The sequence below is a fragment of the Ornithorhynchus anatinus genome, chromosome 2 (assembly GCF_004115215.2).
Source record: "Ornithorhynchus anatinus isolate Pmale09 chromosome 2, mOrnAna1.pri.v4, whole genome shotgun sequence".
NCBI classification, from domain to species: domain Eukaryota; kingdom Metazoa; phylum Chordata; class Mammalia; order Monotremata; family Ornithorhynchidae; genus Ornithorhynchus; species Ornithorhynchus anatinus.
In genome coordinates this window covers 48155547-48443904 of record NC_041729.1, presented here as the reverse complement: position 1 = coordinate 48443904, position 288358 = coordinate 48155547, and the positions used below count along the sequence as shown (strand labels likewise).

General features: G+C 46.4%; 1 protein-coding gene, 1 long non-coding RNA gene and 1 other non-coding gene across 5 annotated transcripts; 1 reads left to right on the top strand and 2 right to left on the bottom strand.

The window, feature by feature from the left end:
• Window positions 1-77167: 77167 nt before the first annotated feature.
• Window positions 77168-77915, bottom strand: LOC114809146. Its single transcript, XR_003756903.1, has 2 exons — window positions 77828-77915; window positions 77168-77448 (listed from the first exon to the last, which is right to left on the bottom strand). It is a non-coding gene; the product is annotated as an uncharacterized LOC114809146 (long non-coding RNA).
• Window positions 77916-77994: 79 nt separating this feature from the next.
• On the top strand, window positions 77995-218416 carry XYLT1 (xylosyltransferase 1). Of its 3 annotated transcripts, XM_039911109.1 has the most exons (12): window positions 78490-78618; window positions 78784-79315; window positions 128143-128315; window positions 130419-130621; window positions 167066-167146; window positions 181306-181522; window positions 188613-188789; window positions 193928-194190; window positions 200635-200830; window positions 210233-210566; window positions 215166-215511; window positions 217209-218416. In XM_039911109.1, exons 1-11 carry the CDS (start codon window positions 78601-78603, stop codon window positions 215486-215488), a joined length of 2517 nt encoding a protein of 838 aa, XP_039767043.1. In that variant the 5' UTR covers window positions 78490-78600; the 3' UTR covers window positions 215489-215511; window positions 217209-218416. The 3 variants fall into 3 exon arrangements, with proteins under 3 accessions (XP_039767044.1, XP_039767043.1, XP_039767042.1); XM_039911110.1 differs by lacking the exon at window positions 78490-78618 and adding an exon at window positions 77995-78049 and having other exon boundaries at window positions 215166-218416; XM_039911108.1 differs by having other exon boundaries at window positions 215166-218416.
• Window positions 207993-208078, bottom strand: TRNAS-AGA. The gene has a single exon. It is a non-coding gene; the product is annotated as a tRNA-Ser (tRNA).
• Window positions 218417-288358: the final 69942 nt, after the last annotated feature.

The window sequence follows — 288358 nt, the reverse complement described above, 5'->3', positions numbered from 1 at the left end:
GCATTAACTGCGTGCAGAGCACTGTGCTAAGGACTTGGGAGCATACATTGCAACGAAGTTGGTAGTCCCGTTCCCTATCCATAAGGAGATTACAATGTTGAGGGGAGACTGGCATTAAAATGAATTAGTATGTTGGTTATGACTTAGCTGGGTAAGGCCTATCGGAGGAGTTGTGATTTTATTAAGGTTTTGAAGATGGAGAGAGTAGTGGTCTGTTGGATAGGAAGGCAGGGGGACGGGGAGTTTGAGGCTAAAGGAAGGATATGGGCAAAGCGTCGATGGTAAAATAGATGAGATTGAGGTACAGTGAGTAGGTTGGTATTGGAGGAACAAAGCGTGCGGATTGGGTTGTAGTAGGAAATCAGCAAGGTGAAATGGAAAGGGGCAAGGTGACCGAGTGCTTTAAAGACGATGGAAGGAGTGTCTGTTTGACGCGGGAGCGGATGGGCAACCACTGGAGGTTCTTGAGGAGTGAGGAAACATGGACTGAAGGTTTCTGTAGAAAAATGATCTGGGCAGCAGAGCGAAGTGTGCACTGGAAAGGGGAAAAATGGGAGGCAGGAAGGGCGGCAAGGAGGCTGATATAGTAGTCAAGGCAGGATAGGATAAGTGCTTGGATCACGTAGCAGTTTGGATGGACAGGGAATGGCAGATTTTAGTCATGTTGAAGGTTGAACCGACAGTATTTGGCGACAGATTGAATATGTGGGTTGAATGAGAGAGATGTCGGAAAATGCCGAGGGTGCGAGCTTGTGAGATAGGGAGGCTAGCGATGCTGTCTACAGTGATGAGACTCGGGGAGGACGGGTTTTGTGTGGGACTATTAGGAGATCTGTTTTGGACACGTTAGGTGTGAGGTGTTGGCTGGACATCCAAGTAGAGGTGTCCTGAAGGCTGGAGAAAATGTGAGACTCCAAAGAAGGGTAATTCAGGTCTGGGGATACCTCCCCAGATAGCTCTACCGATTTGGGAATCATCGTCATAGAGGAGGTAGTTGACGCCTGTGGAGCGAATGAGTGAAGATGAAAATAGAAAGGGACCCAGAACTGAGCTTTGAGGGAATCCCACTGTTAGAGGCTGGGAGACAGGAGGAACCTGGAAAAGAGCCGGAGAAGGAGTAGTCAGAGAGATAGGAGGAGTCATAGGACAGTGTTAGTGAAACCAAGGTTAAATAGAGAAGCAGCGTGGCTCAGCGGAAAGAGCCCGGGCTTGGGAGTCAGAGGTCATGGGTTTGAATCCCGGCTCTGCCCCTTGTCAGCTGTGGGACTGTGGGCAAGTCACTTCACTTCTCTGGGCCTCAGTTCCCTCGTCTGTAAAATGGGGATTAACTGTGAGCCCCACGGGGGACAACCTGATTAGCCTGTATCTACCCCAGATCTTAGAACAGTGCTCTGCACATAGTAAGCGCTTAACAAATACCAACATTATTCAATAATATTTCTAAAGAGAAGGAGGTGGTGCACAGTATCGAAGCCACCTGAGAGATTGTGGGGTATCAGGATAGAGTAGAGGTCCATTAGATTTGGCAAGTAGGCGGTCACTGGTGACGTTCGAGAAGGCAGAGTCAATGGATTGAGGGAGGGGAAGCAAGATCGGAGGGGCTTAAGAGGGAGAATTGTAGTAAAGTGGAGGCTGCGGGTATAAACAACACACTCAGTGAGTTTGGAGATGATTCGTAGGAGGGAGATGGGGCGATAACTGGAGGAAGCCATGGGTCAAGGGAAGGTTTTTTAGGCCAGGCGATATGTGAGCATGTTTGAAAGCAGTGGGGAAAAGAAAGTGAATGGATGGAGATGGCTGTCTGGAAAGGAAGTAAGGACAGGACAAGCATTTTGATAAGGTGCAAAGAGACGAGGTCAGAAGCACAGTTGGAGGGGATGGATTTTGAGAGGAGGCAGGAGATCTCCTCTTGAGATACTGCTGTGAGAAGATGGGAGAGAGGAAGAGAGAGAGAGAGACTAGAAAGGAGAGAGGAGATTTTAGGGCGATCACGCCTGATGGTTTCAATTTTACTCAAGTATGTGGCCAGGTCATTAGGGGGAACAGATGGAGCGGCGGGGTGGGGACAGGGTGTGCTCTTATTGTACAGTCCTTTGTCCGTTCACCGGGCCCCTGAAAGGCAATGACGTCACACACAGGCATCACTAGCCACTCACTTGCCCATGGGACTTGTGTCTGCCCAAGTGCCTGCGTCATCCCTGCAGACCTGGCCTTGCCGGGGACTTTCTCTGTAGGTCTGAGTCACTGTGGGTGTCTGGATATGTGTATGGCGGAGTGTGCGTGAGAGAGAGAGAGAAAAGAGGAATTCATCACCTCAAAAAGGGGCTGCCCAGCTGTGACTTCCTTGGTCATTTATAATAATAATAATAACTGTGGTATATGTTAGGTGCTTACTATGTGCCAGGCCGCTCTACAAAACACTGGGGTAGATACAAGCAAATCAGGTTGGACACCATCTCTATCTTACGTGGAGAGTCACAGTCTCAATACCCATTTTACAGATGAGGTAACTGAGGCCCAAAGAAGTGAAGTGATTTGCCCAGGGTCACCCAGCAGACAAATGGCAGAGTGGGGATTAGAACCCGTGACCTTCTGACTCCCAGGCCCGTGCTCTATCCACTCCACCATGCTGCTTCCCTTCTGCCTCCCTTCATAACTCAATCTGGCTCAGGGGAAAGAGCCCGGCCTTTGGAGTCAGAGGTCATGGGTTCGAATCCCGGCTCGGCCACTTGTCAGCTGTGTGACTGTGGGCGAGTCACTTAACTTCTCGGTGCCTCAGTTACCTCGTCTGTAAAATGGGGATTAAGACTGTGAGCCCCACGTGGGACAACCTGATTCCCCTGTGTCTACCCCAGCGCTTAGAACGGTGCTCGGCACACGGTAAGCGCTTAACAAATACCGACATTATTGTTATTCTTCCTTCCGTATTATTAGTAGTTGTTGTAATGGTATGTGTTAAGCCCGTCCTGTGTGAGGAGTGGTGGGAAAATACCCAGGTGTGCGTAAGACCCGGTCCCTGGCTCTCTAGGCCCTCACAATCTAAGAATATAAGGTGGCGATGTAAGCAGGAGAGTTGAAATAATGTAAATACTGAACAGCGTGAAGATAATACAGAAGTACAAAACCCAGCCAGTCCCGTGGTAAAGGAGAAGCATGGAAGCCTCGGGGTGCCGGCCCCGAAGGGAACAGCGGTAAGGAGGGGGCAGATTCCCGTGGAGAGACGGTCTTCACTCCCTGGATCGGGAAACCAGGCTGCTGCTTTTCTGCCCACCTACTCTGCCTCGCTGACTGTTCCCTTGGCCTCCGTCCCACCTCCCAGAAACCAAGCCAACTAGTGCTTTCATCTGTCCTGGCGCTGGGTCTTTCAGATTGCTGGAAGCCAATGTTTCCCTCCTTGGTGGGCACATCCTGGAGCACACCAAGCCCTCCAGGGCTGTGGAGGCCCCCAGCTGCTGTGCTGAGATAATTGCCCTCATTGGCTTAACAAGGAGGAGAGTCTCACAGCTTTAAATTAAATTGCTTCCCCCTCTATTTAAGCTGTGTGTTTTTTAATTGCAGCCCGGAGAAAGAACATCCCGTTAATAATAACCCTTTGCATTTTCTCTGTGGGATCGTCATTCTTTCCTTGCTTTAAAGAAGAATGAGAGAGAACGAATTAGACTTTGGTGAAAGGCCCTGGTTGGGTGAGGCTGATGGTAAAGTACCCTTCTTGGAGGCCTGGACAGAAAGTCCCCTGAACAATGCATATTTTTACGTCTCCTGGTCCCGCCTGACGCATCTGCCTGATATTGGCTGCGGGTCAGAATTCTTGTTTTTCTGGAGGCCTTCAATCAAGCAGTCGATGGTATTTATTGAGTGCTTTCTGTGTGCAGACCACTGTACTAAGTGCTTGGGAGAGTACAATACTCCAGAGTTGGTAGACACGCTCCCTGCCCACAATAAGCGTGTAGTCTAGAGGTCTGTCAGTCAGTCAGTCGTATTCACTGAGTGCTTACTGTTTGCGGGACACTATACTAAGTGCTTGGGAGCATACAATATAACAAACACATTCCCTGCCCACAATGAGCTTACAGTTTAGAGGGGGAGCCATATTAAATAAAACTACAAATATGTACAAAAGGGTGGGAGAGACAGAAAGTATATCTAAATCATTTATAAATATGTACATAAATGTCGTGGAGCTGAGGGCGGATGGAATATCAATGCCCAAAGACCACCGATCCAAGTGCGTAGATGACTCGGGAAAGAAGGGGCCAGAGAAAAGAGGGCTTAGTCGGGGAAGTCCTCTTGAAGAAAAGGTGGCTCCTCTCTGGTCTCTCCGCTGCGAACATGACCTCCTGTCTCTGAGGGAGGCTTTGGGCCTGGCAGGCAGGGTGTTTGAGCTCAGCATTTCCCCAGATTACCTGGTGGATCTGGAAAAGCTGAGTCTTCCAATGTGTGCCCGGTCCTCCCCTGCAAAAGGAGGGGAATGATAATCTTTGCCCTGCAGTTCCCTCCCAGGGGTTGGGCTAAGATATATCGATGTCTGCCCATCTTTTTGAGGATACAGGTGGTATCCTGGATTCTCTTCGTGTTGGTTTCTATAGTTGTTTGTAATTCAAAAATAAAATCATTGTGGTCATTTAATGGCACCTTGTTTCAGTGATGTAGTTCTAAAAAACAATCTTCCTACATGATGATACTCCCGCAACGGACTGCTGGCTTTCTTCCATCTCTCTCAACTCCCATCCTTCCAGTCCAAATTCAAGATTCCACCAAAATGCCAACCAAATGAAGGGTTTAGGAAGGCAAACAAGGTGACGAGCCACAGGAAAACGTCAAATGGACTTGGCGTTTGTGTGTGTGTGTGTGTGCGTGCTTGTCTACGTGCATCTGCATACTTGTGAGTGTTAGGTGTGAAGATGCTGACAAGGGGTAAGCAAAAGGAAGGTCTGACAGCCTGGCAGAAGACCAGAACAAACAGAGGAGGGAAAGCACAACCCTTTAGAAAAAGAAACTGAGCTGTACACATGTTAACTATTTATTTATTTGTTCTTCGCAACTTGTACCTGCAAAGTACAGATGCTGCATCCTGGAGTTGAGGATCCGAGGAGTATCCCGGGTTGCCGGGGCCGCGGTCTAACTGGTTCTCTGAATACTCCCCCGCCCCTGCTCCGGAGGTGGCCAGTCAGCCCCGGGTGGAGGGGGGACAGAGACCAAGGGAACAATCAGCGAGGCACAGTAGGTGGACAGAAAAGAGCAGCCTGGTTTCCTGATCCGGAAAGGGAATCTAGAATCCCCCCTTCCTTACCGCTGTTCCTTGAGCTTCCCTTGGTCTCATTTACCATGGGTCTGTCCTTCCTCGGGTCGGTTTGGGCATCGTGTTCGTCAACAATCCTTAGTATTAGGAAGGGCATCGCTCTGTCTAATCTGAATCCTGATGTTGCCCCTGAAACCATTTCCTTTGGTTGAGCTAGTGCTGAAAAGCAGTGATTAAAAAGTATGGGAATTACTGGTGGCGGAAGCAGAGGGGTGACTGGGGGGAAAAGGAAAGCTTTGATTAAGAGGTTACTTATGTATCAGCATCCGGCAGGATGATCTAAATGGCAACTGGATCTTATGTAGACATTAGCTCTGCTACTGCCAGTCTAATCCATCTGAACCACGGTTCTGGTTTCCCAACCCACTGTCTCGCTCCAATTAAATTAAACTGCTGTCTGGCACAGACTCTATAGCTGGGAAAGCCTGAAGAGGCCAGCTAGGACTCACCCACCGCCCATCTCCCGTAGGGTGTACCCCAACCAACCTAGACTTCTCTCACATTTTTTAAAATATGGGGGTAATCCAGTCATAGCTGCAACCTTTCTGGATCCCTCCAGGCCCTCACCACCTCGGGCTTTTAGAGACAAGACCGTGTCATCTCCTTTCATAAAACTCTCCGCTCAGCTTTTTACACCAAGACTGTACCCGGGGTTGAGTTTCTTTATGGAACACCAAGCTGGGCAGGGATCCGGGGATTCCTCTTATATTACCATGAAACCATGACTGACTTGCTTCTGGACCCTGAACAACTCCCAGAATATTCATGTTTTCCTCCTGAATCCCTCCCGGAAACTCAGCCGTATTTATTGAGCACTTACTGTTTGCAGAGTACTTTGCTAAGCGCTCGGGAGAGTACGATACACGGGGTCGGTGGACACATTCCCTGCTCATAGGAACTTTCAGTCTAGATGGGGACTTTTTAATCACTGCTTTTCAGCACTAGCATAACCAAAAGGAAACGGCTTCAGGGGCAGCATCAGGATTCAGATTAGACAAAGTGATGCCCTTCCTAATACTAAGGATTGTTTACGAACGTAATGGGACAGAGGAACAAGATGCCCAAACCGACCCGAGGAAGGACAGACCCACGGTAAATGAGACCAAGGGAAGCACAAGGAACTTTCAGTCTAGATGGGGAGACGGATATTGATAAATTATGGATATGTACATAAGGTCTGTCAGAGGGGTGAATAAAGGGTACAATTCCAAGCACAAGGGGGATGCAGAAGGGAGGAGTAAGGGAAATGAGGGCTTAGGGAAGACATCTTGGAAGAGATGTGATTTGAATAAGACTTTGAAGGTGGGGAAGGTGATGATCTGTTGAATATGAAGGGGGAGGAAGTTCCAGGCCAGAGGCGGGATGTGAATGAGGGGGTGGTGGTAAGATAGATGAGATCAGGGCACTGTGAACAAGTTGGCACTGAAGGGGTAAAGTGAGCATGCCAGGTTGTAGTAGGAAATGAGCAAAGTAAAAAAAACTTTGATTATGAAGTTGCTTATGTTTTAACAACCAGCAGGATGGTCTAAATGGCAAAGTTTAGGGCAACTGGATCTTACTTAGAAATCAGCTCTGCTGCCGCCAGTAATAATAATGGTATTTAAGTACTTACTATGTGCCAAGCACCGTTCTAAGTCTATTCTGAACCACCGTTTTGTTTTCCCAGAAGAAGCAGTGTGGGTCAGTGGAAAGAACACGGGCTTGGGAGTCAGAGGTCATGGGTTCTAATCCCAGCTCTGCCCCCTGTCACCTGTGTGACTTTGGGCAAGTCACTAAACTTCTCTGTGCCTCAGTTCCTCATCTGTAAAATGGGGATTAAGACTGATCCTCACGTGGGACAACCTCATTACCCTATATCTACCCCAGTGCTTAGAACAGTGCCCGGCACATAGTAAGCGCTTAACAAATACCAACATTATCATTATTTCCCAGCCTCCTTTCACACTCCAATTAAATTAAACTTCTGCATTAAAGAATATGAGAAGTCCAACGTCTGGGACGATTGGGATACACCCCACAGGAGGTGGGTGGTTGAGGGTGCTAGTTCACCCCTTCAGGCTCTTCCCAGCTATAGAAAGGGGTAAAATGATTGAGTGATGTAAAGCCAATTGTAAGGAGTTCTGTTTGATGTGGAGATGGACGGGCAACCACTGGAGGTCCTTGAGGAATGAGGAAACCCCTCTGGATGCTGTCCTATAAATCAAGTTTTTACTCTCCCCCATCCTTCCTTTTGTCCAAGGAAATATGATTTTGCATCATTTTGGATTGACTTTTGTGAGCCCCCAGTTGCACCTAATGCCCCCAGAGGTGCTGAACAAATAGCAGTTGAAGTCTGGCTTCCACTTTGTATGAGTTTAGGGAACGGCCTTAAGATGGGTTGCTTATTCCAGGAGCCAGTTTGGCACCGGCCCCGGGAGGTGTCCCTGACAGGGGTCCCTGGGGGGGGACCGGCCTTGAATTTCTGTCTCCTTGACTGGCATAGATGGGCTAGAGTGAGGGTGGCGGGGGGAGGCTTTCACATGGTGCTCAGTATTCGGGCAAGGGATACTGCTCTGTTTGGGATCCAGAGGGCAGGGCGTGGGTGTGAACAGCCCCACCATGGGCCCACCTGATCCCGCTAGGCAGAATCTCCTGAGAAAGGGAGGGTGGCTGCCGGGCACAGCTGGAGTCAGCCGTTGGTCCGGCTGAAGCAGAGAGGGTCAGAAGCGACTGCCAGCTGGCAGAGCTCAGAGCCCGGCTGGCTGCTGCTGCGACTTCCATGCTTACCCTAGTAGAACGTGGAGTGGGTCCCTCTGTTTTATTTCTGTTTCAAATAGTCTGGCTCCTTGTGGTATTTTTAAACACTTAGTTGACTCCTTCTGCCTTTGGGTTTCGCATTGTTGTTTTTCTTTTCTGAGTTCTTGATGGTCTTCCAGGACTGGGCTTTCTTCCATGTTGGGGTAGCATGGAGGGGGCTTCTCAGGTAAGCCCTTCCCCTATAATAATCCACCATTTGGCTGCTGTGTGACCTTGGGCAAGTCACTTTAGTTCTCTGTGCCTCAGTTCCCTCACCTATAAAATGGGGACTGAGACTCTGAGCCCCTTGTGGGACAGCGCTTGGTACAGTGTCTAGCACATAGTAAGCACTTAATACCACACCTCCTCCCGTGGACCCTGCTTATTTCCCTGCTGGGCCAGGACTAGGTCAGCACAGCTGAGGTGATCATGCACACATGGTCCAGTTTGGGGCTTGGGCATTTGTGGCAGGGCAGTCCTGACCTTGTTCCCTTGGGCAACCTCCAATTTGGCCAATTCCATGCTACAGCCTCTATCTCCAGAGGTTTACGTCTAAGGCAAGGCTGCCATTTCTCCTCCTAATAATCCATCAGTCGTATTTGTCGAGCATTTACCTTGTGCAGAGCACTGTACTAAGTGCTTGGGAGAATACAGTCTAACAGAATTGGTGGACACGTTCCCTGCCCACATGAGCTCACAATTTACGGGACAGTAATAAGTATAGGGTTTAGGTGTTCTTTAGGTGCCAAGCCTTCTGCTAAGTGCTGGGGTTGTTGTAATGCCATTAGATGAAGCACAATTCCTGAACCATATGGGGCTCCCAGTTTGAGGGTGGGAGAACAGGAATTTTTCCATATTTTGCAGGTGAGGAAACTGAGGCACAGAGACGCTAAATGAGGTGTCCGAGGACACACAGCATACAAGTAGCAGAACCAGGATGAGATCCCAGATCTCCTGGTTCCCGGTCCTGGCTTCTTTCCACTCGGTCACGCCGCTTCGGCTAAGCAGAGATGCCCAGAATGACCAGTCCAAGTGAGCTGGGGGACCTGATGTGGTATCGTTCCCTCCCACCCTTCCTCCCTCCCTCTGAAGGACCACTAATAAGAGGAGCCTGTTTCCTTGTTTATCCACTGGGAAAATCGGGGGAAGAGGAGATTGTGTTTGCAGCAAGGGATAGACTGGCACTGAAAAAAACTAGAGTGACAGATGATGACGCATCTGTGGAATGGTGCATTAAGTAATCATAGCCCATGACCCACTGAGGCTCACAGTCTTAATCCCCATTTTACAGATGAGGTAACTGAGGCCCAGAGAAGTGAAGTGACTTGTCCAAGTTCACACAGTATACAAGTAGTGGAGTTGGGATTAGGACTCAGGTCCTTCAGACTCTCAGACTTGTACCCTATCCACTAGCCTACACTGCTTCCCAGAGCCTGGAGCTTGCATCCGGGTGGCTTCGCTGCTAAACTCAATCCTTTGACCTGGCATCAAGAGCCCCGGACTTTACTAGCCTATCATTTTCTAGACTACAACTTTGCAAACTGTGTTGCAGTATCAGAGCAGTTCCCATTGTTTTAGAACTGGAAAGACTCTGAGGATTTGGGAGGTTGAGCTGCCTTCTTTTCACACTCAAGACAAGACGGCACTTTTATGCCCCCAGCCAAGTGTCCTATCTCCTTGGGTGTGAAATCAGCACAACCGAAGCTGTGTTGGTTGTTACGTATTTCTGAGTGTGTAGTTATTTTCAACCCACTCTTTGGGCGTCGCTCTGCCTACGAACTGTCATGGGTTTTGATCATTCTTTGACTTCCTGTTTTTGGGACTTCTGATCTTGGAGACCCCAGTGCCTTGCATAGATTAGTGCTCACTTGTTAATATAATTCGGGGAGATGATTGTGATAAATGACTGTCACCTTTCTACTTGTGCCACCTTTTTCTAATGGTATTTGTAAAGCGTTTACTATGTCCCAGGCACTGTACTGAGCACTGGGGTAGAGACAAGCTAAACAGTGACTTAACTTCTGACTTTATGTGGAATAACATTGGTCACACTTCCAGAACCTTGAGACCAGACCCCTGGAAGGATGAGTAAACTGCTCCCTCCTGCCCTCTTGTCATTGCTTGAATCAGTCAGTGGCATTTATTGAGCACTTACTGTGTGCAGAGCACTGTACTGAGCACTTGGAAGAGTGCAATATGGCAGAATTGATAGACACGTTCCCTGCCCACATCAACCTACAGTCTAAGCCAAGGGTTTTTTATCCCTCTGTGCTCTCTTTTATGGCTCATTTCCATTGCTTCTGACAAGGACTATTTTCTCTGTACCCATCCAATGTGAAAATAGGGAGGGAGACGGTGAGAGTGGGTGTGCAATACAGTCAGTGACTTCAATTAATCACTTTTCTTTTTGTGGTATTTAAGCACTTTTGTGCCGCACACTATATTAAGCACTGGGGTAGATACAGGTTGTCAGGTTGGACACGACCCCTGTCACAGATAAGGCAACTGAGACACAGAGAAGTTAGGTGGCTTGCCCGAGGTCGCACACCAAGGTGGCGGAGCCGGGATTAGAATCCAGGTCCCTCTGTCTCCTAGGCCTTTCTCGGTCCACTACGCCACGCTGCTTCTCATATTTATTGAGCACTTACTCCCGGGTGGTGCAGACACTGTACCAGGCCCTTGGGAGAGTGCAGAATGATAGCGTTACTCGGTACTATCCCTTGCCCTCAGTAGCGGAGACTTAAAAGTTGCTGCCAGCAAAGTGACCCGGCCCTTGGGACAACTCTATACGTAATGTTTCAGTGGAGGAGAAAGTTATGATTTTCTGGCTAGCTAGCATATCATCGGGGCAAGGTGGCTTCAGAATTACCAGGTACTACAACCAGTAAACATGGGCAAAACCACCACATGGCAAGTGTAATTAAAGATCCTTGTGAAATATGCAACACCCAAGTACCGGTGCAGGCAGCTGGAGCTCTGGGCCGGAGCCAGAAGATAATAAGAATTAAGCTACTTTTTAAAAGCCCCACACTTTAGGAGGATTTATATTCTTCGCTGGAGCCGAATAATAAATTCCCCCCAAAGCTACAGCTGGTGTTATATGTGACCTTATAAAGTTCCAGGATACCTTCTAACGTATATTGTACTGTGTAATACATGGCTTTCCTTTGCCAAGTTCCTGTCACTGACCCTTGCTTTCTTCAGTGGAGTGTCCATACGCACAGCGTTTTAGGGAAGGAGAAATGACATTTGCCTGTGCCTCCTTATGTATCAAGGAACTCCCCAGAACCAGTCAGTCCTTGGATCTACAAGGCCATAGTGAGTCTTTAAGTGCTTTCGCCTGGAGACAGATGATGGATAGTTAGTTATCTCCCTAGGATGGTGCTTTTGGGGGACTATGTAGAGCTACCTGAAAGGGCATACATTTAGATTTTAACAGGCATGTCAAAGGTCACACTTTCCCACCGGGAGCCCTTCCCTGACAAATTTAGAACCTGACCTTTGTGAAATATCTGAGTGTCCTTTGGCATCCAGTGTTGGTCCAGGGAGAAATTCTTACCTTCTGCCCCGAGGCTGGGATTATGGTGTCATTCCTGAGGTTCAGGTGACCATCTTCTATGCTTCCATTCGTTCCCTTCTGAGCTTCAGAAACCTGACCTCGACTCCCTTGCCAAGGACATGAAAAAGGTCAGGGGTGTCCTGGGGAAATTCTGGGGTCCACAGAGCCCTGGGAGGAGAATGAACAGCCCCCCAGAGCTCCCCTAAGTCTCCCGTCTGGATCCCTCGAGAACCCTTTCCTCACTCTGAACTCAGAAGCCATGTAGGCTGAAGCAGGATTACTTCATGGCTCTTTTGGCTTTTAAATAACTGTTATTTGCCTCCTCACACAGCGGCCTGACGGCTTGAGCCGTGGCAGCCCGGGTTTAGAAGTCCATCTCCAAGTCCCAGCTGCTCATGGAAAAACCTGTTGGCTTTTTCTGAGCTCAGATGTTGAGCTGGGGAGAGGAATGATGTGACTTGGACCTCTGTTTGCCCTTCGTTTCTAGACCCTACCCAGTAAATAGAATTATCAATAATTATAAAAGCAGAGAGTTAATAGTATGTGTCAAAGCACCCTGAAAAACAGGAGGGGCAAAAGGAAGTCGAATTGACTAGAGGTTATGTGGTTTCAAAAACTAAGTTCCAATTGCTTTTATTGAGCTCCTAACCCTGGCAGGTGTGATTGTTCCAGTGTCATGCCCTGCCCCTAAACGCTGGGTTTCAGAGAGAGCCGCCAGAGACGAACACGCTAATATTTTCCCCTAGAACGTAAGCAGCTTTCAGGCCACCATGATACGTGGCTAGCCAGCTGGAGAGCAGCTCGGCCGGGCAGCCGCAGGACTCTGGGCAGCCAAAATGTGATGCAACGTAACACTGCCTCCTTCCTGCAAGGGTACATCCTGGCGGCTGCCGACCGAGGCCCTGAAACTGGAAGAAGGGGAGGTTACGTTGGAGAGGTAACAGGAGCTGGGAAAGAGTTCTCATCTTCCCTTCTCCTTTGGAGCCTTCCGGGCCCCCGCGTCCGATCCACGGCTCGCCCGTCTCGCCTGTAAGCCTGAGTGTGGTTCCCTACATTTCCCACCGGCCTTCCCTTGTGTCAACCACATTCATTCTCATATTCCTCTCTGTCCCGCCGGTAATAATAATAGTAATTAATAATTACGATACTATGTGCCAAACGCACAATCAGGTTGGACACAGTTCCTGTCCCACATGGGACTCTCCCGCTCCATCCCCATTTTCCAGATGAGGTAACAGAGGCACAGAGAATTTAAGTGCTGACAAGCAATCTGTCTGACTCCATCCTGCAGCCATCTGGACAATGGCATCCTTAGCTTCCTCTTAAGTCTTTGATAGGATATTTTTGGGGGGTTGTTCTGGAATAAACACCTTAAATAAGCAGCATGATGTAGTGAATCTAGCACAGTCTGGGAGTTAGAAGATCGTGAGTTTTAATCCTCCTCAAATCCTCTTCATAGGCCTACTGCAAGCTCACCTCCACCAGAAGGTCTTCCCAGACTGAGCCCCCCCTTTCCTCTGCTCCCCCTCCCTTCCCCATCTCCCTGACTTCTCTCTTTGCCCTACCCCCATCCCCACCCCGAAGCACTTGTGTAGATTTGTACATATTTATAATTCTATTTATATTAATGATGTGTATACATCTATAATTCTATTTATATTGATGCTATTGATGCCTGTTGTTTTGTTGTCTGTCCCCCCCCTTCTAGACTGTGAGCCCTTTATGGGCAGGCATCGTCTCTCTGTTGCTGAATTGTACTTTTCAAGCACTTAATATAGTGCTCTGCACACTGTAAGCACTCAGTAAATACCATTGAATGAATGAATAATCCTGGATCCGCCGCTTGTCTGTGTGACCTTGGAAAAATCACTTCACTTCTGTGCCTCAGTTCCCTCATCTGTAAAATGGGGATTGAGACTGAGACCCATGTGGGATAGGGGCTGTGTCCAACCCGATTTGCTTGTATCCACGCCAGCTCTTAGAACAGGGTCTGGCACACAGTAAGTCCTTAACAAATACCACAATTATTATTGTTGTTGTTGTTGTTATATGATGTCAGGGTCATTTTCTCATGCAAGGCAGAGTGATAATGGTGCTTCTCTGGTGATTTGCAGTTTGGAGGAACCTCCATCCTCCCCTGAAAATCTTTCTTTGGGCGACAACAGATTGATCGTTCTAAGTAGCTCTTCTTTATTGTGGTTATGTAACGCTGGGGGATTAAGCCCCTACGGTTAATCCCCCACGCCCGAGGGGGTATAACGTTCGGTGGTAACAACCAGTAGGCAGCTTCTCTGGTGTTCAACATTCTTGTACTTTTTTTTTTCATTTTTTACATCACCCGTATATTGACCTGTACATTTAAATTTGGTGCTCAGCTGTTTGATCAAGATGTATTTGTGCAGCTCCCAGAGCTCCGTGTGTTCTTCTGTGGGTTTTCACCATCACTAAATGGTTTTGGTCTGTGTCACCCCCTTAGCTCCTCAAAGACTCCCTTTTGTGGATGAAGTCTGTTGATCTGGGTAGGTACATGTGGACTTCTCTTATTATGGCACTATTTTGGCCATAAAAGTTCAGGTTTCTCCCAGGTACCTTACCTGGAATGCAGCCCATTGGTTGAGGAAACATCAGGAGGTTGTGAGTTCAACTGCCCTTTCCTCAGGGTTTCTCCCCGTTTGAAAGTGGGAAAGTACTTGTAGGTTTGTTTTTTTTCCAAGCTCTTACTATGTACCAAGCACTCTACTAAGCACTGGGGTAGATATAAGACAATCAGGTCCCACATGGGACTCACAGCCTAAGTAGGAGGGAGAACAGGGATTGAATCTCCATTTTGCAGATGAGGGCACTGAGGCACAGAGAAGTAAAGTGCCTTACCCAAGGTCACCCAACAGGCAAGTAGCAGAGTCGGGATTAGAACTCACATCCTCTGACAGGCCAGTGCTCTTTCCACTTGACCATGCTGCTTCTCAAGTACAGAGGGAGATGGGGATACTGGTAGCAGGAGGAAGCTGAGAGTTTCCAGGTAGGCCTCGGGAGAGTTACTGTGGAAGCAGCGTGGCTCAGTGGAAAGAGCCCGGGCTGGGGAGTCAGAGGTCATGGGTTCGAATCGCAACTCTGCCACTTGGCAGCCGTGTGACTGTGGGCAAGTCACTTAACCTCTCTACGCTTCAGTTTCCTCATCTGTAAAATGGGGATTAAGACTGTGAGCCTCACGTGGGATAACCTGATGACCCGCTATAATGTTGGTATTTGTTAAGCGCTTACTATGTGCAGAGCACTGTTCTGTATCTACCCTGTATCTACCCCAGCGCTGAGAACAGTGCTCTGCACATAGTAAGCGCTTAACAAATACCAACATTAATTCATCTCCATCAGCCACTTCCTTTAAGCGTGGCTTCGGCAGAGTCTTAACTGGAGGCAGGGAAATGGATCAGATGTTCTGTGGGGCTGCCTAGACATCCTTTCATGACTCCATGCCAATCACTGGGCTTCCACGCTGATACTTATCTCGATCAGATCTATTTTGTGACGAGGAAAAGCAATTCAGGGGGAATTTCAAAGTAACGTCACAGAACGAAGATCCCTTCTGGAGACTTAATAACCACCCTCTGAAAAACTGCCGCCCGTTACGGAATCACTTGGACTAGAAGCGGCCCGGAGCTCGGTTTGGTGAAATGTTTACCCGAAACATTTAGAATCTATTGCATCATGTGAGCGGTAGGTAACCCGGGCAGCACCATGAGCATAGGTTTTCCAATGTTTAAGAACAAACAGATGTGGTAGTTGACCAGAACTTGGCTAAATGGGCTAAATTCTGCATCTGGCGAAGCACGAACAATTTCCATTGAATGGGGGCTTCGCTATGCAGGGCCCAACATAGCGGTTGGCTCATTCCGTTATAAAGCAGCCCGGCCAGATTTCCAGCTCAGAGACCCGGAGTGCGACATACCCTCCGCCCCGGTTGAAAATGCTTCCTAAGCCATCAACTTTTCCTTCATCGCCAGGGCAGCCCGCCAGGAAGATTCTCATCTCGGGGCAGGAACAAGAGAGAAGGAATGCAGTAGGGAGAGCGTGGGACATCTGTTAGTGCTTATTCTTCTCGACTTTCGGGTCACCCCGCCTTCCCCTCTGGAGTCTAGATTTTTCCCTCTTTTGAGTTGAGGGCAGCCCTGCCCAGAAGGACCTCCAGAAAATGGCAGGGGGCCGGTTCTACCCTGGGCGTGGCAGCGGGATGTTCATCCCTGAGCACCTTCAGGGCCTTGTTCAGAGAGGATGAGAGCCTCTTGTCTCATCTCTGGGCCCCTTCCCAGCCTCTGTTGGTGGGCCTCAGCCTCAGGACCCTTCATTCATTCACTCAATCGTATTTATTGAGAGCTTACTTTGTGCGGAGCACTGTACTAAGCACTTGGGAGAGTATGATACAACAGTAGACACTTTCCCTGCTCACAGCTTACAGTCCAGAGGGGAGACAGATATGTATATAAGTAAATTACAGATACGTGCTAACTTTTCAATGGCCAGACTTTCTATGAAAACATAAGGAAATGTGTTTTTTTGCAACTCGATGGACCAGAAAAGCCTGCTCAAGTCTAAAGATCCATTTACCCAAGCCTTACTACGGTATTTGAAAGAGTTTCTGAAGTTGCCCTCTTTTTTAGGTTTAGCTTTAAGGAAGAAAGTTCCCCATTAAAAAAGAAATAGGAGAAAACCTGTTGCCAAATGAATTTTACTCAAGGCTTGTTCAGCAAATAGAAAGTTAGGATACTTGAAAAGAACTGGATTTGTCCGTCCCAGATGTGAGCCCAGTTTTGCTCAGCTCTCTGTACTCTTACAAACCTTCTGACTGATCTCGGTTTGGATAACCAAGATTCAGAGACTTGTCTTTCCATGCTGTTTCTGCCATGATACATTTGTCATGAGAGGATGCTGGTTTGTCCTTGTGTAGTAATGGGGCTTTTTGTTCAGTGCTTACTATGTGCCAATCACTGTACTAAGTGCTGGGGTAGTTATAAGATAATCAGGTTGAACACAATCCTTGTCCCACATGGGACCCCCAGATTAAGTGGAAGGAGAACAGCTAACGAATCTCCATTTTACAGATCTGGAAACTGAAGCACAGAGAAGTGCATTGATTTATTTTCCCAGGATAATAGTAATGATATTGTTATAATCCTTATCGTACTTGCGCCAAGCACTGTTCTAAGCACCGGGGCAGATAGAAGTTAATCAGGTTGGACACGGTCCCTGTCCTACCTGTGGTTTCCAGTCTTAATCCGCTTTTTACAGATGAGGTAACTGGAGCACAGAGAAATTAAGTGGCTTGCCCAAGATCACTCAGCAGGCAAGTGGCAGAGTGGGTTGAGAACCCAGGTCCTCTGTCTCCTAAACCTGTGGACTTTCAGCAAGACCACGCCACTTCCCCGTAGATTGTCGATGCTGTCCGGAGGCTGCCTACCAAATCTCACCCATCAGGTACCAACATCAGCTCTCTTGCCCGAGGTGTCAGGCAGCGACTGGAACGGGAGCTGAAGAGCGTAGGAGACTGTGGGTATGAGATCCAGCTGCTAAGCCAGCTGAGAAGATTCCTCAGGGCCGACAGGCCACACCCTGCTCCTCCAAGAAATAGAGCGTTGATATGGGCTTTTGTGTTACCCACACACAGATGGTGTTACTTAGTATTACGAAGCCCAAGCCAGCTCACTCCTTGAGCAAAGCAGTGTCCTCAGAAAGTGCTTACACTACTTGATCCAGTGGTTGCTCTGGCCCAGGAACCCTTCACGTACCGTGCCGCAGTGAGGGTCCGGGCTGGGGAGATGGGATATGAACGTAGCAGAGATGACTGAGTACCCGGCTCTAGTTAAATAATTTGCCGTTGACGGTTTCTCTGTTTATGAATCAGTTAAAAGCCCTTTTAAGTGAAATTGGATAGACTACAAAGTGTTGGTTTCATGTGTTTTATTTGCAGTTTAATCAGCATGATCCAGCTGCCGAAGCTGGGAAACCAGAGCTCGGTTTTTAATTATCCCTGCTTTGCCTGAGTTAGGAATTCCCAGTAGTGCCGTCTGAGAAAAGATGCCAAAAACCGCATTGTTCTTTAATTAGCTGTTGTAATTGTTTTAGTCTAATCTCCATGATTAGCAGCAGCATTAAATACAGCAGTAAGAATAGGCCTGGCCTCTGTGTGCCACCCCAGTAAACATGGTATTCTTACTTCTGGTAAGGGACATAATATAAAATCAATTAGGAACCAACCAGTGATGTTTGGAAAATGATAAAGACTAGCAACCAGAAAGACCAGATGGCTTTGTAGAGGTGTTCTATGGACCCATTAACTGAAGGTTTCTCTGGAATAATGACAGATAACCCAGGAGCATTTATAAGGTATCCTTGGAAAGAGTCTCTCCTCTCCTCTCTTTCTCAAGGATCCTTGGAGAGGGTTACTATCAATTTCTCTTTTTCCCTCTTTTCTCTCTCTCCTCCCCCCCCTGACTTTTAAAGTTATCATTGGAGAGGGTCCTTTCTCCATCCCCAAACATTTAAAAGGTACCTTCTCTTTTCTCTCTCTCTCTCTCTCCCTCCACTGCCTCCCCCCTCAAATGATCCTGCTATGGCATGTGTCTTTATTTCATCTCACCCCAAGGTTTAGCGTAACCGTCTAGTAATATCACCTATAGCACCTGCTTTGCCCTGGTAATTGAAGCTCATTTCGAGGGTCTTGGGTTCCTCTCTTCCTCTTTAAAAAGCTCGTCCTTGAGTCGCGAATGGTTGGCCCGCTCCTAGGAGGGGTGGGATCTGGGGATCAGGCTATCAGTAGGTGTCCGTCTGCACCCCAGCCCTAGGAGGGGGGATTCAAGCGAAGCAGTGTAGTATGGTCCCTTCTCCGGGGAGGAGACGCGCACAGGGAGCCAGGAAGAGGAGTTCAGGGAAGGGGGGCTGAATGGAGAAGGGTGGGCTTGAGATATAGCCAGTGTCTGGGGGAGAGTCGCAGGTTGCGTTTAGACTTTGTCCCTGGCAGAATCTCTGGTGAGGACAGAAAGTACCCATCTCCACATGTCTCCTTTCCATATTCTCTCTCTCTGGGTGGAAGCCCCCTCTGACTTGTAGGAGGGTCATATACTTAATTCATGTTTGCAAGGGCCTGGGAGACCTAAGGCTGGTGGGTCATGTAGAAAAGCCAAGCTGTGGGAGGCTGGGCTGGCAGCTAATTAAAATGAGCTCACTTGCCTCCCTCAGTCTTTTCCTCTCCAGACTAGAAACAAATAACATTTTCCTTAAGGGGAAGGGGACTAGGTGTGGAGCTGGTAAGGGCATGCTCTCTCGAAAGGAGCTGGGAGGAGGGAGTCCAAAAGGGAAATGCCTGACTCCAAGCGGGACTAACCATTGGTGAGATTGCCTCTTCACAGTGAGGAGCGATATAAATGCTGCAACTGGAGAGAGACGGGAGAGAATACCTCAGCCTCCTGGTGTTGTGTCAGGCTTATGTTTTATTATTTCGTGGCAAAAGGTTAGCACATCAAGTGGAATCACTATCCAAACCCTGCAAGATATGTATCAGGCCTCATTTATGTCTAAATATTGTCAGATGCGATGAGCAGAAAAGAAGCATTGTGGTTAAGGAGCAAAACAGGAATGGAGGAAGTGGGGTGGAACAATGGAGCATTTCAGAGCAGAATATCAAAGAGGCTCTTAAAGGTAGCTCAGCATTTTATGCTTTTTAGTCCTAAAGCTTCAGTATGATGTAATATTTTCCCACAGGTAGGTAATGGCAGTGAGTCTGGGGGCATTTCTTCGCTAAAGCTTCTCGGGGGTGGTCCGAATTTGCAATTTGATTGTGCCACCTGTACCCCACTCCAGAGTATGCCATGCTACCCTCTTAGCACCTCGAGCGGCCCCGAAATGATTCGTTACTCCTGGAACGGTCCCTGAAATCTTCCAGAGGCTGATGAGAGGATTCCCGTCCGAGGTTATCATTATGGCATCGACCCTGTGCGTCTGTCCGATTTGCAGAGGGAAAAAATGGAGGGCGGCCACGGGGTGGATTCCTGCTCAGCCGCTTTGGTCCGGTCCAATGTCAGCTGAAGGGGGAGGACTGCTCGCCTACAGTTTGGATGGAGATGGGGTGGAGAAACCACAGCCAGACTGAAAGTCTTAGAACAGGACTTAGAAGAGTGCTCGATGCACAGTAAGCCCTTGACAATATTAAAAAAAAAATGTCAGAGGGATTCACATCTTCATCAGTGACGTGTCAACTATATTGTGCTCTTTCCCTGTGTAGTCACCCCAAACTGGGGGCTGTGATTTATTATCAATATTATTATCATTGATCATAATAATAATGATTGTGATATTTAAGTGCTTACTGTGTGCTAGTGCTAGGGTAAATACAAGATAATCAGATCAGACACAGTCCCTGGCCCACACAGAGCCCACAGTTCAATTAGGAGGGAGAACAAGTATTTATTCTCCATTTTACAAGGAAGGAACAGAGGCCCAGAGCCAGGATTAGGACCCAGTTTATCTGACTCCCAAGCTCAAGCTCTTTCTTTGGGCCACGATGCTCGCCATTATGTCTAATGCGGGACCATCACGTGGTCTCTTTTAAAAGGCATTTTGAGGACAAGAGGGAGTGACTTAAGTTCTTTAATCGTGTACCCACACACAACCCCCCAGGAGGGGATTCTGCTCCCAAACAACCCCCACCACTCTTCTTGAGTGTTTTGGATAGTGGGCTTTGACACAAGAGACTTCTGCCACAAGAGAACTACCTTCTGGCCTCATTCCTAATTGCGATATCACCAGATATACGGGCATCAGGGCACCCAAAGGCTGAGTGTTTTCCGGGACAGAGAAAATGTGGCATCTACTTTGGTGTATCCTTATTCCAGCTCCCCACCTACCATTCCTTGGGGTGGCAGCTCCAGCTTCCCATTGTTTCATTAATAATAATAATTGTATTTGTTAAGCACTTCCTCTGAGCCAGGCACTGTACTAAGCGCTGGGGTGGATACAAGCAAATCAAGTTGGACACAATCCCTGTCCCTCGTGGGGCTCACAGCCTCAATCCCCATTTTACAGAAGAGGGAACTGAGGCACAGAAGTGAAGTGACTTGCCCAAAGCCACACAGCAGACAAGTGGTAAAGTTAGGATTGGAACCCAGGCCCGTGCTCTATCCATTAGGCCGTGCTGTCCTCCGGTGGGGTAGTCCCAGCCGGACTGCAGGACTCCAGCAGTACCTTTTTGATAGCGAGGGTGGGTGGGAACCAAGTGATCGGAAGCCCACGAAAGCAATGTTCTGTCTCCGGGACACGTGGTCCCGACTCTGATTGCTATTATTTCTAGAGGAGAATAATGATAGTAATAATAATGTTGGTACTTGTTAAGCACTTACTATGTGCAGAGCACTGTTCTAAGCGCTGGGGTAGATATAGGGAAATCAGGTTGTCCCACATGGGGCTCATGGTCTTAAACCCCATTTTACAGATGAGGGAACTGAGGCCCAGAGAACTGAAGTGACCTGCCCACAGTCACACAGCTGCCAAGTGGCAGAGCCGGGCTTCGAACCCATGACCAAGCCCGGGCTCTTTCCACTGAGCCACGTTGCTTTGGGCCAATCACAAAGGCTTCTGACTGAATTTCCAGCTGGGATATGGTTGAGGCTCCAATGCCAAGCTGCAAATGACACTGCTCCTGGGACTTTCCCTTCCGTACCCGCCACCTTGAGAAGGGCCAGAAAAACGAAACCGAGGATGGAAGTGCGCAGGGGGCATTTTCTCTCGCTAGTTCTCTTAAGAAAAGTCTGGGTCCGATCCTGTTACCTCGGCACAGTAATTTATAGGGCCCCCGGGGCCAGCGGAAAGAGCATAGGCACGGCGGTGAGGAAATATGAGTTCCGGTGATCTCTGGCACTTGCCTGCTGTGTGACCTTGGGCAAGTTCCTTTCCCACTCTGCGCCTCAGTTCTCCTGTACTCCCTCCTACGTAGACCGTGAGTCTCATGGGGGACAGGGACCGTGTCCAAGCTAATTAAGTCGTAGCTACCCCAGAGCTTAGAACAGTGTTGACACGTTGCAGGCACCGAACAAATATAATAATGTTGGTATTTGTTAAGCGCTTACTATGTGCAGAGCACTGTTCTAAGCCCTGGGGGAGATACAGGGGAATCAGGTTGTCCCACGTGAGGCTCCCAGTTAATCCCCATTTTCCAGATGAGGTAACCGAGGCCCAGAGAAGTGACGTGACTCGCCCACAGTCGCACAGCTGACAAGTGGCAGAGCCGGAAGTCGAACCCATGACCTCCGACTCCGAAGCCCGGGCTCTTTCCACTGAGCCACGCCGCTCTGTGCCTCCTTTTCCTCATCTGTAAAGTGGGATTAAATATCCGTTCTCCCTCCTAGCTAGACTGGGAGCCCCACGGGGGATAAGGATGACGACGAACCCCATTACCTTGTATCTACTGCAGTGCTCGGTACAGTACTTGGCGCGCGGTAAGCCCTTAACAGACATCGCAAATATTATTATTGTCACCGATCTGGAGGGTGTTGGTTCCAACCGTTATCCTTCTCCTCCTTCGAAATCTGGAAGGGATAAAGAGTGAGTATGGCCGCTCTAAACCACCTCCGATCTATAGGACTGTGGCCTTTTAAAAGCTCTGAAAATAGGCATCGCAAATAAAGTATGTAGTCCCACTGGCTCCGAGAACACATGTAAATATATTAGCTCTGGGTGGTTTCAAAGAGCCGAGTCAATAAACTTAATTTCCTGCGGATTTCACTGTCGGGTTGCCGTCACCCGGAACAATTGACCGGGTGAATTGCGTGCACGTGGAAGGAGGACTCAGAGCAGGTTCCGTCATCCTGGAGCACTGCCCTGAGCAGGAGCATCTGGGAAGCGCTTCCCATAGTCCCAGAGCACTGTCCCGAGCGGGAGCACCTGGAGATGCTGCCCACAGTCTCAGAGCACTGTCCCGAGCGGGAGCACCCAGAGGCGCTGGCCGCGGTCCCAGAGAGCTGCCCCAGCAGGAGCACCCGGAGGTATTGCCCACGGTCTCTGAGCGCTGTCCCGAGCAGGAGCACCCGGAGGTGCTGCGCATTGTCCCAGAGCACTGTCCCGAGCGAGAGCACCTGGAGATGCTGCCCACAGTCTCAGAGCACTGTCTCGAGCGGGAGCACCCAGAGGCGCTGGCCACGGTCCCAGAGAGCTGCCCCAGCAGGAGCACCCGGAGGTATTGTCCACGGTCTCTGAGCACTGTCCCGAGCAGGAGCACCCGGAGGTGCTGCGCATTGTCCCAGAGCACTGTCCCGAGCGAGAGCACCTGGAGATGCTGCCCACAGTCTCAGAGCACTGTCTCGAGCGGGAGCACCCAGAGGCGCTGGCCACGGTCCCAGAGAGCTGCCCCAGCAGGAGCACCCGGAGATATTGCCCACGGTCTCAGAGCACTGTCCCGAGCAGGAGCACCCGGAGGTGCTGCGCATTGTCCCAGAGCACTGTCCCGAGCGAGAGCACCTGGAGATGCTGCCCACAGTCTCAGAGCACTGTCCCGAGCGGGAGCACCCAGAGGCGCTGGCCACGGTCCCAGAGAGCTGCCCCAGCAGGAGCAACCGGAGGTATTGCCCACGGTCTCAGAGCACTGTCCCGAGCAGGAGCACCCGGAGGTGTGGGCCTTAGTCCCAGAGCACTGACCTGAGCGGGGGCAACGGGAGATACTGCCTGTGGTCCCTGGAGCCCTGCCCCGAGCAGGAGCACCCAGAGGTGCTTTCCATCATCTCTGGAGCACTGCCTGAGTTGGAGCACCTAGAGGTGCTGCTCTCTGAAACTGTGGGTATCTCAGAGTTGGTTCTTTGTTCCCAGCTTCATGTTCAGCACAGATTAGCGGTGCAAGCTCAGTGGAAAGAGCCCGGGCTTGGAAGTCAGAGGTCAGGGGTTCGAATCCCCGCTCCGCCACTTGTCAGCTGTGTGACTGTGGGCAAGTCACTTAACTTCTCTGAGCCTCAGTTCCCTCATCTGTAAAATGGGGATTAAAACTGTGAGCCCCACGTGGGACAATCTGATCACCCTGTATCTACCCCAGCGCTTAGAACAGTGCTCCGCACATAGTAAGCGCTTAACAAATACCAACATTATTATTATTGACCCACATTTCTGGAACTCCGCCCACAACTTTTTCCTTAACCCTACGCCTGGACCTTGCTTGCTGCCCGCAGCAGATGTATCAGTATCGTGAGAGATTCGGGGCAGGGATTTTGCTTTATTTCCGCTATTCCTTCCACCCCAAATCTCGTGCTCTCCTACTGTTGGGTTCACTGTGTTTTTATTCAGGGCCAGTGGACCCAGGTTGATCTGCATGTCACTTGCAATTTGATAATAATGATAACTGTGATATTTGTTTAGCACTTACTATATGTTCAGCACGGGTAGGTAAAAGACAATCAGATAGGACACAGTTCCGGTTGCAGATGGAGCAGGAGAACAGATATTTATAACGGATCAGATAATGACCCTCTTGTCCAGCTAGTTCTTTAGCTGTCCCTGAACCCTGGAGATTGAAATGCTTGCTGCTTCTGGTCCGGCCCAGCCACCTAGAAAGAGGATATCAGAGGGTGGTCAGCCGCCATCAGTGAGTACGGGGCTCGTTGACTGCAGCCGCCGCCGAACACTTTGTTTTGCCTCGTTTGCGTGTCCGATTTAATTAGATAGGCTACACAGACTCCAGAGAGGGATTTTAAACCGCTTATCTCTCCATGAACATTTGTTCCATGAAGAGATTAGGTAACGAAAGGGGCCAGATCTCCTGGGGACTCCACCCCTCCAGGCTCCCAGAAGCCTCTGGACAAGCGCCTGCAGCCCGCACCGCGAGCTGTTCTGTGAAGTGATCGTGAAACGTGCGTGAACGGCATGGCTTCCCAATTGGGGGAGGCCAAGATGGGCTTCCCCAGAGGCTGAGCCTGAAAAACACTCTATGAAAGCCTCCCGAAATACCTCAGGGTGAGAGGACCAGATGCGTGTGTACGTGTGTGTGGAGGGGGCAGTGGAAATTTGAACTCCATAGGGATTTCCAATTAGCCCCATCTCCGGTACTTAGCAGTGACCCACCAGTGAGGAAGACCAAGAAAAATAGAGAATGAATCAATCTGTGGTATTTATTGAGCTCTTATTGCTGTGCAGAGCACTGTACTAAGCACTTGGTGAGTACAATACAACACACTTGATAGTCACCTTTCCTGCCCACAAAGAGCTTATGTATATGCCCTGCTCTTGAGGAGCTTCGCCCTAATGGGGAAGAGAGAAAATTATAAATTATATTCAGTCGCATTTACTGAGCACTTAATGTGTGCAGAGTTCTGTACTAAGTGCTTGGGAGGGTACAAAATAACAATAAATAGACGTATTCCCTGCCCACATCCAGTTTACAGACAGCTATTGATGATGACATGAACAGTAGGCGCGGAAGACTACAGACATCAAAAATGCCTGCACACATCTGAGTGGGTTAGGGAGGACAGGAGTCAAGTTACTTAACTTCCCTGTGCCTCAGTTCCCTCATCTGTAAAATGGGGATTAAGACTGTGAGCCCCACGTGGGACAACCTGATTACCCTGTGTCTACCCCAGCGCTTAGAACAGTGCTCGGCACATAGTAAGCGCTTAACAAATACCAACATTATTATTTAGAAATATTGTGAAAGAGAACACATTTGACCCAGGATACAACTGAGCTAGCAAGAAGACTTCGATACATCAGTAACTGGCCTAGTGGAAAGAGCACAGACCTGGGAGACTTGGGTTCTAATGTCGGCTCTGCCCCTTGTGCGCTGTGCGACTTCGGGCAAGACACTTAAATTCTCTGTGCCTCAGTTCCCTCATCTGCAAGATGGGGATTCAAAACCTGTTCTCTTTCTTACTTAGACTGTGAGCCCCAGTTGGGACCTGATGATCTTGTACCTACCCCATTGCTTAGTGCAGTGATTGGCACATTAGTGCTTCACAAAAACCATTCTTATTATTATCATTATACTTCTAAAGCACCTACTCTGTGAAGAACACTATTAAGTACCTAGGAGAATATAGTACAGGTCAAAGATATAATCCTTTCCATCACAGAGCTCATTATACCAAAATGATGAGACTTTTTTGTAGGGGACGAGGGAGTGACCAACCTGTCTGGTAGGGAAGAGAACACTGTTTTTTTCTGGTGGTCGAGAGAAATTCCCTTACCCAAGCACAGGGACTGTGAACTCTCGGTCACCTCTGGGACTTTAGTTCTTTGTTAAAGCGCCGATGGGGCCAGCTGAGAAGCCATTCATTCATTCAAACATATTTATTGGGTGCTTACTGTGTGCGGAACACTGTACTAAGCTCTTGGAAGAGTCCAATATAACAATAAACAGATACCTTCCTTGCCCACAGCGAGTTTACAGCCTTGCTCTATCTTTGGCCTTCCTGAGGTCAATGTTATGTATTGAATGCTTACTTTGTGCAGAGCATTGTACTAAGCCCTTAGGAGAGTACGGTTCAGCAGAGTTGACAGATGCTATCGCTGCATCTTACTGTCCAGAGGGGAGTCGGTCAGTGGAGCTCGCTGCATTTTAATGGCCGTCGGGGTGGGGAGGTATTGAGGATCTTATTGAAAGAATTGGGTGTATCCAGGATATCACCAGCTGGCCTAGTGGAAAAAGCCTGGGCCTGGGGTCCAATCCCAGCTCAGTCACTTGCCTACTGTGTGATCTTGGTCAAGCCCTTAACTTCCCTGGGCCTCCTTCGCTGCATCTGTAAAATGGGGATGCAATAGCAGTTGTCTCTCCTTCTTAGACCGTGAGCGCCATGTGGACCCAGGACTGCGCCTGTCCTGATTATCTTGTATTCACCCCAGTGCTTAGTACAGTGACTGACACAGAATAAGAGCTTAACAAATACTACCCATTCAGGTGTGAAGAGCTTCCAGCATCGATGTCCTAGTTTGTGGATAGTTCCTCTTCGTTCTAGAATCCCGTCAATCGGTCAGTGATATTACTGAGTGCTTATCGTGTGCACAGCACTGTACTAAATGCTTGGGAGAGCACCATACAAAAGGGTTGGTAATCAGGATCCCTGACCTTGAGGAGTTTACAGTCTATTTTGGGAGATGTCTCCCTGTCATCTGGTACACCTCCTTAATAGCATTTCCTGGAGGAGCCTAAGAATCTATCCCAATCCCACTTTAGATAGAGCTTTACAGTCACACGAGAGACTGTAAGCTCCTTGTGGGCCGGAAATGTATTTTATGGCAACTCCCAAGCTCTTAGTACAGTGCTCTCATAGAGTGAGCACTCTGTAACCAGTAACGATCGATAGTACCCTATCCTGGTTTGGTCACGATAAGGGACTGAGGTGGAAAGAATGTGATCTTTGCCACCAGAATCAATGGGGTGCATGTGATGATTTTTTTTTAAGGGTATTTAAGTGCTCGCTATGTACTAAGCTGGGTTACATACAAGCTAATCAGGTTGGATGTAGTACCTGTCTCACGTGGACCGCACCATCTTAATCCCCATTTTACAGATAGGGTAACTGAGACCCAGCCAAGTTCAGTGACTTGCTCAAGATCACCCGGCAGACTAGTGGCAGAGCCGGGACCCAGGTCCTTCTGATTCCCGGACCCGTCCTCTATCCGCTAGAGCGTGCTGCTTCTGAAGTGTTTGTATCAGGAGGCCCAATTTAAAGTTTATCACTTTGGTGCTTTGCTCCCTGATCCTCAGGGCAATTAAGGTGTTGATGGGCGGGTTATAATCTGTTGGTAGAGATCCCTAAGGAAGCCAGACGTGGACCTCCAGGAGGATCAGCTCTGCCGTGTCATTTTCAGAGGTGCAATTAACTAAATGCCAGTGCCTGGAAAGGTTTTCCAATTCCCTGAAAGGAAAGCTTGGCTCCCCCAAGAAATGGTTCAGGAAGAGGAATTTGGGCTTTTCACTTCGAAGCCAACGTCTTTCCAGCCATGTTGTCCAACTTTACCTCTGTCCACACATCGTGGACAGTTGTGGTATACGTTAATAATAATGGTGGTATTTGTTAAGCGCTTACTATGTGCAAAGCACTGTTCTAAGCACTGGGGGGGATTCAAAGTGGGGCTCCCGGTCTTCATCCCCATTTTACAGATGAGGTAACTGAGGCACAGAGAAGTTAGGTGACCTGCCCACAGTCACACAGCTGACAAGTGGCGGAGCCGGGATTCGAACCCATGATCTCTGACTCCCAAGCCCGTGTTCTTTCCACTGAGCCACGTGCTTACTGTGTGCCAGCGCTGGGGTAGAAACAATCTAATCAGGTTGGAAACGGGCCCTGTTTCCAGATGGGGCTCACAGTCTAAATCTGTGACCTGAGACCCAGAGAAGTGAAGTGACTCGCCCAAGGTCACACAGCAGACAAGTGGCGGGAGCCGGGATTAGAACTCGGGTCCTTCTGACTTCCAGGCCGGTGCTCTATCCTCTAGGCCCTGCTGCCCTCTCTCTGTCCTGCCTGCTTTCTTGCGGTGGGAGGAAAGAATGAGGCCAGGGCAATGGCCGATCCCCTGATTCGGGTTCGTTGGGTGTGTTTCGCTTCCCAGAGCCAGCAAGGCGGGAGTTGTCCCGGGGGCCTGGCAGTTAACCGGCTCCAGGGAGCCAACCCTCCGAGCTTCCTGTTGATCGATCACAAGCAAACCTCTGTCCCGTTGCTCACCACGGGCGGTTGCCCCCAAACTGCTGCGGTTGAGTACAGGAGGCTTCTTGTCTTCATTGTGTCTTGGAACTTGGAGCGCCCAGAGAGGGGCGCGTGTACCCTCGGAGGGCGGCACCAGCAAGCTGAGTATCGCCATGCACAACTAGCTACCTGGGGGGGAATCGGGTCTGGGCACACAGGAGTCCCTTTGAATGTGGAGTTGGAGCGGCACAGTGTCTCCTCAGTCCCTCGATGAGTCGGGAGTGGCCACTCCTCACCGCGTTTCTGAGAGAATATTGTGTCCCTCCATGAATAAATTCAACATCTCCCGGGCTTCCTGCTGCAGATTGGAAAAACACATTTTTTCTCCCGCCATATACAATGCGGCTCTTTCAGGATGTGCCCAGGTCTCTCCCCCGCGGGCCGTCTCCTCCACAGGTGCTGCCAAAATCATCTCCGAGCGGTTCCAGTCGGTTGGGGCACAACTCTCCCTAATATTTTCATCCAAGGAGGGCTCCCTCTGTAATTTATAACATGGAGAGATACGCCTGGGACAGCCCCCTCACCAGCGCCAGTGCCATTCACGGGTCCAATATCGCTAATATAGCGACAGTTTGGAGGAGGCTAGGGAAGGGGAATGTTCAGGAGCCCCAGTCAAAAGGAGGTCGGGGTATCCTCCTACATGGACTGGGGATCCCATGTGGGACAGGGATGAGTCTGATGGGATATGTTGACTACACCCCAGGGCTTAGTGGTTCCCACATAGTAAGCACTTAACAATACCACAGTTATTATTATTATTGTTATCATCACTCGTATGCAGGGTCCACTGAATAGGTAATCCAGGAAGCAGAATATAACCATTTTATTTGGCCCGTGGAAGTCTTTGGTATTTTGCAGGGATTGCCAGATGCAGTCACCAATCGATGGATGCTATTTATTGGATGCTTACCATATACAGGAGAGCACAAGAGAGTAAGTGGACCCGATTTCTACCCCCAAGGAGTTGACAGCTGAACGGGGAGAAAAGCATGAAGAATAAACCACTAGTAAAGGAAGCAAGCGCATATAAAAATATTAAGTGATGTGGGCACGGGGAGAACCTGTGTGCCGAGAGGGCAGGTGATGCAATGGAAAGGGGAAATAGGATGGGAAAGATGAGAGATTAGTGAGTGAAGTCCTCCTGGAGGAGATTTAAGTTTAGCAGGACTTGGAAGATAGAGAGGATAACGGGTTGTTGAAGAGGGAGGGAGTTCCAGACAGGAGGGAGGATGTGAGCAAGGAGTCAAAAAGGCAAGAGAGATCAGCGCCAGACCCAGTGAGTAAGTTGGTGTCGGATGATCGGAGTATGCGGGCTGAGTTGTAGTGGGAGAGTGAGGAAAAGTGGTGGGAGAGAGAACCGACTGAGTGACTTAAAGCCCATGGTGAGAGGGAGATGAAAGGGCAACCTCTGGAGATATTTGAGGAATGGTGAGAGGTGTACAGAACGATATTTTAGAAGCACATTCCCAAGGGTGTAGTACAGTGCTCTGCACACAGGAAGCACTCAGTGAATACAGAAGCAGCATGGCCTATGGGAAAGAGCATGGGCCTAGGAATCAGGACTTGAGTTCCAATGCTGGCTCCGCTGTGTGACCTTGGGCAAGTCATTTAACTTCCAAGTGCCTCAGTCACCTCATCTTTAAAATTAGGGATTGATAAATAATAATAACAATGCTATCTGTTAAATGCTTTCTATATGCCAAGCGCTGTTCTAAGCACAGGAGTAGATACAAGGTCATCAGGTTGTCCCACGTGGAGCTCACAGTCTTAATCTCCATTTTACAGAACAGAGAACTGAGGCCCAGAGAAGTGAAGTGACTTGCCCAGGGTCAGGCAGCAGACGTGTGATGGAGCAGGGATTAGAAGCCAGGTCCTTATGACTCCCAGTCCCATGGTCTATCCACTAGACCATACTGCTTATCATGTGTAAAATGGACATTAAGACCGGGAGCCCCACGTGGGTCATGGTCTGTGTCCAATATGATTAGCTTGTACCTACCCCAGGACTTAGTACAGTGCCTTGCACATAATAAGCACCTAACAAATACCATAAAAAAAAAACTGGGCAGCAAAGGGAAATATGAAAGCAGAGGGGAGAGGTTGGTGGCGGGGCCACTAGCAGTAGCTATAGGGGGATCAGTTCATGCAGTAGTCGAGACAAGATATGACAAACGTTTGGAACAACACTGTGGCAGAGGGAGGGCTAACTTCTGGAGATGTTGGGAAAGTACCAACAGAATTTGGTGACTGAATGAATATACCGGTTGGAGGAGGGAGGAGCCGAGGATCATGCCAAGGTGGCAAGATTTTAAGACCAGGAGGATGTTGGTGTTGTCAACGGTGGTGGGAGAATCGGGGGAGGAGAGGTTTCGGTAGGAAGATGAGGTCAGTTTTAGTCATGTTGAGTTTGAAGTATTGGCAGGACATCCAAATGAAGATGTCCTGAGGGCAAGAAGAAATGTGAGGCCGCAGTGATGGAGAGAGGCCAGGACTGGAGAGGTAGATTTGGGAATCATTCTCGTAGAGTTGGTCGTTGTAGCCGTAGGAACATAAGATGAGTTGAGCTTCTCCAGGGAGTGGGTGCAGGTTGAAAGGGATCCAGAACTGAGCCTTGAGGGGAACCCACCAATTTGAAGGTGAGGTAGGGGAGGAGCCCGCAAAAGAGACTGAGAAAGAGCTGCCAGAGAGATAGGAGGAGAACCAGGAGAGCTCACTGTCAGAGAAACCAAGGTGTGAGCACGTTTCCAGGAGAAGGGGATGGTCCACTGTGTCATCGTCGTCATCTTTCTTCTTCCTCCTCCCTCCTCCTTATCATTACATTTATTAAGTACTTACTCTGTGTCAAGCACTGTTCTAAGTGCTTGGCTAGATACAAGTAAATCAAATTGGACAATCCCTGTCCCACAGGGGGCTCACAGTATAAGAAGGGGAAAGGGCATTGAATCCCCATTTTACTGATAACTTCTCTGCGTCTCAGCCTCCTTAAGGGACTTGCTCCGGGTCACACGGCAAGTGACTGGCAGAGTCGGGATTAGAACCCAGGCCCCTGACAGATGGGCCTGTGCTCTTTCCATTAGGCCAAGTTCTCATGCAGCGGCTGCGGAAGCAAGTATCTCACCCTTCCTGTGGGCGCTCCACGCCCACGCCAGACCCTTCCAAATTCCCCTTCCCTATGGTCATGTAGCCTGTCTCCTGCCTGTCATGTCCCCGAGTTCCACTGGCCCAGCCAACAAGTCTGAGAGCCGCCCTCTCAGACACGTCTCCCAACGCTTACAGAGAGCGGTCTATTCTCCTGGAGCAGAGAGACACTGTCCCCTTCTGTCATAGGATTTTTCCTACTGTGCTGCTCTGTTCTCTGGGTATGACTGGGAGCCCCTGTTTGCTTTACCTGTGGACAGCTGAAGGATTTATTTTTACAGTTCACACTCCCGCTCTACTTTCTCTTTCCAGTCTGCTTTACACGAACAAAGCCTAGCTGTGCTGTGAGTCTGGGTAGCTTTGGCTCAGTGGCTACAGCAAAGCAACCTTTGAAGCCCATCTGGACAGCCCAGGTTATTCCCCCATGGAGAACATAATTTCCTTGGTTGCCCATCCTGTGTTCGGGTCAAACTCCCCACTATTGGCTTTAAAAGCCCTCAATCAGCTTTTAACCCCCAACCTTATCTAATCTCCTACTTCAGCCCAGCCCACATACTTCTTTCCTTTAAGACCAACCTACTTATTGTGCCTCTATTTCATCCCTCTCATGTTTGACCACTTGTTCACGCTCTCCCTTCTACCTGGGACTCCCTCCCCCTTCATATCAGACTGACCACTGCTCTCTCTTTCAAAGTGCCACTAAAATCATATATTTTCCAGGAAGCTGTAAATAATGCTTTAGTGGTATTTAAGTGCTTTCATGTATGCAGAGCACTGTACTAATCACTTGGGAGAGTACAGTAGAGTTGGTAAACTTAAGCCTTGCCCACAAGGAGTTAACAATCTAGAGGAGAAAGCAGACATTAAAATAAATTACAGATGGGGAAATGTCAAAGTGTAAAAATAGGTACATAAGTGCAAGGGCAACCCAGAATGGAGGGCAAATAGGGGAAAAGAGGGCTTAGGGAATATTTCTTGGAGGAGATGTAATTTTAATAGGGCTTTGAAGGTGGGGAGAGTGCTAGTCTGTTGGATATGAAGGGACAGGGAATAATAATAATGATGATGTTGGTATTTGTTAAGCGCTTACTATGTGCAAAGCACTGTTCTAAGCGCTGGAGGATACAAGGTGATCAGGTCCCTCGTGGGGCTCAGTTTTAATCCCCATTTTCCAGATGAGGGAACTGAGGCACAGAGAAGTCAAGTGAGTTGCCCAAAGTCACACAGCTGACAAGCGGCGGAGCTGGGATTAGAACCCACGACCTTTCACTCCCAAGCCCGGGCTCTTTCCACTGAGCCACGCTGCTTCTCTAGGGATTCCAGGCCAGAGGGAGGACATGGGCAAGGGGTCGTCAATGACAGATGAGGTTGAGATATGTTAAGTAGATTGGAATTAGAGGATTGAAGTGTGAGGCCTGATTGTAGTAGGAACTCAGCGGCCAATCTCTCATCTCCCCACCCCGTTTTCCCTCCCTAGTTGCTTTACTTTTCTGTCCACCACCGCGGCACTTACATACGTACCTACTTGCTTCCCGTTCCTGTAATTCATTTTATTGTCTGACTCGGGTCTACTCATTCTATGGTACTTCCCCGTGGCTTAGTTTAGTGCTCTACACACAGTTAAGTGCTCAGTAAATACCACTGATGGACTGATGAATTGATTCCCCCGTCTCTCCTTCTAGCTGCTCCTCGTAGGCTTGGGAGGCGGGGGTCATGGGTTCGAATTCCGGCTCTGCCACTTGTCAACTGTGCGACTGCGGGCGAGTCGCTTAACTTTTCTGTGCCTCAGTTACCTCATCTGGAAAATGGGGATGAAGACTGTGAGCCTCAGGACGACGTGATTACCCTGTATCTACCCCAGTGCTTAGAACAGTGCTTGGCACATAGTAAGCACTTAACAAATACCAACGTTATTGTTATTATTATTGTAGGGTTCTGAGTATCAGACCCCAAGATACTCGAATGCCACAACCTCTTCTTCTTCAGCCTTGATTCCCAAGAAAGCGTGCCTCTTTTTCTTTCCCCCCTTCAATCTGTTGTGTGCATGAGTGTTCAGCTTCTCGGTTTGGCCCCTCTCTGGCTGCCCTCTGTCTCTCCTCTTTGGCCCCCCTCTCTCCTCTCTACATTTCAGGAGACGCAGCTGAACGGACCAGATAATTCGGCTAAAAGGACGGGGCTGTTGCAGAGCTGTCGAGCCCTGATTGGATGGTCAGTGACATAGAAATCGGGTTCACTTGACAAATCATTCTTTCCCGGAGATGAGCTGTCAGGATAACAGGCCCTGGCAGGCTCGGTATTGGCTGGGCCTGGTGTTTGCATCTCTTCCCGTTCCAATCTCCAGTTGTTGTTGCTGTCATCAGCTGCCAGCCATATGGGCTATCAGATCTTTCTGGCTTCCTAAAATGTGCTGGCCGGACCGCATTTCCCAATTCCTGGCTCAAAACTGCAATCAACTGCAATCAGTTGGCCCTCTAAAGAGGATGGAAATGACAAGCAATCAAGCCAACAGAGATTGTCCACAGGATAATCAAGTCTGTGACCACTTAATCGATGATATTTATTGAGCACTTACTATGTGCAGAGCACTGAACTGTGCACTTGGGGGAAAGTACAGTACAACAGAATTGGCAGCAAGTTCTCTGGCCATAATGAATTTACAGTCTAGAGAGAATTACAGCCAATTAAGCTTGGGCAATGGGCAGGCTCTGTGGAATCCCTCTCTTTGAACGACTAACTCACTTAGCTGCTCTTGAACCCATGTTCATTCATTCATTCGATAGTATTTATTGAGCGCTTACTATGTGCAGAGCACTGTACTAAGCACTTGGAATGTACAGATCGGTAACAGATAGAGACAGTCCCTGCCCTTTGACGGGCTTACAGTCTGTCTTTGTCCTTACAAAGTCCAAGCAAAAGTAGACCACGGCTTTCTATAAAATTGTCCTAAGACAGCTAAGGAGTAGCTATTCCTGGTGGTCGTTATGATGACCGGCCAGTAAAGTTGTCCTTCAGTCGGCAAAATAACGCTGCCAGCATTGATCCCGCACTCATTAATGTGACTGTGTTCGAGAGAAAATTTCTTGCACGTTTTGTCCACGAATCTTTGGTTGCCTCCTTTTCTTGAGTTCCAGCCATTCAGGGGAGGCTTGCTCAATCACCAATGTCTACAAGGGGAAATAATAATAATTACGGTATTTGTTAAGCGCTTACTGTGTGCCAAGCATTGTTCTAAGCTCTGGGGTAGGTATGTCCTACTGCCTCCACCTCCACAGCAGGTGGGATGAAAGGGAAAACATTTGAATTTCAGTCTGACATTTAGGTTAAATATAAAGAAGAGTATCTTAAAGTAGCATTGTTAACATCAGAACAGGTAGAGCCCTCCCTAAGCCCGGCCTTATGGAAAGGTGAAAGCATGGAACCGGGAATCAGGAGACCCAGCTTGTTGTGGTCGGGGAATGTGTCTACCAGCTCTGTTATATTGCATTCTCCCAAGTGCTTAGTTCAGTGCTCTGCACACAGTAGGTGCTCAGTAAACACGGCTGATGGATTGACTTCTGGTTCCACCAACAGCCTGCTATATTACCTAGAGTAAATCAGCCAACTTCTCTCTGCATCAGTTTCCTCAACTGTACAATGGGTACTCGTGCTACCTCCCTCTGAGGTTGTGAAATCCTGGTTGGGACAGGTGCTATGCCTGAGCCAGTTATCTTGGATCTTTCCCAGGGTTTAGCACAGGACTTAGCATTCAGTAAACACTTGAATATTATCGTTATTCTTTTGGGGCTGTACAATGACTGTCCGAGGTTGGGAGGAACTGTGGCATTAGGCAAGTGAAGAGCAAAGGTGTAGGCACTTGGATTATTTTAGATTATTGGATTACTCCCACTTGGATGACTGATGACAGCAGCTCCTTGGGACGGTACTGGCCCGAGTCAATGAGTGTGTGGGACTCCTCCTCTTTCTGCCACTGGGAAGGCCCACATCAAGTGTTGGGCCAGTGTGAATTCAAGTCTGGACTGGGAAATTTGGTGCATTTTGGGCTGTAAAGCTAGAGGTGGCAATGAAATCTCTGTCCCTGGAAATCTTTAGGAATATGTCAGATCATCATCTCTGCCAAATGGGTGAGCTTGTCATTCATTCAATAGTATTTATTGAGCGCTTACTATGTGCAGAGCACTGTACTAAGCGCTTGGAATGAACAAGTGGGCAACAGATAGAGACAGTCCCTGCCGTTTGACGGGCTTACGGTCTAATCGGGGGAGACAGACAAGAACGATGGCGATAAATAGAGTCAAGGGGAAGAACATCTCGTAAAAACAATGGCAACTAAATAGAATCGAGGCGAAGTACAATTCATTAACAAAATAAGGTAAAGAAAATATATACAGTTGAGCGGACGAGTACGGTGCTGAGGGGATGGGAAGGGAGAGGGGGAGGAGCAGAGGGAGATGGGGGGGGAAAAGAGGGTTAAGCTGCGGAGAGGTGAGGGGGGGGGGTGGTAGAGGGAGTAGAGGGAGAGGGGAGCTCAGTCTGGGAAGGCCTCTTGGAGGAGGTGAGTTTTAAGTAGGGTTTTGAAGAGGGGAAGAGAATTAGCCTGGCGGAGGTGAGGAGGGAGGGGAATTAGACCAAGGTGACCCCTAGAAACCTCTATGACTAAATATCACAAGGTGTGGTGCAGAACAAAGGGAAGACACAGTCTTGAAACACAACCAAAAATGTGAGGAATCTTTTGAATTGGAGGCCCTTCTAGCCAAAGGCTTATCTCGGGTTGTTTTTCTCTATTTGTAGCCGACTGAGTCAACATGTTTTTTATTTGATGCGGGTCTGCATGGTAAACCAGGCCCTTGTTTGAAAGTAACTCAGTCCCCTTCACCCAAGGAGATCGTAGGCAGATAGTGGAATAAGATGAAAACATGTAATCAGTTTAAGTATAGATAGATTTTTGCTAGCCTGTACAAAGGAAAGTGGAGTTAATCAGGGAAAACTTCTTGGAGGAATTAAGCCTAGAGCTGTGATTTGAAAAATGGCCGGGATGAAGTGGAGTTATAGGAGGCAGGTATAGAACAGGAAATTAGAGTAGTCAATAAATCAGTGGTATTTACCGAGAGCTTATTTTGTGCAGAGCACTGTACTGAGTACTGCTTGGGACACTACAATAACCTAGAGTTTGTAGACATGATCCCTGCCCTTGAGGACCTTACAATCTAGTCAGGGAGACAGTGAAATAAATTACAGGTAGGGGAAGCAGCAGAGTTTAGGGCTATGAATATATGTGTGGTGGGTGCTGGGGGTGCTTAGCAAGATGGACGGCATAGGTGACACAGAATAGGGTCAGGGGATGAGAGATCCGTTGGGGAAGGCTTCCTGAAGGGGATATAGTTTTAGTAGGTCTTTGAAGATGGGGAGAGTGGTGGTCTAGCAGATAGGAAGTGGGAGGAACTCCCAGGCCAGAATCGACTTCTTTGCCCAAGTCCAAGTATTCTACTTCCCCATCTTCTTACTGCACGGCCAACTCACTTGTCAAACGGTCTAGGTCTGTATTTTCAGTTCTCAACTGGGGTAAGAAGGAGTAAAGAGCTGTGTGTCATGATGCAGGGAGCAGAGCATCAATTCTGTAAATGTTCCTTGAGTTTTTCAAAGACATCACATCCTTCTCCCGTCTCAGCATATGCAGTAGTGGCTGAGAAAGAGGCCGAGAGGAAGGAATGTCTTTGACCTGCCAGCCTTGGTCTGAATCACAAACCAAAATCCAATTTGGACTTTTTCACCTATCTGTGATCAGAATGACTTTTCAGGGCCGCATTTACCTCTCAACACACACACACACACACACACCAGTTTCATTCATTCATTCAGTAGTATTTATTGAGCGCTTACTATGTGCAGAGCAGTGTACTAAGCGCTTGGAATGAACAAGTCGGCAACAGATAGAGACGGTCCCTGCCGTTTGACGGGCTTACGGTCTAATCGGGGGAGACGGACAAGAACAATGGCAATAAATAGAGTCGAGGGGAAGAAGAGTTTGAGGTTCTTCTCTTGGTTCCAGCAACAAGAGTGAGGTAGTGTCTTTGCGGCATGCCGGTGCCCAAGGCAGCTCACCCAGACACCGGCCCACTTGGGCTTTCTCAGCACCCACCTGGGCAAACTCTGGCTCCAAAGAGGAAATTCTTTCCGAGTTATGGAGACAAGTAGCCTTAGAGAAGCAGCCTGGCCTAGTGGACAGACTACAGGCCTGGGGGTCAGAAGGACCTGAGTTCTAATGCTGGCTCCTCCACTTGTCTGCTGTGTGACCTTGGAAAAGTCACTTCACTTCTCTCTGCCTCGGTTCTCGCATCTGTAAAGTGGGGATTTAGACTGTGAACCCCATGTGGAACGGGGTCCGTGTCCAAACTGATTATCTTGCATCTACTCCAGCACTTAGAACGGTGCTTGACCCATAGTCAAGCTGTAGAGAAGCAGCGTGGCTCGGTGGAGAAGAGCCCGGGCTTTGGAGTCAGGGGTCATGAGTTCGAATCCCAGCTCTGCCACTCGTCAGCTGTGTGACTGTGGGCGAGTCACTTCACTTCTCGGTGCCTCAGTTACCTCAACTGTAAAATGGGGATTAAGACTGTGAGCCCCACGTGGGACAACCTGATTCCCCGTGTCTACCCCAGTGCTTAGAACAGTGCTCTGCACATAGTAAGCGCTTAACAAATACCAACATTACTATTAGTAAACGCTTAACAAATGCCATGAAAAGAAATTAATCGCGTCGTGTGTACAGTACTCTGAGGCTCTAACGAAGGCAGATAAATAGGGAAGTTGCTATTAAACAGGAGAGAGCAAGGATGAAGAGGCAGAAAACCAACTCTGTTGTTTCGTACTCTCAAAGTGCTTATAGTACCGTACTCTGTGCATAGTAAGTAAATACTATTAATTGATTGGTTGATTGGAAAACATTCTGCTTCTGGTTCCTCGAGGATTTCTTGAGCATCTGGCTGAGCCATTCTTCTTTCTCTGTGAGGAAACAGGCTTCCTGGAACTTTCCACTGCTTCAAACTGTGGCTGCAAGAGCCCATTTTTCATTGGGATTCAAGGCTTGCAGGGCAGCGTTTCCCTTAGCTCTCCCAGCCTGTGCGGTGACTGAGCGTCTCGGTACGACTCCCTCTGAAGGGGGATGTGATTCAACCTGTTGAAATGTGAACGCCAAAGCACATGGGCTGTGGCAATCTTCTCGGGAACCGTCTAGAAACTAAATTCCTGCAAGGCAGCTGGAGGGTCCTTGAGGAGAATTGATACTAAGCAATATTGGAAATTCATATAGTAAGATTTTGGGGGACGGGGTCTAAGATTTTGTTTTTATTAGCATCTGTTAAGCGCTTACTATGTGCCAGGAACTGTACTAAGTGCTGGGGTAAATACAAACAAATCAGGCTGGACACAGTCCACGTCCCACATGAGGCTCCCAGTCCTAATCCTTATTTTACAGATGAGATTAACTGAGGCCTAGAGAAATGAAGTGACTTGTCTGCTGTGTGACCTCGGGCAAGTGGCAGACCTCGGATTAGAACGCAAGTCCTTCTGACTCTGATAGGCCTGTGCTCTATCCACCGGACCATACTGCTTCTCAAATTGTCGATCCAGCCTATTCCTCACATGTAAAATTTCTGAAGAAGTTTCAGTAAAGAGGGCCAACAACCCACCTTCCCCAGGAGATGTCCCCCAAGTAACTCTCAGCATGGGTCTGGGAGGCAGAAGGACCTGAGTTCTAATACCAGCTCTGGCCCTTGTCTGTTATGTGACCTTGAGCAAGTCACTTAATATATCTGTGCTTCGGTTCCCTCATCTATAAAATGAGGATTAAAACTGGGACCCCTGGGTGGGACAAGGACTGTGTCCAACAGCGCGGCTCAGTGGAAAGAGCCCGGGCTTCGGAGTCAGAGGTCATGGGTTCGACTCCCGGCTCTGCCACTTGTCAGCTGTGTGACTGTGGGCGAGTCACTTCACTTCTCTGTGCCTCAGTGACCTCATCTGTAAAATGGGGATTAACTGTGAGCCTCACGTGGGATGACCTGATGACCCTGTATCTCCCCCAGCGCTTAGAACAGTGCTCTGCACATAGTAAGCGCTTAACAAATACCAACATCATCATCTATCCCAACACTTACTACAGTGCTTGGCACGCCTTAGGTGCTTAACAAATGCCACAATTATTTTTATTAGTTATGTTTCCCAACGGCCCTTATGTACATACTGCAAGCCTCAGCACTTTTATATGCATTTGAAATATTCTGTTTAATTCTTGCATTTCATTTTCCTGTGCTCTTGCTATTAGAAGCTGTGTCTTTATTTTTCTTTATGCTCCCTCAGTAGGTAAAGTAGCAGAAGAAGTGATTTTATTGAGCATCTATGGAGTACATACTGGACATGCTTGGGAGATTCAACCGAAGCATAGAGCTGGTTGGTACTCCAACCTGGGAGACTGAACTAGAAATACCGAATATGCACATTTTCACAAATGTTGAGAATGGACATTCATCAGTGCACAAGTGAAAGAGGGGGTTGAAGGGTTGATAAGATACTGATCCGCCCTTGGATAACTTCTTAGGCAAAACAGTTCATATGGGAGTAGATAATCCGACAGTTTGCGGTGTTGAAGAATGAGTACTTTGGGGAACGAACGACCCTTTCCACCTCAGGCTTGATGGGGCCGGCAGAGGAGCAAACTCTCCTGAAGGACATCCATTCCAGAATTCTCCCTTTTCCGGCTCCCGGCCTTTCTTAAGGCAAGCTTGCCACTCGCCCCATAATGAAGGCTCACCAGAATCATATCGGTAGGCCACCTGAAAGAGAAAAAACAGGTTGTTTTACTAAAACTCCTACTATATAACTGCTCCGTGTTTGGATATAGTTGTATCAAAAACACCAAACACAAACCTCGTGAATCCAAGAGGTTGGTGCTGTTTGGCTCTGACTTACCCAGATCACTGTCACTCTGACAAATGTCAACTGCCTATTTTCTTTCCCCTGCTGAGTATTATTGGAATTTTACATTTGCAAGTAAAGGTAAGTTTTACATTTGCAATTACGAAAGACTCATCTCTCAATCCTAATCTCAGATGTCACCCGGGGACAAAGAGGATATAGCAATACATCTTTCACAAATACTTTAGGGCCAAAAAAATGGCTAGGGTTACTAATTACCAAGGCATAAATGGGATCTAATCACATTTTATCCTCAATATAACAGGGACTGGTAAGACCTGGGAAGGCCTGTCTCGTTTTCAGCGTCCAGCCACTGGAGGGAAGAAAAATGTCAATTCTGTCTAGATAGATCTGTCATCTCAATTTTCTTATTCATTCAATCGTATTCACTGAGGGCTTACTCTGTGCAGAGCACTGTACTGAGCGCTTAAGCACTGAACTAATGACTGACCCTCCCATCCCTGGATATAAAATGTTACTTTAAGCAGTAAATCTCTTTGCTTCAATCTCTTGAAGTAAAATGTTACTGCAAGCAGTATCTGAGAAAATAGGAACACTCTCCATATCCTTGTTTGGTTTTTCATGCTAAATCTAGTCAGTTTTCCCTTAGCACATGCTTTCACCACACATTTTGGGTAGAACACTGTTGGGGAATTAAGGGTTTTCTTTTCCCATAACACATAGTATTTTAGAGAGAAGGCGAGTTGTGTTTATGTGCTCGAACTCATCAAGAACAGCCTCCCCTCAGGATTGATGAACTGACTTTAGGTGAAATCTGAAGACTTTTTACTCCGGGCTACGCTAAATCAACAATCTCTTTTTTTAATATCAGTATGGAAGCCATAAGAGAGAGGTGCACCAGCCACGCATTCCAAGGAACGAGTTAGTGTCTTGGGAGCAAGGGTGTATGCCCTGGGGTAAAGGCTCAGAGTTTATCTCAATCTCAGACTATATCCTAAAGTCGTCCCCTTCTGTGATAATTTGGAGCCCCTCTTTCCTGGTACTGTTATTTAGTGGAAGGAGGAGCAGTCCGTGTTAAGGGAGAAGGACAATGCAGGGATGTAAAATAAGGGGGTGAACTATGAAAATTTATCTAGTAGGCCTTGTGTGCAAAGCATTGTACTAAGCACTGGGAAAGAGTACCCCGGGGAGAATTTGACACCTTCAATCTAGAAAGGGGCTCACAGGCCGGTGGCTTTCTCCCCTCCAACCCGGCTCGGAGTTTCCAAGACAGTAAGAACTTTGGGTTTTTCACCCACTGCTGGTCTTAGCAGACTTAAATTCTGCCTTCCCTAGTTTTCAAGGATCACCAAAAGAATGGGGAAGAGACAGAGCATGAGCGAGAATGGTAGCTGTCGGAAAATCCCCACAGGAGCCTACGCCTGATCTCCAAGAGGGGCAATGCCAGTCTGGGGAAGCCCTCCTCCATGCCCTGTCCAGTGCAGCATTTGTTGTCGTTAAAACCGTCATCTTATTGTCCTAATGCCCTTTGGTAAGAAACGCAGAAACATCCCTGCCCAAGGCACCCTCCTGGTACCTGGATAAAGCACAGACCTAAATATTTCAGTGAGGAACAATGCGCACATGCTCTAGGCCAAGATATGAAGCCCATAACCAATTTATTCCTGGATGTGGAAATCTTTGCGAGTGTGTGGATGTGTTTGTGTAGGTACAGATTGATATAGGAGAAGCAGAGCAACCTAGTTGGAAGGTTTCTGGCCGGGGAATCAGGAGATCTGGGTTCTCACCATGGCTCCGACTTGCATACCGTGTAACCTTGGGCAAATCGTAAGATCTGTGCCTGCTTTCTCCCCTGTGGAAATGGCGATAAGATAATAATGTCGGTATGTGTTAAGCGCTTACTATGTGCAGAGCACTGTTCTAAGCGCTGGGGTAGATAGAGCATCATCAGGTTGTCCCACGTGAGGCTCACAATCTTAATCCCCATTTTACAGATGAGGGAACTGAGGCCCAGTGAAGTGAAGTGACTTGCCCACAGTCACAGCTGATAAGTGGCAGAGTTCACCCTCCCCCTTAGGCTGTGAGCCCCATTTGTCACGGATATTGTGTCTGATCTGCTTACATTAAATTTACTCAGTTGCTTAGTACAGTGGTTTGGCACATAGATGTCTAACAAATATCACAATTATTATTTTTTTATCCTGTGGGCAACACTGGGGATGGGAGACTTAGATGCAGACTTTGTTAACAGTGTTTCACTGCTTACACAGATATAACAATGAAATGTTGAGATAGGTCATTCCATAGCGTGGCAGACAGCCGGATATTTGCTGGAGATATTTTACTGTCCAGAGCTCCTTATGTTCATCATTCATTAAAAAAAAATCCTCTCAAGGTTATTTTGCCTGACCTGATGTGCTTAGGAGAGGAATGAAACCAGCTTGTTAGGTCTTCACTTTCACAGGGTTTGCGGTCTGAATGGGAGTGATACTGAGACGACATGAGAAGTATCTAACCATAAGTGGAAACTGGGCGATGTAACAAGATTAGATAAGAAAACACATAGGAGCTTTTCTGAAGAGCCATGGTCTCTGTGGTGAAAAGTTGTGGAAAACAGGAGGGCAGGGATCATCTCTACCAATAATAATAATAATAATGATGTTGGTATTTGTTAAGCGCTGGGGGAGATACAGGGTAATCAGGTTGTCCCACGTGAGGCTCACAGTTAATCCCTATTTGACAGATGAGGTCACTGAGGCACAGAGAAGTGAAGTGACTTGCCCACAGTCACACCGCTGACAAGGGGCAGAGCCGGGAGTCGAACCCATGACCTCTGACTCCGAAGCCCGGGCTCTTTCCACTGAGCCGCGCTGCTTCCCCTATTCCCTATAGTAATGTACTCTCCCAAATGGTGCAGTGCTCTGCACAAAGTAAGTGCTTCAAAAAACCTATGGATAGAGTGCTTGATTTAAAAGACAGATATAAGTTTGGTGGAAGTTGAGAAGTCAGTACATGACCTCGGAATCCACATAGACAGGAGAAGAGGTGCAGAGAGCAGAAAATAGGGAGAGAGAGTTAAGAACTGAGAAGCAGCATGGCCTAGTGGAAAGAGGACAGGCCAGGGAATCAGAAGACCGGGGTTCATTCATTCAATAGTATTTTCATTCAATAGTATTTACTGAGCGCTTACTATGTGCAGAGCACTGCACTGAGCGCTTGGGATGAACAAGTCGGCATCCCAGCTCTGCCAATTGCTTGCTGTCTGACCTTGGGCAAGTCACTTAAACTTCTCTGTGCCTCAGTTCTTCTGATCTCCCTCCTACTTGGACCGTGTGCCCCATGAGTCCAAGCTAATTAACCAGGATCTTCCCCAGGGCTTAGAACAGTGTTGGACACATTGTAAGTGCTTAACAAATGCCATAAAAGAAAAGAAAGAAAGTTGAGGCTCTGCTGAGGTCACTGGAGCTTAGAGCAGGCTTGGGTTGGAGGGAAGACAGGCTCGCAGAAAAGTAGCGTGTAAAATATTCTCTCGTGATACTCCAGTCACCTGTCGTCAATTCTTGATGACGTTAGGTTCTTTTCCAAGAGTCCTAATTCTGACTTGCTGTAGAACACTCATCTCTCTGGGCTCTAGTACTTTTCTTCTCCATTTGTAAAATGAAGATATTTGATAAACACATGAGAGCATTTCATTTGATGAAAATTGCTAAATGGGTGCATATTGCATATTTAGGATGATTTTGCAAATTTACAGTATGTGAGGGAATAAATAAACCAGCTAAATAGAATTTTGTTGACAGATTCTTAGTTATTCCCGAAAAATTCTCCCCTTGGGCTTCTGAAACCTTTACTGACAGGTGAGCGCTTTGAAAGAGATTTAAATAGGTTTGAGTTGCATTTCAGATTTGAAAACATCTCAGGTATTTGGTAGAAAACAAGGCTTGGGAGACCAGCTCAAAGGAATGCATCTGACATTCTTTATTTTCTTTTTTAACTTCTCCCCCAGCACCTCAGTGTGTTATTTGGGGGTAAATTCTCTATCCAGGGTTTCCCTTTCCCTTTGACATACGTCAACTCTCTGGATTCTTTGGTATAATTCGTGCTCAGAATATGGTTCTTTCAGAACTAGCCTATTTTCCTTGAAAATGGAACCATAGGGCTCCATATGTTTTAAATGGATTTGTGTCTAGATCTGAGGCAAGTCAATTTGCCTGACTGATGAATAGACCAGTATGATTATATCAGTATCTACCTTGAGATAGCAGAAACCATCCAAGGGCTGCATTACAAAAGGGATAAAATCTGTGCCTCAGAAAAATGTACTGAGATAAAGTAGGTGCCCCCACTCAATTTAACTGGGCTCTAGAGTCCGTCATTTTCCAGTGCGGCTCCCAAGCACTGTATCGCCTACATTTCAGAGTACAGTTTTTTACCATTATCTTCATTGAGTCTAGTCCTGTCTTTCATTTTATAATGAATTCCTTCAGATGGCTGACTTGAAGTTTCTAGGAAACGCAAGCGTTGGTCTTTTCTTCATACGTGCACCAACGACTTATTTTAGAATATAAAGTAAAAGAAGCCTTCCTGTGTGCACCACAGTTGAAATGGTAATGCTTGATTACGTTTTGGAGAGTGTGTGTGTGTTTATACTGATATATTTTTGGAAAGGGTAGATGGTTCATGATTTATAATGAGCAGGCAAGCACCTCTGGGATTTTATAGGCACAGTTCCACCTATCAAGTTACTCTCAAACCATGACTGTGATTTTGCAAACTTTGTGGATTTTGCCTGAAATACCCAGATAAATGGAACTATGAAGACCAGTCCAAAAGTCTTTCAAATTTGCCATCTTTTAAAAAAAATATTTATATATATATTAAAAAGGTATACATGTATACAAATAGGTGGCAAATGCCAAGAACTTCATATACCTGCATATTAAAAATGTAGGTAAAATGACTCATTAGCGTATGTAAAAAAAGAAAAGGGGAGGCTTTTGATATTTTTCCTCAAATCTCCCATAGACTTGTTCCTGCCTTTAGGGAGCTGCTGTTTTGGGGTTTTTTTTTTTTATTAAACTCTCATGGCTTAGAATTTTACCCCTAGGCTCCTGACAGTCCTTTCTTTAACTTTAGTTTTCATCTCATTAGAGGAAAATCAGGATTAAATTGAATCGATTCATAAGGATGGCCTTTTGCTATAGAAACTGAATTTGATTAGTACTGAGATTTTTTCAGGGCCTAAAGATATACCAGTGTGGGGGAAATCTTGTTGTTCCTATTAATCACTTTTTTCAATCAATCACATCTGAGTGCTTACTATGTGCAGATCACTGCACTAAGAGCTTGGATGAGTACAATATAACAGAGTTGGTAGATATATTCCCTGCCCACAGTGAGCATACAGTCTAGAGAACAGGGTCTTGTGGGGAATTTTCTATAAGTAACCTATTCCTACTTAATTTTCTCTCAGTGGGGGCGAGGGGATGGCTAACGGTGCATGTGTTTTATGTGTATTAGAAAAAATAAGGCCCAGTTCAGTATCCACGAGGAAAAAAATGAGATCCCTGAGCACATGAAAAAGCCAGGGGGACTTCACATTAATAACACAACTGTACTGTAACTGCAGATCTACTGTGCTAGTGAACCTCAGAGAAGAAACTGTAGGACAAGTAAATCCAGTCATATTCTGTCTCTAATTAAAGCCTACTGCTTTAATAATGATTAAAATAGTCTGCGTGCAATTAAGTGCAGCCGTAGTTGATAAAGATTTTTCTTTCCAACTTCCTCGGAGAATAAATATCAGCTGGAGAATTGGAGTCTGGACCTAACCGCATTTCGTACAAATGTTTATTTGTCAATCCATTCCTTCTTGTTATGAAATGTCGATAGACCATATTTTTTCCTACCCTCTCTCTCCCTACCTCTCATTTTATCCACATCATAGCTTCTGGCAGCATCTAAACTGCTCACGGCTATATATCATCTGAGACAAAGAGAGCACCCAAGCAGACTGTCACCTCTTATTTGATATTATCAGGGGTGTGATTATGCTTATCCCAGCAGACTGGGCTGCTGCTGCAGGCGGGAGGACCAGATAAATTGTGTTGAGCCAATCGGTGTTGTTTCAGTAAGTCCAGTAATGAGGGGATGGTCACCGTTTCTTAAACTTGTCAATGTTTTTTGGTCATACAAATTTTATTAAGCATTTTTCAGAATCGATATATTGTAATTATTGAGTGCTTCCTGTGTGTGTAACACTGTATTAAGCACTTGGAGAACACAATATAACAATATAAAAGAGTTGGTGGACATATTTTCCCTGCCCACAATGAGCTTATATTCTAGAGGGAATCATCATGGACCTTGTCCTTTAGCATTTGAGGTCTTAGATACAAGACATATTTGTTTGATACCATTTATTTACTTACCATATATATTACACATAGACTTAAAGAACCTGAGGAATACATACCAGAACCTTTGGGTGGTCTGTTTTGACCCTCCCCATTTAGTAGACAGACGTAGAAATTGGAGAGGCAGATAATTCGATCAATTAGTGATATTTATTTATTATTTCTAATGGTATTTGTTAAGCATTTACTATGTGGCAGGCACTATTGTAGGCACTGGAATAAGTGCAAGCAAAACAGGTTGAACAGAGTCCATGTTCCACATGGGGCTCACAGTCTTCGTCCCCATTTTACAGACGAAGGAACTGAGGCACAGAGAAGCTGTGACTTGCCCAAAGTCACACAGCAGACAAGCAGAACAGGGATTAAAACCTAGGTCCTTCTGACTCCCCGACCCAAATTCTATCCACTAGGTCAAGATGCTTCTTGTTTATTAAATGCTTACTTTAGGCAGAACACTGTACTAAGCACTTGGGTGAATATGTTACAATTGATACAATTGTTACAATTGATTGTTACAACGAATCCTTTCTTCCCTGCTTCAGTTAGAACTTCCTAGCCACTGGAATGTGCAGATAAATTAGTTTTGTATGAGTGATCTTGAAAGACTGAAGATTTTCACATCCACTTCTGTGTGGTTGCCGAATTGCAGGTTTTGGTAAGTGCTTTTTATATGACAAGCACTGGGCTAAGCCCTGCGGGAGATACAATACTATTAGCTCGGCAAAGGAAGCAGAAATAAGACTTGGGAACAGGCAGGGGATGCTAGTTAAAAGTTGAAGTGGAGCAGATCAGAGATGGAAGTCCTCGGCAAATCCAGTCCAGCACGACAGTGATGTCATACTTCCTTTTTTATTTAATAAAATAAACCAAAATCACTCTTCTGGAGGAAAATGGGTCCTCCAGGACCCTGTAAAATCAATGTTTTGGCATTCCAAGCCATCAGAGAGGTAGTCTGTGGTCAATCTGATTAATGGTTTTATTTTCTGTGGTCTGCTTATATGTAAAATACTGCAGTTTTCCATTTCCACAGAGGGCCTTTGTTAATTAGCACTTGGTCTTTCACAAACACAGAAGCAGAAATACGGGAAACAAATTCTTTTTCCTCTAGTCGTCCGTTACCAGTTACCCACACTGCCATTGGTTTTAGGGTGGCGGTGTGTCATGGCTGGAGGTCCGAGGTGAGAGGACGAATGGATCTTTTGTTCACATCCATCCATCTTAAAACTCTAGGCAGTTGAGAATCAAAAGAGCAACTGACATTTTAACATTAACCCCACAGGTTCCTTTGGTTTTCCCTTTTTCTCTTTTTCTTCCCCGCTAGACTGTAAGCTCCTTGTGGTCAGGGAACGTATCTACCAAACCTGTTGTACTTTCCCAAGGGCGTAGCACAGTGCTCTGCACCCAGTAAGTGCTCAATAAATACTCTTGATTGATTGATTGCAGCCCAGGAGCCGGCAGGAGAATCCACCAGATCCTTCCAGATCATCTCTGGTTATCAGAGGACCAGAACCAAAGTCGTCAACCCCACTGTGCGTTAGAGAAACACTCTGCACTCACCATCTCCTCCCGGGCACTGGGCTTCGTGGAGCCTCTAGATTTTATCCCTTCACGTGATTAGTAGATGAAAGAACACACTTTAAAAGGGAAACCGATCCACCGGGATTTGAGACTTCATTTATCACGGTCGTCCCCGCCGCCTGCCAAAAGCAGACAGCAGGTTTGTCTGCACGATCCGACTCTTTCGGAGCCGACGGAGTCTTTTGATGGGCTGCAGAAGGGAGGAGGCGGGAGGAGGGGCCCATCAGTGGTAGCATAGCACCCGCTTGCTGAATGATAGCAACGTGTGGTCCGGGAATGTTTATCATCCTGAGCACGGGTCGCTGATAGGGCCGTGCTCAGAATGGCAACGAGCCAGCGGCCGCGGAAAGAAGGAAGGCTGAGTTCCGTCTGGCTGTTTGTTTCCTCCGTGGCTGAATTTTCTCCTCCCGCCTGCAGTTCAGCACCACTGCCCACCTCCATTGGTATTCCAGCCGACACGCTCTGAACAAACATTCCCCCCACCGTCATCCTTACGCAGCGGCGTTTCTGCCTGTGGCAGACAGACAGGGAGAGATGAGTGGCTTAGTGGGGATAAAAATAGTGTTTCGTTATCCGCGCTCTGCTCATTTTGTATTTCCGCTGCAATAATAAGTGCTCCGATGTCTCGTGTGAACCATTAAACCTGTCATTTTCGCGCTGGCATTGAGCAGCCCTTAAATAGCCCCAACATTGCCTGTCGGGATTCGTGTTTGATGAGCAGGCGTCAGCTCTTCGGAAAGGGAAAGGGTGGCCTGGATGGACTAGGCTATTTTTTTCTTGCTGCAAAGTAATCTCAGAACACCAAATCGAGTTCAGATATTAAGGTTGAAATGGCATAAAGAGGAAGATAAGGCCTTAGCTATAGATAGATATCTGTAGAGACAATATTGTTATATTGTCCTCCCTATTGGAAGAAGACACCAGTGAGGGTGAAAGTCACCTCTGGATGCACGCGAGACTGAAAAGGGCAGTGTGGGATCCACAACCCCGGCCACCTTACTCACACCAAAAAAAAGGTGTCTTGGGTTGTTTTGTTACGTTTGATGTTTTCAGGGCCCGGTGCTCTTTTCTCTTTTGCCTCCCGTCTCTCCTCCTTATGGAACTTGGGTTTAGTGAAAGCCATTTCTGTTTCGATAAAAGTACGTCACGTTGGTCGCCCTTGGCGATTGACATCCAGTTTTAACCTGAGGCTTTGTTCAGCTGTGTCCTTGAAACATTTCTTTCCTCCTTTGCTTTGGGTTTCCCATTTCAGCTCTCCCTGTAGCTGTTGTTTTGGTATCCTGCTGTTGTTCACCCGCCCCATGTGTCCTACCCAGCATAGCTGTTTGAGGTGAGCATAGCATCAGTGCTAGGATACTTACTCCATTTCAGACCTTAATTGCTCGTGATCTTGACTGGCCATATGATATTGAGTCTGGGCCATAAGTGATGCGGACAGAATTGCTCAAGGATCCGGTTGTGATGTCTGGGTGTGCTCCTGTTGTCCCAAACATAGACAGGGTTGGACAGCACTGTGGCTCTGTAGACTTGATTTGGCCCGAATAGCACTGCTTCGGTGACTGTGGAAAGGATCGCTGTTCTGTAGCATCTTTATGACCGCGATCCTCCGATTTTAACGCTCCCCCTGCCAGTTCTGTTCCCACGGCTCGGTATTTAATCTCAGAAAACCTTAGGCTAAGCCCCAGGTATTAATTTTAGAGTTATACTACCTGAATCTGCATTATAACAACCTTTCTTAGTACTGGACCCTCCTTCCTAGTTGATATGACAAAGCTGTCAGAGGGGAGATGCTATTTGTGTACAGTCTTTCAGAACCCCAAAGTGCTGCATCTTGAGGAAATACCTAGCACCAAATTTAGGAGGTGTCATATTCTTTTGTCACGTGATTCTAAGTGAGAGAGATGGTAGATGCGTTTGGGAGTTAAAAGTTGCTTCAGCAGGATTAAGGATTGAATAACGGAACTAGCTGTAAAACAAAAAACACATTGCTTTCCCTTTTCCCCAGGAGGCAGCGTGGAAATTTAGTGTCAGCTTCCCTTTGCTTTCCGGGCTGTAGATGAAAATGTTTTAGAGCCACAAAATCTCTGTCGGGGCAACAGAGGGACTGTGAAAAGGCGAGGAGACAACAGTTCCTGGCTCTGACCCTCTCCCATCTCCAGAAGGACCCCCGGCCCCCACTGGCATTCAGATCCACGTATCCCTTTAGACTGTATATCTCTAGACTGTAAGCTCGTTGTGGACAGGGAGCACGTCTACCAACTACGGAGTAGTGGATAGAGCGTGGGCCTGGGAAGCAGATGGTCATGGATTCGAATCCCCGTTCGGCCACTTGTCTGCTGTGAGACCTTGGGCAAGTCACTTCACTGCTCTGTGCCTCAGTTACTTCATCTGTAAAATGGGGATTGAGACTGTGAGCCCCGTGTGGGACAGGGACTGTGTCCAACACAATTTGTACCCACCCCAGCACTCAGTAGAGTGCCCGGAACACAGTAAGCGCTTAACAAATACAACAATTATTATTATTATTATCACTCTCCCAAGCACTTAGTACAGTGCTCTGCACATGGTAAGTGCTCAATAAATGCCATTGATTGGTTGATTGACATACATGGTAGGATCAGAGCCAGCCTTTCCCAACTCATAAGCTGCAACTACAGATCACCACATCATCTTCAACTGCAGCCTGGCAGACTGTTACCCAAAATGAGTCCAGTGGAAAGAGCACAGCTCGGCACATCTGTACCCGATGACTTTCCCATATGGAAACAAGACGTATACTGTACTACTGACTTACTGTGGGTCTTTGAGTGCTTCTCTGTGCCTCAGTTTCCCCATGCTTCATGTGGAAATAGCAATATCTGTCCATAGCTGCCTCCCAAGGGTGATGAGAGGACAAAATAAGATAATCCTGGTGAAAATATGTTGAACTCTTAGGAACAGAAGTGCTGAAAATGCAAGTAAGAGGAGCCTGCTGGGATAATAATAATAATAACGCTGGTATTTAAGTGCTTACTATGTGCCAAGCAGTGTTCTGGGGGAGATACAAGGTTATCAGGTTGCCCCACCTGAGGCTCACAATCTTAATCTCCATTTTACAGATAAGGTAACTAAGGTTGAGAGAAGTTAAGTGATTTGCCCAAAGTCACACAGCTGACAAGTGGTGGAGCCGGGATTAGAACCCGCAACCTCGGACTCCCAAGCCTGTGCTCTTTCCACTAAGCCATGGGATGAGGCTGTCAGTAGTGAGGAAGGACCACCAAGTGCATGCCTTGAAATGGCAGGCCCAGTGGGAATCCTGGCAAATATCTGGCCAACTTGGGCAGCCAAGGGTGCAGCAGCTACCTGCCGGGTCATGGCACGACGGCCCAGCATCGGCATTATGCTGCAGACACTTTGGCCAATAATAGGTTTCTGCTTTTGTAATATGCCGCCCCCCCCGCCCATCTATTCTCTAGCTGCCCTCCGTGCCCCAGCGGGACCACAGCTGGCCTCAAAGATATGAGAAAGTGAGTGAACTAGTGTAAACCAGCATCGCTATAATCCATACCATCACCATCCAAAATCGATCAGCCAGCAAAACGTGTTGGCCAGCCTGACCTTCTCCTCAACACGTGCCTGTTCGACGATGGATTTTACTTTCTGGCTTTGCAACCGACTCTCTATTAAAAGTTACTGATCCCAGGCACAGAATTGGGACATCTCTGACCCTCAAGTTACAGGTCCTGGCCATAGAAATGTGAAAAACGACGGAGTTCTGAACATTTCATCTCCTGAGAATTTTGAAATGTAAAGCCTGTTCAGTCGCTATTTTTCTGATAGGCAACGATTCCAAAGGGAAGGGGTGGAGGAAGGGGAGAGTTTTTTTGATTTTCTGAAGGTCACCTGTGCAGTCACTTTTGAAAAGGGTAAGCTTTTAGCAGCCCTACAGTAATCAGAAAGCGAGGAAAGCATCAGTCATGGTTACGGTCAAACCTGACTCTGCCCACAGCAGTTTGAGGTAGACATGACTGAATTGGTCCACTCCCCGAGGAGGCGGAGAAGCATCCTGCTATGGACGGTACTTTTTTGGGTTCACTTTGAGATTCCGAGGTACCTCCGTGCCCCCTGTCCCTTCTGAGTTCTCCACCTCCCTTCTCCTCTAGGAGTTTGTCTCTCGTCACACGGGGACGGGTTTGTTCAGAAATCAGCACGGTGAGAGAGAGAGAGAGAGATTGGGGCAGAAAGTTTGAGTTTTATACAAAATTCATTCCATGAGGTGAAATGAATTTCCCTTTTGGGAAGCATATAATTATTTAATTATTCTGGACGTGGAGAATTGAGCTTCCCTTTCAGGAGGAATATGATTATTTAACAGTATTAGAGCTTCCCTCTCAGGGGAAGTATACTTATGCGTTACAGGTGGCGAAACAACTAGGTCCCACCCATGAAAGCTTCCCACCCGGGAGGAATTCACTTATGCCTTGTTCACGCATGGCGAGGCAGCTAGGTCCCTCCCACAAATGCTTCCCTCGTGGAAGGAATCCATTTATGTGTTACAAGCCCGTGGCAGAGAGCACTAGCTTCCAGCCCCACGAGCGTTCAGCAGGTCACTCGCCGTCCCACAGCTCCTCATTAGGTGCAGGCAGAGCGGACGTCTCAAGCTCTGAGCAGAGGTGACATGCAGCCTGCTGTTGCAAGTCTCGATCCGCTACCCAGAGGGTCAGAGGCCGCAGGTATTTATTACCTGTGCTCCTAGGCCATTCCAGCTTCCAGCCTCAATTTATCCAATCTTTAGCCTCTCCCCTCCTTTATACCTAATTTGATGGGCACAGGGGTGAGGGACACCTTCTGTATTCCCGGCTCGGGCTGTCAATCTAGCGGTTTTGGTTGCAGGGGTCGGTATCCCACCCGCACTTCCGAGTTGCGCCTTGCTGGCTCCGGTACTCCCGAGATAGAATTTGACCTTGAGATGGTGGGTATCCTGGGTCACCTTGAGACAGAGCTCGGCACCAGTTTTGGAGAAACCCCTGTGGAAATTTCCAGACGCTGCTCTGGCTGAGATCGGCTGTCCCGGCCACCGGTTGCCGAAGGGTGAATTGAATCGGCCCTTTAAGAGTAGAGAAGAGCTTTAAGTCCAGAGCGGGACTGAACTGCAGACAGGGATCTACCTCATTTCACTTCAGTAGAGAAGATGACGGTGGGGAAGAGTAGCAACAGAGTTACCTTGCATTTCTATGGAAGATGAGTGATTGAAGATTGACGCTCCTGTCAATCGCCGCCGTCATAAAGAGCCATATAAGAAAGGTCCCAGTCAGATACCTTTTCAAATCCTCGGGACCAGGGGGCTAGAGTGATTGCCCAGGTAACACGAGGACATGTCTCACAGATTGACTTCTGCCTAATTCTGAGTTGCTTTGCTTTTCTGAGTGTATGTTTAAGTCACATTTCCAAAGCTGTGACATATTCCAGTTCTTTTTCCATGAATAATTTGCACTGCCAACTGTCACTATGTGGGGGGGAAAAAAAAAGAAAGAAAAGGAAAGTTGGGTCTCAGGCTCCTCTTCAAATTATAATTTTTAAATTTCAGTACTTGGGGAATCCAAAGAGCTGTCAGCTGAAAATTTGTAAAACATATCAGTCAAAGGGATCTCTAGGCGTGAATAAAATTTGTGATTTGATCTGCAGACAGAGACACCACAGATTTCTAGGATTGTGGGTCACGTGTCATGAATAATACCATGAAGGGGAAGTTATGGAAAGGGTTTGGAGATTAAAGAGAACAGCCCCTAGACTGTAAGCTCATTTTGGGCAGGGAACATGACTGCCAAATCTGTTATATTGTAAGTCAGTCGGGCAATCAGTCGTATTTATTGAGCACTACTTGTGTGCAGAGCATTCTAATAAGCACTTTGGAGAGAAAAACACAACAATATAACAGACACATTCCCTGCCCACAGTGACTTTACATCTTGAGGGCTGTACTCTCCCAAGTGCTTAGTACAGTGTTCTGCGCACAGTAAGCATTCAATAAATGCAGTTGATCGATTGATTCCCCAGTCAAAGGGAAACAATTTCAGGAGGAAAGAAAGGTGGTGAGAGGAAGGCAGATTTCTTGATACTACTTGGATGGAGGAGAAAGTTTTCCTCATAGGTGCCTGCAGAGTCAAGGGGTCAGCCTGGCCCAGGGGTGCCCTTTGGAGAGGGCTTCAAGCAGGGCAGCAGGAAAATTCAGCCAGCTATTTTATTACCAACGAGGCTGTCATTGACCTGTCTGGCCCTGTGTGGTAGGTCATTAATGTGGTATAAAGGGCCAGGTTGTGAGGAAGCAGTGGACGAGAGCTGCTGGAGCGAGGTAGTCCCACCTCTCTTTCAACTGGAGAGGAAGGGAGAGAGTGGAGGGATGCCGTTCACCTCTCAGGGCTCCCGACACTCGCCGTCTTTGAGCCAGCGATATAGATTCCAAAATGCCAAGCAAAGATCGGCCTTGATTGTATATAGTGGTCACTTCACCAGTTTCAGAGTCATAAACCTCGTCTCCATTACGTATCAGTGGAGACAACTACAGGTCCCTGAGGAGCCCGGCCTCGTCCGCCACTTTGGAAAAAAATCCCTCTCGGGGTCATCTCCCTCTCTAGTCGCATTTCTTCTTTCTTCCTTCCTGCTCTCTGATTTCTTCTCCCCTCCTCCTCTCTCCTGGCACTGATTACCAGCCCTGCTGCCCAGTGAAGGGTTAATGGCCACGTAGTCAATCAATATCTTAGTCGATGTGACTGATATCTTGTCAGTCACAAACCATTACCACTACAATGGGTATTACTACAGTAGTAGTTAAGGCTATATTTATGTCCATTTATCGTGCAGAAGACATTAGCCATATTATGGTCTCAGTGTCAAGGTGGCTCTGTTGAAGAAAGACCGAAATTCATCCGGTTACAAGTAAACTCTGTTTCTTGCTGACATTGGTCATTTGCCGAGAGCCCTGCCTGTTTGACTGCTTTCGGTAAAGCTTGCCCTGAGGGAATTGGAATTTAATAAGGCTGTACCTGATGGCTTTCCCATATGGAGACAGAAGACGTCTGTACTAAAATGTACTATTGACTTACTGTGGGCCTTTGATTGCTCCCCTGTGCCTCAGTTTCCCGATGTTTAATATGGAAATGGCGATGTCTGCCCATAGATGCCGCACATGTGATGAGAGGACAAAATAAGATAATTCTGGGGAAAGCGTGAAGAAAGGTGTTGAAAAAATGTTCTTGTTAATTGAAGTCCGTATCACCTAAAAGAACTAAACTTCTTGTGTATTTTGGCAGCCCTGGTGAAAGGACTGAGGTGCCAGAGTGAGGGCTGACTGAATTTAGAGGTGGGGGCTGGCCCCAGTTTGGGAGTCAGAAGAATCTGGCTTCTAATCCCAGCTCCACCATTTGACTGCAGTGTGATCCCTGGGCATGTCACTTAACTTCTCTGTGCCCGTTACCTCATCTGTAAAATGGGGATTAAGATTATAAACCCCATGTGGGACAGGGACTCTTTCCAACCCTATTTGCTGCTATCCACCCCAGTCCTTAGTACAGTGCCTGGCACATAGTAGGCACTTAACAAATACCACAGTTATTAATTATTGTCCGTTATTACTTAGGTAATGGCGATAGCTCCCAGAGGATGAGGTTTTGACACTGATGCAGAACCAACATCAAATTCGGGCAAGACGTTTGCGTGTTATAAATGCCGCACTGGGCTGACCTTTGTGTCATTATTAGAAGGAAATGAGGCTTGATGGGTAGAGCAAGGGCTGGGAATCAGGAGGCCAAGGGTCTAGTTCTTTCTCTGTATCTAGCTTGCCGGGTGACTTGGAAAAATCACTTAACCACTCTATACCTCCACTTCCTTATCTGTAAAATGGGGACAAGATATAATAATAATAATGTTGGTATTTGTTAAGCGCTTACTATGTGCAGAGCACTGTTCTAAGCGCTGGGGTAGACATAGGGGAATCAGGTTGTCCCACGTGGGGCTCACAGTCTTAATCCCCATGTTACAGATGAGGTAACTGAGGCCCAGAGAAGTTAAGTGACTTGCCCACAGTCAGCTGACAAGTGGCAGAGCTGGGATTCGAACTCATTACCACTGACTCCAAAGCCCGTGTTCTTTCCACTGAGCCACGCTGCTTCTCTCTTATGGAAAAATAAGGGGGAAGGCAAAGAAAACACCAGAAGATATCTGTCTTACCCTACCTCCTATTGTCCTCCTATTGTATTCTCCACGTGGGACAAAAACTGTATATGATCTGCTCTATTTTGTAGCTATCAAAGCAGTTAGCATAGAGCTTTGACACATAGTAAGTGCTTAAAAATACCATCGTTAATATGAATTTTACCTAGGTTGTTCATTTCCGTTATGAGTTGAGGGTTTAGTGTTTTAATCACAAGGCATTTGTGGTTCCTCACGATTTAGTAGATCAGCTTTGTAGTTCCGAAGAGTTTGTTTTCCCTGTTGACTCTGCCAGTCTCCAGTCTTTGTGGTTCAGAAGCTCATTTCTTTATCTCCTCTTTCAGGTTTCCATTTCAAAGTTGTGAAGTTAACCAGTGTGATGGGGAGTATTTATTTAGTGCCTGAATTTGTTTAATCTGCTTGCTGTCCTCTGTTGCCTTGAAATTGAACAAGTAAAATTGATTGGCCATTGCAGTTATTTCCTAATTCTCCTATAACCGCCTGATATTGGAGAGCTCTTGTTCTGGAGGAGGTGAGGATGGGTGGAGTTCTGGGACTGCAAAGGAATATTAGAAGAGGTGGTATTGGGAGTTGGGGTGATGATAATTGTATTTGTTAAGCACTTACTTGGGTCAACTACTGTACTAAATGCTGGGGTTGGATACAAGTCGATAAGGTCCCAGGTAGGAGGGAAAACAGGTATTGAATCCCCATTTTGCAAGTGAAGGGACTGAGGCACAGAGAAGTTAAATGACTTAACTTTTCTATTTATTTTGTTAATGAGGTGTATAGCTCCTTGATTCTATTTATCTTGATGATGTTGTCTTGTTTTTGTTCTGTTTTGCTTTGCTGTCTGTCTCCCCCGTTTAGACTATGAGCCCATTATTAGGCAGGGATTGTCTCTGTGTATTGCCGATTTGTACATTCCAAGTACAGTGCTGTGCACATAGTAAGCGCTCAAAAAATGCTTTTGAATGAATGAATGAATGACACTCCCAAAATCACAGAGCAGACAAGTGGCAGAGCCAGTATTAAAACCCAGGTCCTCTGGCTCCCGGGTCTATGCTCTTTCCACTAGGCCATGCTGCTTCTGTGTGCTCTTTCACTAGGCCATGCTAGGGTGATGGAACTGATGGCACAGTGGAAAGGCCCAAAGTCCTCCAGCCAGACCAGCCCCAAAGAGTGTTCAGGGGAAAGGGGGGAGGTTTGTGCACCTCGAGAAATGCTGAATAATTGCTGAGAAAATGCTCCACCGGAAACACATTGCAAACAGACTTCTCCGGGCGGAATTTGATTGGAGATTGGCAGCCCGGTCATCTCCCCATTGGAGAGAAGCTTGCAAAAGCCTCAAGAAACTGGCATTTCCCTTGACGGGTTGTATTTCCTTAGTCCCCGAAAGTGTTAGGTGGGCAGTGAAGACCATGGGAAATCCTCACCCACCAGCTACTGAGCTATGGAGGGGAAAGCGGGCCCCAGATCCAGTCATTAGGGGAGATTCATTGGATTACAGTGGCCGTGGCTTTGTTCTGGGCACGTCCGTTAGGACTGGGAAGGATGAGAGGTGGAGGAGGAGGCTAACTTGGATCGTGTGTGTGTGTGTGTGTGTGTGTCGATGTGTGGGGGTTAGGAGGGGAGAGATTGTGTGTACACACATGTGCATGAGTGGATGTGAGAGAAAAAAGAAACTATTTCAGTTGGTTTTTCATTCTGCTTCATAAAAAATTCCATGGTCCTTTCTGAGTTCTGGTTTCTGTGCCAGTTGCACATTTCACCTTGGTAACAATAATAATAAGGATGGCATTTGTTAAGTGCCCTTTATGTACCAAGCATTTGCACTAAGCACTAGGGTAGATTCAGGATACTCCAGTAGAACATAGTCCCCATCCCACATGAGGCTCATAATCTCGGTCTCATAAACATCCTTCTCTGCCCCCCCAAATTTCACCCACATTCTAATTTCAACAGTCCATAAAGTCCAAGATAACTTCATTTATCAATCAACTGATGGTATTTATTGAGCGCTTACTGTATGCAGAGCACCGTACTAAATCTTTTGGAATTTATAACACAGAGTTGGTAGACACATTCTCTGCCCACCAGGAGCTTACAGTTTAGATGGGGAGACAGTCATTAAGATAAATTATAGATATATGTAATATGGATATAGATAAGTGCCGTGGGGCTTAGGGTGGGCAGGATGTTAATTGCTTAAAGAGTACAGATCCAAGTTCATAGACAACACAGAACGGAGAGGGAGTAGGGGAAATGAGGGCGTAGGGAAGGGAAGGCCTTCGGAGGAGTTGTGGTTTTAATAAGGCTTTGAAGGTGGAGAGAGTGGAGGTCTGTCATATGGGAAGGGGGAGGCAGTTCCAGCCCAGAGGGAGGACATTGGCAAGAGGTTGATGGTGAAAGAGATGAGATTGAGGTACAGTGAGAAGAAGAGCAAAACATGTGGGCCGAGTTGTAGTAGGAGATCAGTGAGGTAAACTAAGCGGGGCTGAGCTGATTGGGTGCTTTAAAGCCAACAGAAAGAAATTTCTGTTTCATGCCGAGGTGGATGGGCAAGCATCGGAAGATTGTGAGGAATAGGGAGATATGAACTGAATCTCTTTATAGCAAAAGGATCGGGGTCATAATAATAATGTTGGTATTTGTTAAGCGCTTACTATGTGCCGAGCACTGTTCTAAGCGCTGGGGTAGATACAGGGTAATGAGGTTGTCCCACGTGAGAATCACAGTTAATCCCCATTTTACAGATGAGGTAACTGAGACACAGAGAAGTAAAGTGACTTGTCCACAGTCACACAGCTGACAAGTGGCAGAGCTGACATTCGAACTCATGACCTCTGACTCCCAAGCCCGGGCTCTTTCCACTGAGCCACGCTGCTTCTCTAGCAGTGAAGTGTGGACAAGAGGCAGGGAGGTCAGTGAAGAGGTTGACGGCAGTCAAAGTGGAATATAATAAGGATTTTGATTAGCATGGTAGCAGTTTGGATGGAGAGGGAAGGGCAGATTTTAGCAATGTTGTGAAGGTAGAACTGACAGTAACTGGTGACATTGAAAATGTGGGTTGAATGAGAGTGATGGGTCGAAGATGATGCCAGCGACATGGCTTGTGAAACAGAGAGGAGTATGATACTGAATACAGTGATAGGAAAGTCAGGGAAAGGACAGGGTTTGGGTGAGAAGATGAGAAGTTCTGTTTTGGCCGGGTGAAGTTTGAGGTGCTGTCGGGGCATCCAAGTAGAGATGTCCTGAAGCCCGGAGGGAATGTGAAACTCCAGACAAGGTAGTTGCAGCCGTGAGTGGTGAAGGAGCTCTCCCAGAGAGTGTGTATAGATGGAGAATAGATAGAGATCCAGAACTGAGGTTTGAGGAAGGCAGAGGAGCCTAGGAAAGAGTCTGAGAAAGAGCTGCCAGAGAGATAGGAGGAGAGCCATGAGGAGGGAGGGACTGGAGCGGAGCCAGTGGGATTTTAGGGAGATCATACCTTTTTTTTGCCAATTTTTTCAATAGATAATGTTGCCGGGTCATTAAGGGTAACATATGAAAAGAGTTGGGAGGACAGGGGGCTTGGGGAAGCAGTTAAACATCTGAAACAGCAGGCGTGGCAGTGGGCATAGGAGTTAATAAGGATGGAGAAATAACGTTGCCGGGCAGAGTTAAAACAGGTTAAAGCTTCATTACTCTTTCAAAAGCCCCAGCTCTGTGTTCGCGGAAATCCCGGCCTTTAACACGTATTAGCTTTAGACCACTGGGCCTGAGTTCCGGGTCCGTCTGTCCAAGGACAGGAGCACCCTGGAGCCTCCCGGAGACTCCATCCAGCAGTTCGGATTGGAAGACCGCAGGCCTCGAACCTGACAGGCCACCCGAGCAGTGGAAAAATTGGGCTCCGTGCCCAGCAGTCCGGACTTCGGCCAACACCTCGCCTGAGGCAGGTCTCCCTCTAATGTGGTCGGGGCTTTCGGGAGTGGGAATTGACCAAGTTGCGGCCTAGTAGGAGGAACGCATTTGCGAGGTCTCTTGCATTAGCTGAGTATGTCCGACCCTGGACTTTGCAACCATTAGATGAGACCAGACTGAGGTAGAGGGCCGGGGACATTTGTGAGTGTGTGTGTGTGTCTGTGGGTGTGTACGTGGGTAATGACACTCGTTAAGTGGTTACTATGTGCCAAGCACTGTACTAAGGACTGGGGTAGATATAAGATAACCAAGGAAGGCACAGTCCCTTTCCCACATGAGGCTCACAGACTAAGTAGACGGAGTAGGATTTAATCCCCCTTTTGTAGATGAGATAACTGAGGCACAGAGAAGTAAAGTGGCTTGCCCAAGGTCACATAGGAGACAAGTGGCAGAAAGTAGCAGAGCTAGGATTAATAATAATAATAATAATAATGTTGGTATTTGTTAAGCGCTTACTATGTGCAGAGCACTGTTCTAAGCGCTAGGGTAGATACAGGGTAATCGGGTTGTCCCACGTGAGGCTCACAGTTAATCCCCATTTTACAGATGAGGTAAATGAGGCAAAGAGAAGTGAAGTGACATGCCCACACTCACACAGCGGACAAGTGGCAGAGCTGGGATTCGAACCCATGACCGCTGACTCCAAAGCCCGGCTCTTTCCACTGAGCCACGCTGCTTCTCTGAGCATAGATTAGATTAGAACATAGGTTCTGTGACTCTCAGGTCCATGCTCTTCACATTAGGCCGCGCTGCTTCCCACACTGAAGAATCATGAGAAAGTTACACTGTGACAAAAATGGGACTGCCCAGATACCATGTCAGTTGTGGTTTCCTCAGGGAAACAACTCGCCCAGGGTCGTCCAGCACTGAGGTGGCGGAGTCGGTATTCAACTGATTCTTAGGCCCATTCTCTTCCACGGAGCCACGGTGCTCGCCGTGCTGTTTGTCTTGCTGCCTATGGAATCATGGAATGTTTATGGAGGAACTAGGATGACCGTCTTGGGAGCCCAGCTTCCATTTCATTGCCATGAGGCACCAGATTGTGACTCAGCTCTCTGCCCCAGTCAAATGTCTCTTACTATCACTATAATAATGACGGTATTTTTTAAGTGTTTACTATATGCCAAGCACTGTTCTAAGCGCTGAGCACAATTGCAGCCGGCTTAAAAACAATGTCCATCCTATCACTATCCCCATCCCTCCATCGGCTTCCATTTCCCTGATTTTATAATAACAATAATAACGGTATTTGTTAAGCACTTACCATGTGCCAAGCACAGTTCTAAGCGCTGGAATAAATACAAGTTAGCAGGTTGTCCCACATGAGGCTCACAGTCTTAATCCCCATTTTACAGATGAGGTAACTGAGGCACGGGAAAGTTAAGTGACCTGCGCCAAGTCAAACAGCCGACAAGTGGCAGAACAGGGATTAGAACCCACGTCCCCTGACTTCCGAGCCCGGGCTCTTTCCACTAAACCACGCTGCTGATCCAACTTGGATCCGCCATTGAGTTGTTGGGTGGAGTTCTGAAAGATGGCTAAGCCCAGGGCAACACCAAATTAGTCCCCTGATATCTGGAATGATGAGACTTGGATCAAAAGCTGTTGGATCGATAATAGATCCTAGAGCGTCTCTTGGGTCCCCTTAAGATTGTGCCCCCTCCAAGGCACATTCACTGGCATTCCGTGGTAAATGAAGACCGAGTGTGGACGCATTTAGATTGTTTTCACTGGAGTGGACTGAGTTTTGTGATCCGCTACTTTCTATTGATTCACTTAATTCTTCCGAGTGAACTTCTCACATCCTTGAAGTTCTAGAAGCATTGCTTCAATTTAGTCACAGTATTTTTACCCCAGCTTGTAAGTCACACAGATTGGGGAGCCAAGAAAATATCAGTGTGGAAGAGGGAATTTCTGAAAACATCTCACGATGCATTAACTTGGTTTACCTAAAATGGAAAGGTGACATCCATCACTGAAGAGTTCAGTCTTTTCCCCTGCCAATTCCAATAGTGAACTCCCAATTCAGACCAGAGAGTCTGTCTCCTTTATTTGCCAACTGGAAGGTTAAACGGTGCCATCTCTTCTTTAATGCACTTTGAAATTATGCATACAGGAATCGCAGATCTTTGAGGAAATGTGTGGTTCTTATCTTGTTCCCCACTCAATTAATCAATGGTATTTATTGGGCGCTTTCTATTACAGAGCACCGCAATAATAGTAACGGTGGTGTTTCACTGGGGTGTGTATAAGGTAATCAGATTGGACACAGTCCCTCTCCCACAGAGTGGCTCACAGTCTCCAACCCCATTTTACAGACGAGGTAACTAAGGCCCAGAGAAATGAAGTTAACTTGCCCAGAGTCACCCAGCAGACAAGTGGCAGACTTCTAATCCGAGTCCTCCTGACGCCCGGGCCCAGGCTCTATCCGCTAGGCCATACTGTTTCTGTACTAAGGGCTTGGGACAAGACAGTGGTGGTGACCACTTCCGGCTTCATCCTCAACAAACAAGGGTTCCATGCAGGGCCAGACTGGCTGCAGTCTTACTGATTAAATCCCGTTAATGCTTGGGAGAAGTGCGGGGAGGGCGTTCTAGGCTCAGGAGTCTGAATTTCCAGCCTCTGCTCCACTGTAACTGGCTCAGAACGATTCCTTGCTAGGTTGCCTCTACTCCACCACCGACCCATCAGGCAATCAATCGGTAGTGTTTCCTGAGCATGTACCAAATGCCAGGCACTATGTACCAAGCTCATACGCCATTACAACAGTTGCAAAACCTATGCTCCCTGCTCTCGAGGAGCTTAGAGTCCCGTGCGGGAGACAGACGAAAAGGGGTCAAAGGCAGTAAGAACCGGGTAAAGCGGGAAGCAGTGTAGGATGAAACAACTGAGCAGATAACTCTATAGACAGCTGAGTATCGAAATAAAGAATTTCAATAAATAAAAATAATACCCACATTCACAAGAGCTGAGAGTGGGGGTGGCCCACCCTGAAATGTGGGTGACATATTTTGGAGTCTGAAATCCCTTCCCGTTGGGCCGGTAGGAATCGTCTGCTCATCCCAGCCTTGGGTGACGTTAAATCAGTCGACCGTATTTACCGAGCATTTACTCCGTGCCGAGCACTGTACTAAGTGCTTGGGAGAGTTCGATACAACAGAGTTGAGAGAGATGTTCCCTGCCCAAACGGAGCTTATAGTCTAGCGGGGTGCTTACTAATCTATTGATTTCAATCTCTCTAAAGCAGCGAGAAGCGGCGTGGCTTAGTGGAAAGAGCCTGGGCTTGGGAGTCAGAGGTCATGAGTTCGAATCCCAGCTCTGCCACATGTCAGCTGTGTGACTGTGGGCAAGTCACTTCACTTCTCTGGGCCTCAGTTCCCTCATCTGTAAAATGGGGATTAACTGTGAGCCTCACGTGGGACGACCTGATGACCCTGTATCTGCCCCAGCGCTTAGAACAGTTGCTCTGCACATAGTAAGCGCTTAACAAATACCAACATTATTAAAGCTTCAGGCAACAATAACGTCCATCAATTTCTACCCTTTAGCCATCGAATGTCAAAATTTTGAAGCGCAAGAGGGACTTAGAGCCCACCTTTCATCGGTCCTTGACTTTCAAGTTTGAATCTCACTTCTTTAGAAGTGTGGGTTTGTTTGCGCGTGCTCACACGTGTAGACATGCAGCCTGCTGTGCCTTCGATTTGTTTTCTTGCCACCTTTCTCCCTTTATGTGAGATGTGAGACAGGCAGAGAATAGAGGGGAGTTGGGTTTGTTTTGTAGATTTCTGAGTGGTTGCTTCAGGCCTTTAAAGTTTAAGCTCCTGACAGATATTAAAGTGCAATTCACTTATTGCAGCTAAACAGAAAAGCATATGGAGAAAGCAAACTGCATTAACATCTGCTGTCTCCTCTCCATCTGCTCCCTTTGGCTCCGCTCTCATCCAGACTTGCCGGTATTGCCAGTTTTCCGAGGGTCTCGCTGCCAGTCCGGCCCACTCCTTTCCACACCGTCCACGACCTGCCGTGTGTTTTGAGGGAATGGCAGGCAGGCCACCTTCTTTCTGCTATGGGCGGACCCATTGTCTCGAGGAGGAAAATAATAATAATGGTTATTATTATTAAACACTGTGTACCGTACTAATCGCCGGGGGGGGGGGGATGCAAGCAAATTGAGTTGGATACAGTTCCTGTCTCACGTGGGGCTCAGTCTCAACCCCCATTTTACAGATGAAGTAACTGAGGCACAGAAAAGTAAAGTGATTTGCCCAAGGCCACATAGGCCAGTGGTGGAGCCGGATTTAGAACCCATGACCTTCTGACTCACAGGTCTGTGCTCTATCCACTACGCCATGCTGCTGAGGGCCCAGATCCAGGGACAACTTTCTCTGTGCACTTTAGCTTCTGAGCGGCAGTGCGATGCTGTAGCCATCACTGTGATGTCTCTTTTGTCTCGCTCCTCCTACTCTCTAGGCAGTAAGCTCGTTGTGGGCAGGGAATGTGTTACGTTGCACTCTCCCAGAGGCTCAGTACAGTGCTCTACACACAGTAAGCACTTAATAAATACAATTGCCTGACTGACCGGCTGGAAGATAGAAGGCCTGGGATTGTAGTCTCAGTCCCCTACTGGCTCACTACATGACTTGGTGAGGGTTACCAAATCTCTCTGTGCCTCAGGGATCTATCTGTAAAATGGGGATGGCACAGCTCCCTAGTGCAAGGTGGAAATCCCTGACCCTTAGCTAATAAACGTGAAAGTGCCTGGAAAGTCAAGGTTCTCTCTAAATACTAGGTATTGTTGCTACTGAACCCTTCTCTGTTGTCTGAAAGCTTTCTGCCTATAGTTTGGTTTCTTCACCAGGGCACCCCCTTGGCCCCAGTGACCCTCAGAAACCTTGCCTCTCGGTCCCATAGTGCCCAAGTGAGTTACGTTTTTTAAATGGTATTTAAGTGCTTACTATGTGCCAGGTACTGCTCTAAGCTCTTGGGTTGATACAAGATAATCTAGTTGGACACGGTCCCTGCTCCACCTGGGGCTCAGAACCTTAATCAGAGAAGCAGCGTGGCCCAGTGGAAAAAGCACGGGATTGGGAGTCAGAGGTCATGGGTTCCAATCCGGACTCCGCCGCTTGTCAGCTGTGTGACTGTGGGCAAGTCACTTCACTTCTCTGTGCCTCAGTTACCGCATCGGTACAATGGGGTATTAAGACTGTGAGCCTTATGCGGGACAACCTGATTACCCTGTATCTACCCCAGCGCTTAGAGCCGTGCTCTGCACATAGTAAGTGCTTAACAAATGCCAACATTATTATTATTATTATTATTAATCCCCTTTTAGAGATGAGGGAACTGAGGCACTGAAGTGACTTGCCCAAGGTCACAGAGCAGACAAGTGGTGAATCCAGGATTAGAACTCAAGTCCTCCTGACTCCCAGGCCCAGGCTCTATTCAATAGGCCATGCTAATCTCATCAGTCTCTTAGCGTGTTTGGTTTTTTTTCCCCAAAGCACTGGAGCCATCAAATCCCACTGGTTTCTTGGTAGCCAACATGAATTTCCAGTCTGTCTCGTCAGCAAGTGCCGAATCTCCTGCCACCGCTAGAAATAGGTCCCAAGTAGGGATCCTTCACTGAGCCTTTTTAAAGCAGCGATGAGGGCAGTGGGAGAATGATGTCTTGGAAGTTTCAGGTCAAGTAGGAGCTGGAGGCCAAACCCCAAAATCTCTTCCTAGGACTTTCAGAATGTTAATCCCCTTACCTAGTCTGGCCAGCAGGCAGTGAAATAATTGTAAGTCACACAGGGAGGCATGTTTTGGTCTAAATTAAGTAGCAATTCTCAGTGATTCAAAGGAAAGAACAGAAAAGGGAGGATTTCGTCAAGTAATCATCCCACTCAGAGGGTGCTCTCCACCTGACTTGTCCTAGAAACCAGAAGGTCTGATGATCAAATAACTTCTGGCCTTACTAGGAAATATGGTAGAGTGTTAGAATTAGTGCAGAAGGAACAAGATGTGGGATGGGAAGGAGGGGGAGCCACTTGGTTTCAATCATTCTCTACTCGTAGTTCTGTTTGAAATTGCAGTTCATTTGGGCTAGAAATTGACCATCTCCATTGGCATTTCTGGAGAGAAGCGGGAATTCTCTCCTGGCCTGACTTGTCTGAGCAGAGTGGGATTGGGCATTGGACATCCATTTTACCCAGATTCTTGTGTGTGTCTTGAACAGTCCTGGGGAAAACAGGATGGATTACTTCTGTGCCAGGATTTTGCTCTCTAACTGAGCAAACATCCCAGGTGCCAATCAATAAATCAATCGTATTGAGCATTCACTGTGTGCAGCACACTCTACTAAGGACTTGGGAGTACAGTAAACAATATAACCGAATTTCCACTATAAATGAGCTTCGATGTCACGGGGCCTTAGGAGACTGCTGCTTCTTCATGAGAGGGGAGTGGTGGTGGTGATTCCAGTTTTTTTCTGCCTCAGGGTAGCGGGTGTCAGGAAATGCAGGATTTTTCTGTGGGCTGAAGGGGAAGAAGTCATCCTTGACCTTTGGCCTGAACTGGATTGGCTGGTTAGGCCTCCTCTAGAGTGTCCCCAAAAGCCACATCCAACACCAGATATTGTAGATAATTTGCATACGTAATGAATGCATGGCTTCTTATATCGTGAGCTTATTCTAATGCATGACTTCTTGTGGATTATCGCTTGGCGATTTTATTCTCCGCTCTCCCTTTTCAGTGATCCTGATCCCCCTCCCACCCCCCAACAACAGATTAGTGCCTGGCTGAGAGGAGATATAGAAACCCAGGGAAAACATAAAAGGGGGAAGGTTTTCATAAACACGCGCCAGGCCTCTGGAGCAGGGTTTGGGCGGCTTGCCGTAGCCACCTGACGCAAGGCCTTTGAGGGAAAAATAAACAGGTACTGTGCCCGATATCAACACGTTGGCTTACGGAGGGGGCAATGGCTGGGAATTCCTGCGAGAAGTGTACCAAACGCTCAAAAAAGCAGCCCATGTTGGGAACCTTGACAATTTACCTTCTAAAGTTCACCAAAGGAGCCATCTAGTGGTTCTGGGATTATTTCTAAGAGATGAAGCCAAATGGCTCAGTCCCTCAAATACCACTCTAGGGTTATTCAGTACATCAGTAACCTAAGGGGGTGTCCAGGACACCAATAACCTTAGGTGAAGTTTTGTACACCAGTAATCTGAAGCGATATGCAGTACGCCGATAATCTTAAGGATGTTCAACACACTGATAACCTTTGGTTAGGTTCCTAGAGAGGAAACAGTTCAACTGCTCCAACAAGGGCAATCCGAGGGCCGTGCTAATTCATTCCTCTTAAAGCAGGAAAGGATTTTGCCCATTCCTTTCCACCCCCAATCTCTTCCTATCCCCTCAGAAACATGTCCTCTTCAGAAACAAATATCTCTCCTTATCCCGGGGATAAACAGTCAGTCAGTCATTCCCTCAGTAGACTAAGGGCTTATCAGTGGGGTAATGTCTCCGAGCTGAGGCATCTCCCCAGAAGGTCCAAGTGGGCTTTGATCCAAGTGCTTCAAGAAATGGCAAGTGCATTCTCCCCGGAGTTCCTCCACCCAAAACCACGGCCACCCTTCTTCCCGTCTCCCCACCCTCCTCCCGTCACCATGGTCCCCACTTCCCTGCCATCTGATCACTGCTTCCTGCTTAATTAATTCATCAGTGGTATTTACTGAGTGCTTACAGCGTGCAGATCAGTTTACTAACTCCTTGGGACAGTACAGTACAATAGTCTTGGCAGGTCATATCAATGCCCTCAAGGAGCTAACAGTCTAGAAGGGGAGACTAGGCCTTTCCTAACCAGCTGCTTTAATTCCAGAGTTGAGCTGTGTTGTTTAACAGGAACCCCTCCCAATCCCCCATCCAAAGAGTTTTTTTAATGTGGCTCCTCACCCCCCACGCCACCACGTCTGGCTGGAGGAACTCAGCGTATCCAACGGCAGAGAACAGAGGAAGCGGAGACAAGTCCAGAAGTCATTCATGCAAGGCATTAGAAAATGTACTTTGCAACAATGAGGCCATTGAACCCCCTTCCTCGCTCAAGCTCACTTCCCTCTCCACCTCTTTCTCCCCCACCACACCTGGGCCTGAGTGCTATTTCGGAGGAGAATGGAGGCTTTCACGAGGAAGCTCGTGGGGCAAACTTGCAAACCTCAGGGCTACAAGGCGCTTGGCCAGTGAAAATGGCAGTGAGCCCAGCACCATTGACTCCCGGAGCTAAGGGAAATCTCACATAAAGGAGACTTGTCGAATCTGCAGTGCATTCATTTACATCTCTGCATATTAACTATAATTTATAGGCAGCAGCTGTTGGAAACTCCAGCACCAAGAGTCCTGGAAGGTATTAGGCTTTCCCCCCTTCCCCCACCCCCGCAATGTATCAAGCATTCAGGCAGGACAAATTAATTGGGTTTGTTTATTTATTTATTTACAGTTGTCTTCCTTTATTTATATTTCTTGCTCCTTGAGTATTTACATCTGTGCGGAGGCAGAATTTCTACCCCGTAATGAGTTTACATTGTATCATTTATTATCCTCCCAGGAAAAAGGAGCAAGTTCAAACTAGCGTGCATGTTCCAAAAGGAGGTTGTTTCTCGTGCATGAAAAGGCAATTTGTCTGTTTAAAGTTTCTGTCGAAACCCCTTCCCAGAGGGGCTTTGGGAGTTTGAAGGGGAGGTGTGGGTGTGGGAGAGAGACTGGGGGGAAGACTAGCCATCTGAGAGGCAGACTTGGGTGCCCAAGGGTGAAATCGCCACTTCCGGTTTGGGGATTGCGGGTCACTGAAAAGCCGCGTAGCCTAGTGGGTAGAGCCCGGGCCCGGGAGTTGGAAGGATCTGAGTTCTAATCCCAGCTTCTCCACTTTTCTGCTGTGTGACCCTGGGCGAGCCACTTCATTTCTCTGTGCCTCAGTTACCTCATCTGTAAAATGGGGATTGAGACCGTGAGCCCCCTGTGGGACGGGGATCTGTCCAACCCGATTTGCTTGTATCCACCCCAGCACATAGTACCCTGCCTGGCACGTAGTAAACACTTAATAAATACCATAATTATCCTTATTATCTGTGTGAATAGGGAGTTCAGGGGGGAGTGCTGAAGGGTCTTGGTGGATAAAGGAGAGGTGGAGGTGGGTGAACCCTGAACGGGTTGTGGCTCAACTAATGCTAGGGCAAGGAGCTGGGAGATGCTTGGCCCGCTACCGGGACCGGAATCTGTTACCCTGCTCCATCCCACCTGATTCCCAGCACCGGCTGGCCAGGCCTGGTTGGATGGATTCTGGAAAGGGGCTTAAACGTGGCTTTGGGAAAGCAGGAAGAGGGACTGCTTAGTGCTGTGCCCATGACCGAGTCCCTGTGGACTGCTAGGGACCTCTCTTTGTGGTCAGGGAATATATGGACCAACTCTGTTCTACTGTACTCTCCCAAGTGCTAATACAGGGCTTTGCACATAGCAAGAACTAAATAAATAAGATTGATAGTGTGACCACAAGCCACAGGCAGAATATATGGCAGGGCCAGGTACCACACTGAGGTCCTGTATCTCTAAACAAAGGGTATCTGAGCATAAGCTGAACACAGCGAGTCCTGTTTTGCCCACCCTGATCTACTCCAAAAGCTGACCGGACTTGCTTTCATATTCCTCTATGACAGCCTTGGATAAGAAGCACAGCTTTCAGAAAAGCATAGTAGTAATACTGTCTATTTAAGGCATTTATTTTGTGCAGAACACTGTACTAAGCTCTGTGAAAGAATGCACAGGAGAGAATTGGACACAGTCCCTGTCCCTCGTATACCTCACAGTCTAAAAATAAAAAGCGGAAGGGAGACGGGTGAAAGAGCAAAGGCCTGGGAGGCAGAGGACCTGGGTTCTAATCCTGGCCCTGCCATTTAACTACTGGGTGACCTCGGGCAATTTGAATAACTTTTCTGTTCCCTCATCTGTGAAATGGAATTCACTGCCTGTTGTCCCTCCTCCCTAGATTATGAGCCCTGTATTGGGCGGGGACAGAATGGGTCCCCTTGCATGAGTGAATGATGGTATTTGTTAAGCACTTACTGTGTGTCAAGCACTGTTCTAAGTGCTGGGGTAGATGCAAGATAATCAGGTTGGACACAGTCCTTGGCCCACATGGGGCTCGCAGTCTTAATCCTCATTTTACTGATGACGTAACTGAGGCACAAAGAAGTGAAGTGACTTGTTCAAGGTCACACAGCAGCCAAGTGGCCAAACCAGGATTAGAACCCAGGTCCTTTTGACTTCCAGATTCTTGCTGTATTTACTAAACCAGTTGAGAGTAAGCCCTGAAACACCACAGTTATTAGTATTATCATCACTGTCGTCATCATCTTTCGGCCCACTTTAGATTGCAGCTTTGTTACTAGGTCACCACCTTCTCCCTCAGTCAGTCACTTGCATTTATTGAGCACTTACTGTGTGCAGAGCACTTTACTAAGCGCTTAGGAGAGTACAATATAACTGACACATTCCCTGCCCATATCGAACTTACAGTCTAGTGGGGCGACGCAGAGTAATATAAACAAATAAAATTACAGACTTGTACATAAGAGGGTAACCTGCCTCCCCTATTTTATCATGATTTTGTCCCACTCCCAGGGCATCGTGGATTCCCGCAGGAGGTTCCCTCTCCTCTTTCCTCCCTCCCGCTAGACTGTAAGCTCACTGTGGGCAGGGAATGTTTCTGTTAATTATTCTATTGTACTCTCCCAAGCTCTTACTACAGTGCTTTGCACATAGTAAGCGCTCAGCACGACTGACGTTTTTAGGAATGACCTTCTGGGGGACAATCGGGGAGCATTTCCAAACCAGTCCCTCCCACCCTAGTTCGGCCCTGATCCTTTACTGCCGGTATAGGGGGCGGTTATGAAGGCAGTGATTAATTTTTCCATTTCTCAATGAAAGCTGCATCGAGCAGCTGTCAGAAGGGGAGCTGGATGTGGCTGAGCCTTGCAGGCAACTCCTCGTCCCCAGCACACACTTGCCTTTGGAGGCATCACGGAGTCTCTCGGGAAAAGAGACAGTGTGTGTTTTTTTCCTTCACATCCCTGACTCGGTAGTTTGGCCCTAAGTGTTGAATGATGGACTGTTCCAATTATAGGCAAATGGCACTTTAAAGTGTATTTAAGAGGAAATTCACCCCAGGGATAACTTTTGAACACCGTAAAGAATTCTCCTGGGAAAATGGCTTTCTCGCACTAGCACTGTTTATCCACAGCTGGGGATGGAGTGGCCTCTTTAGGAATGCTGGGCTCCTGGTTTTCTTCTTCCTCCCTTTGCCCTGTAGGCAGAAGGGTTGGATGTGAAAGATGACAAGTCAGTCAAAGAGGTCGTGGTATCTGGCACTTGGATTTCATTCATTCATTCAATAGTACTTATTGAGCGCTTACTATGTGCAGAGCACTGTACTAAGCGCTTGGAATGAACAAGTCGGCAACAGATAGAGACAGTCCCTGCCGTTTGACGGGCTTACGGGATTTGCACAGCTTAATCACCCCGCCTTCAACCCCATGAAACTTATGTACTTATTAATTCATATTAATGTCTACCTCCCTCTCTAGACTGTAAGGGGATACGTCTGTCAACTTGGTTATACTGTAGTCTCCCAAGGCTTAGTACGGCACTCGGCACAAGTAAGCACCCAATACACCTACAGTTGGTCGTTTGATTGATTGATAAATGCTTAGGGGAAAGAAGAGGGAAAATACCAAACTTGCTTCCATTCCACTTGTCTGTATGCCACTAGATTTTATAGAGTTGATTTTGATCCAAAAGAGCTGACTGGAATTTTCTTAATACATCAAAACCTGGATGAGGCCTTGACTACTCGATGGTTGGGTGGCTGAGATCATCAAGACCCCTTTAAGGTCCAGACTCTTGTCTGTCTCTAGAGCAAAGGATGCTGCTTGAGCTTTAATAGTACTAATGATGGCATTTGTTAAGCACTTGCCACGTGTCAACCTCCGTTCGAAGCGCTGGGATAGATAGAAGATAATCAGGTTGGGTACAGTCCTTGTCCCACCTGGGCTCACAGTCTTCATCCCCATTTTACAGATGACCTACCTGGGGCACAGAAAAGTTAAATGACTTGCCTAAGGTCACACAGCAGACAGGTGGTGGAGCCAGGATTAGAACCCAGTGCCTTCTAACTCCCGGACCCATGCTGTATCCACTGGGCCATGCTGCTTTCCTAGCTTTATTCTGGGAGTTCTGCCCCATTTCGGAAATCCAAAGGAAAGCCCAGACAACTTCATCTCGCATCATTTTTTTTAATGGTATTTGTTAAACACTTACAGTGTAGTAAGCACTGTTCTAAATTCTGAGGTAAAATTAAGATAATCAGGTTGGACACAGTCCCATGTTCCACACTAGGCACACAGTCTTTAATCCTCATTTTACAGATGACTGAGACACGGAGAAGTTAAGTGACTGCCCAAAACCACACAGCAAGACAGTGGCAGAGCTGGGTTTAGAACCCAGGTCCTCTGACTCCTAGGCCCGTGCTCTTTCCACTAGGCCAAGCAGCTTCCAATTTCTCAGCAGTGTGTGTGTGATTCTTACAGGCTCTTGACTAGAGCCTTTTCCAGATAGGTCAGGGAAAGTGAAGCTAATGGTTGTTCATCCCAAAGAGAAGCAGTGATCTTTGGCTTGAATGTTTTTGTGCAGAACTTTCTCCAGAGTTTAGCAAGCGTATTCTCTTCAGGGTGAATGTACTAGTCTGTGACTTCATTCCTGAGCCAAGAAGAGGTTTTTCTCCTCACTCTGGATTGGCTCTTGGTTCATCGCAGGACAAATATGCATCAAGGAGATTGCCTGAAACTCAGCTCTAACCATCCCCCTGCATTGCTGATAGACCCCCCTGTCATTTCTCACCTTTCTCTTTCTAAGGACCAATTCCGCTCCATTTTCCATCTTTCGGGGCAGGGGAGCTTATTAGTTGGGTGGAGAGATATATCCTCAGAATTGGCTGAGGGCTTTGGTCCTCAACTCTGTTTTCTGTTAAGTCTCTAGACTATAAATTCATCTTATAGATTGTAACCTTGTCCTGTAAACTCCAAGCTTGTTGTGGGCAGGGGATGTGTCTGTTTATTGTTATACTGTTCTCTCCCAAGTGCTTTATACCGTGCTCTGCACCCAGTAAGCACTCAATAAATATGATTAAACGAATAGACTGTAAGCTTATTATGAGCGGGGAACGTGTCCGCTAATTCTGTTGTATTGTACTCTCCCAAGCACTTAGTACAGTGCTCTTCCCATCGTAAGCATTCAGTAAATAGCATTGATTGTTTGATAAATGGATCCATGTGGTATTTAGCAGGCTGCACATATAGCCCTAGGAGATAAAGCCTTAAATCAGTCCTCGTAGCCAAAGAGCCCGGCTTCATTATGGGGCTTCAAATAGGCATTGGTCCAACAGTGACTATTTGCCAAGGAAAATGCAGGTCCTGATTTGGTCTAGTCCATCAGAATTAAGAGTTATTCACCGCAAGTTGGGGCTCTGGTGGAACAGTCTCCCAACTCTGTTATAGTTTCCCAAGCATGTAGTGCAGTGCTCTGTACATAGTAAGTGCTCAGTAAATTCCACTGATGAGGATGATGATGAAAAGCCTCCAGTTCAGAACTGTCAGCCACAAGATAATTAGGAATAAATAGGACACAATTCAGAAACTCATTCAAACCGTGCTTTTTATTGAGCATCTACACAGATTACATTTCTAAAGGCTTTGAAGGACATAGTAAAAATAATGGGAATGATCCCTGCCCTCAGGAAGGTTGTAATTCCAACTCGCCTGTAGCTGAAATTTTAAAATGAAGGAATGGAAAAAGAAAGCATCCATAAAACTTGGAGTGTTGTGACTGAATTGCAGATTTTTCCTTACCGTGAGCAGGCAAGTACTTCACTATATAGGTTGGATCTGAAGTAAGGAAACTATATTACTTAGAGATTAGCACTTGTGTGAAGATCTCTGGTGGTTCCTTCCATGTTTAGAACACTACTTAAATGTGTGTTAAACCCCAGGAGTTGGAATGGATGGGCGCCACTTAGATATTTCTCCCACCAACTGAAGGAAACATAATTTGGGTAAGAAGGGAGCCTGGGTCACGCCCGCAACTGCAGAAAATGCCTTCATGACTGAGTAGAGAGACCCTGCGGAGAGACAAGAAATAACGGAAACTGCCCTAGGGAGTTCTGAAGACTCCCTAGGTGATGTTGTTCGTTTCGCAGAACCATATTGTGTTTAGCGTATTCCTGCCTGATTAGAGCTGGCTCTAAACGTGCCCAAGGTTGAAATGGGAATGGAGGATATTATTGTATTTAATTAATTCCCGGGAATAAAGATGGATTCCAGCAGCAGCTTAGAGGTACAGCAGAAGCAGAGCAATTAGAATTTCTAAGTGATCATACAAACATTTGAGTGCGAGATCAGCGTAATAAGTACATTAAGATAGAATAAGTCAAAATGTTTCATTAGCATAAATAACCTTAGGTGATAGTGCTAGATTAGTTAAGAATAAAGGAAACATGGCAGCTTGATCAAATATGAGAAATAATAGGCAATTTGTCATGCATGCAGCATTAGGAATGAGCTGTTTGGGGTTTATTGTTAATTAGCTTTACATTTGCTCATTGGGTTCTGCCTGAGATTTCAGATGTGCCTATGTCTGCCATGTCTTCTCTGCTTACATGAGAGCTGTTTATAGAAGGGAGAGAAGCATGCTTTTGACTTTCCAGATTGGTTCTGCTAACGATAGTACTAATAGTACACGTTTAGCCATTATATGTGCTAAGGACTTAAGTAAGCACTGAGGTAAATATCTTACAATCAGATAAGACACAGAACCCACCGCACAAGGGGCTCAACATCTAAGGGAGAAGAAGAGCAGCAATTTAATTCCCATTTAAAAATAAGGACACTGATGTCTAGAGAATCATAGTAATAATGATGTTTGGGGTATTTGTCAAGTGCTTGGTAGGTCCAAAGCACTGTACTGTGAGCTGGGATTGATACGAGATAATCAGATCCCACGTGGGCCTCACAGTCTAGGTAGGAGAGAAGAAGAGGCAATCTCCATTTTGCAAATGAGGGAACTGAGGCATAGAGAATTTAAGTGACGTGCCCAAAGTCACACAGCAGACAAGTGGTGGTGCTGGGATTAGAACCCAGGTCCTCTGCCTGCTAGGCACGTGCTGCTTCCACTAGGCCACTGTGCTTCTCTCTGTACAGATGACGGCACTCAGTGATCTGAGCCCTAGCGAAGGTGAGCTTAGTGGTGAAGCTGCCCTCGTGACCTCCACAGAACATAACCATAGAATGTTTTCGGTTCCTAAATAGGCTGATTCTCTGTTCTCGACTGGATGCTACCTAACGACCGTGTGAGATCTCTCATTTCAGAAGACCCACTATTTTGGAGAAGCAGCATGGCGTAGTGGATAGAGCTTGGGCCTGAGAGTCAGAAGGTTGTGGGTTCTAATTCTGGCTCTGCCACTTGTCTTCTGTGGGACCTTGAACAAGTCCCATCACTTCTGTGCCTCAGTTAGCTCATCTATAATAATAATGTGGGTATTGGTTAAGCGCTTACTATGTGCCGAGCACTGTTCTAAGCGCCGGGGTAGATCCAGGGTCATCAGGTTGTCCCACGTGGGGCTCACAGTCTTCATCCCCATTTTACAGATGAGGGAACTGAGGCCCAGAGAAGTGAAGTGACTTGCCCACAGTCACACAGCTGACAGGTGGCAGAACGGGAATTCGAACCCATGACTTCTGGCTCCCAAGCCCGGGCTCTATAAAATGGGAGATAATCGAGACTGAGCTTCATCTGGGAAAGGGACTGTGCCCAACCTGATAAACTTGTATCTACCCCTGCACTTAGTACAGTGCCTGGCACGTAGTAACATATACCACAATTATTATTATTATTCTCATTATTATTTCCACAGTCGAGGCTTTCAATCCCCTGCAGAGGCTCAATAGCATCTGTACCGGAGTTCAAGGTTTCTGGCAGGGCCAGAGCAAATCATTTCTGTTTTCTCCAAGCTACCTTGGGTAGACTGTCTGCTGCATTAATCAAGAGTCATATTAGAATGGATAGCAGTTCCCGCTGCTGATAACACAGATTAACTAGAGGAATTGCCCATTCTCGGTTTGTCAGATTAGCATTCGTAGGTTTGTGAGCCAAAAAGAAACGACGATAATTGCGGTGCTTTTCTGTGCCTAATTAAGTCCAGGAAGGGCATCCAGGAAGCAATGGGGAATGTGAGCTCCTTAAATAGAGGACTTAAAACAAAGCAAATTGCTTAGTACAGTGCTCTGCACACAATAAATGTTCAGTAAATACCATTCCTCCTAAGGTACATTCTGCTAAATGCCATTTGGGAGATTCTCCAAGAAAATGGAGAATGGAAAACCAATCAGTCAGTCATTTATTGAGAACTCACTCTATGCAGAGCATTGTACTAAGCGCTTGGGAGAACATAATACAATAGAATTAACAGACACATTCCCCGGCCACGACGAACTTACCGGAGGAGAGAGACAGTAATACGAATAAAACCAAGAAACCTAAATATTCCTGAGGATTCCAAATCCATTTATGTTTCTCCATAGAGATCATCATCTGGAAAATATACTTATGGAGAGAATGTCTGCTCATATTGGAAGGAAAAAAGATTCACCAAGCTGATGAGTGGAAAAGAAAACCTTGATGAGCTGAGAGGAGAATTCTCCGCTCCCCGCTTCCATTTGGGCTTTAAGTTCGTGGCCTGCCTGTGTCTGGAGTCAGCCGGCTGTGGTTCTTTAGGGAGCTGTGAATGAACCACCTGACTGCTCCGTCCCTTAATTTGCCCTTCTGTCAAAAGAGAATAAAGCTGTGAGGCGAACTTGATTTAGAGCTGCATTATATCTTTCGTAGGACTCTGGGAACGGTACTACGTGGATTAAAAGTAGCCCAATCCGAGCTAATAGTGCTTTTCCAGAAATATGTGCTCGTGCTAAACAAAATGACAACTCGGAGGCCCGTAAAAACCCCAGAAAGTAATCTTCTCATAGTTAGGGGGCAAGCCGTTCACACTGACGCACTGCTCCATCAAGCTTATGGTAGTGACGTCTCTCTAGGCAATAATCGCTGCTCAATTTGGAATGACTAGTAAGTAGCCAAAGGGTGCTTTCTCCAACATCTAGCCCTTACGACTTCTAACAGTGTAACATGGCAGAGGAGCCTATCCTACCGTTAGGTGTTTCCAGTTGATCCACTTTATCCGGGGGAACCGTTAACCCAGGCGCGGACCCTAGGTGGTTGTGACATAGAGCCGAGAAATCTCCGTTGGCATCGATGCTACGGTCACGTGAGTTTCTATAGCAACAGGGGTGGAATTCTGTGGCACATTAGCAGTCCAGAGATGGTGCGCACTATCCTTAGATCTACTTTTAATCTAAAGGCGTGATTTAGGGTAAAGGCCCCGATCGGGATTCCGGTCTCTGGGGAATAGTGTACTGTAGAGAAGACGGGGATTTTAAGCGCCAGTGACTTTTGAATGGAGTGGGTATCAGAGTCAGAATCCTCTGGGTTACTGTTTGGATCCGAGTATCCATCAGTCATCATCATCCGTGGCATTTATTGAGAGCTTACGGGTGTGCAGAGTACGGTGCTGAGTGCTTATTGAGCGCTTACAGCGCTTACAAGCACGAGCTGATAATTCAGCTGGAAGCATCAGGAACAGCTAGTTTCTTTTCTTCCCCAACCACTGGGCCTTGCGTCTGTCCCCAGTTATTTAACTGATGGGAATGATGAGGAGGAATGTAATAGGGCGAGTGTGATCCAGAAGGGGTGGCAAACAAATCTGATGTAACCACAACCGACGTCTTTCTCTTTACAGCAGTCAGTGGCAATGTAGGCTTTTCTTCGTCACTTGGCTTTCGGCTTCCATTCCCCTCGATGACTCCCGTGCCTTGATCCGAGCCCTTGGACAAATCTTAACGACTGCTCGGATGCGGGACCACAATGGCTTCATTTGAATGCGTAGGTCGCCTGAAGTGTTTCATTTCAACTGCCTGTGACGGATCCAATCGATGAGCCATTTTAGAAGTAACTCCCGTCAGGAAGGCGCATCAAGTGGGTTAAGCCTCACCGGGGTAGTATTCTCACCGAGTTTTCCTTTCTCCTCTCTTTCCCTCCCTTCCACAGGATGGATACTTTTCTCACCGTCCGAAAGAGAAAATGCGAACCGACAGCAATAATGAGAACTCGGTGCCGAAGGACTTTGAAAACATCGATAACAGTAACTTTGCCCCCAGGACTCAGAGGCAAAAGCATCAGCCGGAGCTGGGGAAGAAGCCACTGAGCAAACAGAAGGAGCACCTGAGGAAGAAGCTAGAGCAAGAGGAAAAGACGAAGGGGAATGCACTCCTGGGGAAGAATTCTAATGAGGTGCCGGGAAGCAGAGATCGCGCCCCCAAGAACGGCAGCCGCGGCAGCAGCCCGAAAGACATCCCCAGGCCCCCCAAACAGCAGCAGGTGAAAAAAGGAGGTGGCGCCTCCCCCGAGATCAAGTATGAGCAGCCCCCGAAGTGTGATATCTCAGGGAAGGAGGCCATCTCGGCTCTGTCCCGCTCCAAATCCAAGCAGTGTCGCCAGGAGATCGCCGAGACGTACTGCCAGCACAAGTACGGGAAGCTGATGCCGCTGGAGAAGGTGACGCGGTTCTGTCCCCTTGAAGGTAAGTCGCCTGGCCCCCGGGCCTTTCTCAGGGAGAGTTTTCATCTGTTCATTCGATCGTATTTATTGAGTGCTTACTGTGAGCAGAGCACCGTATTAAGCGCTTGGGAGAATACAATATAACAATAAACATATTCCCTGTCCACAATGAGCTTACAGTCTAGAGGGAGAGACACTGAAATGAATATAAATAAATTACAGATATATGTAAATTACACGTAAGTGCTTTAGGGGCTGGGGTGGGGGGTGAATAGAGGAAGCAAGTCAGGGCAAAATAGAAGGGAGTGAGAGAAGAGGAATGGAGGGCTTAGTCAGGAAATGCCTCTTGGAGGAGATGTGCCTTCAATAAGACTGCGAAGCTGGGGAGAGTTATTGTCCGTCCGTTAGGCGGGAGGGTAATAATAATAATGTTGGTATTTGTTAAGCGCTTACTATGTGCCGAGCACTGTTCTAAGCGCTGGGGTAGACATAGGGGAATCAGGTTGTCCCACGTGGGGCTCACAGTCTTAATCCCCATTTTACAGATGAGGGAACTGAGGCACAGAGAAGTTAAGTGACTTGCCCACAGTCACACAGCCGACAAGTGGCAGAGCTGGGATTCGAACTCATGAGCCCTGACTCCAAAGCCCGTGCTCTTTCCACTGAGCCACGCTGGAGGGTGTTTGTGGGCAGAGGCAGGACGTGGGCGAGAGGTCAGCAGCAAGATAGATGAGTTTTGGAGAGTTGGGTATTTATTAAACACTTATTGGGAGCAGAGCAATATAACCAATATTTAGCGCTGGGAGAGAATACTCAGGTAGGAATCAAAGTCCCTGTCCCGCGTGGGGTTCACAATCTAAGAGAATGAAATTAATGACAAGGAATTTACCCAATTTTGGCCGCTGCCCCTAGACGGCAATGTTTGTTGATGTTTTGATTCTTCCGAGATAAGTGGAAAAGTATCTGACAGGTCTAGCGTAGAAATTAACAAATGATAATTGTGGTATTTGTTAAGCACTTATATGGGTCAAGCACTGTACTAAGCGTTGAAGTTGATACAAGGCAATCAAGTCCCCCATGGGGCTCGCGGTCTACGTAGGAGGGACGACAGGAATTGAACCCCCATTTTGCAGATGAGGGAACTGAGGCACAGAGAAGTTAAGTGATTTGCCCAAGATCGCACGGCAGACAGATGGTAGAGCCAGCATTAGAACCCAGATCCTCTGACTCCCAGGCCCATGGTTTTTCCACTGTTACGCTGCTGCTTCTCTCAGCTGCGATCCCCAGAATCGCCCTCCAGTGGGACGGATTTATTCGGCCCGCCTCTGGTTTGCATTAAGTGTGTGTTTGTGTGTGTGTGTGTGTGTCTGTCCAGCCGACCTCTTCAAATTAATCTGCACGCTCTAAAGGGCTAAAGTGAGGTGTGTGGTCTGGTTTAAGAGAGTTCCACAAGGCTTCCTTCCATTTCCACATGTAGATCGAAAGCTCCATGTGGAAGGGAGCCTGTGTCTTCTCATGGAATTCCCAACTCCATGCTGTTGCCCACAGTGGGCTTACTAACTCCTATTCAGTCCCTGACACGAATTTAGCTTCTGTGCTCACCGGGGAAATATTTTTGGGATATCAAGAATTATTCCCTCTCCCTAGAGAACCCTAAAGGGAAAACTACGGACTGGTCCTTTCGCCAACAGGGTAAACGCAAAGGGTTTTCCACGTCCCCTCTCCTGTCCCCTGGGTGGACACTGTAGAATCCGCCACCCATGAAAGGACAGGTTGTCATTAGCGTTCTTTGTTTTCCATTTTAGGAAGTTGACTCTTATTTCTTCTTGAAATCTTTCAGTGTATCACTCCAACCTTAGAAAATGAGTGAAAGTCAGTGACAATACCTGTGTGCTATTTCTGAGTGAAAATTGAGATGTATTTTTTGATGTTGACAAGGACAGTTGGGAGAGAGGCTAGAAATAGCACACCTCCCCTGCTCTGAGTCTCTTTCTGGTGGGACAGGAGATTACTGAGCTCCTGTTCTGCTCCAAGGACTAGTTAGTTTCCTTTCCCCCCTTGGGGTTTTCTAAGACAGTGACACCTGATTGTTTTAGATATGGAAGACCCTCAGGTACATATATAATCAAATAGCTTCAATTTTCTAAACGTTTTTACTCTTGGAGAATACAGAATTATGGCTAAAAACCGAATAAAGATAGGCTTTTTCAATTCCAGAGCCTCCAGTAAAAATCAAAAGAATTTCTCCATGAGGGCCAGGGACTGGGATCAATCTGATCATCTTGTGTCTACCCAAGTGCTTAGTACAGGGCTTAGTGCATAGTAAGCAGAAAAAAGCACGGGGCTGGGAGTCAGAGGACCTGGGTTCTACCACTTACCTGCTGTGAGACCTGGGGCGAGCCACTTGACTTCTCTGTACCTCAGTTTCCTCATCTGTAAAGTGGGTATTCAATACCAGTTCCCCTTCCTACTTGGATTGTGAGCCCTGTACGGGACAGGGATTGTCCGACCTGGTGATCTTAATCTTGCCCAGTCCTCTAGACTGTAAACTCATTATTGGCAGGGAACGTGTATGCTAATTCTGTTTTGCTCTCCCAAATGCTTAGTACAGTGCTCTGCGCATAGTAAACACTCAATAAATATGATTAGAACAGTGCTTATCACACAACACTTAACCAATAGCACAATCTTTGTTATTAGTATTATTACTGGGATTATTAATACTATGGCAGACTAAGGGTCTTGTTTCAATCAATCAGTTGCATTCATTGAGCGCCGACTGATGGAGGTGGGGTGTTCTGGGAGAGATGTATCCATGGCATCGCTACGGGCCGGAGACGACTCAACGGCACAAGACAAGACTGAGTACAGAACTCTGTACTAAACACCTAGTGATGTAGTCTTTCTCAGTGGCTCTTTCCACAAGCGGAGCCCTGATGTGGTCAGAGAGACTTAAGCGGAGGATTTCACTCTGCGTCTCTTATGTCAAGACCCTTCACTATTGCCCATCATGTTATGTGGCTCTCCAAAATGATTTGTTGTGGGGACAGGGAGAGGAAAAGAGATGATGAAGAGGCACATGAGAGTAAAGAGAAGAGCTGCCTCTGTTAACTTCTTAAAAGCTCCTACCATGTCCCTCGGCACTTAACTTCCTCCGGTACCTCGTCTGTAAAGTGGGGATTAAGACTGAGCTCCATGTGGGACAACCTGACAATAATAATAATAATGTTGGTATTTGTTAAGCGCTTACTATGTGCAGAGCACTGTTCTCAGCGCTGGGGTAGACACAGGGGAATCAGGTTGTCCCCACGTGAGGCTCACAGTTAATCCCCATTTTACAGATGAGGTAACCGAGGCCCAGAGAAGTGAAGTGACTCGCCCACAGTCACACAGCTGACAAGTGGCAGAGCCGGGATTCAAACCCTTGACCTCTGACTCCCAAGCCCGGGCTCTTTCCACTGAGCCACGCAGCTTCTCTGTGACCTTGTGTCTACCCCAGCACTTTAAGAGTAAGTGCTTAAAAACTCCATAATTAGAGAAGCAGCGTGGCTTAATGGAAAGAGCGCGGGTTTGGGAGTCAGAGTCTAATCCCCACACTGCCGCTTGTCTGCTGTGTAACCTTGGGCAAGCCACTTAACTTCTTTGTGCCTCAGTTATCTCATCTGTAAAATGGCGATTAAGACCGAGAGCCCCATGTGGGACAACCTGATTACCTTGTAACTACTCCAGCACTTAGAACAGTGTTTGGTACATAATAAGCACTTAACAAATACCGTAAATATTCTTTTTCTCAATAACCAAAGATCTGCCTTTGGAGTCATGGAGAAATTTGTGATTACCTGAGAGCCCAACTGAACAGAAAGGGCAATTCACAGGAGACTGACAGAGTAGCCAAGGGGCTTCAGAGCCTACGGTGAGGAGTTCCCCACTAACTAAAATTAAAAAATGGTGGTATTTGTTAAGCGCTTACTATGTGCAAAGCACTGTTCTAAGCACTGGGGGATACAAAGTGATCAGGTTCTCCCATGTGGTGCTCACAGTTTTAATCCTCATTTCACAGATGAAGTAACTGAGGCCCAGGGAAGTTAAGTGACTTGCCCAAAGTCACACAGCTGGCAAGCGGCAGAGCTGGGATTAGAACCCACAACCACTGACTCCCAAGCCCGGGCTCTTTCCACTGAGCCACGCTGCTTCTCTAATGGGGGGAGTTGAGAAACCTGCATTTTAGATGTAGCACGTCCCGTCTCTAGGCCTCAGTTTCCCAATGGAGGGAAGTATATTTGCTACCCCCTAGTTCACTAGAGTCAGCAAGATAACTGGGATGAGTTACGTGAAATGGCTTTAAATTGGAGAAGATGTGCTCTCTGTGGGCGGGTCTACATTCATTATTGTCACAATAATGACAATATCTGTATCACACCTAGATCATAAAATCCCCCAAATACCTTTCTAGGCGTATTCAAGTTGTCAGAACTGTTCAGGTTTACTTCTCTTGTCCTCTCCCAAATCATGTTGAGGTGCATTCCTCCAGTTTTGCCTCCATTCTCTGCCCTCTCTCTGAATGGGTTAAAGTGATGCCACTCGCTGTCCCAGCAGGATATATATCATGTATAGCCTCCTAACAAGAAAAGAAGAACAGTGCTTTGCACATAGTAAGCACTTAACAAATACCATCGTTATTATTATTCAAAATAGCCTTTGTAAAGTGATAGCCTGCCCCGTCAATCACTCAATCACCAGTGGTTCAGTGGTATTTATTGAGCATTTTCTGCATGCAGAGCACTGAGCTAAGCCCTTGGGAGACTACAATACCGTAGAGTTGTAGACACGATCTCTGCTCTCGAGGAGCTTACAGTCTAGTGGGGACTCCATCAGGGAACTCCCAACTGCTGTTGGCCCGAATGAGTCCTCCAGACTGATTCTGGGGTTAGAAATTTCTAGATCTAAATGGAGACGGGGATGGCGATTGCCAACAGACGATGACCAAGAGTTGGTCAGACTCCCTAAGGAAGTTGGTCAGCTGGAGAAGTTGAAATGATTTTGTTTTCTTTCAAGTTGGAAAATTTAGAGGTGCCCTGTGTCCTTGTGATTGGAACACAAAGTGGAATCCTCCATATGCTCATTTCCCCGCAAGGAACAGCAGGTAGCAAAAGGCCAACAGAGTAAAGATGATAAGCCAAAGGCAAGTTGCCTTCTCTAGAGGTTCGAGCTTTTCACAAGTGAATGCCTTTCAACTCCACAAAAGCATTTTTAAAAGAGTGAGCTGAGAGCCAAAAAAAGCTATTCCCCTAGAGGCTTTAGCTCTGAGTTCCCCTGAATTATTGGTTTAATAAAATGGGAGAATGATATTAAACAAATTGGGTCTATACGCTCCCATTTTGTCTGTGTGGGTATCCGTTTCCATACTTTGCCATCTCGAGGTTGACGCTAGCCATCTGTATAGCCTCAGCCATCTATTCCCAAGCAATAGAGGGCTTGTGAAAGTGAGAGAGAAAGAGATGTAGCTCATCAGAAGAGAGATTGCAAGTGAGGAGGCCAGACCCAACTTTAGGCAATCGACCAAGTAGCCAAACGGTCTGAAAAGCAACCAACTCTTAATAAGATTGGCATTTAAGAGCCCCTGCCTATACAGACCAACAACACTCTAATTTGCTGCACCACAGACTCCTCCTGTTGCAATAAATTTGCTGTGAACAGACTAATTGCAAAATATCCCTAATTGGGCAGTTATCAATGAACAACTTACTGTGGAACAAAACGGCTTACAATTAATAGCATTTAAGCCATAAACTATTCTTCTGCAGAAAGCGAAGATGTGTAATTATACCACATACAGAGATTGTGTTCAGTTCCGGAAATCGTGACACCAAAATTTCTCTTTGCGTACCAGGGAATGCCAGCTTGGGCTCAACAGTCTTTTCATCTGATGCAAAACGAAGGGATGAAAAAAATATAGGGCACATGTGTGCCACTGTGCTTAATAAAATGAACCCAAGACTTCAGTCAGCTTAATGCCTGAAGTAGACGATAATTAAGAAAACAAGCTTCCTCTTAGGATTGGAGTCCAAAAGAGTGGCACTTCAAACAGGATAGGACTGGATTTTAAACGTTGACTTTTTAAATGGCTGCTGAGAGGGCTAGATAAAAACATGCTTCCGCAGCCGAAGGTGAAGACTGAAAACCATCAGTTGTTCATTTTCTGCAGAAAACTTATTTTGTCAAGTGTAATTTACTTATAGTTGCTCACTGCCAGGTTCCGACGGCACAGTGGCCCGCGAAGAGGCAGGTGGATGTGTGGAGTGCAGGAATTATGAAACAGGAAAATAACAGGGCTGTTCTGAGAAGAACTGATGGGGAAGGGCAATGGGAATTTACAGATTAGTGACAACTTTGCCAAGAAGCAGTGCTCGAAGCATCGTGGCCTAGGGGATAGACTATGGGACTGGGAGTCAGAGGACCTGGGTTCCCATTCTGGATCCTTCACTTGTCTGCTCTGTGTCCTTGGGCAAAGCACTTACTTCAGTGTGCCTCAGTTACTTCGTCTGTCAAATGGGGATTCATACCGTGAGTCCCATGTGGGACATGGACTGCGTCCAACCTGATCAGCTTGTACCTACCCCAGAACTTAGTACAGTGCCTGGCACATGGTAAGTGCTTAACAAATACCATAAAAAAAATTAGCGGAGATCCAAAAGACTAAAGCAGTGCAATTCCTTCAAACAGTGGCCAGAAGTCGGTCTCTAATATATGGACTGAGGCAAAGCGGTCACAGAGAGCGTTGCAGTGGAATGGGGGAAGAGGACGACGACAGATTTAGATCACTGAACCATTATGGGCTTTCTTTCTCAGAATTACTCAGTTTTTCCTCAACTGATTCTCTCCCTTTCCAACAGGCTTTTTTTTTTGTATTTTTTTTTTTATGTCAGTGATGAAGTCACTCAGTAAATTCTATTGATTGGTCTGAAAGGTTATCTGCTTTCTCCTTTTCCTTCCCCAAAGACTACCAGCACTCACCTTCCCCTCCTAGCATCCTCCCTAAACTCAATAGGATTTATGGAGAAGCAGCGTGGCTTAGTGGAATGATCACGGGTTTGGGAGTTAAAGGTCGTGGTTTCTAATCCCACCTCTGCCACTTGTCAGCTGTATGACTTTGGGCAAGTCACTTCACTTCTGTGCCTCAGTTACCTCATCTGAAAAATGAGGATGAAGCCTGTGAGCCCCATGTGGGACAACCTGATTACCTTGTATCTACTGCAGCGCTTAGAACAGTGCTTGGCAGATAGTAAGCGCTTAACAAATGCCATCGTTATTATTATTATTATTATTGAGCTAAGCACTTGGGGAAAAGCAATAACAGTAAGCCACCCAGGCCCCTCCGTTAAGGATAGTACAGTGCAATAGAGTCTAACCTCCACTCTTAACTTCTCTCAGAAAGTTAAGAAATTAAGAAACTTGCCTCAGTCTCCTCCTGAAAAAAGTCCCTCTCTGCGTCGAAGCACCCTCAGGTAAAGCACAGAGGATTCTCACTCTGGGGAAAAATGATTCATAAATGCAGAAAAGCAGCATGGCCTATTGCAAAGAGCATGGTCCTGGGAGTCACAGGACCTGGGTTCTAATCCCAGCCCTGCCACTTGGTCAAGTCACTTCATTTCTCTGTACGTCAGTTTCCTCATCTTTAAAGTGGGGATTCTAGTGCTTCGCACAATGGTCCGAACATAGTAAGCACTCAATTAAGACCACTGATGATGATTCAAAACCTGTTCTCCCTCCTACTTAGCCTGTGAGCCCCTCTGAAGGAGAAGACCTGTGTCTAACCTGATTATCCTGTATCTCCCCTAGTGCTTTACAGCACATAGTAAACACTCATTACCAGAATTACTATTATCATTAGAGAAATGTCAGTGAAACCGAAAGCTGAGAGAGCTTGGTCAGACGGCTCCTTTGTCCATCCCTCACTTGCTCAGATAGAATGAACTCCCTGCTTGCCAAGAACCAAAATAAAATTCAACACCCTAATTTCCTGTGGTTTGATTTTTGCTTTTCCTCAGACTCTTGAGATCAATTAATAGGTTTATTGAGGGCTCACTCTGCGCAGAGCACTATACTAAGCACTTGCAAGATGTTCAGAAGAGGCAACAGATGGGACTGCCATCCTTTGGTTTCTCCCTTTCTCTGTGATGCGCATCTGTGGAAAACAAAACAACCAAGGCACTTGTGAGACAATGATAAAGATTAGCACCTTCCAACTAGCCCACTGCTCAGACAGTGAATTGAAGAGGTTGGAGTTTTATTCTCCAGAGTGTGGAGTCTGTGACATACAGCTTACTGCAGCCAAAAGGCAAGGTGCAATCCTCCTGGGAGCAGAGAGTATGTTATATCTTTCCCAGCATCGGCTGAAGGAACTGGAAGTTGCTAGTTGTACTTCATTTGAGATGGCATGAAGAACTCACTTTAAAGCATTAGGAGGTAGAATTTGGAGAGCAACTGTACGTGGACATGACAAACCCCCTTTTTCCAGCAGTCTCTGTAGATGCCCAGAGTCTTTGGTAGCTGGTAGAAACCAGCCGCCTTTTTCCAAAGACGCATTGGTGGGCTGCCTTCCTCCAGACGGCTCAGACGGCTAGGTTCTCTGCAGGGAGGGTCTCCACACCTGAAATTCAAGGGAGATCGCAAAGACTGACCACCTGACCGCTTAGTCTTCTACACTCTAAGCTCACTGTGGGCAGGGAATGTGTCTGTTGTAATATAGTACCTCCCAGGTGCTTAGTATAGTGCTCTGCACCCAGTGAGAGCTCAATTAATACGATTGACTGACTTGGCTTCAGATTGGCCACCATCACTGGATCTTCCACACCCTGGGAGTCAGCAGGAGTTAGCTGTCAGATCAGTTCTTTGAAGGTCAGCTGAAAATCTAATGGAAAAACGGGCTCCCTTCAGGTAGAATTCACAAGACCTCCTGATTGGACGTCACCACTCTCGGTGGTGACCTGATCCTGTCTCTGTGGAGCCAGAGAGAAGAACTCTAGGAGTTCTCAGCTGAACGAGACTATGAAGATTCAAATTCATGATATTAACTGAGTGCTTACTGTGGCCAGAGCCCTGTACTAAACTCTTGGGTGAGTACAGTATGTGAAGACAGGTATGTTTTCCCTAAAATCCTCACTTTCCCAAAAAGAAAGCAGCCGCTTTGAGTCCCCTTCTGGCAGTTGTTTCATGGTGGGCAATGTATAGAAATGGCTCTCCCCTGTCACCTTCCCAAAATAGCTTTGGCAGTTAGGCAATTATTTTATTCTAGGTCTCCTTTGTGATTAGAGTGGCTGTGTTTGTGCAGTAATTGCTGGGCTTGGAAACAAAGCAGAAAAGGTTTAGAGAACTAGTCACAATTAAAACGCTAGGCAGGACGTCAGCTATTCGAGAGGAACAATGCCATTTGAAGACCTTTCCAAAACGTCTGATGCAAATACGCATTTCAGACACTTTCATTTATCCTTCAGATGTGCTTAGTGGTTGGTCTAGAAAGCGGGTCTGAAATGAAGATCTGTGGAAAACAGCTTGATGCAGGACAGACTAATCAGCTTTGATGGCAGAGGCCTGGGGTCACCTCTGAGTCCCTGCATATATTGCCCAGCAAGGAATGGTGAAATACAGGCAGTTACGGGATGTTTCATTCTGCTGCCTGGATCATTTTTCTTAAAAAAAAAATCAGTCCCTGTCTCCCCGACCCGCGAACCTCCAGTGGCTGCCCATCCACCCCCGCATCAAACGGAAACTCCATACCATCAGATTGAAGTCTCTCCCTACTGCTTATCCTCACTTCTGTCCCACTGAAACGAGCCACCCACGTCACTCCTCTAATACCAACCTACTTGGTGTCCCTCAGTCTCGCCTCTCCCACTGTCGACCTCTTGCTCATGCCTTCCCTCCTGCCTGGAAGCCCCTCCCCCAACATTACTGAAATCATATCTCCCCAGGAAGCCCTCCCTGACTAACTCTTAGCCCCCACCCCGTTTTCCCTCTGTATTAAGTCACTGGCCACCTTGACTACTGCATCTGCCTCCTTCTGACCTTCTGTCCTCTTGTCTCTCCCTATTACAATCCACATTTCACTCTGCTGCATGGATCGTTTTTTAACAAAAACATTCAGTCCAGGTCTCCCAATCAAGAACCTCTAACGGCTGCCCATCCACCTCCGCAACAAACAGAAACTCCTTACCACTGATTTTAAAGCACTCAATCATCTCGCCTCATCCTACCTGACCTGCTGATCTCTTACTACAGCCCAGCCCACTCACTCCACTAGCACTAACTTACTCACTGTGCCCCGATCTCGTCTATCCCTGTCCCATATAATAATAATGATGGCATTTGTTAAGCGCTTACTATGTGCAAAGCACTGTTCTAAACGCTGGGGAGGATACAGGGCGATCAGATTTTCCCACGTAGGGCTCACAGTCTTAATCCCCATTTTACAGATGGGGTAACTGAGGTACAGAGAAGTTAAGTGACTTGCCCAAAGTCACACAGCTGACAAGTGGCTGAGCCGGGATCTGAACCCCTGACCTCTGACTCCCAAGCCTGTGCTCTTTCCACTGAGCCATGCTGCTTCTCTAAATAATATCCATATCCTTGTCCCTATTTCCTTATATCCTTATCCTTACATGAAGGATATCCTCCATATCCTTCCCTGATCCTAGTACCGCCCTCCCCCTTCCATTTACACCAGACCACTACTGTCTCCACCTTCAAAGCATTATTAAGATCAGATCTCCTCCAAAAGGCCTTCTCCGATTAAGCCGCCTTTTCCCAGCTGGCTCTCATTTCTTTGTTTTATATGCACTTGGATTTGTAACCTTGGGACAGTTAATATTCACTCCACCTGCAACCCCGCAGCACTTATGTAAATATCTTTAAAGTATGTATTAAATTACTTATTCATGTTATTGTCAGTCTTCCCTACTAGACTGTAAGCTTATTATGGGCAGGGAACATGTCTGCTAATTCTGTTATACAGTACTCTCCCAAGTGCTCAGTACAGTGTTCTTCACATAGTAATTGCTCAAATACCATTGACTGATTACTGCTTTATCCATGTACTTAGACCCAAACCCTAAATATTTACGTATGCAACCTTATATTCAGTTGCTGCTGTAAGATGTAATTTATCTTAATGTCTCTCTCACTGCTTAGACTCTAAGCTCTTTGAGGGCAGGGGCAGGCAGTTATTATTACACAGTGTGGATGTTATATAATGGAACCACTAAGGAAGGTCCGTCCACAAGACAGTTCTCTTCTGGGTTACCTGCGATTCTCATGCTTGTTGAAGGAAGAGATGGTTCTGGTTAAGCTGGGATTCTTCTGTGCTTTCCAGCCTCTGCCTCAGGCCATACAGACCTTGGGGTTTCTGCAATTGGACTGTTGAATTCAGTAAAATAGCAATGAGTGGCAAGGGCAACCCAACAGTTTTCTAGTGATGGACGTAACCATTTTGTAGGAATTTGGACCCAAAAATGCTGGTCATCGTAGTACCTTCCTATCATCTACTCCCTAACAGATGTATTCCCAGTGAAACAAGGGCTACTTTAATTTGATTTTCCCAAAACATAAGGCTATTCAAAAACCCCTCTACTATATTTTCAGAGAAATGATTGTACTTTACCAAGTGCTTTTTCATCACAATTGGCTCGAAAGTGTTCAAAATGCTCCTGAGCATCCATCCCAGGGTCATCGATAGTGATCTTTCCGTAGGCACCAGGTGACAGGAGCAGAATTGTGAGGGGCATGGATGTGCTCAAGATATGTGACTTTTTGTGTGGCTGGACAGTGGAGTGAGTGGAAAGAGAAGGGAGCTGGGAGTCAAGAGTCCATGGTGCTTATTCCCAGCTCTGCCCCCGGGTTTCAGTGTGACCTTGGGTAAGTCACTAAAATCTCTGGGCTTCAGTTTCCTCATCTATAATATGGGGATAAGGTGGATGGTAAACACCCTGTGGCACAGAGACTGATCTGATAAATTAGCATCTAAGGCAGTGCTTAAAACAGTAAGTGTTAAAGAAATACAATGACTGTTAAAGGAATGAGGTCATCTGTTTGGGGTTCAAAAACCTCAAGTCTTTTTACTCTTGGCTCACCCAACAATCAATCAGTGGTACCCAACAATCAATCAGTGGTATTTACTGAGTGCTTACTGTGTGTGGAACAATATACTATGATCTTTGGAGAGTACAGCGCAAACAAGTTGATAGACACGTTCCCTGCCCACAGTGAGCCTACAGTGTAGAGGGGGAGACAGGCATTGATATAGATCAATACATTTATTAATATGAATAAATACATAAATAATATGTACATCAGCACTGAGGGGCTGGATGTAGGGTGAAGATCAAGTATCTGAAGGGTACAGATCCAAGTGTTAGACGATGCAAAAGGGAGAAGGAGTTGGGAAAAGAGGGTTTAATCAGGGAAGAGTTTGCTAGTCTATTATTATTTGGCAGAAGTCAAATTAACTGGGGATAGCTCTTATCCACTTCACTATGAGCTGTTGCTCATGTTAATTTCAGTTAATTAGTCACTTAGCGTTTTAGGGATTCTTCAGGCAAGAAAAAAACTGGAAGTGCCTGGAAAGAGACAAAAGATTCTTTCTCAATTAGGTGGATAGTATGATTTCAAAGGAGAACAAGATTAAACATTTGAAAATGCACCTAAGGGAACAAAAATTGATGGTTAAACTGGGGAGCAACTTTCCACCTTTCCTAATCAGATCCGTGGTTATCTACAGACTAGTTACCGGAGCTGACTTTGATTTTGTCCAAGTCACTCTTTCAAAATCAGTCCCCAACCCAACCTTTTCCAGGCATATCATCCCATTTGAGAAGCCACCGAAATTGAATTTACCAAGGAGATGGCTGAGTTATTTCCAGGCCTCCTGGGCCCTGTATCACAGTCCAACTGGGGTCCATACCTGAACAGTCGTGGATAGAGAACAAGACAGGGCCTGGCATGAGAGATTGAAGACTTTTTCTTCCTTGCGTCTGGCTGACTATTGTCCTTAGTGAAGAGTCAATCAAGGAATATTTATTGAGAGCCTACAGGTGCATGCAGGTCACTGAATTAAACACTTGAGAGAAAAAATAGAAATAGAAGAGAGGATTCTTACCCTTGAGGAGGAGAAGAAAAAGAGGATAAGTAGAGATGAGTTAGTGCTTCAGTAACGGTGTATATATGCAAGGTACATACATGCTATGAGAGGTTGTCCATGCTGCCGAAGTGGCCCGGCAGTGACAGTTGGGGGATATAGACGAGGACAACAGAAAATAATCAGGGAAGACCTCCTAAAGAATATAAGAAGGGGAGATAAGTGAGAAATGGGGAGAGCTGGGATTGAATAGATTTCAATGGGGGGGGGGGGGGGGAGACCGACAAGGAGGATGTGAGTGAGTTGGTGGTGGTGGGACAGAGAAAAACATGGCATGGTGAATAGGTTAGTTTAAGAGGAACCAAGAGTGTGAGTTGGGGTACGGTGGGAGAAGAGGATGGATAAGAAAGGGGATGAGAGCTGATCGAGTGCTTCAGAGCCAACACCCAGACTTTTCTGCTTGATGTGGAGCAGATGGGGGCAACTTGGAAAGTTTTTGAGTAATGGGGAACGGTGTGCAGAAGTATATTTTAGCAGAGTAGCAGAGTGGAGTATGAACTGGAGAGGGAAGAGAGTGAAGGCAGAGGCCATCCACTAGTCCAGACAGGATACGACAAGAGGCTAGACCAGGTTAGTTGCCATTTGCCTGACTCCTTCCCTTTCTGACTCGCCTTTCAGAATGAGCAGAGCTCAGATCCAAGTGGCTAAGAGATGAAATGTCTGTCCTGTCACCAGGTGGACATGGTCAGAACACACTGAAACCCACCCATAGACTCAGCCTAATGAGATCACATGCCCTTTCTCTCGGCGCATTTCCAGAATTAAGTGTCCAGTGCTTGGTCTCTGTAGCACGGTTGCCCTAGGTAAAACGACAGTGCAATCATTTTTCATTTTGTCTTTCAGTCACCCATGAGAGATTGGGTTTAGGTCACAATTTATTACCCTGTGGAATTGAATCCAATTTTTAACGCGGTGTCAGCCATTCTGGTATTAGAGCTTTTTAATGGCTGTGAAATTTACACAATGATAAAATAATCTAAAGCATATGTAGGATGAGCATGAGGCAAATTGATGTGTACAGAGCTTTGTGTTAAAAATTGAATCGACGATAAACATGGAAATGGGTGATTGATTGAAGGATGTTGAAATTATGCTTGCTTGGATAAACTACTAATGGTGAAATTAGCAAACTAATTCATTCTACAAAATTTGAGAAGTTTCCGTAGGCGCAAAACCGATGCTGCAGCCTCAGAAACAAGGAAGGGACCCAGAACCCAAACTGACAGGTTGTCTTGTAGTGCAGCGGTGGCTAGGCGAGGCCGACGAATCTCTGCCCAGTGAACCCTCGACATGATTGGGTTTCAAAGTCCTTGATGCTGCTCTAAAATGTAAAGTGGTGGGATTAAAATGTCGAAACCAAAGAGGGGTAATAACGTAGCAAGAGAAAAGGTGGCACAGTTCTGGAAAGAAAAAAAACACAATCCCAGAGACGGAATGTTTGGACTATACGCAAAGAACAGATTCAAACAGGTGTGCTTGTTCAGAAGCCAGGGTTCCGTTCCATGAAACACCGTTGTTTTTTCGCTGTAAATCAATCAGTGGTATTTATTGAGTTCTTACTTTTGCAGAGCACTGTACTTAGTACTTGTCTCATCTTAGGCTGTCAAGTCGTCTCCGACCCATAGCGACTCCATGGACACATCACTCCCAGAATAATAATAATGATGATATTGGTATTTGTTAAGCGCTTACTATGTGCAGAGCACTGTTCTAAGTGCTGGAAGAGATACAGGGTCATCAGGTTGTCCCTCGTGAGGCTCACAGTTAATCCCCATTTTACAGATGGGGAGAGAAGCAGCATGCATGCAGCTTCAGAAGCAGCAGCATGCAGAGAAGCAGCATGGCTCAGTGGAAAGAGCACGGGCTTTGGAGTCAGGGCTCATGAGTTCGAATCCCAGCTCTGCCACTTGTCGGCTGTGTGACTGTGGGCAAGTCACTTAACTTCTCTGTGCCTCAGTTCCCTCATCTGTAAAATGGGGATTAAGACTGTGAGCCCCACGTGGGACAACCTGATTCCCCTATGTCTACCCCAGCGCTTAGAACAGTGCTCGGCACATAGTAAGCGCTTAACAAATACCAACATTATTATTATTATTATTATTAGATGAGGTAACTGAGGCACAGAGAAGTAAAGTGATTTGCCCACAGTTACACAGCTGACAAGTGGCAGAGCCTGGATTCGAACCCATGACCTCTGACTCCCAAGCCCGGGCTCCTTCCACTGAGCCATGCTGCTACACCCCACCTCCATCTGCAATCACTGTGGTAGTGTATCCGTAGAACTTTCTTGGTAAAAATAAGAAAGTACCTTCTTAATAATAATGATCATGGTATCTGTGAAGTGCCAAGCAGTGCTCAAAGCCCTGGGGTAGATACAAGGTAATCAGGTTGTCCCATGTGGGGCTCACGGTCTTAATCCCCTTTTTTAGCAGATGAGGTAAACTGAGGCATAGAGAAGTTGTGACAAGTACTTAATGCAGAGCTCTGCTCTTCCATGCAGTAAACCTAAATCTCCTCCCCCGATTCTCTTCCATGCTGCTGCTGTCCAGCATAAGTGAGTTTTTACTTGTCAGCTGTGTGACTGTGGGCAAGTCACTTCACTTCTCGGTGCCTCAGTTCCCTCATCTGTAAAATGAGGATGAAGACTGTGAGCCCCACGTGGGACAACCTAATTCCCTTGTATCTACCCCAGCGCTTAGAACAGTGCTCGGCACATAGTAAGCGCTTAACAAATCCCAACATTATTATTATTATTATTATTTCTAGCAGATATCCTTCCACTTGGAATGGAATAGGTATACCTCTGCTTCACTCTCCCTCCCCTAGTCGAGACTGGTGGAGGACTGGAAACTGAAAAGAGTTGTTAGGTACGTTCCCCACCCACAGTGAGCTTACAGTCTAAAGGGGGTGACTGACATTAATATAAATAAATAATCTATAATTTATAGATATGTACATAAGTGCATCTCTCTAAAGACATTGCCATGTAGTGTAATTCGGCCAGTCTAGGAAAACCAGGCTAGAGGATTAACCTTGGGAAGGTGCTGTGATTAGGATATGGGTTTGTGGAGACTTAAGAAAATGCCAAATGAGGTCGGGGATAGAGTTCTGCCTTTAAAATCCAGGACGTAATCTAGTTTCATTTTTTATTTAAATAAAAACATTTTTAAGTGTGGAGCTTTTAGTTCTGCTACGGTCTTTTTATAGATTTCTGGTTCCAGACTATCAAAACCTCTTTGCCTTGGTGTGGGGTGAAGAGGGTATCACAATTGGGGATTAGAATGGTTCCACTGGGAGTGGGGTGGGGAGTGGGTTGGTTGAATCCTGAGGCTTGGAAATCTGTTGTCGTGCCCATAGGTTGATTCTATCACATCGGTGAGAAAACCGGCATATGGACAAAAAAATGGAGAAAGAGAAAAACAGGCCTCGGGTCGATAAGGAATAATGTCACTTCAGAGGGAGCATCCCAACCTGAATCTAAATCAGCCTCACGAACAAATGCGAAACATTTACCATTCCCCAAAATGTCTCCACAAAACCTTCCCTTTATCCCCCCACAAAGAAGTATAGAGTTCCCAAAATGAAAAAGGGACACAAACGAACTTGCTGGACTGGAGTGGTTTCAAGCAAGACTGTTAAAGTGTACCTATTTTCCCACCAACAGAATGCAGAATGCATCTAATCAGCCAAAAGCAGCAGCTCCTTTTGTTAGTGCCGAGCTTTCTTTATTTCTAGACTTTTTATCGGTTTTATAAAGGAATGTGGTAATCTGCCACCTATGGTGGTCTCTCATGTTAGACAGCTAAAATCAATTAACCTGATAATTCACACCCCTACCTCGACTTCTTATTGCCCCTAAACGTGGGATAAAACCTTTTACCCTTCATTGTGTGCTATCTAGGAACTTAACTGTAATTTAAAGTGCTCTGCTGGGGAGGCCCCAGTGGCTAATTAATAATGCATTTGTGTAGCAATAAAAGAAGCAGCCAGAGAAATTGTGCTTGTCTCCAAGCATTTATTTTATGCCTCTCTTCTCCCAAGTGTTAGCTAGTGAATGTGAATCTACCCTAGCGTTCTCTGACTTCATGCAGTAAGCGGGACCGTGGTACCATACTGAGTGTAGTGAATGTCAGACTTTGAAAACTCTTTGCAACATCATATCCTAGAGGGCTCTGGATCTCGTGCTATTCCAGGCTGGGCAGGTTAAGCGAGTTATCGACATCAGAAAGGGGAAGTGATCTTCAAAGTGGAGTTTCCTAGAAGACGGTCAAAGCAAATGATGAGAGGGAAAATCAGAACCTTGAGGCCCATTTCCTTGGAATGGAGAGGATCTCAAGTCTTGAGGCAGCATTTCCTCAACCACAAAAAAAGATCCACCAAGTACTCAAAGTTGTTGTAAAGACTTAGCATATTTTACAAACAGAGGAGATAGTTTTTCTCTGCAGCTTATTCTTTTAGTGGAGATAGCCCTTATGAGTTTATTTGAACCATTCTTATCACAATGGTATTTATTAAACAAGTACTGTATGCAGAGCCCTGAACGAAGCACTTGGGAGAATACAATAGAGTGGAGTTGGTAGACGTATTTCCAGAACATAGTGAGCTTATCACTCATATATATCTTTCTCCATAGTGAGAGATATGTGTGGGTGGGTGGGTGTTTGTATATACTCGTTTTGACCACTATAGTTGAGAATTTGAACACCTCCAGTTGTAGATATGTTTATGTGTGTTTGCAAGAGTGTAAACTCCTTATGGTCATGGAATATTCATTCATTCAATCGTATCTATTGAGCACCTACTGTGTGCAGAGCACTGTACTAAGTGCTTGGAAAATACAATTCGGTAACAGATAGAGACGATCGCTACCCAACAACAGGCTCAAAGTCTAGAAGGGGAGACAGATAACAAAACAGGTAGACAGGTATCAGTAGCATCAAAATAGATAAATAGAATTATAGATATATACTCATCATTAATAAAATAAATAGAATAATAAATATGTACAAATATGCACAAGTGTTGTGGGGCAGAGAAGGCGGTAGAGCAGAGGGAGGGAGTAGGGGGAATGGGGAGGTGAGGAGGAGCAGAGGAAAAGGGAGGCTCAGTCGGGGAAGGCCTCCTGGAGGAGAGGAGCTCTCGGTAGGGCTTTGAAGCGGGGAAGAGAGCTAGTTTGGCCAATGTGAGGAGGGAGGGCTTTCCAGGTCAGAGGTGGGACGTGGGCCAGGGGTCGACTGCGGGACAGGCGAGAAGGAGGCACAGTGAGGAGGTTGGCTGCAGAGGAGTGGAGTGTGCGGGCTGGGCTGTAGAAGAAGAGAAAGGAGGTGAGGTAGGAGGGGGCAAGGTGATGGAGAGCTCTGAAGCCAAGAGTGAAGAGTTTTTCCTTCATGCCGAGGTTGATAGGCAACCACTGGAGATTTTTGAGGAGGGAGGTGAAATGCCCAGAGCGTTTCTATAGAAAGATAATCCGGGCAGCAGAGTGAAGTATAGACTGAAGCGGGGAGAGACAGGAGGTTGGAAGATCAGAGAGGATGCTGATGCAGTAATCCAGTCGGGATATGATGAGAGATTGGACCAAGGTAGCAGTTTGGTTGGAGAGGAAAGGGCAGATCTTGGCCATGTTGTAAACGTGAGCCCCGCAGGTTTTGGTGACGGATTGGGTGTGTGTGGTGAATGAGAGCGTGGAGTCAAGGATGACACCAGGTTGCAGGCTTGTGAGACGGGAAGGACGGTAGTGCCGTCCACAGTGATGGGAAAGTCGGGGAAAGGACAGGGTTTGGGAGGGAAGATAAGGAGCTCAGACTTAGACTTGTTGAGTTCTAGGTGGCGGGCAGACATGCATGTGGCGATGCCCTGAAGGCAGGAGGAGATACGAATCGGGTGGGAGGGAGAGAGAACAGGGGAGGAGATGTAGATTTGGGTATCATCTGTGTAGAGGTGATAGAGAAAATGCCCCTTCTTTATTCCGCAAATCCCAAGCATCTAGTGCAGTGCAATGCACCAAGTGGATTCTCAATAAATGTTCCTACACAATCAGTCAGTGGTATCTGTTGAACCTTTATTGCATGCCGAGGATTGTACTAAGCACCTGGGAGATGTTGAGTTAGAAGACATGATCCTGCTCTCAAAGAGTTTACAATCTAGTGTCGGATGCACACGTTAAAATAAATAGGTTAGGGAGGTAACAGAGGATAAGGAATTTATACTTAAGAAATGTTATGGTGGGGTGAGTACCAAATTGCTTAGTGGGTAGGGACCCAGGTATGTATGTGTTACGAAAGGGAGGGAAATAAAGTGGAAAGGTAAGAGGTTGTTCAGAGAAGCCTTCCTGGAGGAGGTGTGATTTTAGTGGCTTTAAAGGTTGGGGAGGGACCCCCAGGAAGGAGGGATGACATGAGCACGGGGTTGGTGGTGAAAGAAACAAGACTGAGGTTCAGTGAGTAGGTTGGTGTTAGAGGAGTCAAGTGTGTGGGCTGGATTGTGGTAGGACAGAAGCTAGGTTAGGTAATGGGGATAGAGCTGATTGAGTGCCTTTTCTTCCTCCTCCTCCTCCTCCTCCTTAAGAAATGTTTGAAAACATATCCCCAGAAGTGCTCTGAAATACCATCTGGCTTAACTTGAGTATAATAGGTGCCAGCCATCACCTTGTCCGTGGGAATTTCAGGAGCCCTTCCTCACCCCACGCCACCCCTCCTCCCTCTCCCTACATAATAGGGAATCGGAGTCGATTAGGAAAATTACTCATTCCCCAAATTCCAAAGCACAGCTTTTCTGTGCCATCCGGAAAGGCAACTAGAGGTCATTTTGCGTCCTTCACATAAGATCATATTTGGCTTTGAAGAAGTTTGTTGTGGGTGAGGTTTAATACTAATACATGATGTCCTGCAGTTAGAGAATTAGCTTCTGGGAACCCCTAATATGTTATCCAAAGGCCCTTGTGTAATTAAATAGCACACATGCTAGGTTTCACATTAGCTACAGAATGAACCTGTGGTAAAGGGTCTCTGGGTTCCAGAGAGGCTGCGTTGCACCAGAATAGGGTAATTAAAGATCAACAGATATTTTTTTCTCACTATTTAAGAAAAATTATGAGCCCGATCGCCTGAACTTAGGTATGTGGTATAGGCTTAATAAATACCTTGACTGACTGACCATTCAACACTTCCCATGTCAGGGTGCTGTTGCAATGAGGGCATAATTTTCAAATTATCCTTGTGGCATTTCACCTTTTGCAATGTCATATATATTTAAAATTTACACTATATAATGCTGATGTATGTAACCAAATAGGCTTGCAATTAGCTACTTTTCCACTGTGCCTTAGCAAGTAGAAAAGAATGGTAACATAATTTTCCTTCCCCTCCTAAATTCCTATATCCCTTTCAGTCAGGCAGTGGTATTTATTGAGCACTTGAGCACTGTACTAAGTGCTTAGGAGAGTACAAACAGAATCAATAGACACGATCCCTGACCACAAAAAGCCTACAGCCCAGAGGGGGAGACACGTGTTAATAAAAATAAATTATAGATTTGTGCATAAGTGCCGAGGAACTGAAAGTGGGATAAATACCAAATGTCCAAAAGGTGAAGATTCAAGTGATTGAGCACCTAGTAGATAGACCTTGGGCCTAGGAGTCAGAAGGTCCTGGGTCCTCATTATGGCTCTGCCACTTGTCTGCTGTAGGATCTTGAGCTCTGTGCCTCAGTTACCTCATTTGTAATATGGGAATTAAGACAGCGAGCCCCATGTGGGACATGGACTGTGTCCAACCTAATTAGCGTGACTCTATCTCAGTGTTTAGTACAGTGCCTGGCACATAGTAAGCACTTAACAAATACCATAAAAAAAAAGAATTAGAGACTTTGTTGTTTCACATGGAGAAATTCACGTGCTCCTTGGCAATAATGTTACCTAAGGAACCGTATCCCCAGTTGTCCACGTGTGGCAGCTAGAGTAAGAAAACAAGCTTGGATCCTTGGCATGGCTTAAGGGAGCTGCATATCGGCTCTGGCATGTTTCACGGAAGAATAGCGTGATCTCCGTATAAACTTAGCTGCCTCCAGGATGGCTGAGGAAATATTTGGGTGAGGTAAGTTAGATTCCTACATTTGACTTTCTAAAACTGAGGTTCATGGTGAACCCAAACTTCCCTCGCCGATTCCAACCCACAGTCCTCCCCTTCCCTGTCTCTCCTCTCACTGACCCTTTCTGCCACTTCTCAAACGGACCCGCTCTTGGCACATTCTGAGTTCTTTTCAGCCTTCCTTAAAGAGCCAGTTCTAAAGTAACAAAACATACCTCACGTTGTTATAAATTAGCGTGTTCTTTGGGGAGACGTGTTCTTTGGAGGTAGGGGCAGTGATTAAGAGAGGGCATTAAGTAGGGGAATGCTGAAGGAACAGGACTATATTAAAATACTATTTTCAGTAAATGGGGGCAGATGCTCAAAAAAAAAAAAAACCTTTTAAGAGTTAAAGCCCCAGGAACAGCTGCATCGTGATATTCAGAGTTGTTTTTATTACAAATAAACTGTTGTGAAGACTTTATAATAATTCTTTGCCGAGTATCTCAAAGTGAATTATTTTTAGTCATAGCTCAACACATTTAAAATGAGTTGACAAACATCTGGGATGAGTATGTGTTTCTTACAAACATTAGGACATGCCATAAATTAAATAATCAGGAATTTAAAGGAATATTTATTTTTCTCCATTAAGGTAAAATGAATATACCTTTTACTAAGATTTTTACCTTTTCTGTGGTCAGAGCTCAGTGAGAAATCCAAAGAATCATTACATAAAATTAATAAAATGATGTTCTGTGACTTCATTTTGCACAATTGTAGTTCAGTAAAAGCTTGATTATTCTGTCAGTGATCTATGATGGTTGTCTTCACTACTATAGTATAATCTATTATAATAGGAAAATAGCAAATGCGTAATGCAGATAGCCATTTATTCTCATGCTCAGTAAGGAAGAGTGAGCTTATTTTGCTCTCGAAGTTAGACCATGAGTTTGAAGGGGGATGGGGGTAGAAGACTGACCAGGGTTTTTTGGGGTTTTGTCCCTTTACCTAACTACCCTTCAATGATGCAACTGGCATAAAATTGTGGTATTTGTTAAGCGCTTACTATGTGCAAAGCACTGTTCTAAGCGCTGGGGGATACAAGGTGAACAGGTTGTGCCACGTGTGGCTCACAGTTTTAATCCCCATTTGACAGATGAGGTAACTGAGGCACAGAGAAGTAAAGTGACTTGCCCAAGGTCACACAGCTGACTAGCGGCAGAGCCGGGATTAGAACCCGTGACCTCTGACTCCCAAGCCCAAGCTCTTTCCACTGAGCCACGCTGCTTCTCTAAGTTCCATGTCTGCATGGAACTAGTCTTAAATCAGGTTGAAAAAATTTCATGGAACTAGGCCTTCCTCGTTAATCTGGTAACTCTTGAAGAGCAGGGAATGCATCTCTGACTTTTGTACTCTCCCAAGCACCTTGTATAGTGGCACCTGCTCAAGAGCTGAGTCTTTCTGGCACATTGTGCTGGCAGCAGATGGAAATACAAGACTGATGGGTTGAGAAGCAGCATGACCTAGTGGAAAAAACACTGGCCTCGGAGTCAAGGAACCAGAGTTCTAAACGCAGCTCTGCCACTTGCTTGCTGAGGGACCTTGGGCAAATCAGTTTCTGTGATTCTTTTCTGTTCCTCAGTTTCCAGAACTGTAAAAATGGGGGTTCGATACCTGTTCTTCCTCTATGCAAACTGTGGGCCCCATCTGGCATAAAGGACTGTGGTCCAGTATCTACCCCAGTGCTTAGAACGGTCCTAGATACATAGTAAGCATTTAACAAATCCCATGATTATTATTACTATTGTTATTATTGAAAAGTCAAAATTCCTATCTTTCAGACAGGTAGAAGGCTTGACGTCAGGCTTTCCCAGTGTGGTCACTAAGGCAGGCCAGTAAAAGGTGGCTTTGATGACATGAATCCTGCTTGCCTAGCACAGAGTTACCCAAGTATGTCCTGAGCAGAATATTCAAAAGGAAAAGGTCTTCCTCAAATTACACCTGCCCCTTGGGGACATGGCCCAAGATCAACAATTTTATGGAAGAGGCCTAGGGAGGAGCAGAATCTAATAAATCGCCCTGCCTTAAAATAATATATTATCATTAATATATTATAATTGTTGTTAAGGCAGGACGATTTAGTGGATATATAATCATTTATTATATCGTTATTATTATACTTGTAACGTGCTTAGTATGTGTCAAGCCCTTTTCTAAACTCTGGGGTAGATACAAGTAAATGAGGTTGGACACAGTCTCAGTCCCACTTGGGGCTCACACTCTTAATCCCATTTTACAGATGAGGTAATTGCGGCAAAGAGAAGTGAAGTGATTTGCCCATGGTCACACAGCAGACCCGTGGCGGAGCCAAGATGAGAACCCAGGTCCTTCTGACTCCCAGGGCCGTGCTGTATCCACAAGCCACGCTGCTTTGTGGTGGAGGGGCCTCCAGTCAATTCAGCGGTCTTAAACCAAGCTGCTGGACAAGATAAACTGGGAGAACTCAGAGGAGTGGATTGGCACTGCATGGTCTCTGCAGGGATTGCTTAGGAAGTGCCACTGCTGGCCACCTTTCTGCAGAGTTGGTCTGACCCGTTTGCCAGGGCTTAACTTGGGTCACAAGGCCACGGCCAGCCATCTCTTTCGCTGCTCTGTCTTTCCTGCATTGGTTTGCTCTGCACGGGTACCTGCCATTTGATCTTTGCTGGACAGGACGGCCGATTTCCTCCAGGTAATGAGACTCCTGTAGAACCCTGACTCAGAGTGGGTTTTCAGTCAGAGGTGATACATTTTCCTTGAAGTGACCTTGAAACAACTGACTTCCTGGCATGTTTTTGTTCTTGCATGTGTAGCTGCCACAGGCCAGAGTCAAAGGCTGTGATTCTCAACCCTCAGCTATGTTATTCTGCTCTGTGCTCTGCTGTCAGGTATTTAAAAAAAATGCAATGATTTCCTTGCCCTTTTCAAGTAGCTCACATCTGCCACTCAGTTTTAATGGACAGGGTCACCCCAAATGGCTCCAGGCAATTTAGCTTGGTCATGGGCAGAGTAGAAAACATCGCAACCTTTTATGTTTTGGTATGGCACTTAATATTTGGGAGCCAGTGTGCATCCAACCTCAGAGCAGTTGGCATACCCTGGTAGTCTGCTCCTCTTGGACAGAGGAGACTCTAGAGTGTCCCCCTCCTATAGAGGCAGGGACAGAATTCAATGCCCCCCTTCCCCACACTGGCAAAAAGGAACACAGACCTGGACTTCCAAGAACTGAGAATCATGGAACCACCGTCCCGGGCCTATTCCTGACACATTAATCGACTTGAGCATCCTGGGGAAATTCAGCACACCCCTGTGGTTTCTAGGTCAGTGCAGGCAAGTTCCAAATTACCTGAGATCCGGCTGCAAATTAGTGTCTGATAAATGGGGAGCTTTGCTTCCTCGGAACTTGAGGAAAAGAGGAGGAGAGGAAGGCTCCTCTCCTGCTCCAAGTCACTGTCGATCAACCGATGATATTTATTGTACGCTTACATTCTGGGCTGAGCGTGTGACAGCTTGGAAGACTAGAATAGAATTGATAGACACAGTGCCTGACCTAAAGGAGTTGACTGTCTAGTGTGCGGGGGGAGGAGCGGGGGCAGAGAGAGAGAGAGAAACTAAAACTTAATCTCAATTAGGGGAAGCAACTGAGTATAAGAATTTGTATATAAGTGCTGAGGGCGGGGCGGGGGGGAAGAAGGATGAGGGGGAGAGTTACCTACACGTTTAGGGGCTAAAGACTAGAGTGTATGGGTGAAGCTGTTGAGAGGGAAGTAGGATGGGGAGATCAGAGATTAGTCAAGGAAGGATTCCTGTGAGGAAGATGTGATTTTAGTAGGACTTTGAAAATGGAGACGGTAGTGGCCTGTCAGATGAGAAAGGGGAGGGAATTCCGGGCAGAAAAGTGGACTTTACTAGCCCATTGGGCTGGCTTGGGCCACAGCTGTGTTGAGCAGTTGCTTATGAGATTTAAAACCAAGACAAACTCAACATTCATACATGCACCAACAGATTAATACAGCAGGACTCGGCCTGAATCTTTGCAAGATAACTGTGGGTATATTTAGCCCCCAGTCTCAGAATCCAATATCTAACTTATTTTGGAGGAGATTCAAGAATAAGCTCTAGAGAAGCAGTGTGGCCTAATGGATAGAACTCGGGCCTGACATTCAGAAGGATCTAAGTTCTAATCCCGCCACCACCACTTGTCTTCTGTGTGACCTTGGTTAAGTCACTTCACTTCTCTGTGCCTCAGTTTCACCATTCTTAAAACGGAGATTAAGACTGTGAACCCCATGTGGAACAGGGGCTGTGTCTAATCTGATAAACTTAAATCTACCCCAGCACTTAAAGTACAGTGACTAGCACATAGTAGGCACTTAACAAATACCATAAAAACATACAGAATAAAATTCAATCGTGGTTTTTGTTAGTTGGTTGGTCCCAGAAAAAAATCCCCCTGAAAACCCATTGATATAGAAGCTAATGCTGAGGAGATTCCCATTTTTGGCAGAAAATCTCCAAACGGCTTTAATGGCACAAGTAGTATGCAAAGCCATAAAAAGTTTTACTCTGACCATTCATTTTGCTGTTCCTTTAGTGTGAAGGGATGCAGAAAAACTCAACCCTAAATGCCTCCAAATACATTTGTAGAAGTCCAGTTCTACCGCTTCATATAAAGGTATATTCAGGAAGTTTGAGACAATTCTGCCTGATTTTGAAGGACATGAAGCCCCACAAACTGAGGGGAAGCTTACAACAGCGGGGGTTTTATGTTGTCGGTTGTTTTTTTTATAAGTAGCGGGAACATGATGGAGAACAAGGATATAGAATAAATCTTTCAGGATGAAATAGCTGAGTAAATAATTGAACAGTTGAAAATGGGTAAGTGGTTAGGAGGGATGGAAGTGTTGAGGGTCTTTTGGGTCAAATGGTACCAGAGGTCAGCCTGGTCTCTGAGACTTCCTATGTGAGGAGTTGTTCACCATCTTTTGATTTATCTATATCGAAGAGTATTTAGTACTCTTTATTAGTCTGCATTCAGTGTAAAAGAAGCAGCATGGCTTAGTGGCTAGAGCACGGGTCTGGGAGTCAGAGGGTTGTGAGTTCTAATCCCAGTTCTGCCACTTGTCTGCTGTGTGACCTTGGGCAAGTCACTTCTCTGGGCCTCAGTTACCTCATCTGCAAAATGGAGATGAAGAACGTGAACCCTATGCAGGGACTGTGTCCATCCAATTGGCTTGTATCCACCCCAGCACTTAGTACAGTACCTGGCACATAATAAACCCTTAATAAATATAACTATTATTATTCAGTGTTCTTTATTCTACATCATCTGTATATACTTAGCTCTGTGACCTTTGGACATTCAATACTCGCCCCACCCTCAACCCCACAACTCTTATGTGTATCTCTTTAAATTATATATTATATATTATAAATTTCATTAGTGTCTAGCTCCCCCACTAGCCCGTAAACTCGTTATGGGCAGGGAACATGTCTGCTAATTCTGCTGTAGTGTACTTTCCCAAGTGCTTAGGACAGTGTTTTGCACATAGTAAGCACTCAATAAATACTATTGATTATTTGATTCTAGTCGGTGGACAGATTATCTCTGGGATATGCTTAAAGAGGGCAGGAGCTGCTGCTCCCACCTTTCCCAGAGCTAGATGAGTGGACTAGCTTAACTAATGAATTAAGTGCTTATTATGTGCCAGGCACTGTTTTAGCCCTGGGGTGGATACAAGCAAATCGGACTGAACGTAGCCCTCGTCCCATATGGGGCTCACAATCTCAATCCTCATTTGGCAGATGAGGTAACTGAGGCACAGAGAAGTGAAGTGACTTGCCCAAGGTCACCCAGCAGAGAAGTGGCAGGGGCGGAATTAGAACCTACGACCTTCTGACTCCCAGGCCCGTGCTCTTTCCACTCTGCCATGCGTCCCACCCAATTGAGGAGAGTCCTGTATTGGCGTCCCAGTTCTGTTCCAACCACAGGCTGCCAGAGAGCAAGATGCGGCACTGTTCTGATTTTATGCAGTGGTAATTAAAAAGTCCCCGTTCTGATTCATTGCTTGGCTACTCGAGACATGAAATCTGTCAGAGATATTTCCGCTACACTCTGTATCAGTTTACTTTGAACACATAGCCTGTATTTAGGAAATGCCTTATTAATCAAGGTTCAGCCGACATGGAACACGGTGCATTGAAGTAAGGAATTAAGATATAGCTTCCTGCACTGCTTAATTGGATTACGAGGATCACGCGAACAGTATGTTGACGCTTAAATGTGCGGAAGATTACAGAGTAATGACTTTCTTCTGTCATCCTTCACTAATCCTGTTGATCGGGAATTGCTTTTGATTAGAACAAATTACCATTAGGAGGTAGACCAGAACTGCCTTTTTCATCTCTCCTTGCCGTCCTAGGGTTGACCAGCCTGAGACGCTAAGCAGATTTAGGCCGGGCCCTGAGTGTCCTAAAGTGAGTCCTCCCTGTTGGATGGGAGAATGGGGTCTTGCCTTTGAAGAAATAATGTGTGTCTCTTTGCAATCATAGCAATATTATGTCAAGCACTGTACTAATTTCTTGGGTACAAACTAACTGATCATGCCAGACACAATCCCCGTCCCACGTTGGGCTCACGGTGTAGGCAGAAGGGAGAACGGGTGTCGGGTTCCTATTTTACAGGTGAGAAACCGAAGCACAGAGTTCTGGGACTTGCCCAAGGTCACACAGCAGGCAAATAGTGGAGCCGGGATTAGAACCCAGGTCCTCTGACTCTCAGCCCTGTGTTCCTTCCGCTAGGCCATGCTGCTTCTCAAACAAATGAAATCATGAACAGTGCATATAAAATGAAGGAATAGGTGAACCTTTATTTCCCACCTGCAGCCAACCAGGGGTTAAACATCATTTAATAAATTTCCATCATCAAATCCTAAACTTGGCCTATTGTGTATAATTTAGCTTTGGTTCCACAATGTTATTTATTATTCATGGGGTATTGTAACTTACCACACTATATGAGTAATCTTCTAAAGCCTGCCAAAAGAACCAGTGTTAATTGCCTACACTGGAACATATTTGCTGTTGGAAATGTCACACCATAATTATATCCCATTTCGCTGTCTGACAAGTAATATACTAAAAGAAAATTGGGCTTGTTTTTTTTCTGATGTGTAAAATTATTCCCGGAATTCATCCGGCCACGTCCATGCAGCGAGTTCTTGAACTGTCAAGAACTAAGTAGCAAAGAGTTTTAGTTTAGCAATGCAGAGAGAAGGGAACTTAAAATCAGGGGTAGTAGTCTGGGGCAGGACTACCTTAGGAAAGCCAGTTCTTTGGGAGAGAAACTTGTCCAGTCTATGCAAAATGGGAAAAAATAAAACCCTTGCAAGTTCCTCAAATGACAGGAATAAATGCAAACATTCTGCTCATGTTCACCATAAGATGAAAAAGTTATGAGAGGCAGAGTGGTCTGGTGAAAAAAGTACTGGCCTGAGAATCGCAGGACCTTGGGTTCTAACCTCAACTCTGCCACATGTTTGCTAAGTGACCTTAGACAAGTCGCTTAACTTCCCCTGCCCTCAGTTTCTTCATGGATATTAAATCCTACGCCCTCCTATGTAGACTGTGAGCTCCTCGTGGGGCAAGTACTGTGTCTAACCTAATTAATCTGTATCCAGCACTTAGAACAGTGCTTGGCACATAGTTAGTGCTCAACGAGGGTTACTATTATTATTATTATTATCGATGATGATAAAAACCGTTCAGAGCCTATTATAAATCCCCCCCAAATTCAAAATCTGATAAAGGTTACCGTTCGACCCATAGATGTCGGTTGCGTTTGTGGGGCTGATTTCCTTTCACAGGGAACATGGAGATCCAAGAACATTATTCAATTCAATAGTGTTTATTGGGTGCTTACTATGTGCAGAGCACTGTACATTAATAACCCTCTCCCTGGACCTTACCATCAGGAGGAAAATGAGCAGAATGTTTGCCACGTATGGAACTCCTCAAAAGGAGATAATCTCCCATAAATAATGAATCAATAGTATTTATTGAGCAATCACTCTGGGCAGAGCGTTGCTTTCAGTGTTTGGGAGAGTGCAGAAGTTGTTAGACGCAATACCCTCCTCTCTAGACTTTAACCTCGTTGGTAGCAGGGAACATGTCCACCAACTCTATTATATTGTACTCTCCCAAGAGTTGAGTACGATGCTCTGTACACGGTAAGCACTCAATACATATGATTGATTTGACTTCTTGCATTCCCGCTGATTTAGCATCTCCTTTGGCATCTCATGTAAGCAGTGTGGTGTAGGGGATGGAGCCTGGGCCTGGGAGTCAGAAGGTCACGGGTTCTGATCCTGGCTCTGCCACTTGTCTTCTATGTGGGCAAGTCACTTCACTTCTCTGTGCTTCAGTTACCTCATCGGTAAAATGGGATTTGAGACCGTGAGCCCCACATAGGCCAGGGATTGTGTCCAACCCGATTTGCTTGTATCCACCCCAGCGTTTATTAAGATGCCTGGACGTAGTAAGTGCTTAACAAATACCGTTATTATAATTATTGTAGTTCTCCATCCCTGTGCGCTGGATAGGAGATCCTCCGACAATCTAATTCTCTTCCCCTCTTCAAATCCCTACTTAAAGCTCACCTCCTCCAAGAGGCCTTCCCAGACTGAGCTCCCCCCTTTTTCCCTCTGCTCCCTCTACCCCGCTGAACCCTCTTCTCCCCCCTTTCCCTCTCCTCCTCCCCCCTCCCGCCCCACCCCCTCAGCACTGTACTCTTCCGCTCGAATGTGTATATCTTCATCACCCTATTTACTTTGTTTAATGAGATGTACATCACCCTGATTCTATTTATTTGCCATTGTGTTTATGAGATGTTCTTCCCCTCGACTCTATTCATTGCCATCGTTCTCGTCTGCCCGTCTCCCCCGATTAGACTGTAAGCCCGTCAAAGGGCAGGGACAGTCTCTCTCTGTTGCTGATTTGTACATTCCAAGCGCTTAGTACAGTGCTCTGCACATAGTAAGCGCTCAGTAAATACTATTGAATGAATGAATGAAGTTGGACCACAACAGTTCCGGCCCACTGGCAATATATGATGTTATGCTCGTGCTAACAGTCCTCCCCACTGCCCCCCGCGCGTGTCATAGAGTGTCATGGGTGTCATGGACTCCACACACCGTCCTGTGCCCACTTATCATTTCAGAGGGCCCTTTCAAAGTACCTCAGTGAATCGCTACGGTAGTCAGTCAACGGCCGATACATTTTGAGCCTGGAGCATCAGAATCCTTTTGGCAGAGCTATTGAGACTTGTGAGGCGCTACAGTTCCTCTCAAGAGTTTGGCTCTTGTTAATGCAACTGCATGGCTGCCAGGGATAAGCGACCCGGAGGAACCAGTGGTTACTAATTTAGTTGTCATTTCCCGACAGGTTACTCTTAGACTCTTTAAGGCTTTAAAAAGAGAGCAAGAGAGTACCTTAAGAACTGCCAGTCTTCCGGTCTTCTAAGCAGGGGCTCCGATGATGCGTGTAAGACTAAGGTTCTTATCGTTGGAACCATCACCCTGGGTCTCTGTCTGCCTCTGAGTTTGTGAGGATGTGACAGCTTAGCATCCAGTCCTCAGGACAACAATGTAGAGGAGAAACTATAATGCTTATTTTTCTCCCGTCCCCGTCACTGATTTTATGGCCAATCTGAATTAATCTACATCAGGGCTACCTTTCAATATTAGGTTCCCCATAATCTGTGACTGGCACAGGGATGACCCAGCTAGTGACCGCTAAGTTCGGGCCTCCCTTAAGGACAATCGAATGGCATTTTAACTACTGGGTAGATGATGAAGAAGGTTGAATATTCTTCGCTGTAATCTAAATACGACAAACAACTCGTCGTATAAGAACAGCGGCCTGGAAGTCATGGATTGAATCACCAAAGAGCGGGAGGAGAGCTATAAGAAAGGGAAAATTCTATTTTTCTGAAGCTCCTTGTGAGCAGAGTACATATAAGAATGATGGCATTTGTTAGGCTCTTACTCTGTGCCAAGCACTTTGTTGTCTTGTTCTTTCTCAAGTGCTTATCACAGTTCTCTGCAAACTATAAGTACTTAATAAATACCACTGATGGACTGATTTCCCTTGAAGGGTCACACTCCTCTTGCTAAACTGAAAATTACTCATGCAAAAAACTCTAGGCACTGAGGTGGAATTAAAGTATGTTTGTGATATTTATACATTTGTACATGCCTGAAATGTCACTCATCTTTCCTGTTAGAACCCTTCAGCAATTTTCAGCATCTTTTTAGGAAGAAAATGGGTTTCCATTTTGTTTAATTTTCCTCTGGAGATTTTTAGTCCACAGAGGAATTAGTTTTGCCCTCCGGTCTATTCCCAGCAGTTTGGGTGGGTCAGTAGGAGTGCTCCTATCCCCTAACGAATGATGCTAGAAGTGAGTCAGAGGTCTTATTCATTCATTTAATCATATTTATTGAGCACTTACTGTGTGCAGAGCATTATCTGTGTCCATGCCTTTTACTGACCCTGTAATCAGTCGGTCGAACGTATTTATTGAGCACTTACTGCATTCAGAGCACTGTGCTAAGGGCTTGAGAGAGTAGTGAGAAGCAGTGTGGCTTAGTGGAAAAAGCACGGGCTTGAGAGCCAGAGGTCGTGGGTTCGAATCCCGGCTCCACCGCTTGTCAGCTGTGTGGCTTTGGGCAAGTCACTTCGCTTCTCAGTGCCTCAGTGACCTCATCTGCTAAATGGGGATTAAGACTGTGAGCCCCACTTGGGGCAACCTGATAATCTTATATCTACCCCAGCACTTAGAACAGTGCTTGGCACTTGGCACAAATATTATATTTTCTAAAATATAACAATAAACAGACACATTCCTTGCCCACAAAGAACTTACAGTCCAGTAATGGTTGCACAGGGCTTTCATTCTCCTCCCTCTCTCCAGGGAGCTTCTATAAGTTCAGCCTACTCTCTGTATCTCCATCTCATCTACCCTGCTGCCATTACCTTGCCCACATCTTTCATTCATTTATTCAGTCGTATTTCTTGAGGGCTTACTGTGTGCAGAGCACTGTACTAAGCACTTGGAAGGTACAGGCAACAGATGAAGACAGTCCCTACCCAACAACGGGCTCGCAGTCTTGAAGAAGGGAGGCAGACAACAAAACAAGTAGACAGGTATCAATAGCATCAAAATAAATAAATAGAATTATAGATGTATACGCATCATTAATAAATAAATAGAATAATAAATATGTAGAAATGTGCACAAGGGCTGTGGGGCGGAGAGGGGGTAGAGCAGAGGGAGGGAGTCGGGGCGATGGGGAGGAGGAGCAGGGGAAAAGAGGGGCTCAGTCTGGGAAGGCCTCCTGGAGGAGGGGAGCTTTCAGTAGGGGTTTGGAACTCATTCGATCTTATTTATAGAGCACTGTATTAAGTGCTTGGGAGAGGACAATACAACAGTAAACAGGCACTTTCACATTCCCTGCCCACAACGAGCTTATAGTCTCCCTCCCACTTAGTATCTGACCGATCCCGCGCTCTCCCCACCTTCAAAGACTTATATAAATCAAAACTCATCCAAGAGGCGCTCCCCGACTAAACCCTCATTCCTTCTACTCCATCTCCCTTCTGCATCGCCCATGTATTTTAGTCTGTTCCCTTTAAGCACTTAATATTCACCCCACCCTCAGCCCCCCGGCACATCCGTACGTATCAGTAAATTATGTAATCGTCTCCCCCTTTAGACTGTAAGCTCCTTGTGGGCAGGGAACGTGTCTTCCAACTACGTCGTATCGTACTTTCCCAAGAACTGCCAATAATAAGCACTCGGGAAATGCCATTGAATGATTTAGTGTCATTCTCTCCCACTGCCCCAACACTCTTATCCTCTTAATATTACTTTTTTTTTTTTTAGAAAACAGAGGGTTTCTAATTGATTGTGACTACTGCTTTAGGTAAAGTGAGCATTCAAAGTTCTGTAGTATTCTTTGTAATAATGCCAGCTAAGTGTCTGTTCATGTAAGTGTGATGTGGCTTTTTAAGAGAAAAATTCATATCAATTCAGCATTAATATACTGATACTTGAAAGCATAAGTCATTTTTTGCCTTAGAGAATCAAAGGTAATAAACTTACTATATGAGCCCCTCCAAGAGAAGAAAATTAAGATTCATCTGACAGCCAGGCTGCTATGTTCGTAATAAAAATAGATCAGTTTCTCATTATGTAGGCCTGATATTTATAGCTTGAAAGTAGTTTCAAGTCAAACCACAATATTCATAATGTTCTTAAAGCCTCTTTGTTACTACTCTGTTGCCTACCGACTCTTCTAAAAAAGGTCTTATTTAACTGTGATGTAATGATCCATGTTTGGTATGTTAGAGAGTTTCATTAAGAGTATCTGTTTCTAAGGCCCACCGGGGGAGAATGAAAGACCCATTTTGAGTGTTAACTCAAATTCTTTCCTTTGAAGGTCCCCTGTCCCTCTGCCAGTCTTTTACCATTAACTCACAACCCTGCATCGCCTCCACAGTACACTTCCTTCACTTCTGTGCCTGAGCTGTGGAGCACGGTTAAAATCCAGACATCCACGGTGGAAATCCAGACATCTGTCCGACCTCCTCTGTCTTAAATTCATTCTTGCCTGCTTTATTTAATTCTGCCCTCTCTTCTCCCGACAACAGTATTTCTCCTTTCTAATCTATTCCCTTGTCCATTGGCCCCATCAGCTGTTCCAGACATTAAATTCCCTCCACAAACCTCCTGTCCTCCTGTCCCCAACATCTCATTCCCCAGTGGCCTGGCCTTATCATTAACAAAATTAAAACCATCAGAATTAAAACTATTAAATCCCCCGCTCCCACCCCGACTCCACCATCTTTGACTCTCCCAGGATTCCCTGCAGTTTCTCAAGAAGAGATATCTCACCTCCACTCAAATACACCCCCTCCAGTTCTGACCCATCCCTTCATACCTTATTAAAATACTCCCTCACTTATTCCCTTTTCCACTGCCATCTGCAACCATTTACTTTCCAACAACTTCTTCTCCACTGCTTTCAGACATCGTCATGTCTCCCCTTTTCTTAAAAAAAACAACGCTTCCTTGACGCCGCAGATCCTTCCAGTAATCGCCCCATCTCCTTCCTACCAGTCTTCTCCAAACTCATTGAAAAAGTTGTTTATACCTGCTGTCTCCACTTCCTCTCGTCCATTTCTCTCCTTGACCCCTCCAATCTGATTTCCACCCCCTTCACTCCATGAAAATAGCTCTTTCTAAAGTAATTAATGACCTTTCTGCCACATCTGACAGCTTCTACTCTTTCCTAATCCTCCTAGGCCTCTCATCTGCCTTCAACACTGTGGACCACTACTTTCTCCTTGAAACTTTACCCAATCTTGGCTTCACTGACACTTTCCTCTGTTGGTTCTCCACCTATCTCTCTGAATGCTCCTTCTCAGTCTCTTTTGCAGGCTCCTTCTCTGTCAGACAGTGGGAATCCCTTAAGGCTCAGTTCTGGGTTCCCTTCAATTCTGCATCTACACCCACTCATTAGGGGAACTCATTCACTCCCTTGGCCTCAACTAGCATCTCTATGCACACGATCTCCATCTCCAGCCCTGACCTCTCTCCTTCTCTGTCTCGCATCTCCACCTGCCTTCAGGACATCTCTACCTGGATGTCATTCATTCATTCATTCAATAGTATTTATTGAGCGTTTACTATGTGCAGAGCAGTGTCCTGCCGACACCTTAAAATAAACATGTCCAAGATAGGACTCCTTATCTTCCTATCCAAACTCTCTCTTCTCCTGTTTTTCCCATCACTTTAGACGATTCCACTATCCTTCTATCTCAAGAGCCCATATGTCTCTAAATTATATATTATAAATTATTTATAGTAGCACCTGTCGTCCCCTCTAAACTGTAACCTCCTTGTGGGCAAGGAATCCATCTACCAATTCTATTATATTGTACTCTCCGAAGTACTCAGTACAGTGCTTTGCACACAGTAAGTGCTCAATAAATATCACTGATGATAAGACCTTCACTGCACCTTGTTTTCAGGCAGCAATGCAGATGCTTGCCTGGGGCCAAGAATGATATATATTCAGCCAGTAGCACCCATTCTCTGCATCTTATTATGGAAATTTGATTTTCTTTAATGGGTTGCCCGTTAATTTGCGAGGTCATTACGATGCAGTAGGTGGGCTGCAATGTTCTCATTCTTGCTCATGCAGAATAAGGAAGAAGGACAGCAATTCCCATAATCATAGGGACTTCAATCCTTCACCATATAGGTAGTGAAGATTTTTTTTGATGGTACTAGAATATAAATCATTATGCCTTGGGTTGTAGCTAATAGATTACAGCCCAGTGTGCCCTTTAACATCAATATACATGCATAAAGATATGGAGGTGTGTCTGTAGATGCGTATCAGTCAGTCAGTCAATCAGTGGCATTTACTGAGCACTTGGCATACTAAGCACTTGGGAGAATGCAATATAGTCACAATTCCTGCCCTCAAGGAGCTTATAGCCTAGTGTGAGAGATGGATATTAAAACATACTAAAGTATAGTGATTTTATATATACATATATGCATCTATATATAGCTATATCTCTGTAATATCTGTATATCTGTATATCTCTGAATGATAGAGATATAGATATATAGATGAATATATATATAGATATATCCAGCTACAGACAAACTATTTTCTGTTGTTCAGGGTATCATTAAAATAAAGGAGTCCAAAAATGAACTGTGGCTCACAAAGCCACAGTTGTTGAGCAGAAAGTTTCTTCAATGCTTAAGGGAGAGGCAGTTTTCCAAAGAGCGGATTGAAATCAGGAGAGCTTTCGTTCCCAACAGGCTAAGAAGTTTGAAGCAATCCCAAAGATCCTTTTTGGAGACGTTTCTCAAGAAAGGCCCTCCTTCTTTGGTTTGCCTTTGGTTTATAGTCATTGCTCTCAAGGTATTAAAACTGGGTTCCTTAAATGAAATACAGTTGGAAAATGACATTAAAGTCAACTGAAAAACTGGAAGACTGCATCATTATTTTTATCCAGGATTGATGCCCAAGATGCCAGTTAGGTGGCCTCTTTGAATTTTAGGATGGCCTCATCTCTAACACAGTTTTCTACAGATGTGCTTGTCTATAATTTTTTTCTCAGAGCAGAGGGGTTTGACAGACCGTGTCTGCTTCATCCTTGTGCAGGAATTGGTGGTTTCTAAAGCACCTCCTCCAAATCTGAAAAATTTACCTCATCTTGAGATTATATGAGTAACAAAAAGTGATTTGTGCAGATGGGAAGTAGAGGGTAAGTGACTTATTGGAGAAGCAGCGTGGCTCAGTGGAAAGAGCCCGGGCTTGGGAGTCGGCGGTCATGGGTTCGAATCCCGGCTCCGCCACTTGACAGCTGTGTGACTGTGGGCAAGTCACTTCACTTCTTTGTGCCTCAGTTCCCTCATCTGTAAAATGGGGATTAACTGTGAGCCTCATGTGGGACAACCTGATGACCCTGTATCTATCCCGGCGCTTAGAACAGTGCTCTGCACATAGTAAGCGCTTAACAAATACCAAGATAGTTATTACTATTATTCAGAATCCTTCTCCAGTGAGGGACAGAACCCATATCTCACCCTCCCACTCCGGGACTCAGCCACTGGTCTATGCTGCTCAGGCTTAAAATGGTCCTTTTAATACCAATCAGTCAGTCGATCAATTAGTGGTATTTATTGAGTCCTTACTATGTGCAGAGCAATGTATTAAGCATTTGGGAGAGAACAACAGGCTTTGAACGTGGGGAGAGCCGCAGTCTGTCGGATATGAAGGGGGAAGGAAGTTCTTGGTGAGGTAGCCGAGCTTGAGGTACAGTGAGTAGGTTGATATGGGAAGAGTGAAGCAAGCAGGCCGGGTTGTAGGGGGAGATCAGCAAGGTAAGATAGGAGGGGTGATCTGATTGCGTGCTTTAAAGCTGATGCTAAGGAGTTTTTGATTGATGTGGAGATAGATGGGCAACCAATGGAAGTTTTTTAAGAGTGGAGACATGGATTTTACTTTTTTTTTTTTTTGAAAAACGATCCCGGCAGCATCGTAAAGTAAGGAATGGAGAGGAGAGAGACAGGGAAGTCGGTGAGGAGGCTGATGCGGTAATCAGGGCGGGATCGATCGTTTAAACAGTTAGGGTGGATTTTAATGATGTAGCAAAGGTAGTACTGGTGGGAATCCGTGGGTTGAATGATTTTTTTTTTTCCTCCAGAAGTAATGCTAACACCAAGCCCGACGTACCTTAATGGAGTGAAATCATTCAGTCTGAATCGGACTGAAGCAGCAGCAGGGTGGAGTGGATAGAGAGAAGCAGCGTGGCTCAGTGGAAAGAGCACGGGCTAGGGAGGCAGGGGTCATGAGTTCGAATCCCAGCTCTGCCACTTGTCAGCTGTGTGACTATGGGCAAGTCACTTCACTTCTCTGCGCCTCAGTTACCTCATCTGTAAAATGGGGATTAACTGTGAGCCTCTTGTGGGACGACCTGATTACCCTGTATCTACCCCAGCGCTTAGAACAGTGCTCTGCACATCGTAAGCGCTTAACAAATACCAACATTATTATAGAGCACAGGCCTGGGAATCAGAAGGACAGGGGTTCTAATCCCAGCTCTGTCACTTGTCTGCTCTGTTAATTTGGGCAAGTCTTTCCACTTCTCTATGTGTCAATAGCTTCATTTGAAAAATGGGGATGAACACTGGGAGCCTCATGTGAGACAAGATATGTCCAAACTGATTAGCTTCTATGTACCCTAGTACTTGGAGAAGCAGCGTGGCTCAGTGGAAAGAGCATGGGCTTTGGAGTCAGGACTCATGAGTTCGAATCCCAGCTCTGCCACTTGTTGGCTGTGTGACTGTGGGCGAGTCACTTCACTTCTCTGTGCCTCAGTTCCCTCATCTGTAAAATGGGGATTAAGACTGTGAGCCCCACGTGGGACAACCTGATTCCCCTATGTCTACCCCAGCGCTTAGAACGGTGCTCGGCACATAGTAAGCGCTTAACAAATACCAACATTATTATTATTACTTAGTACAGTGGTGGGCCTATAGTAAGCACCTAACAAACACCATTAAAAAAATACCATATACCCTGCAATTTGCATTCCCTATGACTCGATGAAGATGAGCCTTGAAACCGAAGTTTGTTAATAGTAATGATAATTTTAATTGCGATGGTATTTGTTAAGCGCTTATGGTGTGCCAAGCACTGGGGTAGATTTGAGGTAACCAGGTTGGACTCAGTCCCTCTCCTGCATGAGGCCCACAGTCTTAATTCCCCTATTACAGATTCATTCAATAGTATTTATCGAGCGCTTACTACGTGCAGAGCACTGTACTAACCGCCTGGAATGAACAAGTCGGCCACAGATAGAGACAGTCCTTGCCGTTTGACGGGCTTACGGTCTGATCGGGGATGAGGTGGTGACTGAAGCACAGAGAATAATAATGATGGTATTTGTTAAGCGCTTACTATGTGCCAAGCACCGTTCTAAGCGCTGGGGGAGATACAGGGTAATGAGGTTGTCGCACGTGGGGCTCACACTTTTAATCCCCATTTTCCAGACGAGGGAACTGAGGCCCAGAGAAGTGAAGTGACTTGCCCACAGTCACACAGCTGACATGTGGTGGAGTCGGGATTCGGACCCATGACCTCTGACTCCCAAGCCCGGGCTCTTTCCACTGAGCCACGCTGCTTCCCGTTGCCCAAGGTCATTACAGCGGATGTGACGCAGCACCTCTGTACATATTTGTCATTTCTTCATTCATATTAACATCAGTCTCCCCTCTAGATTGCAAGCTCGTTGTCTGCAGGGAATGTATCTGTTTTTATACTGTACTCTCCCAAGCCCTGAATACAGTGCTTTGCACACAGTAAGTGCTCAGTAAATACGATTGACTGAATGAAAGTGGCGGAGCCAGTGTTAGAACCCACTTCCTTCTGACCACCAGTCCCCCCGCTCTAACTCGCCCAAAGGAACTGATTATCAGATTAGTGGCATGTTTGGTGCCATTCACACTCGTGTGGCTCCCGCTGGGGTCCAGAGTGCAAAGAGGCAGAAACTGGCGGGGCAAAGAGGCGACCCATTTTGTGTGCGTGGGCGCGTTTCCCCCGTGTTGGCCAGCTACGGGTAGAACCGGGCCTGAGTCCTGAAGCGGCGTTCTGTCCACTGGACCCACTGCGGGCAAAGCGGTCTGGCTGAGAGAAGCCGTGTGGCTCAGTGGAAGGAGCCTGGGCTTGGGAGTCAGAAGTCGTGGGTCCTAATCCCGGCTCCGCCACTTGTCTGCTGTGTGACCTTGGGCCAGTCACTTCACTTCTCTGGGCCTCAGTTACCTCGTCTGCAAAAATGGGGATAAAAAACGTGAGCCCCATGTGGGACAATCTGATTATCCTGTACCTACCCCAGCGCTTAGAACAGTGCTCTGCACATAGTAAGCGCTTAACAAATACCATAATTATTAAAAACCCTGGCAAGAAAGAGCTCTGAAGGGAAACTCATCAAAAATAGCAACCTGGTGAAGAACAAGGAGTGGAATCCCTCAGAGCCTCGTTTTGTTGAAAGTTACAGCATCAGGCAGAATGACCTAGTTAGCCTATAATAATAATAATAATAATAGCTTAAATAGCACTTAGTATGTGCCAGTGACCGTACCAAGTGCTGGGGTGGATACAAGCAAATTGGGTTGGACACGGTCCCTGTCCTTCGCAGGACTCACAGTCTTCATCCCCATTTTACAGATGAGGTGACTGAGGCACAGGGAAGTGAAGTGGCTTGCCCACGGCCACACGGCAGACAAGTGGCAGAGCCAGGATTAGAACCCATGATCTTCCGACTCCCAGGCTGATGCTCTAACCACTGTATTGTGCCACTCTTCTAGTGAGCTTGAGTGCTCACTTCCCTATTTATCGTATTTGAGTGCTTACTGTGTGCTGAGCACTCTACCAGGTGCGTGGGGGAGTACAAATATAGCAGTATACAGGTGCAATCCATGCCCACAGTGAACTTCCCCACTTGCACAGATGTTTAAGTCAAAAGTATTCCATGGATACACAGAGGCCCAGCCTATGCAGGTTGTTCTGCACTGCCATTCATTTTTATCCTGCAGGCATAAATAAAAGATGACTGGAACCTGGATTCCATTCCTCTGTGTAGAATGTAAGCAAAGGGTCGATTTTTTTCAGAGCAGGCGCAGCAATATCCTATGATTCTTTAGTGCTTTGCAGGTCCTGCTATTGATATGCACTGACTTTTCCCCAGGGCTTGTATTTCTGGCATTTAAATTCATTGTGCAAGTAACAAACCATTTTACTCCCTTTTTTTTTTTTTAATAGCGGGCCTTGGTTGACTTGTTTCTTAATAGTAGAAAGGACCTACAAGGCTCGGCAGTTGCGAATGTTTTGTGGAGAGCTGAATAGCAGTTTCGTTTACAAAACTGAACTCTAGCCAGCTGTCGGATCTCCCTGTGAACCGGGAGACTCCGGGGTTTCAAAAAGAAAATGTAACAAGGTCCGTGGATCTAGAGATGCGGTTACTGTGTCAGAGCAGAACAACAGAGCAGTTTTTCAATGATGGAGGCGGGGTCAAGAACACTTAATGAATGTCACCCACCGCCCAACCCTTGAAGTTGGGAGATCCTTTGACACAACTGTACAGTCGGTATTTGTTAAGCGCTTACTATGTGCCGAGCACTGTTCTAAGCGCTGGGGTAGATTCAGGGTCATCAGGTTGTCCCACGTGGGGCTCACGGTCTTAATCCCCTCTCTACAGATGAGGGAACTGAGGCCCAGAGAAGTTAAGTGATTTGCCCAAAGTCACCCAGCTGATAAGTGGCGGAGCGGGGATTAGGACCCACGACCTGTGACTCCTAAGCCCGGGCCCCTTCCACTGAGCCACGCTGCTTCTCTGAAGCTCGTAAAGTGAAGCTCGTAAAGTAGTTGTCTCATAAAGTGAAGCTGAGCAGGAAGCAGGAAGTCAGTTGAATGGCCCCCATCTTTGTTTTTACCTTGGTTGCTGGGGAAGAGAGACCTGGCTTCATTTGCTTGTCAGTTGAAGATATTCATCTGTAAGCTCCTTTTCTAGACTGTAAACTCACTGTGGGCGGGAAAAGTGTCTGTTTGTTGTTGTATAAATACACTCAGTACAGTGCATTAGTGTGCTTAGTAGCAAGCACTTAATACAGTGCTCCGGACACAGTAGCTCAATAAATATGATTGAATGAATGAAATTGACCCCGATTATCATCTCAGGGAAGGCCTGTCAGGATAAAATAGGCATCTAGAATTCAAGAGGCCCATGAACATTAAATTATCAGTGAAATTGCTTAAGGTCTTCTGAATGGCAGAGGCCTGAACTTGACGAAGAGTACGTGTTGGAGAATAGGCTCTCTCAAGCAGTGTGGCCTAGTGGAGAAAGCCCATGCCTGGGAGTCAGAGGTCCCGGCTTCTAATCCTGACTCTGCCAACTGCTCGCTGTCTGACCTTGGGCGAATGACTTTTCTGTGCTTTAGTTTACTCAACTGTAAAATGGGGATTCAATAACTCTTCTCCCTTCAACTTAGTCTCTGTCATATGGGAGAGAGACTGTTTTCCAATCTAATTAGCCTGTATCCACCCAGCGCTTAGAGCACTTACTGTTTAACAAATGCCATAAAAACAAGTAAAAGTCAAATGTGTGTGTGTATAATTTTATGCATTTGCACAGACACATTTGGATAGGAATACTATATGTATGCCATTCAATATTAGATGAATATTGGCCCCATATGGGGTCTTGCGTGTACTAACCAGTTTTTTATATGGCCATCGTCTCATGGATGAAATCAGTGGTATTGAGCAATTATTTCATTTATTTTAGTATTCTGCCTGATGTGTGTGTGTGTGTGTGTGTGTGTGTGTGTGTGTGTGAGAGAGAGAGAGAGAGAGAGAGAGAGAGAAAGAGACAATACATATAAAATCAGAGCTCAGTATTATTCGCCTCATAAATAAGACAGTAGCTCTTTACTAGGCTGACTACCAAACTTCGAATCTATAAAGGGGCCCACGTTCCTCAGCTACAGAGTGATGATGCTTATTATTATTGAAAGATTTTGCTTTCCTAGGTCATAAGCCACCTTGAGAAAACTGGTTAGATTGTTCCTAGAAGCACAAGGCCAAGCAGATTCCCAGAGGACTCTCAAATGCTCCCCCATCTTCTAAGTAACAATCCCAACTACTTTAGGAAATGCATTTAAAAACGTATAACATGTGTCATTACGACAAAAAGTAAATATCAGTAGACGCTATGAGGCAAAATAATTTTCTCTCTGCTTTATATACTTTGAAAATAAGTCCCTTTTAATAAATCTTTAAATCAATCATATTGAATTGGGATTTACTGTGAACAGAGCACTGTGCTAAACGCTTTGGAGAGTATATTATAAATCAATGATATCTTCAGAATCTAACTTGGAGTCTTTGGCACCACATTAAATAAATGCCCAATTTCCCATTTCCTCATTTTGCATACAGATACAGCAAAATTTGGGTCGGTGAATCTACAGTTAAATAGCATCTGTGAAAATAGACTACTTCAGGCTCAGCTGAAATGGAAAAAAAAGAAAGACACACAGCTAACTTCATAACCTGTGGCAGTCAGGGAAATAGCTGAAGCCTAAGTATTTCACAGGGTGTGCACGGTCAATGAGACTGAATGGAAAAAGACTGCAATCTGCAAGACCAGCGGGATATAAAATGGAAGAATTATGTTAGAAATCTAATCTGATTCATGTGAATTATTTATTCTGGTGATTCTCCATTCCTCCTCCATTCCCTTCCCCCCCCCCCCCGCAAAAAGGCGGGTTCCATTGCCTCCCTCCAGATTCATCAATCAATCAGTGGTTTTGAGTGCTTATACTGTGTTCAGAGCTTTGTTCAATCCAAAAATGTAGGTAGAGACGATCCCTGCCCACAAGGAGTTTATGGGCCAAAACGGGAGACGGATATAAAGTTAATTACAGATGAATATGTACTTCAGTGCTGCGGAGCTGGGGGAGGGGTGAGTGTCAGGATGCTTAAGGGGAACGGATCCAAGTTCATAGGCAAATCAGAAGGGAGAGCCAAGATAGGGAAGTGAGGGATTAGTCAGGGAAGGCCTCTAGAAGATGTGACTTTAGTAGAGGTTTGAAGTTGGAGAGAGCGTGGTGTGTCATATGAAGGGGGAGGGAGTTCGTTCATTCAGTAGTATCTATTGAGCACTTACTATGTGCAGATCACTGCACTAAGCGCTTGGAATGTACAGTTCGGCGACAGATAGAGACAATCCCTGCCCATTGACGGGCTTACGGTCTAATGGGGGGGAGACAGACAAAAACAATAGCAGTAAATAGAATCAAGAGGATGTGCATCTCATTAACAAAATAAATAGGGTAATAAAAATATATACAAATGAGCAGATGAGCACAGTGCTGAGGGGAGGGGAAGGGAGAGGGGGAGAAGCAGAGGGAAAGGGGAGGAAAGGGGGCTTAGCTGAGGGGAGGTGGAGGTGGGGCAGAGAGGCAGCAGAGGGAGTAGAGGGAAAAGGGAGGGCTCAGTCTGAGAAGGCCTCCTGGAGGAGGTGAGCTCTCAGTAGGGCTTCGAAGAGGGGAAGAGAGTTAGTTTGGCGGAGGGGAGGAGGGAGGGCGTTCGGGGACCGCGGGAGGACGTGGGCCAGGGGTCGACGGCCGGATAGGCGAGAACGGGGGACGGTGAGGAGGTGGGCGGCAGAGGAGCGGAGCGTGCGGGGTGGGCGGTAGAAAGAGAGAAGGGAGGAGAGGTAGGAGGGGGCGAGGAGCTCTAAGCCAGAGGCCAAAGTATCAGCAGTGAGAAAGACAAGATGGAGGGACAGTGAGAAGGTTGGTGCTAGAGGATCAAAGTGTGCAAGTTGAGTTGTAGTAAGAGGCCTCTGAGGTAAGGAAGGAGAAGGATTTCTAAATCATGTATTTATTAGTAAATACTATTAATCATTAGCATTTATTGAAGCAGGCTGTCCAGAGAACTTTACTAAACACCTGGGAGGCTACAATAGAGTGAATAGCCTCTATCCTTGCCCTCCAGGAGCCGGCAAACTAGTTGGAAAGTTGGAAAGGGGAAGAAAGTGAGTTTAGAGATATGTATATTAAGTACGTACATTGAGGGATGGGGATAGAGAAGCAGCATGGCGCAGTGGATAGAGCATGGGCCTGGGTGTCAGGAGGTTATGGATTCTAATCCAAAGCGGGAAGCAGCGTAGTTCAGTGGAAAAAGCACAGGCTTGGGAGTCAGAGGTCATGGGTTCGAATGCCGACTCTGCCGCTTGTCAGCTGGGTGACTGTGGGCAAGTCACTTCACTTCTCTGTGCCTCAGTGACCTCATCTGTAAAATGGGGATGAAGACTGTGAGCCTCACGTGGGACGACCTGATTACGCTGTCTCTACCCTAGCGCTTAGAACAGTGCTCTGCACATAGCGCTTAACAAATACGAGCACTATTCTTATTATTATTATTAATCCTGACTCCACCACTCATCTGCTGAGTGACCTAGGCGAGTCACTTCCCTGGGCCTCGGTTGCCTCATCTGTAAAATGAGAATTCAGACTGTGAGCCCCACATGGGTCAGGGACTGTGTCCAACCCTATTTGCTAGTATCCACCCAGTGCTTAGTACAGTGCCTGGCACGTAGTAAATGCTTAACAAATACCCTAATTATTATAAATGTTGGTGTGACCTAAGAGTTTAAGGAGCAAGGACTCAATTTCATAGGTGATGCAGTAGGAGGGGGAAATGATGTGGGGGGGGGAGAGAGATTAGTGAGGGAAGACTTCCTGGAGGAGATGTGATTTGTAGAAGAACTTTGAAGATGTCTGCTGTATATGGTGGGGTAGGAAATTCCAGGCAGGCGGTAGGGTGTGAGCAGAAAGTTGGCAGCAAGAGAGACGAGACTGAGGCACAGGGAGCAGGTTGGCAGTTGAGCAGCCTCAGGATTCCTTTTGGCTCTTGCCCTTCTTTTAGAGTTTTCTGTTTTCTATGAAATAATATTCTTGCAATCTCACCAAAACCAGCAGAAAAAGATGAGCATTTTCTGCATGAATAGGTAAATCGTAGTCTGCCATATGCTGTAGGGTCTCATTTACTTGGTTGGTCTCAACAGAATGTCAGAGCCGTGCTAAGAATGTGTTCATAATTGAAGCTGCAGTGATGGTCCACGAGTTGGAAACTTCAGTGTTAAGGAATCTCCCCAGTTGCACATCATTAAATTTCAATAGTAAAATAGTGTGGCCTAGTGGAAAGAGAATGAGCCTGGGAATCAGAGGACCTGGGTTCTAATCTCAGCTCTGCCACATGTCTGCTGTGTGACCTTGGGCAAGCCACTTAACTTCTCCGTACCTCAGTTATCTCATCTGCAAGATGGGGATTCGATACCTGTCCTCCCTCCTATTCAGACCGTGAGCCCCACCTGGGACCTGATTATCTTGTATCTATCGCAGTGCTCAGAACAGTGCTTGACACATTGTAAGCATTTATCAAATAGCACTATTAATGATAATAGTAATAATTTTCTACCCAAACAACTTGCCCCACCCTCATACCTACACTAACGGTTACGTAACCAAGATCCTAAAGGAATTTCCATCTCAAATTGTTAAATGGTAATGAAATTTTAGGTCTATACTGCTGTTGCAATTGGTTTAATTTAAAAAGTTTAGACACGCCACATTTATAAACGCAAACAACAGTCCCAAAAGGCACTGTGCCTTAAGGATGTCAGCCCAGCCCAAAGAAGTGTGTATTTGTGAGGAAAAGGTTTGGGCTAGACCAGTGTATGCAGGACTGAGGGTCATTGCAACAATTATTATTCATTGTGGTTGGATACTGTAGTGTTGTGCTTCCTGTTGTCATACAACACCCAACTTCACCAAAAGATGTAGCTAATGGGCACAGGTGCAGAGCCTTGGATAAGGCTTTGGGGGCCATCTTCCCTGTTCCTTCTTAATCACGTACTGTTTCGTGTGACTGCACAAATATTTTTCTTATGCCCAGATTTTCCTGTCCAAAAATGAAGAGAGTCAGCGCTGCCTACGTGCTTAAAAAACACCAGGAATTCATTCTTGCTCTAGGAATTATGGGGCTTCTCATTTCTAAACTCTGGCCCACCTTCCAGTGTCAGGGGAATCTGTGCATATATATGCCCACTATGTAAAGATGCATGTGATTAGAGCTGGCGTGTGTTTATGTTAAGTATAGATGTAAACCCTTTGATGTTGACGTAATGTGTTGGAAAGGCTGGTCCCAAAATTTAAGACCATGAATTCAAAGCAGTAAAATTGCAGTTGGTAGAGCTCGCCTGGGAAATGAAAGTGGTGGAGTCTTATTACCCAAACGACAATGCGAACGGCCTCTTTATTTCATGCTGATGGTACTGTGAGATTGGTAGGTGAAAAGTAAGACGGACTTAGAGCCCTGAGGTACATGTTCTGTCTAAACCATGGGGATTTCAGCTAGGGTGCTTTGAAGAGATGGAGTCAGATTATTATTAAAATCCTCAAGCTTCCTCCCCTTTTAATGAACTTCTCCAAGTTTGGGGGGACTTGGATTGGCAACATATTTTCTGTGTGTGTGTTTGAGCGTGCACGTGTGCCTGTGTAAATGCGTGATTTCTCTTTTTTGACATTTAGCAATGGGCCAGCCTGGTCCTGCCATTCAAATGTATTTGTTCAGCTTTTTTCGACGTCATTTTGCTACTCATTCACCGACTGGCGGACATGATAATAGTAGCAATAATGAGGGGGATGTATTAAGTGCATACCAAGTACTAAGTACTGGGTTAAATCCTAGGGTTGTTACAGAATAGGGATTGGGTCTGAAATGATTATCTGTACCAGTGGAGCTTCATAGTCTGTGGTAGGGAGAACAGGTATTTTATGCCCATTTCCTATTTGAGAAAACTGAAACACAGAGAGGTTAAGGTTACTTGCCCACAGTATCACACAGTAGATGTGTCTCCTGAGTCCCAGCCCTCTGCCCTTTCCACTTGACCACGCTGCTTTCCCGAGATGGAGGGCTTTGTTTTATTTCTAACCTGAGTTATTTTTCTTTGATTTGATTGTGCTTCACTCTTCGAACAACTGCCGTATCCCCCCCATAGCAAAATCGGACAGTTGTGCACTGGGTTGGGTTTTTTACCCCTTTTTTTTAAAGGGACAGAGCACCGTGGTGTTGACTTTCAGATCTGTAGGGAATGTAAACTCAGGACTGCGTGCGTCACACCTTCCTTGTGTCACAGAGTGAGCTGCTTCTCTCTTCCTGTTGCTTTTGCCAACTGCAGACATTTAACGTCAGGTCCCCCTGGAGAATGCTGGAAAAAAACCCACGAATCTTGCAAATTCCTGTTTTAAAGAGGAGGCATATCCTATTTACTTAGGAAGAGCAGTGACCTTTCATTTATATTTACATTTATGTATTCAAGTCTTTCTTTTTCATCGGTACAAACGAAAGGTTTCCTGAGCCCATTCGGTTTGGGAAACTGGCTAAGATATGATCTGTGATCATCTTTCCATTTCAGGCTGATCTCCCCCTCTTGTTTTCGTTGACCATGCTACTGTAAGATAGGTTCTGGTAGCAAACTAGCCGGTAACCTGTGAGGTAGCGGGCGGATGCTATGATATTTTCAACCTGCCATTGGATCGGCCCAGGACTGAGAGCCCATTTTGGGGATCCAGAACACTGCGACCTAAAGCTGCCACGGCAAGGTGCAAGCAGAAAAAAAATTAGGCCAGTCCTACCATAGAGTGGGCCCGTGGACAGTGAAGAATTTGTCAATCAGCCCTAAGTCTGGACATTTAAGGTGGCCTCCAGCTGGTCATTGCCATCTCTTCCAAGAGGCCTTCCCTGACTAAGCCCTCGTTTCCTTTTATTCTACTCCCTTCCGCATCACCATGACTTGCTTCCTTCATTCATCTCCCCTCCCAAACTCAAAAGCACCTATGTACATAGCTGTAATTTATTTATATTAATGTCTGTCTCCTGCTCTAGACTGTAAGTGCTTTGTGGGCAGAGAATGTATCTGTTTATTGTTATATTGTTCTCTCCCAAGTGTTTCGTACAGTGCTCTGCACCCGCTAAGAGCACAGTAAGTCTGATTGACTCATTGCCATCACACCCAGTGTCCCTGTGACATGGTTAATTGAGGGAAGAGCCTGAGTGACTTTGTAACTGGTACCAGAGGATTTTTAGGAAATCAAGCAGCCATGTAAATAAAGGGATATTTGTCCAATCAATGGTTATTCTAAGACCACCAGCGAAGGTGGGAAGGGAGTTTCGTGGAGATGGGGTGGAGGGAAGGAGAGGCAATACAGATGAGACAAGTAGCTTGAGCGATGGGGTGGGAATCTGAAGAAATCGGCTTTGGGACCCGAGATCTCCAGAACTAAAGTAGCCCAGGTACCCAGCTCTCCATGTGAACACGTCCGTATTTGTGATTTCCCAACAGGAAAGGCCAGCAACAACGTGCAGTGGGATGAGGACTCGGTGGAATATTTGACCACCAACCCCGTCCGGATCGCATTTGTCTTGGTGGTCCACGGCCGGGCCTCCCGACAGCTCCAGCGCATGTTTAAGGCGATTTATCACAAAGACCATTTTTACTATATCCACGTTGACAAGGTAATAGACCACCCATTATAACCTGCCTGTCTCACCACTTGTCCATTCATCTGTCTCTGACACCTTCATCATCACTTATCTTTTCGTCTCCTTATGGATTCCAGAGTAGGGTGTTGCCTTTTTCCCATTCTGAGAATTTGGCTTGGAATATATGACCCAATCAGAACTTGTAATTTTTTTTTAAGTAAGTTTGCATCTTTCCTTCCTCCCATAATGAATCGATATTTATTGGGCTCTTACAGTGGGTAGAGCTCTGTATTAAGCATTTGGGAGAACACAGTACAACAGAGTTAGCCGACACGTTCCCTACCCACAAGGAGTTTACAGTCCAGAAGATTGTTTCTTTCCCTGTTTCCCTTGGGCTGGTGTGTTTTGTAGCGGTGGCTTATCAATCACTTTCCTCTGATGCTGGTTGAAAGGAACAGTGAATTCAGTCAGCTCTCTCCCTCTTACCTAACCTCCCTCCTGTCCCACTACAACCCAGCTTGCACACTCTGTTACTATAACACTATCCTACTCACGGTGCCTCGGTTTCATTTCCCTCGCTTATCAACCCCTCGCTCACCCTCCCCCCCCTTGCCTGGAATTCCCTCTCCCTTCACATCCGTCAGACTACCACCCTCCCCATCCTCAACGCCCAACTAAAATAAATTCTCCTCCAGAAGGTCTACCCTGGCCAACCTTTCATTCCCCCATCCTATTCCCCCAACTTATAAACGTTGGTATCTGTTAAGCGCTTACTATGTGCCGAGCACTGTTCAAAGCGCCGGGGGAGACACAGGGGAATCAGGTTGTCCCACGTGGGGCTCACGGTCTTAATCCCCATTTTACAGATGAGGGACCGGAGGCACCGAGAAGTTAAGTGACTTGCCCGAAGTCATACAGCTGACAAGTGGCCGAGCCGGGATTCGAACCCGTGACCTCTGACTCCAAAGCCCGTGCTCTTTCCACTGAGCCACGCTGCTTACGTCACGTATACACTAAAGTCCACACCTCCTAAGCACTTGGCTTTTCATCCCATCCCCATAGCCCTTAGGTAATATTGTTATACTCTGCTGCTTCCCCTACCTACCAAGCAGTGGTATTTACTGAGTGCTTACTGTATGTAGAGTACTGTACTAAACGCTTGGGAGAGTACAACGGACACATTCCCTTTCCACAAGGAACTTACCCGTAATTCGTTTTCATGTCTGCCTCCCACCCGTTAGACTGTAAGCTCCTTGAGACCAGGGATCGTGCGTAACAGCTTTATTGAATTCTCCCAAGCACTGAGGACAGTGTTCTGCAATTAGTAAGTGCTCAAAAAATTTTAGTCATTGGTGGATCTGTAGTTAAGTGGAAGAATTGAAGCCAAGAGGTTCCTTGAGTGGGGCCTAGTGGAAAGAACACAGGCCTGGGAGTCAGAAGGTCATGGGTTTTAATCCCACTTGTCTGCTGTGTGACTTTGGGCAAGTCATTTAACTTCTCATTGCCTCAGTTCCCCCATCTGTAAAATGGGGTTTAAATCTGTGAGCCCCATAAGGGACAAGGGACGGTGTCCAACCTGATTTGCTTGTATCCATCCCAGCGCTTAGTACAGTGCCTGGCACAAAGCACTTAACAAATACCATTATTATTATTATAAATAAAATCAGCCTTCTCCTAGAGAGGAGAGGGGTGTATTCTTTTGCAGGCTTTTGGGAAAGCCTCAAACCCCAAATTCCCCAACAAGCATTTTCCTTCATTCATTCGATCGTATTTATTGAGTGCTTATTGTGTGCACAGCACTGTACTAAGCTCTTGGGAGAGTACAAAACACATTTCTTGCCCACAAGGAGCTTAGAGTCTAGAGCTTCCCTGGGACCCTTTTTGTTTGATGAATTCCCAATTCCTGAGAGTCCCATTCTCCCTTCTCCCTGCCTCCCAACTATTTACAGTTTACCCCGAAGATGGTCTCAGGCCCAGTCTGACTGGTCAACGAAGGGGATTTTGGGAAGTCGGATGTGAGAGGAGGCGGCGGGGGGGGGGGGGGGGGGGGGGGGGGGGGGGGGGGGGGGGGGGGAGACAGACCTAGCAATGCGCGGCTTCGGATCCTGACATTTGCCCTTTCTCTTCCTCCCCAAGCGATCCAATTATTTATACCGGCAAGTCCTGCAGTTTGCTGGCCAGTACCCAAACGTACGGGTCACCTCATGGCGCATGGCCACCATCTGGGGAGGAGCCAGCCTCCTGACCACCTACCTCCAGAGCATGAGAGATTTAATGGAGATGACTGACTGGCCTTGGGATTTCTTCATCAACCTCAGCGCCGCCGACTACCCGATCAGGTTTGTCGACCGAACTCCCCCTCCAGGGACAGTGGGCCCCTGCCCTCTCTGACATCTCTGTCTTCTCTTCTTTTCTCTCTTCTTCTGTCTAATTAACTGCCCTCGGGGTGAGTACCCCATCCCATGCCGTAACAGAGGGAGGAGCAGTCGGTTAATCAATTTATTGAGCGCTTCCTGTGTACAGAGCACTTTACTAAGTGCTTGAGAGAATACGGTATAACAATAAATAGACACATTGCCTGACCGTCACCACTCTAGAGGGGGAGACAGACAATAATATAAATAAATAAATTACAGATATGGACAAAGGTGCTGTAAAGGGAGCAAGACGGGGTGACGCAGAGGAAGTAAGAGGAAAGGTGGACTTAGGGAAGGCCTCTTGGAGGAGGTGTGCCTTCAATAAGACTTTGAAGGGATGACAGGAGTGATTATGAACAGAGAGTGGGTTCCAAGCCAGAGGCCAACCGCGGAGGAGAGATTGGCAGTGAGATAGATAAGCTAGAGGTCCAGTGAGGAGGTTAGCATTAGGAGTAGTGAGTAAACTAGCTAGATCACCTTTGTAAGAGGGACTTGGGAGCATTCCACCATGAGATTCAGTGTGCTTCATCCATTAGAAATAAACCTTGCCTGTGAGGTGCCCGCCACTGCCCAGAGTTTTCTGCCAAACTCCCCTTACTGGGGAATTTAGAGTTGCAGAGCGTGATGCCGCTTCACCATGCGAAAGCTTGAAAAGTGGCTGCTGGAGACTTTTGGGGCAATGGAAACCAATCACTCCACTATTGGACCGTGGGGTCCGTTGCTGGATCATTGTAATTTCCTCTTCCTTGAGCATTTCTGGGATATGTAGCTGTGGAAATGCAGTCCACTGTCAGGATGTTCCCCGAACTACATGTCCCAGAGTCACCCCGGGCAGTGGAGCCTCCTTTCCTTCCATTCTCTTCCTCTGCCCTCTCACCGATCCCTGTCACCGTCCCCTGCCTAAACCCTGATGGGATTAAAGCTTCCACAAGCAGTCTTCAGACTTAGAGTTGGGGGAAGAATGGCATTACATGTCCTTTATGCAAACTGCTACAGCTCAAAGTAAAATTGAGAGGTCCAATTTAGCATAGTGGTTTTCATGCTTTCCATCCTGTCTGTAATCCTGATCCTGCACCAAAGACTCTTTGTTTACTTGAGGCATTTGGCCATAATAATGGTGATGGTGGTATCTGTTAAGCGCTTACTATGTGCCAAGCACTGTACTAAGCGCTGAGGTGGGTACAAGCAAATCGAGTTGGACAGAGTCCCTGTCCCTCGTGGGGCTCACGGTCTCAACCCCCATTTTACAGAACTGAGGCACAGAGAAGTGAAAGTGACTTGCCCAAGGTCACACACAAGACAAGTGGTGGAGCTGAGATTAGAACCCATGGCCTTCTGACTCCCAGATCTGTGCTCTATCCACTGCACAACTTCCTGCTTCTCCTAATCTCAGGGAGACAGACTTCTGCTGTGTCAACTGTAGCGCATAGAGCACGGGCCTGGGAGTCAAAAGATAATGGGTTCTAATCCCAGCTCCACCACTTGTCTGCTGGGTGACCTTGGGCAAGTCACTTCAATTCTCTGGGCTCCAGTTGCCTCATCTGTAAAATGGGGATTGAGACTGTGAGCCCCACGTGGCACAGGGACTGGGTCCAACCCAGTTTTCTTGTATCCACCAACTACCTGGCACATAGGAAGTGCTTAACCAATACCATCATAATTATTCTTTCTTCATTTTCATATTTATTGTCAGGTTGGACCTGAGGTCATAAGCTCCACTCTTCTAACAGCGACAGTAATAATAATTGTAGGATTTGTTAAACACTTACTCTGTGCCAAGCACCGTGTTAAGTGCTGGGGTAGATGCAAGATCATCAGTTCCCACATGAGGCTCACAGGTTAAGTAGGAGGTAGAACAGGTATTGAATCCCCATTTGCAGTTGTGGAAATCGAGGCACAGAGAATAAAGTGACTTGCCCGGGCACACAGCAGGCAAGTAGAAGAGCAGGAATTAGAATCAGGGTCCGTTGGGTCCCAGATCAGTGCTTTGTAATAATAATATTTATGGTATTTGTTAAGTACTTTCTATGAGGCCAGACACTGTATGAAATTGGATAGGGACTGTCTCTCTCTGTTGCCAAATTGTACTTTCCAAGCACTTAGTACCGTGCTCTGCACACAGTAAGCGCTCAATAAATATGATTGAATGAATGAATGAATAGACCATGCTGGTTCTAAAGAGGATTGTCTTTTTAAAATCATACAGCCAGAGACTTTGTTGGTTGGTTTCCTTTTTGTTGGGTTGAGTTTGAATCCTCTCCAAAAGAGGCTGACTGTGGACAGAATGTCTCTCCATTTCTGTTGGTGCCCGAGAGTTGAGAGGAGAAGTAGGATTTGGGGAGTCCCTCTCTGATTATTGACTGGGAGCTGGGTGGCGGTGACATCACTGATTTTGAGAACCCTGTTCCGAGAACAGCAACAGATGATACCGGGGAGAGATTTTCAAAATGTGATCTGAAACTGGGATTAATTATAACATCAACATGTCTGCTTCAGCAGCTCTAAGCTTTTATGTCCTGAGGCTGCATCTTGATTGATTGAGTGATTGACTGTGCTATTCTATGTGCCGGACACTGAAACAGGTGCTGGGAAATTCAGAAAAAAAACAGTTCTGAGAAAGCCCGTGTCCCTCTAGGGGCTCAAAATCTAAGATGGGGGAGTGGACATGTAGATAAAGGAAAGCTTGTGAAGTCTGAGAGTTATTAAGAAACATACTAATCTTCCAGTGGGTCAGAACCTCAGTCATTTTCCTTAGTCTTCTGGATCATCCTTCAAAACTATCCCCTGTGGAATTCAACAGAAAGGGATCAGCGTGGAAGAGAAGGAAGCGGTGAAACCCAGTGGAAAAAGCACGGCCCTGGGAATCAGAAGACCTGGTTTCTAATTCTGGCTAAGCCGCTTTCTGCTCTTTGACCTTGGACAAGGCACTTAATTTCCCAATGCTTCGGTTTCCTCATTTGTAAAATGAGGGTTTAATACCTGCTCTCCCTCCTACTTAAACTGTGGAACAGGAACTGTATCCAACCTAATTAGCTTGTATCTACCCCAGTGCTTAGAAGAATGCTTAATTCATAGTAAGTGCTTACCATACACCATAATTATTATATTACCCAGGACAATTAACCAACAGTGGTGAGCTGGAAGAAAAGTCTTTTTACCTCTTAATCAAAATTTATTTATTGAGCTGCTTCTTAATCCAGGCTCTTGGGAATGGTCAAAGACGTGGCTCAGTAGAGAAGCAGCGTGGCTCAGTGGAAAGAGCACGGGCTCGGAAGTCCGAGGTCATGGGTTCGAATCCCCACCCTGCCACTTGTCAGCTGTGTGACCGTGGGCAGGTCACTTAACTTCTCTGTGCCTCAGTTACCTCATCTGTAAAATGGGGATTAACTGTGAGCCTCACGTGGGACAACCTGATGACCCTGTATCTACCCCAGCGCTTAGAACGGTGCTCTGCACATAGTAAGCGCTTAACAAATACCAACATTATTGTTACATTATGCTTGAAATTTGCCTTTAATCAATCATTCAGTCAGTGTGGTATTAATCAAGCAGTTATGGTGTGCGGAGTATTGTAGAAGTGCTTGAGAGAGTAAAATAGAGTGCGTAGCCACGGTCCTGGCACCCAAGGAGCTTAAACTCTGGAACTCAAAACCTAAGGGAGTTTAAGAGTCCAAATTCTAAGGATTAAGAGCAAAGCACGACTCTTGCCAGCGTCCTTCGAAGAGAAGGGTTTTCTACAAAAACATTCAGGCCATGTTTACCCTCTCCTCAAGATGATCCTCCTCAGCATCGAACAGAAACTCTTCACCCCCGGCTTTAAAGCACTCAATAACCTTGCCCCCTCCTACCTCACCTCACTATTTTCCTACTTCAACCCAGCCCACACACTCTGCTCCTCTAATACTAACCTTTTCAGTGAACCGCATCTCCTCTCTGTCACCTACAACCTCTCACCTACTTCATGCCTCCGGCCTGGAAAAGCCGTCCCTCTTCATCTCCGACAGTTACTCTCCCCTTTCTTAAAGCCTTATAGGAGGCACATCTCCACATCGTGGCCTTCCGTGACCACGACCTCCTTTCCTCTTCTCCCACTCCCTGCGACGTCACTCTGATTTTCTGCCTTTATGCATCCCCCTTTCCATCCCCACAGCACTTATGTATCTGCAATTCATTTTTTTATGAATTTGTCTGACTCCCCCTCTAGACTGAAAGCTTGCTGTTGGGTGGATTGTGTCTGTTTATTGTTATATTGTACTCTCCCAAGCACTTAGTACAGTGCTCTGCACAAAATAAATGCTTAAATACTGACTGATTGGACTGCAAGCACCTGCCCACCCTTGTAATTCAGGGAACGGTAGTGTGTCTCCAATTTTCCAGGTTACGAAGTTTGGCTTCACCATTGGTTTCATTGCACTCTCAGGCTAGTAGGCCCAAAAAATATCTCCCCAGACTAAACTGCATCGTTTGCCCCAAACGTTTTTAATCAGAGCTAGAGAGAGTGAAGGCAAGTGGGAAGCTGGCCCACCACCTTAGATATCAGGTTATTCTCTGGCAGATCAGTTACTCTCCGTGGTATGGACCAGAGTTTAGGGATCTAGACCCAACTACAGATGGAGGAAGAACAAAACAAGGAAACTTTGTTACCTCCATCGTGGCAATTGAGATTTAACTGTCTCCCTTCTTACCTCCTCCCCTATAGTCAAAGGTAGATCCGGAAACCTTCGAAGATGAACTCGGTCAGTATTTCTGTGTTTTTGCATCTTCATTTTTTTCTGGGAGCCCCCTTGCTGAAGAGCCGTGCCCGGGGCTTCCCCAGTGTTTGCATAAAGGAAGCTGATGCAATCAAAAGAGTCCCCTGCAAAGGGCTGCCGGATTGTCTATCTCCTGAGCCTGTTTAGAGGAAATGTGCCCAGAATTAAACTGTTTATAGGGAAGTACAAGGCAGGTCCTGAACCGTTCCAATCTCAGTGTCTTTGAGTTCAGCTGTCAGGAAACTTCCCAGAAAAGCAGATCTATGGCTACAAAGATGCTGGCAAAAGCAAATCAAATAATTGATGCCATTTATCGAGTGCCTCACTGGGCAGAGCACTGTATTAATCATTTGGGAGAGAGTAATAGCCAAGGAGCTTGTGATCTAATGGGCAGCGTATCCCCATGCCCCGTTCTCTTTTTCTCTGCCCCGGCCATTCCCAACACCATCTAGGCATTACCCGATTTCCCTTTCCTTCTCATCTGGCTTCATTTGTGCCTGCGTCTCAGGCCACAGAGCCACATTCGGAGCCCCGGAACCCAAGACAGGGATGGGATCCTTAGATACTCTACTCCAGAGATGCTTTCCAGCAGAAACCATTCTGCTAGGACTCTAAAGACCAGTCTGAGATGCGTTAGAAGCTCTCATCAGGCCCCACAGCCTTACCCACTCATGTGCTTCTGGAGTCAGCACCGCCAACCCGGTCCCTTGGTTTCTTACATCATTAGAGCTGTTAATGAGCCCAATCGGAGTTGGGGTTCGCTCCTCTCTGTCCTCTAGACAATAGAGGATGGGTGTCGAGATACTCCAGTTGTCCCCGCACCCCCACCCCTTGCTGTTCTCAAAATATCTTCTAAGGACTTGGCAGGTCTGCAGCTTCGCATTTCCCTTTTCCAATAGGAGACAAATTTAATGGTCTTTGCCTGGGTAGAGACAGCATTTTGTAGAAACACTTTCGTTTTGTCATTCCGTGACACTACTTAATAAACCTCCAGGTTTTCCCAAGTGTCTTGTAATCGACCATGCGGAAAACAAGGTGGTGGTGCTCCAACACCAGAAAAGAAGAATTCACTTTGTCTCTACATTGAGCCTGTGCCTCTCTGTCTCTCTTGCCTTACTGTTCAATATCACCCAAGATTTTGTTGAACACCAGGCTCCACGAACCTTCCCCACCTTTTATTTGGTCACATGGCAGTGGGATTCATACGGTTTCTGTGGGTACAAAAAGATGCATTTTGGGGGATTTATAGTTTACATCCAAGGCAGCTTTATATTAAGCTTTCACTTCCCCTCTTCCACCCTCCCCATCTGTGCCACCAAAACCTCTACTTCTCCCATCCCAGGAGTGATGAGCCAAGCTTGAGAGGTCCGTGTACTGATTTTTTTTTAAAGCTGAGGTTTCACTGACCAGTATCCCAAAACCCTAGATGGAGTTAAAGAGTCTGCTCTGGGGAGCAATCCCTAAAATAGAATGGTTCCTACACTGTCTTTATTCACCCCTCCGTTTCCCTCTATGATCTACTCACCAACCCTGAGCTGTTTTTAGCCTTCTTCCCAATCTGATTAGAAGTGGCAGAGTAGAGAATGTGTCTTCTCAGTCTGCAATCCGGTCCCTGGGAGGAGCAATGCTTGGGCTGGTTTCTGAGATTCCTCTCCCTATTTCTCTCTGTCTCTCTCTCATCCCCTGCAGCCAGCCCTGTCTTCCTTTCTCCCATCTGAATCCCTCCAAAAGAAAGCCAGCTCTTGGAGGGAAGCTGTCGTCTCCAGGAGTGGCCAATCTTTTATGCCAGTCCCCATTTCTGAACCCTGAATCACCCGATAATCCAGCTGGGCAGTGGCCAGGGAATTAGTGGGTTTTATTCCCAGGTAGGTCCTGACCAGTACTCTGTTCCCCAACTGGATTGTGTATGGTTCAAGGCTTGGGCTAGGACTTGGGGAAGATGGGGTTCTTTGTGACATCTTTGGCCTTCATCCAATTTTCATATTTCATGGCTCTCCCTCCTTTCATCTTTGAATCCAAAGATCCATGTGATCAGTGCTTTGCTCACAGTAAGAGCTCAGTAAATACAATACAATGAATGTAAGGTTTGGAGTCATTGGACAAGAGAGCCTAATGGCCCAAGAGCCAGACCAAGGCGACTTTCCGGGTCTTCTGTTTTTATCATTTCTTCCTGCCTGCATTATTTATCATGGCTGGGTAGCCATAGGTAGTTAGGGCCCAAATTCCCCACCAACCAGATGCACCAAGAGGCTTTCCCTCTTCACACTGAGTATTCAATGCCAGCTCTGGGCTGGGACAACCGGAGAGATAATGGGCCCCTCGGATGAGAAGAGAGGAGAGGAAAGAGGAAGAGCAGGAAGGACTCAGTCCAGAAAGAAGGCAGCTATGGGCATCCCCAATCGATCAGTCATATTTATTGAACACTTACTATGCGCAGAACATTGTACTAAGTGCTTAGGAGAATACAGTACAGTAGGATTACCAGACACCTTCCCACTCTCTTAATCTGGGTGCCTGGCATGAGAGTTTCCTAGTGATGGCTGAAAAGATCCAGAATGATGACTTTCGTGACCTGATAGCTCTTTTCAGCTTGTTCCCTCTCAATTTGCCTCCCTCACACCTCAAGTCCCTTACCCCTTTTAGACATGCACTAGAAATGGAAAGGTGGCCCCTGCGAATGTAGGTTTGGGCCTGACGGAAGAGGAAACTGAGGAACGGAAAAGTGGGAGTCTTATTCAAGACTCCCCGGGAGAATCTGTGGAAAATTAGGCCCTGGAATTCACCACTGTTACTTCCTAGATCGACAACTTACCACCAAGGCCTGCTTGCCTCTTTAGGAGAGCTAACCCACAGCTTCAGGTCTGGACCCTGGGCCTGGGCCAGCTCGTAGCATTATTTTGGTCACTTGGTAGCTCCCCACAGCGGAATTCCAGCCTTTTCCTGAACTGGGAGCAAAGAATTCTCATACCTGATAACCATGCCACAGAATCTGTTTCGAATGGACATCCATAGTAATGAAGTCACATTCTCCTCCAAGAAGCCTTCCCTGACTAAACCCTCCTTTCCTCTTCTCCCACTATTTTCTGCATCACCCTGATTTTCTCCCTTATTCATCCCCAACTCCCAGCCCCACAGCACTTATGTACATGTCTGTAATTTATTTACATATACATTAATTTCAGTCGACCCTAATAAGATGAAAGCTCACTGTGGCAGGGAGTGTATCTGTTATATTGTACTCGCCCAAACACTTAGAACAGCTCTGCACGCAGATCATACTTAGCACTTATGATCGACTGAATGACTGACATCCCTGAGCTGTTGTGCTGATTTTAAACCGAGTGCTGAAGGTGACATCTGTTGTGGATTATTTGCTCTTCTTGTCTTTAGCAGACAAAGCAGATAGCAGTCCAGTCCTCAGCTCTTTGAAATCATTAAAATGCTATACAGATTCTAGGGATATGACATAGTGGATAGAGCGTGGGCCTGGGTTCTAATTCCAGCTCTGCACTTGTCTGCTGTGTGACCCTGGGCAAGTCACTTCACTTCTCTGTGCCTCAGTTACCTCTTCTGTCAAATGGGGACAGAGACTGTGAGCCCCATGTGGGACAGGGACTGTGTCCAACCCGATTTGCTTGTATCCACCCCAGTGCTTAGTACAGTGCCTGACACGTAGTACGCGCTTAATGCCGTCATTATTATTAATCATGGTGACATATCGATAATAAATTACCCTTTTTAGGAAAGCCTGTTTTGGGGATGCCCAAAAGAAGTCTGTGAGTGTGCAGGGGAGGAAGGGAATGTCTTGAATCTGCTTTATGGTCGTGTATCAAATATGGTCAGTTTTCTACATCCCTCCTTGCATGTTTGGGGGGGGTAAAAAACTCGTCTGCCTTCTGGGCTCAATTCTTAATCTGGCAGGGAGATTAAGCAAACAAATAGAAACACAGCAAAGTGACCGTAAGAGTCTAAAATTGTTGTTTTTCCCCAGACTGTTCACAAGGGGGTGGAAAATGCACTACAATAATTATGCTGTTAACAGTTTTGTTTGCATCTGGGAGGAAATAAACATTTTTCCAGCACTGCAATTTTTCCAAACTGACAGGAGCTCATCCCTTCTGGAAATACAAAAGAGAGTGGCATTAGAAAGTGGTTCAGTGGTCCTTACACTCTGAATCTTTCCTGGAAAAGATGTCTGAGGCCACTGTAGACCCAGTAAATAATAAGATTTACTCCACGGACCGAAAAGTTTTTATCTTGAGCCATTTCCTCAGCTCTGGTCCCGAAGACCCAAACTGCCACACAGGATTGAGTCATTAGTATATCTTGGGCTCTAAAAACATGACACAGATCAGAAACTGTGAGACCGTCATCTTCTGCCATTCTACTTACCTCAAAGGGGGATGAGTTTCATCTCCAGTTGAATTTTGCTCATTTCCCTCCCCCAAACTTTCCCAGTCCTCTGCCCTCTCCAAGTAGAAAAAAAATGATTTTTTTGTGTGATTTCCCATCTAATGTCTCTCCCATTCTTGAAGCCAACAAACTAAGAACAACATGTTTGGGCAATTTTCTAATTATAGAGAAAGCCTCCTTTCTTTTGTTTTTCTGTTTTTTAGCCACGGCTCCTTTGACCTCATTTGATCTCAAAGAGACTTTGATTTTGAAGAAGCAGAGGGTTGAGGAAACAAAGGAATCAGAGATTCTGTGATACTCAAGTGGAGGTCTGGCGAGCCATATGTGAATAATCCGGTTGCTGCTCAAAATTAAGCTGGAGATTATGTAGCGTGACAAGAAAATATCAGAACCCTAGACCACTAAAAAGCTTACAGCTTAGCCCTAAAAAGCTAAACTCCAGTCTAAGAGGTTTATTGGACTATAAGGTGTGTTCTTTGAAGAGAGCTGCTAGGGCAGTAAACCAAAAATATCAGTCAATCAATCAGTGGAATTTATGGAGTGCTTACTATGTTCAGAAGACTGTACTGAAATATGGTAGATTTTTATATATAATAGCTTTTTTATGGAAGGTCAGTTGGTGTTTTGCTAAATGTCTGAGTGGAGCTAGATTAGGATGAATGGAGAGAGCAACTCAGTAGCAGACAGAGTGAAAAACTGAGAGCCAGAGTTCTCGTCCCAGCTCCATCATTAAATAAATGTGGCCCCTGGGATAGGTCACAGCCTCTTTTGACCTCAACCTTTCTCACTGCCTAATGTAGTGAGAAGAGACCGACTCTTCAAGGATGTCCTAAGGATCTTTGAAATACTTTTTGTAAAGGGACTCTGAACTCTGGGGAATAAATTCTAAATTCAAAATGTTTTGAGGGCAAAATTCCTGGGTTTTAATCCCAGCCCCACCACTTGCTTGCTGTGTGACCTTGGGCAAGTCACTTAACTTCTCTGTGCCTCAGTTTCCTCATCTGTTACATAAAAAATGGGGATTCAATACCCATTCTCCCTCCTATTTAGACTACGAGCCCCAGGTGGGACAGGGACTGTGTCCAATTGGCATATATTGTATCTACCCCAGTGCATAGACCAGTTTTTGGCACATAGTAAATGTTTAACAAATACCTCAGTTGTTCTTATGATTATTATTACTGTTTTGAGGCAAGCGTTACCTGTAGAACTGTGGAGTCATTAATCAGAACCAACTCACAAAAATTAGCAAGTAGTTTGAAGTGTAAAACATGATTCATTGCATGAGTGTGTCTCCCTCTCTCAGATTTTCCCTTCTTTTCGTATTCTCTCCCCTCTCTACTGGATCATATATTCATGTCTCACATCCTGGTGTGGGAGAGAAACCTAGAGAGAGAAAGTGGAAAGACAGAGATGGAAACAAAGGCAGCAAGAGGATAGATGAGTGTACGTTTAAGTCTAGATACATGAATTACCAAATACATTCCTATATTTCCTGTTTCGTAGCCGGGCTTGAACATTCGTTCATTCATTTTAAAGCCGCTAGCATCTTAACAGAAACATCCCTCGTTATATCGACGTGAACAGAATGCTTTTCATAGATCAATTTCAAGTTGCTGGTAAGGCAATTGAGTAACAGTTTTTATAAGGTTTTGAGGAGAGAAACCTTATTGAAAAAACCAAACTGGTGTTTAGTGGCACTTACTGTGTGCAGAGCAGAGTGCTAAGCGCTTGGGAGAGTACAGTACAACAAAGTTAGTAGACATGTTCCCTGTCCACAGTGAGCTTACAATCTAGAGGGAGCTGAAAAAGAAGTTAGCTGTCATGTAGCATGATTATAGACCTGTCCTCCGGGGCCTCCTAAAATTTCCCTCTGCCAGACTTCAAGGAAATTAAGATTGTACCAAGCTCAAGCTTTGCCCAAGATTGGGATCATCCCTCCAGGCTAGAAATGATCTGGTGAGGTCAAGAAAGTCTAAGTGTCAGGGTGTCTCCTATAATTTGGTGGTAAGAAGCATTTCTTTGTCTTTATTGTCCTTTAGACGGGACACGGGGCCATGAAACTTAATCAGCCGTGATTAGAGGATGGATTTGGGAAAATAAATTAGGTAGGAAGCCGGCAGGAAGATGGCCAAATTTCAGCTGCCATTGACTGGAGCTGTTGTCCTTGTTTTTAAACAGCCTCCAAGTTCATCTGGGGCCCCGGACTTTGGACCATATTTAAAGACCTAAATGCTACTCAAAAGGTCTTCTATAGAAAGCTAGACTGTTGTCATGGGAGGCTCTTTTTAAAGAGGCTGCCCTGGTGAAAATTAAAAATATTCCTTGGCAATACTGGAGCACTGCCAGTGAATATGGTTTCCTAATCATTTCATTATCAATATTAATGTTATAATTATTGCTAATAATTGTTTTAATGATAATTGTGGTATTTAAGTGTTTACTATCTGCTAAGATCTATACTAGGTGCTGGGGTGGATAGAATATTTGGAGATAAGACACAGTCCCTGTCCCACGTGGGGCTCACAATTTAAGTCGATGGGAGAGCAGATATCGAATCCTCATTTTTTTTTTTAATAGATGATGTAACTGAGGCACAGAGACGTCACTTAACAGAGAAGTGGCAGAACCAGGATTTTTTAATAGTATTTGTTAAGTGCCTACTATCTGCCACGCACTGTATGTAACTTTATGGCAGATACTAGGCTCAGTGGAAAGAGCATGGGCTGGGGAGTCAGAGGTCATGGGTTCAAATCCCAGCTCTGCCACTTGTCAGCTGGGTGACTTTGGGCAAGTCACTTAACTTCCCTGTGCCTCAGTGACCTCATCTGTAAAATGGGGATTAAGACGGTGAGCCCCACGTGGGACAACCTGATTACCTTGTAGCTACCCCAGCGCTTAGAACGGTGCTTTGCACATAGTAAAGCGCTTAACAAGTACCACCATTATTACTTGTCCCACATGGGGCTCCCAGCCTTAATCCCCATTTTACAGATGAGGTAACTGAAGCACAGAGAAATTAAGTGATTTCTCCAAGGTGGCACAGCAGACAAGTGGCAGAGCCGGGATTAGAATCCAGGTCCTTCTGACTCCCAGGCCCGTGCTCTCTCCGCTGGGCCGTGCTGCTTCTCAAATTCAAAGCTCGCTGTGGGTAGGGGACGGGTCTTCCACTTCTGTTGTACTGTAGTCTCCCAAGCACTTAGTACACTGTAAGATCCTTGTGGCCGGGGAGCATGTCTGCCCCCTCTGTTGTATTGTAACACCCCCCAAGTAATAATAATAATAATAATGTTGGTACTTGTTAAGCGCTTACTATGTGCCGAGCACTGTTCTAAGCGCTGGGGTAGACACAGGGGAATCAGGTTGTCCCACGTGGGGCTCACAGTCTTAATCCCCATTTTACAGATGAGGTAACTGAGGCACTGAGAAGTTAAGTGACTTGCCCAAAGTCACACAGCTGACAAGTGGTAGAGCCGGGGTTCGAACCCATGACCTCTGACTCCAAAGCCCGTGCTCTTTCCAGTGAGCCACGCTGCTTCTCAGTGTTCTGCCACACAGTAAGCACTTAATAAATACCACTGATTGACTGGTGGCTTGACTTTCACCCTTGGAGGGAGGGAGGGAGAAGACAGAACACAAAGCAATGTGGCCTCTCCTGTGCCTGGGCATTTCGGTAAGCAGCTGGAGGGAAGGGAGCACCAGAGTTGGGGGGGGGGTCTCCTTACCACAAGTGTCCATTGGTGGGCTCGCAGCTCAAAGCCAGATGCCGGAGCCCCTCCTTTCAGTGCTCAGTATCCACCGTCCAGATTAGGCAAGGAATTCTCAGAAATGCAGCGGATGGAGCTGACCCTCTTCCTCTGACCTAGCTGCTCTTCCCAGGAAGGGGGGACTCAAGTGAAAAGATAGGGGGAGGGAGGGGGAAGCAGGAAGTTGGGGGAGAATGAACCGAGAAAGAACGGCAAAGTTCCCGTCTTGGCATAGACAGGAGGTGGAGGGGACTCAAGCCTGGGAGTCCGGATTATTGGGGGGGCACCCACTCGAACCATGGGGGCTCCATTGCTCCAAGGATAGAGCACGGGCCTGGGAGTTAGAAGGACCTGGGTTCTAATCCCAGTTCTGCCATGTGTCTGCTGTGTGACCTTGGACAAGTCACTTCACTTCTCCGGGCCTCAATTACCTCATCTGTAAAACAGGGGGTAAGACTCTGAGCCCCATGTGGGACATGGACTGCATACAAACTGATGGATTTGTGCACACCCCCGTGCATACAAACTGATTGATTTGTGCACACCCCCGTGTTTAGTACAGTGCTTAACAAATGCCGCAATTACTAGTGTTAATCACTTAGATGTTCTATGGAGGATACAGTTTTGTCAGCTGCCGTGACTGCCAGAGACTGGGCAAATACAAGTTAAGGTACAGGAAAACCAAAGAAAGAAACATACCATAAGCATATTATGCATAGCTATTCTTAAGTGCCCAAAGAATTGCAGACGTGATTTCAGCAACTGGAGAAAGCAGGGGCTAATCTGGAAAGAAGTCCATTGATTCTTGATTGGGCCCCCATCATAGACCGTACACAGAAAGAGTCAAAAAGGGTGCATGCTGAGCTACAATGGTTTGAGATATTTTATTCTACTTCACTGTAGGAAGGGTGTTAAAATAGTTTATTGTGGAACCTGACAAATCCCTGCAGCATGCCTGATATGGCCTTTGCTTCTATAGAGGGAGACTTTTGTATGCAGTTTAATTGTATTCATCAGTCAACATTATGTGGTGCGCAAAGCTAGAGGCACAAACACCTTTATACCTTTCTCACCGTATTTACACACTTTGGTACCTTAGAATCTGGTTTAGGGCCAAACAATTTTTGATTACACGGTCAATCTTTGTTTAAAAGTTTACTTCTCTGGGGAAGTTTCTAACCAGTAACTTTTAAACCAAGCATTCTCTGGACACTCACAGGTAAATAGTCCCATTTATCCATGTTGCTTAGAGGTAATGCACTGTAACTTTAAATGATCAGGGCAATTTGGGGGAGTGGTATTTCATGGATAAAGATGGGTGCATTTGGAAGAAGAGCTCGTATTATCATGAATTCTACTGCCTTAGAAGGTTCTCCTTTTGAAAAAGAACAATTGTAGAAGCAAAGGCCATTATCAGGCATGACTGTCCCAGAACAATCCTTGTTCAGATAAACTACTCTGCCGTGGCATATTTTCTCTCCTTTCCTCTCTGACACCAGGAACCTGACACCAGGCTAGACCAGCTCAGCACCTCACTAGTCAAGCGATCAATAGTTATTGAGCATTGATTGTGATCAGAACCCTACCGGTGCCTGGGGTAATACAATTCAATAGCGTTTGGTAGACATGAACCCTGCCTTTGAGGCGTTTTACAATCTCTTTCCCAGTTAGCACTCTCTCTGTCCCTTCCTTTCTAACCCTCTCCCTTCATCCAATCTCGTAATGCGCTCCAACTCCTCCCTTGCCCATTTCTGCTGCTGGTAACCCTCTGCCTGACTAGATAGACAAGGAGGAATTGGGAAGAAGACTATTAGACTGTAAGCACTGTGTGGGCAGAGAACTCTTCTACCAACTCTGTACTTTCCCAAGTGCTTAATACAGTGCTCTGCATACAGTGTATTCTACTTGATTCAATTCATTGAGCGCTAACTGTGTGCAGAGCACTGTACTAAGCGATTGGGAGAGTACCAATAAACAGACACTTTCCCTGCCCACAATGAGCCTGTAACATGGGGCGGGGAGACAGATATAAATATAAATTACAGATATGTACATAAGTGCTGAAGGTCTGGGAGGGGGTGATGAATAAAGGAAGCAAATCAGGGGAACACAGAAGGGAGTAGGAGAAGAGGAAAGGGGGAGCTTAGTCAGGGAAGGCCACTTGGAGGGGGGAGATATACCTTCAATAAGGCTTCCAAGCCGGGGAGAGCATTCTGTCGGATTTGAGGAGGGAGGGCGTTCCAGGCCAGAAGCAGGAAGTGGGTGAGGGGTCAGCGGCGAGATAGACGAGATGGAAGAGAAGGTTAACATTAGAGGAGCAAAGTGTGCAGGTTGGGTTGTAGCAGGAGAGTGGTGAGGTAGGAAGGCACAAGGTGATTGCAGCGTGGCTCAGTGGAAAGAGCACGGGCTTTGGAGTCAGAGGTCATGAGTTTGAATCCCAGCTCTGCCACTTGTCAGCTGTGTGACTGTGGGCAAGTCACTTAACTTCTCTGTGCCTCAGTTACCTCATCTGTAAAAGGGGGATTAAGACTGTGAGCCCCACGTGGGACATCCTGATTCCCGTGTCTACCCCAGCGCTTAGAACAGTGCTCGGCACATAATAAGCGCTTAACAAATACCAACATTATAACATTATTATTCTTTAAAGCTTTTAGTGAGGAGTTTTTGATTTGGCGATGGATGTTCAATAAATATCACAGATTGATTGATACTTAGACTGTGAGCCCCATGTAGGATAAGAACCGTATCCGCCGTTTTGACCTTGTATTTACCTCAGTGCTCATCCAGTAAGTTTGACCTTCACAGGATTGCTAAGATCTTCCCTTTCCTCTCCCTTCAAACTGTTACCCTGCCGATCCAAGCACCTATCCCAGCCCATCATGACTACCGCATCTGCCTCCTCACTGATCTCCTGGCCTCCTACCTCTCCCCACTCCATTCCTTCCTTCACTCTGCTGCACGGATCATTTATCAACCAAAAAGCTTAAGTCCACGTCTCCATACTCCTCAAGAACCTCCAGTGTTTCCCCATTCACCTCCATATCAAACAGAATCTCCTTACCTTCCTCCCTCAAGCAGTCCGTCAGCTCGCCCCATCCTACCTCACCTCACTAATCTCTTACTACAGCCCGGAGTGCACACTCCTCTCTCCTAGCACCAGCTTCCTCAATGTGCCCTGCTCTCCTGTATCTCACCACCGATCCCTTTCCCACATCCTCCCCGAGGAACACCCTCTTCCTCCGTATATGCCGGATCGCCGCTCTCTCCACTTCCAAAACACTGTTGAGGTTGTATCTCCTCCAAGAGGCCTTCCCTGATTAAGCCTTCTTTTCCCCGGCTCTCTCTCCCTCCTGCGTCATCTATGCCCTCGGATCATTGACCTTTGGACGTTTGATATTCACACCGCTACTCCCAAACCACTTATTCAGAGAAGCAGCGTGGCTCAGTGGAAAGAGCCCGGGCTTGGGAGTCAGAAGTCACGGGTTCGCATGCCGGCTCTGCCACTTGTCAGCTGTGTGACTGTGGGCAAGTCACTTCACTTCTCGGTGCCTCAGCTACCACATCTGTAAAATGGGGATGAAGACTGTGAGCCTCACGTGGGACAACCTGATTACCCTGTATCTGCCCCAGCGCTTAGAACAGTGCTCTGCACATAGTAAGCGCTTAACAAATACCAACATTATTATTATTATTATGTACATATCTTCAAATTATATATTATAAACTACTTATATTAATGTTTGTCTACCCCTCTAGACTGTTAGGTCATTATGGGCAGGGAATTTGTATGCTAATTCAGTTGTTGTGTACTCTCCCAATTGCTTAGTACAGTGTTCTGCACATAAGCACTCAATAAATCCCATTGATTGATTAGAACACTGTGTGACACATCTTTAGTGCTTAACAAATGTAATAATAATAATAAATGAAGGCTTAAATATTCCCATTTGTTCAAGCTTTGTCTCATTCAGCAAGTATATTTAAATGTCTATTTAACTTGCATGACTGCTTTCACAGCTGAGCCCACTTAGTCAACCAAGGGTTTCCGTGGAGCACTTACTATGCAGAGAGCACTTTATTAAGCAGTTGGGAGAGCACAGAAGAAATAGTAGGCATGATTCCTGCTCCCAAGGAGCTGGCACTTGGCTATTTAAAGGGAACATGCCCACTTTTAGATGGTAGCATCTCTACTGACATAGTCCGTGCTCCAATTAACATTTAAGGAATTTGGGTTAGGTCAGGCGAGACCCCAGATTTTAGCTTTGGGCAAAAGTGTGACTTTGCTGGTTTTATGACACGATTCAGCCCTGTTTCCATGGGCATTGCTGCTGATTGCCTCTCAGAGTCTTCTATGACTCTCTTGCCCAGCAGGACTGGACCTGGAGTGTTACAGGAGAAAAAATTAAGAATGTTTTTTATTAATAATGATATACTATAATATAATCATTATTACTATGGTATTTATGTGTTTACTGTGTGCCAGGCACTGTACTAAACACTTGGACAGTGCTTGGCACATAGTAAGTGCTAACAAATGCCATCGTCATTATTATTATTATACAAACAAATGTGGTTGGACACAGTCCCTGTCCACAGTCACTATCTCAGTCTCACAGTCTCAATCCCCATTTTACAGAGGAGATAACTGAGGCGCAGAGAAATGAAGTGACTTACCAAGGTCACACAGCAGGCAAGTGACAGAGCTAGGATTAGAACCCATGATTCCTATGCCCGTGCTCTATCCACAGTTTTAACTCTAAACAAGTGGGTGGATAATAATAATTAGTTATGGATGAACTGGAGAATAAACTGACCCAATTAAGCATTTGCTCTGTACTAAGCACACTGTACTTAGTGATGGGGTAAGATAACCAGATCAGGCCCAAGGCCACAAGGGACTCACAATCTAAGAGGGAAAAAGGGCAAGTATCTTGCCCCCATTTGACAGATTGAGGACACTGGCTCACAGAATAGTTAAGTGGCTTGCCCAAACTCACTCATTTCTTCAAAGATCTTTTTAATCAACTCTTAGAGGCAAAATACTGGAGAGGATAGACCGTCATTCTGACCCAGTAATTGCTTACTGTGAGGGTTTGAAAACAAAAAAGAAACCAAAATATACCCAAGTTGGCAAATTAGGTTATTGGTGTCTATTTCGCAGAGAGATTTTCCTCCACCACATTTCATAACTTTGCACAGAACCACAGCCCAAGGTTGACTGAAGGTAGATATGGGGATTATTTCCAAAACACTCCAATTGGGTGTCTTATGGGAGCCTGGCAATCCTGCTTCATCACAGTACAATCGAATCTCTTAATTGAGTTTTACGTGAGTAGGGGGCAGGGAGTACTATTTGTATAAAAGCCCCTTTCTCAAAAGAGGTTATGGAGGTGATTAGTGATTAGAAGATGAACTAGCTGGTCACAAAGACCCAGTCTTTCTGAAGAGGGTATTTAAGTTGATATGACTTGGGGTGAGAAGAATTCACTGGGAAAGTCCTGTTGGATAAATTTTAAGAAGGCTTAGAGAATAGGAAGAGCTGGGTTTTTCTATTCTTAACTCATTCTGGAAAAGTGAAAAGCCATGGTGGGAGAATGGGGTGTGGAAAGAAGCTACAAAAAATGATATGAATGAGTTTAAAAAGGCTCAAATCAAATTGATAAGTCAAAATCAGGCAAAAATGGAATACCTACAGGAAAATTGTGCATGATTGCTTAACCGATCCAACATGTACTGAGCCCAAATAAATGAAACTTTAGTATCTTGAAAGTGTTAATCACTGAACTTATGAAAAGCTCAAGGATTTTTTTTAAAACATAAAATTGCATAATGTGTTTTAGTGCTCCAGTACACTTAGCTATTCAAACGGCAAAATATTTACCTTCTAATAATAACATACTACATGAGTTGTAGTGTACAGTTTTGAATATAACCTATTCTGTGTATCCGTTGGAATTTGCTACGGTGCTTTTTCGAACTAGCCAATGTGCATTGAGGTTTCAAAAATGAAAATACTGTAGCTCTCCTTGCCTTATAAACCTGCTCTCCTTTAGTTCCCTGTTCTTAACCCCTGTCACACATATTTGCATGGTCTTCTCTCAATTCTTGATTCCAGGTTTTCAGGGTCAGAGTGTGGAATGGCACATATCTGAAGCCCTTTGGATAAAACTACTCCAATCCCAATTCAGTGTCCACCCCTGAAAAATGACAAGACGCACGATTCGGAGATTCAGTTCTCCAGTGCTTTATTGGAATTTGGAAATGGGGCCCTTTTCGCACAAGAGAGACTTTCCAAACAAGACATTACTGCTCTCTGGAAAAATGGGGAGACAAAGGGGGCAGAGAACTTGCATAATTTGACTCAATAAGTCTCCAAGATTGTGAGTCAGGGTTTGCGCCTTGAACCTGCCAGCTAGTTGATAAAAATGACAGCACTTTTTTATTATGGGCACAGAAATGTTTTTTCTGAAGCAACAAATATTGATCTCACATTCAGGGTCTTAGGCCATTATTAGATCAAGCCTTTTGCACCAATGTCTTTTACCCAGTGGAAATGATAACTAATTGTCCTCTGTTCAGCCCGCAAAAATGGATTTAGATACATGAAGTGGGAAACAAGTTAAAGCTAAGCTTCTCCCCAGAAGTATTTCTAATGGTGTTGGAATCGTCTCTGTTATCTCCAGTGGTTGTTTGCCGGTACATACTAACCTATATTGAAAGAGGAGCACTTTGGGATAAACTCCAACTCCCAGGAGCTCTAGAGACCAGTGTATAGCATTCAATTAATTGATAGTGCTTAGTGCATAGGTGACCCAGTAGGGAGATAAAATGTGGGGAGCAGGGAGAGATGAGATGAGAGTTTAATCGGGAAAGGATTACTGGGGGGAGATATGATTTTAGTTGAGTTTTCAAGATGGAGAGAGAATAGTGGTATGTATAACATGAATGGGTGAGGGTGATCAGGCAGGAGGGAGAATGGTAAGCGAGGGGTTGATGGTAAGAGATATGAGAAGGGAACAAAGTGAGAAGGTTGGAATTAGGGAAGAAAAGTGTGTGGGCTAGGTTGTAGTGGGAGAGGAGTGAGGATAAGTAGGGGGAGAGAACTGGTTGAGTGAATTAAAAGCCTATCGTGAGGTGCTTCTGTGTGATAAAGAAATGAATGGGCAATTCTGGAGGTTTTTGAAGGGGGAGAGACATGAGTAAAACCATTTTTTAGGAAAATGTTACGTGCAGCAGAGTGAACTGTGGACTGGAAAGGGGTGGGACTGGAGTCAGGGAGTAGGGTGAGGAGGCTGTCGCATATGATGACAGGGGATATTACAGGTGCTTGGACCTGCATGGTAGCTTTTTGGATGAAGTGGAATAGCCTCCTGGAGAGCAGGGACCAGGTCTAGTCTCTATCATCTGTCCCAAGCATCCAAGAGGGTGCTATGATATCAGGTATTCAGAAAAGGCCGGTTGCCTGTCTGAAGTGTGGTAGACTTTGGATACTCCCAGCCTGCATCTCCAGAGGCCGCACTCAACTCTAAAAAGTCCATTTCAAACTTGAATGGGGACAGGTTGAGAAGGCCCCCAACCCAAGGGAGCCGAGCCCTAAATTATTTTCAAGTACAAAGCTGCCTGAAGGAAGATCTCCTTTTTTGAACTACTCCTTCTACATATATATATACCTTCTATACAAGAAACATTTGGCATGACCCTCTTTATACCTCTCGAAGATGTGTTCAGACCTTTTTTGTCATTTAAAAAGGGGACCAAAACTGGAAGCAGTATTCTGCATTTTGGCATAGTGGGGCCTCACCCCCAAATGACATGTGTAGAAATGTGAAGGCTTCAGATTTCCTGATCGATATTTCATCGAATTTATTGAGCACTTACTGTGCAGAGCACTGATATAAGCGCTTGGGAGAGTGAACTTTAATGATAAATGGACACATTCCCTGCCCACAGTGAGCTTACTGCATCAGGTCTAAGAGAAGAGTGGACCCAGCGTGGGTAATTTTTCCATTTTGGGTTCTTTCATTCATTCATTCAATCATATTTATTGAGTTTTTCCATTTTGGGTTCTTTCATTCATTCATTCAATCATATTTATTGAGTTCTTACTGTGTGCAGAGCACCGTACTGAATCAGGCCTATTCCCTGCCTACAATGAGCTTACAGTCTAGAGGGGGAGACGGACCTTAAATAAATAAATTACTGCTATGTACATAATTGCTGTGGGGCTGGGAGCAGGAATGAAAAGAGGAAGCAAGTCAAGGCACCACAGAAGGGAGTGGGAGCCGAACCCCATCTTTGGGATTTAGAAGTGGGAAATGCAATAGTGGCTTCCCCTCCCCCACAGAAAGCCTAGAGGTTTCCCCATTTCTCTCTTCCTCCCAGCCCAGAATGTTAAAATATATTTTCTTTGTTAGATCTCCATGAACAGCCAAGGCTCATTAGCTGCAAAATTCACACTTAACTCACCCCATGCCATCTTAAGAGAAAAGGTTAAAACACTGAAGACTTAGACTCACTGATCTCTTCAATCTGCCCAACTAAGTTTTAAGCCAGAAAGCACCACTCCATGCATGTAGCTTCCTCTCTACCGCAGCTCTCAGGAAAAGTGGCTGATGAGAGCCTTAACCCCAGTTGAAAGTTTATTAGAAGTGACTGGAATTGTTGGAACTAGTGAAGTGCTTTATATACACTGACTTGACTCTGTGAGACTTATTTCCTTTTACCTGCTTCAGAAATCTTTTCAGGTTCTCCTGCCATCCGTTCCACTGTTATTTCGCTACTGGTTGTGGCATTAATTGGGGGGGGGGGGAGGAGAACAGTGGATTCTTCGATGAGCATAGACTCGTGGAAAATATAGAATAGTATAATTGCTAGTTGTATGCTTTACGATGGAGGAAGCCAAATGAACTTGAATGTCACATTTTTCTATTCATCTCTGTAAATCCTGTTTGCATGGCAACTGTCTGGTCAATGGCCTTGTTGGGCAGCCAAGATCTCAGTGACATTATTAGCGAAAATGTGGAAAAATCCTGTCTGGGGTAGACAAATGGGTTTCTGGGCTCTTCAACTCCAGGGTTGTTTGTTTCATTCCCTGTGAAGTGTCTTAATTTATCATCTCCTTCCTGACTTTCTCCCGGTCTTGTTCTATCATTTGACCTTATACCATGCTTATGTCTGAGTTTCCTTGCTCCACCTTCTCTCCACTTCGAGTATCTTTCCTGACATTAGCCCTTCCCCAGTGACATCAAGGTTTTCCCTCTTCCCCTCCCCAAATACCTTTCTGGTGCGTCTTAAGGCTCCGTCCTCTCCCATCCTGGCCTTCCTCATCCCATTCCTTGGGCCCTCCCTCCCCATCCAGCACCATTTTCTGGCTCTGAGAACCTCCATGTGAACTCCTGAAATTCCCTCTCGGCTCCCTAAGGCACATTGTGGAAAAGCTCTATCGGGCCATGCTGCAGCATTAAGTGTGGCCCATTTTTGAAAATTGAGGGAAAATGGAGAAATATTAGGTGGCAACAGTTCCTCTTAGCAGGCGGATATGGGTCTTTTTATGCAGCTTTTACCAGACACTCCTATACAGGATTGCTTGGAAACCTTAAATTCCTTTACAATTTTAACCACCCTCTGTCAGGCATCATGCGTTTACATTGTGGTATTAATAATGGCCGGTAGGTTTATTTGTTTATCTGGTTCTGATGGTAAAGCTGGTAAACTGAGATTTAAAGAAAAGTCTAGTGTTTGAGTAGTGGAGACTATTACCATTTGTAGTTTGGAATTCTTACTCATTTCACCTTTGACATGAATTTGTCATTTGAGCTCATTGATATGTTGCTATGAAAAGCCCCTGTGAAAAGCTAAATAGATAAGAATTATAATGTTCTGAACATCTAGCTACTTTGCTATCAAGCTACGACTTAGAATAAAGTGAACTTTTACTGGGTAAAATAAAACTTAAAAATAAATGTCATTTCCTGCCTAGTGGATATTTAAATTGCAGCTCAAGTAATTACGCCAAGTTTCAGTGATTGTCTCTTTAAATATCATGTTCCACTCTCCTGTGGTATTCCGTTTCTCAAACAAGAGTGTTTATCGAGTACTTACTGTGGGCAGAACATTCTAGTACATATGAGCGTACAGTAAAGTCGATAGGCATGATCCCTTCCCTCATGTTGCTTACAGTGTCGCAGAGACAGACACTAAAATAAATTGCATGTAAAGAGAAGGGACAGAGTTTAAAAACATGTACAGAAGAGCTCCGGAGTGTTGGAGGGGAATGAGTACCCAAGGCCTTAGGTGACCCAGAAGTACTTAAGTACAATCGAGGGAAAATAGCGTGGGACGTGAATGATGGCACCCGCCTCCTGAGTTTCACCCTACATGCAGTCGCGTGTTTCCAATTCACCTGCTGGTGGTGGTGTGATGTTTGGTGGGAGAAAGTTGTTTAGGACTTATGCCTGTGTCTATACACTGCCATTCCCTCTGAGGATGCTCAATAGAATTACTACCTGTTAGTGAGATTAGTGCTGTCACCTTCACCGAACAGCTATACAGAACCCTGCAATTTTGATTGCCACAGTTCCTTAAGATCTCACCTTCATCTCAGACTCACACTGTGATATTAAGGCTAATCATCATATGCTTTGAGATTCCCAAGGTGCATACCTAGAAGGATATAGCGTCACTACTGTAATTTTTAATACTGTAAGCCCGTCACTGGGCATGGCTCGTCTCTATCTGTTGCCGAATTGTATATTCCAAGTGCTTTGTACAGTTCTCTGCACATAGTAAGCGCTCAATAAATACTATTGAATGAATGAATGAATGAATGAATAATGGGCCAGAGCAGCATCAGATGAGAAGTTTTGAATAAATATAGTCATTAGTTGGTAGAATGGTATTCTTTTTTACTATTTGCCCAAATTATTTCATGGTTTCATGAGGCAGAAATGCACCTAAACAAATATTCGGTTTTTTTACAAACGAGATAGGAATTGTTTCCATAGGCTCCAAAAACGGCTGACCGATATCTCCAGTTAGGGGACGAACCCTTCCACTGGAGCTTTGAACTTGTGTCTGTGCAGTTGGCAAACCGCTGAAGCATTTACATTTCAAATGCACCTGGCAGCATCTTGGCTGCCATCCTGCATGGGGAGATAGTTGGAATCCCACTTGTTCACTTACCCTGGCAGCAATCCTATAGATGTGGTATTTTGAGTTACACTTGGGTACTTAGAGTTGGCTAGAGTAGGGACGTGGTCCCCACCTCTTCTCTAAGGCTTGACATTTGAAACTTTGAAAACTTTAAGACTCTTCGTCTGTTCTCTCCACTTGATTTATCAGCTCTCCTCTTCACTCGTCCCCAGTCCAGCTCCGGTAACCCCCTCTCTGCTCTGACTCACCTCCAACCCCTTGCTCACGTCGTCCCTTGGGCCAGAACTCCCTTCTCCACTAAATCCATCAGATCTCAGCCTTTTCTACCTTCCAAATCCTCCTGGAATCCCAACTCCTCCAACAAAAATTCCCCAACTAATTATCAGTTCCCTGATTGAAGAAGCAATGTGACCTAGTGGAAAGAGCATGGGTCTGAGAGTCAGAGGACCTGGTTTCTAATATCTCCTCCACCATGTAACTGCATGATCTTGGGCAATTCATTTCTCTGTGCCTCAGTTCCCTCATCTGCAAAATGGGGATTAAATACCCTTTGAATATCTGTTCTCACCTTCTTCAGCTGTGAGCCCCATGTGGGACCTGATTATCTTGCATTTACCCCATCATTTCATACAGTGCTAGGTGCATAGTAAGCACTTAGAAAATACTACAACTATTATTATTATTATCATCATTATAACAATGTCCGTCCACCTCATTATCAAACAGAAATTCCTTACTATTGACTTTAAAGAACTCAATCACCTTGCCCCCTCCTACCTTAACTCCCAGATTTCCTACTTCAACTCAGCCTGCACACGTCACTCCTCTGATACCAACCTATTCACTGTACCTCGATATCATGTATCATGTTGGAAGATATTATCTTCCCTCAGACTTTGAACCCCATGTGGAATTGGAACTGTGTCTGATAGTTTCGTATCTTCCCTCAGACTCTGAGCCCCACGTGGAATTGGAACTGTGTCTGATAGTTTCATATCTACTCCAGCATTTCGCACAGTGCTTGGCACTTACAATAATTATCTTTTTTTATCCCTTCAAGCTACCTCTTTCACGAAGGCATTTATATACTTGGCATTTGTGTATATGTGTGTATTTAATATTTCTGTGTCTGAGCCATTAGAAGGCCACCCACCTTAATGGCAGACTGCCAGTTTGAGAAGGAACTCTACCAGTTGTAAAGACACTAGGTCTATATAATAATAATTATGGTATTTATTAAGCGCTTACTATGTGCCAGGCACTATCCTAAGCACTGGAATGGATACAAGCAAATCGGATTGCACACAGTCCCTGTCCCACATGGGGCTCACAGTCTCAATCCCCATTTTCCAAATGGGATAACTGAGTCACAGAGAAGTGAATTGACTTGCCTAAGGTCACACAGCAGATAACGTGGCTTAGTGGAAAGAGCATGGGCTTGGGAGTCAGAGGATGTGGGTTTTAATCCCAGCTCCACCCCTATCAGCTGTTTGACCTTGGGCAAGTCACTTAACTTCTCTGTGCCTCAGTTACCTCATCTGGAAAATGGGAATAACGTCCATGAGCCCCACGTGGGACAACCTGCTTACCTTGTAGCTACCCCATTGCTTAGAACAGTGCATGGCACATAGTGCTTAACAAATACCATGATGATAATAAGTAGCAGAGCAGGGATTAGAACCCATGACCTTCTGACCCCCAGGCCCATGCTCTACCCACTAGGCCAAACTGCCTCTCATATGTTCTTGATACAAGGAACAGAACCTCTTATCCAGACTTAGAATCTTGATTTCCCCTATGTCCCTTCAGTTACTAGCAAGTTTCTCTAGATCCAGTGCTTAGAGTTGTGGCGACTGTTCCCCACAAGTCATCAGGACCAGAAAGATAAGAAGGCCTGGAATTTCCTCTGACTTAGTGGACATATATTTCTATATAGATATATATATATATATGTACACACACACACACACACACACATATACAGGAGAATCAATCTTCTTAATATCATCTTTTCTCTTTGGAAACTCAGTTCCCAATCCAGATTATTTTCCATTCTTGCCATTCTCCATCCCCAGAGTTTCCTGGGGCAAAACATAGCTTGACAGGTTATCTACAGACTTTTCACCGCTTCAGAGTTCCAGCCCAATGCTTATGTTGCTAGTACTGCAGTGACTTCTTTGACTCTGGGGGAAAAAAAATAGAAAAGAAAATGTTCTTTCTAGCAATGATTTCTGAAGCAACAGTAAATCCAACTACTTTGAGGGAAAAATTATTAACTTTGGATCTGAAAATTTAATTTCAGCTACACAATCCCACAACAAATAGTTTGTAGATCCATGGGTTGTTATTTTTATCAAATGTTGATCCATCGGGCATATACTTGAAGGCATTTTGTGACATTGTATTAAGGGTCTTTCACAATGAAAGCACTAGAGTCCAGCCCTCTTTACTCTCAGTAACATGTAAACGCAAGGAATGCAGCAGTTTCTCTCTTGAGCCCAAATTCCTTTCTTGCAACTTGTGATCTGTTAGAATTAGCTGCATCTTCCAAAGCCTGCAATGAAAGCAAGCTACATCTTAGACCAGCCTGTACATATACTTTATCGATCAATCACTCGATCGTATTAGTGGAGCCCTGTGTGCAGAGCACTGAACGAAGCACTCGGAAAAGTATATACAACAGAGTTGGCAGACACATTCCCTGCTATAACAAGCTTAGAATCTAAAAGGGGATATGAACATAAATACTGTGGGGCTGAGGGAGGGGTGAATAAATGGTGCAAATCCAAGTGCAAGATTGATGCAGAAGGGAGTGGGAGAAGAGACAGTAGAGGCCTAGTCAGGGAAGGCCTCTGGGGGAGATGAGCCTTCAGTGAGGCCTTGAATGTGGGGAGAGTGATTGTCAGATATGAACAGAGAGGGCCGTCCAGGCCACAGGTAGAATATGAGTGAGAGGTCAGAAACGTGCTTCACGATATCGAGGTACAGAGAATAGGTTGGTATTAGAGGAGTGAAGTGTGCAGGCTGAGTTGTAGTAGGAAATCAGGGAGATAAGGTAGAAGGGGGCAAGGTGATTGAGTTCTTTAAAGTCAATAGAAAGGGATTTTTGTTTAATAATGAGGTGGATGGGCAACCACTGGAGGTTCTTGAGGAATGGAGAACGTGGGCTGAATGTTTTTGTAGAAGAATGCTCTGGGCAGCATTATAGAATATTGACTGGGGTGGGGAGAGATAGGAGGCAGACTGTAAGCCCGTCAAGAGGCAGGGACTGTCTCTGTCTGTTACCGATTTGTACATTCCAAGCGCTTAGTACAGTGCTCTGCATATAGTAAGCACTCAATAAATACTATTGAATGAATGAGGCAGGGAGGTCTGTAAGAAGGCTGATGCAGTTGCTAAGGTGAGATAGGACGAATGCTTGGAATAGTATAGAAATTTGGATAGAGAAGAAAGGGCAGATTTTAGTGATGTTGTGAAGGTCGAACTGACAGGATTTGGTGACAGACTGGATATGTGGGTTGAGTGACACAGATGAGTCGAGGATGATGCCTAGATTACAAGCTTGTCAGACAGGGAGGATGGTGGTGCTGTCTACGGCGATGGGAAAATCAAGGGGCTGGCTGGGTTTGGGTAGGAAGATAAGTTCTGTTGTGAACATGTTAAGTTTGAAGCGTTGCTGGGACATCCAAGTAGAGATGACCTGAAGGCAAGAGAAAAAGCGAGACTGCAGATAAGGAGAGAGATCAGGGCTGGAGCTGTAGATTTGGGAATCGTCTGCATAGAGATGATAGTTGAAGCCATGGGAACAAATGAGTAGTCCAAGGGAGTGGGTGTAGATGGAGAAAAGAAGGGGAGAACTGGAGAAGACAGTGTCAGACCTGGACAAGAAAGTGTCAGTGATGCTAAGGTTTGATAATGTTTCCAGGAGAAGGAGTGGTCCACAGCGTTGAAGACAACTGAGATGTCGAGGAGGCTTAGGATGGAGCAAAGGCCATTGGATTTGACAAGGAGATCATTTGTGACCTTTGAGAGGGCAGTTTCGGTGGAGTGCAGGGAAAGGAAGCCAGATCGGAGCGGGTCAAGTGGAGAATCGGAGAGGAAGTGGAAGCAGCGGGTGTAGACAACGTGCTCAAGGGGTTTGGAGAAGAATGGTAGGAGGGAGATGGGACAATAACTGGAAGGAGCCATGGGGTCAAGGCGGAGTTTTTTTAGGATAGGGAAACATGAGTATATTTGAACACAGTGGGGAAAAAGCCCCTGAAAGCGAACAGTCGAAGATGGTGGTCAGGGAGGAAAGAAGCAAGTGCTTTGATATGGTACAATGGGATGGGGTCAGAGACACAGATTGAGAGGGTGGATTTTGAGAGAGAGCAGGAGATCGCCTCTAGAGATACTGCTGGGAAGGGTGGGTGAGTTGAAAAAGGGGCAGGAGGAAGGACAGACTGGAAAGGAGCGGGGAGATTTTAGGGCAATCGCGTCTGATGGTTTCAGTTTTTTCATTCTTTCATTCATTCAGTAGTATTGAGCGCTTACTATGTGCAGAGCACTGTACTAAGCACTTGGAATGTACAAATCGGTAACAGATAGAGACAGTCCCTGCCCTTTGATGGGCTTACAGTCTAATCGGGGGAGACGGACAAACAAAAATAGCAATAAATAGAATCAAGGTGATGTACATCTTATTAGCAAAATAAGTTTTCTCAATAAAGTATGTGGCCAGGTCATTAGCAACAAGAGATGGGGGAGGTGGGGGGAGAGGGAGTTTCAGCAAGCAATTAAATGTCCGAAACAACCGGTAAGGGCAATGGGCATGGGAGTCAATAAGGATGGGAGAAATAATGTTGCGGGGCAGAGTTAAAACAGGTAAAGATGAACTTGAAGTGAACGAGGTTGGCCTGATTTCTGGATTCCGCCAGCAGGGTTGTGCAGCTCGTGCACAGGAGCAAAGGAAGCAAACTCTGGAGTTGATCTAGGGCCATAGGTTAGTGGTATGCAATCAGTTAAGGGATAGGAGAGGGAGGGAGTTGAGTTCAGGAAAGAGGGTGGTGTTGAGGGTGTCAATTTGGTCATCAAGGGAAGATAATTTGGGTATGAAGATTAAATGGGGCAAAGATGACTTGAGAAAATTGGATGGGGTCAAAAGATTGGAGGTCTCTGGGGGTGAACAGTACAGATTTGTGCGAGAGGAGGCAGGTGAGAAGGTTGTGGTCAGAGAGAGGGATTCCAGAGTTGGTGAGACTCGAGATGGTACAGTGACAAGAGATGATGGATGAGATTATGTTCCCAAGTTGCTAAATGGGTTAATCATTCCTCTAGACTACACTCCTTGAGGGCAGCGAACGTGTCTACCAGTTATATTGTACGCTCCCAAACATTTAGTACCGTGCTCTGCACACAGTAAGTGCTCAGTAAATATCATTGATTAATCAATTTCATCTGAATATGCTCATTTAGCTTATACTAGATGAACAATTCAGGCAAATGGTAGTTAGTGGGGTTGTGGTCTAAATATTTGGATGAAGTACCATAATTCCTTCTGACACATAATTTATCCCCTCAGCTCCCCTCCTCACAGTTTATGAGAGAATATAAGATTATTTTCATAAACAGTGATAGTGGTATGTGCCAGAAAAGGAAGAAGAGAAAGCTTAGAATGGGCTAACACAGCAGGCTCAAGCCAGGAAGGTAGTCTTGTCACTGAGACTGTGAACTCTAGGAAGAGGAGGAGAGGGGGAATTAATTCATAAAGTGTCTATTTTATGCAGCCTTTGGGAGATTGCAAAAGAAGTAAGAGATGTAGTCTCCTATCTTTACCCTTCTGTTCCTTTTCCTCTCCTTCCCTTATCTTTTCTCTTCTGCTCACCGTATCCTTAGACTTTATTCTTATATGACCCTGCCTAGAATCTCCTCCCCTGTTTTGGAGTTGCAAAATTATGCAAAAAGTGAGGTAAATATAGGAGTAAATTTGGTATTTTCAGGTTTTGCTTAGCTGGGTAATTTGCAAATGTTCAGTATCCTAGGCAATGTATAAGAAGGAATGCCATTTCCAGATATATGTGGATTTAGATGTCAGCCAGCAACTCAAAGCCTTTTGAATCCCATCAGTCAATCATAGTATTTTCTGAACACTTCCCGCTTGCAGTACACTTTACATAGTGTTTGGGAGAATGCTCTAGAAAACATCATCCCTGCCTTCACTGAGCTTGCAGTCCAGTTGAGGAGAGAGATATGAAAATAAATTAGCGGGAAGGGCAAGTAATAGGTTATAAAAAATATGGTAGGTGGTAAAGATTATATAGATAAGTGCTATGGGTAGTCAATCAAACCCTGGTGTTTATTGAGCACCATCTCTTTCAATAGTCTCCTGAGGGCCTGGGATAATATATCTAATTCCCATCTGTGTGTTCTTTCTCCTGAGGGCCTGGGATCATGTCTAATTCCCACCTGTGTATTCTTTCCTAGTGTTTAGAATGGTGCTCCGCATACGATGATCACTTAATAAATGCTATTACTGCCTCTACAGCTGTTACACTTCCCCATTTAGGGGTAGTTCATGGTCCCTCCTCACCTAAATTCTAAATGCTTTGAATGTGCTTTTTAGAGCCTCTCAAAGTACTGTAAGCATTTTCAAGACAGCCAAACACATGTTCCTATCCCTCACACTGTCCTTAAGAGAACAAAAAAGGATTCTATTTTAAGAAATCCACCAACACGGCAAGGTGTCGGGAAATGATTTTGCAGTTACTCGTGAAATGCTGTGCATTTTGTAATTCTGCGCTTCGTTTTCATCAACAGAGAAATGAAGTATAACCGTTCTACTTAAAGAGGACGGGGTTTTGTGATCAAGGCTGAACTCTATTTATTCATCCTTCTTTTCTCATTTGGCTTTATGAAGTGTGATGCGTGAAGAATGGTACAAAGTCTACTCTGTGCTTGTTAAAATCTGACTGTCTCTCATCCAGGAGGGTTGGCATAGCTTCACAGTCAGTGCTTAACTACACATGAGTAAATGCAGCCTCTCAGTATCCCACTTGTACCTTGCCTGGTCCTGTAAGAGGCCAAGTATTCTGACATTGGAAGAATTAAACAAATAGCTTCCTTGTTTTCCATGAAACTACTGCCTGCAATTTATTCACCATACATCCAAATCTGGAGTTACTCCTTTCTCAGTAGGGTGGTTTGAATACACTCAGCTGTCATCTTCCCATTTATTTCCCATCGTCTCTCTTTAGTTCTCCTTCCCTTTGTCCCGGGTCTTCAGCCTTGTTCGGAATTTAATGTGTGTGTGGTCCTGAAAGGAACTTTGTAACTGTGACCCTCACCTCCCCGCATCTATTCTTTCCCTGGATGTATTGATCATTAATTAGCTTCTCTTGTTTCCTTTTATTCCTGCTGGAATTTCCCAGCTCTCGACTAGGACTTTTTTTTTTTCCACCGTGAGATCCAGTCAGATTCATTTCAAGCATCCCTCCACCATCTCCGTGCGGATGTGCAATTTTAAACAAGGGGTGGTGAAAGGTGACCTAAGCAACTGCTTTTGCATCACACCTTCTGTTTCCTCCTCCTGCCCTCTGGCCCATAGGTGAATCCACAGATGCTAAGGTTGTTCCTGTCTGTTTTAGCATTCCTTGTCTCATTGTCTTTTGGAGTTTTCCCGAGAGCTTTTTTCCTCAAAAGTAAATAAGCAAGGTCAGGGGATAAAACTGTTGCAAAGAAGAGATGCTTATGAATTCACAGCACTGACGCCACCTCAAAGAATGATCTGTACGAGAAATGAGGTTGGGTAAGAGTACTTTGATAATGAGCTGGAGTATTTTCTGACAAATAATATGGAAAATAGAACTACAGTGCTGGTATCTCGCCTGGACACCAATATTCGCCTTTTTGCTGACCTCCCTGCTTCCTGTCTGTTCTCACTCCAGTCCATACTACACTCTGCTGCAAGGATTAATTTGCTAAAAAGAAGTTCAGACCTTCTTTCCCCATTCCTCAGAATCCTCCAGTGCTTGTCCATCCACCTCCTCACCAAACAGAAACTCCTTACCAATGGATTTAAGGAACTCAATCACCTCCTCCCTTCCTACCTACCCATGCTCTTTCTACTAGACCTCCCTGTTTCTCATACTGCTGCATTTAGCCTAGCTCATCTCATCCACTGGAGCCGAGCTCCTTGAGTGGAATGTGACATCAGCCCAGGCTGGAAATCTCAGCTCTACTGGGGAACAGATGGTTACCGGCTGGACTCAACCGCCTCGAGCGCAGTGAGATATGGAGGTTGTTCAGTAATTTCCTCTTGGCCTCCCTCAGTTGTTGGACACAATCACTCACTTCAGCCTCAGTTTAAATGCCTTTTGGCTCTCCTTGGCCTTGGCCTCAGTTCATCGCAAATGCTTTTTGAGGGGAAGGATACTGAGCCCTTTGCCTGAAGGAGTCCAGATACAATATAATGAGAAGCACTGTGGCCTAATAGATAGAGCATGGGCCTGGGAGTCAGAAGACCTGGGTTCTAATCCCAGCTCCCCCTTTTGTCTGCTGTGTGAACTTGGACAAGTCACGTAGCTTCTCTGTGCCTCAAGGTTCCTCATTTGTAAAAAAAAAAAAATAGGGATTAAGACTGTGAGTCCCAAAAGGGACAGGAACTGTGTCCAACCTGATTAGCTTGTATCTACCCCAGCACTTAGAGTAGTGCCTGGAACACAGTAAGCACTTAACAAATATCATAATTATCATTATTACTTAGTAAGCGCTTAGCAAATACCTTAACAAAAAGTTCTGCCATCTCTCTGTTTGGACATTTCTTCCCATCTGTCTGAGCAACCTGTCTGCTTTAGTCTGTTCCAGAGGTTCTTCACTTGACTGTGTACCCCTTAAGCTCTTGGATACTCACCCTAGGCCCACAGTACTTATGGAACTATTCTTATACTCTACTATTTCACCATCCCTAATCTATTTCAATATCTGTCTCCGCCCTGTAGACTGTAAACTCCCTGTGGGCTCGGATCATGAACACCAACTCAGTTGTATTGAACCTTTCCAAGCACTGGTTACTGTGCTCAGTAAATAAATAATAATAATAACTGGTATTTGTTAAGTGCTTACAGTGCTTATTTTTCTTATAAATAATACTGTAAAAAATGGAGTGAAGAGGGGAGGAGACCAATAATAATCATATATTATTAGTGGCAGAAAAACAAAATCACTCTGCCCTTACTGCCACTACTCATATGTGATTATTATTGGTCTCCTTCCTCACTTTATTTTTTTACAGTATTATTTATAAAAGAAGATTAAGGATAGTACTTGCTAAGCACTTACTATGTGCCAAACACTAATCTATGTGCTGGGATAGATATAAAAAAATTGGTCACAGTCTCTGCCTCACACGGGATTCACAGTCTGAGGGAGGGAGGAAGGGTATTTTATCCCCTTTACAGATGAGATAACGGAGACAGAGAAGTAAAGTCATTTGTCCGAGGTCACTCAGTAGGCAAGTGGTGGAGTCAGGACTAGAAGTTGGGTCTCCTGAATCCTGGTCCTCTACCCTTTCTACTATGCCATGATAATTTGTTTCAGTTGACACATCTGAGTGAAATGGGAAAATAATGTTTACTTACTCCTTAAAACTCAAGACACTTAACCGAAGAAAGGGCTTTTAAATAGGCACGAAAGAGGGAGAGAAAGAAGAAGGAATACATTTAAAAGCCAGGAATCCCACCTGATTTCCATGATCAGGCTGTCCTTCCTGGGGGACCAGCTGGCTTCTGTCTTGCTAGAGGTGGGCTGAAAATGCCCACCCATGCTAGAGGCAACAGCAAAATTGATGTGGGCCAGCAACTTAGCTAGACACAGTGCCATTAGCACTCCTAGAATACTAGCGGTATTTCCGCTAGCTAAGCTGGAAGTAACTACAGGAAACTTCTCTGCAGGAGGAAGGAACTTTGTGCAAATGACTTCAGGCGAATGGGACCTTCAGGTTCCCACGCAGCTCCTTAAAACCTTTGTCCACCTGGCCCTCTGGCTCCTGGCTATTCCCACTGAAGGGGGTGGAAAGGGAAACCGTGGTGCAGAGAATGAAAGAAGTGCCCTCCCCCCACTTCTCCTTTCCTTCCTGTCACCCGCCACCTCCCCAAGATTCAAGATTCTCCTCCCTGGGTATTTTTAATAAGAGTGTATCAGAGCCTGCCCTAAGGCTGCCGATTCATTTGTGTGTGCGTTCTCGGGGAACATGTCAACCTATCTCAAGCTGTTAATTATCTGGAGAGAGCTAAATATTATGCAGGCAATTATCGACTGGAGTTGAAAAGCAACAACAATGGAAAACCTTGGGCGGCAGCCTGCTTTTATCTCTCTTTAGAAAAGGGCTAGTGAAAGCTGAAATTGCACTGGAGAATGGGGTCTTGCCAAGATGGGCTAGCTGTTTGTCTGGGGGTCGAGGGAGAGAGAGGGGGCTCCTTTGCCATACACATCAAGGCGATGAAAGTCCTCAACCCTCCAAACTTTACGGTGCTTTGAAGAGCGTCTTTGCAGGCCAGCTTTCTGCCGAGCGGCTCGCCCTAAGATGTTGTCCATTGAGGAGATCTCATGTGGAAGCCTCGCTAAGTAAATTTGCTAAATGCCTATTCATCCTGGCGAGGTGGGGAGCCACCGAAGCGGCAAATGTGAAAAACTGCGCGCCTTAACTCTACAGAAAGCGGTTTTCTGGGGCTGCTAAATTGAGATGCGGACGCTGACCCTGGAGGGCCTTAGAGCTCACATGAGTGAACAGAGAAGGAAAGTCTCGGGCTCCATTTAGCCTGGTTGATAGGCAGATATTCCAACTGTTGGAGACTCATTCAGGAGGAAACTTGTTCTTTATTCATCTGAACAATAATGAACTGTTCCCTCAAATGGTGAGAGTTGGTAAATAAAGCCACTAAAAGGAAAAGATGTATATGATTTGAATAAGGGCAGTTATGGGCTCCACTGACCAGGCAGCTTTGATGAGTTGTTTTATCCAGCGAAGTTCTTTAACTTGATTTGAAGCGATGTATAAGGGCCAAATATTTCCAAATCACTTTTATTCTTGAAACCCGTCTGTTTATCGAGACCGCCCTTTCTACCAGGACATATTTGTGATTCTTGCCCTCGCTACCGTTGCCAAGGTGTTCCGATAATCTTTCTGTGAAATCATGATTGCTTGAATGTTGGGAATCGGCTGAAGATGGCTTTCTTATAATTGCTCAGCTGCCTTCAGTCGCTGCTTATTAATGGAGTCAGGGCTCTGAGGTAAAAAGGCAGGGCATCAAAGTCTCCTAGAAATTAAGAATAGAGTTATATGACTGCCAGGCACTTACCATTACAGTCTTCCGTAGATTGTAAGCACCCTGGGGGTAGGGATCATGTCTGTTAACTATCGTACTGCACTCTCCCAAGCTTAGTAGGGAGTTGTGCACATAGGAAGCACTCAATACCAGTGACTGATCAATTGACTTCATCTAGAGCTTGATTTGACTTCAGCCTGGGCCAAGCTGAGCTTTATTTTAGGGTTTGTCTCCCCAGCTAGATTGTATAACCATAAGGGCAGGGATCATGTCTGCTAGCCCTAGCGCACTCTCCCAGGCTCTTAATCCAGTGTTCTGCACAGAGTAAGAGCTCAATCAATACTGTTGATTGATTGATTGAGGGTGGGGCTGAGTCCAGAGTCCAACTAGGTGACCTGGGACAAGTCACTTGACTTCTCTGTGCCTCAGAGTAAAATGGGAATTAAGACTATGAATCCCATGTGGGACATGGACTGTGGTCCAACCTGATTACCTTGTGTATACAGCCCAGTGCTTAGTACAGTGCCTGGCACATAATAAGCATTTGACAAGTGCCTTGGAAAAAAACAGTGGTGGGGATCCTCTACTCCCAGGACTGTGCTCTTTCCACTAGGCCACACTGCTTCCAAACTGACCTTGCGATCCAGGGCCATTTGGTGTCCACTGTTTCCCACAGAGACTATGAGCTCTTCAAGGTCCAGGCAACACATTTTTATTTCCTCAAGCACCTAGTACGGTGTTTGGCTCACAGTTGGCCCTGGTATTGATAATACTACAGTATTTCCTCTTCCTCCAATCATTTTTCACTTTTTAATTTTCCCAGTCAGTAGAACTCCACACTCCAAGGGTTGGTCATCTTCCTCGATCACCCAGCTGGAGTTTTTTTGGCAACTGGGTCTTTCCTTCCAAAGAAGAAGATGGAAAGCTACAGTAAGATACAGAGACCCTGAACAATCCCTCTCTCTCTGGAAGATTATTGACTATGTCTATGATTTGTTTCCACAGGACAAATGACCAGTTGGTAGCTTTTCTCTCCCGATACCGAGAGATGAACTTCCTGAAATCACACGGCCGAGACAATGCAAGGTACCATCTTCCTCATTTTCAGTTTGTCTTGTCTTATGCTGTCGAGTCGTGCCCGATCCATAGCTACGCCGTGGACACATCTCTCCCAGAATGCTCCACTTCCATCTGCAATCGTCCTGGCAGTGTATCCATAGAGTTTTCTTGGTAAAAATATGGAAGCGGTTTACCATTGCCACCTCTGAGCAGTAAACACTCTCTGCCCTCGAGTCTCTCTCTTGCCGCCGCTGCCCAGTGCGGGTGAGTTTTGACTTGTAGCAGATTGCCTTCCACTCACTAGCCACTGTCCAAGCTGGGAATGGAATGGGTAGGCCTCTCCTAGACTCTCCCCTCCTGAAGTCGAGACTGCTAAAGTACTGGAAACTCTCCAGGTGTGACCCTGAGAGGAGTTTTCAGCTTGGGGGGATTGAAATGAAAAGCTGCCTGTTGCTTTCTTTGGCCTTCAGAAGCAAAAATTCTGCCCTTAGCAAGGAGAGTGAGTGAGGGAGTGGGAAGGCCAAGATGTCTTAAAGACTGCCTTTCTCATCAGCTCCTATAATGGCTCCTCACCTCAGTTCACCTCCATTGATGCCTCCTTGTCAGGTCCATAACAGACCACCTTGGCTCCAGTTCCTGCCAGAGGGTGTCCTGCTCCATCGCTGACATTCTTCAAGTCTAATCTATTTTAATGTTTGCCAGCCCCTTGAAGACTGTAATCTCTTTTAGGGCAGGGACCCCATCTCCCAACTCTTGTATTGTACTTTCCCATGCACTTGAGATAGATAAAATCAGTCTTTTGTCTGTATTTCCTCCATCAGCTCTCTGTGGCTCATGCGCAGGAGCAGAGGAAAGGTACTGTGAGGTTTCTCCAGGATTGATGTTTCTCTAGTGGTACAAGATCATCAGAGGGACAGAGAAGCAGGGGAGTTCAGTTCAGTAGAGAAGGCAAATTGAGGTTGTGAATTTGTGCATCAAGAGAAAAGTTAGGATGGGGACCAAATGGGACATGATGACTGAAAAATTGGAGGGGGTCAGTGGTTAAGAGTTCAGGGATCTCTGTAGGGGCACAGGATAGTTTTTAGGATTGAGTCGCAGGGTGGGAAAGCAGGTCAGAAGGTTGTGGTCAGAGATAGAATTTCAGAATCGGTGAGATTGGAAACTGTATAGTGGCTAGAGATGACGAGATCGAGTGTGTGGCCCAGTTGATGAGTGGGTAAGGTAGGTGGAGCAGGAGGTCAGAGAGTTGAGGAGGGAGAGGAAGCAGACAGCAGGAAGGTCATCAGGAACATCCATGTCGTTTTTGAAATTCTCAAAGATAAATGTAGGGGCTAAGAGAGAAGGAATGTGAGAAAGGGATCAAAAGGACTAGTAATTGGAGTGGGCACTAGAATCAAATGATATGGGTTTTAAAGGAAGGGAAAGAGAGGGATGGGGCGTGGGATGGTGTGAACACGGCATTGGATCACAAGAAGGAAGCCAACTCCTCCCCCTTTCTCAGTGAGTCTTGGGGAGTGGGAGAAGGTAAGTCCCCCTCCGGAGAGAGTGGCAGGGGAGGCTGTGCCATCTGGAGAGAGCCGGGGTTTTGTTGGTGAGGAACAGCAATAACTGGGTCAGGAACAGGTTGCTACCAAGTGGGGTTGACCACAGTGGAGGGGAGGTTCCACAGGCCACACGTAGTTGGGACTGTTGGGATGGGAAGGGGAGAGGGGATGGTGTGAGCTGCCGAGGGGCAACACTGTGGGAGGGGAGGTTTGGAGCGGCCATGGGAAATAAGAACAAGGATACAGTAGTTAAAGGAAGGGGTCCCTTCACGCAAGTTTTCAATACGTGTTCAATGAACAGGATTCTGCCCCAAACAAGAGAAACCTGAGGCAGGAAAGAGCCCGAGTATGTAGTTGAGAGGAGTACCACAGAAACTGTCTCTGTCAGTCCACCACCCTCCTCACCCCACCTGAGCTAATCCTGGGAGTTGCAGTCCCGTCCCAAAATAACAATAGTAATTATATTTAAGTGCTTGCTATAAGCTAAGCACCGTACTAAGTGGTAGGGCAGAGAAGCAGTATGGCTTAGTGGAAAGAGCATGGACTTGGAAGTCATAAGACCTGTGTTCTAATCCCAGCTCCACCACTGGTCTGCTGTGTGACCTTGAGCAAGTCACTTCGCTTCTCTGTGCCTCATTTACGTCAACTGTAAAATGTGGATTCGGTATCTGTTTTAGCTCTGATTTGGACTGAGAGCCCCGTGTGGGACCTGATTATCTTGTATCTGTCCCACTGATTAGTACAGTGCCTGCTACATAGGAAGCACTGAACAAATATCACTGTTATGATTGCTCTTATAGATACAACTTAACCAGATCGGTTACAGTCCCTGTCCCACAAGTCTCACAAGTCTTAATCCCTATTTTATTAATGAGGTAACTGAGACACAGAGGAAGTGAAATGACTTGCTCAAGGTCACACACCAGGCAAGAGGGGGTGCCAAAATTAGAATCCAGGTCCTCTTATTCCCAGGCACACGCTCTTTCCACGAGGTCATGCTTCTTCTCTGCCCTACAGCAGGACCGGTTTAGAAACGGGTTTCCTTGTAAAGGCTCTCCGGACCTGCTCTTCCCCTACTTCACAAAATCCACTCCCACCATAGGAATGACCTCCCCCCACTTCTTTATAAAAAGGCTCCGGGCCAGGATGTGGGCAGGGGACAGAGTGAGCCCTGCTCTAGAGTTCTAGGTAGACAGACATCTGAGCCTCCCTGCCACCTATGGCTTCACAAGCACCTGTCGGCTTGGCGATTTAAAAAAAAAAACAAACCGAAAACCCAAGTTATAGTGTTGGAGAAATGCTCTCGGCTGCTCTGAGCTAGATTAAATCTGCCCTGACATTATCATTTAAAGTAGTTTTGTGTATGCAGGAATTGCATTGTGCCTGGTACAAAAATATCCCTGCCAGGAGGAAATGAGGACCCCAGGTAAGAGCTTGCTTCTGCTCCCGCCCTTGATGTTCTCAGGTGGGCAAGAGTGGCTCTGAGGTTTGATGGACAGGCTACGCTCTAGTTGGCAGGCACAGCAGAGAAGTGAGGTTGAACTGGAATAGAGTTGGGGGGGAAAAAAAGTCGCAGCAAAATCAAGTGCTTTGTTCGCCTTCCTAGTGGCCTCGCATTCTCGATAACGCAGAACCTCACTTCCCAAAATAATGAATCCATTCCGACACTCACCCAGAAAGCAGGGTCTAAGCTGCCAGACGCAGCAGGGCCTCAGATCATTTAGACCAATTAAACATCCTAATTTGGTATTCATTTAATAGTAAAATGGGCTAATAAGCCATCCGTCCTTCCCTCTGAGTGCAGCTCTTCTGTTTATTAGCGGCGGCGCTTGCCGAACGCATCTGCCGAACAGCTAAACACTCGAGCCCTTTTTAGTCGGAGCGACTCGAGAGGTGATGGTTGTCAGCGGCAGGCCGGGGTGGGGACGGGTGTTTCATTTGTCATTTGTGACCACCGCCGGAGGATGTCACAGGCCTCACCTAGATAAGGGAAGGAAGCGAGGAGAGTTCTCTGAGTGAACCAAACTAGAAATGAGTAAAGCAAACAGCTGGAGCTGGTAGGTGTTTCATTCCAGCCCTCTGATGGCAAGGGATAAAAGCCCTCAGCAACAACTTGAAAGGAGGAGATATTCCAGAATGGAAAGGGATCCTTCTGAGCTCTGCCCACTGGGGACATTCATGATCAGAAGGCTGGCGGATCCCGACTGGCCTCACCATCAACTCCGGCCTTTTGATTCTCGGCAAGGGAGGATGTGGAAAGCAAGGAATCCCGTAGCATCGTAATGAAGTGAAATCCCTCCGTGGGCTCGTGTCAAAGGAGAGGGTGCAGAGGACGAGAACAAACCCACAATATGGCTCAAATTTATTCCTTTCTCATTTTTTAATTTCCCGCAGTTGATAATCGCGGCAATGACCTTCTGTTACTGTGGAGAGTATTTAGTGCCCAATTTTGGCTGCAAGCACAGAGGCTATCTAACATTTTAACAGCTAGCAAATTGGCCCTGACTGTTCCAGTAATTAAACGAGGGGTGTGTTTTGTTAAATGTTTCTCCTCTTTGCCTCAAAATAAGTAAGCAAATGCATTGAAAATTATTTTGCATAATTAGAACCCCTGAAGCCACCTTCATGAATCAATAGACAAGCAACTGCCTCTCTGCAACTGCTTTCGTCTGGCTAAACCCAAGCTTTGAAAACAGGCTCTGACTCCCAATAGAAACAAGGCTTTCGCAGGTGTCAGCTTCAGATTTTTTTAATGATATTTGTAAAGTGCTTACTATGTGCCAGGCGCTGTACTAAGCACTTAGGAGAGTACAGTACACCTGAAACAGACATATTCCCTGCCCGCAACACTGTGGGGCCTTAAACCTCTCCAGGGAGAACATCTCTACAACTTCCCTTAATAACCTGTTCCTGGAATCCACAATCCCTAAGATGAGACAGTTCTTCACTAGCTCTGACCTAAAATCGGTCTGCTTCAGCCCGGTTATAATCCATTTCCTTTTGTTCTGCCCTCATGGAGGTGAAAAATGCATGATCATCCTCTTCTGTGTACTAACCCAGCTTATCTGGCTCTGAAGTACAGGTTTTCGATCACCCTTCCGGCTTCCCTTCCCCGGTGATTTCTTCCAATGTCTGATAGGCCCTAACTTTTCAAAAACCATTTTGAAACTGCCTTAGCTGGGTGAAGACGATCCTAAGTCCTCTCTAGAGCCCAGAGGTGTAGGGAAATATCAGTTCCTGAAGAGCTATTACCGTCTGCCACTGGGAAGCAGAAGCGACAGGAGGCCCAGGACCTGGTGGGTAAAGCCTGCAAACAACTGCCCCGTCGCGGCTGTTGTGTGATTGCATTCAAGCATCACGGTTTCTTAAGTCGTAAAAACCCACTTATTATCCTAGTCGGTCATATTTTTAACCTCTTATTTAAGTGCTTAGAACCATCCACATTTCTGCACCATCTGAGGGGCTCTGGTTTTTCTTTAATGATTTTTTGAAATTGAAATCTTACACAGCAGTGGGTTTCAGTTAATTTAGAGACGCCCTGAAGAGTTCTGCACACAAAGGCCTATTTATTGCCCCCGGAAAGCTCGTCTGATGGTTACTGGACTCGTATTTCATTTGCAACAGGGACGTACTCATTTTTTCACCAGGCAGACACATTTGAAAATGGTATTCCTCATGACCGACTTGGAGATGCTACTTCTGGCTGTTTTAGCTTAATTACCGCTTAATGCTGCGCCTTCTCCATGATTGCTGTTCTGGGATGTGCAGTGGATGTGATTAGGAAATAGCTGATCTGGGTTTGGAGAAAATGCAGGGTGGATTGATAATGATGATACTAATAATGGTACTTGTTAAGAGCTTACTATGTTCCAAGCACCGTTCTGAGTGCTGGGGTAAATACAAGTTAATGAGGTTGTACACGGTCCCTGTTCCACAATGGGGCTCACACTCAATCTCCACTTTACAGATGAGGTTACTGAGGCACAGAGAAGTGAAGTGACTTGTCCAAGGTCACATAGCAGACATGTGGTGGAGCCAGGATTAAAATCCAGGTCATCTGACTCCCAAGCCCGTGCTCTATCCACTAAACCATGCTGCTTCTTAGCCAGTGTTAGCCTCCGGGCTCCTCATTCCAGTGCCTGATGGAAGTTTCCAAAAAGGCAGGTTCTATGGACAGCTGGCTTGTAGCATCCTGTGCACGTGAAGTCGGAGACACTGAGGTTGCCTGCTACTGAGGAAAATTTGCCGAAATTCTATTGAGGATAGGGTTGGGGGTTGCTCAGTCAGTAGAATTATTCCTCACTTACTATGTGCAGAGCACTGGTTCGAATACTTAGGAGAGTACAATACAATAGTCTCGGTGGCCACAGTCCCCGCCCTTGAGGACCTAACAATGTAGCGGTAGCTCTCTGAACCAGGGAATGGAAATCACTCAGGACATGGCTTGGTTTGGGCATAAGACCAGGAAGTAATGTCGTTCAGGTTCTTTAGAAGGAGGGAATGCCAAACTGTTTCCTCCAGCAGATTCGCAACAGGCTGTAGATGTGCCTGGGAATGGCTCAGCCGAGAGCCTGGCCTGGCTCTGAGCCTGGAGAATCGTCTCTGCAAGTTGTCCAGGCTGAAACAGTGGTTCTCATTACCGGGACCCACCCGGTGGGGATCCCAGATGTTGTTCTGACATTTCCTGGGGCTTCCCATTCTGTATCAGGTAGAAAACGTAGCTGTAGCGGCACTTTCTGAGGTATTGCTGACCTTAATTCATATATATATATATATATTTCCTAAGGAGAAAAACCTAAACAGTTCTCACTGGCTAAGTGGAAACATGGCTTGATGTGAGTTTCCATAATACAGTCAGTGGCCTGAAAGAGGGTAGGAGAGTGACTGAATGAAGGTCAAGTAGTTATAGCAAAGCCCCAAAGCAAATAGTGACCTCTGGGCCTGACCCTTCGACTACTGGGCGCTTCTTGTACCCCCTTCCCCTCTGACCCCCTCGAGACCCCAACAGAATCTCATAAGCTCTTTATGGGCAGGGAATGTGTCTACCAGCTCTTTGTATTGTACCCTCCTAAGTGCTGAGCACAGGGCTCCCTACAGAGTAAGCACTATATACTATTGATTGATTGATTGATTGCACACATGCACATTTGGTAATCAGAGCAGCCTCCAACTACATCATTTCCATTTTCTCCAGCAAGAATTAAGGGACCGCTGTCTTTCTTTCTAAGTACAGTGCATAATTCAGTGCTCTGCATATGGTAGATGCTCAATAGATACCACTGATGGATCATTTTCCATGGAAGTGGAGGGTGCCTAGGTTGAGTGTGGCATCTTTGATGCTGATGTAAACTTGGGGCTTTTACTTTTCAAGTTTCCCTACCATGCTCACATTTTCCCCAACCCTTCCCTGCTAATTCTGTAGCTATCTCAATGCCCAATTTTGGGGTGCTTGAAAATAGTAAATTCCTCTACTCTGCTCCCCTCCCCCCGGCCCCACCTTTTCCATTCATTTAAATCATCAGCCTGTCCTTCCAGGAAGAGCATGTTCTCCTAATTAGCTCTTCTCCAAAAGAGCATGGGACAGAAGTTAGTAAGACTCAAAGTTTGTCCCAGCCTGAAAGTTACAAGGCCAGAAGAAGCAGCGTGGCTTAGTGGGAAGAGCCCGGGCTTGGGAGTCAGAGGCCGTGGGTTCTAATCCCGACTCCGCCACTTGTCAGCTCTGTGACTTTGAGCGAGTCACTTAATTTCTCTGTGCCTCAGTTACCTCATCTGTAAAATGGGGATTAAGATTGTGAGCCCCATGTGGGACACCTTGATGACCTCGTATCTACCCCAGCGCTTAGAACAATGCTTGGCGCGTAGTAAGTGCTTAACAAATGCAGTCATTATTATTAGAAGAGCAGTAGTAGGCACAGCCCTGAGGGATATGGCTGAGGTGTTGGAAGGCACAAAGTGGTGCCCCACTGGGCACCGAAAGAAAACCATTATTCAAGATCTGAGTAGCGGCTCGGAATCTATAATCCATCCAAATCCCCTCAAACTGTATTCCAGTAACTATTTAAATCAACTGTATTCCAGTAACTATTTAAATCCTGTGTTAGAAAGGGTAGCACTAATAAGTGGCCAGGAAATACACACAACAAGCCCACTTTCTAAAAGGTTATCAATGCCAGCCTGCTGGATATCTTCCACTAGTACAAATGATGTCAGGAGAAAATTAACTTTTCACCTCCAAATGGCAAAACAAGGTATTCTTTTGCTTTCCTGAAATTCAGGGTTCCCAGTGATGGCAGCTACAACAGATTACCACCCTGCAGCCTGTTATCCCCTCTGCATCCCGGGCGCTTGAGCACCATTTGTGGCTTGCGTTGAGCTTTTTTTAAAGGTTCCACTTTGGCGATTAGAATGACTTTGGGTCGACGACGTGACAAGAGATAGAAGTTATTTGGAGGAAGAAGAACGGCGTGCATTTTAAGTTTCTGTTTCATACCTTCATGTCAGGGGCTTCAGAGCTTTGCCCTCAGCTGTTCAATCAGTAGTATTTATTAAGTGCTTACTCTGTGCAGAGCGTGGCACTAAGCATTCACTGGTACAATGGAGTTAGTAGACATGATCCCTGCCCTCAAGGAGCTTACAATCTAGAGACAGTTATTAAAAAAAAAAGAAATTACAAATAGGGGAGAAGCAAAAGAGTGCTATGTACATGAGTGCTATGTGGTTGGGTTTAAATGATGCAGAAGTGTTGAAGTGGTAGTGGGGAAATAGGGTGGGGAGATGAGAGATTAGTCAAAGAAGGCCTCATGGAGGAGGTATGATTACAAAAGGTTTTAAAGGTGGGGAGAGCAGTGCTGTGCCAGACGCGAAGGGGGAGAGAATTCAGGCAGAAGGAAGAGGGTGAGACAGAGGTTCAGCAGAAGGATAATTGAGAAGAAGGCCGGAGAATAAGTGGGAAAGATGGAACTAGGCAGGGTGCGTTGGCTGGCTTGAAAGAAATGATGCATGTGTTTTTGGGTGTAGTGGGAGAAGAAAGAGGATATATAGGAGAGAGCTAATTGAGTGCCTTTAAGCCAGTGGTCAGTAATTTCTTCCTGATATGAAGAAGGATAGGCAACCGTTGGAGGTTCGTAAGCACTGTGAGCCCCGCATGGGAAAGGGACTCTGTCCAACTTGATTAACTTGCATCTACCCCAGCACTTAGAACAGTGCTTGGTAACAGAGTAAGTGCTTAACAAATGCAATAATATATCTACCCCAGTGCTTAGAACAGTGCCTGGCGTATAGTAAGAGCTTAACAAATACCACATTTTTTTTCCTGACACCTCCCCCTCCCTCACCTCTACTAAGTTGTTGGAGACCTTCTCGCTATTCATCAAAAACGCATCGCATCGTCGGCCCTCTTGGCTTGCTTGAGTCCCCTCTCAGTTACCATCGTGCTGCTCCTCGGCTATTCTTCTATCATCCATTACTCTCATATGTTTTACCCAGGGAGGCTGTGTTGTAAAGGTCATTGCCTTAATGCAGCTGAGTACCTCAGTTCCAGGACCCAAGAAGCCCGCAGTCTAGTGCTACCATGTCCCAGTTCCTTGTTCTCCTCAGGTACCCGAGCACCCTATCCCAAAACCCCAGTTCTAGCATAAGAGAACATCAGAAAAATTATTTCAAAACTTCAGGCGGTTTTGGAGATATTTTAAATCAACTAAAGGGAAAGCGATGTTATGTGTGCCTGCTGACCAGAGTTTTTCAGTGAGCATCCTGTGCAAAGTGTGAGCCATGAACATTCACCCACTTGTCTCATTCTAGAATTATAATGTGACATTCTGGGCTTGCGAGGTGAAATCAATTAGCCCCAGCTACTGGAGTAAACCAGGAGATCTGGTTTAGGTTGAACTTCAAATTTGTGTTTTAAGTATGTAGGGCAAGAGAAGACACAGATGAAGGCAGAATTCTCTTCATTGGCTTGTCAAGATTGGAAACCGTTAAATTCCCGTGACCATCTTTTTCACAATTCAGCAAACCTGATTCACATCCTACTTTGCTCCATTAACTCTTTCCAAATGAGATGCTTTGGGGCATGTGGTGTAGACAAGTCTGGCATGTTGTACTGGCCCTTGTCATTTGTCTTTCCCACCTAAAATATGAATCTCTTTCACCTGGTCTTCATCATGCAGTGCAAGTGTTTGCCTACACAGCAAACGGCATTTATGGGTTTAACATAATCATTCCATCAGTGGTATTTATTGAGTGCTCACTGAGAGCCGAGCCCTGTACTGAGTGCTTGGGAGAGTACAATACAGTCATTGAATTGGTAGACAAGATCCTTCCCCTCAAGAAGCTTACAGTCTAGTGTTCCCATTTCCCACTTGTTCTTCTCAGGTATGCATTCATTCAGTAGTATTTATTGAGCGCTTACTATGTGCAGAGCACTGTACTAAGCGCTTGGAATGTACAATTCGGCAACAGATAGAGACAGTCCCTGCCCATTGACGGGCTTACAGTCTAATAGGGGGAGACAGACAGACAAAAACAGTAACAATAACTAGAATCAAGGGGATGTACATCTCATTAACAAAATAATTAGGGTAATAAAAATATATACAAAATATTTAAAAATATATAGAGAAATATATACAAATGCATACAAGTGAGTGTGCAGGCATCCTCCCCCAAACCTCCAGTTCTAACATAATGGAACAATAGAGAAATTATTTCAAAACATCAGCTGGTTTGGGAGACATTTTAAATCAACCAGTCAGTGGACTTTACTGAGCACTTACTGTATGCAAACACTGTACTAAGCTTATACTTGGGAGAGTACAATACAAAAAGGTTGATAGACACACTCCCTGCCCACAAGGAACTTTCAGACATTAAAATTAATTGCAGATATGTACATGAGTGCAGGGGGTTGAGGGTGGGAGGTTTCTTGGAGGAGATGTGCCTTCAGTAAGGTTTTGAAGATGGGGAGAGTGATTGTCAGATGTGAAGGGGAGGGCGTTCCAGGCCAGAGACAGGACGTGGACGAGCGGTCGGCAGTGAGATAGACGACAGCGATGTACGGCGAGTAAGTTGGCATTAGAGGACCGAAGCACGCGGGTCGGGTTGTGATAGGAAATCAGTGAGGTAAGGTAGGAGGGGGCAAACTGATTGAGGGCCTTAAAGCCAGTGATAAGGAGATTCTGTGTAATGTAGAGGTGGGTGGACAACCACTGGAGGTCCTTATGGAGCGGGGAAACGTGGACTGAATGGCTTGTTGAAAATATGATCCGAGCAGCAGGGTGAAGGACTGCAGTGGGGAAAGATAGGCGGCAGGGAGGTCAGCGAGGAAACTGATGCATAGTTATGGAGGGACACGACTGCTGCGGAAGAGGAGCAGCGTGGCTCAGTGGAAAGAGCACGGGCTTTGGAGTCCGAGGTCATGGGTTCCAATCCCGGCTCGGCCACTCGTCAGCTGTGTGACTTTGGGCGAGTCACTTCACTTCTCGGTGCCTCAGTTCCCTCATCTGTAAAATGGAGATTAAGACTGTGAGCCCCACGTGGGACAACCCGATTCCCCTGTGTCTACCCCAGCGCTTAGAAGAGTGCTCGGCACATAGTAAGCGCTTAACAAATACCAACATCATTATTATCATTAAGAGGAAAAGAGAAGTGAAACGATGTTCCCACGGTCGCACACAGCAGGCAAGTGGCGGAGTCAGGATTAGAACCCCAGACCTCTGACTCCCAGGGCTGTGCTCTTTCCGTTAGACCATGCTGTTTCTCCGATACGTACACTAGGAAGACGCTATCCTTGCCTATGGAAAGCTACAGACTCGGGGAGCAAACAGACATTAAAGCGAATTTCAGAAGGGAAGCGGTGTCGCCCAGTGGGAAGAATACGGGCCTGGAAGTCAGAGGATCTTCGTTCTGATCTCGACCCTGCCACCTGCCTGCTGTGTGGCTCTGGATAATTCACTTGACTTCTCTGTGCCCCAGTTTCCTAATCTGTAAAATGAGATTCAGTGCCTGTTCTCCTTCCCATTCGGACTATGAGACCACATAGGATAGGGACTGCGTCTGACCTGATTATATCGTCCCTTCCTCAGTGTTTAGTTCAGTGTCTGGCACACAGTAAAGGTTTACCAAATACTATTAAAAAAATAGATCTGTACATAAGTGCTGTGGGGGAAGGTTGAATAGCAAAGTGCTTAAGTGTTTCAGACCCAAGTGCATAGCCAATGTGGGAGTGAGGGCTTAGTCAAGGAAAGTCTCTCGGAGGAGATGTGATTTTCTAAGAGAGGGACACTTGTTTGAGGCTGTTAATCAAAACATGCATTTGAAGCTTCGTATTATTTTGGATGCTGCAAATAATAGAGTGACCAAAATTTTCTCGGCCATGAATATTTCATTTAGTAGATTACTACATAAATATTGTATTTGAAGATTATAGTCTCTGACACCACATTAAAATTTCAAAACCCATGCCATTATCCCTTAAAATGGAACATGAAATTAGAAGCTGATTCATGGAAAGAAAAATTTTGCAAGCCCACTTACCTTGCTTTTTTCCTTCACTGCCACAAATTATTAACGCCAGTATTATTTTGAGTTACCGTTTTTATATTAGTCTAAACTTTAGGATTAGGGATGTGGCTATTACTGGAAGCTGTTGCATAATTAGACGCTTGTCACAACAAAGTTATAATTTCGCCCTGCTGACCTCACTGTGGTGTGTTGTTTTTTTAAGTGCCTCTTGGAAGGCAGTTGCTTCTTATGGCACAGTACTTATATTACAGTTGTAATGTAAAACACTTACTGAGTCATTTTTAATAAGGGCTTTGCCTGCTCCCTTGTCAAGATGGCTTTATCCCGGGCTTATTAGGCAAGATAAAGTGTGGTCCAGGGAGCTAAGAAACTTGGCTTTGGTCAATCTGTCAATTTTATTTATTGAGTGCCTACTGTGTGCAGAACACTGTGCTAAGCCTATAAGGCAACAGAGTTGGTAGACACTTTCCCTGCCGATAAAGAGCTCAGAGACGAGAGGGGGAGACGGGCGTTAATAAAAATGAATGAATTACAGAGATATACTGTAAGCCCGTCGATTAGACTGTAAGCGCGTCAATGGGCAGGGACTGTCTCTATCTGTTGCCGAATTGTACACTCCAAGCGCTCAGTACAGTGCTCTGCACATAGGAAGCGCTCAATAAATACTATTGAATGAATATACATATGTGCTGCGAGGCTCAGGGTGAGATTCATTCAATAGTATTTATTGAGCGCTTACTATGTGCAGAGCACCGTACTACGCGATGAATGCCAAGTGCCCAAAGGGTATAGATCCAAACGCAAAGGGGAGACCGAAGGGAGCGGGAGTCAGGGAAAAGACGGAAAGCCCTCTTGGATGAGATGTGCCCTTAATAAGGCTTTCAAGGTAGGGAGAGTGGTGATCTGGAGAATATGAAAGGGGAGGGAATTCCAGGTCAGAGGGAGGACAAGAGGAAGGGGTCAGTGGTGAGATAGATGAGGTGGGGGCACACAGTGAGCAAGCTGTCACTGGAGGTGCAAAGTGTGCAGACTGGGCTGGAGTTGGAGCTCAGAGAGATGAGATGGGACGGGGCAAACTGACTCTGTGCTTTAAAACCGATTTTAACTTTGACTCTGCCACCAGGCAAGTCATTTAACCTTTTTGAACCTCAGTTTCCCTATCTTAAAAATGGCACTAATAAACACACCTCAAGTCTGCGTCCCTGGGATATCTCGGGAAGGAATGTGTCTCACAGTGGACTGAAATCCCTTTTTCCAGAGAGCAATAAAGTGAGGCAAATAGTGTGCCCCATGGAATGTGTGAAATGGGTGAAAATGGCCCAGAAAACGAATATCCATCAACATTTAATTGTGCAGGGGGAAATGTAAGCAGTCAGCCGGCCTGTGATGTGAATAGCTTTTATTGATGAAGGGCAGCCCCTCCCCCCCCCCCCCGACATTTTTTCACATCATAAACACCTCCATCCAGCCGGCCATCTTGCCTTACCATTGATTCGAACAGCTTCGAGGGTGAGATTTAAAGCTGGGCTCAGGACTTACTTTATGTCTCACTGGGATTGGGTGTCTTAGTGCTGTTCTGAGATTCCTCACTGGGGGTTGAATATTTTGCCAGTTGCAAAATGGCCTCCAGCCCGGCCTATCCTCTCCAGTAACGTCCTCACTCACTCCTGACCTTTAAGGAGTTACCGTACCAGGGCTTAGGGGAAGCGGTGTGGCTCAGTGGAAAGAGCCTGGGCTTGGGAGTCAGAGGTCGCGGGGTCTAATCCCGGATCTGCCGCTTGCCAGCTGTGTGACTTTGGGCAAGTCACTTCACTTCTCTGGGCCTCAGTTACCTCATCTGGAAAATGGGGATTAAAACTGTGAGCCCCAGGTGGGACAACCTGATCACCTTGTATCCCCCAGCGCTTAGAACAATGCACATAGTAAGCGCTTAACAAATACCACCATTCATTTTATTTATTCATCGTAGTCTGTAGATTAGACTTTAAATCGGTACGAAAACTGAAGTTCCGTCAGGCCATCCACCCTCGAAGCGACCAGCCTGCTGTGGTTTAACTTCAGGCCTTATTCCTGCTGCCTCTTCTGATTTGCCAAGTTGTTGAATCTTTTCCTTCCCCTTAGGTTTATCCGAAAACAAGGCCTGGACAGGCTGTTCCTTGAGTGTGACACCCACATGTGGCGACTGGGAGACCGAAAGATTCCAGAGGGCATCACAGTGGATGGAGGCTCTGATTGGTTTCTGCTCAACAGGAAATTTGTGGAGTACGTGACCTTCTCCAACGATGATCTGGTCACCAAAATGAAGCAGTTTTACTCCTATACTCTGCTTCCTGCTGAGGTAGGTGCCATTCTCAACCCTGAGAGTCTGCTAGCAATAGCTTCGGAGAACAGTAGTTGCGGAATTAGCTGTTGTCGCAGCTTAAAGCCTCCTTCAGAGGTATCAAGCAATTGAAGAATCACCTCTCGCCTTAGAATAATAGTCATGATATTGATAATTATGGCATTTGTTAAGCACTTGCTATGTGCCAAGCCCTGTTCCGAGCACCAGAGTAGATACAAGGTAATCAGGTTGGACACAGTCCCTGTCCCAAATGGGGCTCACAGAATCCCTTCTCATTCTGAATTCCGTGCTGAAAAGATTCCAAAACATGGCATCCCCTAGTCTATCAGAGTGCTCTTTCGAATGGGCGTTTGAAATGTTTGCAGTTTTCAGGAGAGTGTGTTTAAACTTAAAATGTGTACATATATTGCAGACAGAACTTAGAAGTTTTGTCTTAGAACTTAGAAGTCAGGTGTTTGTTGGAAGAACTTTGAATCCATCATGTGTCTTATGGCACAGGGTCTTAGTTGAGAGGGTTGTGTTATGACTTTAACCATTATTATCAAATAATATTTCAGGGTGGTTTTTCGGGCCATTACTTAGATTAAATATTCTAATCTCTTGTCTTCTGAATCATTAATAACAAAGTGGCTTGCCCAAGGCCACACAGCAGGCAAGTGGCAGAATGGGGATTAGAACTCGGGCCTTTTGACATCCAAGCCTGTTGTCTTTCCCCTAGTCCACGCTGTTTCTCTGCTTTTGCTCCATATTCAGCCTGCTGGAGGGCAAGCTAAGGCCCTAGTCGTGCCATCTCATTGAGCCAGGCTCCCTCAACAGTTATTCCTTGGGAAGCAGAAGAGGAGGCAACATGGCTCAGTGGAAGAAAGATGGGCCTGGGATTCAGGAGATTTGGGTTTTAATCTCGCTCTGCCACTTGCCTGCTGTGTCATGCTGGGCAAGTCACTTAACCTTGCTGGGCCTCAGTTTCTCATCTGTAAAATAGGACTAAATGCCTGGTCTCCCATTCCCTTAGAACTGTGAGCCTCCATGTGTTTCAGAGACTGTTTAATTTTAGTGGATTCCATTCAGTGCTTGTTCATATTATTATATTAATAATAAGAATAAGAATAATGGCATTTGTTAAACAATCATTCATTCAATAGTATTGATTGAGCGCTTACTATGTGCAGAGCACTGTACTAAGCGCTTGGAATGTACAAATCGGTAACAGATACAGTCCCTGCCCTTTGACGGGCTTACGGTCTAATCGGGGGAGACGGACAGACAAAAACAATAGCAATACATAGAATTATGGGGATGAACATCTCATTAAAACAATAGCAAATAAATAGAATCAAGGTGATGTACATCTCATTAACCAAATAAATAGGGTAATGAAAATATATACAGTTGAGTGTCGGGCACCATACTAAACACTGGGTCGAATACAAGCAAATTGGGTTAGTCCCGGTCCCTGTCCCACACTGGGCTCACAGTCTTAATCCCCATTTTACAGATGGGGTAACTGAGACACAAAGAAGAAGTAATTTGCCCAAGGACGCACAGGAGACAAGTGGCAGAGCCAGGATTAGAACCCGGGTCCTTTTGCCTCCCACGCCCATGCTCTATCCACTAAGTCACACTGCTTCTCTAATGAGTGCAGCGATTGGCAAAAAAGTGAGCCCTCCGCAAATACCACAATCATCCTCGTTATCAGAAGGGGTGGGAATCGACCCTTACAACAGCCGTCTGCGTGGCTGCAGGCATTACTTGCTGTAGGGCACGGCATCAAACCTGGGATACACCTGGTGGGTCCAAAGCAGGTTCCCAAGGATAATAATAATAACGTTGGTATTTGTTAAGCGCTTACCATGTGCCGAGCACTGTTCTAAGCGCTGGGGTGGACACGGGGGAATCAGGTTGTCCCACGTGGGGCTCACCGTCTTAATCCCCATTTTACAGAAGAGGTAACTGAGGCACAGAGAAGTTAAGTGACTCGCCCACAGTCACACAGCTGACAAGTGGCCGAGCCGGGATTCGAACCCCTGACCTCTGACTCCAAAGCCCGGGCTCTTTCCGCCGAGCCACGCTGCTTCTCAGCACTGTCGGCCACTGTCTCCTGCCAAGAGGAGGGAAGGTGTTCATGAAGGAAGGGGTGCAAACTCCATTTCGGAGGTTTCACCCTCGTGGCTACAGCTGCGTGTTTGGGGTCTGATGAGGCCGGGCTGAGGACAACAGGCTTTTTGTCATTGATTGGAATTACCGCGGTTGTCATCACTTGAGTGGTTCTTAGTATTCAGCACACGTGTTGAGCAATCTACCTTTAATCCTGTTTCTACTAAAATCACCTCTTCTCTCAACTCCGATCACCTTTTCATCCATTATCTCGCATGGAATTTCTTTAGCGTTATGGAAGGACACAGGGCAGTGGATAATTGGGGGGGGGGGGGGGTTCCCTTTGCTTGACTGAGAATGTACGGCTCTGTGGGTCTAAGCACAGTTCAAGCATAAAATCCAAATTCACCGGCCTGTCATTTAACATTAAAGAAGGGTCAGGAGATGACGTGGGGGTCGTACTCGATCATGATTTTTCCACGTACTTCTAGGTCATACTAGAGTTATTTATGAAAATAATCTCCCCCCGTCCCTTTCTCAAAGTCAGATTTCAGAGCAAACCTCGGTTTGAGCTTTCCTCTACCCACTGGTTTTGAAGGCAGTGTAAACCTTTCTAGGTTACTGGCCCAACCAAAGCTCTTGTTCTCCTCCTGGCTCCCTACACCCTAGCCCCACAATAACAATAATAATAATGTTGGTATCTGTTAAGCGCTTACTATGTGCCAAGCACTGTTCTGGAGTAGAAAGTAGCTAATCAGGTTGTCCCACGTGGGGCTCACAGTCTTTAAATCCCCATTTTCCAGATGAGGTAACTGAGGCCCAGAGAAGTGAAGTGACTTGCCCAAAGTCACACAGCTGACACGTGGCGGAGCCGGGATTAGAACCCACGACCTCTGACTCGCAAGCTCAGGCTCTTCACACTCTATTTAATAATGTTGGTATTTGTTAAGCGCTTACTATGTGCCGAGCACTGTTCTAAGCGCTGGGGTAGACAGAGGGGAATCAGGTTGTCCCACATGGGGCTCACAGTCTTAATCCCCATTTTACAGATGAGGTAACTGAGGCACAGAGAAGTGAAGTGACTTGCCCACAGTCACACAGCTGACAAGTGGCAGAGCTGAGATTCGAACTCATGACCTCTGACTCCAAAGCCCATGCTCTTTCCACTGAGCCACGCTGCTTCTCTATTTACACCGTAAGAGCTCAATAAATACCACTGATTGAGTGAAGGGTTGATTGATGGCACTGTCCTAAATTAGGGTGATTTAGTCAGAGCAAGAAGTCATGGTGATGACCCAAGGATCTCTCTTGTTGCTTCCGACACATTGTGTCAGGCACATTGCTGGGGCTTAATCAAACAATCGGTGCTATTTATTGAACTCTCACAGAATACAGGGCTTTGTACTGAACGTGTGGGAGAGTATTCACTCATTCATTCATTCAATCGTATTTATTGAGCGCTTACTGTGTGCAGAGCCCTGTGCTAAGCTCTTGGGAAGTACAGTTCAGCAACAGAGACAATCCCTACCTGCAGCGGGCTCACGTGGTATAATAGAGTTGGTAGGCACGATCCCTGCACTCAAGGAGTTTACAAATCTAGAGGAAATTTAGTATTAGTAATGGGTACTGAGTGCGGTACACTGTATTAAGTACTTGGGAAATTGCAGCAGAACCGCAAAACGTGTTTCCGGCCCACAAGGCGACACTCTCTAATGGGGAAGGCAGACGGAAAAGTATTTACAAAGAGTGGAATCTGGATGAGAAGCAGTGGGCCTAGTGGAAAGAGGACAGGCCTGGGAGTGAGAGGACCTGGGTTCTGTTCCCAGCTCTGCCACTTGTCTGCTGTGTGTCTGCCTCAATTGCCTCATCTGTAAAATGGGGATTAAATCATCCGACTTAGACCGCGCGCTCCATGTGAGACAGGGACTGTGCCCGTCCTGATTATCTTGTCTACCCCAGCACTTGGAACAGTGGTGGCACATAGTAGGTGCTTAAGAAATACCTCGCAAAAAGAAAATAAAAATAAATAAATGAGTAAAAATACACACAAACATTGAAAAAAATCCCCATCACTCTGAGTTGTATCAACCCAAAAGCCACCTTTAACATGTAAAGATTTATCCTTAGCACTTGTGTGTGTATGTTAATAACATTTAGTGAGCACCTACTAGGTAATGAAGACTGTGCTACGAGCTTGAGCGAGTACAATAGAATTAGTAGAGCCCATCTGTGTCCTTAATTAAGAATTTAAAATCTTGCAAGAGATACGGAAAGAAAAATAAATTGCAGAAAGATGGGAGAAGAAGAGAGGAGATGGTATTTGTTAAGCACTTACTATGTGTCACCAATCTATGTCTCTCGTGTGTCCCCTTCCCTCCGCTCCTCCCCCCAACCCTCTGCTCTTCCCCCTTCCCCTCCCCTCAGCACTGTGCTCATTTGTATATTTTATTTATTACCCTATTTATTTTGTAAATGGGGTGTATATCTCCTTGATGATGTGATCTTGTTTTTGTTTTGTTCTCTTTTGCTGTGCTGTCTCCCCGTTTAGGCTGTGAGCCCGTCACTGGGCAGAGATTGTCCCTATCTGTTGCCGAAATGTCCATTCCAAGCGCCTACTACAGTGCTCTGCACCTAGTAAGCGCTCAGTAAATACTATTGAATGAATGAATGAGGCTCTCAGTCTGAATCCCCATTTTCCAGATGAGGTAACTGAGGCACAGAGAAGTAAAGCGACTTGCCCTAGGTCACAGCAGACAAATAATAATGTTGGTATTTGTTAAGCGCTTACTATATGCAGAGCACTGTTCTAAGCGCTGGGGTAGATACAGGGTGATCAGGTCGTCCCACGGGAGGCTCACAGTTAATCCCCATTTTAGAGATGAGGTAACTGAGGCCCAGAGAAGTGAAGTGACTTGCCCACAGTCACACGGCTGACAAGGGGAAGAGCCGGGATTCAAACTCATGACCTCTGACTCCCAAGCCCGAGCTCTTTCCACTGAGCCACGCTGCTTCTCAATGGCAGATGGCCAATGGCCGAGCTGGGATTAGAACCCAGGTACTTCTGCCTCCCAGGGCCATGCTCTATCCACGAGGCCAAGTCGTTTCGTGTGTTTAAATCAGGGAAGGGATCGTCTCTATCTGTTGCCCAACTGTCCATTCCAAGCGCTTAGTACAGTGCTCTGCGCATAGTAAGCGCTCAATAAATACTATCGAATGAATGAATATAATTGCTATCGGCTGGTTAAAAGGGTGTTTAGTGCAGAATGCCTCAGTGGCAGCTGGGGAGAATATAATTTGGGCAGTTTAGAAATCGATCGGCGTCTATCACATAGAAGAAGGGGAGGGAGTTCCGGGTGGTGGAGAGGGAAAGGAGTTCCAGGTGGTGGAGAGGGTGTGAGCAAGAAGTCAGTGGAAGGCTAAACAAAAAATAAGTTATCGTGAAAGGCGCAGAGTTATGACGTTGGACACAGAGGTAAACTGGGATATAATTGCAGAAGCGGGTGGATAAGTAGGAGAGGTAATAGCAGCACCACCAGTAGTAATAATAATGTTAGTATTTGTTAAGCGCTTACTATGTGCCGAGCACTGTTCTAAGCGCTGGGGTAGACACAGGGGAATCAGGTTGTCCCACGTGGGGCTCACGGTCTTAATCCTCATTTTACAGATGAGGTCACTGAGGCACAGAGAAGTGAAGTGACTTGCCCAAAGTCACATAGCTGACAAGTGGCCGAGCCGGGATTCGAACTCATGACCTCTGACTCCAAAGCCCGGGCTCTTTCCACTGAGCCACGCTGCTGCTACAGTATTCTAGTAGTAATAGTGAGAAGCAGCGTGGCTCAGTGGAAAGAGCCCGGGCTTGGGAGGGTCGTGGGTTCTAATCCCGGCTCCGCCGCTTGCCAGCTGTGTGACTTTGGGCAAGTCACTTCACTTCTCTGGGCCTCCGTTACCTCATCTGGAAAATGGGGATCAAAACCGCGAGCCCCACATGGGGAAATCTCATCACCTTGTATCCCCCCCCCCAGCGCTTAGAACAGTGCTTTGCACACAGTAAGCGCTTAACAAATACCACCATTATTAAATGACTGTAAGTTCCTTGAGGGCAGAAATAGCGCCCACCAACTAAGTTGTTTGGAACTCTCCCAAGTGCTTAATACAGTGCTCTGCACACAGTAAGTGCTCCCTGGATACCGCGGCCTGATGGATAGTAGTCCCACTAAGGGGGTCAGATCGGCACAGTCTCTTCTTCGGCTGTCTTGATCCGCAAATATGAACCAGAAGCGAAGGAGCGTGGCCTAGTGGAAAGAGCAGGGGTCCGGGAGTCAGAGGACCTGGATTCTAATCCTGCCACTGCCACACGCCTGCCGCGTGACCTCGGGCAAGTCACTTCACATCTCTGGGCCTCAGGAAACTGGGAATTAAATCCCGCTCCCTCCTATTTAGACTCTGAGCCCCATTTGAGATAGGGACTGTGACCTGCCTGATTATCTTGTTTCTTAATAATAATAATAATGTCGGTATCTGTTAAGCGCTTACTATGTGCAGAGCACTGTTCTAAGCGCTGGGGGAGGCACAGGGGAATCAGGTCGTCCCACGTGGGGCTCACGGTCTTAATCCCCATTTTACAGATGAGGTAACTGAGGCACAGAGAAGTTAAGTGACTCGCCCACAGTCGACAAGAGGCAGGGTTGGGATTCGAACTCATGACCTCTGACTCCAAAGCCCGGGCTCTTTCCACTGAGCCACGCTAGTGCGTGGCATAACTTGGCTTGTACGTTCTTAACAAATGCTGTACTTCTCGCTATCGTTATTAGGAAGTCAGTCAAGGGAGAGATCTTTGACCCAAGGCAGCTTGCTGTGGGCCGGGAATGTGTTTTTAATATCGGTGTGGTGTACTCTCCTAAGCGCGTAGCACAGTGCTCTGCACACAGAAAGCACCCCATAAGTATGATTGACTTCCTGAAAGTTTCGTGTTGCCCTCGTGTCTCCCTCACAGTCTTTCTTCCACACCGTCCTGGAGAACAGCCCCCACTGCGGGAGCATGGTGGACAACAACCTGCGCATCACCAACTGGAACCGGAAGCTGGGCTGCAAGTGCCAGTACAAGCACATCGTGGACTGGTGCGGCTGCTCCCCCAACGATTTCAAGCCCGCGGACTTCCACCGCTTCCAGGTGAGGGACCCCGCCGCCCCGGCCCCCCCGGCCCCGGGCTCGTTTCTAACTCCCCTCCCTCCATCCCCCCCCCCCCCCCCCCCGGTGCTCCCTGCACTGCGAATCCCGGCTCCGCCACCTGTCAGCTGTGTGACTTTGGGCGAGTCACTTCACTTCTCTGGGCCTCACTTACCCCATCTGTAAAATGGGGGTTTTAAGACTGTGAGCCCCACGTGGGACAACCTGATGAACTTCTATCTCCCCCGGCACTTAGAACAGTGCTTGGCACCTAGTAAACGCTGAACAAGTACCACCATTATTATTATAGAGGATGGGCCGGGGAGTCAGAAGGACCTGCGTTCTAATCCCAACTCTGTCACTTGTCTTTTGTGTGACTTCTCTGGGCCTCAGTTACCTCACCTGTAAAACGGGGATTAAGACTGTGAGCCCCATGTGGAACAGGGACGGTGTCCGACCGGCTTAGCTTGAACCTTCCCCGGCAGTTAGAACGGGGCCTGGCACAGAGTAAGCACTTAACAAATACCATCATTATTATGGGACCGGGAGCTACGTGGGGCCGAGACAGGGAAGGAACCAGGTTTGGTTCGTAGAAATGGAATAAAACATCTTGACCCAGAGGGGGCTGGGCCATAGTGCCAGCTAAGACACACTTAATGTGCTGAAACAAGAGACTCTGAAAAAGGATAAGGAATCTCTGAAAAAGGATAAGGAGTCGCTATCCTCCTCCTCAGGTGCGAGGGAGAACGTGAGAAGCTCCTCAGGCAATAATATCAGAGAGGCCCTGGGGCAATGCCACTCCATTCATTCATTTGTATTTATTTTATTTATTTATATTAATGTCTGTTTATGTATGCTGATGTCTATCTCCCCCCATCTAGACTGTGAATTTGTTGTGGGTAGGGATTGTTAGTCTTAATTGTGTGATGTACTTTCCCAAGGGTGCTCAGCACGCAATTAGCGCTCAATAAATACAATTGAATGAATGCATTTATTGAGCACTTACTGTTTGCAAGGAACTGGGCTAAGCACTTGGGAGAGTACAATAGGACACATTCCCTGCCCACAGTGAGCTTACACTTTAATGTAGTGCGGCCCAGTGTCTAGACCGAATTCAACCGCGACTCGGTAAATGACCAACCTCCCCTCCCCCCTGCCTCCCAGAGCTACAGTAAGGACCCACTCCAAGGGGAGAAACTTTGCCCGTGGGGCTGGCACAGCTCTTTGGGCAAGGGGGCAGCTAGCCCACCCTATCTCTTGGAACCAGAAAGCAAAGGTGGAGGCAATATGGCAGTTCCATTTCTTGCTCCGTGCTGGCAGGAGGAGGACCGGATGAGGACGATGTAGCTGCAGTATTGGTTCTCACAGGATTTCGGGGGGTTGGTGGAGACCCCATGGGCGGAGCGCCCTGCCCAACCTGGGGGCCGGGCAGGAGGTTGCACCCAGGGTGGGTTGGAAGCCGAGATCCCGAGCAACTGAGATGTCGGCACTCACTTCTTAGGCAGTGCAAGCACGGACATGGGAAGACTAGGGTCAGCATCCAGGCCTGCCAGATTGTCCACACGGTGTTGGGTGTGGTGAGCAGATCCCAGCCCGGTGGCCCAAGAACAATGGCACTTGTGTTGTCTTGAGGGGTCCCAGTCGTGGCAACCCACCTTGGTGGATCCCCAACCAGGTGGGGCCGGGGGTAAGGCTCTTCCCTGGTGGGCTTTGGGGCCGGGAGGCGGCTCACATCTGGCCCTGATCCCCTGTGCCGACCAGAGGGGCTCCTCCTTCCGCACCCACTGCTTCCTTTCCCCCTTCTCTGTTTTCCTCCCTTTTTCTCCCCTCCCAGAAACCTCTTCCTGTTCCACGTCCACATCTGCTAGCTCCCCTGCTCTACATGAAAAGTGGGCACCCCAGATTCCAGGAGGCTTAGGGATAGCCCTCCATTTCTTCCTGTAGCTTCCCGAATGCAGAAGACTTGAGGGAGAAAAAAGGGCAGCATGGATTTCCTGAGTCGGCAGGCCAAGGCACAGGGAAAACCTATTGGAATTAGAACAGCCCTTGATGGGGTGGGGGTACTGCGGACGTGGCAGTCCTCGGGACTCTGTTCCTGGGAAAACACATCCAACTGCAGCATTTCTTCCTTTTTGAGCATTTCTTCCTGAATCAGTGTCTCCTCTCTTTGGCTTGAGCTCAACTCTCCATTTCAATGCCTCCCTTTCTCCCTCCCTCCTTCACTTTTTTCCTCCCTCCTACCCTCTCTCTTTTCCCTCCCTTTCCTCTTCCCTCCTTTCCTTCCTTTCCTCCCTCCCTCACTTTCTCCCTCCCTCCCACCTTCTCTCTTTTCCCTCCCTTTCCTCTTCTCCCTCCTTTTCTCCTTCCCTATATCTCCTCCCTCTGCCCTTTCCCTCTTCCCACCTTTCCCTCCTTCCTCCTTTCCTTCTCTTCTTCCCTCCCTCAATTTCTCCCTCCTTTTCTCTTTTCCTCCTTCTCCTCCTTCCCTTCCTCCTCTCCTCCCCATCCTTCCCTTACCTCCTTTCCTTCCCTCCCTCCCTTTCTGTCTTCCTATTTGCCCTTCCTCCCTTCCTCCACTTCTCCCTCTGTCCCTCCTTTCCTTCTTTTCTCCTTTCCTTCCTTCCCTCCCTCCCTCATTTTCTCCTTTCTTTTCTCCTTTCCTATTTCTCCCTCTCCCTCCCTTTCTCCACTCCTCCCTTTATCCTTCCCTCCCCTCCTCTCTCCTTTGTTTTCCTCCCTCCCTTTCTCCCTCCTTTCTCTCTTCCCATGTCTCCTTTTCCCTTCCTCTTCCTCCCTCCCACCTCACCTCTTTCCACGACAAGCATCTTACGGGCTCTGGGTCTTTCTCTCTCCTCTCAGTCACCCAGAAACACAAGTGGAAACGAAAAAATGAGGACTGGGGAGGAAAATTTCCAATTCATTATCTGAGTAAGATTGAAATAGCCACAGTACATTTCACCTGCTCGAAGAGAGATTAAACAAATTCCTTTCCGGTCAACAGTCTGGACACACAGTGACAGGCATACCTCTCTCTCAACCGGTGCTGCTGCAGTATGGAATTACACAGCAAGACGGATTTGCTGGCCGTCCACGGACTCTTCTATTTGGCCTGACTTGATTACTTTCAGCCCACAGTATTTGAATTATTTTCGCATGTGTCACCCATTTTAATCCCCTAAAATAGATTTCGGCTTTTTCCCTCAAGTTTAAAAGGAGACTTGCTGACGGTTCGGCTAATGGAAGACTCTAGCAGAGCAGAACATTTTATCCGGGAGGCCTGTGTGACCTTCTCCTAGTCTATTCTGATGTAGTTTGGGAAGCGGCATGGCCTAGTGGATAGAGCACGGGCCTGGAAGTCAGAAGGACCTGGGTTCTAATCACAGCTCTGCCACTTGTCTGCTGATTGACCTTGGCAAGGCACTTAACTTCTCCGTGCCTCGATTTCCTCATCTGTGTAATGGGGATTAAGACTGAGTCTTCTGTGGGACAGGGACCGTTCCACCCGATCAGCTTGTATCTACCTCAATGCTTAGAACAGTATCTGGCATATGATAGGTGCTTAGCAAATACCACAATCATTATTATCAGTAGTAGTAGGTGACAAGCACTGTACTAAGTGCTGGGCAAGACACAAGATAATCAGGTGGGATGCAATCTCTGTCCTGCATGGAGACCCACAGTCTAAGGGGAAGGGAGAACAGTGGCACAAAACATTTCCATCATGGGGTCGAGGCATGATCCTTTCACCACGGTCCTGCAATATCCCCCGTCAAACTGAAATTCTTGGCACCAACCAGCTCCCCCCGTCCCTCCCTTCCTCGCAGCTGCCTTTTTCTTCCACCGCCCCCTGTGAATTCACCCCAGTTCACCCAGGTCCAAGCTTCCATGCGTGCTATTACCCCCGATGCCTGCAATGCCACCCCTCTTTCACCAAACAATGCCCCTCCCTTCTGTCAAAGCTCTCCTAAAAGCCCCTTCCTGTGCTACAAACCATTTCCACTAGTAAGCAACTCCAGGGTTTGAATTCAGTGAGCATTAAGGAGCCTGGTAGGGTACGTCCTCCGTGCCCTTGCCGTTGTGGAGGACTGGGGAGGGCGAGGAGCCCACACTGCATTTCAGTCATGCCACCCCTGATGCTAGTCAGCGTTCGCTGAGCTGCAGTAATATGGTTCTTTCCCTTCCTGGGGATGGTGACGTGGCCGAGGGTGAGGGAGGTAGAGGGTCGTCCTCTCTTTTTCCCAGGATTGAAACTTCAACTCAATCGAAGTTTAAAGCCAGGTCTGGATAAGAGCCCTATCCCTCCCAAATTCCCAGAAATGTGCAACTCCCTATTGTGTCTCCAAGAATCCGTGCTTTCATGGATCCCTCCCAGACTCCCGAGGCTGGCCCACCCCGCCAAGAACCATTCTGTCGGTCACCCAAGTCAACGAACCATTTCCAGAGTGGTTTCTGTTTTCTGTATCGGGGTGTCTGAAGAGGGTGTGGGGACAGGCTGGGGAGGGATTTTGAGACACAGAGAAACGAGTGGTGCCCCTCTGCCCTCAACCCCGTCCACCTCCGCATCAAACGAAACTCCTCACCATTGGCTTTAAAGCAGTTCACCACCTTGCCCGCTCCTACCTCAGCTCACTACTCCCCTACTACAGCCCAGCCCACACACTTTGCTAACCTTCTCATTCTATCTCAATTTTGTTTTATCTCGCCGCCAACCTCTCGCCCACGTCCTCCCTCTGGCCCGGAATGCCTTTCTTCCTCGTCGCTGAGAGACGATTACACTCCCCCCTTTCAGACCCTATTGAAGGCACATCTCCTAGATGCTTTCCCTAAGTCTCCCTTTCCTCTTCTTTATTCACCCCTTATTCACCCGTGCCCCCCTCCACCCAGCAGTCTCATGACACTTGTGAACATAGCTGTTATTTATTTATTTGTTCATTTATTTAGTCGTATAGTCTGTCTCCCCCTCTAGACTATAAGCTGGTTGTGGGCAGGGAAGGTGTCCATTTATTGTTGTACTCTCCCAAGTGGTTATTAGTACGGTGCTTTGCACCCAGTAAGAGCTCAGTAAATAAAATTGAATGAATCCACTGATGTGAATCTGGGTTCGGTCTAACATTCGGTTCCTCCCTGTTTCCCGAGAACAGCAGACCGCCCGCCCGACGTTCTTCGCGCGGAAATTTGAAGCGGTGGTGAATCAAGAAGTAATCGGCCAGCTGGACTACTACCTGTACGGCAACTACCCGTCGGGCACCCCCGGGCTCAGGGCGTACTGGGAGAACGCGTACGACGAGCCCGACGGGATCCACAGCGCCAGCGATGTCACGCTGACCATGTACCACTCCTTCGCCCGCCTGGGTCTGCGGCGAGCTGAGACCTCGTTGCACACAGAAGGGGACAACCGCTGCCGGTCAGTGACTCCCACCCTAGCCCTTCACCCCCAGAGTACAGGAAGCAAGATGCATTCGATCAATCGCATGTATTGAGTGCTTACTGTGTGCAGAGCACTGTCCTGAGTGCTCGGGAGAGTCCAGAGCCACAGTAAGCAGACACATTCTTTGCCGAAAATGTGCTTACAGTCCAGAGGGCAGTCTAGTCTGCCCTGGGAAGACCCTCACCCTTCTTGCCCATCCAGGGGAGGGGCCGAGCATATCTGTCCTAGGGACACCCCTAGGCTTACTGAGGTTGACCAGGATTTGGGGCGCGGGAAGTGATGGGGGCCAGAGGGCAGAAATGACACCAGGGGCAGGTGAGTTGTCTCTACTTCCCGGCTAAGTTTCTTCTTGGCAATAACACCGTTGTTCAGGATGGAGTTTGTGTCTGGGTGGTCACATTTCTTTTCACTTTTTTTTGATTGTTGTCTCCGCCAACGAAAGAATTAGGAAGAGCAGGGATCCCCTCATTTCTCCCTCGCAGAGGAGCTCTGAGGAGTTCTGTTTACTAACATATTTCCTCCAGAATCCTCCTCCCTTCTGCCTTGCAAACAGAGCTTCCGTTCAGCTTCACTGGGGCTGTGTTCAGGTAGGGGAGGGAAATAAGCCGTAGAACCTGGGGTCTAATCCTAGCTCCGCCACTTTTCTGCCGTGCGACCGTGGACAAGTCACTTCGCTTTTCCGCACTTCAGTTAACGCATCCCTAACATGGGGATCTAGGCTGTGAGCCCCGTACGGGACGGAGACTGCGCCCAACCTGATTACCTTGTATCTTCCCCAGTGCTTAGAACAGTACTTGGCACATATTAAGCACTTAAATACCACTATCATTATTATTTCTATTATTATGATCATTATTATAATCATAATGCAAGGAGTGGCAGAAGCTGCTGTTTGCCCTGTCTGGGGCTCCTTATGACTCTTGCCCTTTGACTCCCCTCCCTCTGACCTCCAGAAATCCATCCGTTTACCATCTTCATGCTTGACAAGTCGACAAAGACCTCTCATTGCCTCAGATATTCTGGGGAAGCAGCGTGACTCAGCGGAAGGAGCCTGGGCTTCGGAGTCAGAGGTCATGGGTTCGACTCCCGGCTCTGCCACTCGTCAGCCGTGTGACCGTGGGCGAGTCACTTCACTTCTCTGGGCCTCAGTTACCTCATCTGTAAAATGGGGATTAACTGTGAGCCTCACGTGGGGCGACCTGATGACCCTGTATCTCCCCCAGCGCTTAGAACAGTGCTCGGCGCGTAGTAAGCGCTTAACAAATACCAACATTATTATATTCAAGACAGCTTGAGGCTGTCTTCATTCTCTAGCTGCCAGACTTTTTATATGGAAGATACGTAGACAAGCTTTAAAGATCTTGCCTTTTTGTCTTCCCCACGCTTCTCGAATCCTGAGCTCCCTAGCAAGGCAGCTGCCCCTGCTTATGTTTTCTGCGCTTCAGTTTTTTACTTGTCACTTTTTTGTTCCTGTGGCCACTTCAGTTGGAACAGATCTTTAGATGGACTAGTTCTGCCCAGGGCAAGTCTGGAAACAGTTCTAAATTATCCGGTTCCATTTTGGTTTGCGTCACCCGGGAACCGGATTAAAATCCATTTAGTCCGGGGGCTGCTTCAGTGGAAAGTTGCTGCCACTGTGGGAGGAATTCATTCAGTACTGTTTTCGTTCAATAGTATTTATTGAGTGCTTACTATGTGCAAAGCACTATACTAAGCGCTTGGAATGTACAATTTGGCAACAGTTAGAGACAATCCCTGCCCATTGACGGGCTAACAGTCTAATCCAATTTCCAGGGCTGTAGATGGAGTAAATGGAGTCTGAGGTTGGCCAGGATTTGGGGTGCAGGGAGTGATGGGGACCAGAGGGGAGGGAACAAGAAAGAGCAGGGGCTTTGGAGTCAGAGGTCATGGGTTCAAATCCCGGCTCGGCCACTAGTCAGCTGTGTGACTTTGGGCAAGTCACTTAACTTCTCGGTGCCTCAGTTACCTCATCTGTAAAATGGGGATTAAGACTGTGAGCCCCACGTGGAACAACCTGATTCCCCTGTGTCGACCCCAGCGCTTAGAACAGTGCTCGGCACATAGTAAGCGCTTAACAGATACCAACATTATTATTATTATTATTATTATTATTAACACCAGGGGTAGGTGAGTTGTCTCTGCCTCCTAGCTAAGATGTCCGAGGTGTGTGGACACTCCTACACAAAAGCAGTAACAGCTGATCCTTTTTAGGAGAGTCAGAGCCTGCTTTTTTTCAGAGGAAAAGTGAACATAATAATAATGCTATTTGTTCAGTGCTTACTATGTGCTAAGCCCTGTAGTAACAGTATTCAGTAAGTATTTACTAATTGCAAAGCACTGTTCTAAGTACTGGGAAAGTAATCGGAGGTGGGAATTAAATGCAGTCCCTGGCCCTCAAGGGGCTCACAATCGAAACCTCCATGGGGAGAGAAGAGGGAGACTCCGGTAGATTCCTCACTTGCGGCTCCCATCTAAGGAGAATGGAGAGCAGGTATTTTACCCCCATCTTACAGATAAGGAAACTGAGGAACAGGAAAGTAAAGTGACTTGCCTCAGATTATACGGCAGACGAGTGGGAGAGCGGGGATTAGAACCCAGGTCTCGTGCTCTTTCCACTTAATCACGCTCTGCTTTAACTGTTGATAATATCCTGTGGATCTGCTGTGCCCAGATGAGGCACCACCAAACCAGAAGTGGCCAAGAACCCCGCTTCTGTGATGATAATAATAATAATAATAGAGCATGGACCTGGGAGTTAGGACCTGGATTCTAATCCCTACTCTGCCACTTAACTACTGTGTGACGTTGGGAAAGTGACTTCACTTCTCTGTGCTTCGGCTACCTCATCTGTAAAATGGGAATTAAGACTGCGAGCCCCATGTGGGACAGAGACGCTGTCTAACCTGATTAGCTTGTATCCATCCCATGCTTAGAAGAGTGCTTGGCACATAGTAAGTGCTTAACCAATATCATCATTACTATTATGTGCCAGGCACTGTATTAAGTGCTGGGGTGGACGCAAGCTAACTGGATTGGACACAGTGGCTGTCCCACAAGGGGCTCACAGTCTTAATCAGAGACTTGGTGTTATTCTCGCAAGCTATCCCGACCCTACCTGGGGCTCCACTATGCAGAAGCAGCGTGGCTCAGTGGAAAGAGCACGGGCTTGGGAGCCAGAGGTCGTGGGTTCTAATCCCGGCCCCGCCGCCTGTCAGCTTTGTGACTTTGGGCAAGTCACTTAACTTCTCGGTGCCTCAGTTCCCTCATCTGTAAAAATGGGGACTAAAAAAATGAGCCCTACGTGGGACAACCTGATTACCTCGTATCTATCCCCGCGCTCAGAGCAGTGCTCAGCACATAGTAAGCGCTTAACAAATACCACAATTAATTATAATTATTATGAGGGGTAGCTTGCTGCAGTTGCAGCAGTTAGAAATTTACTGCAAAGCAATTAAAGTTTAGTGAAGTGAATTTTCTCACAAAATCTCCACACAAGGTTGGATTTTTCAAACCTGCTATGTATGCCCAGGCAGGAGCTCTAAGGGGATGAGCACACGCCTTTAATTTATGGCCCATGTTTCATCCTTGTAACAGAGCAGTGATTTTTAGGGAATGGATAAGCCTAGGAGGTTTATACAGCCATGATAATTGAAGAGAAAAACTTAGACTCCTGGAAGGGACTGGAGGGAAACCTGCATTTTACAGAATGGCAACAGGGGTTTGTGGAATGCCTTATTACGAAGCATCAAGTGAGGGATCACTACCATACAATTTTAACTTGGCAGAGTGGACAGCCTTTATTTCACAAGCTCGTTCTCTCTCTCTCCCTCGTATTCTGGATGCCTCTCATCCCTTATCCTCCCTTTTAGTAGCCCCGGTTGAATAACTTGATTAGGAAACCAAGTCTTATGCCTGCCTTCTGAAGTAATGAAGAGTCTGTTAATTACGTTTACGGAGCGCTTACTCCGCATAGATCTCTGTGTTAAGCGCTCGGTGAGCACATTAGAGTGACGAGACGTGATTCCTGCCCCTGATGAGTTTACAGTCTAGAGGGGGAGGCAGACACTAAAATACATGTAAATAAAAATGAAATAGAGAAGCAGCATGGCTTAGTGAAAAGAGCAAGGGCTTGGGAGTCTGAGGCCATGAGTTCTAATCACGGCTCCGACACTTGTCGGCTGTGCGACTTTGGGCAAGTCACTTAACTTATCCGTGCCTCAGTTACCTCATCTTTCAAATGGGGATCAAGACTGCGAGGCCCAAGTGGGACAACATGATAACCTTATATCTACCCCAGCACTTAGAACAGTGCTGGGCACATAGAAAGCACTTAACGGATACCGTTATTAACTTCTCTGTGCCTCAGTTCCCTCATCTGTAAAATGGGGATTAAGACTGTGAGCCCCACGTGGGACAGCCTGACTCCGCTGTGTCTACCCCAGCGCTTAGAGCAGTGCTCGGCACATAGTAAGCGCTTAACGAATACCAACATTATTATTATTACATCGCAAATAAGGGAAGCCCCTGGTATATGACCGTAAATGCTGTGTGGGTTGGAGACAGGGTGAGTACTTAAGTGCTTAAGTGGGTATGGACTCAGTGGCCTAGGTGCTGCGGTAAGCAGGGGAAATAGGGTGGGGATTTGAGAGAGAAATCAAGGAAGGGTTCCTGGAGGAAATGGGCTTTTAGTCGGGTTTAGGAGATGTGGAGAGCAGTGGTCTGCCAGGGGAAGGGAGTCGGAGGCAAGTGTAAAAATGCAACCGGGAAGATGGCAGTTGATCCTACTCAACGGTGGCTTTCACTGTACTCAGGACTAGAGCCTGCCGGGTCGGGAAAGCAACTCTTGGGAGAAGCCTGAAGGGGCTGTAAAATGGGGCTAGGGACTGAATCCAACCAGCAGCGTGGGTCATGGGTTTGAATCCCGGCTCTGCCGCTTGTCAGCTGTGTGACTGTGGGCAAGTCACTTCACTTCTCTGTGCCCCGGTTACCTCATCTGTCAAATGGGGATTAAGACTGTGAGCCTCACGTGGGACAATCTGATGACCCTGTATCTCCCCCGGCGCTTAGAACAGTGCTCTGCACCTAGTAAGCGCTTAACAAATACCAACATTATTTAGTATTATTAACTACCCCAGTGCCTAGTACAGTGCCTGGCACGGTCAGCGCTTAATAAATACCATAAAGGGGGGAGGCGGGGAAACAGGCCACCGAGGCACCACGCAGGCCACCGACATGACTTGCTGGTCAACCCTGGAGGCCTGCATCCCGAGGTCCTTGCCCCTTCCTATCCCCTCGATGCATCTTGGCAGGAACAGAGGAACACGGGATTACGGGAACAGAGGCGCTAGTCAGGACTCGCCTAGCGGCCCGAGTCTATCTGTTAGTCCGGAAAGAGGATGTCTGTCCCAAAAGGCGCTCCCTGGAATGAGCACGGGGTGAGATGTTTCAGCATCAGCAGGAGTAGCTTTCCATATCCAGCAGTGATCACTGGTGGCAGCCAAAGTGTTGTTTGTTTATTCAGACTCTCCAGTAAATATTTGCTGTAGCAAGTGACTAGAATAGAGGTTTCAGTATTTCAGACAGCGGCTAGCTTTCTGCTTGTGTTGGCGGCTCAAGTCCGCTAGCTGTTTTGCTAGCTCTGTTTTCTCTGTCCATCGGCGTCAGCCTTGTTTGTCGACTGCCTGGCTGGGCTCATCCACAAGACCTGGGCATTTCTGCCTTTGGGCCACTGACCGCCCAGAATCTGCTGCTCAGGGTTGGCAATATTCATCCCCAAGCCCACTCCGAAGGTCAAGCGCCCTCCCCCCACCTCCCCCCCCCCCCACCAGCAGATCGATTTTTTTTCTGCCCCTGAGAGTTAGGATGACACTTTAGGGCTTTGAATATCTTTTCGAGGCTGCCTGTAGAATCGAGAATCCACCACAGAGACATGAAGCTGGAGTCTACAGACTTATCCTAAGCATCTCTCTCCCTGCCCCTGGCATCCCAAATCAGGATTTTTATTTTTTTATTTTTGGTCTGCACCTGGGTCCCTCTTAGGGGAAAGGATGCCATTATCTGCCCGACATCATGTCTCGCCGGATTCAGCCTCCAATCCCCCACAAGGGAACAGCGTAGTCTCCTCCCCATTCATGTCATTGTATCGTATTTATTTAGCGTTTACTGTGGGCAGAGCACTGTACTTAGCGCTTGGGAGAATACGGTAGAACAATAAACGGACTCATGCCCTGCCCACAACGTTAGAAGGCCTAATGTGTGTAGCTCATGTCCCGACCAAAGGTCAGGAGCAGAAATGTCTCCTTTCTAGCGGCTTGGCAAGGCGAAGCCAGCAAAAAGCCGAATAAATTGCCACCGACTCCGCTCTGGGGCCTCCAATGACCTGCCACGTTTGGTTTTCAGGTACTACCCCATGGGCCACCCGGTCTCGGTCCAGCTCTACTTCCTAGCCGACCGTTTCCAGGGCTTTCTCGTCAAACACCACGCAACAAACCTGGCAGTGAGCAAGCTGGAGACCCTGGAGACTTGGGTCATGCCAAAGAAGGGCTTTAAGATTGCAAGCCCCCCCAGTGACTTTGGGAGACTGCAGTTTTCCGAGGTAAGAGACCTTCACTCCCGCTCCCCGTTATTTCCCCTCTAATACCCTTCCGGTCCCACTCCGGCGTTGAAAGACTTTTATTCGTGCAGGCAGTCGAGGGCTGGTTAACAATGAAAGATCGAGTTGAAATACCTTCAGGTTTTGGTTTTAATCAGCTTGCCGAACTTTTCCCGCTCCTCTTCACCCGTGTAAGAACAGCCAGGATGATGAGTCTGATGACAGAGTATCCTGGAGTAGCTATGAACTGCGTTTCTTTCTCGATTCCACCCGATGTCTCTCAAAACCTCGCCCTGGGCGAATCTGCATGGCCTTGTTTAATTCGCTAAGGCTTCAGCTTCTAATTCTGCCTCGCATAGAACATTAAACCTGGTATGCGCGGTAAACGTGGTAAAATTGTAGCATTTGTTAAGGGCTTACTGTGTGCTAAGCACTGGGGTAGATACAAGATAATCAGGACCCAGATGGGGCTCACAGTCTAAATTGGAGAGAAAACAGGTAAAGAATCCCCATTCTGCAGTTGAGAGAACTGAAGCACGGAGAAGTTAAAGTGACTTGCCCAAGGTATGTGATGAATCTGGGATTAGAACCCAGACCCTCTAACTCCCATGCTCTTTCCCCTAGGCCCCACTGCTTCTCTAATCATGATCCCATACAGTCTTTTCTAGTAGGGTAGTCTAGTACCTCCCAATATCATTTTGCTGGTGGGATTTTAGACCGTGAGCCCATTGTTGGGCAGGGATTGTCTCTATCTGTTGCCGAACTGTACATTTCAAGCGCTTAGCACAGTGCTCTGCACACAGTAAGTGCTCAGTAAACACGATTGAATGAATGAATTTGGTGCTAATGGACAAACACCCTTAAATCCAGCTCCGGCATCAGGGTTCCCATCCTTTTCTCTGACTCAGGGAGGAGAGCAGCATGGCCTTGTGGAAAAAACACAGGGCTGGGAGTCAAAAGAAATGGATTCGAATCCTGATTCCACCACTTGCCTGCCATGTGACCTTGGAAAAGTCACTTCTGTTCTTCTTTCCTCTTAGACAGTGCATCCCACATGAGTCAGGGACTCTATACAATATGCTTATCCTGTATCTGCCCTAGTGTTTAGCACATGATGCACACTTAACAAGTACCATTATTATTTTTATTACTATCACTATTGTGTTATTATTCCAGAAGGAATAATAATCAGGCCAGGGGGCAGGGCCTGTGCAAAACCCTGAACGGCCCTGGCATTTTGATCATCTTTCCCAGAGATGGGGCTGCTGAATGCTTTTACTTCCTCCCCTCCATGAACCCACGATGTCCTGTATTTTGATTCAGAACTAGAGAAGCAGCATGGTCCAGTGGATAGGGCACTGGCTGCGAGACAGAAGGACCTGCTTTCTAGTTCTGGCTCCACCACTCGTCTGCTATGTGACCCTGATGTCTTTCGAAACCTAGACCTGGACTGATCTGCATGGCCTTGTTTAATTCGCTATGAAGCAGCGTGGCTCAGTGAAAAGAGCGTGGGCTTCGGAATCAGAGGTCGTGGGCTCGACTCCCGGCTCTGCCACTTGGCAGCTGTGTGACTGTGGGCGAGTCACTTCACTTCTCTGTGCCTCAGTTACCTCATCTGTAAAATGGGGATTATCTGTGAGCCTCACGTGGGACAAACTGATTGCCCTGTATCTGCCCCAGCGCTTAGAACAGTGCTCGGCACATAGTAAGCGCTTAAATACCAACACTATTATTATTATTATTAAGTCTTCAGCTTCTAATTCTGCCTTGCATAGAACATTAAACCTGGTAAACGTGGTATAATTGTAATATTCGTCATGGGCTTGCTGTGTGCTCTATAGCTGTTACCTCATCTGTCAAATGGGGGTTAAGACTGTGAGCCCCTTATGGATCCAACCTTGTATCTTGACCTCGTATCTACCCTAGTGCTTAGAACAGCACCTGGCACGTAGTAAGCGCTTAGCAAATGCCATTCAAAATAAAAAAGTTTTAAAACATTTTTAAAAGCTCTAAGAGCTTTCCCCAGAGAGGCCTGAGAGATCCATTTCACGTTAGCTGCCTAATCGGCCAAACACAGTCCCCCTCCGTGTATTTTTCCCCGACTCTTAGCACAGTGCTTTACACAAGGCAGGCGCCTCCAGAAGTTCTGTGACACATACCCTACAGAGAGCTGGCCCGACCATGCAGTTCAAGGAAACTATCCGAAAGAGCAACGGTATGCTTGTTCTGGTGAAGACCCCAGTTCCAATTAGAGGCACGATTGATTGGGCAGACTTGCTCGGTACCTCAAACGCACTCACTCCATAAATTTCCAGCCTCTGGTAGCAATTAGAAGGTGCCAGGGAGGGACGCAGCCCTTCGGTGAATGTGGCCCATCTGGGACATTAACGTCCCATTAAAGAGATGAATGCGGACCCGGTTGTGTTTATCAACGTGTCCGGGGGTTGATTTGTTATTCCGAGCCATGACAGATGCTCACGGCGGCTCTGTTTCGGATGATTTCTTTGGGCTCCCGTTGTCGGCTCAGTCCTCTAATCCCAGGACCCTTATCTGGGCAGCCATCAGGACCGGAACAACTCTGGGGATTTGAGGAGAAAAGCTGGAAGCCCCTCTTAAAGAGCAAATTACAAGCTCATTTAGTTCTTTACCTGAAAGAGCAAAATCTAAATCCAGGGGTTTTTTTAATCCCCCGCCAGGTGGAAGTAACTGGGTGTTAGGCTTTCAGATGGGAAATTGCTAATATTCTTGTCCCTAGGACTAACTTCTGGGTTGAGAAAGAAAAGGCCTTGAAAGACGGAGGCTCTGGCTGAGAGATCGCATCTGTGAACATGTGGCCAGGCATCTTTCCTGGCCCTGGGCCGCCGGGTGAGCACTGTACAAGCCTAGGAAGGCTAGCACTGTCAAATGGTTTTGTCACCTCCCGGTTGATGGGAATCTTCAATGTGGCCGCCTCTGTCTCGTAGGAGTGGGGCGAGGGGGAAGGCAAAGCCTACTGCCAGCAGGGCGTGCGCTTGATTGGCTTTTTATTGGAGGTGATGGCTTGCATGCGGTCATCCATAATCTCAGACATAGGTCCCGTGTGCCCTGCGCGTGCATGGTGAGGCAAGGATCTCTCTGTGTGACTTCGGCAGCCGCTGCTGCACCTCTTCAACGTTCTTCATAACTCACTGTTAAGAACGGCACTCAGTCGGGCTTTAACAGAGATCTGGGGCACTTTCCGCTTTCTTGCAAAGACCTGTGGAAAAGCAACTGCCATCCTTCCCCAAGAATCAATCAATCGAACAGTCAGTGGTATTTACTGATATCTGCTGTGGGCACAGCATCAAATCAAGTGCTTGGGGGAGTACAGCAGAGCAAATAGACACCATCCCTGCCCTCAAGGAGCTTAGAATCTAGCAGAAAACCCAGAAACTCCAAAATACAAGAAAAGCAAACCTAAAAAGACAAGCAAAGAAACCAAAATGCAAATAGAGGAAAGGGTGTCTATATTCACCTATCGTCGATTTCACATTTGTTCTGTTTTAAATAGGCGCCTCTTGAGGAGTCTGAAGTTGTTCTAGCCATTCTGAAATGATTTATATCAAAAAGCGTTTGGAAGGCACCAGAGAAATTCAGCCTGAGCCCAAGGAATCAAGTGATTTATTTCATTTGCGTCTCTCTCTGTCCTTCGTGGGGTGTGTTGCTCCGCTTTGGCTGCCGGCCCTCAGCCTCCAGGCCAAGGAGGAGGCGGCTGGCGTCTGGGCTCCGATCTTCCCCAGAGCTGTCCGTCTTCCCATGATGTTAGGCTAGGCTTTGGTAGTCGTGGAAGACATTTGTAGTTAGTGGCACCTCAGGACAGTTGTGCTTTTTTTTTTTTTTCCAAACTGCATATGAGATTTTTTTTTTTTTTACTTTTGTCACTGTCTTCCCTAACCTAAAGACAAAATCAGCACATCTGTGAACTTCACTTTCCTTTGCCCTTTTTCGCATTCAAGATCTCCCATTTGCTGATGCCCCAGCCTCTTATTATTTCAGAACCTCCAGGCCCTGAAAAGGGCAGGATACCAAGAGCAGGCAAAAACTCCTACTGATTCATCTTTATTTATTTTTTATGGTATTTGTTAAGCACTTAGTATGTGTCATGAATTGTTCTAAGGTCTGGGGTAGATACAAGCTGATCAGGTTGAACGCAGTCCATTCCCCATGTGGGCTCACAGTCTTAATCCCCAGTTTACAGATGAGGCAACTGAGGCCCAGAGAATTAAAATGACTTGCCCAGGGCCACACAGCGGACAAGTACTAGAGCCAGGATTAAAACCCAGGTCCTCTGACTGCCAGGCCTATGTTCTCTCCACTAGCCTCTCATGCATCTAATGCAGTATGTTCCACTTCAGCTCTCTGGATTAACTGCAAATAAACTAGGGATTCCAGTCATTCCTATTCATCCCAAACCAGACATTCTAGGAAAGAGTGGAGGGTTTGAATGGTTTAATTAATTAATGGATTAATCAGTCTTTCAGACTAGCCATTCACCTGAGATTACATTTGTTCTCTGAATACAAAGATCCTGACTGAATGTGCATCGTACCCTATGGCACAGTTGAAATTCTTGGGGCAGATTGGAGCAGGCAGTATTACAGGCTATTTAATAGTAATAATTACGCTACTTGTTAAGCATTTACTATGTGCCAGGCACTGGGCCAAGTCCTGGGGTAGATATAAAATGATCAGGTTGGATCCGGTCCTTATCCCACATGCGGCTTCCAATCTAAGTAGGAGAGATAGTATTAGGACTAGGATCGGGGCTGAGTACAGTACCTGGGACGTAAGTGGTTAACATATAGCATAAAAAATAGGATTTAATTCCCATTCTATTGATGAGGAAACTGAGGCACTGAGAATTTAAGTGACTTATCCAGGGTCACACACAGCAGACAAGCGGCAGAGCCACAACTAGAACCCAGGTCCTCGGACTCCCAGGCCCTGGCTCCTTCCATTAGGCCGTGCTGCTTCCCTTTCAAGTGACTACTGGGAGGATGAGATACCAGAACCCATTAGGAGAAAATTTGTTGCTCCTACTTCATCAGAAGATTTTAAGGAAAGGTGAGGTAAATCTCTTCACTGCCTCTCACTACAGACCAATGGGGAGAGCGTGACGGTCACAATGCTCGGGGAATTTGAGCAGCAGCGTGGTTCAGTGGAAAGAACACGGGCTTGGGAGCCAGAGGTCATGGGTTGGAATCCCGGCTCTGCCACCTGTCAGATGTGTGACTATGGGCAAGTCACTTTGCTTCTCTGTGCCTCAGTTCCCTCATCTGTAAAATGGGGATGAAAACCGCGAGCCTCACGTGAGACAGCCTGATGACCCTGTATCTACCCCAGCGCTTAGCACGGTGCTCTGCACATAGTAAGCGCTTAACGAATACCAACATTATCATTATTACTGAGCCCTCAGCATGGAGATGTGATAAAGGAAGAAGGGAAGAATGGGAGGGAAATAGCTTCATCCCCCACCACTGGCAGCAGGACAACTATGGGGCTGAAGGATGCGGGTGACAACTTAGTCTCAAATGCCCATGCTTCCAGAATCGTCTCTGCTTCTTTTTAATGGGCACTGAGCCCCACTGGCTATTTCATTCATTCAATAGTACTTATTGAGCGCTTACTATGTGCAGAGCACTGTACTAAGCGCTTGGAATGTACAAGTCGGCAACAGATAGAGACGGTCCCTGCCCTTTGACGGGCTTATCGGGGGAGACAGGCAGACAAGAACAATGGCAATAAACAGAGTCAAGGGGAAGAACATCTCATAAAAACAATGGCAAATAAATAGAATCAGGGTGATGTACATCTCCTTAAACAAAATAAATAGGGTGATGAAGATATAATAGGGTGATGACCACCTCGCCACCAAACTCTATTCCACACCCTGCCTCTGGCATGGAATGCCCTCCCTCTTCATATCCAAGAGGCAATTACTCTCCCCCTCTTCAAAGCCGCATTGAAGGCACATCTGCTCCAGGGAAGTCAGGCCTCTTTTCCTTTTCTTCCACTCCCTTCCGTGTCACCCTGACTTGCTCCTTTTATTCGTCCCCCGTCCCAGTCTCACAGCACTTATGTACATATCCGTAGTTTATAGTAATGTCTGTCTCCCCTGCTGGACTGGAAGCTTGTAGCGGGCAGGGGATATGTCTGTTCCATTGTTCCACTGTGCTCTCCCAAGCGCTTAGTACAGTGCTCTGCACACAGTAAGCACTCACTAAGTACAAGTGATTGATTGGGCCCTCTGGACCCAAGAAGGGAGTGGAAGAGGAAATGAGGACTTAGGAAAGACTTCTTAGAGGAGATGAGCACTTGATAAAGCTTTTATTTGTCCTCTAGCAACATTATTTTCTGCCATGATATGTTGTGTGGAGAAACGTGATACATCATGCTTGGTCCAGAGAAACATGAAATTAATGCTGATGGAGAAAGAGGAAAAAGAAAGCTAATTGAATTTGAAACAGTCCAGACCTCTTTTCTGGGTAACAGAATATGCATATTCATTTTTCCACACATGGGTGGATAAGAGCCTTCCCAGGGGAAAACCACACATGCAAAACAAATCGAGAGGGTGACAAGAAATTAGTGTGGGATGTTTCCTCTTCAACCTCATTTCTAGAGAGTCCTGAGTGAAACAAGCTCTGGGAACAGTATCTGAATCCGAAATCAGTCCATCAATCAGAATTTATGGAGTGCTTACTATATGCAGAGCACTGTACTGAGTACTTAGGAGAGTACAGTATAGCAGAGTTGGTGGACATAATCCCTGCCCACAATGAGTTTACAGTCTGTGGGGGAAACAGACATTAAAATGTTACAGATCAGGGAAACCTGGTAAGCTCATTGTGGGCAGGGAATGTGTTTGTTGTATTGTAATAATAATGTTGGTATTTAAGCGCTTACTATGTGCCGAGCACTGTTCTAAGCGCTGGGGTAGACACAGGGGAATCAGGTTGTCCCACGTGGGGCTCACGGTCTTCATCCCCATTTTACGGATGAGGTAACTGAGGCACCGAGAAGTCAAGTGACTTGCCCAAAGTCACACAGCCGACCAGTGGCCGAGCCGGGATTCGAACCCGTGACCTCTGACTCCAAAACCCGTGCTCTTTCCACTGAGCCACGCTGCTTCTCTAAAAGAATCTTCCGTAGTCGGCAGGATTCGAACCTGCGCGGGGAGACCCCGGTGGATTTCTAGTCCATCCATCGCCTTAACCACTCGGCCACGACTACGTCGACAACCAAGTGCTTAATACAGTGCTCTGCACTCGGCGTTCAATAAATACGATTGAACGAAATAGTACAATATAAGGATATGGACATAAGTGCTATGGGGCTGGGAAACTCTCTCTCTTGAGATGATTCGTGGAGATGAATAGTAAAAGTTTCCGTTTGGTGACATTTTCTTCCTCTTTTCTGTACCAATGTTTTCCCCTGTTAAGTTTCTCTGTACATTTTGTGAGATAACAAGGCACTTTTAAAACTGAAAGGGTAAGGACTATTTACCAATGTTAGGTGGGTCACAGTCTGTTCCACAGGGAGCTCCCTGTCTTAAGTGACAAGGAGAATAGGTATTTGTTAAGCGCTTACTATGCGCCGAGCACCGTTCTAAGCGCTGGGGTAGACACAGGGGAATCAGGTTGTCCCACGTGGGGCTCACCGTCTTAATCCCCACTCTACAGATGAGGTAACTGAGGCACAGAGAAGTGAAGTGACTTGCCCAAAGTCACACAGCCGACAAGTGGCCGAGCCGGGACTCGAACCCATGAACTCTGACTCCAAAGCCCGTGCTCTTTCCGCTGAGCCACGCTGCTTCTCCGATTGATCCTACGGGTGAGGAAAGTGAGGCACAGAGAAGTCAAGTAGCGTACCCCAGGTTACACAACCGGCATCTAGTGAAGGCAGGATTCGAGCCCAGGTCTTCTGACTCCCAGTTCCTTGCTCTTTCCACTAAGCCACGCTGCTTCCCCATACCACCAGTTCTTCTGGAGGCTGCCACCGGCCCCTGGTGATCTCGGGTGACCACAGTCGCAACGGGCTCCCGAAGACTTGGTCATTCCCGCCAACCCTGGAGGGGGTGGTTACCGTGGCTGGGATGGGGGTGGGGGGTGGGAGTGATGGGTGTGAAGGGCAGGGGGGCATTGAGAATGATACAGTAAACCAGTCGGCCTCTGGAGAAAGCAGGGATAAATTGGCTCCTCTCAGAGAATCAAAAAGAGGAAATTTCTATCTCCAGGAGTCCAGAACCAGATTTGCTTCAGGCCCTCTTGGAGAGCCGAGCCAAATCACTGTGTTTTGGTTTTTGCAAGTAGGAAAACATCTGTAGACATTTTTTGCTCCTTCCCTCTCTCTCCCCATTAAAAAATGACTGAGACCTCAGGGGATAGAGATGAGGGCCTGTCCACTGGTCTGACACTTGAAGAATTATTTTCTTTTTTCTCCATATACCCAGGAATCCTGAGTGAGAACCATATTACTGAATCTGTGTCTCGATTTTTCCTCCTCACCACCTTGTTTCCAGAGTGGCGGTCTGCTGGGTATAAAGAGGGTGGGAGTTCCAGGCGGGGAGGAGGGTGTGATTAGATGGCAGTTGAGGTGGGAACAAGGGACAGTGAGTAGGCTGGCACCGGAGGAGCAAAGCGTGAGAGTTGGGTTGTAGTTACTCTCTTATTTTCCCCCATCTGTAATGTATTTCAATGACTGTCTCCCCCTGTAAACTGTAAGCTCCTTGTGGGCAGGGATCACATATTTTTATGGTATTTGTTGAGTGTTTACTACGTATTAGGCGCTAGACTAAGCGCTGTGATTGATACAGGCTAATCAGGTTGGATATTGTCCCAGATGGGATGCTCAAACTTAATCCCCATTTTTCACATGAGATAACTGGCTCACAGAGAATAATAATGATTATTACGGCATTTGTTAAGTGCTTACTATGTGACAAGCACTGTTCTAAGCTCAGGAAGGTGTGACTTGTCCAGGGTCACGCAGCGGACAAGTGGCAGAGCAGGGATTAGAACCCAGGCCCCTCTCACTCCCGGGCCTGTGCTCTATCCACTAGACCATGCTGCATCTCCATTTACCAACTCTATTATATTGTACTTTCTCAAGCGCTCAGTACAGCATCCTGCAGCTGGTAAGTGCTCAGTAAATACCATTGCTTCCTAGCGGGGGTAAGGTTAGGTAGGAGAGGAAGAGCTGATCTGAGTGCCTTAAAGCCAATGATGAGGAATTTCTGTTAGAGGCAGATATGGAGGGACAAGCATTGGAGGTTTTTGAGGAGTGGGGAGATGGTGCAGAGCAATTTTTTAGAATGATGTTTATTCTGCCCTGTAGGCTAAAAACAGTTGCCCGTGAAGCGGTTTTACAGCTTCTCCTTGTTTTCAGATCGGTACAGAGTGGGACGCCAAGGAGAGGATATTCCGCAACTTTGGGGGACTCCTCGGCCCAATGGACGAGCCCGTGGGGATGCAGAAGTGGGGAAAAGGGCCCAACGTTACGGTGACCGTGATCTGGGTGGATCCGGTCAACATCATCGCAGCCACCTATGACATCCTGATCGAGTCCAGCGCAGAGTTCACTCATTACAAACCGCCTTTGAACTTGCCTCTCCGGCCTGGACTCTGGACCGTCAAAATTCTGCATCACTGGGTGCCGGTTGCGGAAACCAAATTTCTCGTCACACCTTTGACCTTCTCTAACAGGCAACCCATCAAGCCAGGTAAGTGGTCCCTTTGGGTTCTCGGACAAGACGATGGTCTCGCCAGGTTGGTAAGATGTCAGAATTCTCAGTCTTCTTCCAGGATGGATGGAGAAATTAGGTGCGGGGGGGGGGGGGGGGGGCGAAAGAACTTTTAGAGTGAAAGCTATAGACCACACCCTTGAGGAGAAAGTTAGATAGCCCGGGGGAATTTATCCCGCTTTCTTTCTGAGTAGGAAGTTTGCTTTTCCCATGTCCCAGAAAGATGTGGGATCTTGAAGAAAGAAACTCTGTATGAATGCTCAGCTCATTTCTATCCCCTGAGGTCTCAGTCATTTTTTAATGGGGAGAGAGAGGGAAGGAGCAAAAACGAAATATTTGACCACCCATCTTAGCTAGGCTGAGATGAAAATTATTAAAGTCTGGGAGAGGACCTAGTATCTCTATCAGTGGAAGAATTTGCCGGAGAGTCTCTTGTGATGGGGTCCAGGTATCCGAAACCTGATTAGCCTCTCCGGCACATTTCTGCCACACCCATGTCTCCAATGTCATTTTTTATTGTATTTGTTAAGTGCTTACTATGTGACATTCAATAGCATTTATTGAGCGCTTACTATGTGCGGAGCACTGTACTAAGCGCTTGGAATGAACAAGTCGGCAACAGATAGTGACAAGCACTAGGGAGAGATATATTTGGGTTGGAGCACATTCCCTGTCCTATTTAGGGCCTATAGACTAAGAGGGAGGAGGATTTAATATAGATTTGATCCTCATTTCACAGATGAGGTAACTGAGGCACAGAGGAGTTAAGTGACTTTCCCGAATGCACACAGCAGACACATGGTGAAGCTAAGATTAGAACCCAGGTCCTTCTAATTCCCAGGTCTGTGCTCCGTCCACCAGGCCGGGCTGCTTCTCATTAGCCTTCCATTAGCCTGCTGTGTAACCTTGGCTATGTCACTTAACTTTCCTCGTTTGGAAAATGAGGATTCAAAACCTGATCTCCCACCTCTTTAGTATGTGAGCCCCATTGTGGAGCAGGGACTGTGTCTTATCTGATTATCTTGTATCTACCCCCAACACTATGTACGGTGCTTAGCACATAGTAAGTGATTAACAAACACCCTTTTACTATTAGTCGTAGCATTAAGAGGAGGTGTCATAATAAAAATGGAAGCAAAAAACTGATATCAGCACCTTAACTAATCAGTAACTTCAGGCTGCTTATCGGTTTGGAGAAACACAATGGGAGGAGATAAATTTTTGATTTTGATGCTTCAGAATGAATGCAGCCCGTGTAAATTAGCCTGGGCCACATCGTGAAGGCCTAGCAGAAATAGCAGTCACCAAGGTTGGGATGTGTCACTTATTGAGCGCTAACAATTTTCCAGGTGCCTTCTTGAACCTGTAGATAATAATAACGTTGGTATTTGTTAAGCGCTTACTATGTGCAGAGCACTGTTCTAAGCGCTGGGGTAGATACAGGGTAATCAGGTTGTCCCACGTGAGGCTCAGTCTTCATCCCCATTTTACAGATGAGGGAGCTGAGGCCCAGAGAAGTTAAGTGACCTGCCCACAGTCGCCCAGCTGACAAGTGGCAGAGCTGGGATTCGAACCCATGACCTCTGACTCCCGAGCCCGTGCTCTTTCCACTGAGCCGCGCTGCTTCTCATGTGACCCGTCCTGCCTTTAGGAACGAAAACTTTTGGCTGGGTCTGAGCTGTGTTTCATGCAGTCACTTGGAGTTGGTGGAACGGATGTTCATTCAGGCAGTCGTATTAATTGAGCGCTTACTTTGTGCAGAGCACTGTACCGGATGTCTAAGTGGAACGCCGAGAAGCAGCGTGTCCTAATGGAGAGGGTAAGGGCCTGGAGTCAGAAGGACCCGGTTTCTAATCCTAGCTCCACCGGTTGTCCGCTTTGGGATCTTGGGCAAGTCACTTAACTTCTCTGTACTTCACTTACCTCATCTGTTAAATGGGGATTAAATCTGTGAGCCCCATGTGGGACATGGACCGTGTCCAACCTAATGAGCTTGTTTCTACTCCGGCGCTTAGTTCAGTGCTTAACAAATCCCATTAAAAAAAAAAGATAGGATGTCTGTAGCAGCTTGTAGGTCACCCTACAGAGGTGAACTGTTCTCGCTCCCCAAAAGAGCCCCCCCTCCCCTCACCCTTTAGCTCACTCCCCACCCAGACTGTTCCTGGCTCAGGAAGACTGGGAAAGAAACAGAAGTGAGGACACAACAATGTGCCAGTTCTCTAGAACGTAAGCAGAGAAAGTGTCTGACAGCTCTGTTAAATGGTACTTTCCCAAGCGCTTAGTATGGCGCTCTCCGCAAAATAAGCCCTTAATAAATCTGATTGATTGACTGATCAAAGATGTGGGCGGCTGAGGTCACCTGCGTGATGCAGAAGAGCATGAGGTCTTGGCAGTAGCTGAGAACGGGCCTTGCGTTAGCCGCCCAAGCCCGTCAGTTCTGCTCAACGGGACCGAGACAGGATGGATCTGATGGGAAGCCCTGCACTCCCTTGTCAGTAAATCGCGGCTGCACAACCGATGTTTCAGGGCTAATTGTGACTTGCTAATGATGTTCCAGCTACAAGGAACATGAAGGTGGGAGAAATACAATTTGTAAAATGATTCATCACCAGTAATTTGCTATTGATGTGCACCTTGTAATCTCAAGAAATCTGATGAGGTAGAATTGAAGGAAATTTAATTACAGAGTTAAAGCGTATACGCACACCATAGTTGACACCGTTAATAGGCATTTTCCAAATTAACCTCTCGTCTCAAAAGGCTTTTGAGTTCAAGCCATAATATTTTCTTCCTTGTGGAAGATTTTTATTAGGCGGTCCCTTTACTTTGAATTTCCAGGCTTTTGTCAGTGTGTCACCTACCTCTTTATGATTTCAACCTTTTTTCCCTGCCTGTGCAGAATGAGGGCATTATGAAGCTCTGACAGAAAAATTAGGATTTCCAAAGAAACAAATCTGGTTCCCCTGGCAAACAATGTGCAAGCTGCCAAATATATCTGAGTCTGTAGGTAATGTTGTTATTAACCTTGCCTTGAAATCAAAGAGGGGGGAAATGAATAATTGAATCCATCAGAATGGACTCTTACACATCTATCACTTATTAGCAGTCCTCATATTTAAAAATTAATAAAAAATTACTAATTGTATGATTCTGGCTTTTCAGAACAGTACATACCTGCTGTAAATGTAAAAGTTGAGGTAGAGAAAAGAGAGAGAGGAAGGCCACGTATTTTTGACAAATTTGCACTGGGTGTTTTTTATATATTCATGTGTGTGTGTATATATATAAAACACTTCTTAATAAATGCATATATATGTTCAATTACATTTGCTAATAATAATAATAATAATAATAATAACTGTGGTATTTGTTAAGCACTTTCTATGTGTCCAGCGCTGTATTAAGCTCTAGGGTAGATGGAAGATAATCGGGTCCCTCAAGGAGCTTACAGTCTAGGAGGGAGAATAGTCTTGAATCCCCATTTTGCAGATGAAGAAACTGAATCACAGAGAAGTTAAGTGACTTGACCAAGGTCAGCAGGTATATGGAGGAGGGGGAATTAGAACTCAGGTCCTTCTGACTCCCAGGCCGGTGCTCTTTCCACTAGGTCACACTGCTGCTCCAAATCATGCCATCTACTAATCAGTGGTATTTACTGAGCACTTACTATGTGCAGAGCACTGTACTGAGCACTTGGGAGAATACAGGACAACAGAATTAGCAGACCTGTTCGCTGGCCATGATGAGCATATAGTCTAGAGGGGGCCAGATATTGATATGAACAAAGAAGTCATTTACAATAAAGAATTTCTATATTTAAATTATTGATCTATCTTTAAATTATATATCTTTAAACTCCCACCAACACTCGTCTGTCTCTAAAGTGTTAGGTCAGAAAAGGGGAAATGTATTCTAGTTTCTTTAGCACAGGCTTCAAAGGCAGTGGTTAGGGAATGAATCTGTCACGTCTTGCCTGCAAGAAGATCTAAAGACCAAAGATAATAGACAAGGAAAGGTCACGGCCCCTCCCCTGCCAGGAAAAGGCAACTTTCTGGGTGATTCCTGGAGAGACAGAGGTTCATTCATTCCTATTTATTGAGCGCTTACCGTTTGCAAAGCACTGTGCTAAGCGCTTGAGTACAAGCATGGCCTGGTGGCAAGAGCACAGGATTGGGAGTCAGAGGTCGTGGGTTCCAATCCTGTCTCTGCCACTTCTCTGCTGTGACCTTGGGCAAGCCACTTCACTTCTCTATGCCTCAGTTACCTCATCTGTAAAATGGGGATTGAGCCTGTGAGCCCCAAGTGACACTGGGTCGAACCTGATTGCCCTGTATCTCCCCCAGAGTTTAGGACAGTACTTGGCACATAGTAAGTGCTTAAAAAACACCATAACAATTATTACTATTACAATGTAAAAGTAAAAAGACACAGTCCCTACCCACAGCGAGGTTCGAGGTGAGATTTCTGCCGTGTCGGGAAAGGGACTCGCTCGCCACACACACACACGTCCTCACCGCCCACAGGGTGAAAGCGATACCTACGCCACTTTCTTAATCATCTCTTCCTTTGGCTTTTCAGAGGAATCCCTGAAGCTGCATAGCGGGCCACCCAGGAACGCCTACATGGAGCAGAGTTTCCAGGGCCTGAATCCCGTTTTGAACATCCCCGTCAACCCAGCCCAGGTGGAGCAGGCCCGAAGGAACGCCGCCTCCACGGGCCTCAAGCTGGAAGGCTGGGTGGACTCTCTGGTCAGCGGGGTCTGGACCGCGGTGGACATCTGCGCCGCTGGCCCCACCTCCTGCCCAGTCATGCAGGCCTGCAGTCAGACGGCGTGGAGTTCCCTCAGCCCGGACCCCAAGTCCGAGCTCGGGCCCGTCAAACCCGACGGTCGTTTGAGGTAGCATCAGCAACTCCTGGCCACCATGTAAGTTTTAAAAGGGAATTTCCTCTTGAAGCAGGGGCGTCTTCCCCTCGGGGGAGAGAGGTTCTGAGGCTCCTTTCCTCACACCTGAAATCAGATTGGTAAAGGAATACGTAAGAAACACAGGCAAAGACTGGCATTGCTTTGTCTTCAGCGGGAGTTTGAGTTGCCCTGTGCGGCCTCCACCCTCTTTCCCTTCCTCAGATTGCTCTCCAAGAGCAGGTCAGACGTCTCTCCGTCTCCTCAGATGGTGAAATGGGGCACTCAGCTCGTCTCAGGTCTGACTTCCTGGCAGGCCGGCTGAAGAGGTGCCCTTCCCCCTCTTTCTCCCATTACTTCAGAAAGGTGAATTGTCTCCTTCTCTAAGTGACTTGGTGTGATTCTTGGTAAAATACTATAATTGGATTTTTAAAAGATGACTTTGTTGGTCTGGAATTTACTCAACATGCATTTCAGAATCTCCTCTGAGAAATCATCTAGGGATGTGGCAAATTTGCAGTGTGTTTCCGAGGCGAAACCGTGCGCTTTTCCGCCCTGCTGTCGGTGTTTCCATCGAATGAAAAATTTGGTCACTTATCGAGGGAGACGCTCTGATCCTCTCTGCTCTGGTGGGCCTTTGAGGAGGCGACCATCGAGGATGGGGGATGTTGGAGGATTCCCCCATTGTACCTGGAGGCCTGGGGAGCTAGGGGGGTCAGTGAAAGTGCAGTGCTCAATAAGAGCTCAGGCACTGATTGATCCATTGAAAGGAACCAAGTCCCTTGAATGAACCTGGAGCAAGAGCAATGCCAGACACCTGCCAGGGTTATTAGGGACCACCAAATCCCAGAACCAGGGATGTTTTAAACTCTGCAAACAGCACAGTCAGCACTGATGTGCACATGTGGACCAGATATTCCAACCCGCAGTCTATTGGAAACATTTCCAATCTTTTTTTTTTTTTTTTGAAATAAGTCTATTTTCATACATGATAAGATCAACCAGAATGTTTTAGAGCAGCAGGAGGTTGAGGCTTTGGGTGGTTTTTGATCTTTAGAGCTCAAATCACCGGAAACCTTAAAGGGGCCTGAAGGATTCCGCTGTAATCAGTCCCACCCAGTTCACTCAGCGAGGGACCTGTCCATTCTACAGTGGACCTGTCGGGCTCTCTTCAGGTTGAGGGGTGGGAGACTTTGCCCTGAAAGGCCTCTTCCTCCCCTCGAAATGAGTGTCATTCCAACAAGATTCAATTCCCTTTTAAAACTTGCACACCTGGTTGCAAAGTGACCCTAACTCAGACATCCCAATTTTTGGTCTGTTTCTCTCTCTCTACAGTGTTGGTTTAAAGCTACTGCGATTTGCTTTGGACTTGAACTAGCAATGTCAGCTGTGCTGGCATCATGGCAGAGCATTAAATGTTGTATGAAAGAAAGGAGGCATAGAAGGAACACTTTAGATATTTATTATTTATAAGTTTTAGTCAATGACTAATTAGTAGGTGCTGTTTTTTGCAGCTTGATGGTTATGTTATCTTACTAACAAAAGCTGCCTTTATTCAGAAAAGGCTCCCCGCTCCCTGCCCTGCCCCCAACTTCGTTTCGTTCTACATTCTCGATTTGTGACTGTCATTAGCACAGTAGCATTAGAAACTTGAAGTGACTATGTTCACACCAATGTTGCCAACAGGTTTATGTCTTTCAAACCTTCGTTTTTCCTCACAGCTGGCACTTTTTGAAAACAAATCATCGCTTATACGACGCGTTCCTCCCTCAACCTCAAAAGACAGGGGAGGACTCCCCCAACTCCACCCCCTCCATGTTCTGGGGGATTAAGACCTTCTGCTGCACTAATGCCGGACAGAAAAAAAAATCCCTTACTATCTCACTGAGCTAACAGTCTCTGAGGGTCCACAAAAGAAAGTCAGAAAAATCCACTCTTTGCTGTCTTAAAGCCATTAGGTCAGTCTCACCCCTAGAGTCTGGATATGAAGGGAACTTACTAAGAGAAGCGTATCTTCTTCTGTGTGCCATCCTAAGTGTTAGGCTCTTTAAAGAGAGATGAATAGTCAATACCCCAGAGAGACTGGCAACAAAACAGGCAATTTCAGATCATTTTGATTGTTTCTGGTTCAGTGGTCAGAAATCATGTTCCTTAGATACCTTAAGTTTCGATAGCAAAATTAATTGGATGGGAGGTACAGCTATAACCCCGTACATAAACTCTAACCTTAGCCTCCAGGCATAAGTCCTGTTAGCAATCAAATCACAATGGGGATACATTTAACTTTCGGAAAGTGAAAACAAAATAAGGAAGCTTTCTTTTTTTTTTTGGAAACACCTGAGTGAGTCAACTGGGTTTCGCTATTTTCAATAGCGTTATTTTCGGTGTCTTTGACGCTGGGTAAATATGAGCTGATGATGGTCAGAAGCAGTCTTGCACACAAAGACGTTGAACCTGCGTTTCTCATTGTTATTTCTAGTTTTTTTCCATTCTATAATACCAACCTTCAAAAGAGTGTGTCCCAAACAATCCAGGTACAATTTACTCCAAGGTTTGCTCCTGGAAACAAAACCCAGAAAACCAGGTCCTCTGAGGAGTGTTACCCAGGATCTTTTACACTGGGGAACAGAGAATGACCTGGCAAATGTTCTGTTCTATGGAAAAGACCATTTCAAAATCTACACCGAGTTGAGGTGAAACCAAAAGTTGCTTTGATTTTCTAAATGACAGGGTCAAAAATGATTTACAGAGCAAACCAGCAGCTGCTAATTTCATCACTTCTGATGCAAGCTAGCTGAAAGAGCCAGCAATGGCCATGAGCTTTCTCTTGCTATGGAGGAAAACAGCCTCTTGTAAGTGAAGTTGCTTGTGGTGGCTTGCTTTGAAATCCCTATTTCCCACCTGCTCTCTGCCTCCTAGGGTCAGTCCCCAGCCTCCAATCAGTCAGAAGTGAAACACCCCAACCACAGAAGACCTCTCACGGGGAGTAGGCTCTTTTTTTTTTTTTTTTTAATACAGCTAGACCCCCAGCCTGGCAATAAGCCTATCTTGGCTAGTCCACCCTCCCAGAGAGAAAGAAGAAAACTGATTTCATGCATCAGTTTAACTTATGAACCCCAGTTGCCTAGAAATATCACTCTGGGCAGAGAATCATTCCATTTCAAAATGTATTTCAGATCACCGATTTCAACATTAGTATTAAAGTTGGATTTTTGTGTCTGTGAAGAACAACCAGCAGCTCTGGAAAGGGAATGGATTTAAACTGATCAAGGAGATGCCCCAGGAGAGCTCCATTTTGTACATGTTTGTCTCATGAGCCAGAGACCATGTTACTGCTTTGGGGGATGCAAACAGCTCTTATTGCATGCAGCTACTTTGTTTCCCGGCCTTAGCGTGGCTTAGGGGAACAACTAGCTACTGGCGGATGGGAGCCCTAGGGTTGACTCTCTTCCCTTTTTTCTTTTTTTATGGTAATTATTCCGCGCTTACTATGTGCCAGGCACTGTACTAAGCACTGGGGTAGACACAAGCTAATCAAGTTGGACACAGTCCGTGTCCCACAAGGGGCTCACGGTCTTAATCCCCATTTTACAGATTAGGTAACTGAGGCACAAAAAAGTTAAGTGACCTGCCCAAAGCCACGCAGCAGATAAATGGCAGAGCTGGGATTAGGATGCCCTGGCCTGTAGTCTTTCCACTAGGCTATGCTGCTTCCCTTCCCTGTCCCCTTACCCCCTCCCTTTTCTCTCCCCTCTCTCTTCCAGTAACACTCCCTGGAATCTCCCTTAATGGAAAATAGAGTAAAAAAGTTAAGATTCAACCTAACAGTACAGTGAGGTCAAAGGCAAAAGGATGAAGGGAAAGAAAAGTCAAGGGAAGGCCAAAACTTGGAAGAAGGAGGAACTGGAAGGTGGATTTGGGTTTCCTAGTCACAGGACTTTAAGAGCTCTCTAGTTCATTCCCATGCCTCAAGCAGGAATTCCCCGAAACTGTCCAAACGCTGATGGATTATAGGGTTCAAGATTAAAAGAAAAGAATCTCCAGTATTTTTCTAATCCAGCAGGGCTTGGGGGCAGCATTTGTTTGAGACCTTTTCCTGGGCTGACCCGGCTCCCTCTGGGTTGGTTCGGCTGGAGACCTTAGTGTGAGAAAATGGATTCACTGCCATTGGCACTGCTTGACCCCTGTGGTCCGCATCCCACGTCATCCCCTCTGGTTGGGCTCAAGAGGGAAGTGAAAGTTATTTCAAACAGGAGCACAAACTTTGGATGCTTTGTATCGACAGAAAATAAGGGACTTGCTGCAGGCTCTTTCAAAACTTTGCAGGGGTAAGTGCTTAGTACTTAGTAAGTGCTCCGTACATAGTAGGAAGCACTCCAATTTGATTGATTGATTGATTGATAGTAATCCTAAATGCCCTGCTCAGCCCAAGTCTTTCTCCTGGGTTTCTGAGAGTGACTCACAAATATTAAGTAGGTCACAGAACCACCCAAATCCTCCTTCAAGCTGGGTTTCGGTCAGTCCTACCACAAATGGATGAATACCGGCTCTGAAAGCTACTGCCTTTACGCCGTTCTGAAATCTCAATTCGTTATTATTGACTTCACTTTGTGGAACTGTATCGTTAACACACAGATGATTCCCCATCCCCTTAACGGGAAGGAGGGCCGTATCCTCCGTTGTAAATTGCAGGTGCTTGTTTTTTCTATGTTCCTCAAAAGTCAAGAAATGTGAAACAGAAAATGAACTGTCAACTCACCATTGTTAATTAAAAAGAAGCTCCTCTCCAGTCCAGGGATCTCGGACTTTAACCTTCAGCATGTCACAGAGTTCATCGTTTACATCTGGCTGAGCAAACCGCACTTCACAGATCCCACGTGAAGACTGGGGGTGGGGGTGATAAGCTTCCTGAATGGATTCTTCAGTGTGACTCCAGACCAAAAGTGGCAATCCTTTGTTCCTGGCACATAACTGAAGCCGTAATGTAGGATGAAAAATATCCACAGCCTCGCAAAAAGCAAAGGAATCATTTCTTTTCTCTGCTGAAGACGATTTGACATGCTGCCCCGCTAGAGAAACCGCTGCTTCTATAAGGGAGGGATGGATGCATTAAGATTGGCGCGTTCGCTAACTCTGACTGGGCACCTTACAGTAATTTGCTGTTGGATTTGTTAAAGTATTTATGACTTTAAATGATCATCTTTTCCCTTGCTGACAGGTGAGAGCAGCTTTAGGGGATGGCTTAAGGGTATCTGAATAGCTGAACAGGGAACATTAGGAAAGAGTGAAAAAACAAGCAGCTCACCCAGGCTTCCAGTGTTCACATCCCTTCCTCCTCTTCTACGTGTACCACGTAAGGCTATTACCAGTGGGGAGGCAGTCTAGGAGATCTGGAACCCTAAGGTCCATTTTTCTACATCACTGAGCATCTTCTGAAAGAAAGGAAACCAAAAGGGAAATTAGACTTTTGTCCTGTGCCAATCCCAAGTGTAAATGCTAGTTTGGGACTGTACAGGAATCCAAGCTTCTGGCAAAAACGTTCCGTGAGTCAGTGGCAAGGAACCACTAGAAATTATTTCTCCAAATTAAGCTTGGGCGGATTTCCACCATTACCTCTCTCCAGCAGGTGAACTGAGAATCCAAAGCATGGGATTTCCGTTGTATTAATAAACATTGCTGCCTGATTTGGAAAGGAGACCCAAGCCTAGCTGCGTAAGGCCTCTGCCAGCAAGCAGTCCCCACCCACCTTTCTCACTGTCAGGGTCCTGTATGGGGACCAGAGAGCTCACAGGACTATTTGGAAATTTTCCGCTGTGTGTCAGTCACCATTTTCTTTTTGAAAGCTTCAGAGGCCCTCCGATGACTTGGCTAGGGAACCCGTGCAGGAAACAGATCGGGATTAAAGGAGAACAGTTCTAGGGAGGAGTTCAAAGGCGATACGGACGGCATAGCTTTGCCAGGTTTCTGGGAATCGGGGGGCAGCCTGCCACAAAATGCATTCTACGGAGGAGGTTATACCCGGTGCTTGCAGGGACGATGGTGCTGCCAGCCTGCTTTCAGTTCCGTGTTCGCCGTTTGCCTTCCAACTCCTAACTGATGAGTGGGGACACGTGGGGGTGTCCCGAGAGGCAACCCCTTTCTCCAGGAGGGGTCCTTACCCGGTTGGCTCTTAGCACAGGCTTTTCTTCTTTCATTCTGCCTCAGTTGCTTTTGCCCATGAGTTCTATCACAGGTGCTACCTCACTGTGTCTGCTCAGAAGTTTACCTTGGGGAGAAGAAAAGGATGAGAAACCGCCTTGAGCTGAATGTACAATCTATGCAAAGTCTCTCTCTGTGTCACTATCTTTTGGTTAAAACATTTCAAAGTATTATATAGCAAACCTTGCCAAACAGCAGCAAGATACTGTACAGGTTCCTCTGATGACAGAGTACCCATTTTTGGCGCCGTTCAATGCGCTACACTTGTATATTCTATCGAGTTGTCTTTGGTTCTGTTATAACTAATCTGAGGAGATTGGCCTCCTCTGTCCAGGCCAAGCCTCTTCGATGTCACTGGGAATAGTTTGCCTGATGATATCTACTGCATTCCACAGAGGTTTACCTTGAATTTTCCCTCTAGCCTCTAAGCTCGTTGTGGGCTGGGAACGAATTGACCAACTCTGCTGTATTGTGTTCTCCCGAGCGCTCAGTAAAGTGGTCTGCACCCAGTAAGCGCTCACTAAATACCATTCATTGATTGAAATCTCCATTGGCTGATGGAATGGCTGGAGATTGGGGCGGGTGGGGGTGGTTGAAAGACATTCTATTCAGTTCCCATCTCAACCCTCCCCAACACACACCAACACCTCCATTATAAAAGCCTTACTTTCTTCCTTTTCAATATGTGGCCTTAAAAACCATATTCAAAAGCTGGGTGTCTATCTCATTCTCCAGATTATCTTCAACCCTCATAAAAGGCGCCTTGAGGTTTCTGCTACACCTCCTAACTGGGGAGCTGTCAATTTCTACTTTGCAAATATAAATGAAATTGCTTACAAATGCAGTCTTTAAGGAAAATGACCTTACGTTATTCCTGGGGGCAAAATGAAGTCTTGGATGCTTTTTCCAACCCTAGTCAGCCACTTCCAAAGTACTCCTACAGCACATCATAGCTGAAACGGAATGACTTAATTACCTATAAAGTGCTAACATCAGGCTTTTTCTTCCCCCCTTAAAGACATGATAACTTTATGTTCTTCACTCAAGGGCAGACCAAAAGCTCTTTTACCATTTCTCCTTTGTGCCCTTGCTTCCTATCATTGGCTTGAGAATGGCAGCGATTTGAGGCACTCAGTATTCTCAGTTGGTCAGGGGGTATTCTTAGAAGAGGGTCCTCTCCCACCATCCATCCATCTGATCCTGTCTCAAGACTCTGATGTTGATATGTAACCCAAAGACAAGAAAAGAGTTTCCATTAGGAACAAACATTGAATTTGAAATCAAAATGATTCTTTCTAGATCTTCCTGTCCTTTTGTTGTTGTTGTTGTTGTTGTTGTTTTCGGTTTGATTTGTGTTTTCGGCTTCACCATTAAGTTATTGCCGTGCCCCCATTTTTCAGAGACAGGTGGTGATATAGTTTTAAAAAAATGCCTATTTTGTTATAGATCATAATATGCATAAAACTGTACAGAAATATTTTGTAATCTATTGATTTTAAAAAAGAACATGTAAATAAATGCAGTAAAGTTTAAAAAAAGAATTCAAATGGCACACACTGAAAGATGTAGATATTTTGCTATTTATTTAAAGGACTATTTTATGACATTGAAATATCTTCAATTGACCCGTAATCAGTTCAAAAATCTCTAAACGCTTTTTCTTGTAGTAGAATGTGATTTTCAGCAATTATTGCACTACTCATTTTTGCACCCTTTGGTCTATTGTTTAGCAGAACAAAAAAAAATTGTGCCTTAGCTGTATTTTTTGTCTAGGGAGTTTGTTTCTGTCTGACAAAGCAAGATTTTTTGCAGAAAACAGTGGATGTATTAAATACTGTATCATACCAAAAACACTGCGGGTGTATATAAATGCTTTCTGTCATACTGTGTTCTCAGATGCAGAATTTTCAAATAAAAAAGCTGTCTTTATGGATAACTGTAAGTGTGCTTTGATACTCTCCCCTCAAACTCAACCCTGAAGTTGGGAATCTCAATACAGAACGATGGGGTTTGGGTCTTTACAGCAGGGCTCTTTAAAGTTACTACCTCCTGGCCAATTCCACTTTTCCTTCCGCCTCGCACCTGTAATTTAGTTTAAGATCCTTGAAGGTGTGGATCCTGTCTACTAGTTCAACAGTACTCTCCCGAGACACTCAGTGCAGTGCTCTGCATTCAAGAAGTGCTCAACAAATACTGTGGATTGGGACCAACCCCCACGGCACTGACTTCAACAGTCCAACTGTTTCCAGGCCCATGTGCCAGAAGTGAGCCATTTTGAGGGACAGGACTCTATCCCATCCTCACTTCCCCCTCCCAGCCAATAGACTGTCAACTGTGAGTTCTTACGTGGCCCATTAATGGCAGGTCCAGTTTGTTCAATCTTCCCTCAGAAGACTCTGTCAGAATCCTTGAACCTGGTGCTAAGCAGGGGCATTGGGAGGCAACAGGGAAAGCTAGAAGAGAGAACACTAGACTAGGAAGCAAGAACCAAGTTGGTCACTTTCCATGGGAGAGTGAATTTAGTCTAGCCACTTACCTTCTCTGTAACTGAAATGGCACCTGTGGGTTATTTCACCTCCTTCCAAGCACATCTCTTCTTAGAGTACCTCTACCTTCCTACGAGGTCCCCATCTATACTTCCTGCACAGATGGTAAGCAGGGCAGCTGTCACTCCAGAACCCTGAAACTCCCTCTAGACCGTTTGGAACAAAATTGCTACACGAGAAGTCGTTTCTACATCTAATGCAGCGATGTCCACAGACCTACCGTAGACGGTACTCCATAGCAGGACGATAAATCTTGCTCCTCATCTGCTCCTTTTCGGGGTCTTTTCCCCGACTCTCCGTCCAGGGTCATGCAGAATAGGAATCTGGCTCTGACGAATGTCCAGTTGGGTGGCGGCGCCCTGTCTCTCCGCCCCCAGGCATTTTCCTATGACTTTCGGGTGGCCAATTACCCCAGCACAGTTGTAATTTGATGGTGGACGCTTTGCTGCACAAAACAAACATGAATTCACTGAAGAGAGAATGGTCATGTTCTGCAAATACCTCATTTTCAGCTGATGCCCGAAGGGAGGAGAGGTCTCAAAAGCTTAGTCCAATGACTGGCAGCCAATTCCGGGCAGATGGTGAGCTGTTTCACTAGGCCCCATGCTGGGGATATGCACTGTGATCTGCAGAAAAATGGAGGGGGATTTGGGGAAACTTTTTCTCAGGATTCTAGGATGTCCAAGGAAGCCCGAGATTTCAAAATCACATTTAAGCATCAAGTTGGAGAGGGGTAACAAAGTGCATGGCCAAATTCCTCCTTTTATAGAAATCCTAAACCGAAAGATCCTGCCAGTTCCCTGGGGGGAATCTCACTGGGTGGTTTGGGTCTCAGAATTAGTCCATCTGCCAGTAACAGAATGCAAGATGGTCAGACACCCCTCTGGGAGAGACCAGGCACTTAATTCATTTAAAGCATCTTCCACCTCTATACACTGACAGAATTATGGACAATGTCGCCAGCGAGACAATCGAACACGCTCCCCTCCAGCATTCCATCTCATCTTTCAATAGTTCCCTGTTGTTTATTAGCAGAATGTCCACTGAAGAGTCCCATCTTGACCATGACAGTCTCCTAAAGGTCTGTGATTTACAGTCAGGTAACATACCCCATTACGCAGTCATTCTAAAGGGAATGAATCTTACAGTAGGAGAAACTCCATTTATGTTTCTCACCTGACCATTTGCTGGGATTTTTTAAAAAAAATCCGTATTTTTTTAAGTGCTCACCATGCAACAGGCACTATACTGAGTCCTAGGGTACAGACAAGATAGCCAGGTTAAGGTTGGACACAACCCATGTCCCCCACAGGGCTTAGAGCCGAAATCCCCATTTTACAGATGAGGTAACTGGCATTAAGAAGTTTACTGACTTACCCAAGCTCACACAGAAAATGAGTGGTGAGACCGAAATCACAACTCAGGTCCTCTGACTCCCAAGCTTGGGCTCTTTCCACTAGGTCAGCAGTTTTTCCTTTTAGCCCGTATCGATGATTCAAAATTGGGAATTTTCTGGAAAGACTGGAGACTCCTCAGGGAATGCCTTAACTTCCTCCACGCTGACACTCTCCTACCTTGCTCCACACAGCAATGTCCAACTACGTATATGGCCCATGTAAAGTCATAGCTAGATCTGGACTCTGGAAATTGCTTTTCAATTTGGATGCCCTGAAAATTTCATTCAAATTCTGAGACAACATCATTTCACCGTAGCTGGCCATATCGAAACGTGGGGGTCCCCTCATAAATCAATTTTCCATCTCCAATGGGGTAAAGCAGGGAGACAAAATGGGCCCGATCCTTGCTAAATTCTACATAGACATGCCGGGACATAATAATGGTTGTTAAATGCTTTGCTGAGTGCTTACTAAGCACCAAGTGCTATATTAAGCACTGGGGTAGATAGAAGCTAATCAAGTTAAACACAGTCCCTGTCCCACATGAGGCTCACAGTCTTAATCCCCATTTTACAGATGAGGTAACTGAGAGCAGTAAAGTCACTTACCTATGGTCACACAGCAGACAAGTGGCAGAGTTAGGATTAGAACCCAGGTCCTTCTGACTCCCAAGGCCACGCTCTATCCACCAGATCATACTGAAACAAGGCACCTGGAAGCACATTTCAGAATGTACTTCCACTCCTCTGGGAAACCCTTCCAACTCAACTTACTTCAGCATCCTTCAGTCATAAGATAAACATGCAAGAATTGCTATATGCAGACAACTGTGTCCTAGATAGAGCAGACACCCAAGAAGATATGCAAATGACTGTCAACCACTTTAGTAAATAGCCAGCTAACAGTAATTTTAAAGAAAACTGGCCTGCACTAGCGTAGCTATAAAAACAATGAAAAATCCAGACTGGTGACACAGAGCTGAAGGCTACTACAGAAGCAGCGTGGCTCAGTGGAAAGAGCCCGGGCTTTGGAGTCGGAGGTCATGGGTTCGAACTAAAATGGGGATGAAGACTGTGAGCCCCACGTGGGCCAACCTGGTTCCCCTGTGTCTACCCCAGCGCTTAGAACAGTGCTCGGCACATAGTGAGCGCTTAACAAATACCAACATTATTATTAAGCATTTACCTAGGCAGAACACTACTAATAATAATAATTATGGCATCTGTTAAGTGCTTACTACGTGCCAAATACTGTTCTAAGCCAAAATATCCGAGCCAAAAGGCCAGCAAATCCTTTGGGAGACTGTCAGAGCACGGCAGCAGTGAGACAATATATTCCAGACCCAATTAGTCTACAGAGCTGTAGTGCTATCCCACCTTATCTCTAGCTACGAGGCTTGTCCTTCCCACAGCTGCTTGAGCAATTCTCTCAGGTCATTCTCAGGCTACACTCAACATTAAATGGCAGGTCAGGATCACAACGAAGTCCCAGAATTAAGTCAATTATCCTTAGCATTATAGATATGCTTACTGCCATGATTTCTTTCTCCACTATAATCCATTTATCTGGCAAAATCCTCCAAGATGAACAGTTCAACTCCTGCAGTTTCTTGCTACTTCATCCACTATCCAAGTGGTTTAAATCACATTAATCACCAATCTAGCAACAAGGGGGTGGGACATTTCTGTGAACGCATCGCCAACCCCTCCCCAAGCTGCCTCTCTGTCTCCCTCCACCTATATCACTCTTCCAAGAGTCTCCACCCTCCGGTTCCTCTCTCCATTCCACAGGGAATGATGGAGAGGAGGGGGGTCGTGTGATTCTGGTTCTTGTCAAGGGCTTACTATGTATCAAACACTGTTCTAAGCTCTGGGTTAGGTAAAAATTAATAATAATAATAATATTGTTGGTATTTGTTAAGCGCTTACTATGTGCAGAGCACTGTTCTAAGCGCTGGGGCAGATACAGGGGAATCAGCTTGTCCCACGTGAGGCTCACAGTTAATCCCCATTTTACAGATGAGGTAACTGAGGCACAGAGAAGCGAAGTGACTCGCCCACAGTCACACAGCTGCCAAGTGGCAGAGCCGGGAGTCGAACCCACGACCCCTGACTCCGAAGCCCAGGTTCCTTCCACTGAGCCACGCTGCTTCCCCCAGTCGGGTTGAACAAGGTCACTCTTTGACATGGGGCTCACAGGCTAAGCTGGAAGGAGGAGGATTCAATCCCCACTTTAGAGATGAGGAAATTGAGGCATAGAGAAGTGAAGAGACCTGCCCACGATCACACTGTAGGCAAGTGGCAGAGCCAGGATTAGAACCCAGTTCTTCTGACTCCCAGGCCTCCTGTGCTCTTTCCACTAGGCCACGCTGCTTCTCTTATGGAGGAGAATGCCTGGGCAGACACCACCTCTCCTGCGGAGCCCCAACACCGACCTGAGTCTGGTGCTCTGTCCTAATTCCTCTCTCTCCAGGGCAGTGGCAGGGGGCACAACCTACTTGGAGGACCGAGACGTGGCACTGTGAGCCATGGGGGCGAGGTGACAGTATGGTTGGCATGACTCTCTTTCTCCCCGAGGAGCAGAGATGCTATGATGGAGATAAGGAAGGATAAAGATTTTGGATTTAACTCAGTCTCCATGCCCCACTATAATTTCACTGTGTCGGAAGGTTGGCAGATCTTCCAATCAATCAGGTTCCGCCTGCAGGAACCAAAGAGTGGGGATCGCGAATGGGTCACAAATCGACCCCTTTAATTGCCTGGCGGACAATCAGATAAGGCACCTAGGGATGCCTGCAATCCAATCAGTCCAGTTACCTCATCTGTAAAATGGGGATTAAGACTGTGAGCCCCACGTGGAACAACCTGATTCCCCTGTGTCGACCCCAGCGCTTGGAACAGTGCTCGGCACACAGTAAGCGCTTAACAAATACCAGCATCATTATTATTATTATTATTACTTTAGGCAATCTGTACCGGTATCACGTACCCCTGCCGAACAACTGCATTTGGTGGTGCACGTAAGGAGAATCCGTGGCAACAGCATCAGTCAGTCAGTAAATGGTATTTATTGAGTGCTTAGTATTTGCAGAGCACTGTACTACGTGCTTGGGTGGGTAAAATACAACAGAATTAGCACTCTCCCAGCCTGCAAAGGTACCCAAAGCTCTCGCACTGAAAGTGCGAACCCAAAAGCCAAGGGGACAGAACAAATGTTTCAAGGATTCCTTAAGAATTCAGTAAAACAAAGCATCAGAAAATGCTGCTTTCCCGCCTGAAAAATGGGAGCCGATTTCCAAAAAAGGCTCCGGTATGGTGCGCTGAAATCAAGAAAGAAGCCGCTCCTTTTCGGCAGAGGTTTCCACAGGAGTGTGAGACACCCGAGAAAGACGCAAATACAGTGCAGGTGCTGCAAGCGACTAATATGTAGGCGCTTATTACAGCACTTTGCCCGCAGAAAGCGCTCAATAAATATGATCGAATGAATGCCAGCCCAACAAGAGACGGGATTTGTGTCTTCACAGTGCGGTAGTAGGGACTGTGGCCTTTTCAGGCATAGGCTCACCCATAGGTGAATACCCCATCCATGGCAAATATATATGTTGTTTTCCTTGGAGGATTCCTCGATACAAAGCACTGGGCTGCAGACTCTGAAGCCTTCAGGACCCAGCTGTTCTGACTCAGTGCAAACGCTTAGTACAGTGCTTTGCACACAGTAAACGCTCAGTAGATATGACTGAATGAAATGATTCACTTGCACACCCAGACTGGAGCAAGGACATGGCGTGCTCACTTTGGGTCACGCTGTTTGCTGGGTCTTATAAAGCAGATGTTGTAAATGTTGCGCATTTGTAAATTTGTAACAGCACAGGCCTGGGAGTCAGAAGGTCATGGATTCGAATCCCAGCTCTGCCACTTGTCTGCTGTGTGGCCTTGGGCAAGTCACTTCACTTCTCTGTGCCTCAGTTACCTCATTCATTCATTCAATAGTCTTTATTGAGCGCTTACTATGTGCAGAGCACTGTCCTAAGCGCTTGGAATGTACAATTCGGCAACAGATAGAGACAATCCCTGCCCAAAGACGGGCTCACAGTCTAATCGGCGGCTTACAGTCTAATTTCATCTATAAAATGGGGATTGAGATTGTGGGCCCCGCGTGGGACATGGACTATGTCCAACCCGCTTTGCTTGTAGCCACCCCAGCGCTTCATACAGTGTCTGGTATATAGTAAGAACTTAACAAATACCCTAATTATTAGAGAAGCAGCATGGCATACTGGATAGAGCACAGACCTGGGAGTCAGGAGGTCATGGGTTCTAATCCAGTCTCCGCCACTCGTCCGCTGTGTGACCTTGGGCAAGTCGCTTCATTTCTCTGGGCCTCGGTTACCTCTGTAAGATGGGGGTTAAGACTCTGAGCCCCATGTGGGAGAGGGACAGTGCCCAACCCCTTTTAGACTGGTGAGCCCATTGTTGGCCAGGGATTGATTGCCTCTGTTGCCAAACTGTACGTTCCAAGCGCTTAGAACAGTCCTCTGCACACAGAAAGTGCTCAATAAATACGATTGAATGGATGAATGAACCCATTTTGCTTGTACCCACCCCAGCACTTAGAACTCCTTGACACATACTAAGGGCTTAACAAATACCATCGTTATTATTATTACTATTATTATCAAATCTGATAGACTACAGTTCTCTCCATGATCACAGCCCTCCTGAAATCAAGCAAACGACGGTATTTATTGAGCGCTTACTGCTTGCAGAGCACTGTCCTATGCCCTAGGGAGAGCACGTTAGAGTAAGTAAATGCAATCCCCGCCCTCAAGGACCTTCCGTATAATCAACTGCACAGTTATTTTGATTACTGTATTTGTATGTCTGTCTTCCCCTCCAGCCCCATTAGAGCACCTTATTGGAAGGGAGGGCCTCATATTTCTGTCGTATTTTCCCAAATGTTTAGAACAGTGCTTTGCTTCCAGCGCATTGCTCGGTAAAAACTATGACCACTGTTGCTTCTCCTCTAACATCACACTTCCTCCCTCTGCTCCTCTTTATCCCCTTCCTCTCTCACCCCCACACAAATTCTGTCATGATCGCTGAGATGGAAGAGAAAACAAAAACTGGGGTGAGTGGCTTGATGCCGTGGATTTCCGCAAAAATAGTTATGTTAAGTTTAGCTATACCTGACTTTCCACACCCCACTTACAACCTGCTTCACGATTAATAATAATTATGGTATTTGTTAAACACTTACTAGGTGCCAGCCACTGCAGTAAGCGCTGGGGTTGGTACAAGCAATCTGGGTGGGACCCAGTCCCTGTCCCTTGGGGGCTCACAGTCTCAATCCCCATTTTACAGATGAGGTGACTGAGACACAGAGAAGTGAAGGGCCTCGGCCACGATCACACAGCAGACAAGTGGCAGAGCCGGAATTAGAACCCATGACCTTCTGAGTCCCAGGCCAGGGCCCTATCCATTATGCCAGGCTGTACTTTCTGCCACTTCCTAACAGTCCCAAAAGTGGAATCAAACGTAAAGTAACATGTCACAGTGTCCCATTTAACAGATAAGTGAACTGCAGAGATTAAGTGGGGAATAAATTCCAATCATTGTTGCAATGCCTTCAGTTGCTCCTAGGGGAAAGTGAGTTGATGGGTGGAACACATTTTAAAGGATTAAAGACTCATCTATCTAGGCAATCAATCAGTATTATTTACTGAGCTCTTACTATATGCAGAGCACTGTACTAAGCGCTTGGGAGAGTACAACAGAACAGAATTAGCAGCCACGTTCCCTGCCCATAACGAATTTACAGTCTAGAGGAAGAAATGAAAGCGTTTTCTGTTCAGGATTTTGACATTCCAACTCTCCCTAAGCTAATCAGTCCATCCAACTGCTGTCCATTCTTACCTCACAGGGTTTCCTCCTCCTTCCCCTTTTTCTGTCCTTTGCCTTTCTTTCCTAAGACCTTCACTCTGGCCTGGGGATGATTATTCAATCAGTGGTATTTATTAGTGCTTACTGCACGCAGAGCTCTTCACTAAGCACTTAGGAGAATACAATAGAGAAGGTACACAGTCCCTGCGCACAAGGACTTTACAGTCTAATGGGGGAGACAGACGCAAAAATAAATTACAGATAGAAACATAAGCGCTGTGGGGCTGAGAGGGGTGAATATCAAGTGCTTAAGGGGAAGAGACCTAAACGTACAGAAGACTTTGTTCTGAATTGATTTTTCCGCTCTAATTTCATCAAAATCGAAGGTAGCAGGAATTTCCATCTTCCAATTTAACTTGCTTTTTCTAGACCTGGCAGCAGCGTAGGCAGCTTTATGAGTACAGTCGTTTATTCCGGCAGCCAAATGACATCCTAATCCCCTTTGAAGGGACTGAAATAACAGTCGCTGAATGAGATGGCTATTTTGGTAACTTCTCCCTCCTCTTTCCTTCCCTTCCCCCACCCTCAGAAGTCTTATCTGAAAATATGAAAACGTTTTGCACAATGCATTGAATCTCAGCAGGTAATCTGATCAGGTGAGACTCACTCCAGTTCTCAGGTGGATGACCGGGAAGCCAAAGCAGGAGTGTCTGAACCAACCTGTTCAAGTATTAGTGACCCTGTTCCATGCCCCATTCACCCTGTGCACCCAGATTCAACAGCCTTGCGGCAATCAATCCTATTTAAGAGCTAACCGTGGGCAGAGCACTGTATTAAAGGGTTCTAACCCCGGTTCTGCCACTTGTCTGCTGTGTGACTTTAGGCAAGTCACTTCACTTCTCCATGCTTCAGTTACCTCATTGGCAAAATGGGGGATTAAGACTGTAAACCCCAAGGGGACATGGACTGTGTCCAACATGATTATCTTGCACCTACCCCAGTGCCTGGCACATAGTAAGCATTTAATAAATACTATTACACATACACACACACACTCTCTCTTTCTCTCTAAGCATTTAGAAGAGTAAGCTTGCCAAGGGGCTCAACCTAATTTGGGGCACTGTGTGACCCAGAAAATAACTATAGGAGGAATTGCCATTACGTCTTTATGCAATGTATCCTTGTCAGGGTGGATCACCCCAGCCTTCCACATCTTTGATAAACCTGAACCCTCCAGGCCAGAGAGCCGAAGCGCAGCCCCTTTCAGGGCGCTCAGTTGCACTGTCCAAATTGAGTGCCTTTCCCCTGAAGTCCCGTAGCTTTTCTTTTTTTCTCAGCTCCGTAAAAACACTGCTTTCTTTAACTCACTGGGGGAAATGGCTGTAGCTTTACGGAATTTCAGGGTGTAGCTGCTACAGGTCATTCAACGGGATTGAGTGAATACAAGCAGGCCTGACCATTAGATCAGGGCCCTATGAGGACCCTCAAAACATCTCCAGTGACCTCTGGTTTGCCAGTCAGAAATTCCCTGATTTAAAGCAAGAGTCTAAACTGATGCCCAGGTACTGTTCTCTCACGCAAAGATCGACTCTGAAGCACCCTGAGACCCGTAGCAGCAGAGTAGTACATCAAATTTCGGTGCTTTGCCAAAATGGATCTCATTAGGAGTAGCTGCAGTGGTAACTATCTTCCCATTACTAAAGTGTTTGGCCCCAAATGTGGAGCAGCAGTATTTAAGAAGATGGATGGAGCAGAACTACCCACACTCAGTCTATTAAAGGCATTTTCCCCAGACTGTAATTATATTCAATAACTCAGAATCCCCAGCTTTGCAGAGTGATAATGCCTCTGAAACTAGCTTCATCACCAGAAAAGAATTATGACTCTTTCGGTAATTAAGGAAAGTAGTTGAAAGTAATTCTGCTGAGAGGCTATGTTTACAATGTCAGGTTGATACCGACTGGCAAATACTGGGTCATCATAGAGCAAACCCTTCTTTTCCATATAAAAGTGATAGCCTCGAGCTCTTTGTTTAGTCCATCAATTTTTTTTTTTTTCTATTTACTTCTTTTCTCTGAGGTTTTCCAATTCACCAGTTCTCTACTTTTTCCCGTTGGTTAGCAGTGATTTAAGTGTCTTGCGTAGGATCCAAGGCTTGGTAAAAAAAACAAGAGTTGGTCATTTTGCTCTGGAGAAAACTCTGAGAAGTGTTTCAAAATGATAGCCAGCTATTCCACATATCAGTAGGCAAGCCAGTAGCCCTGGCTGGTTATTGTTTAATTGCTCTGAAATTCTAAGACCAAGTCTTTATAAGGTGAATAAAGTTGCTGCTAATCTAAGAAGGGTTAATATTTCCCCCAGTAACCCCAACTGGTTTAACTTGAAAGCACACCCATGTTGTGAGAGCACAACAAACACTAATGAACAGTTAACTAATGCTAAGAAATAAATCATTTTGATTCTCTAAACAGAGGAGACAAACAAAAGGCTGTAAGCAAGTGTTAAACAATTCACCTGCTTGAAGACAAGGGGTTGGAGTAGGAAGCAGCATGGCTTAGTGGAAAGAGCACCAATAAATCAATGAATCAATGGTATTTATTCAGCACTTACTGTTGTAGAGCACTGGACTAAGCTCTTGGGAAAGTACAATACAATAGATTTGAAAGACATGATCTCTGTCCACAAGGGGTAAACAGTCCTACAGAGGGAGAGACAGTAAAAGAAATTACAGAGAGGTGAAATATATGAGTATAAGGATATGTACAGTCTACAGGGGGAGACGGACATTGATATTTCCCTTAGCTGTAATTTATTTTAGAGTATAAGGATCGTACATAAGTGCTGTGGGGATGGGGTATCAAAATGCTTAAGAGATACACAGCCAAGTGCATAGGCAAAGCAGAGAGGAGAGCAGGGAAGGGAAATGGGGGCTTAGTCACGGAAGCCCTCTTGGAGAAGATGTGTTTTCAGGATCATTTTTCTGAAGCAAAAAAATTTAGTCCCCGTTTCTCCACTTCTCAGAAACCTCCATTGGTTACTCCACATCAAACAGAAACTCCTTACCATTGGCTTTAATGCACTCAATCAGTTCTCTCCCTCTTACCTCGCGGATCTACTACTATGACCCAAACCGCAAATACCACTCCACTAATGCCAACCAACTTTCTGTACCTTGATCTCATCTGTCTTGCTGCGGACCACTTGCCCATGTCTTCCCTTCACTCTCTCCACCTTCAAAACCCTCCTAAAATCGCACCTCCGCCAAGAAGCCTTCCGTGACTACGCCCCCATTTCCCCTATTCTACCACCCCCTGGGTCATCTTTGTACAGATATTAAAATAAATTATAGGGAGGGAGAAGCAACAGAGTTCAAAGCTGTGCTGCAGAGGGCAGGGAGGGGAGCACTGCAGTGCTCATGTGATGCTGAAGTAATTGGAGGGATGAAATGGGAGATGTGATTTTAGAAGGACTTAGAAGACGGGGAGAGCAGTGGCCTGTCAGAAGTGAAATCAATCAGTGGTATTTATTGAGCACTTACTGGGTGAGAAGCACTGTGCCAAGTTCTTGGTAGAGTATAACAGAGTAGGTAGACATGTTCCCTGCCCACAGGAATTTAGAGTCTAGAGTGGAGCTTACAGTGAAAAGGGAGGAAGTTCCAGGCAGAAGGGCAGGTGTGAGCAAGAGGTCAGTGACAAGAGAGATGAAAATGAAGCTCGATGAGTAGGTTGGCTTGAGAGGAGTGACATGGGTGAGCTGAGGTGTATGGAAAGAGAAAAATAAGTAATGGGGAGAGAGCTGATTGGAGTGTTTTGAAGCCAACGGTAAGGAGTTTCTGCTTGGTCTTCTAGACTGTAAGCTCACTGTGGGCAGGGAACATATCTACCAACTCATTCAATAGTATTTATTGAGCGCTTACTATGTGCAGAGCACTGTACTGAGCGCTTGGGATGAACAAGTCGGCAACAGATAGAGACAGTCCCTGCCGTTTGACGGGCTTACACTCTAATCGACCTTTACATTGTACTCTCCCAAGTGCTTAGTACAGTGCTCTGTACACAGTAAGTGCTCAGTAAATATGATTATTGATGGACCAACTGCAGCTAGGAATGAGCAACCCTTGGGGGTTTTTGAGACGTGGAGAAACATGCCTAAAACCAATGTTTTAGGAAAATGATTCTGGCAGCTAAGTGGAGTATGGATTGAAAAGTGAAGTTGCTGGAGATTGGGTGGTCAGGGAGGAGGTTATTTCAGTAGTCAGGTCAGGGTATGAAAAGTGCTTGGACCAGTATGGTGGCAGTTGGGATGGAGAGGAAAGGGCAGATTCTGGAGACGGTGGGAAAGGAGAACAGGATTTGGTGACAGATTGAATATGGGGGTTGAAAGAGAGAGGGAAGTCAAGGATAATATCCAGCTTGTGGGCTTGACAGATGGAGAGGATGGTGATGCTGCCAACAGTGATGTGAAATCTAGGAGGATAAGGATTTGGGAAGGGAAGATGAGGGAGTTTAGTTTTGGACATGCGGAGCTTGGGGTAACGGCGGGACAACCAGGTAGAGGTTTTCCTGGAGGTAGGAGGGGATGTGTGATTGCAGAGAAGGAGAGAGGGTGGTTCTAGGATTCGAGCGATTTTACTGTGTGTCAGGCACTATACTGAGCTCTGGGGTAGACACAACATTGGACACAGTTCATGTCCCACGTGGAACTCATAATCTTAGTCCCCATTTTACAGACGAGATAACTGAGTCACCGATAAGTGACTTGCCTAAGGTCACACGGGAGACAAGGATTAGATCCCAGGTCCTCTAATTCCCAGGCCCATGCTCTTTCCACTATACCACAGGGCTTCTGAAATGGAGTAAATGTAAAAAGATGGACAGAAGACACAGCGAAGCAAAACATAACTTGAGATGACAGCTGTGAGTAGGTGGTAGGCAACAGAAGCTGAGAGACCAAGCCCTAGGAATGACCAATTAAACAGGAAATCTCTGAAAAAAAGATACTGTCCTAAATGGTGCATTAGCAGTTTGTCAATGTGTCTGTTGCTACCAATTATCTGGCAAATCTATACATCATCTGTACATATAATGATTGTCAAAATGTCCTCCCCCCATAGTACTAATAATAAATTTGATGGCTTGTTTTGAGTAGTAAATATGAAATTGATGCCGTAGTTACCATGCAGATTATTTCATTCTCATTTAATTAGTTGTGGAATATTTCTTCTGGATGAAAAACCAGAAATTTCCCATTATTTCCCTTGAGAACATAGAGATATATCATTAAAATGGGCCACTTTAATGTCCTTCCCTAATTATGCTGGGTAATTCTACATGCTATGAGAAAGCAGTACAGTCCATAACCAGAGTTCATAATTTTTACCAATTATCTTTGCTAAAAATATACTTGGGTGTCTGTCTGGAAATGAACTGAAGCCCAGTCCCTGTTCTCCCTGCCTTTCATGCCACATGCCCATCATAGTCTTATCAGTCAGTGCTATTTATTGAGCACTTACTTAGTGCATAGCACTGTACTAAGCACTTGGGAGAATATAATCCAACAGAATCGGTAGATATGTTCCCTGCCCACAATGAACATACATCTGGCTGCCCAGTGGTCAGTGTCCAGATGTTGGCTCTAGTGTGAATATATCGGCTGGACCCCGACCCTTTAAGAGACATCAGAGAACATTCACTAGCACTCACTCATTCATTCATATTTAATGAACGCTTACTGTGTGCAAAGCACTGTCTTAAGCGCTTGGGAGAGTACAATACAACAATAAACAGACACATTCCCTGCCCAGAATGAGCTTACTAGCCCTGATATGCCAGTGATTATTCCTCTAGCATTCACTGCAAGTTGGCTTGTCCAATTTACCAGGGGCAAGACCCAGGAGAAATTCAGAGTCCCACTAGACATTCCCAAGTGATTCCCAATAGAGGACCGGAAAGAATATAAAGTACCAAAAGAGAAGGCGGCCAAATCAGATTGAAATGACAACGTACCCTTGATACCCAAGCTTCCGTAAACTCCCGGATTCTTTCATCTTTACAGAGATGGCAGACATGGTTCTAAGAGAGGGAACTCCCAAGTAGCCCATGGCAAGATCTTCCAGGACTCTGTCGGTACGGTTCCTCAGGAAGGCAGGCAGAGGAGAGACTGTAAGCTTGTTGTGGGCAGGGAGTGTGTTTATTTATTGTTATAGTATACTTTCCCAAGTGCTGAGTACAGCGCTTTGCACACAGTAAAGCTCCATAAATATGATGGAATGAATGAAACATTCATTATAACAGGCTTGGCTCACTTTGATTGGCGGGCTCATTCCCAGCCAGCTTCCTTCTTCCCCCTCAGTCCTTTCACCTTCACTCCACCCCAGTAGAAGTTTGAACACGATCACATGGTCACTGTTCTGCCAGCAGTGAGATCATTTTTCTCCCACCTCATGTAACGGACGACACCAGTTGATCATTCTGGCCACTAATATCATCCACAAATGCCATTCTTGGATTCCTCTGCTTATGCAAAATCAAAAAGGAAAAGAGGCTGCTTCCACTGGTAAATAATAAGTTAGGAATAGTGAAATCCCCAGTTTAGTAAAGTGCCTAGCTATTAAAGCGGCAATGTGAGTTTATTTTACAAGTATCCTGTGTTGTAGATGTGGCAGAATTCTGCTCACGGTAGCTGTTCTGCCCTTTCAGCTCTCTAAATATCTCCGTGCTTAAAGTAACTGATTGTTTAGGAAGCGGTAACTTGTTTTTAGATCACTGCTTGGCCGGGCATACGGAACCGTAGTTGGAAGCACATTTCAGAGGAGACGAATGTCTGCCACCCTCACATGGTTGGTCCACACGAGGAATCCAGATTAAATCCCAAACTTGCTAGTACATCTGGCCATTGTGCAAACCTCATCTCTACGAAAATGGAAATCTGGGTTCACGGGACATAAGGGAGAAACAGCCGCCTCTGCAGCCCGCCTTGATTTTCCATGTCCGTTTGGAAATGGTCTGCATTAGCACAGAAAGCCATGACTCATGTACTTGCAGGACCCGGGATTTGTCAATTATATACAAAGTTTTTATTTAAAGCTTGCTCAGGAGACAATGGAATCCATAAAATGGATTACTGGGCTATATGGAGAATATCAGTAGGAAGCAGCGTGGCTCAGTGGAAAAAAAGCAGGGGCTTGGGAGTCAGAGGACATGGGTTCTAATCCCAGCTCCGCTACTTGTCAGCTGTGTGACTTGACTTGCCCAAAGGGATTAAGACTGTGAGCCCCATGTGGGACAACCTGTTCATTTTGAATGCCCCCAGCGTTTAGAACAGTGCTTTGCACATAGTAAGCGCTTAACAAATGCCATCATTATTATTAAAGAGCGGTCTAAGCACTTAGTAAGGTGCTCTAATTATAAAAATAATTGTCATATTTAAGCGCTCATTTCGTGCCAGGAGCACTGGGCTGGTTACAAGGTAATTGGGTTGGACACAGTCCCTGTCCCGCTGTGGGCTCACAGTCTCAATCCCCAATTTACAGAAGAGGTAACTGAGGCACACGGAGGTTTAGTGACTTGCCCAAGGTTTCAGAGCAGACAAGTGAAGCAGCGTGGCTCAGTGGAAAGAGCCCGGGCTTGGGAGGCAGAGGTCATGGGTTCAAATCCCGGCTCTGCCACTCGTCAGCTGTGTGACTGTGGGCGAGTCACTTCACTTCTCTGGGCCTCAGTTCCCTCCTCTGTAAAATGGGGATTAAGACTGTGAGCCTCACGTGGGACAACCTGATTACCCTGTATCTACCCCAGCGCTTAGAACAGTGCTCTGCACGTAGTAAGTGCTTAACAGAAACCAACATTATTAAGTGGCACTGCTGGGATTAGAACACAGGTACTTCTGATTTCCAGGCCTGTGCTCTATCCACTATGCCACGCTGCTTCTATATGCTCTCTATATAGTAAGCACTCAATACATGCCATTGATTGATTGATTGATTGATTCTTACTCCCTTCCTGAAGGCAGGGAGTTCTTGAAACACTCCCCCTTTCCCACAAGACTCTACCTCAAGTACCTTCTTTGAAGTTGAAAGCACTAAGCATCCCTTCATCAACATTTCAACAGAATATGAGCTGATCCTGCTGTTTGCCACTCTCATACGAAAGGCTTTGTAGCCGGTTCTTACCAATTAGCATGCATTAAGCCTTTTTCAATCTAATTGAACAAACAGACTCAGGCAGTTCAGAGAGGCAGAACAGATTAACAAAAAAACTGGAGTTTGAAATAGTTCATATTCCACAAAAGTCCTAAGTGGAGGTGTCAGAGTTGGAGCCAATCCTATTGTCCTGATACCAAAAGAAACTATCCCATCAATCAGTGATATTTATTGAGTATTGTGTGCAGGACACTGTATTAACACTTAGGAGGGGAAAATAATTCAGAATGGGGAGATAAGATCTCTGCCCGCAAGGAGCTTACAGCCTAGAGGGAGAGACAGATATTAAAATGAATTACAGATGGAGGAAATGACGAGTATAAGGATATGTACGTAAACTGCTATGGGTCTGAGGGAGGGTGAATATCACAGTGCCTAAGGGGTACATACCCAAGGGCAAAGGGATGCAGAAGGGATGTAAATAGGAAAAGTAAGGCCTTAGAAAAGGCCTCTTGGAGGAGATGTGACTTCAGTAGAGCTTTGAAGATGGGGAGAGTGGAGGTCTAACAGATATGAAGTAAGATATGAAGAAGTTTCCGGACAAAGGATGAATGTGGGCAAAGGCCCGGCAGCTAGACAGATGAGATGGAGGTACAGGGAGTAGGTTGGCATTAGAGGAGCCAATTGTGTGGGTTAAGTATCAGCCATGTAAGGTAAGAGGGGAAGGTGGCATTCACTGTCTTCCTTCTAACTCTGTTGGACAACTATGCATACTCTTTAAAATCCCCAGTAGATTTCAGAAGATTTTCTGAGCTGAGTCTAGACTGCGGTCAAACCTTGACTTAATTCTTGCCTACCCACGGTGCCTTGATCAGCCGGCGTTTCTAGAAGCCAAAGGATTTTCCTATAAGGCTGGGCAAGTTCACCTTAGCCGAACGATGAGCCCTTTCAAATCTTTAATATCCCCTCATGCCCTCTAGAGATTGCCTCTGCCAACTCGGCATTATAGTCTTTGCTGGTAACTATGGCAGCTACAAGCCATTATATCTTCACTGCTCCAAGACTAACCTCTCTGATCACCTGCACCGTTGCCGGTAATAACAGTGTAAAACACCCGTGAGAACCGAGGGGACCTTCCCTGATGAGGAGTGGGGTGAAAGGGTTGCAGAATATTTCCCAGGTTGGTATTCAGTGCTCCGCAGAAAATGTTCTCGGTCTAAATGGTTCTCTGAGGCCTGTACCTGGTGTAAAGCAGCAGCAGCAACTGCTGGCTACTATTCAGTAACTGGGAGTCAGTCAATATAGTAGATAGGAGAAATCCCCTAGAAGGACCCAGCCAACTACAAATATTCCAGTTTTCAGATCATTTTACTGGAATTCTGTATGACTCAGCCTAGATTTGAGTTCCCAAGCAAAGACTCTCTATTTTTGCCTTGGATTAGTTGTGAAATGTCTTAAAATTCACCAAGATGAAGGGCCAGGGCTGCTGTAGTAGAACTTTACTTCTGTTCTAAACCAGCCTTCAGTCACTCCCGCTTTGGGGCATGAAATTATGTCTTCACTCCTGGGTTTATTTTTTCTTTTCAGAAGAGATGGGTTAAGAAACACACACACAGCACCTCAAACCTGATTTTGAGACAGACGTAGCATGGCCTAATCGATAGAATACAGGCCTGGTAGTCGGGAGGACCTGGGTTCTAATCCCGATTCCACCACTTGTCTGCTGTGTGAGCTTGGGGAAGTCACTTCACTTCTCTGGGCCTCAGTTTCCCCATCTGTAAAATGGGGATTAAGACCGGGAGGCCCATGTGGGACGGGGACTGTATCCATACTGATTATCTTGTATCTACCCTAGGGCTTTCCTCTCTCGGGGCCGCACCCGGAGAATTTCCAGTACTCTACCAGTCTCGACTACGGGAAGGAGAGTCAAACAGAGGTCTACCCATTCCATTCCTAGCTTGGGCAGTGGCTAGCGAGTGGAAGGCCATCTGCTACAAGTCAAAACTCACCTGAGCCGGGCAGCAGCGGCGCGGGAGAGAGGCGAGGGCGGAGACTCGAGTTAACTGCGTGGAAGGCGGCAATGGTTAAACCACTTCTGTATTTTTACCAAGAAAACTCTATGGATCCACTACCAGAATGACTGCAGGTGGAGAGCGGGGCGCTCTGGGAGAGATGCGTCCTGGGTGGCGCTATGCCTCCGAAGCGACTGGAAGGCATAAGACAAGACCAGACCCTAGGGCTTAGTACAGTGCCTGGCACACATTAAGTGCTTAACAGATACCATAAAAAACAAAAACTCCTCACTCTAGGCTTCAAGGCTCCCCATGACCTTGCCCCCTCCTACCTCTCCTCCCTTCTCTCTTTCCACCGCCCACCCCGCACGCTCCGCTTCTCTGCCGCCCACCTCCTCGCCGTCCCCCGTTCTCGCCCATCCCGCCGTCGATCCCGGGCCCCCGTCCTCCCGCGGTCCTGGAACGCCCTCCCTCCTCACCTCCGCCAAACTGATTCTCTTCCCCCCTTCAAAACCCTACTTACAGCTCACCTCCTCCAAGAGGCCTTCCCAGACTGAGCTCCCCCTTTTCCCTCTGCTTCTTCTCTACCCCCCCTTCACCTCCCCTCAGCTAAGCCCTCTTTTCCCCCCTTTCCCTCTGTTCCTCCCCCTCTCCCTTCCCATCCCCTCAGCACTCTACTCGTCCGCTCAACTGTATATATTTTCATCACCCTACTTATTTTGTTAATGAGATGTACATCACCTTGATTCTATTTATTTGCTATTGTTTTAATGAGATGTTCATCCCCTTGATTCTATTTATTGCTATTGTTTTTGTCCGTCCGTCTCCCCCGATTAGACTGTGAGACCGACATTGGGCAGGGATTCTCTCTATCTGTTGCCGAAATGTACATTCCAAGCACTTAGTACAGTGCTCTGCACATAGTAAGCGCTCAATAAATACTATTGAATGAATGAATGAAGCTCCCAGTCTAAGGAGAAGGGAGAACTGGTATCGAATCTCCATTTCACAGATGAAAAGATTGAGGCACCCTCTTAAGTTGGAAATTAAGTCACTGTTAATTGACTTGTCCAAGGTAACGTGGCAGAGCCAGAATTAGAACCCAGGTCTCCTCACTCCCAGATCCATGCTCTTTCCAGTAGGCCATGCGGCTTCTTAATCAATGACATGGATTGATTCGGTGATCACATCAAACAACCGCATATCCACAGAGAGTCAGAGTTATCTTCACTAAACAGATGGGGAAGTCGGGGCTCCAAGAGAGCCAGATCCTTGGTCTGCAGAATCAAAACCTGAGACTGGCCATGTGTCGGAAATATAATAATAACGGAAGCGTTTTTTTTTTCCTTTTGGCCTTACTAATCTGTCCCCCAAATTTCTGAGATGTGGTATTTTCTTTACACATCTCTGGTGACTAATATACTTCCGGTGATAAACTCAGTGCTCAGTGTCTAAGTTTTCATTCATTCAGTAGTATTTATTGAGCGCTTACTATGTGCAGAGCACTGTACTAAGCGCTTGGAATGAACAATTCGGCAACAGATAGAGACAGTCCCTGCCCACTGACGCCAGGGAAGTTTTATTAAACAAATTCAACCAAATTGCAGTGGAGCATCAGCCAGCTTCCGTTTGTTATCGAAATCTATTTAAACCCAGCCCTCCAGCCTTCTAATTCTTCATAATGTGTGAGAGAACCAGTTGAGCGGGTATTGTCTGGATTCATAAAAATGAGAGAAGACCATCTCCTGGGCACGATCTGTTACTCAGGAAAGTAAAAGCAGAGTGCAACTGTACTTGAAAGAAAAGTGGAGGATTTAAATCTCTTTGTTTCGGCTTACAAATTGCAATTTGTTGCTAAGAGACTGTATGAAGTGGTGCCCATTAGCACTCATCAGAATCCACATGTGGTTACATAATACCGGGAGGACTTTTATAGAAATGCAAATGAGCCATGTGCTCAATGTACCCGCAATATGCACCGAGTCTGATAAGGGGATTTCTGTTATTGGGCCCAAAAACGTCCTGTCTCCAAGGGGAGGGGCCAGATTGTTTTGGTCCATCTTTTGGTTCCAATTCCAATTGATTTTCATATTAATTAACGTGCACTCCAATTCCCAATTTGCAACCACCAGCTTTTACACAATCGGCACCCAAATTAATTAATGTAATGATATTGTTGTGTTATTTTTCTGACATGTTAGAATTAGTGGCCCCCCCCCCCCCATTTTTTTTTTTTTTGGCTCTACACATTTAGAGTTTCTTCCCTGTAATGTAGAGTAAATTTTGAGGTAAGTCATGCAGAAAGAAAGAAAAAAATCCATCTAGCCCACACCAAAGCAGCAGCGTGGCCTTGTGAATAGAGCACAGGTCTGGGAGCCAGAGGACCTAGGCTTTGCCACTTGTCTGCTGTGTGAGCTGGAGGCAAGTCACTTAACTTATCTGTGCCTCAGTTACCTCATTTGTAAAATGGGGATTAAGACTGTGAGGGACATAATAATCATGATAACAATGATGGTATTTGTTAAGCGCTTACTATGTGCCAAGCACTGTTCTAAACTGTAAGCCCATCAAAGGGCAGGGACTGTCTCCATCTGTTACCGATTTGTACATTCCAAGGGCTTAGTACAGTGCTCTGCACATAGTAAGCGCTCAATAAATACTATTGAATGAATGAAGCACTGGGGTAGATACAAGGTAATCAGGTTGTCCCACGTGGGGCTCACAGTCTTAATCCCCATTTTACAGATGAGGTAACTGAGGCACAGGGAAGTTAAGTGATCCGGACTGTGTCCAACCTGATTACCTGTTAACTACCCCAGCTGTTGGAAAAGTGTCTCTCACATAGTAAGCACTTAATAAATACCATTAAATGAGAGAAAACAAAGTTTGTTCTCTTTCATTAAGCATCCATTAGGGTGCCATTAGGGAAACCAGCAGGTGCCAACGTCACTTTAGGAAGATTAGGAATGTGTTCTGGGGGAAGGAACCTGGGACTGGGAGTCAGCAGACCAGCTTCGGTACTGGCCTGCTGTCAGTTAACCTTTTGGTCCCTTGGTTTTCTCATCTGTAAAATGGGAATGCTCCCTGTCTCTCCCTCCCTCCAAGACAGAAGTGGGACAAGGATTGCCTTCAATTGGTTGATCTGTACTCTCTACACAGTGCTTGGCACACACTATCAACACTTAGTCGATACCGCAATTATCAATTATGAACACGTCGGCCGCTGCTGTGGGTGTCATTTTTTTCATTTCTTATTCTGTTTCCCCAACCGCTTCTAGCAGTTACAGCCAGGGCACTCTCCGGCCTTAGCCTTCGAGGAGTAGGGCCTTGCGGAAAGAGCAGAGCACTGCACTAAATGCTTACGAGAGTCCGATACATAATCCTGGCCAAAAGGAGCTCACGGTCTAGAGGAAGCCTTATTCGATTCAGTAGAAAGGCCCGCTTAGCTCACATAGCATGAAATGAGATTAGAAGGCCACAAAATGGAAGAATAATGAATCCTTTTTTAATAAACCCTATACTTTTTGACTTCCGGTTGGTTATGCAGTGTAGTGACTTGCACGCCTTGATCACATACCTCTGCTACTACCTAAAGAGACACCCCGGCTCTGCCACTTGGCAGCTGTGGGACTGTGGGCAAGTCACTTCACTTCTCTGTGCCTCGGTTCCCTCATCTGTAAAATGGCGATTAAGACTGTGAGCCTCATGTGGGACAACCTGATGACCCTGTCTCTACCCCGGCCCTCAGAACAGTGCTCTGCACGTAGTAAGTGCTTAACAGATACCACATTATTATATTTTCCGTACTTTATCTGACAAACTGAATTCCAACAAGTGTCCCGCAAAGTTGAATCGACCAAGCGATGTCATGAAAACCCCTTCGACACCAAGACGGCTTCAGTTGGAGATTTTTCGTTTCCATTCACCACTGTCACTCCTATATTGGTACTTTCCTGGTTTCTGACAGCTAGCGACCTTCTTTTGAACTAAGCGTATAAAATCACAAGAGATATGAGTGAGAATCTGAAAAGGTATTCTTACTCACAGACACCAGTAGCAAATCTTAGCATACTGAATCATAGTGCCTACCACTAACTCATAAACATATCAACTTCTTCTTTCCCCTAGATGTAAATTCTCTCTCTATTGGCGGCCCCAACTAGAATGTAAATTCCATAAGGGGAGGCATCACTTGTACTCATTTTAGTGTACTCTCCAAAGTGCTCAGTACAGTGCTCTACATAGAGTAGGTCCTCAGTTGAATCATAAATATTCCAGTGGAGACCGTGAAGAAAAACTAAGTAAACCCAGGCACTTTTGTGCAAATAACAAATTATGTGACAGATGAAGGAAAAACATGCGAGTTACAAGACTGAATAATCACAGGTGGCACCGGTGCAAATAGATGATTGATTACCTCTTTTATGAATGTATCATCTAACACCCTTAACTTTTCTCAAGTTTTCCCCTCCAGTAACCCATTATGGATCTAGCGTCATCGCCATCAACATCATCAATGGTATTTATTGAGCATCTGTTGTGGACAGAGCATTGTTCTAAACATCTGGGAGAGTCCACCAAAAGCATGAGCACAGTCTTAGCCCACTCATCCACTCAAACCCATTGGCCTTCACCACTGTCAATTAATCAGTCAATATTTATTGCGAGTTCACTGTGTGCAGAGCACTGTACTAAGGGTTTGGGAAAACACAATATAATAGAGTTAGTAGATGCATTTCCTGCCCACAGTGAGTTTCCAGTCTAGAAGGAGTTTCTTTCTGAGGTTATAAATTTCCACGCTTGATCACTTGTCCAAAAAAAAAAAAAAAAGACACGAGGAGCAGCATGGCTAAGTGGAAAGAGCACAGGCCTGGGAGTTCCAGGATCTGGGTTCTAATCCCAGTTCAACCCCATGCCCACTGTGCGACTTTGGGAAAATCACTTAACTTCTCTGTGCCTCAGTCAATGATGGTCAAATATCAGGCTCTGGACTTCCCTAGTAGTCTTAGATTGTGAGTCCTACGTGGGACAAGAACGGACTGTGCCTGACCTGATTATCTTGTATCTACCCACCTCAGTGCTTATTATAGTGCTTGGCATACAATAAGTGCTCACTTAATACCGCGATTACTATTATCGTGGTCTCTGCAGGCCAAGATGATGTTTTACAGACCAAAAATTGCTCCTTTCCCTTGGAGAGTTGCATCTTTAAAGCATCTCCTAAATGAGAATAGCTCTTGAACAGAGCCAACAGAGAACAGCGAGACGGCCTGATAGAGCTTGGTGTATTCCGAGGTGGAAGATGGAGAGCAGGATTGGGGCAGTCTTTTCTCCTCTCCTTGCAAGAAGAAACGAAAGAGGAACGGATTCAGTGAAAAGTCATGAAGTGGATGTCCCCCCCTTTCCCTATCCATGGCCCATCCCGTGCTGGTGCTGCCGGATACATTCCAGGTGCCCACAGGACAAGCCAGTCACGTCTCCCCACCTCCCATCCCTCCCTCCCCACTGACCCGACGCTTTCAAAACTACCCCCTAACACCACCTGCCGCATTTAGCTTTGGCGCCGAAAACCAGCCATGGCTTAATGGAAAGAGCCCAAGCTACGGAATGAGAGGACCTGGGTTCTAATCCTACCTCCACCAGTCACTTGCCTGCGGTGTGACCTTGGACATGTGCTCTTAACTCTTCAGTTCCTCAGTTTCCTTATCTATAAAGGGGGATTCAGTACCTGTTGTCCCTCCCATTAAGACTGTGAGCCCCATCTGGGACAGGAAATGTGGCAAGCCTACTTGTCTCCTATCCCAGCACTTAGTGAAGTGCTTGGCACTTTAGTGCTTCAAAAACACAATTATCGTCAGCAGTAGTAGGGACTCCTTCCACGGCATCTTGACTCTGCCACTTGTCTGCTGTGTGACCGTGGGCAAGTCACTTCACTTCTCTGGGCCTCAGTTACCTCATCTGTAAAAATGGGGATTAAAAAATGTGAGCCCCAGGTGGGGCAATCTGATGACCCTGCACCTCCCCCAGCGCTTAGAACAGTGCTCTGCACATAGTAAGCGCTTAACAAATACCGTAATTATTAAGGCTTGATCCTGAAGGTAAGGCTTGACTTTTTCCACCCTCATCATCGACGATTGCCTACTCAGAACCCAGACTCCTGGATGATGAAAAGCAGTACAGCCTAGTGGACAGAGCACAGGTCTGGGAGTCAGAAGGATCTGGGTTCCAATTCCGCCTCCACCACCTGTCTGCTGGGTGACTATGGGCAAATCACTTCCCTTCTCTGGGGGCCTCAGTTACCTTGTCTGTAAAATGGGGATTAAGACAGTGAGCCCCATGTGGGACCTGATTAGACTGCATCTATCCCAGTGCTTAGAACAGTGCCTGGCACATAGCAAGTGCTTAACCAATACCATTAAAAAAAAAGGACCAAGCCGTCGGCCTGCCTACAGATCGGTCGAGCACTGCACTATAATAATACTGGTATTTGTTAAGCGCTTACTATGTGCAGAGCACTGTTCTAAGCGCTGGGGGAGACACAGGGGAATCAGGTTGTCCCCCATGGGGCTCACAGTCTTCATCCCCATTTTACAGATGAGGGAACTGGGGCACAGAGAAGTGAAGTGACTTGCCCACAGTCACCCAGCTGACAAGTGGCAGAGCTGGGATTCGAACTCATGACCTCTGACTCCAAAGCCCGTGCTCTTTCCACTGAGCCACGCTGCTTCTCTATAATAATAATGTTGGTATTTGTTAAGCGCTTACTATGTGCAGAGCACTGTTCTAAGCGCTGGGCACGGTTGCGAGCGTGGTGAAGGTTCTGTTAAGGGCAGGAGGTGGGCAGGGAATGATCTCCTTAAGAATCCAGATGGGGAGCTCGGGTCCAAGTCTGCCCAATGCCTGGATCAGACACCCCCAGCTCCACAGACCACCAGGCCTTAGTTTCTGCTGCAGAACACTGGTGGAGGGGCCGTGGAGGTTTGGGTTCTAACTGAGGACTGCTTTCCTGGAGCAGAGACGAGTCCGAGGAACTTTCCTCTCCGAGATTGTCTAATTAGTTGCTCGTAAAATCATAATGGTGGCATCTGTTATACTTACTATGCTGCTTCTTACGGGGAAGAAGCATGGCCTAGTGTGGACAGAGCTTGGGCCTGGGAGTCGGAAGGACCTGGGTTCTAATCCCGGCTCCGCCGCTTGTCAGCTGCGTGTCCTTGGGCAAATCACTTTGCTTCTCTGGGCCTCAGGTGCCCCGTCTGTAAAATGGGGATTACGACGGCGAGCCCCACGTGAGATAGGGCATGTGTCCAATCTGATTAGCTTGAACCACCCCAGCGCTTAGAACAGTGCTTGACACTTGTCTGTCCGTCTCCCCCGATTAGACCGTGAGCCCGTCAAAGGGCAGGGACCGTCTCTATCTGTTGCCGACTTGTTCATTCCAAGCGCTTAGTACAGTGCTCTGCACGGAGTAAGCGCTCAATAAATACGATTGAAGGAATGAATGAACACGGTGAGCACTTAAATACCATCATCAACATTACTAGGTGCTACACACTGTACTAATCACTGGTGTAGATTCGTGAGAAGCAGCGTGGCTCAGTGGCAAGAGCCCGGTCTGGGGAGTCAGAGGTGGTGGGTTCTAATCCCGGCTCCGCCGCTCGCCGGCTGTGTGACTTTGGGCAAGTCACTTCACTTCTCTGGGCCTCAGTTCCCTCATCTGCAAAATGGGGATGAAGACTGTGAGCCCCATGTGGGACCACCTCATTACCCTGTCTCTCCCCCAGCGCTTAGAACAGTGCTCTGCACATAGTAAGCGCTTAACAAATACCGACATTATTAAGATAATCAGTCCCTGTTTCACATGGGGGGGGGGGGGGGTCACAGTATAAGTAAGAGGGAAAACAGGTATTTCATCCCCAGTGTTACCCTGATTTGTGACTTCCTAACTTATTGTTGTTCTTCACTGTTATTGTTCTGGGCATCTATCTACCTCTATCTAGACTGTGGAACAGGAAATATGTCTGATCTAATTACCTTCTATCTGCCCCAGCGCCTAGTACAGTTACATACTCAATAAATACCATCGCTACCACTAAAGATAGAAGGAATTTGGAAGGACTGGAGAGATTCAGAAAAATAACCTAGAAATGAGGGATACAAACATTGCTTCTCTTTATAAAATATACATAGAGAAGCAGCGTGGCTCAGTGGAAAGAGCACGGGCTTGGAAGTCAGAGGTCATGGGTTCCAATCCCTGCTCTGCCACCTGTCAGCTGTGTGACTGTGGGCAAGTCACTTCACTGGGCCTCAGTTGCCTCATCTGTCAAATGGGGATTAAGACTGTGAGCCTCACTCGGGACAACCTGATGACCCTGTCTCTCCCCCAGCGCTTAGAACAGTGCTCTGCACATAGTAAGCGCTTAACAAATACCAACATCATTATTATTATTATTACATTTGATTCATTTATATATTTATCTGAATCTTCAATAATTTGGCTGTTTCCACTTCTTCCTGCCCAGTACTTGTTCTTCCTCCAGCTTTTACCGTTTGTAAATACTTTTTTTTCCCTTCTCCCCCACCCCCCATCAGATTGTAAGCAGGGCAGGAAACCTGTATCTTCCTGCTGCTGTCCTTTCCCAAGTGTTTAGCCCAGTAGGAGCTGAATCGATGCCACTGTTAGGTTTGCTGTAACGATAACTGATATCCAGGCCTCCTATGCTCTATGAATTTCCAAGCACTTGGCCAGATCCCAAACTACCTCCCCCTCAAAAATAAGGGATGTCATGTCCGCTTCACAGAGGATGCATTTCCATTACAAAGGTTTGCTAAACGAAACCTTTCTTGCCTCCTATAAATGTTTTATTTGGATGTCACCCAAACATCCCAAATTTCATGGCGGCAGAAAGAAAACAGCCCCAGGGACAAGTGACAAGGCACTGCCTGGCAGAAAGTGTCGCAGAAATTTGCACATTGAGACGAGCCAGGGCTGATCGTTGTTGAGATGCCACTGGACAGACCTTTTCAAAGACGGGCCTTCCTCTCCGTCGTGCCTAAAATGAAGGCTGGTGGGCTCAGGGCAGCGGAAGCCCCGTGAGCCCTCAGGAACTGCACCCTGCCTCCTCCCCTAGGCGCCTCCCCCGGCCCCCAGCCCCTAAATACCGGGAACCATCATCACTATAGAGTGGTGAATTGGTGACTGGGGCTCAAGGAAGCTCTCCTCGCCTCACACCCCCCTGCTCCGTGGCTCAGTGGAAAGATCCCGGGCTTCGGAGTCAGAGGTCATGAGTTCGACTCCCGGCTCTGCCCCTTGTCAGCTGTGTGACTGTGGGCGAGTCACTTCACTCCTCTATGCCCCAGTTACCTCGTCTGTAAAATGGGGATTAACTGTGAGCCTCACGTGGGACGACCTGATGACCCTGTATCTACCCCAGTGCTTCGAACAGTGCTCGGCACATAGTGAGCGCTTAACAGATACCAACATTATTAACACCAACTTGGTCTTCTTGGTCCATCTCTCCACTTGCCCCTGAAGACTCAATAAAAGGCAGCATTGCCTAGCGGTAAGAGCACACGATGGGGAGTCAGGAGACCTGGGTTCTAATTCCTCTCTCCCACGTCTACTGTGTGACCTTGGGCAAGTCACTTGACTTCTTGGGGCCTCAGTTCCCTCATCTGGAAAATGGGGATTAAGACTGTGAGGCCCATGTGGGACAGGGACTATGTCCAACCCTGATTATTTTGTATTTACCCCAGTGCTTAGAACAACGCCTGGCATATAATCAGCACTTAACAAATACCATAAAAAAACAAATACCGTTATCATCATTATTAGCGATAAGAGCGCACCACGGCGAGCCAGGAGAACTGGGTTCTAATCCCTCTCGGCCACTGGTCTACTGTGTGACCTTGGGTAAGTCGCTTCACTTCTCAGTGCCTTGAATTCCTCATCTGTCAAATGGGGATTAAATACATTTTCTCCCTCTTACTTAGACTGAGAGCTGGGAAAGGGATTATATCCAACCTGATTAACTCGTTCCCAGTGCTTACTACAAGGTTTGGAACATAGCGCTTCACACATACCATTATTATCATTATTATTGCAGAATTACATAATAATTATAATGTTGGCTAAGTATGGAAACGGAAAATTTAGAATCAAATGCATATCAGTAACGTAACTACTTCGGTGCCCTCGTGCGGGACAGGTAGAGAATGAGGCAATATGAGAATAGAACATTAAAAAAGGACGCTGACTTAATCTCAACGGACATCCTGTATAGACTTTGTTTTCCTACTCCGAGAAGCCCTTACTCTCGGTAGAGAGGATGTCTATGTGGTTCACTGGGGCAAGCCAGAGCGTAAACACCCTGAGAAAACATTTCCTCTCTGAAAGGTTCTGTTGACTTCCAGAATGCTCAGATGCCTGAAGCAGCGTAGCTCAGTGGAAAGAGCCCGGGCTTGGGAGTCAGAGGTCATGGGTTCGCGGCTCAGTGGAAAGAGCCCGGGCTTGGGAGTCAGAGGTCATGGGTTCGAATCCCTGCTCGGCCACATGTCAGCTGTGTGACTTTGGGCAAGTCACTTAACTTCTCGGGGCCTCAGTTCCCTCATCTGTAAAATGGGGATTAAGACTGTGAGCCCCACGTGGGACTACCTGATTCCCCTGTGTCTACCCCAGCGCTTAGAACAGTGCTCGGCACATAGTAAGCGCTTAACAGATACCAACATTATTATTATTATGGGTTCGAATCCCAGCTCCGCCACTTGGCAGCTCTGTGACTGTGGGCAAGTCACTTCACTTCTCTGTGCTTCAGTTACCTCATCTGTAAAATGGGGATTAAGACCGTGAGCCTCACGTGGGACAGCCTGATGACCCTGTATCTACCCCAGCGCTCAGAACGGGGCTCTGCACATAGTAAGAGCTTAACACATACCAACTGTATTATTATTATTATATCCTGCCTTCTTCCAACATAAATGAAGTCAAGCAAACCCATCTAGATCTGCCTCGAGGCTGGGAAGAAGGGAAGGGGTGAAGGCATGAATTTAACACCTGGGGAGTGGGATTCTGGACGGTGGTAAATGTCTCCCGTGTGGCTTGAAAGAGAAACTGCAGCTTCAAAAACAGCCCCTGTCCCGCTCTGAATATGGATGATGATACAGTCTCCCATCTGCAAGCAAAAGACAAACTTCCTTCCTGTCACCAAGACTTCGGGGCGAAGAACCTGCAGCGTAGAACTGATTAGAGTGAAGCAGTGTGGCCTGTGAGAAACGGCGTAACCTAGCGGAAAGAGCACGTGCCCGCCCGTCCCACCTTGACAACATCGCCAAAATCCGCCCTTTTCTCTCCACCCTAATTGCGACCGTATTAATACAATCGCTCACCATATCTCATCTGGATTACTCCATCAGGCTCCTTGCTGACCGCCCTCAGCCTCCTGCCCCTCCCCACTTCAGTCCATACTTCACTCTGATGCCGGGATCATTTTTTACAAAAAACCTTTCAGGACATGTCACCCCGCTTCTCAAAAACCTCGAGCGGTTGCCCATCCACCTCCACATCAAACAAAAACTCCCCACCATTGGCTTTAAAGCACTCCACCACCTTGCCCCCTCTTACCTCATCTTGCTTCTCTCCTACTACCGACAAGCTCGCACACTCTGCTCCTCTAATGCTAACCTTCTCACTGTGCCTCCATCTCACCTATCTCGCTGCCGACTCCTCACCCACGACCTGCCTCTGGCCTGTAACATCCTCCCTCCTCAAATCTGCAAAAATCTCCCCCACTTCAAAACCTTAATGAAGACACACCTCCTCCAGGAGGCCTTCCCTAAGTCCTCCTTTCCTCTCCTCCCACTCCCTTCTGTGTGGCTCTGACTTGCTCCCTTTGTTGTTCCCCCCTCCCAGCCCCACAGTACTTGTGTACAGATCTGCAATTTATTTATTTATATTAATATATGTCTCTCCCAGCTCTAGACTAAGTTGGCTGTGATCAGCGAATGCATCTGTTTATTGCTGTATTTTACTCTCCTGGGCCCCTAATACAGTGCTCTGCACACAATAATCACTCACTAAATACGACTGAATGAATGAATGGGAGGCAGAGGACCTGGGTTCTAATCCCAGCCACGCCAAATGGTTGTTTTGTAACCTTGACTCTTTTCCTCAGTTCCCCTGTTCTCCCTCCTCAGACTATGAGCCCCAATCAGGACAGGGACCGTGTTAAAACCTAATGAACTTGCATTTACCCCAGGGCTTATAAGAGGGTCTGACACATGGTAAGTGCTTAACAAATGCCATTAAAAAAAAATTACAGTGCTGGTGGTTTGGCCAACATCATGCCCATATTCTCGCCCCTGCCAGTCACGTTCCTGCTGGCAAACAGAATGCGATGAGGAAATCGGCGAGCAGAGGCACAGCACATTGCAAAGTACACGCGAGAATTTCACCTACAAACCCATATTTGGCCCAAGCGACTACAGCCTAGCCCCACAGACCAGCATGTGATTGGCCTGGAAAGTCACTTCAGTAATAGTAACTGCCGTATCTGTTAAGCACTTAGTATGTGCCGGGCACTGTGCTAAGCGCTAGAGTGGATACCAGTAAATCAGGTTGGACACAGTCCCTGTCCCACCTGGGGCTCACATTTCCATTTTACAGATGAGGTAACTGGGGCACAGAGGAATGAATTGACTTGTACAAGGTCACAGAGCTGGGATTAGAACCTGTGACTCCCAGGCCCACGCTCTATCTACTATACCATGTAGCCACAGCCTCTGTCACCCTTCACGACGGGCGGCTATTCTGGGGGCTTCCTGATTACGCCTCTCCACCGCAAGACGATGCCCCTAGGTGATTCTACAGCCAGGGACCTTCCCCACCGATGGCCGAGGCCCAGCAGACTTTCCCCTACTCGGACTGTTTCACATCCCCTTAACTCCATCCTGCTGTGACTATGCCGGCAGGCTACCGAATAATAACGATGGTATTTGTTGAGGTATTTGCTACTATGCCCCTAGCACGGTGCCGAGCACTGGGATGGATTTAAGATCATCAGAACAGGCACTGTATCTTCCCCACACAGTGTTCACAGTCCGAGATGTCTGCTATGGCGCCAGTTTGGCGCCACGCCCACAGACCAGTCAGAGATCCGCCTTCCGTCAATGCCCCGTGGCTGTTTCCAGAGGTCAGGGAAGATGATAAGACTGCAGGCATGGCCTCCACGGAGCTGAATGCCATCTAGTGCTGCTCTCTCAGATACCCTGGTGACAACATCGTCTGTCTTGCGCTTTTCTTTGCACTTAGAATTTCCACCGAGATGAGAAAAGGATCCAGTTCATGACGTGGATTTCTCCCTGACTGCTTGTCAACCAGCCTCCTCCATCTTGAGAATATTCAGAAGGATCTAAGTGTGGGCTTTTTTCTTAGATGGGAAACTATGGTTTTAATTTAAAGCAACAAGTCCCTTGAGCTCCATTATTTTCTTTTTTTGGCCTCCCATGTGTTTTCAGTGCTAGACTGTATAATGTCTTCACTCCACTCACATTGCCTGGAGGTGAACTAAGGATAACATTTCCTTTTGTGCAGAACTGAGGGGGAGGTTGTAGGAGAAACCAACTGGCCAATTTCAGTGTCAGCAACTCCAGTTTAGCAACAGCTACTGGGCCATTCTGGCAAACCGGTATGAAAACTTGAGGTTTTAGAAATTGTTTTCTAGACTGAAGTATGGAGGTGACTCGAGAGTGCAAAATGAAAGCCGACAGACCTGCAGAATCAGTGGATCAATCAATGGCATTTATTCAGCACTTACTGTGTGCAGAATACTGTACTAAGAACTTTGGGAGAGTTTAACACAAAAGGTTTGGTAGACATATTCCCTGCCTACAGTGAGGAGCAGTGTGTGTGGTCCAGTAGATAGGGGATGGGCCTGGGAGTCAGAGGGCCCTGGGTTCTAATTCTGGCTCCACCACTTGTCTGTGCAATCTTGGGCGAGTCATTTCACTTCTTGGCACCTCTGTTCCCTCATCTGTAAAGTAGGGATGAAAACTTTAAGCCCCATTTGGAACATGGACTGTGTTCAGTCTGCTTAGCAGGCATATACCCAGTGCTCAGTACAGTGTCTCGCACATAGTAAGCACTTAAATACCATTAAAAAAATAAACAACAAATGAGCTTATCCTCTAGAGGGAAGATAACTTCTTGAGGGAAGGAACTGCATCTACCAACTCTATCATAATGTACTATTCAATATAGGTTAGAGTTCTGCATAAATACCATTAATTGATATATTTCATATTTTGATGTATGTTTATGTGTATATGTATATATGCATACATATATGACTATGGCCAGCAGGCTGAGAATAGGATCGATAAATACATATATCGAAATACCCAAGTGTCAAAGTGGGCATTGGTCTGATGCAGCTGAGGTGCTACGGATCAAACTGGGAAGGAAGTCACATCTCCTCCAAGAGGCTGCCCCTGACTTGAGCCCTCATTTCCTCTTCTCCCACTCCCTTCAGTATGACCCTTGTACTGAGATTCGCACCCCACCTTCGGCCCAACAGCATTTATGTGCAGAACTGTAAGGTATTTCTACTAATGTCTGTCTCCCCGTTTAGGCCGAGAGCTCCTCGTGGGCAAGGAACATGTCCACCGATGCTATTATACTCTTCCAAATGCTTAGGACAATACTCTGCACATGGTAATTGCTCAGTAAATACAACTGAACAGATCAGGTGGGATTCAAGGCACTCGATCAGCTCTCACCACCCATACAACTCAACTGCACCTTTCACTCCAATACCAACCTATTCACTGCACTTCACTCGTCTCACCTAGTGCCAATCTCTTGCTCTCCCTCTCCCATCCAACAGACTAGCACACTCCCCATCACAAACCCCTGCTGAAATCACATCTCCTTCAGGAAGGCTTTCTGGACAAAGCTCTAATTCCCCCACCCTATTTTCCCTTCTTACTGCCTCTCCCACGCACTTAGTCCCACCAGCTAAACACTTAGGTACTCACCCCACTCCCAACCAGTTTAAATTGTATCTACCCCAGAGCTTAGAACAGTGCTTGACATATAGTAAGCACTCAAATGCCACAAAAACAAGTGAGGTTGAAAAGGAGCCAGCAAATGAACCTGAGGAGTCATAAGGAGCTCACTATGGGCAGGGAATGTGTCCGTTTTACTGTTTAATTGTACTCTCCCACGTGCTTAGTACAGTGTTCTGCACAAGTAAGTGCTCAATAAATATGAATGATTGAGATAGGAGGCAAACCAAGTGAGGACCTCATCCCTGAAACCAAAATCTGAAAGTGCTTCAAGGAGAAAGGACTGGCCCCATTGCCAAAGGCAGCAAAGAGGTCAATCAGAATTAGGACAAACTAGAGTCCCCACGGTTTGGGCTATCATAATCACCCTTTCTTGTCCATAAAAGCCCATTCCCACCACCTACTCAATCCCCACTTCCCAAGTTTACTTACATCCAGCACAAGTGTTTCCTAACCCGAAACTGATCATTCCAGGAAGGACCTGGACAGATCTGACATCCTGAATTTTCGGTCGGAATCCAGCTGACGGCACGTTTTCCAACTCCACTCACTTAAACCTCCCATATGTTTCACCTTTTAAGCAAGCAGATACTTTCCCGGTAAATGCATTAACTAGAACAATCTAATCAGATACGTGCGAGGTATGCTTTTCACTTCCTCTAAATTGTAAGCTCATTATGGGCAGGAATGTGAATCGTATGAGGTATGCTTTTCACTTCCTCTAAATTGTGAGCTCATTATGGGCAGGAATGTGTCTGTTTATTGTCTTATTATACTCTCCCAAGCATTTAGTACAGTGCTCTGCAAACAGTAAGCACTCAATAAATACGATCGACTTGCTGACATCCCTGGAAGTAGGCTAACAAAGGACATCTATTGATCTGGGCCTACGGGTGAATAGAAAGATTACTGATAGAAGGGAAAAGCATTTTAACTACACTCCCCATCTTCAAAGCCCTTCTAAAATCTCATCTCTTCCAAGAGGCCTTCTCTGATTAACGCTCATTGCTCTGCTCGCCGCTGTCACTTCGGTACATCCGCGTCACCAACCCACTGAGGTACTCACTGCCTAAGCATATGGGTGCTCCCCCAGGTGCACTTACGTACACATAAAAATAATGGTAATTGTTAAGCACTGACTTTGTGCCAGGCACTTAACTGAGTGCTGGGGTGGACACAAGCAAATGGAGTTGGATACAGTCCAAATCCATGAATTAATAAAAATGGATTAGTGCTCCTTAACTGGCTTCTTCATCTATTAGGGCAACCATTGCTTAATTGCCAACGGTTAGCCAGGGAATGTTAGATCCAACCACCCGCAGGACATGCCCTAGAGTTGTTTTCTCAGCAGGGTTGTGCTGAGCTATCCTCACTCCCTTGTTGGTTTCCCTGAGCCCAGCAACGTGCACTGGACGATGGTTGGGGGTAAGGAGGGAAACAGGTGTCATCTGCGGTTGGAGAGCGGACCGTCTCTGAGTCTCTGTGCTCTGAGGTTTGCCTCCTGATTGGCCTAGGAATCCACACTCACCCAACCCTGTATCCTGTCAGAAGGTGCTCTTAAGGGAAGGGAGAACGAGGTGAGACCAGAGAAACGTGGGGCAGGGCCAGATTAGCATAGAGGCAACAGAGAGAAGCAGCATGGCTTAGTGGAAAGAGCGCAGGCTTGGGAGTCAGAGGTCACGGGTTCTAATCCCAGCTCCGACACTTGTCAGCCGTGTGACTTTGGGCAAGTCACGTCACTTCTCTGTGCCTCAGTTACCTCATATTTAAAATGGGGATTAAGACTGCGAGCCCCACCTGGGACAAGCTGATTACCTTGTAACTCCCCCAGCGCTTAACACGGTGCTTGGGACATAGTAAGGGCTTTACAAATACCGTTATTATTATTATTATCTCTGGACCTCACAGTTGCAGGGGTTCCAGTGGCCGTTAGCTTACCCGAGTCGGTCAAGGGCCGGGTCGGGCAGAGCGACTTGTACCACCTCCCTTACTCCCACCTCGCTGTTCCAACTGGATCCGAGCCAGATATCCACTCAGAGCCAGGTAGAAGAGCAATGTGGCCTTCCTCAAACTGCCCCCTGCTCTCGGTGCTCTGAACCCAGTAAATGCTCAATAAATACGACTGAAGAAATGGAACTTAAAGCGAGGCTGCTCCAGTTACAGACAGCTGAATCCAGCCCAGGAGGGGAAGGGCAGAGGGGTAGGAGGATGTAAGGGGTGGGAGAGAGTGATGAGGTGGGAAGGGAGTTGGGGAGGATAGAAGAATAATCTGAGACAAAATCGAATCTTTAGCCTTTGGGTATGGGGATTAAAAGTGTGAGCCCCACACGGGATGACCTGATTATCCTGTATCCACCCCAGTGCTCAGAACGGTGCTTGGCACATAGTAAGCGCTTAACAAATGCCATCATTATGCAAGACAGTATTCATCCTCCGATTCTGACAGCCCAGTTGTCACATCTTCTGCTTTGCTTCCCAGAGAAGTCTACCATCAAATGAGTTTGTATTTATTCCTCCGTAAACCCTATCATCAGTTATCACAACATAGCTCCGTTTTTTTTCCTGCAGACTTCTCCTATCCACTCAGGGGCACTAATATCTTCTCGCCCAACCCACCAGCCTTCTAGATACCAAAATTAGCCAGCAGGAGAAAAATCCACCATAAAACGTTCTGCCACAGATGCTTGATAGTGAGAGAATGTCTTCTCATAAAAAACACCCTTTCAGAACGATTAAAAACATAAGAGGTGATGATCCAGAGCTAAAAACATGGCCAAAAAGCTGAAAACGTGAGGCGGAAAGTGCAGCTAAGTGCTTCTAAAAGCTTTCTTAAATTGAAAAAGACAGTACCTGTGAAATGACCTTTATCCACAGCTGAATGGAAGTAATCAGTGAGTTCGTGAAGAGCTAAGCTAGTTGAAAGAAAAGGGCATAACCCCGATTGATAGCAATTCACAGTTTATCATCGTGAAGCTGTTCGCCAACTTGTTTGTAAATATATATATTTTTTTTAGGTCTAGCTAGCTGTGGGGTGAGGCAAGGTAGAGGTTATAAAGCCATTTAGAACGGAGCAGAGAAATCCAGTTCTCTGGATGAACCAAATAAGGCTCTGTTTCCCCGAGAGCCCCAAGAGACAGAGATGAGCAGTTAACAGGCTAACTCATGGTTTGGAACTGTGGTGGACCAGCTTATGGAAGACAGGGAGGCTTCTCGCATCTCTGTAGAAAAGCGGAAGACTGTTTTTGAGGAAGCCGAATGAAACGTCAGCTTTGGCAATGACAGAAAGGACCCATTTCTCTTTTGGAGGCGGGGGACAACAAAAGGGGCAAATTTGCCAAAGTATAAATGAAAGCTGAAGGCCACAATATCTTCAGAGCAAATGGCTTGCGTTCCATCCGGGTCTTATGCTGATGTACATCAACAAAAAGTGGAGGAGGAAAGTCTGCTGTTCCGCTTAATCACCAGAGTCAAAGAGGGAATGAAACAAAGATGTAATTAAAACTAGGCCACTATCTTTCCTTCCCCTTTCTCTTTTTGTTGGCTTCTCCCCTCAATTCTCCGCCTCCACAAGAATGTCTGTTTCAGTGGAGGCATGTTATTTCTGCTAGCCCAGTGCAAAGGAATTGGGGGCCAAGCTAAGTTCTTTTCCCACATAGTTTTGGTGTTTTCTTTTGTCGGCTGGATTTAAAGGAACAACTGGAGCAAACCTATCCAGAGCTCTCTGGAGAACAACCACGACATGACTTGCTCTAGCCGAGCCCAGCTGGCCGCTGGGAGAGGATCACAACCCAGAGGGAATCCAGCCCACCGGCTCACCAGGCAGGCCGGGCCAATCCTCAAAATTCCACAAACAGTGTGCAGAATTCATGATTTGACCTGGTTCACACTGTGATGGGCTGGGAAGCTGACAGCCAGAGATGACATGAAATCACACGGTTGTGATACTTCTTGGTGGAGGGCTACATAGAAACAACAACAACACAAATGCATGCTTGTGTGATATAACCTTTTGGGTGGCTTAACGATGAGAGAGAAAGGTTTTTGTCCAACCAGGACCGTTCCTTTGGGATATTAAGAATGAGGAGCTAGGGGACTGTTGTCTGGCAGAGAACCATTCATTCATTCATTCAATCATATTTATTGAGGACTTACTGTGTGCAGAGCACTGTGCTAGCTGCTTGGGAGAGTACAATATAGCAATAAACGAACACATTCCCTGCTCACAGTGAGAACCAGAGAAGACTAGAATCTGAGGCACAGTTAGATCCCCTGTGGCTTAATCAATGGTATTTACTGAGTGCAGAGAACTGCACTAAACACTTGATTCTCTTAAGAATGGCTAAAAGTCAACATGGTTCTGTGACTGGGAAGGGAGGGGGTGAGGGTTGACTTTTTCTTCTACAAGCAGTAAAGGCGTTCAGTCGTCCCTGGGTCGGCATCCCTGTTGCTCACTGGGTACGTCCCCGGCTCGCTCCAATGTTCCCCACCCTCCCTGCCACACGAGAAGCAGCATGGTCTAGTGGATAGACCGCCTGGGAGTCAGTAGGACCTGAGTTCTAATCAGGTCTCTGCCACTTGTCTGCTGCGTGACCTTGAGCCAGTCCCTTCACTTCTCTGTGCCTCAGTTACTTCATCTATAAATGGAGACTAAGACTGTGAGCCCCATATGGGAAAGGGACTGTGTCCAACCCAATCACCTTGTATCTACCCCAGTGCTTAGTACAGTGTCTGGCATATAATAAGCACTTAAATGCCACAATTATTGTGATTTACAATTTCCCTCCCTCCTGGCTGCACCACCACAGCACTTAAAAGTTTTTCCTGTTTCCTCACAGCTGCCACATGAGCCTGACTTCCTTGCCTCCATAGATCCCACTCCGGGCATTGCTGGGTTTTTCGTTTTGGTTCATTCATTTTTTTCTACCACCTTGACTGGCTCCTCCCCTGCCTCCCTGCAGCTGTTGCTTCAGGGGCCACCAAAGCCACAAAGATTTGGCCAGGGAGGGATGCTGACCTCATCCAGGCCCCATGGCTTTGGTGGTCCCAGATGTTGGGCTGTAATCCAGGGAACGAATCAGCTTCAGCACTGAAAAAAGTTTATGTTTTTTAAAAAAGGAAACTAGCCCAAGGATGGAGTTGGGACCTGGGGTACTACAGAGATTGGGGAGGGCAGATTCAGAGGCACAGGGGAGGGGAGGCCCGAGGGCTGTGGGGAAAGTGAATTTTTTTTTTCAGAGTTGCAGTGGGAGAAAGCTGTAAAATGTATTGGAGAGAGCGGAGCAGGTGAGAAAGTTTGGGGAACAAGGGGGATGCCACCCAGGGACGCTAGCAGGACAACAGCACAAATTTACTTCGTGTAGAAATTAAAATCATCATGCCATCATCTACTCATCACAATTCCTCAGTAAGGAAAGAGACCTTGCTCAATTTTTTTCTCTCAACAGCAGATACGGTTATTATGGGAACTGTGTTGGGAGGCAGGGAGGTCAGCAGGGACCATTCTCAAGGGAGAGAGCCCTTCCCTCCAGGAATCGGGGACATGGGCGGGCAGGGTCCTGTGATGGACTCAAGGTCACTTACCTGGCACCAGAAGTGGCCAGGGTCCAGGGATCCAAGGGAGCCAGGGGTTGGGTTAAATCTCTATCCTGCGGGTCTGCCACGGACGCTTTCCTCCCTCAAGCATCACTGATGCCCCAAGTAGCCACAGACCTCCCTAGGGGTCAAGGCAGGATGCCCTGACACTATTCAGAGGTGGAGAGGGAGAGTCCTCGCCTGATACACCGAGTCCACCGAGGCTACCCTTGGCTGCAGCGAATCTGGACCCTGGTCCAGCTAGAATGCTTCATCTCAGGGGTTGGGACAAGAGGGGGACATCCCAGCTGGAGGCTGGCAAAGACCACCAGTTTTGCTAAGGCAGGAACTTGAAAATGAAAAATGAAACCCTAAAAGAAATGTGACAAGCACTGGTAAGGAATGGGCTTGTCTCCCATCCTCTCTTGTGAACGGAGGCGCAAGCGTCCCTGCACTCATGAGAGATATATCAAAGTTTCACTGAGGTCCATTGAATTTTATTAGCAATTTTCTACTTTGTTAGCAATTACCCACCGCATATTAGCATTTGTTTTTATATCATATTAGTATTCATCGCGAAAGGCTAATCCTATTAGCACGTTTCACATTGTATTAGAGCAAACAAATAAGACTGCAGTGCCAATTCTCCACTGTGCCAATGTAACCTTTTCTTGTTTTGTTTCTCCTTCTATCCCCACATGCAACACCACCCAGCTCTGCAGGGCCACGGAGGCAGTCTTCCTGGACTTGCAAATGAGGCCTTTTGTTCAATCCCCAGAGGAACACAAAGACTGAGCCTTTGTGGAAGAGGAGTATATCTCAACAAACACACCCGGAGCATCAACAGCAGACTAAATACTGGTTCCAACACGGGAGCCAAACAGCAGGGTCACAGTGAGACAAGGCACGGAGAAAGAGGGTCTGTTGTATCTATAGGTAGACCGACCTTCTCCCCATCTTCAAAAGCAAGACTCCTCCTCCAAGAGGGCTTCCCTGATGTTTCCCTCATCTCCCCCACTCAGTGTGGCTCAGTGAAAAGAGCGTGGGCTTCGGAATCGGAGGTCATGGGTTCGACTCCCGGCTCGGCCCCTTGTCAGCTGTGTGACTGCGGGCGAGTCACTTCACTTCTCTGGGCCTCCGTTACCTCGTCTGTAAAATGGGGATTATCTGTGAGCCTCACGTGGGACAACCTGATTACCCTGTATCTGCCCCAGCGCTTGGAACAGTGCTCGGCACATAGTAAGCGCTTAACAAATACCAACATTATTTATTTTATTATTTTCCCTAGGGGGTCACTATAACAGTAATAGTTAATAATAATGTTGGAATTTGTTAAGCGCTTACTATGTGCCGAGCACTGTTCTAAGCGCTGGGGTAGATACAGGGTAATCAGCTTGTCCCACATGAAGCTCCCAGTCTTCATCCCCATTTTCCAGATGAGGTCACTGAGGCACAGAGAAGTGAAGTGACTCGCCCACAGTCACACAGCTGCCAAGTGGCAGAGCCGGGATGCGAACCCATGACCTCTGCCTCCCAAGCCCGGGCTCTTTCCACTGAGCCACGCTGCTTCCCTAACCACGCTGCTTCTGTGCTGTTAATAATAATATCATAATAGCTGTGGTATCTGTTAAGCATTTTTTCTGTGCTAAGCACTGTGCTAAGGACTGGGATGAATACAAGATAATCAGGTCCCACGTGGGGCCCAGAGTCTAAGTAGGAGGGAGAGCAGGTGTTGAATGCCCATTATACAGATGAGGGAACTGAAAGATAGGGAAGTTAAATGACTGGCCCAAGGTCACTGAGAAGGCAGGTGGGATTAGAACCCGCATCCTCTGACTCCCTGGCCCAGGCTCCTTCCATTGGGCTTTGCTGCCCTATATGAGTTCAAACTCCCTAACCCCTTAGGCACTCACCCTATCTCTACTCCCACAGCCTTCTTTTGCTCAGTTTTTTTCTCCCACCTGTGACATATTTTAGTGTCCACCTCCTCTGCTAGAGCGTAAGATCATGTCTATTTCTGTGCCTCAGTTTCCTCAACTGTAAAATAGGGATTTAGTACCTGCTCTCAATCCTACTTAGACTCTGAGCCCAGTGTGGGACAGGGACTGTGCCCAACCTGATTAACCTGTATCTACTCCGGCACTTAGACTAATAATAATGTCGGCATTTGTTAAGCGCTTACTATGTGCCAAGCACTGTTCTAAGCGCTGGGGTGGACACAAGGTAATCAGATAGTCCCACGTAGGGCTCACAGTCTTCATCGCCATTTTACAGATGAGGTAACAGAGGCCCAGAGAAGTGAAGCGACTTGCCCGAAGTCACACAGCTGACAAGCGGCAGAGCCGGGACGGGAACTCACGACCTCTGACTCCCAAGCCCGGGCTCTTCCCGCAGTAGATGCTTAACACACACCGTAATAAATAAATACTCTATTTCATTCTTCCAAACATTGAGTACAGTGCTTTGTACACGGTAAGTGCTCAATATATACTAATATTGATTGTAGATTCTTCTACCTATAGTAAAAGTCTCAAGATCCACTATGTCAGCTGAGTTAAAACCACCCTCTCAAAGGTCAGCAATGACCTCCTTCTTGCCAAATCCAAAGGCCTTTATTCCATTCTGATCCTCTTTCATCTCTCAGTTGTCTTCAACACTGTGGACCACCCCCTTCTCCTGGAAACATTAGTTACACGTGGCTTCACTGACACTGCTCTTTCCTGGTTCTGCTCCTGTCTCTCCGACTGTTCCTTCTCAGTTTTTTGTGGGCTTCTCACCCACTAAATGGGGGAGTCTCTCAGGGCTCCGTTCTGGGTCCCCTTCTGTTCTCCATCTACACCCAACCCCTTGGAGAACTCACTCATTCCTAAGGTTTAAACTACTATCTCTCTGCAGTCGGTTCCTAAATCTACCTCTCCAAGCCTGATCACTCACCTTCTCTGTAGTCTCCACCTCTATGTCCCCTTCCCGCTTCCCCCCTTCACTTCCCCTCAGCGGAGCCCCCCCCTTCCCTCTGCTCCTCCCCCTCTCCCTTCCCCTCAGCACTCTGCTCATTTGGATAGATTTTTATTACCCTATTTGTTCATGAGGTGTACATCCCCTTGATTCTATTTATCGTGATTATGTTGGCTCGTGTTGGTCCGTCTGTCTCCCCCGATAAGACTGTGAGCCCATCACTGGGCAGGGAGTGTCTCTATCTGTTGCTGAATTGTACATTCCAAGTGCTTAGTACACTGCTCTGCACAAAGTAAGCGCTCAATAAATACTACTGAATGAATGAATTTCCTGCCGATACCTCACACTTACCACGTCCGAAACAGAACTCCTCATATTCCCATTGAAACCCTGCCCTTCCCATGACTTTTCTATCACTGTACACAGCTCCACCATTTTTCCTGTCTCATAAACCCATAACCTTGGCATTATCTACGACTTACCTCTCTCATCCAACCCAATCCGCCACCAAGCGCTTAGTACAGTGCTCTGCACATAGTAAGCGCTCAATAAATACTAATGAATGAATGAATCCTGTCGAGTCAGCCTTCATAATATCGCTAAAATCTGCCCTTTCCTCTCCATCCAAACTGCCACCATATTAATCCAAGCACTTATCCTATCCCACCTTGATTACCACATCAGCCTACTTGCTGACTTCCCTGCCTCCTGCCTCTCTCTTCTCCAGTCCATATTTCAATCTGCCGCGGGGATCATTTTTCTACAAAAATCTCAGTCCGTGAATCGCCACTCCTCAAGAACCTCCAGTAAGTAGTTCCTTACCTTCGGCTTTTAACCACTTAATCGCTTTGCCCTCTCCCACCCCACCTAGGTATTTTCTTACTACCACCCACCCTGTCCACTTAACTCCTCAAATGCCAACCTCGATCTCATCTCTTTCACCGCCAACCCCTAACCCACATCCTGCCTCTGGCCTGGAATGCCCTCTTCATATTCAACAGTCTTCCCACCTTCAGAAACTTATTAAAAGCACATCTCCTCCAAGAGCCCTTCCCCAACTAGGTCCTTAATTCTTCTTATCCCACTCCCTTCACTCCCTTTCATCAGGATTTGCCTTCTTTACTCACCTCTCCTTCAGCCCCACAGCATTTATGTACAAATCCGTAATTGATTTTTTGATATTAATATCTGTCTCCCCCTCTCAACTGTGGTCAGGGGGCATGTCTACCAACCCTGTGATATTGTAGTCTCCCAAGCACTTAACGCAGAGATCTATACTCCGTAAGTGCTCAATAAATACAATTGATCGATCGAAAAGACCAACTTCAAGAAATCATCCCCATCCTGCCTGTGAACCTGGTTGTACTTGAAGCCCAAATTGCTAATTAAACATTATTTTTCTTAAAGTAGTGGTTAATCATTAACATCAAGGCAAGTGCTGGTGATTCTTCTTTGGTAAGGAAGGTCATTGGTGAACACTGAACTCAGATGTCCACTTTAAACGCTTTCCTCCTACCCCTTCCCCATTTCTTAGGAGAAGCAGCATGGCCTAGTGGAAAGATCAAGGGCCTGGGAGTCGGAAGACCTGGGTTCTAATCCCAACTCTGCCAGTTACGATGTGTCAAAAACAAGGTTTTTAGTGTTGGGCTAGAAACCCGCTAATCAGGTTGGCTATAGTCGCTGTCCCACATGGGGCTCCCAGTCTAAGGTGAAAGGAGAACAGGTATTGCATCCCCATATTGCAGCTGAAGAAACTGAGACATGGAGCAGTGAAGCGACTTGCCCAGGGTCACACAGCAGGCAAATGACAGACCTGGGATTAGAACACGGGTCCTCTGTCTCTCAGGCCCATGCTCTTTCCACTTTTGTCACTTTTGGGCTATCACCTGCCTGGCCTTAAACAGGGTAACAGTCTCTGGCCAGTTGGTCCCTTATGGGTGATAGTCAGGACTATGCAGGGACCACTTCTGCAACAAGGAAAGCAGTAAACAGGTTTTTGTTCAAAGCAAATCAGTTCTATTTGGGAAACTCTCACCTCTCTGATTCATTTGTCTGGCTTAAATTTGGAGGTTTTACCAGGCTTCTTTTGCTTTCACATCTGTTGCCATATTAATATAGTTCCTGTATATGCAGGGACTAACAAAGAGAGGGAAAAATTCATGTGTACTAGCTGTGAAATTATCCCCATCCTTTGATACATTAAAATTGAAGTGCTATAAATTCTGGTTGTCATGGTGATATTTTCCATGCTATTTTCTGATTGGCCTTCCGAGTTCACTCTCCTTTGGGTGTTCCAGCCTAATTAACTGGTATTTTTGTCTGTGTGGAGGAAAACCCTCATTTCTGGTGTTTGGCTGTGATTGCATCCCCTATGGGGTGAATTAATTTTCATATACTGTGAACAGAGAAAGACACGGACCCTGGCTCATATTTACAGTCTGGGAAAAATTGCTGCAGTGATTAAGCTTGAGTCAGAGAAGAGTCAGCTGCCCACCTTGAACTTCCCTTTGTTAATTTTAATTTCCCCACAGGCTCGGAAACCAAGTTAAAACCCTAAGGAAGTTCAGAAACAGATGTGGAAACCGTCGATCGTTAACACGGAATGAGCAACGCTCCGACTCAGACCAAGTCCTTTCGTGGGTATGTGTACACTTGCACGCACACGAAAATACAGTTTAACACTTAGCACATGTGGATGTTCAGTTAGTTAATGACCCCAGGTCAGCTAAGCTCTAAACTGCTATATCGTATCCGGAAGAGGGAGAATCACAAGGAACCGAAAGAGGGTCCATTCACTGGCTGTTAGGCAGAACTACACCTGTGGAGAGTCCCGACCTATGATTCCATTAAAAGAACCCCAGGAAATCAATCCATGGTATTTACCTAGAAGCAGCACGGAGTAATGGATAGAGCACGGGCCTGGGGGCCAGCAGGTTGTGGTTTCCAACCCTGGCTCCGCTACACGTCTGCTGGGTGACCTTAGGTAAGTCACTTCACGGTTACCTCATCTGTAAAATGGGGATCGAGACTGTGAGCCCACGTGGGACAGGGACTGTGTCCAACTTGATTTGCTCATGTCCACCCCAGCGCTTAGTACGGTGCCAGGCACATAGCAAGCGCTTAAAAAATACAATTCTTCTTCTTACTGAGTGCTTAGTCTGTGCAGAACACTGTACTCAGCACTTGGGAGAGCACGACGCAGCAGAGTTGGTAGACACACTCCCTGCCCACAAGCCTACAGACTAGAGGAAGGAGATTAAAGCATCTCCTTTCGAGTCAAAACGTTCTTCCTCTTCTCTAATTATTCAAACCCTCTGGCCCAAGCCCTCGTATGAAAATGCAAGCGCCCTGAGTCACCAGCTACAAAGCACCAACAGCAACCGAGTATTTCCATTTCTAGGGAAGAATTACAGGGCACTTGGTAGGAAAGGGATGTGGAAAGGTTGGTCAGATTTTAACTCACACATTTCTGCTTCAGAAGTCTGCTGAGGTAATAGGGAGTATAAGGTTGCTGGGGACTGTGGCTGAAAGATGTTGAGGTGCTAACTGAAGAAGTTAATTCTGCATTTAAATGTTCGAGGGAGCTGTAGCGATAGCTAACATTTTTGTTCCATGTAGGTTGAGTCTCCTTTACGTGGGATTGACTCCCATATTTTGTATTTCCTTAAGTTGCTTAAGCAGCTTCCTCGAGTGGAAACAGCATGGACCTGGAAGTCACAGGATGTGGGTTCTAATGCCGCTCCGCCGCTTGTCTACTGGGGGACCTTGGACAAGGTACAACCTCTGGACCTCAGTTTCCTCATTTGTAAAATGGACTTTATTTTACGGATGGCAGAGTGAACTTTTTACAGAAGCAGCATGGCACAGTGCACAGAACACGGTCCTGGGAATAGGAGGGACATGGGTTCTGGTCCTGCCTCTGCCACTCGTCGGTTGTGTGATATTGGGCAAGTCACTTCTCTGGGCCTCAGTTGCTTCATCTGTGCAACGGGGATTGAGACTGCGGATCCCGCATGGGACGGGGATTGTGTCCAACGTTATTTGCTTGTATCCACCCCAGCGTTTAATACGGTGCCTCGCACATAGTAAGCACTTAACCAGTGCCGTAATTACTATTTGAATCCTACTCTCTTCTACTTAGGCTGTGAGCCCCCATGTGGGACGAGGGAATGTGTCCAACCGAGTTATCTTGTATCTACTTCAGCTCTCAATACAGTGAGTGCTTGGTAAATAATAAGCTATTAACAAGAACCATAAATATTATTAGTAGTAACAGCAAACCGAGGATGCTTTCACACCGGAGGTGAAATATGCTTGGAAGCCAATTGATCTTCCTAACACATGCCCTTATCTGGAGTAATTTGTGCTTCTTTTGCGGGGCAGCCAGATCTTGCACTGCTTGAATCAAATTATGAGGCCCTGTGGATAATGTCATGGTTTCAATAAAGGATTTGTTCACATTATATTTTATCCACTACTAATAAGCTAAGTCATTTTGCTTCCCAAGTTTCACTGTGACCTCTGGTGTGTTGTGATAGATAACTCCAATTAACCCAACCACTTTTGGGCATTAGCTTTTAGGCTAGATCTGCAATCAGACATAGAGAACGACTGAGGGTTTCTGGGGTGGTGATTTTGTTTGGGTTAGAGTTGTACACACTAGTCATAATGGCTGCTGATACTTATCGATATCAATATTGCATTTTGTTTTTTCTTTGGGCTGGTGTAAAGTTTCTTACACAACCGCTGCAGATATTTGTCAATATCAATAAGGCACTCTGTTGTTTTCGTTCGGGATGTCAATATCAATACAACATAAGCTGCCAGACTACATTGCATTTGGGGAGAAATTTTTGGGGTCAGGCTTTCATTCCTTTCAACACACGTGTCGAGAGGTGTAGAACCTTGCCAACTCCCCAGGGCCATCAGTCGGTTGTATCACGTCACCATACTGGGTCACTGACTGACTGATAACTAGTTCCAGACATTGGTGTCCCTCATTTCACTGGAACTTGGGAAGAAGAGGTTTTCTGGGGCCAACTCAGCTCTCCCCAGATGTCCTCAAAATGAGGGAAGATGGGTCCGACACAAACAGAAAGGTTGCCCAGGGGCCAGTTTGCTCTCACCTTCAAGGGATCCATCCCCTCAGAACAGCTGTATCAGGGGAAAGAGCCCGGGCTTTGGAGTCAGAGGTCATGAGTTCAAATCCCAGCTCTGCCACTTGTCAGCTGTGTGACTATGGGCAAGTCTCCTAACTTCTCTGTGCCCCAGTTCCCTCATCTGCAAAATGGGGATTAAGACTGTGAGCCCCACGTGGGACAAGCTCATTCCCCTGTGTCTCTCCCAGCGTTTAGAACAGTGCTCTGCACATAGTAAGCGCTTAACAAATCCCAACATTATTATTTCAGCAGGTCATTGTGCTCCTGTTGAAAGGAGATAATAATAATAATAATAATAATGTTGGTATTTGTTAAGTGCTTACTATGTGCCGAGCACCGTTCTAAGCGCTGGGGTAGACACAGGGGAATCAGGATGTCCCACGTGGGGCTCACAGTCTTAATCCCCATTTTACAGATGAGGTAACTGAGGCACAGAGAAGTTAAGTGACTTGCCCACAGTCACACAGCTGGCAAGTGACAGAGCTGGGATTCGAATTCATGACCTCTGACTCCAAAGCCCGTGCTCTTTCCACTGAGCCACACTTGCATAGCCATGTTGGAAGGCTGTTTCTGGCAATCAAATGAAGCTGCCATCATCAAAGGCTGGACCTTGGCCCTTTAAAGAAAGAAGATGCTTACTGCAGCAGAAACCTGGAGTTTAGTTAATGATGGCATTTGTTAAGCGCTTACTACGTGCAAAGCACTGTTCTAAGCGCCGAGGGGGAATACAAGTTTGGGTTCACGTGGGGCTCACAGTCTTTATCCCCATTTTACGGATGAGGTAACTGAGGCACAGAGAAGTAAAGCGACTGGTCCGAAGTCACACAGCTGATAAGAGGCGGAGCCGGGATTAGAACCCATGTCCTCTGACTCCCAAGCCCGGGCTCTTTCCACTGAGCCAGTTCAGGCCTGAGGCTCCATCATACTATCTGCATAAAACTCAATTCTATTTATTGCCTTGATTCTATTTATTGCCATCGTTCTCGTCTGTCCGTCTCCCCCGATTAGACCGTAAGCCCGTCAAAGGGCAGGGACTGTCTCTATCTGTGGCCGAATTGTCCATTGCAAGCGCTCAGTACAGTGCTCTGCACATAGTAAGCGCTCAGTAAATACGACTGAATGAACATAGGCCTAGATCTCCTTATGAGATTGCACTCTTCATTAGGTGAATGACTTGCATATTATTTTGATATCAGGACTACTGAACTTGGGCTCATCCACAACTTTTTAGGGAACTGCGCTATTAGATGAAAAGAAACCTGGGGGTTCGGCGCCAAGCAATGACCTCTTTGGTCAAGAGAAAAACGGGTGTGGTTATAAGTAATGCTACAGTGTTATCTAGTTCACATTTCATAAAGATTAGATTCGCAAGCAAAGTTCTAACCAGGCAGGACCTTCGGCTTGCACTAGTCTGTACTGAGTTTAATTGTCAGTCAATTCAGTCAGTGGTATTTCAGTGTTTACTGTTCTGGTAAGCACAACCACGTTCATTCAATAGTATTTATTGAGCGCTTACTATGTGCACAGCACTGTACTAAGCGCTTGGAATGAACAAGTCGGCAACAGATAGAGACGGTCCCTGCCGTTTGACGGGCTTACGGTCTAATCGGAGCTATGGTCCGCGCTGTGGCCCGACGGGGCCTACGGTCTAATTGGGTGAGACAGGCAGACGTCAATCACCTAGGTGTAACAGCAGCAAGAACGAGAATGTAGTGGTTAGTAGCATCAGTATATCGGAGGGAAGTGACCAAAGGAATAATTGAATACGTGTATAGGTTAATGCTGATGGTGGATGGCAAGAGCCCGGGCTTGGCAGTCAGAGGATGCGGGTTCTAATCCCAGCTCCACCACTTGTTTGCTGTGAACTTGTTCACTTCGGCGCTTTAGTTACCTCATCTGTAAAAGGGAAGAAAACTGTGAACCCTACGTGGGACAGGGACTGTGTCCAACCTGATTACCTTGAATAATGATGTTGGTATTTGCTAAGTGCTTACTACGTGCAGAGCACTGTTCTAAGTGCTGGGGTAGATACAGGGTCATCGGGTTGTCCCACGCGAGGCTCACAGTTAATCCCCATTTTCCAGATGAGGGAACTGAGGCACGGAGAAGTTAAGCGACTTGCCCACAGTCACACAGCTGACCAGTGGCAAAGCCGGGATTCGAACCCATGGGCCCTGACTCCCAAGCCCGGGCTCTCTCCACTGCGCCACGCTGCTCCAGCGCTTAGAACAGTGCCTGACGCGTAGTAAGCGCTTAACAAATACCATTATTTTATTATTATATTAGTCAAAAAATAGACAACCTAGTCTTTGTGCCTGAATCTCATCTATCTCATGGCTGAACCCCCGCCAGTGCCCTGCCTCTGGCCTGGAACTCCATCCCCTTTCACATGCGACAGATGAACGCTCTCCCCGCTGTACTGGACTCTTTACCATCCTGTCTCTGTTCTGTCTCCTTCCCATATTGTACTAGGCAATCGACCATCCTGTCTCCGTTCTATCCCCTTCCAATATTGTACTAGACATCCTGTTTCCATTTAATCTCCTTCCTGTGGTAGATTAAGTTAAGTTAAGTTTGGGTAACGACGTGTCCATTGCATTACCCTATTCGGACCACTTCTAAGAACTGGTTCTGATCGAAGGGTGGAGTACGGGCGATGCAAGGGGATTGGGTGGGATTTTGGGTGCGCGCTGGAAGAGCTGCGGTCTAGCGAACGTGGAAATGCTTGCAAATCAAGGTACCGGGTTCAGGACGGCTCGTGGCTGTTCGTCACTCGTTACCCCGCTGGGGTGAACGGGCGGCAGCCACTTTCCGCCCTTTCCTGCTCTCTCGGCTCGCTCTCTTGAGTCTGTTCATTTCTACACCAAGGTCACGGAACCCTCTCATGCGATTGCGAGGTCAGAGTCGTTTCACTGATAAAAATCCATAACACCATCTTCAGAGTCTTACTAACATCATACCTTCTCCAAGAGGTCTTCCCCGACTAAGCTCTCATTTCCGTTTCTCCCTCTCCCTTCTGTGTTGCCCTTGCATTTGGATTTGTACCCTTTATTCACCCCACCCTCTGCCCCACGGCACATATCCGTATCCGTAATTTATTTACATGAACATCTGTCTTCTCCTCTACACTGTAAGCTCTTGGTGGGCAGGGAATGTGTCTACCAACTCAGTTGCTATTGTACTCTTCCAAGCGTTTAGTATAGTGCTCTGCACACAGTAAGCGCTCAATATATATGACTCATTGAATGACGGCCTTTGCTGCTTCTGGCTGACCAATTTTTCTACACTTTTGACTCTCTTTTTCATTTAAGTAGGTTTAAGGGGAAATTACTTTTCTCTTTTGAAGACAGAGGATGTGGCAGACTATTTTTCACTATACATGGAAAATGAGCAAAAAGATATTAAAATGATTTCCATAATGGGGATGGAACTGGCTCCATTTGTTTCATCCATCACAATCCCTGGGCTGTTCAGTTACAGCTCAATTGGAAGTTTCCAAACAAAAGCCCTGCCTGAATGCCAGATTCAGGCAATTAATAGGCTAGAAACTCAGACACACCCTGTCTCTCAAGCCCATAACCTTGGCATTATCCTGGTCTCCTCCTTCTCTTTCAGTTCCCATATTCAATCTAATGCCAAATCCCATCTATTCTTCATCCACAACACTTCCAGTATCTGCTCCTTCCTCTCTTCCTAAAAATAATAATAATAATAGTATTCGGTAAGTGCTTACTGTGCAGGCAGGGCTCTCAGGATACTCAGGGTTCTTAACATTTTTGGTTATGTCCTCCAAGCACCTAGTACAGTGATCAGGCCCCTTTAGCCGCTAACTAAGCGCTTGGGAGAGCACAATACAACAGAATTAGCGAACATGTTCCCTGCCCGTAATGAGCTTACAGCCTAGAGGGGAGGACAGACATTAATATGAATATATAAATAATTTATATCTTTTAAAGATATGTGCCTAAGTGCCGCTGGGGAAGGGGTGGGGTGAATATCAAGCGTCCAAACGTCACCTATATCTGATCAAGGTATTTTACCATTTGGGAGAGTGAAATACAGTAAATAGACAAGATCCCTGACCTCTAGGGTCTTATAAGGCAGACATTAAAATAAGTTACAGGCAGGAAGAAGAAGGGATAGGGGATATTTGTATTTAAATAAGCAGATATGTAGGTTAGTTACACAGGTGCTTGGCTATCCATTCTGTTACTATTCAACTTGTGAACATCAGTAACATTACAAGAATCTGGTTGTCAGAAACAAAGCAAACCAGACAGGAGTGCTATTCTGGGGCACATGATTAAACAAACAAATCACTGACTAGACAAATTCAAATTTACCCATGTCAAATGCTAGGAATATTGTGACTAATATTAGTTGCGAAAGCGTCAAAAAATATAGGTGTGTGTAATTAGTAATAGCAATAAACAGTCAGAGGTAGAGACTGCGATAGAAAGATGGAGCTAGAGAGAGAGAGAGCCAGAGTCAGAGAGAGACAGAAATAAAGATAGATAGTGAGTGAGCCTCCAGGATGTTTCTAAGATTGGGAGTCTTCAGATATCACCTCCTGATGAAACATATTGTCCTTTTCTCAGTTTCTTTGGCCCTGCGATTTTCCTACCTCTGAGCAGCTTTACCAGTGTGGTTTTGAAATTGATGCTGGGTAGTGAGGCAAGCTTACCCTAAGAGAACACCACAGAGCTTATAGGCCTCAACAAACAAGAATCAAATCTCACCTCTGAGCTGGTGCTTCTACTTCAGAGGAAAAGGAAGAGAAGGAAGAGAACAAAGAGGAGGGGGAGGAAGAGCAGGAGTAGAAGAAGCAGGAGGAGGAGGAAAAGACCCGAGGCTCTTGCTGGAGTCTCTCACGGGAACAGCACATCGGTCTCTTTCTCGCGAGGAGGAACTGATTATAGCAACGAAGGTTTCCTCATCACCACTCGCATCCTTGTCCCTGCAGTCATCATCATTGGTATTTTTGAGCACTTATCTCCTACAGAGCACTGTGCTAAGTGCTTGGGAGAAGATAATGTAACAGAGCTGCTAGATACATTCCCTGCCTACAACCAGTTTCTGGTCAAGTTCCAAATTGGGTCTGGAATGCCACAGGAGAATAGGTGCGCAGGGGGGCACCACATTGCGAGGTGCATCCCAAGTTTTTTTTGAGATATCTGACCCACTGTTGGCCAAAGTGGCCGTAATATGGGAAGCAGTGTAGCCTAGTGGAAAGAGCATGGGCCTGGGAGTCAGAAGGACCTGGGTTCTAATCCTGATCTGCCACCGATCTGCTGCATGAACTCGGGCAAGTCACTTCACTTCTCTGCGTCTCAGTTACCTCATCTGTAAAATGGGGATTAAGCCTGTGAGCCCCATGTGGGGCAGGGACTGTGTCCAACCCGATCTGCCCGTATCTACCCCAAGACTTAGTACAGTGCCTGGCACACAGCAAGTGCTTAATACCACGATTATTACTATTATTCTCTAGGTGTGTCACTAGTCGTAGTTTCTGACACTACATGGGGACTCTGGCCCCGAGTGGCATTGCCGGTTCCACTGTGTAAATAATGACAGCAAAAATAATTAAGGCATTTTATTAAGCGCCACTATGTTGCACTTAAAACAAGACTGTGAGATTGAACGCAATCGCTGTTTCATACTGGACTCATAAACTATCATATTGTCATATCATACTATATTATATTGAATTATCTACATGAATGGTCTCAAATCTACCACTCTCTCTCTCTCTAAAATGTCATACCTCCTCCCACCTTCAAGACACTTCTACCTTGATGTCCTGCCGAAGCCTCAAACTAAACATGCCTAAAACTGAACTAATCATCTTCCCTCCCAAACTCTCTCCTCCCTGCAATTTTCCCATCTCTGTTGACAATTCCACAATCCTCCCAGCCTCGCAAGCCCACAACCTTGATATTATCCTTGACTCTTCTCACTCCTTCAACCTGTATATTCAGTCACAAATCCTGTCATTTCTATCTTCACCCCGTCTCCAGAATTCACCCTGCCTCTCCACTCAAATTGCCACCACGCTTGTCCGAGCGCTTGTCTCATCCGACGTCAGCTATCGCATCAGCCTCCTCGCTCAACTCCCTGCCTCCCAGACTCACCCTTTTCCGGTCCACACTTCACTCCTCAGCCCGGACCAATTACTAAAGCATCCATCAGTACGTCTTTTCATTCCTCAAAATCCTGCCATGATTGCCCATCCATCTCCATATCAAGCAAACACTCCTCAGCATCCAATTCAAGGCTCTCAATTATCTCTCTCCTCATTCTTTATCCTCACTCTTCTCCTGGTATTTTTATTATTATTACTATTACGCATTTACTATGTGCCTAGTCCCTCACTCTTAGACTCATGCACTTTCCACTAGGCCATACTGCTTTGCTACAACCCAGCCCACATACTTCACTCCTCCAATAGCAACATATGCACCGTACCTCACTCTTGTGTTCCTCAGAGTCAACCTCTTGTTCACACTCTTCCCCCTGCCTGGAATTTCCTCCTCCTTCACATCTGACGGACCATCATTTTTCCCATATTCAGAACCCTGCTAAAATTGCATCTTCTCCAGGAAGCCTTCCCTCACTAATCTTGCATCTTCCCATCCTATCTTTCCTCCCTATTAATAATAATTACGGTATTTGATAAAGTCTTACTATGTGCCGCGCACTGTTCTAAGAACTGAGGTAGATACTAGGTAATCAAGTTGCCCCACGTGGAGCTCACAGTCTTAATCCCCATTTTACAGATGAGGTAACTGAGGCACAGAGAAGTTAAGTGGCTCGCTCAAGATCACACAGCCGACAAATGGCGAAGCCGGGATTAGAACCCACATCCTCTGACTCCCAAGCCCGTGCTCTTTCCACTAAGCCACGCTGAATCACCTATGTACTTGAGTTCGTAACCAGTACCCACTTAAGGTACTCGCCCCATCCCCCACCCCCCAGAACACTTATATAGTTTACTCGGCTGCTTCCCCCACCTGTAATTTATTTTAAGGTCCGTCTCCCAGTTCTAGAGTGTAAGCTCATTAAGGGCAGAGATCGTATCTATTTACTTTTCTCTCCTAAGTGCTTAGCAAAGTTCCAAGTAACTGCTCGATAAGCACCACTGACTGACTGATCCTATACCCATTTTACAATGTAGAAACTGTGGCCTACAGAGGTTCCATCATTTGCCAAGGTGTCACCGTCAATCAGAGGTGGAGCTGGACCTGGAAACAGAGTTTTCTAACTGCCATTCCCATACTATTTCCATAGTGTCTCGGTAAACTAGAGCGTTACTTAGTTTGCTCCTGGGCTATGGTCTCTTTCTTTTTCCCAATTTTTCCTTACCATAGTAATAATAACCGTGGTATTTGTTCAGTGCTTACTAGAATAATAACAATAATGGTATTTTTAAGTGCTTACTATATGCCAGGCACTGTACTAAGCACTGGGGTAGGTACAAGATAATCGGCGGGGACACAGTCCCTATCCCATATAGGGCCCTCGGTCTCAATCCCCATTTCACAGATGAGGTAACGGAGTCACGGACAAGTTAGGTGACTTGCCCGGCTTCACACAGCGGACAAATGGCGGAGCCGCGATTAGAACCCAGGCCCTTCTGACTCCCTGACCCGTGCTCTATGCATTAGGCCATGCTGCTTGCCTATCTCTATACAGTTCAACTGCTTTCTGCATCCCTTTCTTTTGTGTAGAATGTCAAACTGGATGCATCTCTGGTTACATTTCAGGGGCTGCTGGGTTGCTTTCTGGCTCTATTGTCCGTGTCTCTCCACGAGGGTCTCTTCAGAACTGGACTAGCCAACCAGAAATCATGGGAGTCGGTTATCTGGGCATCTCCAGGCAGCTCCGATTCCCGAGGGGTTCGCGGACGTTTCCTCACCTCCTTCCAACTCTTCTACCTGTCTCATACAACTGCCTTCTGTTTTACTCCACCCCCCAGTCAGTTGTATTTACTGAACACTTAGTTGGAACAGAACAGAGTGGCCTCGCGGAAAGAGCACGGGCCTGGGAGTCAGAGAACCTGGGTTCTAATTCCGTCTCTGCAAATCAATCAATCAACCCATCAATTGTATTTATGCAGTGCTTACTGTGCGTAGAGCACTGTTCTAACTGCTTGGGGGAGTACGATATAACGGAGTTGGTAGACACATTGCCTGCCTACAAAGAGCTTAGTGTTTAGACCAGACCACTTGTCTGCTGTGTGACCTTGAGCAAATCACTTAACTTCTCTGTGCATCTGTAAAATGGGGATTAAGACTGTGATCCCCATGGTAGATAGGGATTGTGTCCAATCTGACACAATCTTATATGTACTCGAGCATTTAGTACAGTACCGGGCACACAGTAAATGCTTAACAAATACCATAAAAAAACCCCAAGCAGGCCACTGTATTAAACACTTGGGAGAGCATGCTAGAATTGGTAGACACAATTCCTGCTCTTAAGGACCTTACGATCTAACAGGGGAAAGGGACACTAAAGCAAATTATAGGCAGGGGGAAGTAACACAAGAAGCAGCATGGCGCAATGGAAAGAGCACAGGCCTGGGAGTCAGAAAAAACGTTGGTATTTGTCAAGCGCTTACTATGTGCAGAGCACTGTTCTAAGCGCTGGGGTAGATACAGGGTCATCAGGTCGTCCCACGTGAGGCTCCCAGTTAATCCCCATTTTACAGATGAGGTAACTGAGGCACAGAGAAGTGAAGTGACTCGCCCAGAGTCACACAGCTGACAAGTGGCAGAGCCGGGAGTCGAACTCATGACCTCTGACTCCGAAGCCCAGGCTCCTTCCACTGAGGCATGCTGCTTCCCGGTCATGGGTTCTAATCCTGGCTCCTCCACTTGTCTGCCGTGTGACACTGGACAAGGCACTTCACTTCTCTGTGCCCCAGTTACCTCATCTGTAACATGGGGATCAAAAATTTGAGCCCCATGTAGGACAGGGACTGTGTCTAACCCGATTAGCTTGTAACCCCCCCAGTGCTTAGTACAGTGCCTGGCACCTAGTAAATGCTTAAATACCATCATCATCATTATTATATTATTAACATCAAGGATATGTATGTGAGTGCCATGGGGGGATGGGTGAGGGGAGGAGCTGAGTACCCAAGCATTTAATAACAATAATAATAATAATATTGGTATTTATTAAGTGCTTACTATGTGCAGAGCACTGTTCTAAGTGCTGGGGTAGATACAGAGTCATCAGGTTGTCCCACATGAGGCTCACAGTCTCAATCCCCATTTTACAGATGAGGTAACTGTGGCACAGAGAAGTTAAGTGACTTGCCCACAGTCACACAGCCGGGAGTCGAACTCATGACCTCTGACTCCGAAGCCCAGGCTCTCTTCCACTGATCCACGCTGCTTCTCCAGGAAGCACTTTAGGAAGGGAAGACTTGAGTGCTGAAGTAGGGAGCAAAATAGGGTAGGGAGATGAGAACAGTCAGGGAAGGCTGCCCGGAGGAGATGTGATTTTAGGAGGACTTTAAAGATGAGTAGAGTGGTGGTCTGTCAGATTGGGAAGGGGGAGGGAGTTCCAGGGAGGAGGGAGGGCACGAGCAAGAGGTGAACAGCAAGAGAGGAAGGAGCAGGGAATATGAGTAGATTGCCATTAAAGGAGAAAATCATAGGGAAAACTCCATCGCCTCTTTACCCCCCCCTCCTCAAAATAAAAAGCTGGTGTCAGTGATCCTTCTCTAGTAACTGAGAAAAGATTTTCCTCCCAGAAGACTTCTGAAAGAACAAAGCTGGAGACTGGGTAAGATTGTGGCTGGTTATTAGAGGTATTGAGAATAGCTGTTGGAATTCAAGGTGATTCTGACATTCTGGAGAGGACTGTGATGAAGATCTAGATACCGAATTGGCTGGGGATACGAGGAGTCATTTTTGCCAGGCTGAATGAGATGAGAATGTGATGGTGAATATTTGATTCATAGCAACTACCTAAGTACTCCATTCCTAAAATGACCACCACTCACAGAAGGGAGTCATTTCTGGTCTGCAGGAGCTTCCAATTAAATACATCCTGGGTGTTTCCTAGTAGTAGGAATCTGAAAATTGATTTCTAGGCTAAAAGATACTATTGCTCTCCTGTGAATTCTATTTTGACGTGAAATTGCTATTAAAATGCTTGGAAAATTGATTTCATTACAGTTGCCTTTATTTCTCTACGTCTTCTTCAGATCCAATTGATCATTTGATAAATTAGACCTGCTGTCACTCATTGGTGGTCAGAGTAAAAAGACAAATTTGTTTTATCCCTAAAATATTAACTTAGAACAATGGAGGCATTTATGTCTGTGGCAGGTTTTTTCTTTCTTCACTTTTTAGTGGTTTCTCTTCTAGAGTAAGTTTGCGCTTTAAACCACATCCCTTTTTATTTCTCCTCCACTTGGAAGGGATCGGCTAAGCAGGATCCGACACTGAGTGTCTCTTCTAATTAACAAGGTAGCAGGCTCCTGCAGACGCTTTGGATTTTCCAAGTCTTGTGATGCATTCTTGCAGTAGGCATGCTAAATGTGAAATCCATTTGTCACTCACAGATAATATTTGAAATGGCGCTTCCTGCATGAAGCATTAGTGTTGTCTGGAGTTATATTTATGGATATGCATGCAGGGAAAAAGAGAGACATGTGTACAACCTGTTTATAACAGGAGTCTCAGATGTCTGGACTAAATGTCCCGAATTAGAGCACTCACAATAAACACCAAACGTTGGCTCCTCACAGGCAATGCAATCTAGTCCTCATAATGTACATGCTGCTTTTGTTTTTTCCTTTTTTGCCAAAAATCAAAGGGCAGTAGAGGGCCAAAAAGTGTAGGAAACACCACAGCACTATCCCAAGGAGTGAAGGAGGTACATCTGACTGAGAAAAACGGATCAAAGGAGATCAAAGATGGCTAGCTCCTTTGAATATACTTTAGAAATTTCTGCAAAAGATACGAGGAAACACACAATTCTGCAGGCTGGGTTTGCCTCCAGGACCCTTGGAGTTAAGAAAGTGGAGTTAAAACAAGATTTTTGAAAGGAAGCACGGCTACAGGTATTTACTAAACAGCAACAGCAGCGGCCGGCAATGGATTGGAGATAACTCTCCTACATTAAAAGCTTCCAATCATATCTAGTGATGGGGGAGTTTGGTCTTGTGCAAATTGCATGGCCTGGGAGTCAGGGGACCAGGATGCTGGTTCCAGGTCTGCGACTGGCCCGATGAGTGAGCCTGGACCAGCTACTTAGCCTCTCTGCAACCTCAGTTTCCTCAGATGTACAATGAAGATAAGAAACCGGGTTTCCCTCACCCCTCTACGTACCTCTTGCATCTTAAGCCCTACGTGGGACTAGCATTGTGTCTGATCTTGTAAGCTCCTCGAGACCAGGGATTGTGTCTACTGTACTCTTCTAAGCGCTTCTTCCACACAGTAGGGGCTCAATAAATACTGTTGCTTGATTAGTTACAGTATGACTAAACACTTAACGTGTGCCAAGCCCCACGTTGAGTCCTGGGGGAGATATAAAGAGAACGAATCAGGCATAGTCTCTGTCCCACGTGTGGCTAATTAAAGGGGTAGCAACAATCACAAATAAAGGGGCCAGAAAGGCAAGATGAATGAAAGAAAGGACCTAAGCAGTTGGGGAGAGGTGGAGTTCTCCCTCCGCTGCGCCATGTAAGAAGTCCTTCTTACAGACTCGCCCAGCCTCCCCAGAATTCTAAGGCTGTAAAGGTAAGCGCTTAGTAGAGTGCTTTGCACACAGTAAGTCCTCAATAAATACGAGTGAGTGAACAAATGAATAGTTTTTGAGCATGTGGTGAAGGGAGAGGTTGATCCCAGCTGGGGCAACAGATCCAGGAGGTCCGGTCCGATGGGAACACCAAGTCACGTGTTATTCGGTCCCTGCCCAAGCCCCCCCAGCCCAGGCAGATCAATGGGGCTTCCGGCACACAACATCCTAAGAAACGAGGTGAGGCTAGCCTTTCAGCAGCAAAAATAAGCTGGATAATACATACTGAAATTAACCAATATGCACGACACCGTCAAGGTGGCTAATAGGGTGACATCACTCAATCAATCATATTTATTGAGCACTTACTGGGTGCAGAGCACTATACTAAATGCTTGGGAGAGTACGCTAAGGCGGAGTCAGTAGACACATTCCCTTCCCACAGAGGGCTTACAGGCATGACCGGAAGGCGGGATCAGCTGAAATTTAATTCCCTCGTGAAGCATGTGGGGATCCAGAACGCTCGTGGAACCGGGGAGGGACGTGGGCCTGTGGATTGGAGGAGGGAGTGCCTTGCCTGGGGAAGGGCAGGAGCATACGTTGGACATGGGTGTCAAGGAACAGTAAGACAGCTGGGAAGCAGTGAAGAGTGTGAGCTGGACTGTGTAAGGGGAAGAGTGTAGAAAGGGTAAGGAGAGAGCCGCTGGAAAGGCTCGAATCCAGGGCGGGTCACGGATGGAAACAGCAAACATTGTGGAATTTGAACTGGCGGGATTTAGAGACAAAATGGATGAAGGAGGTGAAAGAGCGAAAGGGGACAGAGATGACGCTAAAGTTGCCATCTGCTTCCCTCCTAAGCACTGCTTCTCATTTTCCCTTCATGGTCCCCTTGGTCTCTACCGTTGCAACCTTGGGGCCTCCTTTCACGCCTCTGTGACTTTCACCAATCAGTTCTGGCCCGCATAGTCCCAGAAATATATTGATAACGTGGCGTATCAGTCAGAAGGTCAGGGGTTCTAATCCCGGCTCCACCACTTGTCTGCTGTGTGAGCTTGGTTAAGTCACTTCACTTTTCTGGGCCTCAGTTACCTCATCTGTAAAATGGGGATTGAGACTGTGCACCCCACATGAAAGAGGTACTGCCAGCCCAATCTGCTTGTATCTACACCAGAGCTTAGTACAGTGTCTGGTACATCGTAAGCACTTAATAAATACCACAATTAGTATTATTATAATTCCTGCACATATATTTCCAATATTTGTATATTTAAACTTTAATGTCTCTAGGACTTTCACTTTGTAATCCAATCATGGTTTTGTGTTTCTTCTGTGTCCCCCCTGAGATTATAAACTTCTTTAATAGGAGTCAGATCTCAGGCTCCTTGCTTACTTTTCCTCAAAGCCTAACATAATGCTCTGAAACAAAAAGGCATTGGGTAAATACTCCGTTTGATGGTGAAAATGATTTCAAATTCTCCTCACTGAGACCACAATCCCAGCCGGTGGTGGTTTGAACTACTCTACACCACTCCTCAGATTGGCCTGTATAGAAGATACTTTCCCAAGTATGGACTGTAAAAACCCTCTCCCCTTGCACCTGCAAAACCCCTGCCTTTTGCCCACACCGACCATGTGATTTGGGAAGGTAATTGGCAATTAAGCATCTTTAAGATGTATTTGCATTAACCTGATCTGCATGGGCAGATGTGAGGATTCGATACGCACAACCATGACATCCCCTTTTGACAGTTCACCTCCAAGCGTCCTTTCATTTCCCTTCACCCGGGAGAGTTTTGTGACTCCAAAGCTAAAATAAAGATACAATTTGCCAACTGAATAAGTAGCTAAATAGATCATGCATTCTTACTCCTGTACTTTATAGCCAAGATAAGTCCTGGAGGAGTGGTGCATCGCAAAGGTGTGGACTAGAGTTCTGGGGGATTTTTTTCCCACTGGCTCCTCTATAATCCATCAACAGCATCAAGAGCACTTTTGGGGCACCTACTCTGTCTTTAGTACTAGGAAAACTTAAGAGAGAAGGAAAAGATAGGATCTCTGCCCTTGAGGGGTTTACGACCTAATGTGGAAAGCAAGAAGACATAAATCAGGGAAGCAGCATGGTCTAATGGATAGAGCATGGGCCTGGGAATCAGAAGGTCCTGGGTTCTAATTCCAGATCTGCCACCTGTCTGCTTTGTGACCTCGGGCAAATGGCTTAGCTTCTCTGTGCCTCGGTTACCTCCTCTGTAAAATGGGGATTAAGACTGTGGGCCCCAAGTGAGACAGGGGCTGTGTCCAACCTGATTACCTTGTATGTATCCCAATGCTTAGTACAATGCCTGGCACATAGTAAGTGCTTAACAAATACCATTAAAAAAAACAACCCACCAAATATACAACAGAATGTGAAAGTAGACAAAAGGTTAAAAAACACATATAAGCAATTAAATACATAAGCAAGTATATTCATGCACCACACAGTAGCTAATGGGATAGCACAACCAGGAAGATGGGGGATTAGAGAGAGGACACCTCTTGAAAAAGCTTTTTCAGTTGGGCTCTGAAGGAAGGGCAAGGCATGGTTGGGCAAGCCTGAGGTGCGAGGGAATTCTAAGCAAAAGGAGTGATGCGAACAGTCGGTCACGGATGGAAAAATCTTGAGGAAATGGGAAATAAAGGGTGTGAGCCAGGGTATAGCGGGAGAGAAGGGTTGATGAATAAGGGGGAACCAACTCAAACCTTGAAAACACTGGGTTCTTTTTATGCCCAAAGAAATATGTAACCACTTCAGATTTTTCAGGAGGAGCGCAATGTGTCATAATCAGCGTTTTAAGAAAGTCAATATACAAAGGTGCATGTGAGATATTGGAGAGAGATATTGGAGAGGCTGGAAGACCAACAGGAAGGTTTTTACAGTATCTCAGCCGAGTCAATCGATTGTATTTATTGAGTGCTTCCTGTGCAGAGCACTGTACTAAGCGTTAGGGGAGTACGCTATTACCATAAACAGACACGTTCCCTGCCAGAGGTAATGTGGTCTTGAATGAAGGTGGTGATGGTAAGGAAGAGAGGAAGGGGTGGATTCAGGAAATATGGAGGTAGGACGAGGAGGATTTAGAGGCAGACTGAATGTGGAGGGTCAAAGAGTCAAAGATGACACCAAGATTGGGAGCTTCTGGGTTCAAGAAGGATGATGCTACTGGGAATTAATGGGAATGTTAGGAAGAGTAGAAAACTAAGGAAGAGGAAAAGTTCAGTTTAGGTCACACTGAGTTGAAGATGCTGGAATGAGACTGAGAAACAGGTGAGAGGCCGGGGCTACTTATGTAGATTTGTAGTTGTAGATTTGATTAGGGGTAGTGTAAGTGGGTGTGCTCTTGAAGGGAGCGGTGGAATCCTACTTAAACTGTGAGCCCCATCTACCCCAGCGCTTAGTAAAGTGCTTGGTTTATAGTGAATGCTTAACAAATACCACCATTATTATTCTTTCATTTTTCAATGCAGGTCGGTCTGAAGGGAAAAGGCCCAATTTCTCAGGGCTGAAATGCCATGTCTTCTTTTGAGAGTGGGAACTGCTTGCTGCAAATCAAGGTAATCTGTATCAGAGAAATATCCACAGAGCAATTATGTGACTGGGGTACTTGAGGGTGGGAGATTTCTCTCTCTCTCTCTCTCTCTCGCTCTCTCTGTGTGTGTGTCTCCCCTTCTCTTTCCCGCCTGGCTCTCGACTTTTATTGAGGTCTCCCATGGCTTGTTAGAGCTCTTTTCTCAGAAGATGAGATTTCTAAGCTTTTATAGCTCTTTTTAAAACACTTTATGAGGCTTGATTTAGAAGAAAATCTGATTTTCATAGTTTAGGCAACGAGGCCCCAGGGGAATCTTCATTTGATTACAGAGTGTAAAGGGCTGTTGAGCCTCTGCGAACACTACCTAGTCCAAACTGGTTCCCGTTGGTTCTTGTTTTATTCAGCCGGATTTATGGAAGTCAGAAACGTTCAAGGCAACTTCCCTCCCACTGCACTCCCCATCATCGATTTATATGGCTTAACTCCGACAGGGGGCTGGAGCTAATCTTGAAGCACCACAAGACAACAGGATATTTTAACTGGTCGACAGAGTCCCCGGGGGTCCGGTAAGCACCTCAGTTTGGGAGCGTTTGTCCAAAACGACTTCAGCCCCCAAACCACCCATCCAAATATCCAGCAAAACATCCCTCCCAAAATGGAGGCGGAGAGAGATCGAGGAGTGTAGGTGAGTCACTCAGAGACACGGAAAAAGAGAGACACATTGCTACACAGAGGGACACAGAGAGATACACAGAGACCTAGAGAGATGTTTATACCTATAGAGGCAGAGAGAAAAGGACGAGGTGAGGCAGAGGTGCAGGGATTATTCACACCCAAGCACTCACACACCAGTGCCAGGGAGCGCAGGACAGAGAGAGGACTGAATCCCGGAAGGAAGCGTAACCTAGCGGAGAGAGCAGCTGAGTGGTCTTGGTGAGTCACTTAACTTCTTGGTACCTCAGTGACCTCATCTATAAAATTGGGATAAGGTATTTGCTTTCCCTCCCTCTTCAAAGGGAAGCAGCATGTGGGAGAGAGACTGTCAAATCTGATTATCTCATACGTCGGTGCTTATCAGTGGAAAGAGCCCGGGCTTTGGAGTCAGAGGTCATGGGTTCGAATCCCGGCTCTGCCACCTGTCAGCTGTGTGACTGTGGGCAAGTCACTTAACTTCTCTGTGCCTCAGTTCCCTCATCTGTAAAATGGGGGGTAAGACTGTGAGCCCCACGTGGGACAACCTGATTCCCCTGCGTCTACCCCAGCATTTAGAACAGTGCTCGGCACATAGTAAGCGCTTAACAAATACCAACATTATTATCACAGAGCCTGACACATGGTTTCTACCCCCGGCTCCGCCACCTGTCAGCTGTGCGACTGGGCGAGTCACTTGACTTCTTGGTGCCTCAGTTACCGCATCTGTAAAAGGGGGATTAAGACTGAGCCTCATTTAGGATAACCTGATTATCCCGTATCTACCCCAGCACTTAGAACTGTGCTTGGCACATAGTAAGCACTTAACAAATACCAACATTAGTAAGTGCGAAATAAATATTATCATTATTTTTTGGAGCTCCTTACCATTGGCTTTAAAGCACTCAATCAACTGACACCCTCCTACCTTGCCCTGCTGATTTCCAACTATAACCCGGGCCTCACACTTTACTCCTCTAACATCAACTCTCTCACTATACCTCAATTTCATTCAATCATTCAATAATATTTATTGAGCGCTTACTATGGGCAGAGCACTGTACTAAGCGCTTGGAATGTACAAATCGGCAACAGATAGAGACAGTCCCTGCCCACTGATGGGCTCACAGTCTAATCGGGGGAGACAGAAAAAAACAATAGCAATAAATAGAATCAAGGGGATGTACATCTCATTAATAATAATAATGCTGGTATTTGTTAAGCGCTTACTATGTGCAGAGCACAGTTCTAAGCGCTGGGGTAGATACAGGGTCATCAGGTTGTTCCACGTGAGGTTTACAGTCTTAATCCCCATTTGACAGATGAGGTAACTGAGGCACAGAGAAGTGAAGTGACTTGCCCACAGTCACACAGCTGACAAGTGGCAGAGCCGGGACTCGAACCCATGACCTCTGACTCCCAAGCCCGGGCTCTTTCCACTGAGCCACGCTGAACAATAGCAATAAATAGAATCAAGGGGATGTACATCTCATTAACAAAATAAATAGGGTCTCTCATCTATCTGACCGCCGACCCCTTGCTTGTCCTTGTCCGTCCTCTGGTCTCGTCCTCCACCCCGCCTTCACATACGACAGACCATTTCTCTCACCACCTTTACAGACTTGTTAAAAATCACATCTCCTCCAAGAGGCCTTCCCTGACTAAGCCTTCACTTCCCCTACTCCCTCTCCCTTCTGTGTCATAGGGAAGCAGCGTGGCTGAGTGGAAAGAGCCTGGGCTGCGGAGTCAGAGGTCATGGGTTCGACTCCCGGCTCTGCCACTTGTCAGCTGTGTGACTCTGGGCGAGTCACTTCACTTCTCTGTGCCTCAGTTACCTCATCTGTAAAATGGGGATTAACTGTGAGCCTCACGTGGGACAACCTGATGACCCTGTATCTCCCCCAGTGCTTAGAACAGTGCTCTGCACATAGTAAGCGCTTTAACTAC

Coding starts and splice junctions, on each gene's coding strand:
- XYLT1 (XM_039911109.1), top strand. Junction 181,523..188,612: donor ATACTCTGCTTCCTGCTGAG/GTAGGTGCCATT, acceptor TCTCCCTCACAG/TCTTTCTTCCACACCGTCCT. Junction 200,831..210,232: donor GGAGACTGCAGTTTTCCGAG/GTAAGAGACCTT, acceptor CCTTGTTTTCAG/ATCGGTACAGAGTGGGACGC.